A 288,358-nucleotide genomic window follows, 5' to 3' on the forward strand; every position below is an offset into this window, starting at 1 on the left:
GCAGGTACCTCACCCATGAAAGTAAACTTCTGGCAGTCATCACTATGCTGATCTCTCAAATTGACTACGCCAACTCCCTATATTTTGGCCTCCCAGCTTACCTCACTCATCGCCTGCAACTGGTACAGAACCAGGCAGCCAAACTGGTCTTACAGGTAAACAAACGTCAACATATCACTCCCCTCCTGGAAAAACTTCACTGCCTCCCCATATCTCAGGGATGTGCCTTCAAATTGGGCTGCATCATTTTCAAGTCCTTGAACGTCAAAAGCTCGAAATTCATTAATAGCCTGATCAAAAGACACAGCCCAATCCGTAACTTAAGACCTGCTCACCTTCATCTCCTGATGACGCCTCCCTTTAAACAAAAATGATTTGGAGGATCGAGATTCGCGACATTGGCCGCAAAATACTGGAACTCCATGCTGCTAGAGATTAGGTCTTGTACTGACCTCATGACATTCCGTAGACTTCAAAAGACATGGCTCTTCCCACAGGCTTATGAGTAACTTCAACTAAAGCATATCACGGTCACTCTTTCCCAGTAGCGCCAAGAAACCAACCCGGTGCACGAGCGCTTTACAAATCAATTATAACATAACATGACATCAATTTTTTCCCCTTCATCTCCAGACACCATTGGATCTGCCCTACTTTGGCCAGGCCACTCTGACAACTCGTCTAGCTCTTCCACGTCCCATTCCGCTCATTCTACCCATTCCGGTCTCTCAGAGCATTCCGCCACTTCCCCCATTCTTATCACTGACGGTGAAGATTCATCAGATTCCTCGCAGTCTGTGGCTTCATCCAAAGCGTTTTCCCCACATCTTGTTGCCCTTGATCCCCCCACACCCTCTGCCTCAGACTGCAGTTCTTTCCATCCATATTCTCAAGAACACCAGTCACTCTTTTTAGGGGCAGTACGGAATGAGGATTCACAAGATTCTACATCCCTGTTCACTGTTGTAAGCCCACCCCATTGCCCGAACACAAGATAAGGAAATGACTAATAACTCCTATAACAATATCACTGTATACCTGATCAACAATCACATTGTGGTTCTCTCTGACGGTCACCCGTCTTCTTTCATTCACGTGACACCCCACACTAGCACTGTCCTTCTCACAATATTTCAGGCACTCGGCATTGACTACAGTCATACTAGACAGATCACTCTATCTATCGCACCAGCATTTTCACACCCCCTTGAGTCTAAAAACTAGTACCTTGAAAGACAGTAAGAAATAGCACTTCTGCTACATGTCTGCACCACCTACCCTTCACTACCAGAAAGCCCCATGCAGGCACTTCAGGCAGTGTATGAGAAAAGAATATTTGGCACTTCGGTGCACAAAACACCAGATCGGATCTACATACGGATCTGCCTACTATCCCCAGGCTTACAAATACACACCACATTCACTTCCTCATGTCCACGAAACCCATTATTAAGTTATATTTTGTTTTCCTTGCTCATCTTCATTTCAAATTCCTTGATTCCTCCCCTGAAGGAATATATAGGGGACCTGAGGAATTGGATTTAAGAATAATACTTACCCTCATTATTCTTGATGCCATAAGAGACGAACTTATAAAGGATCTATATCCCAACTTTCTGAGAAATTAGGTGGGGTAAAACATAGACAGGGTGCGCCAACACTTTCTTGCAGTAACACATCCTCACAGGATTACATCGTACTACAATACATACTAGTGTCCCTATGAATAGGATACTGAGTTCTACTGTATATAAAATGCATACTGGCTTTTACATATATTTTATCTTAAAAATTGAAAGTTGGCAAAGACTGATAATTCTATCAAGCTTTTGAACGAAATACCCACTTCAGTCTAAGATTGCCTATGCCTGTTTTGGTGGCCAGCTCCTCTTCCCTGGTTGCACCCCTGCACAGGATCAAGAATTACAGGACGGTATAGACCTCTGTGTCATTGAGGGTATAGGAGAGGAACTTATACCAGATCTCACCTTCAGCCACTAAGAAAGAAGAGCATAGGCAGAGTGTGTTTCACAACTAAGACCCCCATTAAAAAGATCATCTTGCATTTATACATTTAACTGCCTCATTAGGGTCACACAGGGCCAAATGGAACTCAACAGGATTGAATAGTAGGCTTTTCTACCACATTGCCACTAATGCCTGTGTGGCCTCCTTCAGCCCTCTAGCTAAGCATCTTTGGATGAAGTTCTAATTGCTTCTGGTACTTTTAAAGTGTCTCTTTCTCTCTCCTCTGCATTGCCCTTGTTCTAGAACATTGTTGCAATTACATGTGCGTTACTAGCATTACAGTCAAGTGTAGGTTTCATTTTGAAAGTTTTTCCATTTTTTGTTACAATTACATGTGCGTTCCTAGCATTACAGTCAAGTGGAGGTTTCATTTTGAAAGTAGTTTCATTGATTCAAAATAAATTTTGCATTGCATGAGTTTGCATTGCACTCCAGAAAAGTGTCTTTAAATGCCAAGACTTTGCTCTGACACATTATCGAATGTTAAAAAGGGTTCTTCTACCATATATATGAGAAAGGTATTTTTCTCTATCATTTGCACATCTATTTTGTCATAAATTTGCAAAATAACCACCTCAAATTAAGCTGCCTTGGTTCAGTGTCCCAGGACAATGAAATGTCACCCTTTCATTGAATTTAAATGTACTTTGAAGTTGTAAATTCGTGCATGGTTAACATTTTTGCATTTGGGGATTTCTGGCTGATTACTATTGTACTTTAAAAAAGTCATTCTAAACTAATAAGTTGTCATGCTAGCTGCACCTGTCAGTCAGATGACGGCAGTCACCACATTTCCCCAGACTACCCTGAATGCACCCGCAGCCAAAACACAGCCTACGCTGCAACAAATGCAACAGCAGTTCACCATGCAATTCGTCCAGGCCCAATTACAGCCTGACATACAATACGTGCAGGCCCAGCCACAACAAGACGTACAATACATCCAGGCCCTACTACAGCAGCTGTGGAGCACATACAGCCACAGCCCCCAGTACAGTACATACAATCACAACATGCCTACAGTAATGACCAACATTATTATCGCAATAACAGAAAGAACACCAACAGAAAATGGGGTATACAGGGAAGAATGAATGGAATGATACAGCTGAGGTTCCAACCACAGCCAAGACAACGCACTTGTTATTATTGCTACAGAATAGGCCACATGCAAAGAGAGTGCCACACTAGACTTCGAGACCAAGGACAACAACTTATGAGTCCCGCCCAACAAGAACTAAGCCCCTATGATTGCTCAAGTCCAATAATAGTTCCTGTGAATGCACGTTCCCATGCAACAGCAACAACAGACACCTATATACAAAATGATGCCCCAAAAAGAAAAATTACTGCAGCCCCAAGATACTAAGTACAATGTAATTTACTCCTACCTGTATCCGAATTCAGTACCAGCTAAAGAAGGCACAGGCAATGGCCTGAATGCAAAAACAGATCTGCAAGGGTGTCACAACAGAGCACTGACAGTTGATGTTCGCGATTACAAAATGGGGTTTTCTAAATTATGGCTTGTGTTCAAGTTGAATGGTGCCACTGGCCTTAGAGCAACGTAGATGTCGGAGAGGATGGTAAACATTAAAAAAGGAATGGAATTACCAAGATAAGACTCTCCCCCGATTTCTTATGCACAGAAATAGGGAGAGAATAGGGGGATACACTGATGGAATGGAATACACACTAGCATATATAGGCCCTTTGGAGTACAAGACTAGAATGTGTTTGATGTGATATTAAATATTCTGGTCAGCATAGCGTATAATTATACAGCACATCTTTCTAGATGTTACAAGGTAACAAATGAGTTAACAGGCTTTCTCTTTGGAAGTCGCACTCTTGAACCGACCACAGATTCTGGGCGTTGAGCCTGGCAGGAAATGCACTTCCTGTGGTTTGTAACGGGAGTTTGAGGCAGTTAGAACACCGATCACAGGATCACACAAAAGGCCGAAATATATATATATATATATATATATATATATATATATATAGATATATATATATAGATATATATATATATATATATATATATATATATATATATATATATAAATATATATATATATATATATATATATATATATATATATATATATTACCTACTGGCGATAGCCAGTAGGTATATATAGTTAGGATTTTTTTCCTATGGGATTTTTGAAAATTCTATGTCGAATAACTTTGGCGTTTGAGGACAGAATTGGCTGAAATTTTCAGGAAAATGGAACATTTTGTTTCTGAGCAGCCCCCGAAAATTTGGGGGGGTTTCGTCAAGGGGGGGCCGAGAAAAAAGGGGGGTCCCAAAACGTGTTTTTCCCATGCAATTTTCCATAGGGCGGTTGGCCTCACTTTTAGCCTGAACGGCTGAATGGATTTACACCAAACTTGGCAAAATTGTAGGGACTGGTAGCCCGATGTGCCTTTGCTATGTCTCAAGATATAGGCTCCAGTGGTTTTTACAAAAATTAACTTTGAAAAATATATATTGGGCTACATTGGGCTATATATATGTTGGAGCCCAAATGTAGCCCAATGTAGCCCAATGTAGCCCAATGTAGCCCAAAGATGGCCACCAGAGACAAAAAAAACAAATGTAGCCCAAATATCAGCCAGATGTAGCCCAACTATAGCCCAATGACAGAATGTCCCAGAGTGTTCTAAAGAACAACTAGAGTGCTAACAGTCCTACTTATTACAAAGGTATGGCACACCTGAAGCCATCTTGATTGGAATAAAGTGGTAACTCTTAAAACATTTAATTTAAAAAGGAACAAAATGAGGGGGTTCATTTTGCCATAGAAAGTATGATTAGCGAATATATGACGAAATCCCGCATACCATCAGTCCGCAAAAAAAATCCCGCATGTACTATTAGGCCGCAAATTAAAATAACGAAAACTTTTAGAACGAATATGCCTTTAGCATACACTAAACAACTAAACTACCCTAAACCCTAAAACACTACCCCCAGCATGACCCTACACTACACAAACAGTAGAACACTACCCTAAACCCTAAAACACTACCCCCAGCATGACCCTACACTACGCAAACACTACAACACTACCCAAAACCCTAAAACACTACACCCCAGCATGACCCTACACTACGCAAACACTACAACACTACCCTAAACCCTAAAACACTACCCCAGCATGACCCTACACTACGCAAACACTACAACACAACCCTAAACCCTAAAACACTACCCCCAGCATGACCCTACACTACGCAAACACTACAACACAACCCTAAACCCTAAAACACTACCCCCAGCATGACCCTACACTACGCAAACACTACAACACTACCCTAAACCCTAAAACACTACCCCCAGCATGACCCTACACTACGCAAACACTACAACACTACCCAAAACCCTAAAACACTACACCCCAGCATGACCCTACACTACGCAAACACTACAACACTACCCTAAACCCTAAAACACTACCCCCAGCATGACCCTACACTACGCAAACACTACAACACTACCCAAAACCCTAAAACACTACACCCCAGCATGACCCTACACTACGCAAACACTGCAACACTACCCTAAACCCTAAAACACTACCCCCAGCATGACCCTACACTACGCAAACACTACAACACTACCCTAAACACTAAAACACTACCCCCAGCATGACCCTACACTACGCAAACACTACAACACTACCCAAAACCCTAAAACACTACCCCCAGCATGACCCTACACTACGCAAACACTACAACACTACCCAAAACCCTAAAACACTACCCCCCAGCATGACCCTACACTACGCAAACACTACAACACTACCCAAAACCCTAAAACACTACCCCCAGCATGACCCTACACTACGCAAACACTACAACACTACCCAAAACCCTAAAACACTACCTCCAGCATGACCCTTCACTACGCAAACACTACAACACTACCCAAAACCCTAAAACACTACACCCCAGCATGACCCTACACTACGCAAACACTACAACACTACCCAAAACCCTAAAACACTACACCCCAGCATGACCCTACACTACGCAAACACTACAACACTACCCAAAACCCTAAAACACTACCCCCAGCATGACCCTACACTACGCAAACACTACAACACTACCCAAAACCCTAAAACACTACCCCCAGCATGACCCTACACTACGCAAACACTACAACACTACCCTAAACCCTAAAATACTACACCCCAGCATGACCCTACACTTTGCAAACACTACAACACTACCCAAAACCCTAAAACACTATCCCCAGCATGACCCTACACTACGCAAACACTACAACACTACCCTAAACCCTAAAACACTACGCCCAGCATGACCCTACACTACGCAAACACTACAACACTACCCTAAACCCTAAAACACTAGCCCCAGCATGACCCTACACTACGCAAACACTACAACACAACCCTAAACCCTAAAACACTACCCCCAGCATGACCCTACACTAAACAACCACCACAACTCTACACTACACTAACACAACACTACACTACACAACACTACACTACACTACACAATCACTAACCCACGAAAAAATTAACACAAACCCACTTACCTCTCTTGTCATCGTGGTTTTCACAACGCAAATGCATTTACCATACATGCCTTTAAAACGTAATTCTTTGTAAAGGCATGCGCGATAAATGCACATGCGTTTTGAAAAAATGCGGGATAATGGTATGCGAGGTCAATGACCTTGCGGGATAATGGTATGCGGACTGAAAGTCTGCGGGATAAAAAATGCGGGAAAATGGCTGCAAACCATGATTAGCAGCAGACTTCCCTGGTGAGCACTAGCTTTACTACAGTGATCTAATGAGCAACTAGAGTGCTAACATTCAGAATTTATGGCAAATGTGTGAAACATCTGAATGCCTTCTTGATAGAACCAAAGTAAACAAGCATTGAAAATGCAATAGATCTCGCCCTCGTTTAAGTTAAAGCCATTCTGTTTGTAATGAGGTGGCTTTTTAGCTTTGCTTTTATTAGTGTTTTTAAAACTTTCATGTAAATAACATGCATATGTATGCATATATGTATATGTATGCATGCATTTATATTTATATAGATATGCAGATTATATATGTTTATATATGTATATTACCTACTGGCGATAGCCAGTGGGTATATATAGTTAGGATTTTTTCTCTATGGGATTTCTGAAAATTCTATGTCTAATAACTTTGGCGTTTGTGGACGGAATTGGCTGAAATTTTCAGGAAAATGGCACATTTCGTTTCTGAGCAGCCCCTGAAAATTTGGGGGGGTTTCGTCAAGGGGGGGGGCCGAGAAACAAGGGGGGTCCCAAAACACGTTTTTCCCATTCATTTTTCCATAGGGCGGTTGGACTCACTTTTAGCTCGAACGGCTGAATAGATTTACATGAAACTTGGCAAAATTGTAGATATGGTTTGCCCGACGTGCCTTTGCTATGTCTCAATATATGTGCTCCAGTGGATTTTGAGAAATTAATGTTTAAAAAAATATATATATCTGTGACAGCGCTCCGGTTAGCGCCCCGGTTTGCGTACCTGACGCGTAACGGAACTTCGCGAAGCGAAGCTGATTGACTCTCCGGTGTCTGTCAACATTCTAAACAGTCCGGAGCGGCCGCCATCTTGTCTCTCGGTACGATCGAGAGACAAGATGTGGTGAAAAACAAAGGGGGAAATGAAGGAAAGGGGCAAGGTAGACCACTCCTGACCCCCTAGGATTGATGAGGGGGATATTAAAGTGCCCCGCGGGGCAAAAAAAATAATAATAATTTTTTCGCGATTTTACGCCGTAGAGGCGCGTCCCGGTACGCGAACCGGGCAGCTCACCGGGCAGCTAACCGGGCAGCTAACCGGCAGCGTAGCTGTCAACATTGTAAACAGTCCGGAGCGGCCGCCATCTTGTCTCTCGGTAGGTTCGAGAGACAAGATGTGGTGAAAAAAGAAGGGGGAAATGAAGGAAAGGGGGCAAGGTAAACCCCTCCTGACCCCCTAGGATTGATGAGGGGGATATTAAAGTCCCCCGCGATTTTTCGCGGTAGAGGCGCTTCCCGGTACGCCAACCGGGCAGCTAACCGGCAGCGTAACGGGAGTCCGCCATCTTGTGTTTTTGGAGCGTCCGGTTCGCGTACCGGGTAGCGTCCCGGTAAGCGTAACAAGGGGAAAACCAAGAGAAACAGTAAAAAAAAAAATTAAGGGAATAGATTTCCAGCAAACTTGACAAATTTGTAGGGACTGTTTGTTTGATGTGCCTTTGCAAGGCCTCAAGATATGTGCACGTGTGGATTTTGTCTAATTAAGGTTAAAAAAAATATATATATCTGTAAGCGTGCTCCGGCACGCTTACGTTACGGGTTTTGTTTGCGCTGCAGAGCCGATACGTCACGGTTATGCGACGCGTCATGAGGCGTCTCACGTGGCTACGTGATACGTCACGTAATAAAGAATATATTTTACAGCTATAGATATTAGCTTTTAAAAAACCAATGAAATTCACTGAAAAAACCATAGGTTATAGACCATATATAGTTAGGAATTTGCATTTACAAAACCTTGAAAATTCACTGAAAAAACCATAGGTTAGAGACCATATATAGTTAGCTGGACATTTTATTGACATAAAACCAATGAAATTCCATATATAGTTAGTTGCACTAACTATATATCGCGCACCCGCAATCCACTGCTGATGATGTCACATATTACATCATTCATGACATGGTCAGTGACATCACTGATGACATCACTGATGACATCTCAAATGACATCACTGATGACATCACTGATGACATCTCAAATGACATCACTGATGACATCATGACACACCAATACCAGTTACTACATACGCACTCACTGATTCCTACGTCTACACACACATTCACTCATTCACCCATACAATCACTCATACATACAGTCACTCATTATTACAACACTATCATATGCACTCATACACCTATGCAGACACTCACACACTGCCACTCATCCATGGAGTTACTCACACATCTAGTCAGTCCTGTAAAGAATCAATCACACTTCCATTTCCTCATCTATACAGTTAAACACAGAACACCATACTTCAGTGACATCACTGATGACATCACTGATGACATCTCAAATGACATCACTGATGACATCTCAAATGACATCACTGATGACATCATGACACACCAATACAAGTTACTACATACGCACTCACTGATTCCTACGTCTACACACACATTCACTCATTCACCCATACAATCACTCATACATACAGTCACTCATTATTACAAGACTATCATATGCACTCATACACCTAGTCAGTCCTGTGAAGAATCAATCACACTTCGATTTCCTCATCTATACAGTTAAACACAGAACACCATACTTTTCACACATATACTAACACATACTTACTCTCTTATACAATCACTGATACAAGTACACATTGATATGCACAGAGTCACACACCTCCCAGCCAGCCACACACACACTCAGTCTTCCATACATCCACTCATTCTTCAATATGTAAAACATATTTAAACTTTACAAAAACACACAGACACTAGATGATGTCATCAGTGATGTCATTTGAGATGTCATCAGTGATGTCATCAGTGATGTCATTTGAGATGTCATCAGTGATGTCATCAGTGATGTCACTGACCATGTCATGAATGATGTAATATGTGACATCATCAGCAGTGGATTGCGGGTGCGCGATATATAGTTAGTGCAACTAACTATATATGGAATTTCATTGGTTTTATGTCAATAAAATGTCCAGCTAACTATATATGGTCTCTAACCTATGGTTTTTTCAGTGAATTTTCAAGGTTTTGTAAATGCAAATTCCTAACTATATATGGTCTATAACCTATGGTTTTTTCAGTGAATATATATATATATATATATATATATAACCTACGAAGCACAACACGGGTGGTTCGCTAGAGACTGCACAAATTCAATGAGCGGAGCATGGTCTTTTATGCCAAAAATCAAGCCTCAGGCAACATTCCAAATTAGCATTGGCTACATACAAACTGACCAATAGAAACATGACATTTCAAAAGTAGCGTATGACGACAATCCCACTTTCCGTTGTCCAGCCCACCAGAAATGACCAAGCACATTCCGATATCCAGTTCAGTCAGGCCGGACAAACCCATCATAAAACCTCAACCCAATTCAGTGATTATGTCGTAAAGGAAGGAGCAGAAACAGATTGGAAGCAAGATAGAAAGGTGGGTGCAGTGTACTATAAACTCCAGCATGTCCTGCTCTTTGATCTTTGTCTGACCAGCTGCTTAACAAGGAACTGGCTCAGCGAGGTCAGCCTCGGGCAAGGGAGTCAGTTCGGCCAGGTCATTCAGGAGTCAGCTAAGGTGTACGTATCCTAAAGACTCGTTCGGCCGCATTCATTGGCCTATGTGAGGGCAACCACACAAAATGGCTGCCACACACAAAATGGAACCCGAAGGTTCAAACAAAATCCCTAAATACGTAGTGTTCTCATTGATCGATTAATGCGAAAACACTCGTACACACCACACTAGTGATTTGCGGTCCGTAGACACCAAAATCGTCCATTTCCGACGACCTTTATTGAACGGGTTCGGAACCACCGAACCTCACCCACAAACTACGGAACTACAGACCTCCTTTTGCCCTTACATAGGCAATAAACTCAAACCCATGTCAATCTGAATCTGGATCTATATTCATTAGATCATCGATATGTTGCTGAAGCATCATCCTAGTACTTAGTACTTCTCTCTGGACAGGTCTCCTTGCACACGAAGTAGCACAGAGGCCACAAATAGCAGGAGCACACTGTACACAGAGACAGAACAGGAAAAGTATAGCTAAGATCATCCCAATGACAATCAGAATCTTCCAGCCCCAAGTGGATATCAATCCCCAGAACCATCCCATCAACGGCCAATCTCCTTTATCCAAATGAACAGAATCGGAGATCTTATGTAGCTTGGAAATGACCTGGAAGACTGTCGGAGCGTTGTCTGGAATGAAAACACAGCAGCTTGATTGAATCAGTTTACATACTCCACCTCGATCTGCTAGTATGACATCAAGGGCAACCCTATTTTGAAGTGTCATAAGTCTATCCGACTGGAGCTCAGCAGTCAAGTTACTAAGGGCACCGGCAGTTTCGACTATGGTGGACTCAACCACTCTCGTCAACTGGCGAACGTTCCTGCTGTTAGCCATCGGTCCCCAGAACGGCAGAAAACCCTTAAAGAAATCTCCCAACTCTTGCCCTGCAGTGTCTTCCTGACTGAAAACACCTCTGGCAACTCTCATTTTATGGTAATCTGCCGCAGCTGTAAAAGTGGGAGGCAACAGGAAAGAAACAAAACATGTGCCCGAAAAGTCAGGGGGCAACCATGTATATGCTTTGTCATAGCAAACAAAGTAGGTAACCTTAGTGGCTAGAAATGCTGGGGAAGACTGAGACGTAAATACATAGGTGTCAGTACAAACGCTCTTCCCTAGCTGAGCCGTCGGATTCTTGCCATTACCCTGCAGACAATAGCGACCCTGATGGGGCACTATCCAAATCGGTGGAGAACTTTTTGCTCGCTGGTTAACACTCAGACTAACTCCATACCCAGTAACATCCCAACCACTATATGGTTGCTTCTCATCTGTCGGAATAGTTTCAACGGCATTAGTCCCTTTGACCATGTCGACTATGCTTCTAGCTACAGCACTATTCTTTGGATTGTCCTTCGGTGAACGTAGGGGATAGACACTATGGGCATAAATGAACATCGTTCTGTAAGCCCAAATAGAACCATTTAAACTAAAAGGCAAAACCAAGTACGGAATACCTTTATCAGTCGTATGGGGCATTAGACCACAGATCCAACAGTTCGTTGTGTTCATCACTAACTGGTGTTGGTGCAAAAGTTGAATAAAGGAATTATTGGCAAATTCCAGTCGTCTAACTACCTCATGTTCGGGCAAAGGGTGAAAAGAATGAGAAGAAATAGTAGGTGGAGGTGTAGGCTGCACAGTGGGAACAAACGTCACTTTAAAAGAGAATGTCACATAACCAATTAAAAATATCATTAAACTCAATAGCAAAAACAAACACAGTATTAAAAAACTTTTCCTTGATATCAGTTTGTATATCTTATTCTTAAAACTCATTGTCCTTACAGGTCTCTCCAACTCGAAGAAATCCATCCTAACTAAATATGCTGCTCGCGATGGTAGGGTATTCTATGCTAAGGAGTGCCTCTGTCAACCCAGGGCAACTCCCTTAGGCCAACCAGAACCTTCGACCTATTGTCTCAGGCTTGCACTTCAAAGACTTTCGGCAACCGCGACCCTACAGCTGAACCCTGATGGCGGTTCGAAAAAACAAAAATGAGTAGATCGTCGGTCGAGAGTTAACCTGTAAACAGAAAAATCATAAAAAAGCTTTATTTATTTGTTTATTTGTCCCACGACTCTTGGTCGCAAATTATAACGATCCTTTCCAGGCAATGTTTGGTCCTTGAACAAAAGCTCAGGCTCAGTAGTGTTCAATCGATTCAGAGGAGGCACAGCTTCTTGCAAAAAAACGTCACTTTCTTTCTCAGAGTTTGTACCAATCAGACGGGCATCGCTGAATGGCAAAAATCGTGGAACAGTTTCTGTTTCAGAGTCTGAAAGTCCTTCCTGGACCCACTGGTCGTACGGTAAGGGCAATGGTGCCCGCTTGCAATGTACGCCGGGTATCCAGTGTTTTTTGCCTTGCACTCGAACTGCAGAACGTGTAGACAGGAGCACTTGATAGGGTCCTTTCCAGCGGGGCTGATCGTTCTTGCTCCGCTAAAAGTTCTTCACGAAGACCCAGGCTCCAGGTTCAATAGCGTGGCCTGGATCTCCAGAAGCTTGTGGCAGACTGTCATGCACCTGTTGGTGTAAAACACGCAGTTTAGTCGTCAGTTCGTGCAAGTAATCAAGCAACACAGGGTACTCAATTTCGCTGAACTTAGTTGGCCTTGGCACACCCCAAATATTCGCTGGGCGACCAAAGACCACCTCGTATGGACTCAGACCCATTCTCGAATGCACAGTCATTCTTGTGGACAGGAGCGCTAAAGGCAAAGCATCTGGCCACTGTAAACCAGTGCTCGCTTCGATTTTGGCTAACTTTAACTTTAAAGTGCCATTATAGCACTCAACTAAACCAGCGGATTGGGGGTGATTTGCAGCGTGGAATTTCTGCCTTATTCCTATTCCCTCACATACTCTCTTCATGACTTGACCCACAAATTCACTCCCATTGTCACTCCAGATAATTCTCGGCATTACAAATCTAGGGAAAAACTCTTTTATTAGGACTTTCGCTGTGGACAAGGCATTATTGTCCTTAAGGGCATAAGCTTCTACCCATCTAGAAAAAGAGCAAACAACCACTAAAACATATTTCAGATTGTTGCATCTCTCCATGTGGATGAAATCTAGCTGCAAAGCCTCGAACAGATACGAAGGAGGAGCAAAATGGCCAGCTGGTGTTGGAGTTCCCTTACCAGGATTGTACATCAAACCTTAACCAAGTTCTCTGCACATTTTGGAATTCCCGCATTCTGCCAAACCGGAAACAACAACTTGCAAATCCCTTTCACGCTAATATGTGCCATCCCATGAGCCATTGTAACAACTGGAAGCACATACTCGTCAGGCAACAACCATCTCTGATGCTCAGACAAATCAGTCCAACAACCATTCGAGTCCAATCTACCCTTACTTTCTCTCCATTCATTCAACTCTTTCTCTGTAACTTCAGCTTGAATGGATTTCACACTCTCAATCGTATCTTCACACATACTCTTCTCTGGAACCCATCTCACCAGACCTGCAACATACATTCGGCTCGTCACATTTCTCGCAGTTTCTTTCGCAACTTCGTCCACAAACGCATTTCCGCGACCAACATCATCAGTAACTCTCTTATGGGCACTACATTTCACAATCGCTACTTGCAATGGCAAAGTATGAGATTCAAGAAGTTCATTCACCAACTGCCCATGCTGGATCTTCGTTCCGTGCGAAGTCAAGAACCGATGTTCACGCCACAAACGGCCAAAACTATGAGCCACACCAAACGCATATTGGCTGTCAGTATACACATTCACTCGTTTTCCTTTCGCCAACACACATGCTCTCGTTAATGCAATCAACTCCGCTGCTTGTGCTGAATTATGTTGGATACGTGCAGCTTCAACAATCGTATGCAAAGTCGTAACAGCATATGCCGCAGTCGTATTACCATTCGGCAACTTAAAGCATGAACCATCAACCCACAAAGTACCATCACACTCTGGAAGAGGAGTATCCCTAAGGTCTATTCTCCCTTTCGTTTCTTCCTCAGTCCTCAAACAACAATCATGTTGTTCTTCAATATCTGTCTCAACTGCAATTGGCAACAACGTGGCTGGATTCAACGTGTTGCATTGTTTATTGTGCACATGACTTGCTAACAAGGTCAACTCGTAACCCGACAACCGAGCACTAGTTAAATGCTGTGTCTTGGTACGGTTCAACAAGGTATCCACTGCATGTGGAACCATTACCACTAACGTATTGTCCATAACCAAACCAGCAGACTGTCGAATTGAAACAGCCGCTGCTGCTGTAGCTCTCAAGCAACTCGGCAACGTCCTTGCTACCGGATCTAAAGTCGACGAAAAGTAAGCACATGGACGCTGCTTATCACCAAACTGTTGAGTCAACACTGACAATGCACATCCCTCTCTCTCGTGGACATACAATGTGAAAGGCTTACTGTAGTCGGGAGTACCCAACACAGGAGCCGAACACAACGCATAACGTAATTTAGAAAAGCTCTTTTGACATTCGTCAGTCCAAGGAATAGGATTTGGAGTATCATTAACAGTAAGAGCTATCAAAGGCTTCGCTAACAAAGAAAAATTAGGAACCCATTGTCTACAGTACGACGTAATACCCAAAAACGCACGTACTTCTCTCTGTGTCAGAGGCACACTCATTTTCGCAATAGCTTGAATTCTTTCTGGGGTCAGTTTCCTTCCCTCCTTCGATAAGAGGTGAGCTAAATAGGTTACTTCATGTCGACAATATTGCAACTTAGAGAGAGAAACTTTGTGATGAAAATCTGACAAGTGCCGTAACAACGACAAAGTAGCATCTCTACAAATCTCCTCATTATCGGCAGCAACTAGCAAATCATCAACATATTAAATAAGGGCTGCACCATCTGGTAAAACCAACAGATCAAGGTGTGTTTTGAAAGCTTGGCTATAGATCGATGGACTCTCGCAATAGCCTTGAGGAGCGCGCTTAAAGCGGAAACTTCGTCCTCCTAAAGAGAATCCAAAGATGTCCCTACTTTCCATGGCAATCGGGATGCTGAAGAAAGCATTCTTCAAGTCAATCACCGAAAACCATGTGGCAGTAGCCGGAATCAAAGTCAACAAAACTGTGATATCAGGCACAACAGGAAACTGTGGAACGACAATCTTGTTTACCTCGCGAAGATCGATCACAAACCTATATACTGGAGGCTGTGAAAAATCTGTTCTCTTCAGGACAGGCAAAACGGGACTATTGCACACGTTACATCTCGTTTCCTCAATCACACCCTTTTCGATCAGATCATAAATGATAGCTAAAAGTGCACGCTCACCATCACTCGAGATACGGTACTGTGGAATGCGCAGTAACTTAGCATTCGCCTTCAGTGTCACAACATATGGAGTAATTTCCAAAAGACCTACATCGTTCGGACCAGTAGCCCACAATGAATCGGGCAAAGAAGACAATTCAGGTGGAATTCTGTCTTTCGACATGTACATCGGAGAGATCACTCTCTCACCCAAAGTAAGATGTACTCCGGACGGAGAACAATACAGCGACGCATACAATCTCTTCAGTAAATCCAATCCCAACAAGTTCTCATTACAACCTGTAGTCAAAATGAGGGGTCCTTCAAACTTACGAGATCCAACAGAAAGAGACAATGGAGCAGAATTCGGATTGGTAACCGGGGCGCCAGAAAAACCTACAGAAACATTGTCAAAGCCAGACAAAGGTGTGCTAGGGAGTTTAGAGTGTATTATAGAACTCTTTGTAGCACCAGTGTCTAACAGAAAAGGTTCTGACACACCTGATGCAATCACTTCAACATAAGGTCCACTCTGATCTACTGGAACTGAAACAACTCCCTCTCTTTGTCCATGGCTGTCCTAGCAATCATTACCATTCACTTCCTCGCCTTCGGCATAGTAATCATCTGCATAGTACTGTGCTGTCCTACCAGACAAACCTTGCTGCTGATCAAAACTATTCATCGAGTTCTGTGGAGGCAAAGAACGTCCATTCTGTCCTCGACCACTACCTCTAGGCGCTTGTTGAGCACCTCGACCTCGTACACCAGAAGCACCATTCGTGCGCTGTAACAAAACCGGACTACTATTCTTATAATGGCCCTCTTCTTTGCAATACGCACACTGATTACGGAAAACGCTGTTGAGAAAACTCGTTCCTCTGCGAGTTTCTCGAATATTGCTGAGGTTGCTGATAATCGCTCTGATTATTAGTACGGGTGGATAAGCTTGTGGTAGAAGAACTTTAGTCTTCAATTCCCCAGTCTTCTTATCCGCTTTCTCTAACTCGTCTTTGCGCCCATTTTCATAGTACTGAGCCGTAGCTAAAATCTGCGCTGACATAGAAACAGCCCAAGCACTCTCGGAATCCTTCAACTTAGTGCAAAACTCGGGAAGCAAATTATGTACGAATTTGTCAACGAACAATCTCTGGCCATCCTCAGTAGCCATATCCTGACTGCTATGATCTACAAAAGTCTCTTCAAACCCCGTGAAAAAGTCAGACACAGTCTCGTCTTTCTTCTGCTTACAAGCAGACAACTTATCCCAATTAACACGCACCTCAGGCATCAAAGTCTTCATGTAATTGATAATCCTGCCAGGGAGTTGAGTAATAAGATCTTCAGGCTTAGCACCTCCAACTTGTCTATCATTAGCAGCAACAATATTAACCCATGTATCACCCAATTCCTGATCATGATCCGTATGTCGAATCGTACTCCAGATAGGCTGTGGAACAACATTTCCAAACAACATATCTAAGTCTGCTAAATTCATGATACACGAACCCACAGTCTGAGTGAGCTCTTTATAATATCCCGCTGGATTTTTGCGGGGATCAGGTAAAGACTGCTTAAGCGCTAAGACTTCAGCACGCTTCCAAGGAACATGTACCCAGACTCGTTGAAAGTGTGGAAGAATAGGCGGATTGACAGTTGCATCACCAGCTCTCCAAACTGGATGAACCTCACGCATCGGATATTGACGCACTGCTCTCCTAACTGACGAATCAGGCTCAAACAATCACTCAGAAGGAGTGTTATTACGGAATAACAACAACGTCGCAGCTGCTCTCTCAATGTCAAGAAGACTCAAAATGGTCCCTTTCGCAAACTCCTAACATATACGGTACAACTCAGTAGGAGCTTGTCCTACTTCGTCAACCCATTGTTCATGGAGGAACACACACATCATTTCAAAGACGTACCATTGCTTTGGTGCTTTCCATTGACCGAAAACATCCATAATACCCTCAAGATCATACTGGGAAGTATACGTAACCCATCTACGCGCCATGTCATCCAAAACCGTACGCTCATCTGTATCAGGCAACTGACTATGTGACTGTCTACGTTCAGTAACAGGGGATATACCCAATTGTCCCAACAAAGGAGAAAGGAAACAGGAAAAAGCAGCAGTCATTCTCTGTCTAGCAGAAGGAGAAGATGGAAGAATAAGGGAAGACGGAACAATAGTAGGAGAATCCAAAGTCGGAACAGACGGAGTATTATAGATAGGCGTAGGAGTAGCAGACAAAGGGGGAGGCAAAGTTGGTGGCCCCTGAGGAGGCTGCGCCAAAGGAACAGTAGCCAACGGAAGAGGAGCTGGCTGTGGAGGAATTGCAGGTGGCACAACAACCGGAGGTTGCACAGCCACAACTGGTGGCGGTGGTGCCGTAGTATTCTGTGCATAAGGGGGTGGCGAACTCAATAGATGCGACATTGAAGGATCTTTCGCAAGATCTTTCTTTTCTTCCTGCTCTTTAAGCGGCAAAACTGGGTAGCATCTATCTACCACTAACTTCTTAACCCTAAGCATCTGTTCGCTCTCTTGCTCTTCCTCATTATCCCTATAAGCAATAGCAGCTTGCACCATTGACATACCTCGTTCTCGTTTATTCTTCTTCGCTAATTTAATTTCTTTCTGTTTGGCTTCTTTGCGCCATATGCGGAAAGAGTCAAACATTGCCGGCCGGGCTTTCTTCTTGAACAGTTTCACTTCGAGATTGTCTAAAATCTCAGTTTAAAAACTACCGTAATGGGGCCACTGTAGGACACCGTCTTTTCTCGTATATTTTACCCAGATCTCATTATAACTAATAGGGCCCACACCATGCTTCATATATAATTCATATGTAGGAGTTACAATTGGAAGAACCGGACACAAATCCTCTAACCGGGAATCCTTAGAACAACCACAACCAAATATTTTTCCAAGTCTGCTAAGACCAGGCATCTTCGCTCACTAGTCTAGCTTCAAACTACAAGGGAAATCTCAAAGCAATAGTCTCGTGAATACACGAATCCCTTGGCTTTGTGGCCTGCAGGTGCCAAATCAAAGCGATCCACTAAAGGGATACCAAAACAAACTAAGGACTGGGATACGCTCCACTCATACTTAACTGAAATGTCGATGGCGTCACCAGAAGACCCGTCAATCGTCTCGCTCTACAGACGTCTAAGGCTCCAAGACAGGGTGACAGTCAGGGCAGCAGTCCTTCGTAGCCGTCGGAAGGCGGGGAACCTCGCAGCAAAGACTTTCGGACCACGACGACATACAGGGGTCGACGAAGTGGTTGGCCTTCCTCCAGAATTTTTACACGAAGCTCTCCACGATCTTCGGGCTTGGACCGGTACCGCTGAAGTCGCCCTACGTTGGGCGCCAACTGAAGGACCGGGTTTTAGAACCCAGCGGCGTCAGGGAAAACGCCCGATGCCTTCGAGTTCCCCTGCCTTGGCAAACAGAGACACGGGACACTTCTCGATGACGTCAAAGACCAAAATTTATTGGCTGCAACCAGGAACAGAGATCTACGAAGCACAACACGGGTGGTTCGCTAGAGACTGCACAAATTCAATGAGCGGAGCATGGTCTTTTATGCCAAAAATCAAGCCTCAGGCAACATTCCAAATTAGCATTGGCTACATACAAACTGACCAATAGAAACATGACATTTCAAAAGTAGCGTATGACGACAATCCCACTTTCCGTTGTCCAGCCCACCAGAAATGACCAAGCACATTCCGATATCCTGTTCAGTCAGGCCGGACAAACCCATCATAAAACCTCAACCCAAATCAGTGATTATGTCGTAAAGGAAGGAGCAGAAACAGATTGGAAGCAAGATAGAAAGGTGGGTGCAGTGTACTATAAACTCCAGCATGTCCTGCTCTTTGATCTTTATCTGACCAGCTGCTTAACAAGGAACTGGCTCAGCGAGGTCAGCCTCGGGCGAGGGAGTCAGTTCGGCCAGGTCATTCAGGAGTCAGCTAAGGTGTACGTGTCCTAAAGACTCGTTCGGCCGCAGTCATCGGCCTATGTGAGGGCAACCACACAAAATGGCTGCCACACACAAAATGGAACCTGAAGGTTCAAACGAAATCCCTAAATACGTAGTGTTCTCATTGATCGATTAATGCGAAAACACTCGTACACACCACACTAGTGATTTGTGGTCCGTAGACACCAAGATCGTCCATTTCCGACGACCTTTATTGAACGGGTTCGGAACCACCGAACCTCACCCACAAACTACGGAACTACAGAGCTCATCCCTATATCCGGAATGCTCCCCTTCCAAGATATAAAAACATAAAAGAAAATGGGTAACCCAATAAACCCTTGTAGGCTTGGGCAGTAAGCAATATAGTGTAGGGATTGACTACAAGGGATTTTATTTGTCTACTGATTAAGATGATTTGCTAGCGTAAGTCTTCAAGTTTGTTTTCAACAATCTAACTCAAATGTATCCATAGGATAACAGTAAAGTATATTGATATTAATCACAAAGAAAGAGAGAAAAAGCACACAGGAGATCCTATTTATATGAAAATATATTGTATTTTATATATCAGAAATCAATTCAAGGGGATACATCAAATGATGAATTGTAAGCAAAATGTCATGAACAGATAAATAGACAAATCAGCAAAACAGTTCATAACGAGACATCAGCTCCTGCAGATGAAAAAGAGTAACTAAGACAATTAGTGCACAAAAGTCACTCTTAAGAACATTAATTGCTTGGGAGATGATGACGAGGTCGACGTTTTGGTCTTTGTTGCAGTTGTCTATAAGACCATCATCAGGACAATTGTATATTGCAGAGGAAGCCCCTTAAAAAGATATGTTGGAGACGAAATTACTTAGTTCATGTAGCTAATAGGTTGGAATGAATTGCCACAGCGATCTGTAGAGTTTTTTTGAAGTCAGTGTTGATTCATACACATCTGCAATCCAGCATCAATTAGGAAAAGCTTTTCTAAAGGTGAGTTGTCCGGCTCACTTCACTGTTGTGGGAATAGTCATTTTTAGCCACCGCAATCCAACAGTTTCCCTACTGTTGTACTGACTGGAGTTATAATTGTTTTTTTTGTTAATTATATTGTTGTGGTAAATGTAGTGGGCATAGTAAATTGTAGTATTTTGTAATGCTATATTTAATGTAATTTATATTTATTGTAGTTACAATAGTAAATCCTATTTTTGTGTGATGTAAAATATTTTATTTCTGTTGTGTTAGGTGAGAGTAATTATTTTAAAATGTATTAGTATAAACTGTTTTCTTTTTTAATATATTGGGAAATGTATATGTATTTCTTTTAATTTCTAATTATTTATTTTATGTTTTAACTCATATAAATATATGTTTGATTTACTATAATAATCCGTATAATTTACAATATTCTTTGTAACTTATTTTTAATGACTGTAATGTGTGTTGTTGAATTGTTTTTAAAACTAAATTGATTCCCTTTTTTAATATTTTATGTTCTTGGTACATTTAAATATGTTTACATTTATCTTTGATAATTGTATGCTATTTAATTTTATTTTTAATTATATTATTAATTAAGAATGTTAGTTAATTTATATTTTTTATATATGAATAATCATATATATATATATATATATATATATATATATATATATATATATATATATATATATATATATATATATATATTCACTGAAAAAACCATAGGTTAGAGACCATATATAGTTAGCTGGACATTTTATTGACATAAAACCAATGAAATTCCATATATAGTTAGTTGCACTAACTATATATCGCGCACCCGCAATCCACTGCTGATGATGTCACATATTACATCATTCATGACATGGTCAGTGACATCACTGATGACATCACTGATGACATCTCAAATGACATCACTGATGACATCACTGATGACATCTCAAATGACATCACTGATGACATCATCTAGTGTCTGTGTGTTTTTGTAAAGTTTAAATATGTTTTACATATTGAAGAATGAGTGGATGTATGGAAGACTGAGTGTGTGTGTGGCTGGCTAGGAGGTGTGTGACTCTGTGCATATCAATGTGTACTTGTATCAGTGATTGTATAAGAGAGTAAGTATGTGTTAGTATATGTGTAAAAGTATGGTGTTCTGTGTTTAACTGTATAGATGAGAAAATCGAAGTGTGATTGATTCTTCACAGGACTGACTAGGTGTATGAGTGCATATGATAGTGTTGTAATAATGAGTGACTGTATGTATGAGTGATTGTATGGGTGAATGAGTGAATGTGTGTGTAGACGTAGGAATCAGTGAGTGCGTATGTAGTAACTGGTATTGGTGTGTCATGATGTCATCAGTGATGTCATTTGAGATGTCATCAGTGATGTCATTTGAGATGTCATCAGTGATGTCATCAGTGATGTCACTGAAGTATGGTGTTCTGTGTTTAACTGTATAGATGAGGAAATGGAAGTGTGATTGATTCTTTACAGGACTGACTAGGTGTGTGAGTAACTCCATGGATGAGTGGCAGTGTGTGAGTGTCTGCATAGGTGTATGAGTGCATATGATAGTGTTGTAATAATGAGTGACTGTATGTATGAGTGATTGTATGGGTGAATGAGTGAATGTGTGTGTAGACGTAGGAATCAGTGAGTGCGTATGTAGTAACTGGTATTGGTGTGTCATGATGTCATCACTGATGTCATTTGAGATGTCATCAGTGATGTCATCAGTGATGTCATTTGAGATGTCATCAGTGATGTCATCAGTGATGTCACTGACCATGTCATGAATGATGTAATATGTGACATCATCAGCAGTGGATTGCGGGTGCGCGATATATAGTTAGTGCAACTAACTATATATGGAATTTCATTGGTTTTATGTCAATAAAATGTCCAGCTAACTATATATGGTCTCTAACCTATGGTTTTTTCAGTGAATTTTCAAGGTTTTGTAAATGCAAATTCCTAACTATATATGGTCTATAACCTATGGTTTTTTCAGTGAATGTCATTGGTTTTTTAAAAGCTAATATCTATAGCTGTAAAATATATTCTTTATTACGTGACGTATCACGTAGCCACGTGAGACGCCTCATGACGCGTCGCATAACCGTGACGTATCGGTTCTGCAGCGCAAACAAAACCCGTAACGTAAGCGTGCCGGAGCACGCTTACAGATATATATATTTTTTTTAACCTTAATTAGACAAAATCCACACGTGCACATATCTTGAGGCCTTGCAAAGGCACATCAAACAAACAGTCCCTACAATTTTGCCAAGTTTGCTGGAAATCTATTCCCTTAATTTTTTTTTTACTGTTTCTCTTGGTTTTCCCCTTGTTACGCTTACCGGGACGCTACCCGGTACGCGAACCGGACGCTCCAAAAACACAAGATGGCGGACTCCCGTTACGCTGCCGGTTAGCTGCCCGGTTCGCGTACCGGGAAGCGCCTCTACCGCGAAAAATCGTGGGGGACTTTAATATCCCCCTCATCAATCCTAGGGGGTCAGGAGGGGTTTACCTTGCCCCCTTTCCTTCATTTCCCCCTTCTTTTTTCACCACATCTTGTCTCTCGAACCTACCGAGAGACAAGATGGCGGCCGCTCCGGACTGTTTACAATGTTGACAGCTACGCTGCCGGTTAGCTGCCCGGTTAGCTGCCCGGTGAGCTGCCCGGTTCGCGTACCGGGACGCGCCTCTACGGCGTAAAATCGCAAAATTTTTTGCCCCGCGGGGCACTTTAATATCCCCCTCATCAATCCTAGGGGGTCAGGAGTGGTCTACCTTGCCCCCTTTCCTTCATTTCCCCCTTCGTTTTTCACCACATCTTGTCTCTCGATCGTACCGAGAGACAAGATGGCGGCCGCTCCGGTTTGTTTAGAATGTTGACAGACACCGGAGAGCCAATCAGATTCGCTTCGCGAAGTTCCGTTACGCGTCAGGTACGCGAACCGGGGCGCTAACCGGAGCGCTGTCACAGATATATATTTTTTTTAAACGTTAATTTCTCAAAATCCACTGGAGCACATATATTGAGACATAGCAAAGGCACGTCGGGCAAACCATATCTACAATTTTGCCAAGTTTCATGTAAATCTATTCAGCCGTTCGAGCTAAAAGTGAGTCCAACCGCCCTATGGAAAAATGAATGGGAACAACGCGTTTTGGGACCCCCCTTTGTTCTCGGCCCCCCCTTGACGAAACCCCACCAAATTTTAAGGAGCTGCTCAGAAAACAAATGTGCCATTTTCATGAAAATTTCAGCCAATTCCATCCACAAACGCCAAAGTTATTAGACATAGAATTTTCAGAAATCCCATAGAGAAAAAATCCTAACTATATCGCCAGTAGGTAATATACATATATAAACATATGTAATCTGCATATCTATATAAATATAAATGCATGCATACATATACATATATGCATACATATGCATGTTATTTACATGAAAGTTTTAAAAACACTAATAAAAGCAAAGCTAAAAAGCCACCTCATTACAAACAGAATGGCTTTAACTTAAACGAGGGCGAGATCTATTGCATTTTCAATGCTTGTTTACTTTGGTTCTATCAAGAAGGCATTCAGATGTGTCACACATTTGCCATAAATTCTGAATGTTAGCACTCTAGTTGCTCATTAGATCACTGTAGTAAAGCTAGTGCTCACCAGGGAAGTCTGCTGCTAATCATGGTTTGCAGCCATTTTCCCGCATTTTTTATCCCGCAGACTTTCAGTCCGCATACCATTATCCCGCAAGGTCATTGAGCTCGCATACCATTATCCCGCATTTTTTCAAAACGCATGTGCATTTATAGCGCATGCCTTTACAAAGAATTACGTTTTAAAGGCATGTATGGTAAATGCATTTGCGTTGTGAAAACCACGATGACGAGAGAGGTAAGTGAGTTTGTGTTAATTTTTTCGTGGGTTAGTGATTGTGTAGTGTAGTGTAGTGTTGTGTAGTGTAGTGTTGTGTTAGTGTAGTGTAGAGTTGTGGTGGTTGTTTAGTGTAGGGTCATGCTGGGGGTAGTGTTTTAGGGTTTAGGGTTGTGTTGTAGTGTTTGCGTAGTGTAGGGTCATGCTGGGGCTAGTGTTTTAGGGTTCAGGGTAGTGTTGTAGTGTTTGCGTAGTGTAGGGTCATGCTGGGTGTAGTGTTTTAGGGTTTAGGATAGTGTTGTAGTGTTTGCGTAGTGTAGGGTCATGCTGGGGGTAGTGTTTTAGGGTTTTGGGTAGTGTTGTAGTGTTTGCGTAGTGTAGGGTCATGCAGGGTGTAGTATTTTAGGGTTTAGGGTAGTGTTGTAGTGTTTGCGTAGTGTAGGGTCATGCTGGGGTGTAGTGTTTTAGGGTTTTGGGTAGTGTTGTAGTGTTTGCGTAGTGTAGGGTCATGCTGGGGTGTAGTGTTTTAGGGTTTTGGGTAGTGTTGTAGTGTTTGCGTAGTGTAGGGTCATGCTGGGGGTAGTGTTTTAGGGTTTTGGGTAGTGTTGTAGTGTTTGCGTAGTGTAGGGTCATGCTGGGGGTAGTGTTTTAGGGTTTTGGGTAGTGTTGTAGTGTTTGCGTAGTGTAGGGTCATGCTGGGGGTAGTGTTTTAGGGTTTAGGGTAGTGTTGTAGTGTTTGCGTAGTGTAGGGTCATGCTGGGGGTAGTGTTTTAGGGTTTAGGGTAGTGTTGTAGTGTTTGCGTAGTGTAGGGTCATGCTGGGGGTAGTGTTTTAGGGTTTAGGGTAGTGTTGTAGTGTTTGCGTAGTGTAGGGTCATGCTGGGGTGTAGTGTTTTAGGGTTTTGGGTAGTGTTGTAGTGTTTGCGTAGTGTAGGGTCATGCTGGGGGTAGTGTTTTAGGGTTTAGGGTAGTGTTGTAGTGTTTGCGTAGTGTAGGGTCATGCTGGGGTGTAGTGTTTTAGGGTTTTGGGTAGTGTTGTAGTGTTTGCGTAGTGTAGGGTCATGCTGGGGGTAGTGTTTTAGGATTTAGGGTAGTGTTGTAGTGTTTGCGTAGTGTAGGGTCATGCTGGGGGTAGTGTTTTAGGGTTTTGGGTAGTGTTGTAGTGTTTGCGTAGTGTAGGGTGATGCTGGGGGGTAGTGTTTTAGGGTTTTGGGTAGTGTTGTAGTGTTTGCGTAGTGTAGGGTCATGCTGAGGGTAGTGTTTTAGGGTTTAGGGTAGTGTTGTAGTGTTTGCGTAGTGTAGGGTCATGCTGGGGGTCGTGTTTTAGGGTTTAGGGTAGTGTTGTAGTGTTTGCGTAGTGTAGGGTCATGCTGGGGGTAGTGTTTTAGGGTTTAGGGTAGTGTTGTTGTGTTTGCGTAGTGTAGGGTCATGCTGGGGGTAGTGTTTTAGGGTTTAGGGTAGTGTTGTAGTGTTTGCGTAGTGTAGGGTCATGCTGGGGGTAGTGTTTTAGGGTTTAGGGTAGTGTTGTAGTGTTTGCGTAGTGTAGGGTCATGCTGGGGTGTAGTGTTTTAGGGTTTTGGGTAGTGTTGTAGTGTTTGCGTAGTGTAGGGTCATGCTGGGGTGTAGTGTTTTAGGGTTTTGGGTAGTGTTGTAGTGTTTGCGTAGTGTAGGGTCATGCTGGGGGTAGTGTTTAAGGATTTAGGTTAGTGTTGTAGTGTTTGCGTAGTGTAGGGTCATGCTGGGGGTAGTGTTTTAGGGTTTAGGGTTGTGTTGTAGTGTTTGCGTTGTGTAGGGTCATACTGGGGGTAGTGTTTTAGGGTTTAGGGTTGTGTTGTAGTGTTTGTGTAGTGTAGGGTCATGCTGGGGGTAGTGTTTTAGGGTTTAGGGTAGTGTTGTAGTGTTTGCGTAGTGTCGGGTCATGCTGGGGTGTAGTGTTTTAGGGTTTTAGGTAGTGTTGTAGTGTTTGCGTAGTGTTGGGTCATGCTGGGGGTAGTGTTTTAGGGTTTAGGGTAGTGTTGTAGTGTTTGTGTAGTGTAGGGTCATGCTGGGGGTAGTGTTTTAGGGTTTAGGGTAGTGTTGTAGTGTTTGTGTAGTGTAGGGTCATGCTGGGGGTAGTGTTTTAGGGTTTAGGGTAGTGTTGTAGTGTTTGTGTAGTGTAGGGTCATGCTGGGGGTAGTGTTTTAGGGTTTAGGGTAGTGTTGTACTGTTTGTGTAGTGTAGGGTCATGCGGGGGGTAGTGTTTTAGGGTTTAGGGTAGTTTAGTTGTTTAGTGTATGCTAAAGGCATATTCGTTCTAAAAGTTTTCGTTATTTTAATTTGCGGCCTAATAGTACATGCGGGATTTTTTTTGCGGACTGATGGTATGCGGGATTTCGTCATATATTCGCTAATCATACTTTCTATGGCAAAATGAACCCCCTCATTTTGTTCCTTTTTAAATTAAATGTTTTAAGAGTTACCACTTTATTCCAATCAAGATGGCTTCAGGTGTGCCATACCTTTGTAATAAGTAGGACTGTTAGCACTCTAGTTGTTCTTTAGAACACTCTGGGACAATCTGTCATTGGGCTATAGTTGGGCTACATCTGGCTGATATTTGGGCTACATTTGGTTTTTTTTGTCTCTGGCGGCCATTTTTGGGCTGCATTGGGCTACATTGGGCTACATTGGGCTACATTTGGGCTCCAACATATATATAGCCCAATGTAGCCCAATATATATTTTTCAAAGTTAATTTTCGTAAAAACCACTGGAGCCTATATCTTGAGACATAGCAAAGGCACATCGGGCTACCAGTCCCTACAATTTTGCCAAGTTTGGTGTAAATCCATTCAGCCGTTCAGGCTAAAAGTGAGGCCAACCGCCCTATGGAAAATTGCATGGGAAAAACACGTTTTGGGACCCCCCTTTTTTCTCGGCCCCCCCTTGACGAAACCCCACCAAATTTTCAGGGGCTGCTCAGAAACAAAATGTTCCATTTTCCTGAAAATTTCAGCCAATTCTGTCCTCATAAGCCAAAGTTATTCGACATAGAATTTTCAAAAATCCCATAGGAAAAAAATCCTAACTATATATACCTACTGGCTATCGCCAGTAGGTAATATATATATATATATATATATATATATATATATATATATATATATATATATATATATATATATATATATATATATATATATATATATATATATATATCCATAAAAAACGGTGTTCCTCTCGCTCTCTCAGAAAACCTCTGATGCAATCCACACAAGCTGGGTGTAATTAAAGTGGGGGTTTATTATAGTTCATAAACCCGCCGTGACGCGTTTCGCCACCGTCGTGGCTTGTTCACACAGCGTTTCACCCTAACAGTAGCCATTACATACATAGAAATGTAAACATATTAGAAGGACTATCAACTCAAGTGTAATGCTCGTTTTCATAAGCGCCATATTGGCATGCACATTCTACATGGAATTTGACCTCCATAAATTGTGTTTTGGACTGCTGTAAACATATGTAATGTCCTGGAGGCTGTCGACTTTCAATCTTTCATGTTGTGTATCTCAGTGACAATATGTACGTATTTGCAAGTTTTTGCCGCATTCGTGTCTGCTAAGTGTCCTTCATTATATGCTAATGTAACCATTGTCATGTGAATGTCACTCATTTGGAGACTGTTAGATGCTTAGTGCTTTAAGTGCATGGCATCTATCAAACATTATATCTAACTCAGTATCCTCCCCTCCATGATATAGTTCTCCTGTGTTATCTTCTGGATACTGTGCATTCTGGATACAGTGGTTCCCCACTTGCGTGTGTGCGTTTGAGCGCAGTGATTTTGGCATAGTGCCCATTCTACTTCTGTTCATGTGTCGATCTAACTAGTGGGTACCAGTCGATGACAAATCGATTTTAACAAAACATATATATATTTAAACCTCCAGTGGGTGTATTTTACAGCCAACTCATCAGGCCAGAATAGTACGACTCCAAATTGCATCTGAGTACAACATATGTGATGTGTCAATTCTTCCCTGGTTAGTGGGTATATTAGATAGGTTCCATAGCCAACATGAATATATTAGACAGTTCATTCCTCCTCAATGTTCATCTATGACTGTAATTATCTACTGCTAAATGCCCCCTATGCATTGTCTCCTGTGTTTCTAAGACGATCAAAAGTGCAATTTAAAATTTAACGTTCTTATCTGCTTCTTGGACCATGGTTGAATGATGAATTGAAGAAAAGGGTAGGGTACCTGTTGCCACAGGTAAGAGACGTGTCCCCTTCCTTTCCTCCTGTAATAAAGAGATACATAGATGCATAAAATAAATATAATACAGTAATGATGAAACAAATATCAGTGGCATCCAATGTTTTTTTTTTAAAATCATCATCATCAGGGATAGGACATTTAATCAAGTGTGAGCTTAATGCAGAATCATTCCATTTGTAGATGTATAGCCATTTCATCATCAAAGTTGTGCCCTGTTGGAAAGTGTGTACACATCCCTACGATATGTCTTGACTCTTTCTGTCTTAGCCTCAAGACTCTATTGCCTCCTCTGGCCTTGGGCAGGACCTGTTCTATTGCATAGTACATCCCTGATGATGATGATTTAAAAAAAAAACATTGGATGCCACTGATATTTGTTTAATCATTACTGTATTATATTTATTTTATGCATCTATGTATCTCTTTATTACAGGAGGAAAGGAAGGGGACACGTCTCTTACCTGTGAGGTTTAAATATAAATATATGTATTGTTAAAATCGATTTGACATCGACTGGTACCCACTAGTTAAATCGACACATGAACAGAAGTAGAACGGGCACTATGCCAAAATCACTGTGCTCAAACGCACACACGCAAGTGGGGAATCACTGTATCCAAAATGCACAGCATCCAGAAGATAACACATGAGAACTATATCGCGGAGGGTAGGATACCGAGTTAGATATAATGTTTGATAGATGCAATACAATTAAAGCATTAAGCATCTAACAGTCTTCAAATGAGTGACATTCACGTGACAATGGTTACATTAGCATATAATGAAGGACACTTATCAGACACGAATGCGGCAAAAAATTGCAAGTAAGTACATATGATCACTGAGATACACGACATGAAAGGTTGAAAGTTGACAGCCTCCAGGACATTACATATGTTTACAGCAGTCCAAAACACAATTTATGGAGGGCAAATTCCATGTAGAATGTGCATGCCAATATGGCGCTTATGAAAACGAGCATTACACTCGAGTTGGTAGTCCTTCTATTATGTTTACATTTCCATGTATGTAATGGCTACTGTTAGGGTGAAACGCTGTGTGAACAAGCCACTACAGTGGCAAAACGCGTCACGGCGGGTTTATGAACTATAATAAACCCCCACTTTAATTACACCCAGCTTGTGTGGATTGCGTCAGAGTTTTCTGAGAGAGCGAGAGGAACGCCGTTTTTTATAGATATTGTTTACCCGTTTCTCCACCGGACTCGCGCCACCCCGAAGATTGAGAGCACTGTTGAAGAAGATTTGAATTCTCAAGCATCAACTCAAACAAAATTAGGTGAGTTGAATCTATTGCAAAAAGGTGCCGGGGAAAGCCCTTTCAGACCAAAGTCAACCTTTGTACCAATAATGCCACGAGACGCAATCGACGTCTTCCATGACTGTATCGTGGAGGAGATAAAGGATTTGAATTGCTCTATTGATCGGAATAAAAGACACAGATTGAATCAACGAGAAGTTTCTTTGAAAAAGTTAACCGACAAGCTAGCCAAGGATGCCTCTATCATAATTAAAAAATCAGATAAAGGTGGCAATGTGGTCCTGTGGCCTAAAGAGCAATATGATGCAGAGGCAAAAAGACAGTTGAATAATTGTGAGTGTTATGAGCAGATAACATGGAGTATATATAACAAAGCAAAAGAAAACATCAAAAAAGAATTACTAAAATGGAAATCAGAGGGTTTGATATCAAATGAAGAATACAAATTCTTGTACAATACTCACCCCCGATTGCCCTTCCTTTATCTGCTTCCAAAAATCCATAAAAACACCACCCCTATCCCTGGACGCCCTATTATTTCGGCGATAGGGAGCATGACTGAAAATGTGGGCGCCTACATTGATTTCTATCTGCAGGACCTGGTGAAAGCTTTGCCATCTTATCTGAAAGACACTGGGGATTTTTTAAGACACCTCGACAATATTACATGGTCAAAGGATTGGATCTTACTATCTCTGGATATAGAGTCTCTCTATACCAGCATAAGACACGAATGTGGTCTGCGAGGTGTGGAATACTTTTTGAATACACGTCCTGCGGAATATGCCATGCATAACAAAATGTTATTGTCTCTTATTACATGGTGTTTGAATAATAATTACTTTTCTTTTGAAAGGAATTTGTATAGACAAAAACAGGGGGTGGCTATGGGGGCTTGCTTTTCCCCAAGCTACGCGTGTTTGCACGTGGGCTTTTGGGAAAGGCAAGTCCTCATGAACACACACAGGGACATGTTTGAGAACAATGTGATATCATGGCTTCGTTTTATAGACGATGTCTTTGTCATTTGGAAGGGAGGCATGCAAAGCGCATTAGAATTTGTTAACTTGTTAAACATCAATGAGTTTAATCTCCACTTCACCTCCAACATGAGTGACTCCAAATTGGAATTTTTGGATGTCCAGATACAAGTCACTGACGAGACACTTATTACCTCAGCCTATAGAAAACCATCGGCTGGAAATGCAATATTACATGCATCCAGCGCGCATCCACGTCACCTAATAGCCAGCATACCCTACGGGGAATTGCTACGGCTGAAGCGCATTTGCAGCACACAGGAACAATTTGAAGTCTGCAGTCAATCATGCCTAGAGCGCATGCGCAAAAGAGGATATAGCGAGGATATTCTGAAAAAAGCCATGATTAAAACAAGTGAAAGACCCAGAACCACCCTACTACCTAGCACCATTGACAGTAACATGAGCACAGCGGATGAGAGTAATTCACCTAGACTCATTACAACATACTGTAGACAAGAGCGCAAAATACGCAGTATCATAAACAAAAATTGGCCCATCGTTCTAACTGACCCTATTTTGAGAAATACGTTGCCAGAACATCCTAGCGTAACATTTAGGAAATCAAAAAACATGGCCAATCTCCTATCTAGAGAGATTTCAGCCGGGTCCACCAGTATTAAAACTTGGATGCCCACGAGCAATGGCTTTCGCAAGTGTTCCACTTGCAGGGCATGTAACTTTGGAGCCAATACTGCCACATACAAAACCCCGTTCAGAACAAAAGAAATATCTATTAGGGGAAAATATGACTGCCGCACTGAGTACGCCATATACGTTCTCACGTGTACATGCGGCTTACGTTATGTAGGCAGTACTAAAAATCCTGTGTACATGCGCATTCTACAGCACATTCGTGCAATAATAAATTGTGATCCGGCTTACCCAGTAGCCCGTCACTTCAAGGTGAGTCACAATAAGAATGTGAACTGCTTAACATACTTTGTAATTGACCAGGCACCGGCGTTAAAGCGAGGTGGAGATAGGGACAAGGCTCTGAGGCAGTTAGAGACCAGATACATTCTGAATCTTAACAGCAAGCATCCTAACGGCCTCAATGATAGGGAGGACATTCATACCTTCCTTTAATCTATATCAGAACTGTCCTGCCTAACTCTCCAGCCTCACCAACATGAAATCACATAAGATTTATCCATTTTTTTGCTCCATGTAACAGATCCAACCGATAAATGCCCTAGCGATTCTTATATGATTAACCACGAGCCAATTATAAAAGTTTTTCCTGTTACTTATACCTCTCCTTTTAAATCATTACTATTAACCTCACAATTTTGGTTGCACTTATCACACTTAGCACTTTATTATGGGAATTGCTGTTGAAGCGAGACCAAGTTGGTCGACCCTTCGGAATTGCCAGTTGGGCAAGGATAGGCTCCTATCCCTGTTTATAGATTTTGGCACCGGCACTTTAATACAAGCTAACATTGGCACATTGCAACGTGACAATACCATGTAAGAGCTGAGTGAGCTAGCTCCTGATGTGATCTATTAACACTAAGATTATCTTAGCGAATGCTGAACACATTGCTATTTTTTGCACAATGTATATATTGTATAGCATAATATTTATTTATTTATGTATTTAAGTTATTATGGACTATTTTTATACATGTCTTTTAGAATTTTTAACATATTCATATGTTATATAAATTTGAATGCATGGGTGTAAATAATTACTTCGCTGTATAGATATGTGGAAAATATTCCTTTTCGAAATGAAATGGTCACTTTCTCGGAATTATAGCTAGCTCACTGTTAGAACAAAGTGTTTAATACGCATTCATGCGGTTATAAATGTACATTTGTACTCAATTGTCACCTTTAAATATTTATGTGCGGGTGCCTTGTAAAACATTTTATGCCAAAATATAAAATAGCCCAGAACCTGCACCCATATATATGCACATGTCACAACACCTTTGTAGTTTATCTTCTATGTCTATGCATAGATCACGTGGTGTCATTGTGGAAAAAAACGAGTGTGTGCACTATTTAAATGAAACAATACTGCATGTCCGTCATGTGATCAAGGGCAGACTCTGCCCGAAACGCGTCATGCCAAATTTCAGCTGCAAAATGGTTGAATAAACGCCTGCTGTGACACTCTGCAACTCGTGTGGTGGTCCGTATTTTCTGTGGGTTTATCCTGGAAACAGAACTTTATCCATATATATATATATATATATATATATGTGTGTGTGTGTGTTTACATATTTAAAACAAAGTTTATTTGCTGTATTTGTAAAAATATAAATTTTATTATATATTTTTATAAATTAAAGTTAGTATTTAATCTATGTTTATTTTTATATTTTAAATCATATATATTTTAAAATTGATATTTAATAACACTTTATTATTGTATACAGTATTTGTTTTCACTATTTTTGTACTTACCTTTTTAAGTATAGGGAGTCGATATTTTTGTATTCTATATTTTTCCTTCAATATTTTTCTCATCTATATTTTTGTGGTCGATATTCTGTCAGTGAACCCTGACATTGCTTTTACAGTTATTTTCAAACAAATATTTCACCTTGTGCAGTTTCTACATTTTATTACATTGCAATTATCCCAATAATCTGTACTGCATATGTTCATGATTTTTAAGTTTCGGAAAATGAAGCTAATACATCTCTCTGGCCAGCTTTTGGTTTTTGGATTGATGTCCATGTGCGTGTAAGGGTCCATCATCATGAAGGCAACATGCACCAAATTTAAAATTACAATAAAATGATACAGTGTGTTTCTTTAAATTTCTTAAATAACAAGATTACACAAACATATGGATTACACATTGGTATGTTATTGCTTATAAGAGAGATTTCAACATGCACAAGTCTTGATTACATGTATACTGACAAGTCAAAAGGTAACAAGTTATAAGAGAAGCTTACCTTTGATTCCGGCAATGACAGTGTAAATTTGCTTTGTGATCAAGTAGCAGCAGCAAAGGCAGGACTTGTACAATCGGATCCATGACAGTAAAGGGGAGTGTGAAATAGAAAGAAGGTAAGTTTCAGCCTTATATCTGTTCCAATCCGTCAACTCAGGTGTGGAGTGTCCCCCCCCCCCCCCCCCCCCCCCCCCCCCAGTCACATCGGCATGAGGGCACATTGTGACTGGCCCTGCACGAAAATTGGCTGTACTCCCTCTGACAGCCACTTTTGTCTATGAAGCCGTTGACGCTGGTGAACATACCTGGCTGTCAGGGCCACTCCGACGGTCTTTCGTCTATGGTCCCACCAGTATCTAAATAGAGTGGTCGGATCGCTTAGTAGGCGTATGAGAAATCCGAAGGAAAAGCCACAGTGGAACCATTTCCGTCAAGATCTAAATCAGGCCCTTAATCTTTTCAGAACTTTCCATGCATAAACACTTGAATATTTACGCTAATTCAAAGGAAATAGAGACAGTGTGTCATTTCCTTAGGTCCTCAATACGGTTTGACACTGTCAGAGCCCATAGAAATAATCTGACTTGTCTAGTAAGCCCCAATGAGAAGAAAAGTATTGATTTTGAAGATAAGCGGGATAAAATACAAAATAGAACAATGAGAGGGATAGACATCATGAAGGATGCATAGAAGAATGAGAAAGAGAAGTATAAGAAGATGGAAGTTTACACTAAGTTAAACATGGACTGGCAACATCTAGGAAAATGGTGTATATAAAGAAGGGATGACAAGGCTCACAACCAGTGTAAGGGGCTGAGTCAGTGTGAACACAAGTTTTAGATTCTAGATAACACAGACTAAGCGCTTGCAGGAAAGGATCCTGTTATTCTTAGAGTTCATTAAGAGTGTGAACAGCAAGCTTATTTTAAGTTGCCTGCCAATTGGGTGGGACATACTACTTAGTTTTACTTTTCTCTAAAATCTTCATGTTGATTGTTTAGATGCTCAAAGTTGTGTTTTATACTAGGGCCAAATGATTTGATGATAAGAGAGCATCCCCCACTATTGCACGTGCGGCCCCATCTTTAATACAGATAGCACTAGTGTCCATGTAATGCCAGTGATATCGAGAGGCGTTCCCTCATTTGAATTGGTGCGTGGCAAATGTGTAAATCACTTTTTCTCTGCGCCCATGCCGTGTTAACAACATGGGCAAACATACCATCTGGAGGCACAATGAAAGCACACAAAAAAAGATGACACGCTGCCCTCTCAAGGGATGAAAGAGTGTTCCATGGACCCCCACAGACATCCACTTGCATACAGGTGCAGTCATTCACTGTACTTGCCTGCAAAGGGACCTCTAATCCTTCTTAACCCTTTCCTTGCTGCCGTCGGCCATTGGCCGACGGCAGCACTACCTCCCCAGTGCTGCTGTCGGCCAATGGCCGATGCGGCCCCACCCGCGCACGAAAGCACCCGCACCGCGGCGGAATTACCACCGCGGTTAACGGGTTAAAAGCGCTTTTTAAACCTCCGCTCCGTAATTCTCTTGAATGTGCTGCCCTAGGGGCAGTGTGATTTCATTGCTGCCCTGAGAGCAGCTCATTCTTCCTAATAGGGCGCACTTTCCCTGTTTGCACCCAGCGCGCCTGCTTAAACATGGCTGCGGGTCAAACAGGTAAAGTTCATTCTATCTGTAATAGTGTGCACTTTTCATGTTTGCATCACAGCGCATGTTTAAGCAGGTGTGCCTGGTGTAAACAGGGAAAGTGCAACAAATTATGTTGAATGTGCTGCTCTCAGTTCAGTCACGAACTCACGCTGCCACAGGGCAGCGCATTCAAGAGAAATACAGAGCTGCTGTTTAAAAGCTGCTCTGTCTTTCTCTGTGCAGGCAGCAACTTGCCTGCACTTTTTTTAAGAGGGATTAAAGATTTCCGTGCCGGTGAGTTTAGTGAGTGACTCTACCCGCCTGCAGGCAGGGAGCTGGGGGGCAATGGGGCCCTCTTTTATTCCTCCAGAGAGCTACTTTTAGGAGGTGGGCTGAAAGTGCGCCATCTTTTGTGGCGCACTTTCATTGCACCTCCTGAAGGGATGTTGGCTTCTGCGCCTACGGCGGTAATATGGTGCAGGTGCAGAGGCAAACGGATTCCCTCATTTGCATGGGGACACCATCTAATGGTAGCACTGCGCATGTGCAACAGTGCTATATGTATTACAAAAGGTAATGCACAAGCATTTGCGTCCCCTTTTGTACTACCATAGTTTCCCGTGGCATACAATGCAGGTGCACATGTTCATTGCTCCCCTGGGGTACTTCTGTAATATGGCGCCAGGACTTTCCTGGCTGGCCAATCGAATTCAACACGCAACAGCTCCACTGCTGCATTTATTTTGACCCACTACTTTGCAATTTTATGACTCAGCAATTACTATTCATGCCTCCTCCAGAAACAGAATCCTGGAATAAGACCGTTTTTGACAAAAGGATACGTCAGAAATGCATGTTTTAAGAATAATATTTAGGCACAATTTGCAAGTTTAAATGGACTAACGCCTAATAATTAGAGTATTAGCATATTTATTGATTTAAAATTCCAACAGAAAATGTAAAAACAGCACTAGTGGAGATCTGGAACTGAGCTGGTCGGATGGATAGTCTCAGCGGTCTTCACCTTTTGTCAGATCCGGTGCCTTCAGATTTAATAGGTTCAATGACGAAAGGGCGTTCCAGCACCTGGGTGCATCCGCCCTTTATTGGGGTGCAGAGTCTCACATGACTGCAATGGAGAATTCTGAAGCCAAAAAGAAAGAATAATTACATTAACTTGACATTCTCTTCACATTAGTCAATGGAGATTAATACATATCTATGGACAGAAACGAGATACAAACAGATCAATACCCGTCTCCCGCACACACTACGGGCATATTTATGACCCTTTTGGCGCAGGGCAACACAGCATGTCACCTTGCTGAGCTGCCCTGCGTCACAAGGAGAGTTCAGGGATGCACCGTATTTATCCAATACGGTGCATTCCTGACCTTTCCCCTTGCAGTGGCGCCATTTTGGCTGGAGGATGGAGGTATACCTGGTCTGCACCGATACATCTCAGCTGGTAAATACAGCTGGCTCCTCTGAAATAGGTACTGAAAAGAAAAGGTGACCCCAGCACCAAAGCAGTCTGTATAGCATACAGTTAATCATTGGACCATAAAGTTTCAGAATCAATGTAAACATGCTTTGTGCTAAGACCCCCCCAAAAAAGGGAGATAGACAGAAATTTGGGAGAAAAAGAAAGACAAAAGGGAACCAAAGAGAGGGAAAGATGCAGAAAGATAGATTTAAAAATAACATGCTCAATGTGATAGACTGGAAACATAAAGCTTAAACCAATCGTCCCATAGTTCCCAGAATGTTGTTCGCTTGACAAGTTTATTAGCCCGGTCAAGATATGAGATTTTTTGAATAGAGCGAATCCATTCGGTCTCAGTGGGGGGACAAGGGAGGATACACTTAACACACCGTGGATATGTGTGCTGAGAGGGAGCACGAAGGGTGCCTCTGTTGTAGGCAGGATTATTTTTATGCAGGAAGGGTCACCTTCCTGCTCAAAAATAATCTTCAGAGGCGTTTGCCTCTTTCTATGCGTGCTGAAGAATGCAACACACATAGAAAGAGGAAAAAACAAGGAGAAATAAACCTATTTCTCCTTCCTATGCCTCACCTGGGGAGTCGTATCTTTTTGGCACCTTCCCAGGTTTACCAGGTTTAGTAAATCTAGGAATGCATCAAAACCATAGGAGTTGCATGGGAACACCCACACAATGCCCATCGAACGCCTCCCTTGAACAGAGTGATGCAACACAGCGATTTGCACTGTATTGCATTACTCCATATTTTTTAAGCCATTCAAAGCCACGCATGGTGGCGCTGTGTGGCTTCAAACATATGACGTGGTGCATTCTAGTTTTCTCATCACTCATTTCCCCTCAAATATCATCCACCTTTAGAGCAGGTTTTGTGTACAGCTCACAGGTTTAGAATTTTTGGGGTTGACCTGGAGTGGAAGTTGTAACAGGAATGAAGGCGACGGATGTGCTGAAGTCTGAGGTTTTATCACTGAATAAATTACGCTCATGCATACTACAACCTGAGTATCTCTGGCGGTGAGTGCAACATCAGATGATACCTATGGGTTACAGGAGGACATATCCACACAGATACCTGTGCAGGTTGTGAAAAGCCCTGGACATGTTTCTTAATTAGAATTTAGCATGAAATCATCTGTATTCATTTTTACCATGGCCTTTCTGTGCTTGTTTACTTTAATTATCAATCAATGGTCATTATGGCACCTGTCAAACACATTTTAAAGTGTTTTTCTTACATTAAGGGGCGAATTCCGATGTCCGAAATGTAACCGACTGACCTACTGTCGTCTGTTATGGACCTGCAAGTACGATGCACCCAAACCCAGTTCAGTCGCACTTGTATACTTCACAATGGGAGTATGCATTCCGAACAAAATGCATGCTCGTATTGTTAAATGCAGAGGTACAGTTCATCCCTGCACCTGATGGCAGGCACCCCAAGGTGCCTGCCACAGGGTGCAGAGATCAACAGAGGAGCACCATAGGTGCCCCACAGGCCACCATTTGGCAGCCTCGCACTCATTGGGGCCCTACTGGGGGCCCTCAAAGACAGTTTACGACTGCCTTTTCGTGCCAGAAAGACCGGCACGAAAAGGCAGTGGGAAACTGCCATCGTACTGCCTCGTGGGAAAGAGGCGGCCGGGTGAGTACTGAAGGGTTTCCAGATGGCAGACAGGCTCTCCGAGCCCGCCGTAAGCCATCCGGAAATCTGAGTCGAATTACTTTTTGACTGAGCCCATCAGAATTGCTTGGTTGGAAAGGAATCCAACAGTGCAAGTGATGAGAAATACCCTTAGAATGCAAGGTGTAGAAGGTGTGAGACTTGAGCCAACAAGCCTTATCAAGGAGAGATGGAGAATCTTGTTGAGACAGTATGGAAGGGAGTGATAGTGATGGCAAAACACATTTGTGGTTTGAAAATAAAGCAGTAAGGGGAGGATGGAAGTGAAGTAATAAAGGATGTGTGTGATGGAACTGAAAGGTCATCTGAAGTCCTTATGAATGCTCTGAAAGTGGCATCTGGAGCTGAAATTGGAGCAATAGTTGTTGACAGTATCGTTTAGAGAACAACATTTGTCAAACAAACAGACAATGTGTGGTCAATGGTTCTGCCAATACACATTTCCCCATTAAGCAATAGTCCACCTTTTGAGCAGATTATGTGTACAACTCCAAGTTGTAAAATATGTGGGTTGAAATGTTGATGAAAGTTGGGAAAGACCTGGAAGTGACATCGCTGGGGGAATATGCGCTGGAGTCAGAGGTTGTAATAAAGAATAATCTACTTTCATGCATACTACAGAATAAACGTCTTCTGTAGATGGCTGCAATGTGTATGGATATTGCCACAAATTAGCTCAATGCATTTCTTACCAGGGCATTGTAAATTGGGCACTTATATTTTCGTGTAATAGATCCCAGAGCCTTGTTCATTGGACTGCTTCTCAAAGGATTGATCAATGACTGTTTATTAATTTAACTCACTAACAAGCAAGCCAATGTTATAACCAATCACTGTTTAATGTACTTCTGTGTCAGACAGGGTAGATGGCGCGGAACTACTTCATGTGTGGTCGTGAAGCTGTTTTGATGGCAACAGTATTTACACATCGCAAGTCACAAAAACAAACTGAGGGGAAAAATGCACTGTTGCTCCAGACACAGAGATATCATAATGACAGTTTGTTTATACTGTCCAGGTTATGACAGATTAATTCTCACCAAGTTAACATACTGTTGTCCAGGGTACAGGAGACAGCACAGCATGAGCTGTTTCCGCAGTTTTTACGGATCTGTTTATTTGTAGTATATATATATTTAGCATGACGTAGCCTGAGAGCAGTGGCATGCTTTAAATAAAATATAACAATATTTCCATTTATATCTATAAAAATATGAGATAGTGAAACATACATCTGTTGCAGCATCGGGAACCAGGGTCACAGACTGCATCCCCCAGGCTCCCCTTCCATTGCCACGCCCATGCAGCATCACTGACTTGCCCGGAGGCGCATTAAGTTCAACATGAGCCCCCGTTATGCAGGACACACCCAGGCCATGCACGGCTAAGGGCGGGCCCATCCGCGGCCGTCATAGCCTGGAAGAGACTGGGCTGGACCACCCCCATGACATCTCATCTCAGAGGTTCATGTCTCAATATTCATGACATCTACGACAAGGAAAAAGGTTCTGTGCTAAGATAGCGCCACTTTGGATAACTATTAGTCCCCCCTGTGGGTTACTTGTTGGCTGAGTTTCCGCTTTCTTCCTTGCTGTCAACCTGAATTGCAATGGGGAAGCAAAAAGTTTCTGATGGAGGATCGAGGAAAGTTTGTAAAAAGAAGGCGAAGAAGAAAGCCCTGACCCTAAGCATAGGTGCGGGGGAGGGGTATTAGATTCTATAGACAGCTTATTATCGGAATGCGAGGGTCTTCTTGATCCAACCTCCATTAATACTTCATCTAAGTACACCAAGTCACAGATACCTAGAAGCCCTTGGTATACTGGCTGTATACCAGCTATGTTTAAAAGGGCAGTTAGCAGGAATCGGGAACTTGCCGCTCCAAACGTACCACCCAAGAGACCTGTAAGCGGGGACATCGCAGAGCAATAGACCATGGCGAATCTGCCTGTTTTTCCTAGTAGCAATAGCTTTTCGCCTCTGTAAGGGCATGTAGAACCACCAGTTACCCCTACCAGCCCAGGAAGTGAAGTGCAAAACGAGGGTACAGAGGCTAGTATAAGCCACACAAGGGATTTCCAATCTGTAGTACGCCTAGTCTTGCACTCAAATAGTCTAGACACAAATAGCAGAGACAGCCAACCAAACCACACAAATGCCATGTTAATTGAGGCACCCTCTCAAAGATTACTAACCCTGCAAATAATAGATCTAGTGCAGGAAATTAGAGCTTTTAAAGTAACTGTTGGCACCTCTCGGATTCTCTAAGCAAGGTACTTATAGACGTGCAACATGTAAAAAAACAATTAGGATCCATCCAAATTGCATAGCTAACAACCAAGGGGTGAGGGGGGGTGGACCACGTAAGACAGCTATCTGGGGGTACCACAAGACATTGCATGAGCCGAGTAGGTAGAGAAAACGTAACTATGTGTGCTAAAGTTGATCCCCCTGATCCTAGACAATCTAGTGGGGTAGCTCAAAATAGGGTAGGCCTCCAACAATCTGTTAAACCTATTGGGGCCCTTGCCTGCCCATTAGGTCCCGTTTATCATCAGTCAAATACGACTCTAGCTTCGCAAACTGCCGTTCGGACCACAGACATGAGACGAGTAGTACACTTGACAAGTGTACCAAGGCTCCCACCCAGTCTTTCCAAAGAGGATGAAGGATCCCTAATGAATAAGTGCATTCATTGGATCCAGAAGGTGAGAGGGTGCCAGTCTGTAATAAAGGATGACAGTATGGGGGCTAAAAGATTCTCTCATCTGGGTGCCGGCCTTGATGTTATTGCACTCAGTGGCGGCTGGTGACATTTAAAAGTGGTGTGGCGTAAAATGAATTTCATAGTGCACCATAGCGAGAGTTGGGGGGGATTCTCCCAGGCAAAAATTCTGAAAAAAGAGTGTACAAATAGTGCATTTTCAAGCAAATTTGAGAAAGCAGGAAATGTAATAAAGCAATTGTGAAAGTGAAGTTATTACATGAATAAAGAGATGTCATATAACATAGGTAGCTGCTTATTCAGAATACTGACAAAAGCAGTGACTCGCTGACCTATTTACATCATGTGCATTTTGTGATCTGCATCAGGTACATGTTCTTTGCAGCAGGCACATTAACCTTCTGCGCTACCTTTTCATGAGTTAAAACTTCCACTAGACAAAACTCTGATCTCTCTCTCTCTCTAGGAAGAGCATTAATCACCAGCGTTATCATGACATTTTTATTGTTCTGAAAATTGACAGCAACCAGTGGTAACAAGTGCTCTTAGAACCATAATATACTTGCAACTCCATTCAAATTACGCACTAGACATGAAAGAGAGCAATATGCTGCCTAAATAAAAAGTAACAACATCCTGGAAAAAGCAAAGTAAAGCATGTGAAATGTAAGCAGGAAAAACATGGTTACCAATCCACTCATCAATCAGTCATTGCAGTACGTACCCCAGGATTGGTGCACTTCCCACCCCGGAAAACAATGCTGTTCAAAAAAAGACTAGTAAACAAAAGGTTTGCTTCACTGGCAAACTCTGCGAAGCAGCGCTAATATGTTTGGGTGTGAATAATATAAATCTAGCCACTTTCTGAACACTCTGACTTGCTTTAATTTATTTTTCATACTTTTAAACTTTTATTCCCAAATATGATAACTTTTCTTCAGAATTAAAGTGTATTTAATTAACATGTGGAAATGTTCCACCCGGTACAATGAATTATATCACTGCATTTGGGAGTCATTCCTTATGTTTGCATCTAAGGTAAGGATGTACTTTTCGTACAAACGCTCATTAACCAAGTTTTAAGCAGATACCAGGCGTCATTTTTGCAAAAATACTGGTTATACACTGCGGAAGGGCGGGTATGCAATTAAAAAATGTTGCTCACTCTCAATATTAAGAGTCCGTTATATCTCAGATGGCACGAAAGAGGCCTTCCCCAGCTCACACAGAGTACACCACGTTCAGATTGCCACACGTGGTCGCAGGCCTGGGGCTGAGCCTCACACTCTCTCAGGTTTCATTTCCTTTACAGTAAACGCCTGGGTAGGCTTGTTCCAGTCAATAGCTCTTCACTAACCATGAAGCCATGAAGCCAGAAGCAGTTTCTGCAATAACCCGGCTTGATTCAGCTGCGCGTTAAACCAGGATGCAGAGTGAGAGCCGCATGATGAACATGGCGTAAACCATGCTTTACTAAATATTCACTGATTTACATTCGACGGACTCAGTACTGACACCCGCACTTTGGGGCCGATTAGGATCGCGGACGGACTTGCGTCCGTCCGCGATCACTGAGGAGGAGGGGACGTCCGCATGGGCTGCGGAGTCCCCTCCTGTGCGATTAGGATGTGACCGCCACCCTGGCGGTCACATCCTCTATTTTTAACATTGCGGCGGGTGCGGCTTCAAGCTGCACCCGCGGCAATGTTAAAAATGCAGTCATTGCATTTGCATGCAGAAAGAGGCAGGCACCACGCGGTGCCTGCCGCTTTCTGCATACAAATGCAGGGGGGTACCATAGGTACCCCCAATGTGCACCCCCCACCCTCCCCCTTCACCTAGGGGGCCCGCAACGGTCCCCCGCAGTGAAGATCCGTATGCTTTTCCACAGTGGAAAACCCGCCGCGGAAAAGCATATTTGACAGCCCATCCTAATATGGCTGACGGTGTCTGAGAGACACCGTCACCATATTAAAGCTTTTCCGCCGCGGTTGTAAGCCAACTGCGGCGGAAAAGCTGCGGACGGAAACCAGGACCCACCAGCCATCCTAATGTGGCGGTGGGTCTTTGGTCAGTCCGCTGCGGTTTTTCCGCATCCTCTGGGCCGGCGTTGGCTTCCGCCGGCCCCGAGGATGCGGAAAAACCGCAATCCTAATCTGCCCCCTTGTCTCTACTTACGTGTCAGTATTTGTACAGTAGTTGTATTCCACCAGGATGAACATTTAACCAAAAAAATGCGACGAGGGAGACGGATCCGTAACAAAAGAGACGCACGCAAGATTTACACCAGACAGAGTGCAAGCCGAAGCCCTGAACATCCAAACAATATCCTAATAGCTCCTTGCATTTCCCGACACCCAGACTACTCTGCACTTCTCACCCTACCTATCACCTCCCTGTTCCTCAAGTGCCTAGAAATGGTCCCTGGTCTACAACTCTTCCAGCAACATTCCTCAGCAGTGCCTAGCACTGGGCTCACCACTGTTTGCTGCCCTCTTTTACCACCGCGTCCTACTGGAGTTGGCAGTCTCACTGTCCTCCTCTGATCTCCTTCTCCCACCTCACTAACTTCAGGAGTCGACTCAACACATGGCAGTTGGAGTAGTAGCTCCACCTCCTACAAGTGCCTGGATACCGCTCGGTGTGATTAGCGCTCTACCAATCTCAGATTGATTGTTGTTTGTTCACCACATAGTGCTCCACCCCATACCTGGACCACTGGCTTGCCACGAATGGGCCTAGATCTGCTCCCTCCACCTCACCAGAGACAAGCACATTACAGTCTGAGAATTAACTATGCAGGGCTAGGCTAGCGTACTAAAAATGCTACCATACGTCAACCTTAGATTAACAATGAGAGGCGGAGTCAGTCTTGCTCGGATGTCACCCTTTACCTGCACATTGGCGTCTGCAGCCTGTGCATAGACCCCCTCAGCTATCTTACCATCTGCTTTACTTTCATCATGGATACAAGAACTGGTAAATGTAAGGATTTATCTAACACAAGTTTATTGGTGACAATGAGGGAACCCTCAAAACGGTTCCTTACTTCTTTTTAGGCTGCGCCCATCTTTCATGATGATTTAGACTCCCCAGGCCTTCATTTTCTGTCACGGTAAGGCACTATACGGCCCACTGACTGAGTTCAGTGTATTGGCTAGGAACGGGATAGGCCACAGGCTCCTGACGGGAGCCAAACCTATGGCCGCAAGTTAAGCAAGGATCACTGCAGTGGCTGCTTTAACACACAGAGTCATTTTACTGCGTTAAGAAGGTCAGGGTGTCAAGAATCATGTGTACAAATGACAACACAGTTTACAGGTTAACAAAAACGAGACTGACGCTTGCACATTGGCAGGTAGTTAAATTCTCCATAAATGGCTGATGGGCGGGTTATTTACAATGTCTGTTTCAATTAGAATTTGTGACAAATCCCCGAGCTCCAAGAGCAGACGGGCATTTCAGAAGTTCTAATTTTGCAGTCAGACCAACTCCCGGCGCGTCTTCTCTCTCATCTGCCTCTCCGCCACCCTCCCCGTCTCACCCTCATCTCACATGTTCTCTCTCACCATTCTCCTTTCTCCCGCCTAATCCTTTTTTAGGTCTCGTAGAGAGACCTATTACTGTTAAACCAGAAAATTACCTAACCAGGCGGATTTCTAACAGTTCACGTGAATCACGTGACCTAACAAGCACGAGCATTTCCCCACATGAAAGGCATCAGGCTCCCTCCCCTAATTATTCACTTCACTTTTCACGGCCGCAGGCCGTGACTCGCATTTCTAATCCCCCTGCATCAGCCTCCCACAGGCTTCCCTCCCCATGACTTCAAAGGCTCCCCCCAGCGTGCGCTCGGCCGGCCTCACACCCCATCACCATATGCTTGTTCCCTCCCACTCGCTCGCTCCCCCGCCACCCCCACCAGGCTCTTGAAGCGCGGCACTCCGCAGGTCAACCTGTACCATCACTACCAACTCTCCAACATGTAATGTGGTAACTACTCTTTCTCCACGTCAGTAATTCAAAAGAATACCATCGTAGATTGTTTTTCCATACCAATTTCAGTTGAAGCGCATCATGTCGGCTGCCGGGCGCTCCCCCCTCCCCCTTCGCATTAAAGTCTCCTTCACTAAAGGAAGGGGTGCTGTGCGGAACCAGTGAACCAATTCTGCCCCCCTCGTTAGACCCACTAGCTGCACACCTCTCACTTTGCTCTTGGAGATGCCGCCCACTTTTAAATTACTTTAACCAGCTCATCATTCTGAATGTTTCACAGACTTGAAATAACCAATATCTACAAGATGGCTGCCCCCCCACCACCAAAGCGTTTGCCAGATGTGAGCTACTATACCCCCGCCCAAACTCATGCTATACAACACAACACCCTGCCTCGGTCTCGATTTAATTATCCCACTCATCCAGAAGGGACAAAGACGCAGGGCTCACTCAAACCCCACTCCATATGCTGGTTCCCTCCCACTCGCTCGCTCCCCTGCACCCCCGACCCCCACCCGCCTCGCACACCAGCAGAGCTCCCCGCCATCTGCTGCTTTTTTTTATTACACTCTCTTCCTGCAAAACGTTAACTAGACCGTGCAATCGGTCTCTTTTTATGACATTTGCATTCATCCACGTGCTGACATGATTCTGAAATATTCTTGTTCTTAAGAGCTTTATGCTGTGCTATAAAAAACTTCTGAGTTTACAAAAAAGGAGGGTTTTTTTGTCGGGAGGGATGCATTTTATGTCCAAAGCAATTTTAAAGATGAGCCGCTCCCCTTGTCGGCTGCACCTCAGCATTACCAGGTACATAAGCCGCAGTCCCGGCGCCCCCACTGACTCTCTGAATAGCGGCAAATTTCACTGAATTAATTCTGTGTAATGACAAACCGGTGATCTCAGAGGCCACCGGTTTATTTGAGACAATCAAGGACATACTTTGAAATGTGAACACACAAACACGTGTGAAAGCTGAAGCGGACAAAACATGATCTTTTCCTGCTGGATTTTTTTTTGTGTGGCAGATCAAAAGTGCAAACACGCGAAACACAGCCTGGCCAACTGGCAAACAAATGCGCATCGATTTCCGATTAGCAGAACACAGTCACAGTGGATAGAAGCGGATGTGCCTAAAGAGATGTAATGGTCACCCTGGGACTCCATATCGATCCCAGTGGCTTCATTTCCTCTTAGAATTTTGTTTTTCCTTCCGTAGTATGACCACATGCAGGTCTCCCCCCACACACCCTCTCACAGTCACACACCCTCACCCTCACACCCCCACCCCCTCACACCCCCTCACACACCCACACTCCCTCACCCCCTCACACATCCCCTTTCACCCTCACCCTCACACCCCCCTCACCCTCACACCCCCCTCACCCTCACATCCCCTCACCCTCACCCCCCCCGACCATCACACCCCCTCACCCGCACACACCCTCACCCTCACACACCCTCACTTACCCTCACACCCTCACCCTCCCAACCCTCTCACCCTCACACACCATCACACCCTCACCCTCACCCTCACACCCCCTCACACACCCTCACTCACCCTCACTCACCCTCACTCACTCCCCTTCATACACCCTCATCAGCATAGCATAACAAAACATAGCATGGCATAACAAAAAAAGCATAGGATACACAACCTCTCACCCTCACTCTCTCTCTAACACACTCACCCTCACTCACTCACCCTCACTCACCCACCCACCTTCACCCACCCACCCTCACTCACCCACCGTCACTCACCCACCCTCACTCACCCACCCACCCTCACTCACCAACCCACCCTCACTCACCCTCACTCACCCTCACCAGCATAGCATAACAAAACATAGCATAGCATAACAAAAAAAAGCATAGGATAGGAAAACATTACATAGCATAACAAAGCATAGCATAACAAAACACAACAAAACATACCATAACTTAACGAAACATAGCATAACAAAACAAAGCATAGCAAAACAAAACATAGAATAGTATAACAAAGCATAGCATAGCAATACAAAACATAGCAAAACACAACAAAGCATAGAATAACAAAACATAGCATAACAAAACATAGCATAACAAAACATAGCAAAACAAAACATAGCAAAACACAACAAACCATAGCATATATAACAAAACATAGCATAGCATAGCATAGCATAGCATAACAAAACACAACAAAGCATAGCATAGCATAACAAAACTCAACATAGCATAGCATAACAAAACAAAACATAGGATATCAAAACAAAACATAGCATAGCATACAGCATCACTCAGCACCACCACAGCATCACTCAGTGGCACCACAACATCACTGAGTTCCACCACAGCATCAATCTGTGCAACCATTCAACAACAACTGGTTCAAATATGTTATCTCAATGTTTCAAGCTTTATTACAAATGTAACAAAAAGATGTTAATATTAGACATATGTTCTTGGATTTTCGTCCCAATAAAATACACTGAACATAATCTTCACAAATGTTATTTACAAAAGTTTAAGCTATTGCCATTATAAATTACAATAACATTTTTTTAAGTATTAATTATTTAAAAAAATAAAAAACCATTGTTATTTTGTAATATCAATACATGTAAGTCACGTAAATACAACACATATTGCATTACAAATGCTATAGGTGTCACATTTGCGAAAGTTATAACTATTGGCATGGTAAATGACAAAGCTATTAATTTCGCTATTTTCAAAAACAAAACCTAAAAAAAATGTGTAATTTACAAGACCAATAGCTCAAACTTTCCTAATACGAGACCTATTGCATTGCAAATGCTTGTTCTTCCTCCTGCCCTCTGCTTGCACCCCTCCCCCCGCTCCACTCGGAGGCCAGGTGACAGATCTGAGATTCTCATGAAGGCCTTACCCTCTTGCTCTGCTCACTGCTCCTTCCTGAGCTTGCCCCTGCTCGGCTTCTCCCAGTCTCAGTCAGTCTCTTGTGTGGACCAGCACCGATCCCTGGGTTTACTGTGGCATGACTACATGGATGTTTCCTACCCGGAAACAAACAGCTCTCTCTGCTCCTCGCCAGGGCTAGAGTCAAACCCTTCTGCTCATCAATCCCAGTATAGCTCATTACTGCTCGCCAGTCTTTCCCAGAAAAGGTTCTTGTCTATAGCTAGGCCCTGTGACCAGGATGCAGAGTGATAGCCGGCCCTAGGGATAGACCTGCGCACGATGGACATGCCACAGCGTAAACCATGCTATATTATACTAAATATTCACTACCTTCGACGGACTCAGTACTGACCTCATTGTTGGAAACTGCAGTAGTGCAGTCTATGCAGGAAAAAAATCGCAACGTCACAGGAAGGTCGCACTGAGGACACGAGGTGTATTGTGTGTGCGGCACCGCGCGGTCTGCTGCGAGTGTGACAACGTCACAACGAAATGGCCAATCACCTTCTGCATTGCTGCACAGTGATTGGACATACGTTTCCAAGTGCCACCTACGCAAGGCACCCAATGCCGATTATGTCAGCCTCAGTCTGCGCAGTGAACGCTTGCCTCGGCCAATCCAGACACTGCTCCAGCAGTGCCTGGATTTACTTGGGCAGGGATACACCCCTGCCCATTAGGAGAACGGGGGCTGCGGCATGAAGCAACCCTCAGTGTCCTAATGTGCAGGCTAGTGCGCATGTTCGGGCTGGTATACAGTCATAATATCGAGTAAAAAATATAGAATGGGCAAAATATCGAGTAAAAAATATAGAATAGGCAAAATATCGAATGGACAGAATATAGACTACAAAAATATTGAACGGAATAGCAGTAATATCGAATCCAAAATATAGAAAGGACACAATATCGAATGGACAGAATATAGACAACAAAAATATCAAATTTGAGGTAAGTAAGTTAATATCGAATTTTTAATAATATCGAATTTTTTAAAGTGTGTTTTTATGTTAGTATATGTGTGAAAAGTTTATATTAATTGTATAATTTTTTTTAAGTAATTAATTTAATGTTATTTAATTTTTGCATTATATAATTCTGTAGCGGGTTGTGGGTTTATAGGGGAATAGGGTAGGAAGTAATTTAATTGTAATTAACTAAATATTTTAATTTATTTATTGGTATTTATTTTGAAATAAATGTTAATTAATTTTTAATTGGTAATTAATTAAAATATAATTGGTTATTTAATTGTATTAATTAATTAAATGATAATTATGGTAATTTTATTAATTTATTTTCTGTAGCGGGTTGTTAGTTTAGAGGGGAATTGGGTAGGAAGTAATTTAAATGTAATTAATTAAAAAAAACATTTTTTATTGGTATTTTATTTTGAATTAATTGTTAATTATTGTTCTATTGTTAATTAATTAATTGTTAATTAGTAATTAATTTGTATTAATAGGTCATTATTTTTAAGTAATTAAATTTTTATTTTTATTTTTAATTGTTTAATTTTTATATTATATTAAATTGGTAATTACTTTTAATGAATTTGTAATTGGTATTTATATTTAATTGATTTTTATTTATATATGAAGTATTTACTTTCCCTACTGTTGCACTCTTTGAAGTGGGAATAGTAATGTTTACCCTCCCGCTATCCAACGCTTTCCCTATTGTTGCACTCCCTGGAGTGGGAATAGTAATTTTTACCCCTAAGCTATCCAACGCTTTCCCTACTGTTGCACTCCCTGGAGTGGGAATAGTAATTTTAACCTTCCCGCTATCCAATGCTTTACCTACTGTTGCACTCACTGGAGTGGGAACAGTAATTTTTACCCCTACGCTATCCAACGCTTTCCCTACTGTTGCACTTTCTGGAGTGGGAATAGTCATTTTTACCTTCCCGCTATCCAACGCTTTCCCTACTGTTGCACTCACTGGAGTGGGAATAGTATTTTTACCCCTACGCTATCCAACGCTTTCCCTAATGTTGCACTCTCTGGAGTGGGAATAGTCATTTTTACCCTCCCGCTATCCAACGCTTTCCCTGCTGTTGCACTCACTGCAGTGGGAATAGTAATTTTTACCCCTACGCTATCCAACGCTCTCCCTACTGTTGCACTCTCTGAAGTGGGAATAGTAATTTTTACCCTCCCGCTCTCCAACGCTTTCCCTACTGTTGCAATCTCCGGAGTGAGAATAGTAATTTTTACCCCTACGCTATCCAAATTTTTCCCTACTGTTGCACTCTCTGGAGTGGGAATAGTAATTTTTAGCCTCCCGCTATCCAACGCTTTCCCTACTGTTGCACTCTCTGGAGTGGGAATAGTAATTTTAACCCTCCCGCTATCCAACGCTTTCCCTACTGTTGCACTATCTGGAGTGGGAATAGTAGTTTTTACCCCTACGCTATCCAACGCTTTCCCTACTGTTGGACTCCCTGGAGTGGGAATAGTTATTTTAACCCCCCCGCTATCCAACGCTTTCCCTACTTTTGCACTCACTGGAGTGGGAATAGTAATTTTTACCCCTACGCTATCCAACGCTTTCTCTACTGTTGCACTCACTGGAGTGGTAATAGTAAATGTTACCCTCCTGCTATCCTACGGTAAAAATATTGTATATTTTTTAATACTAATATTATGTTTATATATATATATGTATTAAAAAATTAAATTGTAGGTTTATTTATTTTTAACTTACATTGTTTATTTATTAATATATTTTTGTACTTACCTGTTTGGAGAAAGGAAGTCGATATTTTCGTATTCTATATTTTTTACTCGATATTTTGCTACGTCGATATTTATGTCATCGATATTATGACAGTGATCCGTTCGGGCTGGTTGCAAAAAAGGCCAGCACAAACCCAAACATGCGCACTATTGCTGCTGTGCTTCAATGCGTGTCAGTCAAATCCTGATGCTGCCGCAGCCCCACGCCCTTCAATCTCCTGATTGACTTGGGCGTTGCCCGGTGACCTGCCGGTGCCGGCCAGGAAATCGCGAGTTAGAAGTGGATTGATTTCACAGACGATGTTGGGGCCACGTGGTATTAGTGGGGCAACGCCCCAGCGCCCCCAATGGACGCACTGCCACTGATTGCACTTACACTATCACACCAAGACCTTTTTGAGAATCTGGTGGCCTTTGATATCCTTACCCAACACCTCACCAAAACCAATATTCGTCTTAAATATAATCCTCAGGAAACGGTTTTAAAGACAAATCTAGCCCACCCCATAACATCCAATATTGGTGCGTCACCTCTATGAGAGATAGATTGAAGGTCTTTCTCTCCCGCCATTGTTCGTACCCAGGTTACCAAGCCAACAGACATCAGTGAGTTTATTGTCCCCCACCCAGAAGTATAATCTGCCCTGAAGCCGAGATGTCTCACTAGTGCAAAGAGTGAGGTGGGTAGCACACCAGGGATCTTAGATCCTAGGGATAGGATGATATTAGATATACATCCAACATCACGTAGAATAGCGCTTTTATCAGCTGTGGTCTAAGGGTGTTTCCCCTGACTGGAACACCTTCATCAAAAGGTATGACACATGCGTTTTCCAGGAAACTTGGGTCAGTAGAACCACTTCGTCACCCAGGGTATTTAAACTATTATAATCCATCTATTCATGGTGGCCAAAGTCACCCTTCGGGGTGGGTTAAAAATATGGGTCCATCAGGACATAGGCCTTCAGATACAGGTACTCCAGACCGAGAGTAATGACATTCTTGCCATTCGGTTGGAGACTGGCCCCTATGGTAACATCAATATTTACAAAGTATATGCGAAAGGACATAGCGGGGCGGAGGTCTGAAAGTATATTGCCCTTAAGTGAACTCCCAGATAATCTTTCTTGGGCCACCTCTGTTGTTATAGCGTTATGGCGTGGAATTTAATTTGACCTTTGAGGCTTTTGACTGTGAGGAAAATGACCTGGCAATGGAGGAAGATGCGCAATGGTATTCCATGTCGGAAATATCTCCAATTTAAAGATGGACAGAAGTAGCTATTCAACTTAAAGCTATTTGTTTAGAAAAAAGCTTAAGGGCGGCCAATGCAGAACCATAACTGATAGGCAAGGGGCCGACACATTCAACAACGGCCACCAGTCAAGCCGCATTGACTATCTTTTAATTAGTTTAAAACTATGGCATACCCTTGAGGATATGGCAGTGCTGGACCGTGTGGAGAATGATCACAATACACTATGCTCAGCATTTGAATTCAAGGAATTATATGAAACAACACAAACCCATAATCCATTCACCACCAGTGATTTGCAAATCACTAATGATACGCAACAGCTTACATAGCCCATGATTTTAGGAAAACCGGATATATTGTCCACTATTGCCAGTGACGTAGAGAATATCCTAGCAGAGATGGAGGTTTACTTCCTTAATTCTCAGTCTCTTAAAGAAATAATATTGCTCCATTACATACTACTTGCTAAAATGCGTTCACATTTTCAGAGAGCTGCTAGGGCTAAGCAGAAGGGTTCTCAGTCACAGCACCACTGGTTTAATAAAGAGTGCAAGTGAGCTCGTAGATAATTGGGGGAGGCTATTAGATCAGGTGACTTGTCTAGAGTGCAAAACGCCAGGAACTGTTTTAAGAAGGCGATGGTAAATGCTACACAAAACCTGGGATGAGAACAGATGGCAGGATAAAAAATTAGCATGCACCAGGAACAATAGCCAATGCTTTTGAAACCTGGTAAAATGGGGTAGGGGAGTTTCATTGCCCCCTCAAAACCACATAGACCCTGATACCATGGTCAATCATTTTACCATAAAATATGCAAACGATGATGTAGAGGTTTGTGAGCCTTTCTTGACTCACTTTTATTTAATCGATAATGTATTTGACTTGGCAGAAGTAAGTGCTGCCTAAAGTGCCATCACAGGGGGGCAGGGCCAGGCATTGACAATAATCCTGCAGATATTTTTTGCTCGATAAGGCCAAACGGAGCAGGTATATAATGGTACTAGCAAATGCCATTGCCCGTGGCACTCCCATCCCGGATACCAGGCGGGGGCGGAGAACATTTCAGTACACCAAAAAAGGGGACAAGTCTTTGCCAGGAAATTATTGGCCTATAAGCCTTATTGATTGGTTCCCAAAGGTGGTAGCCCGACTTGTCCTGGCAAAAGCTCAAGAGTGGATAGACGACAATGACATCCTAACCCCGCTTTAGGCGGGTTTTCGGGCGCATATCAGTACCATAGACCAGGTCTTTCGATTCATTATAATATATTGGCGGACCCTAGTGCTTGGTAAGGGTAGCATATTTGCTGCTTTTGTCGACCTTAAGTCAGCTTTTGACCTGGCCTCACGTAACAACCTTTGGGTGGTGCTACAGAGGTTAGGGATGCCCACTGATCGGCTTTCCCTTATCGTCTGCCGACATGAGAAAAACTTTGCACAAATACATTGGCCAACACAGGGGAATAAAACAGACCCCTTTCCTGTTGATAAGAGAGTCCGTCAATGATGAGTAATGGCACCCACACTATTTTCTCTTTTTAATAATGGAGTTGCTAAATTTTTAAGTACCATCCCAACTGATGCACCGGTTTTAGCAGGCAAAAAGATTCCAATTGTAATGTTCGCAGATGACATGCTTACTATCTCAAAAACCCCTAGTGGGTTACAGGGTGCGCTGCGACGTTTTGAAGAATTCTTCTCTCTACGAGGCCTAAAAATCAACTCAGCAAAGACTAAGCTTATGACTTTTAACCAGCACACAGATCATTTGAGGGTAGCATTATTCTCAATGGGTTACCCCTTGAGCAGGTAGATGCATTTACCTATTTAGGTATCACCCTGCAGAAGAAAATGAGATGGAGGTGACACATTGGTCCCATGACATTGAAGCATCGTTAATTAGCTGGTGTCTTAAGTAATGAATTAAAAACATTCCTGACCAACCCTGTTAATCTGGTACTGCAGATTTATAACGCTAAGATAGTAGCTTAGTTTTGTACGGGGTAGAATAATGGGGCTTCATGAGAGTTACACAGTTAGCCATATCGGAGAATAGGTTTTTTTTTTAAACGTTTATTTTGAAAAGTTTAGTGCTGTACAACGATACATGGCATAGACCAGGCTGCATGGAAATGGCCGATTCAACTTCCAAATTATTTATTTTTTTGTAAATATCTTTTTATTGCAGCAAAACAGGTGATATAATCAAATCATTTGCAGCATTTCCACTGCTGTCCCTTATGTATATAAACCTCCATCCCATGTGTCACACAGCCATTAAGCTCACAACCCGGGGGTCGAGCGGCGCAGCAGAGGATAGTGTTCTGTGTTGGAGGATGCATCATGGTTCATCGACAACCAGTCAGTCGGGAAATTGCAGTGCCGCTTTTCAGTCCTAACAGACCCCCCCATGCGCAATGTCCAGTAGGATCAGTAGCCCCTCCACCCCTTTTCTGAACGATAACCCCCGTCTCACCCATTCCTCCCAACCCCTCCTGCTCCCCTCCCCTCGCCTAGAGCTACTCCCCCACTCCGAACCCTGTCCCCCACCCCCCAGACGTGCCAGTGTATCACCAGTGCGAGTTCACATGCATTCCGACCAAACCAGACCCGAGACAGACCATCAGGAGCAGTCAAGAAACAACAGACAGTCATCACATAAGAAGTAGGCGAACAAGGGAGGGAGTCTAGTCCACCATCTCTCCAGGTGGATGCGCTGCCGGAGCAGGGCTATGCGCCGGGGTGTCTTCCTCATCCAGGTCCAAAAGTGTGAGGTCTAAGACCAATCTCTCCCATGCCCTGGCCCTCTCCAGAGCCGCGTCATTGCCCACTCTAAGCGCAGCCTGCATACGGAGCTCTCCCTCACACCGGGCCCATTTGAGAAGCTCGGCCTTCCACCTCTCCACCGTGGGGCCCCTGTTTGCCTTCCATTGGGACGTGATGGCCCGCTTCGCTAGAAGTAGGCCTAGGTCCAGAAACTTGTTAGTGATCTTGTTCTTCGATGTGTGTGGGAACCAATGTAGGATGCAGTGTGCCAAGGTGGGTTGCACGTCCCTCTCCGTAACCTCCCTCAGAATATCCACTACCTCCCGCCAAAAGGGACCCAACTCGGGGCAGGACCAGAACATGTGTTGGAAATCAGCCAAGTCCGCCGGGCATCGCGGGCAGGCCGCCGGATGGGCTGGGAAATATTTATGTAATTTGTCCGGGGTCAGGTAGGCCCTATGCAGGACATAAAAGTGCACCAGCTGGAACCTAGCATTACGCGTTCCGTTTCGGGTCCGCTCCACTATGCCAGACCACGCCTCTTCAGGGATCTCTGCCGCCAGGTCAGCCTCCCATTTCTCCTTCAGAGTCAGCAGCGGGGCGACAGTCTTCAAGACCATGCGCCTATATAGGCACGTGACTGCTTTAACCGTCCCTGCCATCATTACCACGTACTGGCAGCCCAGGGACAGTGGTGGTTCCGTCATGCCCGTCCTCCAGTACTTTCGGATCGCCGTCGTTAGCGCCACGTGAAGGAGGAAGTCCCCCCCCGCCAGCTCAAAGCGGTCTCTTAGGTGGTCAAAAGGCAGTAGCACCCCGTTCTCATATAGGTCCCCCATGAACGTCAGCCCCTGCAGCTCCCAGCTTTCCAGACCGTGCCACGAGCCCTCATGTGGTAGTGCCCCGCACAGCTTGAGCGGGATCTCAGGCGCATATGGGATCGCGACCCGGCCCCTCCGGCGATATCTATTCCATCATTTCCGGGCCGTCTCAAATTCCTGAGTGAGGTGGAAATCTCCCACCGGGAGCCCCAGGACAATCCGGGATAACACCTGAACCGGGCCCGCCAGTTCCCCGGATCCGTCCTCTCCTCTCCTGGCTCTCGCGACCCATTGCGTCAGCCATTGGAGCTGCGCCGCCAGGTAGTATAATTCGTAGTCCGGCACTGCAAGCCCTCCATCTGCTCTGGGGCAGAGAAGTGTGGTGTGTGCCACCCTGCGTCTGCCCACCCCCCACAGGAAGCCGATTGCTATCGACCGCAGACGCCGGAAGTAGCTCGCCGGAATCCAGATCGGGAGGGTCCTGAAGAAATAAAGCAGCCGCGGCAGGGTCACCATCTTGAGGAGTGCCACTCTCCCCATTAGCGACAATGGGAGCGTGCTCCAGAAGTCGAAGTTCGCTTTGGTGTGTCTAATTGCCGTCCCAATATTTCCCTCAAGGATATCTACCTTGTCATGGAAGATCGAGGTCCCTAGATAGCGCAGGCTCCTCTCCTCCCACGTCACCCCCTCCGTGGACTGTGGACAAAGCCTCCCCGGGCGGGCCGGGAACAGGTAGGACTTCGTCCAGTTCACCCGGAGGCCCGACACTCTGCTCAGTGATTGTATGAAGGACTTAGCTCCACGCAGGGAGTCAGCCGAGTCCGCCAGGAACATCAGCAGGTCACCCGCATATAATGCGATATGATGCACCTGTCCATGGACATCCAGCCCCCGATACTCCCGACCAAGGCGGGCTCGCGCCGTGAGAGGTTCAACGGCTATGGCGAACAATAAGGGGGAAAGAGGACACCCCTGTCGGGTGCCCCTGCCCACCACACACATCTCAGAGATAACTCTCCCAGTTCGGACCCTCGCCGCCGCATCCCGGTAGAGCAGTGCCGTCCAATCCACAAAGTCCTCGCCCAGGCCCAGCGTGCGCATGACATGGCAGAGATAAGGCCTTTCCAGGCTGTCAAAGGCCTTCTCCATGTCAACTGCAAACACCGCCGCCTCAGCGCCGTCATAGGTGTCAGCCTCCAGTATATGCAGGAGCCGCCGTACGTTAAGTGCCGTGTTGCGGGCCGGGATAAAGCCGGACTGGTCCGCGTGGATCAACATGGGCATATGGGGGAGCAAACGCGTCTCCAGGATTTTACTCAAGATCTTATAGTCCAAGTTGAGCATGGACAGTGGGCGATACGCTGTCCTGTCCCAGGGCTGCTTGCCCGGTTTTAATAGGGGGACGATAAGCGCTTCACCAGTGGTCACCGGTAGGCTGCCCAGTCGCTTCGCCTCGTTGTAGAGCCACGTCAGCCGGGGCGCAAGGAGGTCGACGTAGGTGAGATAAAATTCCGTCGGGAGCCCGTCGGAGCCCGGATTTCTTCCTCGCCATACCCTTGATGGCAACTCTCACCTCTCTCTCCTCAATTTTGCTTCCGAGCAGCTTTGCGTCTTCCTCCCCCAGCTCCGGCAAACCTAGTCCCCCCGTGAAGCCCTGGAATTCTTCCTCTGACGGTAAGACCCTGCTGTGGTAAAGTTCCGTGTAGTAATCATGGAATAACTCATTAATCCCTTGTTGGTCAAACCGCTCCAATCCCGAGTGATCTTTGAGCTCAAGGATAACCGAGCTCCGGCGAGCCGGATTGGCCAGCCAGGCCAAAAGTGCTCCCGACTTATCACGCTCCGAGTGCGCACGTGTGAGGTAGGCCTTGTAGTCGAAGCACCTGAGGCGCTCCACTGTCGCCGCCACTACTTCCCGCGCCTCGAGTAGTGCCTCATGTGTGTCTGGGCGCTCCGGCCTCGCCCTCTCCAGCTCCCGTAGCTTCTCGTCTCCCTTTGTGATGTCCTCTAGCAAGGTCCTCCTAACCCCCGACGCCATCGGAATGCATTGTCCCCGCACAACTGATTTGAAGGCGTCCCACTCAGTCGCGGCTGAACCTGCGGTGCCCGCATTGACCTGAAAATACCCCTCGATTTCCGAGGCTATTGAGGTGCGGAAGAGCTGGTCGTCTAGCGCCTCTGGGCGCAACTTCCAGGCAGGGATTCGAGGGCGGCACTGTGACCAGCGCAGCTGCACAAGTAGCGGGTTATGATCGGAGATCGTGCGCGTGAGATACTCACTGTGGCATACCTCTGCATGCACATCCTGGGAGCACAGGAAGGCATTTATGTGAACGTGTAACTCATGGAGAGCAGAAAAAAACGAATAGTACCTGTCCGATGGATGGTTGGCCCTCCACGAGTCGACCAGACCCCAATGGCGTTGCCAGGTAGAGCGCGCAGGTGCCAGTTTGCCAGCTGGTGCATTAGGTAGGGGGGGGTTGCGATCTGTCCAGGGCAGTGTCAGCCACACTATTGAAGTCCCCGCCAAGGAGCAAGGGCTCCACTAAGAATGGGGCCAGCTTGTTAGACAACAAGGAGAGAAATGCAGGCTGGTCTACGTTCGGGGCGTACAGACAACCCAAGGTAAGGTCCCTCCCATCCAGTTTGCCTCGCACCATGACATACCTCCCCTCTGGATCAACCAACTGTTGTGTGCACTGAAAAGGAACACGCGCCCGTACCCAAATGGCCACCCCCCTAGCATATGTGGAGTAGCCATTGTGGTAGACCTGCCCCCGCCATCGCCGCTGTAGCGCCTTCCCCTCCTTCGCTAGTAGGTGTGTTTCCTGGAGGAAGGCGAAGTGAATGCCCCGTCTGACTAAATAGGAGTAGATCTTGTGGCGTCTGTGCATTGTGTGCATCCCTCTTACGTTCCACGTGAGACATTTGTAGCCTATGTCGGGTCCTATTGCAGAGTCCATCGCGCTTCATCCACACTCTCAGCGACCCCCCTGGCATGCCAGGGTCCCACCCCCATCCCCCCCCAACCTGATCAATTAAACTCCCCCAACTCCCACACCCCAGGACAGACAACCAACTTGGAAACCCCATCCAAACTCAAGTAGTGAAAGTGTATCTCAATGGACTAGGGCTAGGGTGGCCAGGACGCCGACCCAAACAGGTCCGAAGCCCCCCGCCCCCGCCCCTGCCCCTGCCCCCCTCGAACATTCAGGAGAAGCCCCCTCAGCTCGTCACCCCCCCCCCACAGCTCAGTGAGAAGTCCCGGGAGGCACCCACACCTCACCGCACAGCGTCCGAAGGCAGCCTCACCCACAACCCAGTACCTTTTAAATGTGTCCAGTGTCCTGCTGTGCACCTCAGCCAAGGATTCCGTCCGCCGTTTGGGGGGTCACCACCGGCAGGTCCATCTCCGAAAGATCGTGCCCACTACTGGATCCAGGGCTGGGAGCACTGACCTTCGAGTGCTCCGATGCGCTACTGGAGGGACTGGGGTCTCCCTGGCTGATGGCCACCACCGCTAGCACCGCCTTAGCTCGTTCTTGCTGCCATCCCGACGGGGAACCAGACCTCCGCATCGGCGTCGTCTCAGTAGAGCGCCTCCCAGGCGAGGCCTCCGGAGGGGCATCCGCGCCCGACTGCCCCCTGGCGTCTAACCAGCTCCAAGCCTCCTGCGGTGTGAGGAAGAAAAGGGAGTGACCTCCAGCGATGACCCTCAGCCGAGCCGGGTATCAACATTGCGTAGGGCAGCTGCAGCGATCTCAGTTTCCGCTTGACCGCCAGGAAAGAGGCCCTTTGTTTCTGTACGTCTCTGGTGAAGTCCGGGAACACCATGACCTTGCTATTGTCAATTCTCAGGTCCGGTAGGTCCCTGGTCCTCCGGAGGATGTGGTCTCTATCTCGGAAGTGCAGGAGGCGCAGCACTATCGGCCGCGGCGGTCCCCCCGGCTTGGGAGGGCGTGCCGGGACTCTGTGGGCTCGCTCTAGTGCAAAGAACGGGAAAAGTCCTTCTGGAGCCACCTCAGTACGCAGCCACTGCTCCAGGTAGGAGACCGCATCCTGGCCCTCTACTTTCTCTGGGACCCCCACAAGTCGGAGGTTGTTGCGCCTGGCGCGCCCTTCACTGTCCTCGGCCCTGAGCTCCAGCACCCGGACCGTCTGCGCCACCTCCGCCAATGATGCTCTCAGGGTAGCCACTTCCCCCGGTAATTCCTTCAGGGTTACCTCCGAGGTCGCCACTCGCTCCTTCAGCTTCCTGTGGTCGTCCTTCAACAAGGTCAAGTCCGAACCAATGGTGTCTATCCGCTTTTCTAGAGCTTCCCGGGACGCCACTATCGCCTGCATGATGTCTCCCAAGGACGGATCTCGTGAGTGGGTCGAGCTTCCTGCCCCCGACGACGGTGCATCTTCCTCCACGAGATGGCCCGGGTCATCCAACTTCAGTGCGTCGAAGCCCTTCTTTCTGCCTCCTCGCACCATGCTGCCGGGTAGCAGGACGTGTGCGCCCCTGCGGTGGTCACCAGTAGATCAAGGCACTCCCGAACTCCCCTCCGGTCCCACCTCAGCCGTTCAGCACTTCTGCGTCCCCGGGCCCTTGCCAGACGGGCTCCAGACCATCAGCTATCTCAGGGAGCAGGCCCACTCCACCAGGGCGGCGGGGCAACAGGGCCCCCCGCACCAGTCGCCAGCCGAGACCTCCCCCACCGGGTCGGTGTCGCGCCTCTGTGCGCCAGGCCTCTGGTAGCTTCTGGCGCACTGGTACCCTCGTCAGGAAGCAGTCTCTCACCACTGTCAGCCCGAGTGTTTCTCCGGTGGCCACCAGTGGGTCAAGGTCCGCTCGAACTCTTCCCTGGTTCCGCCTCAGTCGCCCGGTCCTTTTCGTCACCGGGCCCCCATCAGACGGGGCGCCAGTCCATTGATCAGCTCAGGGAACAGGGGTCCCCCGCCCCATCGTCTGGCGAGGTCTCTCCCTCCTGGGTGCCACAATATATATTCGTGCCTCCGGGCGCCAGGTCCAATGTAGCTGCTAGTGCACGAGCGCCCCGGCCAGGGAGCGGCCCTCTCCGCTTTCAGTCCGGATGTCTCCCTGGGGTGGGCGGTAGGTCCCTCCGCTTTGGCTCGCCGCGCCGCTTAAGCCCGCTCACCTCTGGTCTGCTGGCGCGCGAGTGCCCCTGAGCCTGGATCAGCCCCTCCCTTCCTTCAGCCCGGGTGTCTTTCTGGGCGAGTGACATGTCCCACCGCAACTGCGGGCTTTCCACTGAGGTCCGTTCGCCGCCAGTCCGCCGGTTATGCAGGCGCCCCGCCTCCCAGGGCGGGGGGGGACACCAGGGCTATCCTCACCGCGGTGGGGCAGGATCGCCACACCACGAGGCCTCCGGTCCCACCCGTGCCGCGGTTTCAGGCGGTGTCACCCACCTCCTTCAGCTCCGAGGGACCTCCGCCGCCGTGTGTGCGATCCCCTCAGCTTCCCTGGGCTCCTCGCCATTGTCAGCTCGTCGGCGCCAGGCAGATTAGGCAGGGACAGCGGCCGCCATTTTGAGCGCCCGTTACTCCGGTCACCTCGCCTCGCGAACAAAGTTCTCCGCAGGCAATTGCCGGGGCTCCCGGTCCTCCAGGGTCACTCCTTGTACTCTCGGGCCCCTCCCATGCGTTTCTAGGGGGTCGGGGTCCGAGCCGGGGTGCAGGATATGCTGTGGTGCGAGGCGGGCGCGGGGGAGCTCCGGAGTCCCGCTTCCACCTACATCGGCGTTCAAGCCACGCCCCCTTCAACTTCCAAATTATGCATGCAGTAGCAACGAGCTAACCCCTCCCTCCCCCGCCCCCTGATACTGCCCTCCCCTCCCCCCAGAGAACAGCTGAGAGTTGTGCCCGACCGGCTAAATTGTCCATAGTTGAGCCAGGCACCAGAGTCCAAAGTTGTGTTCATCGAACTGAGCACCACTGCTGTAGACAGTGTAAGTAGTCCCTCTAAACCATACGCCCTACCCCATCTCCCCCCCACCCGCACATCTCCCAGGCTTCCTCATGAACCGCACAACAGTGTCTCCATCACGGTCACATTCCAGGTTCACACCCCTTCTGCAGCCCCCCTGTCGGTATTCCCATTGCCATCATCAGCTTGCTGTCCCAGTAGGTAGGTCACCAGGGGTCCCCATATGTCCCTGGGACGGGATTTCAGTGGCAGTTGTTCAGCGTACGCTTGGAGATATTCCTGCCAAGTTGACATATCATGTATCCATGCCTTGAATTTGGGTGCCCTTCCCCTCCCCCACCTGCATGCTATCTGTCGCCGGACCAGGAGTATACTTATCACTAAGAATTTGCGGTGCGGTGTGTCTACATCAGTGACCAGTCCCAGCAATGCCCTAACAGGGTTTATTTCAATGGGAACGCTCAGCATTGCTGCTAATCCTTCAAAAACCTCCGCCCAGTATTTGGCCACTTGGGGACACTGCCAAGCCAGATGTAAAAAATCAGCCGGACCCTGGCCACATCAGGCGGAGCCTGTGTAACTTCGCCGGAGTGTGGTACAGTCGATGCAGGAATAGAAAATGAATCAGGCGCAGCCTGCTACTGCCAGAGACCGCTGCGGTCTGGAGGCACGCTAACTCCCACTGTTCATCCGTAAGTGGATCGTCAAGGTCCGTTTCCTATTCCCTCCTAGCCCTCACTAGGGATCGTGGAGGGACCGTTCACACTCGCGCATATAACAGGGATATCACATGTGAGGGTGCTTCTGAGTGCAGCATTAAATGGAGTGACACAAACGTGTCCTTCGGGAAGTCTGGAGTCTTGGCGTGAACACTTTGTCTAAACCAGGTGTACAGGAAGAGATCCATTAATGAGTGCGGATCGTCCCCGAAAAATTGATCTACAGTCCGGAATTCACCCCCTAAATATAAGTCACCCCAAGTAATATATTTTAGTCTCTCTAACAGGTTCCGGCATATCTTCTCACTTGTAACAGGTAACAGAGGATAGTTACACAAGGATATTCTAGGGGAATACATCTGAGTCACCCCTTCGACACGTGCCAGCCAGGTCCATGCCCCAACCGTACAATCAACAGTGGACCGGTACACAATCCTCTCCTTATGCGGCGTAAACACATACCCCGTCGTCGGGATGGGGGCCATATAGCCATCATCCACAGCCAAGTGGGGTATGTATGGTGGAGGAAGGAACCAGTATACCGCAAAGTGCGCCTGCGCACTATAATAGTATTGCTCAAAATCGGGTACATCAAAGACCCCGAATCGGTATGGTAGCATGAGGGTGTCCAGTTTCAGCCGCGCCTGCTTACCTCCCCATATTAGCCGCACCAGCTGTGTCTTCAGTGTTTTAAAGAAGTGGGCGCCCGGATGGGAGGGGATGTTTATGAGCAGATATACAAATTTGGGCAAGATGACCATCTTAATGAGAGATATCCTCCCAGCCATTGAAAGGGGCAGCCAGAGCCAATTAGTAATATTATCCATCACTTTAGTCAGAGCGCGCCCATAGTTCATCCTCATCAGCGCCTCCTTATCTCTGGTCACATAAATGCCCAGGTATTTAAAGTTGTCAGTCTCCCACTGCAGCCGGTAATCAAGGGATGAGAGGGAGTGTGATTGGTAAGGGGAAATATAGCAGACTTACCCCAATTAATTTGCACACCCGCTATGGCCCCAAATTTGGTGATCTCCGCAAGACAGGGTTTAGATTATCCTGTGGTTTATGTATGTACAGTGTGATGTCGTCTGCATAGAGGGACACCAGTACTTGCCTAGAGGGGTAAATGAGGCCTCTGTGGTTATGATGCTGCCTCAGTTTAGCTGCTAGCGGCTCTATTGCAATAGCAAGTAAAACCGGGGATACAGGGCATCCTTGCCTCATCCCCCTGGAAACAGGAAAGGTCTCCGATCTGGCCCCATTCAGCAATACCCTGGCACATGGCACTGTGTACGGCAGTTTGAACCAGCATAAAAAGGCCTCTGGCATCCCCATATATGACAGCATCCCCAACACGTAATCCCACTCAACAGAATCGAACGCTTTAGTGGCATCTAGGAAGAGTGCCACTGCAGCGCTGTTAGGGTCTATGTCCTGTACCACGGCCAGGAGTGTCCGGAGGTTATGAGCTGTGGTTCGATTTGGAACAAACCCTGCCTGGTCAGGCAACACCAGATGTTCCAGAAGGAGATTTAACCTCGTGGCCAGCACTTTGGCCAGTATTTTAGTGTCACTATTGAGCAGTGAGAGGGGCCGGTATGAATCACAAACATCAGGTGGCTTGCCGGGTTTAAGCAGGGACATAATCTGTGCCTCCCACATTGTGGTTGGCAGGCTGCCCTCGTCTAGTGCAAGATAATATACTTCCTTCAGAATGGGCGCCAATGTGGAGACGTAGGTCTTATAAAAGTCAATGGGTATCCCATCTGACCCTGGGGCCTTTCCGGACCGCATGGACATGATTGCGTCCTTGATCTCATCCATCTCTAAGTCCAGCGCCAGGAACTTGCGCTGTGTGCCTCCCAGCCAGGCCAGGGCCACATCTTCGATATAGCCCTCGAGTTGCAATGGGGTCTGTTGCTGCAACGTGTATAGCTTTTTATAATAAGTTGTCATCATAGCCATTTGATCAGGGAGAGTGCCACACTGCGTTCCCTGTTCATCCGGGAGAGTGTAATAATATAATTGTGGAACCTGGGGGGTCGCACTGCGCCTGCCAGTGACTTTCCTGGTCTGTCACCCTCGCCATATTTCCGATCAACCGTATGCTTCCCCCGGCACATGCTCTCTCTCTCCGCCGTAGCCATGTATTCCTCCATTTTGTCTCGCAGCTGAGCCTTAAGTTCTCCCGCCTCGTCTCCACCCAGGATTCCTCGCTCTAGTTCCCCTAATTCGGTCTCGAGTTTGTTTAGGTCACGGCGGAGATCCTTCAATATGCCTCCGCCCTTGGAGATGCACCACCCCACACGGTCACTTTAAGCGCTTCCCACACCGTTGTTAGACTGGCCACTGAGTCCATGTTTCCGGGGAAGAAGTCAGTAATCTCCTGCTCCATCTCTGCCCGAAAAACAGCGTCCTGCAGGTGCAAAGGGTTTAGTCTCCAGCTCAGATAGGGGGAAAGATCTAACGGGGGCTTCATAGCAACTAACACAGGGGAATGGTCAGAGAACATTCTAGCCAGATGTGTTGCCTTGCTAAACCAGTGAGTAGCACACTTCGTTACAAGGATATAATCTAACCTGGCCCAGGTATTGTGACTGCCGAATAATGTGTCCCTTCCCTCTGAGTGGGGTGTAAATGGCGCCATGTGTCCAGCAGGTTATCAGATATTACGATATTGTGTAATGTGCGTTGGGTGATGGTGTCGAGCGCAGTGGTAGCATCAGAGCGGTCCAGTCTGGGTTCTATTACAGTGGTAAAGTTTCCTCCCCAAAAGACGTACCTTTGCCCTAGCGTGTGTAGTTTGCCTCGGAGCATGAGCATATGGTGGGCATCGTCTATGTTAGGCCCATAGTAGTTCTCAAACACTACATTGTGCGAATGCAGCCTGCCCCAAATCATACAGTACCTTCCGTCTGGGTCAGCCTCATTTCACCCTTCAACGAATTCAACTCCACGTTTAATAAATATGGCTACCCCCCTAGCATAGCTTGAGTAGGATGCAAAGCAACTATGAGAGGCCCAACGTGATGCACACCTGGGCATGCTCCCCCGGGAAAGGTGAGTCTCCTGCAACATCACTACCTGTGCATGGTGGTGCTCCAGATAACCTAACACCTGCCTACGTTTCCTTGGGTCGTTCAAACCCCTTACATTCAAGGAGACTATTTGAAGGTCAGCCATGGTCGGCTCAGTCATAGCTATCACTCATGTCGGTCTGTGTATTTTCTCGGTCGCGCACAGTCAGCATCTGAACTCCCAGCATTCTTTCGCCCCTGGAACACCCTTCCCCCAACATCCCCCCCTACACCGGCAACCCCAACTCACCAGGAACAAACATCCCTCCCCTCATACCCACCCTTATCTACAGATATCATCCGTACTCTCAAGTAACCAAAACAGACAAGGAAAGAAAAAAGTCTAGGGGGAATGCCCTCATTTGGGGACCACTACGGGCTACCGTCATGCCTACTCAGACTCCTTTTCTCACCCATCCTCAACCACCTGGGTCCCAGGGGTCAATCTGACGGGACGGAGGTGAGCGTCCGGGCGGCCAGGTATGTGCACTTAGTAGAAACAGTAGTTATGCTGCACCACACAGCATAGAGTTTGTTAAGGACATATCGACTGAGTTACCAAGCAGCGTGTCCCACATAACACTCCCATGACATCCAAACTGTAACAGTGGTGGGTGCGACCTGCAGTATCTTCCATCCGCATCTGCACATGGGGACTGCCATCGATCCCTCCCAGTATTCTCCCACGCAGGTGATGGCGAGCTAAAGAGGTGCAGGATTATGTGACCAGATCAGCATGTGAGGTTGTGTACCGCCGCTCTGCAGAGCCTCCATAAAAAACACCACGGCAGTGTCACAGAAATCAGCTTCTCACGCAGGCCGTAAGTGTCAAGCCGGATCTGATAATGGTGAGAGGGAGCGTGAGCGCCCACGCGCCACCTCCTCCCGGGATGACGATCACCTATCTCACTTTAGGTATTCCTCCGCCTGTTGTGGTGTGTTGAAGATGTGCGGTGTCCCCTGATGTTGAATCCGTAACCTCGCGGGGTAAAGCATAGCGTACTGAATGCCCTGGGATTGTAGTTTTTTCTTCACATTCATGTACTTGCGCCGAGCTTCCTGCACATTCTGGGTGAAGTCGGGATAGAATGACAGGGTGGTGTTTTCATACCTCACTTCACCTTTTTCTCTTGCTAGTCTTAATACTGTATCCCTGTAAATGTAAATGTAAATGTAAATTTATTGCGACTTATATAGCACACGTATCACCCGAAGGCATCAAGGCGCTTGCCTTGGGAACCCGTCCTGGCTTTTTCCCTGTGAGATAACCCCTACTGGGCATCCCCAAGGTGCAAGTCAGGCATCCCGCAGTGGGTGGGCCGCTGTAGTGGAGATTAAGCAAGCTATTGCCCCGAGTTGCAGCGTGGGACCCCATGATTAGAGTAGGCACCGAGGCGAGAATTATCGAGTCCGTGGACATTTTGGGCTCAGGACCCTGCCGCGTCGGGAATTGAACCCTGGTCCCGGGCCAGAACTCTGCATCAGGGTCTGCCGCTCTAATCAGTGAGCCACACTCCTCCACACGGCAGGCAGTCACGGGCAGTTCAGGAATCTCATAATCACCGGACGCAGGGGGAACCCTGGGGGAGGCCGTTTCACCAGTGATCTATGGGCCCGTTCAATGACAATATGAGCAGAAAAGGATTCTTTCCCGAACAGTTCAGTTAGCAGTCATTCCATAAAATCCTCCAGCCTCCCAGTACTGGTGGATTCTGCTAGGCCTAGCATTCGAACGTTATGTCTTCTGGAGCGGCCTTCCAACTCCTCGTTCTTCTCTGCAATGATCTTTAGAAGTTTGTCCATTTGTAGCATTTGTTGCCAGCTGATTCCCGCTCTGTCTTCCAAGTCAGACACCCTGTGCTCTGTCTCTTTTATTAGCTCTTCATGTTTATCTAACTTCGCCACTAACGCCTCCAGTCTATTGCTCATGGCATCCATCTTAGCATCAATGGATGCGAGGCTCTGCTGCATACCCACTAGGAGAGATTTCCATCCTTCATCCCTGGTCTCCGGTGGGTCATCACCTCCTTGCTCCCTGGAAGAGGTGTTGGGCATTTTTACTTGTATCAAACGTGAGCTTTGCTTGCCTGGGTTCCGTCCTACCCATGACGGTCTAATGTCAGTTGCCTGCGTCCGGCCGGTGTCTGCCGCAAAGGGAATCAGTCAGGGCGCTCACTATTATGGACTCCACGGGCACCCCACACTAGTGTGGTCCCTCAGGCCGTCCCACACAACCCCCGACAGGCAGGATCCGGCCCTGGGCGACAGCTTTAATCAGCCAGGCAGATCAATAATCAATGGGCGCTGCAAGCGGTGTCTGTAACCAGTCTGTTGGGCTCTGGCCGTTCCGAGGTTATTCCGAGTTGGCGCCCTTTTCCGCTGCCAATGGCACGCGTTTTTGACTCTCAGGAGATGGCGGCGGTTGGCCCACCCCGCCTTAAAGTACGCTGTCCTCAGCACGTTGTCTCTGGGCCCTCTGATGTGCATGGGGGCAGCAGGCCACAGCGAGTAGAAACACAATAAAGGAGTGTCACCTGGGCAGTTTATTCTTGAGGCAGCCCCGTGGGGAGGGTTTGCAACCGCGCCGTTCAATGGGGCCTAGTAACTGTCCCCTATTCAAAATGTCTGCGCCTGCTTTGTATTCCCCATCAGCGTATTGGCGGCATTCAGTATGCCCCCCACAGTGTCCTTCTCGTCCCACAGCTTTTACTCCCGGGGCCTCACCGCAATGTTGGATCTCTCGGTTCCTTCCGCCAGCAGACGCTTCTCCCCGTCTCCCCTGCCGGGTCCCAAACTTCTTCTCTGGCCTCCGGCCTCCGTTCGGGCACTCTAGGGAAAGTGCAGTTCAAGCACAGCAAGGATCATTCTCCGCGGTCCGCTTCATACTCCTTGGGTCCGCCCCCCAAGTGAGATGGTTCCGGTGGGCAGCTACTTCGTCTCGGGTCCCCTGTGCATCACCGTCAGTAGCTCCGTGGGCAGGCCCGTGCAGCAGCGGTCTCGCGCAGCTCTTTCCGCCGGCGCAGACTTCCAGGATACTCAGCCCACGTCAGCGCCCGAGGACTTCAGCAGATATCTTCGACTCGGGACACGCTGCCAGCTTCAAATCAGCAGCGCAGCATCAGTACCCTTTCCGCTGCTGAGTGGTATCAGTTAAAGGGCGCTATGTAGTGCCAGAATGAGAATTATGATTATGAATCCGCCCGGTTCGGCGGGTGCCTTACAAAGGCGCGGCCATCACAGTCCGGCGCCACCTAGCGCCCCCGGAGAATAGATTCTTTGTAGTGATCACAAGCCTACCACAAAGTACTCCTATGCTACCCTTGCTCAATGATCTAGACAAGAAAGCACTGGCAGACTTAGCTAGGTAACCCCCTATCTTATACTGGCGTAGAATTAGGTGTATGCCAGAACTGGCTACTTTTGCAGAAGGTCTTAGAGATATCATCGAGGTTGATAATTTCCACAAAATCACCTGGCTATGTGATATTGGATGTGCCTGGACCAGTATGGGTCTGTCGCACCTGTGGGAAACCTCAATTAGCACCCAGTTCCCATCAAGAGACATAATTAAGGGAAGATATTGGGATTTGATTGAACAAAATGTAGACAGGAAAAGTGACTGTACAACATTGACGCTGATCCTTTTATCAATCAAACCCTGGCTAAGCCTCGAGCATTACTCGAATGCCATTTTAAAGGCCGCAAACTGTGTTTTCAAGTTAGAGTGGGCAGCCTACCACTAAAGTCTTTTACAATCAAATGGACCACATTAGGCGACAACAAACGCCCTATATGTATTGATTATGAAGAAACTTACTCACATGTATTGTTTGTCTGCCCTGCCTATGCTGGCCCCCGCAAAGTATGACTGGTGCAGGTTTGCAGGAACATGGGTATCAGTTCAAGTAACGTCACCCTGAGAATTTTGCGTTCTGATTCATCACCCCGCTATGCAATCCCGATAGCAAAATTCCTGAGATGGTGTGGACCATAAGGTCTCAATCACTGACTGCAACTAATTGAACCTGGAACCACGCCACTGGTTGATGTGAAATCAGGACTCTACAACCGAGCTGTGGTGCTTTTGAAAGATCTTAATGCCTTAGGTACCATTTGATAATACCCATATTGCTGCTCTACATCATAGGAATTTGTTTTATCATAATGTAATAGGAATAATTGGTCTTTTAATTATGACTATTTGTCCACATTTCTATAATATCTTCACTCCTTGTTTTATTCTTTTAATCAGTACTTCATGCTCAATGCTTTTATGACATGTATTGTCGAATAAAGCTATTTTGATTAATACACGGGCCATCCATTAGCATTTAGAATCAAATGTAATTCCTAAGTATAGAAATGTATTAGCCTTCATAACACGCCTTCCCTTGATACAGAAGGGGCCCACTTTAACTACTGGGGAACCACATATCACATATTTCGTTTTAGAAATTTTAGTTTCCAAATCTATGTTGTCTAAAAGGCAACAAAACTATCGATTAGGGTCCTCAAACCATTGAGGGTGAGAGACATCAAGACAACATCGTCTGCAGAAGGCAGGACTGGTACTGAGATGGGCTTAATTTTGGGCAAATCCTTCCTTGAAGATTGCAGGTGGTTGTTTAAACCATTTATATAAAGAAGAAATAAGAAGGGTGCTAGGACACAGCCATGGAGTACACTTTGCTGCGAATCAAAGTGCTTGGTGCATTCACCTCCTGGTCCATACCTTACTGTGGCACTTACCCCCACAGTTTAAAGCCCTTAAGAAAACGATCATGTCATAATCAAGCTCCAGGTCTAACAGGATTTTCAATAATTCACTATGATTAATTCTGTCAATGACACTGCTTCAATCCATAAAAGAAAGAAACAGAGCGCCCCCACTTTTGACTGTTGTATATTTGTTAATAATTAAGTAGAGGTTAAGGCATTCCTCTAGGATAGCGAGTCCCTCCCTCCGCCCATATTGCCCAGGAGAAATCACTTAGTTAAAGCCAGCCCAGCACTCAATCTCTCAAGATGATATGCCCAATTATTCTGACCATAGAATGTAACAGAGAGATTGGCCTATAACAACAGGGATCCTGTATATAGCCTTTCTTATATAGAGGAACGATAACAGCTGTATGCCAAGGACTCGGGTGGCCGCTGATGATGGCACTCTTAACCACATTGGTGATAACAGGTGCCTAAAACTCGATGTGCTCCTTATAGAAATCCATTAGAACCCCTATCAGGCCTGGCGGTCTTCCTTGATGGACTGAAACATCGCCTCAAACACCTCAGATAAGTCAAGTCTAATATTCAGTGGGAAAGATGGTGGTAATTCTATATGGCTGCAATCTGTAAAGTCTGACTAAGAATAAATGGCTTTAAAATGTTTAATCCACAACTCTGCACTGATTTGTCCTTAATCCATTATTGTGAGCTTCAGTAATATTAGGTTGATTGATGGTTTTACGGAAACCGCAAGTGCCCTTTACTGCGGTTGCCACCGGATCCTTAGCCCATGATTATGTGAGGTGATACCCAGAAGGGTGAGTAATCACTGGTAAATTGATAGAAAGCTTACTAGAGTCACCAAAAGCACTTAATGAACTAACTACTGAACAAGCCGACATGCTCATAGGGGAAGATCCAAAGATATTGGCTATGATTGTACCCGACCCCTCACAGTAACAGTGGGTGTATCAGAGTCAATGTCTCTCTGCAATTCTATTGCGTTATACAAACCAAATTCAAGTAAGTACTTATATAGCTTTTCACCCCTTTGATCAGAAGAGAAAGAAATATAGGTACATATTAGCAAAAACCCTGCGTAAAATTACCCCAAAATGAAATTTGTTAGAATGCATAACCCATAGCATTTGTAAGCCCACATGTCTTATATCTACAGGAATATTAGAAAGTCATATGAACGAAAATCATTCAACCTCCACTTGCTCTTCCCCTGTGGGATCTACGGCCTGAACACAAAAACTGATAACTGTCCCAGGTGAGAAATGCCAAACACCAGGGGGCATATTAGCAAGCATAAGCGCTAATTATCGCTATGCTTGGTTAGCGGCAATAATTTTATCGCCGTGCTTCGCCGATTTTTATCGCTTAGGAGCCTTGCTATTATCAAGGTTTATCTCCTAAGCGATAAAAATCGGCCGAAATGCATGAATATCGCTGAAAAGTCAGCGATATTCATGCATTACCGAGCTAATGCTCTTAGCCATGTTATCCACCTACCCTTGGATAACATGGCTAAGAACAGCTCAGGGCAGGCGTTAGCTTTTGGAGATATTCGCACGTAGCGCAAATATTTCCAAAAGTTGGTAATAGGGGATAGCGATGTTAGCGACTGTTTTCAGTCGCTAACATCTTGGCACGCCCACTTTGCATGTCATTAGGGATAATTATCGCTGACATGCAAAGTGGGCCCCTAAATGCCCGCTATCACCTACAAGCTGTCGCTAACTGGTGTTAGCGACAGCTTGGTAATAGGACGATGAAATTTTCGCCGCATTCGCAGGGAAAAAGTCCCGCTAATGCGGTGATAATGGCCCTTGGTAATATGCCCCCTGGTTTCTTGACCATGATAAAGTCAAAACTTTTGATGTAAGTGAGTCAATCCTCATTGTCCAACTTGATCATCAGATCTGACATGTTCCAACAAATCAATTTCAGGAGGGGACCTGAGCTACTGTCAATCATTGGGCTGAGGAAGGTAGTGATGGTGGCTGGATTAACGGACTGTGTAATCTCAAGTACTTGGCTACAAGGAGAGTATAAGACAGCAGTGGTATCATTTGACTGAGAGTCTAATGTAGGCCTTTCTCGAAGGGATCTAGGCCATCTATGAGCACATTTCAGATCACCAAAATGCTGATAGCGTCAGTCCATACCATTGAGATCCGTCAGAAGTACGAAACGATTGTTACATGGAATGTTTGGATCTTCTGCCTAAGTAAGAACTTGTGCCCCCGATAAAGGGGTCAGAGCCTGGCCCTTTTGTAAATGTCTATAGAAAAAGCCCAACACCAAGATGCTTATGTTTCCCTCCATATCCAAAGCCTGTTAATCTTGGAAAAGAACACACCTTGCAAAGATCAGATGGCTAAAGTTTATGATTACACACCTGCTCAAAATAACTTTAATGTAGGCCCAATCCAATCCACTTGTCGAACCATCAAAATATTGTTCAATCAATCAATCAATCAGTGACACTTATAAAGCGCGCTACATACCCGTGGGGTCTCAAGGCGCTGGGGGGGGGGGGAGCCGCTACTGCTCGAACAGCCAGGTCTTCAGCTTCTTCCTGAAGGAGAGGTGGTCTTGGGTCAGGCGCAGGTCGGTCGGGAGGGAGTTCCAGGTCTTGGCGGCCAGGTGGGAGAAGGACCTTCCTCCTGTAGTCGCTCTTCGGATGCGGGGGACGGCGGCGAGGGCGTGGTTGGCTGATCGGAGGTGGCGTTTGGGAGCGTAGAAGTTGACTCGGCTGTTGAGGTAGCTCGGGCCTTGGTCGTGTAGGGCTTTGTGTGCGTGGGTGAGGAGGCGGAAGGTGATTCTTTTGTTGACGGGGAGCCAGTGAAGGTCTCGCAGATGTCCGGAGATGTGGCTGGTTCGTGGGATGTCGAGGATGAGTCTGGCTGAGGCGTTCTGGATCCGCTGGAGTCTCTTCTGGAGCTTGGCGGTGGTCCCGGCGTAGAGGGCGTTGCCGTAGTCCAGTCGGCTGGTGACGAGGGCCTGGGTGACGGTCTTCCTGGTCTCGGTGGGGATCCACCAGAAGATCTTCCGTAGCATGCGTAGGATGTTGAAGCATGCCGAGGAGACGTTGTTGACTTGCCTGGTCATGGAGAGGGAGGAGTCCAGGATGAAGCCCAGGTTGCGTGCATGGTCTGTCGGTTTGGGTGCGGTGCCCAGGGCGGGAGGCCACCAGGAGTCGTCCCAGGCGGAGGGAGAGGAGCCCAGGATGAGGACCTCCGTCTTGTCTGAGTTCAGTTTCAGGCGGCTGGTCGTCATCCACTCGGCTACCTCTTTCATCCCTTCGTGCAGGTTGGCTCTGGCGGCGGCGGGGTCGTTGGTCAGGGAGAGGATCAGCTGGGTGTCGTCGGCGTAGGAGATTATGCTGAGGTTGTGTTTGCGTACGATGGCCGCGAGGGGGCTCATGTAGACGTTGAAGAGGGTGGGGCTCAGAGATGATCCTTGGGGGACGCCGCAGATGACTTCGGTGGCCTCTGACTTGTACGGTGGTAGGCGGACTCTCTGTGTTCTCCCGTCGAGGAAGGAGGTGATCCACTCCAGCGCCTTGTCCTGGATTCCGACGTTGCTGAGGCGCCGTACTAGGGTGCGGTGGCAGACCGTGTCGAATGCCGCGGAGAGGTCTAGGAGGATGAGGGCCGCTGTTTCTCCATTGTCCATCAGGGCTCGGATGTCGTCGGTGGCGGCGATGAGGGCGGTCTCGGTGCTGTGGTTGGCTCGGAAGCCGGACTGTGAGGGGTCGAGGGATCCGTTCGTCTCGAGGAAAGCGGCCATCTGCTTGTTGACGGTCTTCTCGATGACTTTGGCTGGAAACGGGAGGAGCGAGATGGGGCGGTAATTCTTGAGGTCGGTGGGGTCCGCTGTTGGTTTCTTGAGTAGGGCGCTGAGTTCGGCGTGTTTCCAGCTCTCGGGGAAGATGGTGGTGTCGAGGGATGTGTTGATGATGTCTCGCAGGTGGGGTGCGATGACAGCGTCGGCTTTGTTGAAGACGTGGTGAGGGCAGGGGTCGGTCGGTGATCCGGAGTGGATGGAGTTCATCGTGCGGATGGTGTCTTCGGTGCTGATCGGGGTCCAGGCGTGGAGGGTGGTGGTGGGGGGTGGTTGTTCGGTCATGGTGTGCGTTGGTTGGTTGTTGAAGCTGTTGTGTATGTCCGTGATCTTGTTGTGGAAGTATGAAGCCAGGGAGTTGCAGAGGTCTTGCGATGGGGTGATGTCGTTGTTTCCTGCGCTGGGGTTGGAAAGCTCTTTGACGATGTTGAAGAGTTCCTTGCAGTTGTGTGCGTTGTTGTCCAACCGGTCCTTGAATGCTGTTTTCTTGGCGGCGCGGATCAGCTGGTGGTGTTTCCGGGTGGCAAGTTTGAAGGAGGTCCTGTTGTCCGGTGTCGGTTCCCTTCTCCAGACTTTCTCGAGGGCTCGGCAGTTCTTCTTGGAGCTCTTGAGTTCGTCGGTGAACCATGGGGCTTTCTTGCTGCCGGGTCTGCTGGGCGGGGTCCTCAGTGGGGCGAGTTCGTCCGCGCAGTTGCTGATCCACTTCGTGAGGTTGTCGGCGGCCTGGCTGGGGTTCGCTGAGCTGGCAGGAGGGTGCTGGCTCAGGGAGGTGGCGAGCTGGTCTGCTGTGATCTTGTTCCAGCTTCTGCGGGCGGTCTGTTGCTGGTGGTGGTGGGTCGTTGTTTTCTTGAAGGTGAAGTGGACGCAGCTGTGGTCCGTCCATTGAAGCTCTGTGGTGTGGCTGAAGTTGATGTCCTTGCTGGATGAGAAGACAGCGTCGAGTGTGTGTCCGGCGAGGTGGGTGGGGGTGGACACCAGTTGCTTGAGTCCCAGGTTGGTGAGGTTGTCGAGCAGGGTGCTGGTGTTGCGGTCGTTGTTGTTCTCCAGATGGAAGTTGAGGTCTCCCAGGAGGATGTAGTCAGCGGAGGGGAGGGCATGTGGGCTGACGAAGTCGGCGATGTCCTCGCTGAATTGTGTGCGTGGTCCAGGGGGTCGGTAGATCAGGGTGCCTCTGAGGGTGGTGTTCGGGTTGGTGTGGATCTGGAAATGCAGGTGTTCGGCGGTGGTCAGGGAGTTGTCGGTGCTGGTCGTGAGACGGATGGTGCTCCTGTGGATGATGGCGATGCCTCCTCCCATCTGGTTGGCGTTTCGGTCCCTCCGGACGATCTTGTAGCCCTCTGGGATGGCGATGGCGATGTCGGGAGCTGAAGAGGCGTTCATCCAGGTCTCCGTGAGGAAGGCCACGTCTGGAGCTGTGGTGTCGAGGAGGTTCCAGAGTTCGATGGCATGTCTGTGGATGGAGCGGGTGTTGAGCAGGATGCACTTGAGGTGGGTACTGCTGGTGTTCGGCTTGGTGGGTGCTGGTGCGAGGCAGGTCCGGATGCAGGTGAACTTGCAGGCGTGGCAGCTGAAGGGTCCGTGGGTACGTCGTGGAGAGGCTTGATGGCATCCTGGGAGTCGGCCGGTGTTGAGAGCGGTGAGGGTGGCGGCGGAGTACGTCAGGCGGGTCGGTCGGGGTCTTCGTGGGCCAGGGGTCCTGGCGCTGGTCGCGATCCGGTCGCGGACGGGCGTAGACGGGCTTGTTGAAGTTGTTGAAGTTCCAAACATTGAAATTCGAATGACCTATGGGGGATACATTCTTGTTGCATTTACTTAGAGTGCTGCACAGTGGGGGACTTCAGTCTCCAGGTTTTCCTGCGCCTGGAGTTGCCGACACCTGCTTCCTCCCATACACCAAAAGAACATGTATGAAGCCCAACCCTTTAACGTAAAATAGGGTTAACTTGATCAAGCTTGACATTATGGCAGAAGTATATCATGTATGTAAGTATATAAGTATATCATGTATGTATATATATAAGTATATCATGTATGTACATGCATTGGTGCATGGCAGACCATTGTGCACCAATGCAGGTTAAAAGGACAGGAATGTGCAGTATTGCATAGATGTGGCACATTTCTGCCCTTTTCTTTTGCTATAGGGCAAAGCTGCAGGGAGGCGTGCAGCGCCCCCCTACGGCACAATCTTTTGAAAAAGGCCCTTTGTGTTTTTAGCTGAACAGTGGACTCTGATTTAGTTTCCTCTAACTTCGGGACATTGGCAATGACGACAACAAAAGGAAAGCTTTCAGGAGGGAGATTTAGGCATATCAAAGAATATTTAGACCAAAGCTCAGGGTTAGAAGGTGTTTAGTTACAATAGGGTACATTGACCACTCTATCAGAGGTTGCTCGGGGGGATATGCCTCGTAGCTAGAGCTTGTGGCGCCAGGGGCTATCCCTCAGATTGCCGCCCCTGGGGCGGGGGCTGGGAAAAAGGACGGCGAGCACTTGAAATAGGTCCAAGAGACACGTAGTATCTCTGCTAATAGTTACCTCGATCATGCAAGTTACATGCACATACATGACACGGTCCAAGGCTACACAGTTGAATACACTGGTGATCGGCAGTACAAAGGAGAAAATTCAGACTGCATGGTCTATCTGGGCACTCAAAAGAACTCATGTGACATCCATCAGAGAGCTGCATGAACGAATACCTGGTAATCCCCTCAGCACAATACAAACATGCACATACATGACACTGTTTGGGGATCCATCATCTACAGCTGACATCAAATGACCAAATATCATGGTCCCCCTAATTAACTGGCTTCATTTTAGCTTCTGTATCTATTAGTTAATAGAAAGCTTTTCAATTGCATGAATGAAAACAATGAGAAACGCAATATATCTATCTAACTATCGATCTATCTATGGGCAAAGTGTAAACTATTATTTCTCAGCAATGTTTGGATGGGAGGGGTAGTGATTTACAAGAAGCAAAGCCTCAAGTTTGTCATGAGGACTATTCCCTAACTCAAAATTGGTAGTACATAACACGTTACCCTTTGCATACTTTATGGATGACTTGTTTAGTAGTTATATAGAAATACATTTATAAATAATAAAGATTTAAGAGGAGATAGAGGATTAAATCCGTACAGTGAGATGCAGACACACTGAATAGGCCTTGTGAGCATCAGCAGAGATAGTATACTCTAAAGACAGAGCAGCAAATAATCTGTGAGGAAGAAGGGTGTTTTTTCCACATTAGATGGGTTGCTCTAAAGCAATAACATAAAATCTGACATTCGTTCTGTGGTATAAAATGGGAGTGGGGAGAGGGCATACATGTATTAGTATACATTCTCTCCATTAGCATATTCAATTTAGCCACATTCATTTTCACTGTCATAGCATAGATCTATATATTGTTTCACTAACATAGATGCCCATAGATATATACTTAAATACCCTTTCTCTTTTCTTATACACACATATGTACACATCACAAGCGCAAATGCACATTATTATACTGCTATTGATTAGTATTTATATGAAATCTGTTGCCTATTGTGAATACCCACTTAGGCAACCGTTCCTCGAAACCGTGTAACTCTTTGGTCCACCCCAATCAGGCAACCATGGACCATCTCAAATTCAGGAGATAGAATAAAACCTGGTGTCAAGAGGCCAATATCTGGAAGGCAAACCCTATATAACCATGATTAGATATCTGTTGTATATAATAATACAACTCAGTATATAACATAACGTTTATCTGAACAGGACCAGCACTTTTCAGCAAACCCACCTTAGCTCAAGACAGGTAGTGACAGTGCTGCTCAGAAGAGAAGTTCTTAGGGTGCAGTGCCAGTCGCTTCATAAAACATAGCATGTTTATTTGTAAAGCAGACATTCACCCACACAGGTATGTTGGCACTGAATAACAGATGTTTGTTGTTACCCAACTCAATAATACTCATTTTATCAACCTCAGAAGGATGAAAGGCTGACTGCACCCGCCAGGATTTGAACCTGTGACTAGGAGGTCAAACACAGGCCCCTAGAGTGGATGCATTAGTCCACTAAGCCACCAGACCCGGTTTATAAGCCTATGTCCTGTGCAGGGCTGTGTGGTTGAAATTAAATGGGGGTCTATGTAGAGGTAAGGAAAGTTTGCTTTATACTGGTAAACTTTATCAAAGTTGTTGCTTTGTGAAATTTCCCTATTCGCTTTTGCCCGTGCAAAGTTATTTGTAAATTCCAAAATAATTTTAAACGCAATTTGTGTGATAACTGCCTAACTGCCTGCCAAGCTAGGAAAAGCACACGGCATTCTTCTCTGCAAGTTCACCCGTTGCTGAGGATTTCTTTCTCATTGCCGAATGACCTTAGATCGGCTCCTCCATTACATAACATGAGATGCTACTACCTCAACACAAGGTCCCTAATAAAGAACCAGGTCAACATCTTCCTTTTCCTGACGGAAGAAAAACCAGATCTTCTGTTGTTGACCGAAACGTGGACCAACCCTCATTCCTTGCCGGACATTCTGGCTTCACTTCCCTCAGACTACTACATCCTGACTGCCAACCGTGCACAAGGGAAGGCTGGAGGTGGGGTAGCAGCAATCATTTCAAAATCCTTTCATTTCCGGGAATTACCTTCTCTCACTCTCCCCAACACAGAGAATTTGGTAATCACACTAGACTCAGAGAGTGGGGCTCTTACTGTAATTCTGTTATACCGCCCTCCCCAATACATGGCCAATTATCCAGTACTTTTGGCAGAACAACTGGCCTCCCATGTAATAAAGCACTCCAAAACTGTCCTAGTGGGGGACTTAAATTATTGGTTCGATAGAACAGACACTGACACCCAAGCTGGAGAACTGAGGGATCTGCTTACAGATCTAAACCTGGTCCAACACATTCACTCTCCCACTCACCAGAAGGGTCACAGCTTGGACCAAATCTGGACATACAACGTACCACCATTCTCTCCTATTATAAGCCCTTGCATTTGGTCAGATCACTATCTTATCCAGTTCCCGCTAGGAATTCAAGGGCAGTACAAGGCCAAACCTCCCATGGGTAAAGAGTTCCGCAAATGGAAATCCATGGACCGCTCTGGGTTCATGGACACGTTGAACAACACCCTTCCCCCATTAGACGAAGATTTGGAGGTTGACGAGAGGGCACTGTCCTCCTGGCTTCTCCACGCAGCAGATCTGTTCGCCCCCTCTGTATACTTACCTAACATTAGAGGCAATGATGCCCACAAATGGTTCACTCAAGAACTTAGAGCACTTAAATTAGGGGTACGACAGAAAGAAAGACAGTGGAGAGCTACCTACTCTTCACAGGATAGGGAAACCTTCTGCGTCACTAGGAAAAATTATCAAAATTTTTTAAATCAACACAAACTTAATTACTTCTCCACAAAAATTTTATCGTCATCCAACAAGTCCAAAGATATTTTTAATATAGTTAATGAACTCTGCGACAACGACAGGACAGCCCCTTCAATAGCTCCTACGCAGAAGCTATGTGATTCCCTGAATAATTTTTTCAGAGAAAAAATTGTCACTATCCAATCGAGCATTGCTAGTTCCTCAACGTCACTTCCTCTGGATGACGTCTTTTACAATCCCTCTGTATTAGATACCTTCCCGGCCATTGATGGTAAAACTTTTTCTTCACTTTTGACGAGGGTAAAGTCCGGATCCCCTAACGACATCTGCCCCCCCCACATCTTTTCGGAAATCGGTCAGACTATCCCTCAGGGTATTCTACCCTTACTAAATAAATCACTGACCCAGGGCAGGGTACCTATTGGCTTTAAACACGCTCTGTTAATCCCTCTAATTAAAAAACCAGGTCTGGACCCTCAGGACTCATCAAATTATCGTCCTATATCCCTGTTGCCGTTCCTATCTAAGATATTGGAGGCTCACGTCTCCAATTGCCTTTCCAACTTTGTGGAAACCACTGGATTTCTGGAGCCAAATCAAGCTGGGTTCCGTCCAGGCCATTCGACCGAGACGGTAACCCTGGCAGTCCAGAATACACTTCGGTGTAACGCAGACAGGGATGTCCACCAGGCACTGGTGCTTCTTGACCTGTCTGCTGCATTCGACACGGTCGACCACACTATTTTGGTCGGCCGTGTCGAGCAGGCAGGCCTCAGAGGTACTGCCCTGAGCTGGGTGGAATCTTTCTTGTCCGACCGGACTCAAGCAGTGAGACTGGGCACCTTCACAGCCCCTAGAATTAAGAACGATTGCGGTGTCCCTCAAGGCTCATCCCTGTCTCCCCTTTTATTTAATTTATACCTGCGTCCCCTTTTGTACTCCTTGAGGAAATTCAAAGTGTGGATCTTTAATTACGCAGATGATCTGCAATTGGTTTTCCCCCTGGGGTCGCCGGATGCTGTCACTGAGTTTAGGGAGGTCATGGCTCATATCCAGAGATGGATGGGCCTTAACCACCTAAAACTTAACCCAGGCAAGACTGAACTGATCTTGCCTGGGAAGAGCGAACTCAGCTGGGGACCTCAATTTTGGCCTCCGGAGATGGGAAACCCCCCCTCCAAATCCCGCACGGTTAAGAGCCTTGGAGTCACCTTTAGTGAAGACCTCTCCCTGAAAAGTCAGGTAGGGTCAGTTGTTTCCGCTTGCTTTTTTCAGCTGCGCAAGATTAGAAAGATTGCCCATTTCCTAACCCATTCGGCCCTGATACAGGTGACCATCGCCCTTGTGCTGTCTAGGCTGGACTACTCAAATAGTTTATATTTGGGCCTTCCAGCCGGGCAGCTCAAGAGGCTGCAGCTGGTTCAAAATCAGGCGGCCAGGCTGATCTGTGGGCTTCCTAAATGGCAGTCCATCAGGCCAGGCCTGGCAGACCTGCATTGGCTGCCGGTAGCCCAGAGGGCGGCTTTTAAAACCGGCTGCATTATCTTTAGGGCATTACAAAGCAAAGGCCCCAAATTTATCATCAACCTGCTTGCCAGATACACCCCCTCCCGCAGCCTCCGTTCTGGTCACAAAAACTTGCTCACGGTGCCGGTTGTTAGGAAGCAACGTCAGGGCGGCAGCTCCTTTCATTTTCTTGCTGCCTCCCTCTGGAACTCCTTGCCAGCTTCTTTAAGGTCACACGAGGATATTCTAGCCTTTAGACTAGCCTTTAAGACCTGGCTTTTTAGAGAAGCCTATCCTTAGACGCTCTAAGTTGTCCTCCTGTTGTTGTGTTATGCTCTGAAAACTTCCTACAGCGCCATGAAGCCTACGGGCGTACGTGCGCTTTATAAGCTAAATTTAACATAACATAACATAACATATGCAAAATAACGTATTTATCCGGGAAAGAACACGACTTTGTAAAGAGTGCGTCCTGAAAAAGGTTTAAATCTTGGCAGAAAGTTGCTGAGTTTTCAATACGCCTTTGCGAAAGTTAAAACAAAAAGCAAGCTTGGTTAACTTCTAGTTCAAAGATTTTATTAAATTTTAAATGATATATAAATAGTTAACTTCATAAAAAGTGATACAATTGATGTAAAAAACCAAGAAGAGACAATATATTATGTAGTCCAATGACGAATAAAGTTCTCAAATAAGACATAAGTATAAGATTGCTTAAACTTGGTCATATAAGCAAACCAGCAGGTGACTCTCCGTGGTGTGACTCCTGCCGGATCAGTGCCGTGAAACCTCTGGGTGATCGTATGCTTATACAAGTTTGATTGAGATAAAATATTATAAGATAATATAAAAGACAAAAGGAGTTATGCCAGTGAACTAAAGTAACCATCAAAAGTATCACCATGATAAAAGAAAAGAAATATGTAGAGCAAGAAAGGAAACAAAGAAAGAAGAAAGAATACGAAGACCAGGACAGTAAGAGAGAGAAAAAGAGAAGATTGGAAAGAGGAGAGGGGGGGGAAGAAGAAAAGATGGAAGGGGAGGAAGGATCTACTGCGGCGCTACATCTAAACAACCAATACAATAATCAACTAGACAATACAAAGGGATATTGATCAACCAACCCCTTCAAGGCCAAATCTATATATGTATCTAATGCTTTCCAAACATTACTAGAGATACTAGGGGTAAGATGAGCCTCATCCACCGAAGTGTGTGCACTTCTTAAAAAAGAGACCCATGCCCACTAAGTATGGTATGATATGGAAGAAAAAGACTTCCATTCAATAAGAATCACCTTAACAGCTACTGTCAGTAACAGATCTAATGATTGTAACTCAAAGGTATCCAACGACAAAGGCACTCGGGAAGCCAAAGGGCCCAACAAAATCATGGGAAAGGAAAGCTGGAATTGAGATTGAAAAATTAACATAAGATGTTTATGAATTAAATCCCAAAAGGGTTGTAAGAGTGAGCATTCGAAGAACATATGTGGATAATCACCAGCAGCCAGCCCGCAACTCCAACAAAGATCATCATCTTTCAGATTTAGAGAGTGTAGACGCACAGGAGTCCAATGAAGAAGATTGATAGAGAAAAATTTGGATTGAATTAAAGAAGGGGCAATTTTATTCCGAAGAGAAATCTTCCCAATCAACTGCCAAGTTTCTGGAGAAATATGATCAGTGAGTACTGTATCAAAATGATGTAACCACTTTTGTTGGGTAATAGTAAGCAAGGCAGAAGAAGTGGAAGACAAAAATGTATAAATTCTGGAAGCAACTTGCCCAGATCTAAGCCACATGTGAAACAGCACAATAGTAGGAAAGTTGGGCTCCAGACGCAATTTAGCAAGAGCAACTTTAATTTTTAGAAAGGTAGAAAAGTCTAAATTAGTGAGAGAAAATTGTTGAGCTAAGGAGGAAAAGGGTAACGGATCATTGTTGGAATCATAAAGATGGCGAACCAACGTAATCCCTTTAGAAGCCCAATAAGTTATCAATGTGGGATCAATCACAATCTTAATTCTAGGATTAAGCCACAATGAAGACCATCTCAATTTATGAATCGGGGTAGCCACTTTCTTATCAATAAACCTAACTGCTGCAATGGTGTCTAAAATGATCGTACGGGAAAACAGGACAGATAAAGTAGACGTAGTTAAAAAGGATGAGGTTAGCAAGCTCTGGTTAACTTAAGGCTGGTCAACACATAGGCACAAAGAGCTGAAATCACCGAGCCTGCTCCATGTTCGAGTCTTGCAAAGAAGAAAGCCCCTTCCTGTCCACGGGTAGGTCACCTGAATGAGTAAGTCCCTTCTCCTATCCTGGCGAGGTTGCAATTTAAACAGTAAAAAGTTTTGAGTATTTTGGTATTTTTTTGCAGGGTTTTAAATAACGCAAATGTGACCGAACCGAATCAGGTATCAGAGCACTTTACATAGCACCAGTTACGTTACATGAGGACACATATTCATTTTTGTTAGGCACAGGGAGATTCAGTGATTTTCCCAGTGTCACAGGATGTTTGGCGTCATTACCGACACTCAAACCCAGATCCCCACGTCCGAGGTCAAGCGCCCTAGTCGTTAGGCCAACTCCACGTACTCTAGTGCTCCATCCTTCCTTTTAATCTGTTCACTCAATGCTGGGAAGACTATATGGATATTTAATTGCTATCTTTTGTGAAGTAAGCAGTACACTCTTAGTTTATAGTACATTCATTGAGTTGCTCATTCAGAAAGGTGTTTAAGCATTACTAATTTTTAAAATGCTGTTTTTCTCTCAATTGTTTCTTCGATTCCTTTCCATATTTCATTCATGTGTACATTCTGTTACAAGTTCAGTAGTCGTTCAATGCCATACAGCACCCCATCGTTGACGATACCTTCCTTGGCTGAGACTTCGGACATCACCTGCTTGGAGTTTTTCCCGACATCAAGGGTCTCGATCTGCCTGCCAGAGCAAAGGCTCCTACCAAGATCCTGCACTTCAACCACCCACCATTGACAAATTTCTCTTCGGAACTAGCTGGCACCCCAATATCAAAAAACCTTGTTGACGATGACCTTCCTCCAGAAAAATTACTACATCAGAAGCTAAACTTTCAATTAGAATGGACCTGGTCCCTGTATCCAACATACAATCCATCGCGATCAGTTGTAACCTTTGCCTTTTACCCAGTCTAGCACTACCAGATACCTGCTTTGTGCACTTTGACACTGGAAACATCTAATACTTTAAAAAATGATATCTCTGGTTCCTGATAAATGCATTATACACTTTCCCTATTTTAAGCAAGCCTGCACTGGGCTAAAGGTACCTAAGGTTGAGCTCAAATTTAAATTATTGATACCTAACTGGAACTGGTAAGGAATAGTGTAATTATTACTTAAAGAGGCTACCATCCACTTTAACTAATAATTCACTTTCTCGCAAATCGCAATAACCAAACTCCAACGCTTTCACTGGTTCCACTTCTGCAAGCGAATTTGACTTTCAAGAAGTGTTTGGTAAAACTTAGTTTTCAAATGAAAGGGAGACATGCAGTGTTTCTATTTCACTTAACAATGGTGAAGAAACTATTCTTAATAACGCTATGCTTTCTGGGAGAAAAAATTGTCCTCCCAAGAAAATGTATGATTTCATTTTGAAATAATTGTTTCTTTTTATTGAACACGTATATATATTGCTGCATTCTGCTTAAGTTCCCAAGACACAATTGTATTATTATTTGAAGCAGGAAGATGGGTTTTGATGTTAGCATTACACCCGTTTAGTTACTCATTCGGTAAGGTGTTTAAGCGTTGCTTACTTTCAAAATGCCGTTTTTCAGTCAGTAGTTTCTGTGAGCGCTTTGAGAGAGCGCAAAACTGTGTTAGAAATTGTAGGGGTGCATCATATTCACTAGTAATCCGCACCCGCATATATAGAGGCTCATAATCACGATTGAGAAAGACACGGAGCTGTGAAACCATGTATCAGAATTATACACAGCTGTAACGTGAAGTGTTTTGAAATACTAATGCCATGTTAACCTAGAAATGTATTTGTGAAGTAATGCTAATTCAGTTAAGGGATACTTAGATAGGCATTGATGTATTCTAATGCGTGTCTAGTAATTCATTATTATATTCATGTAACGACATATAAATGTTTAGAGGGAAAATGTATTCTTTCTTTTTCTATAATGATGTAGGCCTAACGAGTAGAATTGTTTGCCAATGTTAGGGGGTGACATCTCGAAATGTGCAGAGGCCCAGGTGGGATAGCAGACTGTGTGGGCCGAGCTAGGAATGTGTCTGCTAGCGTTAAATCATGGAATTGCCTTTTTCCTAGAAGGTTGCCTTAAAGAATTAATTGCAAGTAGCACGTTGTTGTGAATCGATTTATGTGCGTTCCTTTGCAGGTGCAAGGTTAGCCAAAGATAGTAAAGAAGGGCCCATTGTGTATGAGAGTTAGGATGGTAGTTACAGACCCGGAGGAGTGGCTGTGGAATTTTAGGGAAGCAACTTCAAGAGGAGACGATTGTGGGACCCAAGGCCGTTTTTCAACGAACAAGGATGAAGACATCAAGATGAAGACCCTTTGAAAACTAACACTCTGAGAGGGGCGTCCCTTGGGGCGTGTCAACCGAATAGTGGGTTTCGTATTAGGGACAGCACCCCGGGAGGAGAGCAGAGTAGAAGCGCACGAGGGCGAAGAAAGATGCTGGGTAGGCAGAGAGCTGCTGCGCGAGATGAACTCAAGAGGCTAAGTTCGAACTAAGTGAGTGTACTTCTTTGGAAGTCACCCCGGCTGACACCTTTTATTAGATGAGAACCTGGTTGTAGGGATGACACTTAGTATAGTGTACGGATAGACTTATCCTGATGTATTTCTTCTTTTCTTCCATGCCTGCCAAGACCCAAATTATAGCAATTCTTGCAAGTCTGGTGGTCTTGGAAATTATATTAGTGCTGTTTCTCAGTCGTTTGAGACTTTTCCGTAGGATTATGTTTGTATTAGTACCTGTGTAGTTGCTGAACCTTTTACTGAGGTGTTTATATACACACTTGCTTTTGGCTTTATAATAAATTTTCAAACTTGACATTTTGTCAGTGGTTCTTTGGGGAAGGAAATGGAAGTGTTTCGAATTGATTTGTTGAGAAAGATTACCTTCTACACTATATGACAGGTAAAAAGGTCTAATCGACCTGTGACGAGATTCTAAAGTTCTAATTCTAGATTAAATTTCCCGCCTTTCCAGTTTCCCACTTTCTATTTTTGTATACATGCTTATATTTCCCCTTATATGTGATTCTGGGCACTGAATGGGAGATTCATTGCCCTCTAATCAGCCTGCTTGACCCATGTTTTAACGTATCATGCAAAGTCTATAATAGATTATAAATTATTGCATTACACCACTTATTCAATTTGTAAAAACTAGGAAATAATTTCAATCGCAGAAAGCGACAATGATCCACAAATAATTACGCTATAGTTCATTTATAAAACTTAGGTCCTGGACAAATCACATTAAAAAAACTCCCGGGTATCCATCAATCAACGCAAAATTCGACGGAGTACTACGCTATACATTAAAATAAAAACACTTGGGAGTACAGGATTTTGTGGGTAAGGTATTGCAGCAAATACACACTGAAACTCACCTTAGAGGGCCCGTCAACGCATGTGGATCCCTGAACAGCGCATAGCCAAATAACACAATCCTGACAGGAATAAACAGGTGATGAAAAAGAACAGACTCACCTGAGGCCCAGGCGGCCTGCAGCTTCAGAGGCAGGCACAATCGGGCAGCCGTAGACAGGGCAAGATTGGCTAGCCAGGCAGCAGGGGCTATGAATGATTATGGCCGGGCCGGGGGCGCCGCACGGTGACGGTCTCTTTCTAAGGTAGTACTCACTCTTGGTGGGATGCTTGCCTCGCTTAGCCTCACGTGGCAGGCTCACCAGCACTTTTAATTGCGCTAAGCCTTCTGCGCGTGACAATGTGGTATGGTCCCACCCCACCCCCACACGCACTCGCGGAGACATCTGCGTGCCATATTTAATAAAGAGCCTGGCTCAGAGAGGCCTGCCGTGGGTCCAGCCGGCATGGTCACCGTCCATTTAATTCATTAAAATGCCAGGCTTGCAGTGCGCGCTATTTATTTCATTAGAGGCTTGCTTGCTCGGCCTTTAAAATTTATTTGGGGACACTGACTGACAGTAGTGTCAGTCAGTGTCCCCAAATAAATTATAAAGGCCGAGCAATGGGCCACCGGTGCCGCACGGCCGCCGCCTCCTAAATGATTCTGCCTGGGGCGGTCTGCCCCCGCCCCCCTAGCTATGCCGCGGGGTCCTACTCCAAGATCTCTGAATGGTGTTTTTAACTGGAGAAGATATACCCTGAGGCATATTATACTTGAGCTCAATTATATAATTAGTATTGTGATTATTTAACCTCAATACTAGGCAATGGTATTTACATTTATTAATTGTTTTACATTTTAATCATAGCATTATTTTGATTAATTATGTAAATTATTTTATTGATTACTTTTATTAATGTGCTATGTTTTTGTTTGTTTCATTATATATTGTATTTAGTTGTAAACATGTTTAAATGGGTATATATTTCATAAGTAATTTTAGATTTTTAAGTTATTTAGTACAGGTTGTTTATAGAAATGTTTTTTTTGTAGAAGATATATTTATTTGTATTAATTGCTGTAGTTTTCTTAATAAACGTTTTGAGTTTCACTTATGTTTTATTTTAATTGTTACTTTGGTATATTTGGTTTATTTTCATATATTTTGGGGGATTTTATTTTACAGTACATTTTATTGCAATTTAATATTTGCATTTGATGGATTGTGTTATTGGGCTAATAATAATTTTAGTAATTTGTTAAATGTCATCAAACAATTGAGAAATTTTGAGATAACCTCTATGAGTGGTGAGAACACGTGTTAACTGAATATGAAGAATATTAATACTTAAATATTTAAAATGCAATTTTCCTCAGACCCCTGTTCTCTATCTGCTTCCCAAAGTACAAAAGGACCCTACCAGCCTCCCTGGTAGATCGATAGCCTCTTCTATAGGGTGCTTACTAGAAAACAGTTCCAAACATGTTCACCACTTCATCAGGTCTGGCTGTCTTCCTTCTTTTCCCAGTCCATTTGACAAATTAGGGAAAGGTGTGGTCATAAAGCAGGAGCCTAAAAGCTGGAGCCGGCAGCAGCATGGACCCTGACTTCGGCTCCACTCTGATGCATGGTGCAGGTTCCAGCTTTCTGTTTCCTTCTTCAGTGCTTTAGGCAGGAACTCTGACCTGGGGGGAGTTGTGTGCCTGCCAAGAGGGTCCTTGGAGCACTGGCTTCTGAGGAGCTGAGGGGTTAGCAAAATATGCTCTCAGATGTTGCATGTGCAAGTGGGGGTGAGAAGCTGTGTGTGAGTGAACACGTGAGTGTATGCATGAAGGAGTGACTGTCAGAGTTAGTGAGTGAGCATGTGAGACAGATTGTCTGAGCCTATGAGTGAAACAGTGAGTGACAGCACTTGAGTATTCGAGTATGAGAGTGAGGCAGTGAGTATGAGATTGAGACTGTGAGAGTGAGACATTAAAAGGCAGATTTACAAGCCCCTTGCGCCTCATTTATGCCGCTGTTGCGTCACTTTTGTGACGCAGAGGCAGCGCAAATCCTGCTCCATGGTGCGGGGGTACTTACAACGTGACGCATCTGGGAGATGCGTCACGTTGTAATGCCCTGCTCCACATATAGGCGTTCCTGTGCAGTGGGGGTGGGGGGGGGCGTTCTGGCGCAGGAACGCCTCCTAAAAGTGACTGAGTGAAATCTATAAGATTTTACTCAGTCACTTTTAGGCCCATGCTGCGTCAAAACCCTGCGCCTGCATGAAGCAGGCGTAAGGATTGATGCAGCATTAACTAGATATGGCCCCAGAGCATTGCTGGAGCTGCGTCGTGCTTGCGACGCAAGGCCAGCAATGCGTCACTTTTACAGCACAGATGCGTCACGCATCTGTGCCGTTTTTGCACCATGGTGCGCCGCATTGTAAATGCGGCGCATCCATGATGGCGGAGCTGTGGCGCACAATAACGCGTATCCCTGCTGATTTGCAGGGATGCACCAGTTATTGTAAATATGCTGATGGAGGGTCCCGTTCTACCATCTAAAATCACCAGAAAGGAGAGTTCTAACGGCCTTGGTAAGATGAAGGTCTGATGTAGGCCCTGCGTGATTGAAATCTGAAAATATGCTAAAATGACTAACTTTCACCATTAGTAAATAAAGGCCCAAGGGCCCACCATGCTTAGGCCTAAAAATACACGTTTCTGTGCATTGAAATAAACACGGTGAAATTAGACCTTCAGAGATTAGTTCGTTTCACTGCCAGCTTCAAGCCTAACACCCACACATACACAGACTGGTGCACACTGATACAGCTTCCTGAAAACATTGTAAAGTAATATTTTGAAACATAGCTTGCACAAGTATAAACAGCAACCTCTGGCGATAATCAGCTCCTATCATAAGGTTTCGCACTTGCAGATATGTAGAAATGTACGTGACAAACTGTCCCCTTGTAGAAATGTACAAAAAGTTCCCTTTTAGAAATGTACGTGACAAACTGTCCCCTTGTAGAAATGTACAAACTGTTCTCTCTTTTAGAAATGTACAAACTGTTCTGTTTTAGAAATGTATGTAACAAAATGTTCCTTAAAGATGTCTTTCCAGTGTCCTAGAACACATGTGGTTAGACCGCCTGCACTGAATGGGCGTAGGCCAGTGTCACCATAGAACCTTAGTTCCTCAATTTCAGGTATATCAGACCCAACCGTCAAATCTGAAGTCAGAACTTTCCTGCGGATGCCTGGCATGAGCGTGGTTTGTTCTCCGGCTAGCCGAATATCTGACTTGGGATACCGACACCTCTCTCAGGTTGTGGATCTCCCAGGGCAGATAGCCTTTCTCTCTCTCTCTAGATCTCTGATCCTTTAATTATCTATCTTTATAGCTAGTTCCCTGTATGGTAGACCGTTCAGACATTAGGTGACTGGTCTCAATTCCTAGAAACTACATGACACTGAATTTAATAGCAAAAATGGTCTATTTGTAAGCTAATTCTATGTGTGCCTTCCTTGCCTAGGCCTCATAATTCAGGGTCCTGATAGAAATGTACAATATGTGAGAATAGGCCTGTTCTAGATATTTTGCCCTTAGGCACTTGAGTTCCATACCCATGTACTCAGTAGCGTAGGATCTTTAATCATCTGTGATAGTGTTCTTTTAATACATTTTATTCCTGTTTTGCCTTGAGATATTTTGAGCATTTGTCATCTATCAGTTACTCCAGACAGGGCGAAGTCTGGACCTTATCTAGGAAATTGCATTGTAGCCTGAACTGATATGCATTTATTTTTCTGCCTGTTAACTGAAAATAAAGTACCACTCCAACTTCAAAGTCTGGTATCTTACGTCTGTATTCCTTCTCTCTCTCAGTGAAATGCTGTGTTGGTGATTTGTGATTTGTGACCACAACCAAGGTGATGACCACTGACCGAAAGGGTCAAGATTTTCCCTTTCTCAGCTGGCGCCCAACGTCATCGTACCTGCTCCATTCTGCGGTGGAATTCAGTGGACTTCCACGAGCCGCCTTGGGGGGTCCCGCCACAGCCTCTTGCATACCATTGGTGAGTCAAGGAACATTTTATTTTTTCCCTTGAGCTTCCGGTGTTAGCTACTTGGCTGTGTGCGGTCCCCGTGTGGCTGGCTCTGGGTAGGACTCCTGATCCCTCCCCCGCAGCATTGTCTATGGTCACGATTCAAGAACCCTCTGTGTCTCTCAGTGGTCACATTTTCCAACTTTCGTGTCAAATGCTCTACCTCTTATTTTTTCATACATATCAGTTCTTAACAGTTGCAGTTGTGGCTTGTGGTATGTCGGTTTAAGGCCCTTCTCCCTGCCGGTTCAAGTCCGGAGGGAATGGTTTGTGGTGTGGGTTTTTTGCTGTCAACTACCCCCAGGTTCATGATCCCTCCCGACAGTTCAAGTCTGTGAGCTGGGTGTGGTCCAGACCTTGCGGGTCCTGAATCGGGTTCAAGTCCCACCCTACCCCTTTTTGTGGGTAGGTTTGCGATCCCTCTCCCAGTTTGAGTCTGGGGAGCTGGGTGTTCCCTGGGTTTATCCAAGATCGGAGGTTCTCCACTAGGGGTCTTGTTGACACAGGCTTATTACCCTCTCTGCTCCTTGCCAGCAAACTTTGAATACTGCATTGTACTTGCCAGCGCATGTCAATTTTCTACTTCTCTTCTTTCCTTTGCAAAGCATCCTACACTGTTGTCTTTCTTTTTTCTTCTTCATGCAGTAATTAGTTGTCTCTCTTTTTTCCTCTTCATACAGTAAATATTGTGCCCCTTCGCACTTCCTCCCCTGTTCTTTTTCTTCATCTGATTCAGCATCCCCACCCCCCCTCCTGACCGCCCTTCACTTCTCAGCTGTTCTCTGTCATTGCACTTCTCTTCAATAAGGGCTCCTCCTTCACTTTACTTTCCTCACGACCTCTTTCTCTATGGTCTGGCTGTATTACTGTACATCTCCGTTCCGCTTCTACATCCCTCCTGCCGACTGCCTCTGACATCCTGCCCTTCGCGCACGCACAAACAGGAAATACTTTGTGCTATCTGTGGCTCGTACACTCCATCACCAGCCCACTTCCTCCCCTGGCGCCGCAGCGCTGCCTTCGCTGCACAGCTCCCCCGAGCCCCCGCCATTCCGTGAACTCTCACTCTGCACACTTTCTCAGACTTTCCGTCTTTCTCCTCTTCCTTGTTCTACCTTCCTCCTTTCTTTTGCTTCCACTTCACGCCTCTTCCCTCTCTCTATCCATTGCCACTTCCTTCCTCTGCCCCCCCTGTTCTTTCCCTACCTCCTCGTACTATTATTACTCCACTGCCCCAGCCCCTGCCTATGATTACATTACTGCTGACATTACTTTACACTTGCTCTCCTGACATTTCATCTCTAGGTTGGTGACGTTCCATTTCTGGGTCTATATTGTTTACCAACTTCTTGCTTCTGCCGTTTCCTTTCTACATCAGACATTATTTTGCTCACAAACTCTGGCGTTCTTTCCAGTCCTTCTTTGTCAGCTCTGGCAGTAGTGCATCTCTATTCTTGAATTAGTGAGATTTCATATCTAGATCGTTGATTTTTCATTAAGGATGCATTATGTCTTTGTTCATTATTTAATGTGGTGACTATTACGTCTTTGTTCATTATTTAATGTGTTGATTATTGATCCTCTCCACTTCATGTTTTGTTCATTTGCCCTGCTCTATGTCAAATGTGCTTGTGGATCCATGTGCTTTGTGTAAGTAGCAGCTGTGCTTTGTGATTCCGCCAGGACGTTACAATTCCCTCCCCTGGGACCCACTGTTCCCACAGTTCTCTGACTTACCTGCTCCCTGCCTTGTCCTTCACTTAGGTGTATAACACGCCTCATATGTAGCCATTTGCTCGTCCCCCGCCCCTGCATTGCCTTTCCTTTCTCACGACAGTACCCTAATTTTTGCCAATCATTTGCTTCAGCAATTGATTGCCAAAAGGGGGGGAACGTTTATTCCTCCTCCCCTGCCTCCCTATATCCCTCGCCTACACGTGGTATGCCTTACACCTCCTTATTTCCCTAATGTCCAACAGCCCCCAACTGTTGGACAGGCCTCGTGAAAGGCTCGCTCCCTCCCCGCATGACAGGGCCCGGACACCGGCTCTCCCGGTGTCACCAGAAGAACTACCCCGGCAACCCGCAGAAGCAACCCGCAACCCGTCCCCCACGGGACGCCTGCTCCTGAACATCCCAGCATCGGCTGACCCGGGCCACCGTCAGCACCATTGCCTGGGCCCAGCCGCCATCTTGGACACTGCACCACGAGGCCGCGTGGCCTCAGCTCGACCCCAACCCTGGGCCTGGCCAGGCCCCGACATCGAGGCACCACCATCCACCCAGGAGGTGAAGAGACCACTTGGCAGGTCAACGGGAGAGAGGAGTGTCAATGGCTCTCCCCCGCCAGGTGCCGATCGCCCCCGGCCTCCCCGGGCGCTGGCTCCACCCCCCTGCTGGGTGTCTGGGCTCCCTCATCCCGGACCTCCCGACCTCCAAGAGCGAGGGTCCGGACATCAAAGGAGGCCAGACCTATAACTGGGGCAGCTCCAGAGCAGGAAGGCAGTTGTATCCTGGAGTCGAGAGACACCTAGAAGAACTCATCCTTGACGGACTGTTGGCGCTGCCGCAGCCCTGCCTTGTGAATCATCGTCCTGCCTGCTGGCGCTGCCGCGGCCTTCTGCAACCTACATCCTCGTCGGGACCTGCTGGCGCTGCCGCGGCCCTCTGCAACCTACATCCTTGTCGGGACCTGCTGGCGCTGCCGCGGCCCTCTGCAACCTACATCCTCGTCGGGACCTGCTGGCACTGCCGCGGCCCATCCTTGTGTGAATCATCGCCCTTGCCGGCTGGCGCTGCCGCGGCCCTTCTCAAGTGAGACTTATCATCCGAGCCTGCTGGCGCTGCCGCGGCCCGACCTTCCAGAACTCTGAGCTCGAGGATTGTGAGCTATCCATCTTACCACCTCAGTACCAGACCAGTACCAAGACTGTCCCGCTACCCTTTCCCTTCCAGAGACTAGAATTGAGAGGACCCTCGTGTCCCGATCTCACTGTATCGTTGATATCCTTGCTTCAAGAATCGTATATAAAGAGTGTTGACCTTATCCTTGTGTGGTGTCCATCTGTGGGGGGGGAAGTTACTTGTCTGTACGATCGCTGGAGACGGCCCTCACCGGAGGCCTCTCCTCTTGTCCTCGGCCGACCCTCCAGGTCCCTGTCTAACATTGGTGGCCAGCGGCGCGATCCGAACCAACGCATAATCGTACAGAGAGTAACTCACCCCACGACCCAACCACAATGACAACAAAAGAGAGCGGATCCACAGAGAAATTCCAGATGGAAAAACTAGAAGAGTACAACCATCGAGAGCTAAAGCAATTTTGCATAGAACTAGGCATTGCTACCACCGGGCTGAGCACGAAAGAGGACTTCAAACACGCCCTAGAATCTTGGGCAGAAACGGGTACGGCCGTACCCCAGAACCAAAACCTCGAGGCACCAGAAACAAACACCACTCCGACGGAAGGAAGAAGAGCGGGTCTCTCCCTGGAGGAGATCCAAGAACGAGAGAAAAGCAGACTCCATGAATTAGAGTTGGCACGGCTCCGGTTGGACGGAGAGCTGAAATTGACGGAACAAAAGATAACATTAGAACACTTGCGGCTCCGGGAGGAGCGGGAAGAGAAACAAAGGCAGAGAGAACTCGAAGAGAAAAAACTGGCATACGAACATGAGCGCAAGCTAGCAGAGATAGAGATGCGGAAACAGAATAAAGATCTCGGGGTGCCCGAGCGCCTGCACACCCCGGGCACTGCCGAACCAAAAGTCCACATCCCCAAGGATGTCGTCAGAGAATATTATCGAAATGACGATATCCAGCAGTGGTTCAAGGCCTACGAGATCGCCATGACCTCCCACCGGATTGATCGAAATGACTGGGGAGCCGGGCTATGGGGGAGGTTCGTCAATGAAGGGCGCAACGCCCTGCTGCAGCTCCCGGACCATCAGATGACATCCTATGACCACATGAAGGCCGCCCTCCTCACTCGATACGGACTCACGCCCGAGATGTACCGCCAGAGGTTCCGCGACTGCAAGCGGATCCCGGGTACAACTTGGGTGGAGTATGTGAACTATTTCAGCCGAGCCTTTGAGGGGTGGATCAAGGGCAGCCACGTAACCACCTACGAGCAACTCTTTAACCTCATTGTGTGGGAGCACCTCTCCAACAATTGCTTTGTCGAGCTCAGGCAGCACCTCCTCGACAGTAAACTGACTGATCCTCGGCAGCTCGCCGCCGAAGCTGACCGATGGGAAAGCACTCGAGTTGCCCGAAGTGGGCCAAGTGAACCAAACAGAACCAACCAAGGTCCCCATCGCCCCCGAGGAGGAGGAGGCCAGGGCCGGGGCAGAGACGCCGTCCCGGTAGCTCCCGCCAGCAACACCCGCCCCCGGCCGGTAGGGGAAACCCCCCGATGCGTCCAGGGTTCCGAGCCAACGTTACTTGCCACCGGTGCCAGCGGACCGGCCACTATGCCAACGACCCTAACTGCCCGAAGAACCAGAGTCCCATACCCCGCCAGGTCGCTGCCGCCGCCCTGGGAGAGGAGCAAGCTCCCGAAGATTATGAAGAGTACGAACAGGAACAGCCCGAGTGGGAACCCGCCGCCATGATCCTGGCTTGCCTAGGGGAAAGAGACATGATTCCGCGGGCTCCCCTACCCGCCAACACAAGGAAATACAGCCAGTGGGTGAACATTAATGGGCGCAAGGCCGAAGCCCTGCGTGACACCGGGGCCAGTGTGACGGCAGTCCGCTGTCATCTGGTAACCCCGGAACAAATCTTGCCAAACGTTCTTTGCCCCGTCCGATCAGCGGACAATTCGGAGAGCCTGTGTCGGATGGCCTACGTCCCCTTCGAATGGGGAGGAGTGTCCGGTATGCTAAAGGTGACTGTCCGCGATGATGCCCCGGTGGACTGCCTCCTGGGAAACGACCTCGAAAGTTCCCCCTGGGCAGCCGTTGAGAGAAGAGAGCACCTGGGGATGTTGGGCCTCCCGGACTGGGCCTGCGTAACGACCCGGTCCATGGCCGCCCGCACCATCCCCAGTCCCGAAGAACCCGAATGGCCAGCACCTCCTCCCCCGATCATCCCAGAGGGAGACGCCCTCAGTACTGATCCCCCAAAACCAAGAAGGGCCCACTCAGCTCCAGGATCTTCCAGAACTGGCCCAGTGGCGTCAAGAGGGTGGACCCACCAAGGAACAATTCCGGCAAGAACAGAAGACCTGTCCCTCCCTCGAGGGACTCCGACAGCAAGCCCTCGCCCAGAGCGCAGGAGACACCGCAGGGGCACACTGGATCTATTGGGACAATGACCTACTGTACAGCGAACAAAGAATTGCTGAATTGGGGGCCAGCCGGGTGCTGGTGGTGCCCCTCTGCTCCAGAGACTTCCTTTTGAACTTAGCACACGATGTCCCCCTTGCCGGGCACTTGGGACAAGACAAAACTTACAACCGCCTGGTAACACACTTTTACTGGCCCAAAATGCGGAATGATGTCTCCAACCACTGCCGGGCCTGCCCCACCTGCCAGGCCAGCAGGAAGAGCGGCCGAAAAATCAAAGCACCCTTGCAACCATTCCCCGTCGTCACCACCCCGTTCGAACGGGTGGGAATAGACATTGTGGAGCCCCTGGACCCCCGAACAGCACAGGGGCACCAGTTCATCCTGGTCCTGGTGGACCACGCCACCCGCTATCTCGAGGCCATTCCTCTTCGGACCGTAACAGCACCAGTGGTAGGCCGAGCCTTAATGGGGATCTTCTCTCGAGTGGGCTTCCCCCGGGAAGTCGTCAGCGACAGGGGCACGAACTTTATCTCCAAATACATGAAATCTCTCTGGCAGCAGTGCGGGGTTACCTACCGGTTCACGACCCCCTATCACCCGCAAGGAAACGGACTGGTCGAACGGTTTAACCGCACTCTCAAGGGGATGATCATGGGCCTGGAGGAACCCTTACGTCGCCAATGGGACATGCTGCTCCCGTGCCTCCTCTTCGCCTACCGAGAGGTTCCCCAGAAATCCCTCGGTTTTAGCCCCTTCGAGCTCCTGTACGGACACCTTGTCCGGGGGCCCCTCAGCCTGGTTAAAGAAGAATGGGAGATGACCCCCAGAAGACCCCCCTGGACGTGTATAAGTACCTCCTGACCCTCCGCAACCAGACCCGGCGATTCAGGGAACTCGCCAAAGCCAATCTTGAGGCCAGTCAGGAGGCCATGAAGAAATGGTACGATCAACATCCCTCCTCCATTGAGTTCGAGCCCGGTCAGCAAGTATGGGTGATGTCCCCAGTCGAACCTTGTGCCTTGCAGGACAAATGGACGGGGCCCTTCAAGGTGATTGAGCGCAAGGGCCCTGTCACCTACCTAATAAACATGGAGTCCCCCCGGAACCCCCTCCGGGTCCTCCACGCCAACAGACTCAAACCACACTTCGTACGCTCGGAACTCAGCCTACTGATGGCAACAGATAGTGGGGCGGAAGAAGACTCCGAGACCCTCCCTGACCTACTGAGGACCCGGGAGAAAGATGGCTCGGTGGACGGGGTCCGACTCTCCGATGCCTTGACCCCGGAACAACGCCAAGACTGTCGGGGTCTCCTACTGCAATTTGCGAATCTGTTCTCACTCACCCCGGGGGTCACCCCCTGGTGCCTCCACGACGTGGACACTGGGGATAGTCCCCCTATTCGACACAGGGCGTACCGAGTGCCGGATCGGGTGCGCGCCTGCATCCAGGACGAAGTCTCTAAAATGCTCGCACTCGGAGTCATCGAGCCATCCGACAGCCCCTGGGCCAGCCCAGTCGTACTGGTCCCCAAAGCTGCCGCCCCGGGCACCACCCCCGAGCTCCGATTCTGTGTAGACTATCGGGGCCTGAACGCTGTCACCCAAACCGACGCTCACCCCATTCCCCGGGCAGATGAACTGGTTGACCGTATGGGGGCTGCCCGCTACCTGAGCATCTTCGATCTGACAGCGGGCTACTGGCAGATCGGCCTCACCCCCAGAGCCCAAGAACGATCCGCCTTCTCTACCCCGGATGGCCTCTACCATTTCAAAGTGATGCCATTCGGCATGAAAAACGCTCCAGCCACTTTCCAACGACTCGTGAACCAGGTATTGGCGGGCCTCGAAGAGTTCAGCGCCGCCTACCAGGACGATATCGCTGTATACAGCCGTCACTGGGCAGACCACCTTCACCACCTCCGAGAAGTCCTGCACGCCCTCCAACAGGCCGGCCTTACCATCAAGGCCAGCAAATGCCAGATTGGCCAGGGGTCCGTGACCTACCTCGGACACCAAGTGGGGAGCGGTCTGGTGGCCCCCCTCCAGCTCAAGATCGCTGCCATCCAGTCCTGGCAGCCACCCGATCCCCAAACCGAGGTCCGAGCCTTCTTGGGGCTCACCGGATACTACCGGCGGTTTGTGAAAGACTATGGCAGCATTGTGGGGCCCCTCACAGAACTCACATCCAAGAAAAACCCCAAAACAGTCAACTGGACCCTGGACTGTCAAGCGGCCTTCGAGAAGCTGAAGGCCGCCATGTGCACCGCCCCTGTGCTCCAGGCCCCCGACTACTGCCGGGAATTCATCGTCCAGACGGACGCCTCAGATCATGGCATTGGGGCAGTCCTCTCCCAACTCAACGCCGAGGGAGTCGACCAGCCAGTGGCCTTCATCAGCCGACGCCTGCTAGCTCGAGAACAGCGCTGGAGCACCATCGAGCGGGAGGCCTTCGCCGTAGTGTGGGCCCTCAAGAAGCTCCGGCCCTACCTCTTCGGTACCCATTTCCGGGTACAAACAGATCATAGACCCCTGCAATGGTTGATGCAGATGCGGGGGAGAATCCAAAACTGTTGCGATGGTCCATCTCCCTGCAGGGGATGGACTTCACTGTGGAGCATCGTCCAGGCCAGGACCACGCCAACGCGGACGGCCTGTCACGCTTTTTCCGCCTCGACGAGGAGAGTACCCAAGAGGATGGGTGACTCTCCCCGCCTTCAGCTGGGGGGGACGCATGTTGGACAGGCCTCGTGAAAGGCTCGCTCCCTCCCCGCATGACAGGGCCCGGACACTGGCTCTCCCGGTGTCACCAGAAGAACTACCCCGGCAACCCGCAGAAGCAACCCGCAACCCGTCCCCCACGGGACGCCTGCTCCCGAACATCCCAGCATCGGCTGACCCGGGCCACCGTCAGCACCATTGCCCGGGCCCAGCCGCCATCTTGGACACTGCACCTCGAGGCCGCGTGGCCTCAGCTCGACCCCAACCCTGGGCCTGGCCAGGCCCCGACATCGAGGCACCACCATCCACCCAGGAGGTGAAGAGACCACTTGGCAGGTCAACGGAAGAGAGGAGTGTCAATGGCTCTCCCCCGCCAGGTGCCGATCGCCCCCGGCCTCCCCGGGCGCTGGCTCCACCCCCCTGCTGGGTGTCTGGGCTCCCTCATCCCGGACCTCCCGACCTCCAAGAGCGAGGGTCCGGACATCAAAGGAGGCCAGACCTATAACTGGGGCAGCTCCAGAGCAGGAAGGCAGTTGTATCCTGGAGTCGAGAGACACCTAGAAGAACTCATCCTTGACGGACTGTTGGCGCTGCCACAGCCCTGCCTTGTGAATCATCGTCCTGCCTGCTGGCGCTGCCGCGGCCTTCTGCAACCTACATCCTCGTCGGGACCTGCTGGCGCTGCCGCGGCCCTCTGCAACCTACATCCTTGTTGGGACCTGCTGGCGCTGCCGCGGCCCTCTGCAACCTACATCCTCGTCGGGACCTGCTGGCGCTGCCGCGGCCCATTCTTGTGTGAACCATCGCCCTTGCCGGCTGGCGCTGCCGTGTCCCTTCTCAAGTGAGACTTATCATCCGAGCCTGCTGGCGCTGCTGCGGCCCGACCTTCCAGAACTCCGAGCTCGAGGATTGTGAGCTATCCATCTTACCACCTCAGTACCAGACCGGAACCAAGACTGTCCCGCTACCCTTTCCCTTCCAGAGACTAGAATTGAGAGGACCCTCGTGTCCCGATCTCACTGTATCGTTGATATCCTTGCTTCAAGAATCGTATATAAAGAGTGTTGACCTTATCCTTGTGTGGTGTCCATCTGTGGGGTGGAAGTTACTTGTCTGTACGATCGCTGGAGACGGCCCTCACCGGAGGCCTCTCCTCTTGTCCTCGGCCGACCCTCCAGTAAGCATGGGCGAATTTTGCGAATCTCGCGTTCGCGAATTTTGCGGATTTGCGAACTCGCAATCCGCAAAATCCGCGAATTCTCGCGAATTTGCGGATGTTTTTTTTTTGTGTTTGCCACTCTCTGTCACCACTGCCACTCTCTGACTACTCATGCCAACCTCTGGCCCACCCATGCCACCCTCTGTTTCATCACAGCACCCTCTGGTTGTCCAGTCAGTGTACATTATTGTGGCAAAGCAAAGCACACCTTCCCTGCCTCAAGTGACCTGAATTAATTTGGGGCTGATTAATGTGTCACAGAATATTTTTTTAGCTGGCACCTGCTTCCTTAGTGCTTCCTGATGAGTGATCTTTTGCACTTGCTAAGTGCTTTCATTGTTGCAAAATTAGTTACAACACCTGCCCTGCCCCAACTGACAATAATGAATTAGGGGCTGATTAATGGATTTGAACTTCCAGCCTGGCTCCTGCTTGTCTCCCTTAGCTGTAATTCAGGACCTTTGTGGCATATGTGTAACTATTCTGAGGTTCAGAGCAGGGTCACATAATAGTTGCAACTGGCAACTGAACTCTGGAGGGGCCCCTCAGGAAGCACTACAGGAAATGGCTACTAATGATGAGCCTGAACTTTTGAACCTGGTAAGTAGTTTCAGTTTTGCTAAGATCGTATTTCTGCAATTTAGCGCTTATTCGCGGGGCGCGAAGTTGTACTGGGAAGCCGCGAACTCACGCGAACAGTGCGAGCAAGCCATAAAATCCGCTGCTCGCGGATTTGCGGATTTTGCGGGAGATTCGCGAATCTCGCGGATTGCGAATTTACCGAAAATCCGCAAAATCCGCGAGCGAAACGGATTTTCCGCCCATGCTTACCCTCCAGGTCCCTGTCTAACACCAACATATTCAACATTGTACTATTCAGTTCCTTCACGGCAGACCTGAAATAATTCACAATTCCGATACCAACCTATTCACTTCCCTTAACGACGACTTCCGCACTATACTAACAGGCGCCTGGAAAATTTTAGGAGTTAACCCTACGCCAGGCACCCAGCTTAACATCTCTACCCAATCTCTTGATAGCCTCCCAGACATATCTCTTATCCCACCATCTCCAGACACTACGGCCCCTCAGCTGCTGTATACAGAAGAGGCCTCTGACTCTTCCACCCTGTCTGTCCCCCACTCTCTTCCCCTTGGATACCCAGGGTACCCAAATCACCCTGCTACCTCACCCATTCTCATCACTGACGACGAGTCTTCAGTAGATTCCATACAGTCAGGTGCTACATCTGAAGCTGTGTACATCCCACCGCCAGAAGAGAAAGGCCCAGACTCACCCCCACCATCCGTCTCCAACTCCTACTCCTATCACCCACAGTTTCAACAAGATACATCACCCCTTTTAAGAGCACTACTGTCCGATTACTCATAAAATCCTGTGGGCCCTGCGTTCTGCCAAACCTGCCGAGCACATCTCACGGCTCCAACTTCATGTAAGGGAATGAGTGATCATACCACTGATAATATCAGAATATTCCTGATCAACAATAACGTTGTAGGCATTTCTGACGGCCACCCCTCTTGCTTCATCCACGTTACACCCCTCAGTAGCACTGTCCTACTCTCAATATTTCAGGCACTCAATATTGACTACGCCTACCCTCGCCAAGTCACCCTATCTCTCGCACCAGCATTTTCATGCCCCGCCGAGCCTACAGTAAAGGCTCTCTCGCACAAACCTTTTCATGCCCCACCGACCCCATAGTAAAGGCCCATAGCTGTTCTCACTACACCCCTGCACCACCTGCTTGTCGCTCACAGGAAACAAGCCCCATGCAGGCTCTTCAGGCAGTATACGATAAATGAATATTCGGCACTTCAGTGCATAAAACACCAGAGTGGATCTACATACGGATCCGCCTACTATCCCCAGGCCTAGAACTACCCACCGTATTCACGTCCTCCTGGCCACGGAACCCACTGCAAAGCAAAATTCGCAACTCCTTTGCCCGTCACAATCTTGAATTCCCTGACTTCTCCCCAGAAGGAAAATACAGGGGACCTGACAAACTAGATTTAAGATTCATACTCTACCATATTTTCTGTAATGAAGTAGGAGAGGAACTTTTCAGAGATCTGCATCCTCACGACTATAGCTCTGTAGAAACTTCACACTCCACAGACCCCAACCCTCACAACAACTAGGTGAAAAACACCCAGGCAGGGTTTGTTTGTCCCTCCATGCAAACATCAGACCTTACCCCACACAGTTTTGCCCAGCTACCGCATACGCATTAAGTAACCGTATGAATAGGATACTGAATTCCACGGTGTATAAGACACCTGCTGGCTATCATATATATTTTATTTTGCGCCTTGCAAGTTGGGAAGGGCCAACAATTCTGTCAAGCTTCTTACCCAGACACCCACTCCAATCCCAAATAGCAAGCGCCTGCTTTGACGGCCCACTCCAGTTCGCTGGCTGCACCCCCACACAAAATAGTGAGTTGCAAAAGGGTGTTTACTACCGGGTCCTAGCGGGTGTAGCAGAGGAACTGGTGCCTGATCTTTAGAGAAGCATAGCCAACACCCTGCATTAAAGGCTCTGCCTTGTGGGCACACAAATATCTCATCATGGCCACACCACTTCAACATGTCCTGAAAATGTTTAGTGGACAGGAACAACGAATACTCAAACACTGTAGGGAGCTTCACAAATTAACAAGGAATTTGGATTATCCTTGGCCCTCCGAAGGAAGTTTTGACGTAAATATTCTCGAACACGCCACCACGTTCCTAAACACCAAATATTCCGGCACCAAATTACAGAAAAGGAAAGACTCCTTAGCTCTCTGGCGTATCTTTAAAGAGAACCCGCGAGAGCACCCTGCCACCCTGCCCACTGCCCTTTCGGCGCCCCCACCATACCATGACTCTGGCATGTACCTCGCAATAGCATCCGCTGAAAATAAAGAACTAGACCTAAAGAGTACAACCAATAACTTACCAACTGTCGGGTACAGTCAACTCCCTAGTGACCTATTTTCCACACCCGAACACCCGCAACCTGTGGGTGAAAGTAGTACCGCCCCATCGCCGCCACCCGGCACCAGCAGTGGCCCACTGCCACCCGTCACAGTGCCAACCACCACGCCCGTCACAGTGCCAACCACCACGCCCGTCACAGTGCCAGCCACCATACCCGTCACAATGCAAGCCCCAGTGAGTCCCCTACATGTAACTCCTGTCACCGGTGGCAGCCCAACACTGCAGGCCACGGTGCCAGGAGTGCCAGGACAAATAAATGCCCAGTTTTCGCTACAACTGAACCCCACTTCCATTGCAGCTCTAACTGTTGAGGAGGACGAGGAAAATGCAGACAACGTGTCCCTAGCACCATCAAATATTTCACACACGTCATCTCACCACTCCTTTCGCCATGCACTCCCGCACTACCCTGATTTCAACAGCCTCCGTGATGCCAATGCTCCACAACTCCAGGAGCAGGCGGCCGCCCCCCGAGACCGCATGCCATTTTGCAACTCAAGCACAGGCGAACCACTAATCAGATTCTCCTCTGTTCACCAACAGAGTAAGGAAGGGGAGCTACAGGGCCTGCCGGCACCATATTTGGTCCATTATGACGAATGGAGACCGGCCACAGAACTCAATAAAAGCTTAGAGTGCAGTCCCAATGGGGGTGCCCGAACAGACATGGTCAGCAGTGAAATACCACGCGACTACGAGGACGACCACATATCTCAGGTAATCCGACGTGCTTCATTAACGTTAGAACAAATCACAGACAGATTATCTGAGACCCTCAGGATTACCCACCCTAGCACACCCAATACTCAACAAACAAAGAACCCGTCACGGAGACTCACTGTACAGGCTGACCCCTGTGAAAATACTGGAGGGACTGGGGACCTAGGCTGGAGTCAACAGCAGACAACCCACTTCCCATCCACACCTGTGCAAAGAGCGGGTCCCTCTCGGGACATAGGAGACTATGAAGGACTAACGGAAGTACAGTACCATGGGTCCCCCTTCCAGAGCCACCTGACAACTGCGCCAGACCACACACATACGACTGTTGGGCCATCACAGGTCCACCCCACACCCCCTGACATACCACCATGGCATCCTGCGCCCGTACCAGATCCATTCGCCCCACCATCCGCCACAGACATGGTACATTCCTCCAGCCAGCCACACGCCACTAATTTGACAAAATCTACAAACCCCTTTTACGATAATCAGGAATTCCCAAACTCAGGGGACACAGGGAGGAAAAAGAAGAAAAGAACAACAGAGGTAGAAAGACTCGCAGTATTAGGAACGCACGGACGACCAGAGGACATCGTATACGATGCCCCAGGCACTGACGCTCACATCAATTACAAGGTCACTGGCACCGCCTCCATGCGAAACACTCGAGCTAGAACAGGCAATGGCATGTTCTTCGGCAGGCCATGTGCCCTGCAAGACAACGACCTAACTCCCAATGAAATAGTGAGGATAGGCGAGAATTCAGATTATGCTGTCATCCCCTTCACAGACGATCTGACTGGATGGACAGAATCCCTGGCACCGCAGATGATCCCCTGACCAAGGGAAGGGTCGTTCGAACCACAGCATATGGCCACAGCAGTAGAATGCATCCTGGAGGGTGTAGGGGATGAAGACTGGGATTATGAGTACATGCGAGCCAGTCTCAAAATTTGGCAGAAATATGCTATACGATATGACACCACAAGACCAAAGCATCAAAGTGTAGGAATTACCCGCCAGATGCCGCTATTATACAAAACAGCAAAGGACCCCCTATATATAACTGCTGGTCTTATGCAGAGAAGGAAGCCATTAAAAAGAACCTTCCGCCCCTCACGGAGGGTGCCAGCAAATGGATAGTGGCCTTAGAGAAAAATACCACAGGCACCAAACCAGGGGTTGGGGACATGAAAAGTTTGCTTATCTCCCTCATGGGAGGGGAAGCAGAAGAAATGTTCACAAGTATCAGTAGAGGGTTAATAACAATGAACAACACCACATACGATGGAGAACCATTTGCCAGGCCAGGCGGCAGTCTGTACTAAATTGCGATTAAAATACCCTGATGTTCCAGACATTGGGTCTCTCATGTCTCTGACCATGCAAACAAATGAGGACCCTATTAACTTCATTTCTAGAATGAAAGAAAATGGCATCAGGAGTTAGGTGACTCCTGGAATACAACTGGAGGGAACAGCAGGCTCTTTTACCACATGGTGAAGAGAGGACTGCCAGAAGACGTGCAGAGAAAATGAGATGGGGTAGTAGCCATGGAAGCAAAACCATGGCCTGAAATACAGGACCACATCATACATTTCTGCAAAAAGAAAATAGAACAGGAAAAAAGTAGGCAGCTAGCTATTGAAAATGCAGCTGCAAAACTAGTACAGCAGAAGCTTAATAAGAAAAAGGATACAGTGGACAATCTCATGGTAGCTGCACCTGTCAGCCAAATGACGGCAGTCACCACCTTCCCACAGGCCGCCCAAAACACACTTGCCACCAATACCCAGTCTGCCCCACAAATGCAGCAGCCTGCCATACAAAATACGCAGGCACAGATGCCACAAACACAGCCTGCCATACAGACTCCACCACACCAGGCAGTACAGTATGTGCAGACCCCACCACAACAGACAGTACAGTATGTGCAAGCCCAACAGCAGCCCACAGTGCAGTACATCCAACAGCAGCCCCCGGTGCAATACTTATCACCACAACCTGCCTACAGTAATGACAACACCAGTATTACAACAATAATAGAAACACCGGGATGCAGGGAAGGGGCATGGGACAGCCAAGAGCCCAGCAACAGCCAGGCCAGCGTACTTGCTTCTATTGTCACAAGGTGGGCCACATGGAAAGAGATTGTCGTTCTAGACTTCGGGACCAAGGCCAACAAGTTATGGGTCCCGACCAGCAAGCACCCCCGCAGTTCCAACCGCAACAACAAATGTATGCACAGGCACCCCAGATGTTGTATGCTTATGCCCAACAAGCACCACACCAGAACATGCAACAAGCACAGCTCCAGACACCCGTGATGGCCCAAGCTCAACAACCGTCCACACTGATGCAACTTCCCTTGCAACAGCAGCCACAGATGTCCTCATACCAAGTGATGCCCCAAGCCCAAACTGCCCCACACCAAGGTGGTGTGGTAGTCACCTCCAATAATCCATTTGCACAAGGCACCATCCAGCAATACCAGGCTGGAGAATACTCGTGCTAGGACAGCCCACAGACAACTCTTGTGTGCCCAGTTTTATCATGCATCATGAGCGGTGAAGATGACCCCACCGTCCTGGTCACGATAAATAACAAAACATATAGCTTCCTCATTGACACAGGTGCCACGTACTCCTGCATCACAGGCGCAAATCTGCCTATTTCTGATCAAGTAGAGGACACACAGGGATTCTCTGGGGCAATAGCAAGGGTCCCATTTACCAAGCCAGTACCCCTGCAAATAAGAGACCGGGTGCTGGAGCAACCACTGCTTTATTCACCACATTCTCCAGTCAACCTTTTAGGGAGAGACCTCATGGCAAAACTGAACATGACAATTCACTTCCATGAGAACGGAACAATGGTTTGTTCTATACCAGGCAAACCACTAGCAAGGATGATGGCACTAACGGTTGACTCTTCCTTGAAGGATCAAGTAAGAGCCTGCCCTGTAGGTGAGCTAGCATTCTGCGCTGCGGTACACATCATTGTAGCTAACACACCAGAACTGCACAACCGCACTGTCCAACTCCCAAAAGAGTTCCTCTTCCGCCCACAGTCCCAGCTCTACCAAGTATCGGACAAGACAATGATCCTAGGCATTCACGCTCTGCACATTACACCTACTTACGGGGCATTCATAGCAGGAGACGACAATATGCGCTCCTGGGCCTGTGTAATTTTCATCGAGCCCGGACACCAAGTGAGAAACATTTCAGACGAACAGCTCTTTGGGGATCCTGATGAATATCCCATAACAGAGATTGTCTATCAGAATGAGGTACCCCTCTCGGTGACAGTGGAAAAGAGAACACCCACTGCCCCACAAACATATGACTCAGTGCGTGAAGCAGACTTGGCTCAAGTCCCGCCACACCTGTGGACCACCGGTCCCAATGACGTAGGCCTCATTCGCTCTGCCACCCCATTTAAAATAACACTGAAACAAGGCGCAATTCTACCCAGAATTAAACAGTACCCGTTATCTAAGGAAGCAGAGGAAGGCATTGCCCCTACCATACAAGCCCTGCTGGATCAGGGGGTCATATACCCATGCGTATCTCCCTGTAACACATGCCTGTTTCCTATTCGTAAGGGCAAGACCAACCAATGGCGTTTGATTCATGACCTTCGTCCCATTAATAACATAGTGGTACCAGAGATTCCCATCGTCCCAGACCCCTCTGTCATCCTCACCAATGTTCCCCCGAATGCACAATACTTTTACGTGATCGACCTGAAAAATGCGTTTTTTAGCGTCCCCCTTCACCCAGACAGCCAGTACCTATTGGCGTTCTCGGTCAACGGGGTACAAATGTGCTATACATGATTAGCTCAAGGGTACTGTGAGTCCCCTAGCGTCTTCAACAGAATGGTCAAAGAAGACTTATCAAATTTTCAATGTGACAGCACTTTGCTGCAATATGTTGACGACATGTTGCTCTGCAGCACCACCGAACAAAAATGTAGAAAGTACACCATTTCCCTGCTTACTAAGTTAGCTCACAAAGGTTACAAAGTGGATAAAAAAAAACTTCAGTACTGTCAGACAGAGGTACAATACCTAGGCCAGTTAATATCAGCATCAGGGAGACGGGTCACGCCAGACAGATTTGAAGCCATCAAAGGGACACCAGAGCCCCAAACTGTCAAAGACATGCAAAAGTTCCTAGGATTAGTGAACTATGTCCGCCAGTGGGTCTTTGACTTTTCCACAATAACTGCCCCTCTGCTGAAAGCAGTGAAAGCAGCCAAAGACAGACGCAACAGAATAGACTGGACACCCGAAATGACTGACTCCTTCCAGCAGTTAAAAGATGAAATAACAAACGCACCAGTGTTAGGCACGCCTGACTACACCAAGGAATTTTTCCTATTCACTCACTGCAATGGTCAAGTCATGACTGCTGTACTTACTCAGAAATACCCCATGGGTCACAAACCAATCGCGTATTTTAGCGGCATGCTGGACTCTGTCATGAGGGGTCATTACCCCTGTGAACAGGCTCTTGCCGCCGCTGCCTTCGCGGTAGAAAAAAGCACTCCCATTGTCATGGGATCCCCTCTGACTCTGTACACTGAGCACGCTGTCTTTGCCATAATTCAGAAAGCTAAGACAACATTGACAACACAAAGAGTGTCAGGTTATGAAGTCATACTGTCATTACCCTCCCTGAAGATTGTCAAATGTCACACAGTCAACCCAGCCACATTTTTTGCCCATTCTATTGCAGCCTCAGACGACGACACCCATGACTGTGCCACATACTCCCCAGACGAGTCAGGAGCAGCAAAAGAGGACCCCCTGCCAGACAGCACTGTATACTTTGTTGATGGGTCCTCCACAATAGACCAAGAGACAGGGATCAGATACACAGGAGCCGCAGTGGTTAGGGCTCAGCAGCATGAGTCCTCTGACTCCCTAGACATTGTACAACAAATTACATTGCCCTCACACTACTCAGCCCAAGCCGCCGAACTAGTGGCACTAATTGCCGCTTTAAACAACGGGGCTGGTGACCGCATCACAGTATACTCAGACTCTGCATATGTCACAACAACAACACACTTGAGCATCTTGCACTGGAAATGGCGCGGATTTCTCAAATCAGATGGCACACCAGTATGTCACAAACAGTTGTTGGAAGACTTAATAGAAGCCCTGACAATTCCAACAGAAGTAGCCGTTGTCAAATGTGTGGCTCACACAAATGGACAAGACTTCATGTCCAGAGGTAATGCTCTGGCAGATTGGGCAGCAAAAGCTGCAGCCAGGAACTCCCCACCCAGGCCTGCCACAGATACTCATCAAATTCCCATTCCTGCCACAGATCCTCACCATACACCTATCCTACTTGCCCAAGCAGCAGCTCCAGCACAGCAGACAGACACGCATGAACATAGTGTAACTCCAATGTCAAGTCAAGTCAAGTCATAAAATTTATATAGCGCACTACATACCCAGAGGGTTTCAAGGCGCTTAGGAAGGGGAGGGGGACTATTTGTCAAATATCCACGTTTTAAGCTGCTTTCTGAACGCTAGGTGATTCTGGGTGAGGCGAAGGTAAGCGGGGAGTGAGTTCCATGTTTTGGCAGCCAGGTATGAGAAGGATCTGCCTCCCATGGTGATCTTGTTGATGCGAGGTACAGTGGCGAAGGCTTGGCTGGAAGAGCGAAGTTGGCGGGAGGGGGTGTAGAAGGACAGTCGAGAGTTGAGGCAATCTGGTCCGATGTCGTAGAGTGATTTGTGTGCGTGGGTAAGCAGTCGGAAAGTAATCCTCTTATTGACGGGTAGCCAGTGGAGGTCTTTAAGGTGACCAGAGATGTGTTTGTTGCGTGGGATGTCTAATATGAGCCTGGCTGAGGCGTTTTGGATTCGTTGTAGTTTCTTCTGGAGTTTAGCGGTGGTACCTGCGTAGAGGGTGTTTCCGTAGTCCAGTCGGCTCGTGACTAGAGCGTGGGTGACTGTTTTCCTTGTTTCGGTGGGGATCCAGCGAAATGTTTTTCTGAGCATGCGAAGAATGTTAAAGCAGGAAGAGGATACGGCGCTGACTTGTCTGTTCATTGAGAGTGAAGAATCCAGGATGACGCCAAGGTTCCGTGCGTGGTCTGTCGGGATGGGTGCATTTCCGAGGGCTTCCGGCCACCAGGAGTCGTCCCATGCAGAGGGGGAATTACCTAAGATGAGGACTTCTGTTTTGTCTGAGTTCAGTTTCAGACGGCTTTGTTTCATCCATTCGGCGACTTCTTTCATTCCTTCGTGTAGGTTAGTTTTGGCGGTGCTGGGGTCCTTGGTGAGAGATAGGATCAGTTGAGTGTCATCCGCGTAAGAGATGATGTTGAGGTTGTGTTGGCGGGCGATGGCCGCGAGGGGGCTCATGTATACGTTGAAGAGGGTGGGACTGAGTGAGGATCCTTGTGGTACGCCGCAGATGATTTCAGAGGCCTCGGACTTGAATGGTGGGAGGCGGACTCTCTGGGTTCTTCCCGTGAGGAACGAGGTGATCCATTCCAGTGCCTTTCCTTGGATTCCGATGTTTCTGAGGCGTTGTAAAAGGGTGCTGTGGCAGACTGTGTCGAAGGCTGCAGAGAGGTCGAGGAGGATGAGGGCGACTGTGTCTCCATTGTCCAGTAGAGTTCGAATGTCGTCTGTCGCTGCGATGAGGGCGGTCTCAGTGCTGTGTTTGGCTCGGAATCCAGATTGTGAGGGGTCGAGAGATTTGTTGGCTTCGAGGAAGGCGGCGAGCTGGTTGTTGACAGCTTTCTCGATGACTTTGGCCGGGAATGGAAGAAGCGAGATGGGGCGGTAGTTTTTGAGTTCGGTGGGGTCTGCTGTTGGTTTTTTCAGAAGGGCTGTGAGTTCAGCGTGTTTCCAGTCTTCTGGGAAGGTAGCGGAGTTGAAGGAGCAGTTGATGACGTCTCGGAGGTGCGGGGCTATGACGGAGTCTGCTTTGTTGAAGATGTGGTGAGGGCATGGGTCTGTGGGGGATCCAGAGTGGATGGAATTCATCAGGCGGATGGTGTCCTCAGTGGAGATTGGGTTCCAGGCGTTAAGGGTGTTAACGGGGGGAAGATGGTCAGCTGGTGGTAAGGTGGGTTGGCTTCCGGGTTGGTTGTCAAAGCTGTTGTGGATGTCAGCAATCTTGTTGTGGAAAAAAGAGGCTAGGGAATCGCAGAGGGTTTGAGAGGGGGTGATGTCGTTGGAGTTGGCCGAGGGGTTGGAAAATTCCTTGACGATGTTGAAAAGTTCCTTGCTGTTGTGGGCGTTGTTGTCAAGTCGATCCTTGAATGCTGTTTTCTTGGCTTTTCGGATCAGTTGGTGGTGAGTGCGGGTGGCGCTTTTGAAGGCGTCCTTGGTGCTGGTGGTTGGGTCTTTTTTCCAGGCCTTTTCAAGGGAGCGGCACAGTTTCTTGGACTTCTTGAGGTCATCGTTGAACCATGAGGCCTTCTTGATGCCAAGTTTGTGTTGACGTTTTTTCAGTGGTGCTAAGGTGTCGGCGGTGTTGGATAGCCAAAGGGTGAGGTTGGAGGCGGCTTCGTTGGCGTTAGAAGAGAGGGCTGGGGAGGTTTGAAGGAGCGATGTGGAGATCTGCTCCGTGGTGATTTTGTTCCAGTTTCTTTGTAGAGTTGGTTGGAGGTGGATGATGGGTTTCGGCTTGTTGTAGGTGAAGTGAACGCAGCTGTGGCCAGTCCAGAGGAGGTCTGTAGTGTGGCTGAAGGAGACATGGTTGCTGGAGGTGAAGATGGGGTCGAGTGTGTGACCTGCGATGTGGGTGGGGGAAGTGACTAGTTGTTTAAGTCCGAGGTTGGCTAGGTTGTCCAGGAGGGTGGCGGTGTTGCGGTCGTTGATTAACAATGCAACACACAGACATTACTCCAGAAAAAGTTGATGACAATACTCCCAGGCCTATTGACAACACGCTACAATATGATCTCATGGCCCAACTTCACCTCAGAGAAATACAAGAAAGTGCACCACAACAAGAGAAAGAGCTATGGAAGAAGAGGGGAGTACAGCAGGACACTGCTGATTTCATTTACAGACAGACCATGACTGGAAAACCTGTCATGCCGCAGGCCTTACTGCAGGTGGCACTGGATCAACTTCACCTTCCCGCACATGTCTCCCGAGATAACATGTCCACCACATTACAAGCAGACTGGTTCATTCCCAATGCTTATGAAATAATACAGCTCTTTGTTAATAAATGCCTCATCTGCCAACAGTATTCCCCAAACCCAACTCTCAAAACAGTTGCCTCCACTATTCCTAAACCTTCTGGCCCATTCAAAGAACTCCACCTTGACTATGTCGACATGGTTGATCGGTGCCAAAATTACCGATATCTCATTGTGGTAGTATGCCCCTTCTCACGTTGGATCGAAGCTGGACCATGCGTCCACTGCGATGCCAAAGCAGCAGACACATTCCTGCTCTGTGACGTCATCTCCCGCTTTGGAATTCCTTCCGTCATTAGAACAGACAACGGAAGTCATTTTTCAGACGCCATCTTCTCCTCTCTCACCACATTGCTAGGCATCAGACTCAAGCTGACATCCGCTTACCACCCCCAAAGCAATGGCATTTGTGAGCGCCTCAACGGCCTGCTCAAAAACAAAATAAGCAAAATTTGCGCCACCATTGGCAAAAAGTGGCTCTACTGTCTCCCACTGGCCTTCTTCTCATTAAGAAATTCCCCGAGTTCGGATCACCACCTCACGCCCCACCAGCTTGTCACAGGACGATCCATAAATGTAGCGGTCCCTCCCAGCAGGCCCCAAACTGATAGTGAGTCATCCTCTGAGATTGTTAAGGCTGAGCTTTGTGACTTCTTGTGCACACTAACCCCCGCTGCGCAGTTCCTTTCTGTCCAGGTATCCAAGAGGAAGGAGAAGGGCCCCACTGATTCGGAACTACCACCTATCCGTCTTGGAACGCTGATCTTCATCCGGAGGCACGTCAGGCGCTGGAAAGATCCTATTTTTGACGGACCTTTTGAGGTGACTGACTCTTCTCCAACTGCCATCCGGATAGCCGAAAGGAAAGCATGGATCCATCGGAGAGACGTCCGCTTCGATCCTGCACCTCCGCAGCAACAGGCAATGGACTAAAAGAGGGAAGCGATATGTCCATCGTCCCCCTGAATGAGGACTACGACTTCCCATCCACCGTTCCATCCATTATTGAAGAAGAAGAAGAAGAAAACGTCCACGTGCCGCTCCACGAATATAGCGGCGGTGAAGCAAAGTTATGTATACTCACTGTTCTTATGTTTTGTATTATTGTTGGAGTGGCACTAGCAACATTCAACTGGTATATCTTTTTTCTTGCTGTGAAAAGTTATAGTGATAGAAGCAGCCAAGATGCCTCACTGTCCACTGTTCCATCCACTGTACCAGCGGTCACACTCAAACAGCAGAAAGCACCACACAGCACACTAGGTCCTGAACTCCCAGAAAATAGCACTGCTAGCAACACGTCCATTAGTGTGCACCTTGAACTCTCACCCATTACCCCAGAGGAAAGGACTAGTCCCTGGAATATAGCTACCAACGCCACAGAACGAGCGTCCCGTAAACGCCCTCCCCGCCACCATAGACCACGTAGATTCGCCTTCGCCATCCCCCCCTACTTAACAAAGACAAAATTCCGTATCCCTTCCCCATTCGTCCCTGGGACCCATAGAGAGAATCGTCACAAGTCCAAAGGATGCTCATTCAAAACATTCCAACATCTTGTAGAGATACAAGAAGGCCTAGGCCCCATGCTGGACCTACAACAATCAATAAGAGATCACTCAGTCCACTCCTCCCTAGAAGAAAACTCATGGTACAGGGACATGACAGCAGTAGGGAAGACAAGTATGAATAGGTCCTGCTATGTCTGTTCCTACATCCCTCATGCAGTGGGAGCAGACATACTAACATTTCCCAAAGAAGTCCCTTACCATATTGCCATGTGCCTATTACACCTGTATCTTTGCCGAATGGAGGGACAGGTCCAAGTGAGTGGGGTTGGAATATGGATTGGATTTGTAAATATAACGGAATGGGATTACAACAACGTCATATACAGGGTTACGTCCGACAGGTCAGAAATAGAAGAGATGATACAGGGGTTGTATAAGAGGGGTGCATCTAATATGGACCACCTGGCACCAAGAATAAGGGACATGGGATATGTCATGCTATCCACACCCCTTGCAGCATGCGACCTTAGCTAAACCCATGGCTATCATCCCCCCAGTAAGTGCGCATGCCAAAATAGAACACTCCTGCAGCTGAAGGCACAAGTGTATTACAACAATAAGTGGCATGAGCCAAGCAACGTCTACTGCAAGGCAGCATCTCTAGGCCCCCCGTGGGTAGAGGAAACAGAATGGGAAGGGGACATTGACTGGGATGTTGAGGATAACTGTGAACAAATTTGGAATGAAGCAGGAAGCAGATACAGCTGGGGTGGGGAAAGAATGTACAAACATAAAAAAGCATTTAAACAAAAAAACCCTTTTCTTTGTTTCATAGGTAATGGCTCTGTCCCTGTTGGGCGTAACACAGACTGTAATTCCACGGTTTTTAACTTCGATATGCAGTACGGCACCTCCACTCTGATGGACTACTACTGGGCTTGCGGAGAACACCTCTATCTCCAACTACCTCCTAAGTGGCTCGGACTGTGTTCTTTTGTGACTCTGCATGAAGTACATCTGGTTGTGCCGGCATCAAATGCTTCTCACATACTGTCACATCCAATGACAGGTGACGTGACATTCCTCCAGCGACACCGGCGAACAGCAGAGTATTTCGCAGGAGAAGCCCATGGTAAGGTCCCAGAAGAATTCCGCCTCTTTAACGAGGCCCAGCTTTTCTTCGGAGGGGTATTCCCAATGTTTCAAACTCAGGCTACTGCCCGTTGGCTGGAAGTAACACGCTATGAGGTCATGAAAGCCATCAACAGCACCAGAGACGGCCTAAATGCAATAAGGGAAGAACTGCGCCCATTAAGACTAATGGTTCTGGAACATCGCTACTTCCTCGACATGCTGACGGCCAAAGATGGTGGTCTGTGTCATCAAATAGGAAAATCCTGCTGCACTTTCATACCAGGAAATGACGAGGACAACGGGTCCATATCAAGGGCCATTAAGGAGTTGACTAACTTGGGAAAAGAAATGACTGAGGAAGGAGGTGCCCCTGCGGACATTATTCCAACAGACTGGTTCAATCTTGACTAGATGCCTTCATGGCTCACAGCAATATTGAAATTATTGATACCCATTGTTGGCATTCTTATAATTCTGTGTTGCGCCTTTCACTTTTGTGACGCAGCAGCAGCGCAAATCCTGCTCCATGGTGCGGGGGTACTTACAACGTGACGCATCTGGGAGATGCGTCACGTTGTAATGCCCTGCTCCACATATAGGCATTCCTGTGCAGTGGGGGGGGGGGGCGTTCCGGCGCAGGAACACCTCCTAAAAGTGGCTGAGTGAATTCTATAAGATTTCACTCAGTCACTTTTAGGCCCATGCTGCGTCAAAACCCTGCGCCTGCATGAAGCAGGCGTAAGGATTGATGCAGCATTAACTAGATATGGCCCCCAGAGCATTGCTGGAGCTGCGTCGCGCTTGCGACGCAAGGCCAGCAATGCGTCACTTTTACAGCACAGATGCGTCACGCATCTGTGCCGTTTTTGCTACATGGTGCGCCGCATTGTAAATGTGGCGCATCCATGATGGCGGAGCTGTGGCGCACAATAACTGGTGTATCCCTGCTGATTTGCAGGGATGCACCAGTTATTGTAAATATGCCCTTAAGTGTGCAAGTGAGCACAAGCGAAACAGTGAGTGAGCATGTGAATGAGACTATGCGAGCATGTGAGTGAGATAGTGTGGGAGCCATTGAGTATATGATTGATTGGATGTAAGTAAGACAGTGGGTGAGAATGTGCGTGAGGCCATGTGAGCATTTGAATGTGACAATGTATGAGACAGTGTGTTGTCATATGAGTGAGTGTGTGTTATCCTGTGGGTCTGACACTGGTCATGGCTTACCAAAGGAAATCCTTGGCTTATGGAGGTACCCTGGTAACATGCTAGTGCTTGCTTATTGGTGGTAATTCTGGGCAAAAGAGACAGCACTAGTAGCAAAATGCAGACCCTGGCTTAGTAGCATAATTTAATTCATGGTATATGGGGCATCCATGGCAACAATACTTTCACTGGCAAATTGAAGGTAAACCTTTGTGTAAGGGAGGAGACAACCATGTCAAATGGGTGCGTGCGACCGTGAACATCTGCTATCCCTGACATACTGGAGGTAAATTTTGACATAAAGGTCACATCTTTATAAATAGAGAGCATCAGTGGCAGACATCTTGAATTGGCATGTTGTAGATAATGTTGTAGATAATTCTTGACGTGAGGTGGGCACCCTTGACAAAATGTTGGGCCTGGCACTTCGGACGTAATTATTGACATATGGGGGTGTCATAATTTGCTAAATATAGAATGTGGGGCATGGGCTATGTGGAGCATATTGGCTCTATAGAGAATGGTTTGGATTTGACTGGGGGACAGTTGAAGACAGGAAGATAAACAATGTAGATGAATGGCTGCTAAGAATAAATCTACCGGTAACTAGTTGTATGGAGTCTCTGATGTTCTTATTGGCGAGAGCATGTCCTGACAGATTGGCAATAAGCAGCACAAACGGGGTACCCTAGATCTGCTGATCGAGCTGACATTGATGATCATCTGTAATAAACAAGAGTAGGGGTGGACGAAGAATTCCGCTCCACTGGCAGAGTCCGCAGAGTTTTGCCCACTCCGTGCAGAGAGCAGAGTTCTGAAAAATTCAGAGAAGTGACTCGAAGCAGATTTTATTCTATCGAGCAACTTGCCAATGTTATGTTGGTGAGTGCTCGCGAAATAAATTGCGCTCTAGACCTCTTCCTGGTGAGATTACTCAATGCGGGCAGTCACGGCAGGTCGCAACTGCTAGCACTGAGAAATCTCCCGCTCGCGTTGAGGAATGTCTACTTGAGCGGCAGAAAGCACCATTGCCCTCTGGCACGATGTGTAGTGTCGCTCACGCTGATTTTACATTGTAGGCCATATTTCCGGAGCTAAAAATCTGTGCAAGCAGCACAACTTAACAGACTTTGCCACTGGCAGAAGTCCGCAGAGCACGCCAAAGGTTTTATGGCATTTCATGGAGTTCCGAAGAGAAAAACTCTGCAAACTCCACTCAGACCTACATAAGATCTTCAAACGTCCTAATATCACTGGATTTAAGATGAGCAGCATTTATGTTGGGACGCTAAAGCCAGTTAATTAAGATCATAATTGTTAAGGGAAAGAATCCTATTGAGATCGTGCTGAAATAATGTGAGATTAGTCACATCGGCAGCCCTTTTGAGGTCAGGTGCTGCTCATTCAAATGAATGGAAGGTGCCATTGTTAAGTTGGCTGCTGTAGATCTTTTAGAACCTAACCACCTAGATAAAGAGGAGAGAAATCCGACCTTTAAAGCACAGGGAAGAGATACTACTATGGATTGTATCTTTATCTCCTCTATTATTTCATCCCAAGTAAACTCCTATAATGCTAAGTGGTCTCATTTTAGTGACCACAATCCGGTAATCTTGTCTAGGACAGAGGTTGCGGTCTAAAGGGGAAATTGGAAAAACTAGGGGGTGAAATGTGTCTTAAAATATCTGATCAAGGATGGAGGCTAAAATGTGCCAAGGAACTCCCGGACTTATTTTTCCAAGACCTTTGTGAGAAGGCTGGGGATACGATAGCAATCTGTCTCGACAACTCCAAACAGGGACCGGGTGTTGTTTTAGCTTGTGTAGGTATCTGTTTGCAGGTAGCGTCAGACTTAACCCTTCCATCAACATCTAGGCGTACTATAGGAGAGAAAGGGTTTGATAGTAAATGCTTGGAAGCGCATCGTACATTTATAGGTGAATTGAAAAGGGTCCCATGAGATCATGACCAAATAGTTAGGCTACAAAAGGAGTACAAGTTTGCCCTCTTTCTTAGAAAAAAGGAAATAAAAAAAGAGGCATGGAGTAACCTTCTATTAGTAGAGGTTATAAAAGACAGCTCTAGATAGATTCTGGGCTATTGTAAATAAACCCTTCTTCACTAGGCGAGGATATGCCCCCATTGAGTGTAATATCACAGAAGACCAATGGCTCCCACATTTTGAAGCCATATATGAGGCCACTGATAGCTCAAAAGCAACCACCTGCTGCAAATCTATGATGGCCTCACCCCCAAAATAGACTTTAACGAATGTGAAATAGAATTGGCAATTATACACAGATGACCAGCAATAAGGCTCCCGGCCCAGACTGTGTCCCGGTTGATTTATATAAGCAGAATCCCTCTTTCTGGGCTAAAATCCTGATTAACGTCTTTAATGTTTAGAGCTGTCAGGGTTCCCCGTCATTGTGGGCATCTTCTATTATCATACCAGTCTTTAAAAAAGACCAGAGAGGAAATCCACGTTGCTATAGGCCAATTTCACTAATAGATTCTGCAGTAAAAGTCTTAGGGAAAGTAATTCTAAATAAGCTAACGAATTGGCTGAAAGAAAATGAGGTTTTAACAGATTTTCAAAATGGTTTTAGAAGTGGTAGGAAACCTTGGATCAGTGCCTCAATTTATATTTACAAGCAGGTAAAAATATTGTAGCTAAAGAGGGTACGCTTCAGCTGGCATTCATGCTCTTTCGTCGGCATTTGACCTGGTAAATAGATCCAAGCTTTGGCATATCCTGACATCGACATCGACTCAGATGTAATTTACTTCTTGGCTGACCTACACAGGCTCTCACTGCAAGGGTGAGGGTCAACCAAGACGGTAAATACACCAGGCACTTTACATCTGGCAGAGGCGTTTGCCAAGGATGCATCCTAGCACCACAACTTTTTACCCTTTATATTAATAAATTAGACAAGTTTTTTAGATTTGGCTTGAGGTACTGCGGGTGGGGAACAGGTCTATTCATGTGCTCCTATACTTGGACGATGCCGTTTTATTAGCTCGCACAGGTGTAGGGCTCCAGAGGCTTTTAGATTCCTTTGGGGCCTTTAAGAAATCTCTGGACTTAGTGGTTAACATAGCCAAATCATACATAATGACCCTGGGCCGGAAACATAAAAAACCTAAAATATTCATTTGTGAAGGGACTGAACTGACTAGGGTGACCTCCTGTACCTACTTAGGTGTACTTTTTAATGAAAGAGGCTCCTCAGTTCCTCAACAGAAAGTAAAAATAAATGCGATGGCTAGGTTGACGGACGCCGTGATTGGATTTGCACAGCGACTTGGGGCGACACCAATAAAGGCCATGCTTAATATATTAAAGTCCAAAAGTTTAGCCATTGCATTATATGGCTCAGCTATTTGGTGTTATAAGCCCATGGAGGGAATTCAGATAGTCGAAAATAAATTTCTTCGTACCCTCTTGTCTGTCCCTCAATTGATTCCTACCTATGCAATCCATCAAGAATTAGGTGTTGGTTTTGTGGCGGACAGGCTGAGGCTGGCCCTAATGCTCTGTTGGCACAATCTGCATCTAACACTGAACCATAGGATTATTAGAGAATGTGTCACCCTGGACCGAGCTAATTGCATACCATGGCTCAATTACGTTTAAGAACATTTTAACTCAGCTTGGTCGATCAGATCTATTTGTTTCCCTGATAAAATAAGAAAAGTGGATTTGGCGTGGATAAAATTACACTTTTCAAATCTGAAATTGGCAGAGCTGGAGGAGACTGAGTTAATGAACCGGCAGTTAAAGACCATTTTTGTTAAAAACGACCCCTAGATTGAACCTTACCTGACGGTTGTTACGAAGCCACTTCACCGCCTGCTCCTAACCAGATTTGGTTTTAACTTGATTCACTTTTTTTCTGAGTAAATTGCAAGTTTGGAGAAGAACGTGTGATCTAGGTCCTTAAATTATAGAGCACAAATAAGCACACCCTTTAGTATTAACAGTCCAATAGGGTACTGGATAACTAAAGTAAGTCTTCTATGTACAATGTTATATATACAATTCTTTAGCAATTAATATCCATCGAAGCCATCAGACAGCATACAGAGTCCACAAGAATCAAAGTTTTCTCAATTTGGCGATATTTTATTCTTATATTCCAAACATCCAGCATGAAGTCTGCCAATATGATCTAGGTCCTTGTCCCCGTGACAATTTCTCGACCCAGGACACAATGCACTTTACTATGTTCTGTGACCACTATCATGATATCGTAGGAGGTTCCTCGTTCTGATTCTTAAGGGGAAAGGCTTTACTCAGGTCAAACCTGCTTTACTGGAAAGGGGCGACCGAATCGGTCCCCCCGAACGTATGGCCGAGTGCCTCGATCCCCCCGGGAAGCCATTTTGGGCGGGAGGCGCGTCTCAGCTGGTATGCCCGAAGCGGCGTAGCCGGGGCGCGCTCGTTCCCGCCCTAGAGTGGGCTGGCCTAGACACCGACGCAGCCAGCCACGCCCTCAGGGGCAGGCAGGGGCGGGTATACGCCCGCCCTGAAGACGGATAAAAAGGGACGCAAGACCAGAAGACATCCTCTTGTTCTTGTGCTCTGAAGCTGCACCTCCTCGCTGCACGTGAGCTCGGGACAGAACGAAGAGCCAATTTTGAGCGTTTTAATCTCTCTCTTTGTCTTTTAGATACTTCATCTGAAAAGATGCCCAAGAAAGGAGCGAAGACAATGTCGACTGACCAGTTGGTTCGGGCCCTCATGAAGGACATGTCCGAAATTAAGAAGCGGTTGGCGGAGCGAGACGGCGAGGAGGGATCGGGGCGTCCACCGGCCGGTGGGAAGCCAAAGAGGCCGAGAAGGGGGCCGGTCGGGGGAGACGTCCCGGTTCCCTGTTCCCCGCTCGAGGCGCCAGCCCCGGTACCGGCCCCGGTACCGGATGAGGGGAATCCGATTCCCGTGGTAGTCACCCCGACGTCTGCCGAAGATATGCCTCCCGAGTTGGCGGCACAGTTAGCAGCATGGTTGGGGGACGGTAATGGGGGCGCCATGGCTACCGAGGCGCAAGCACTCATAAAGCAGTTGCGCGAGAAACGTGATACAGCCAAGGTGCCCGCGCCGGATGCGGCGTTAGACAAGCCACGAGGGACGGAAGCAGCGTCCGGTGCAGGTAAGCGGCCATTGCCGATTGCAAGGGATGAGTCAACACCCTCTCGTAGAGAAAAATTGGGGCAACATGTTCCTTTGCCAATAAAGGAAAAGATTTGGGCGGGGGAATACGTTAACATTTTCTCCCTGCTCGTTGATCACTATGAGGTCGAAACTGTTAAGGGTCAAAAGGATCTGATGCATCCGAGTGTTTGGCGCGCAAAAATGGCCGCCTTTAAAGTGAATGAAAATATTGGTAACTGGGGTAATGCTTGGGGAATTTTTACGGCAATTTTGGGGGAACGTAGGCCTGATTTGCTCCCTGAATTTCCAGTATATCAGTCACGAATTATGGGGTACTCGACATCACACCAAGGTAACCAATGGTTCTGTTATGACAACCTTTTCAGGAAAGCGATGGAGCATAACAAAAGTTTAACCTGGGACTGTTACGATTCTTTAACATGGAATAAGATGAAAGAGTCGGGGATGTTGAAAGTGCCGTTGGTGGGGAGTGCTGTTAGTGAGTCCTCCCGCCAAAATGGGGGGACACCCTTTCGGTCGGGTACGGGTACAGACGATTACCCGAGACCCGCCGGCAATACAGGGAAGAGGGGTTTCTGTTTCAATTTCAACAGAAGCAAATGTACTAGGCCCCCGGGATCTTGTAAGTTCAAACACGAATGTAGTGGTTGTGGGGCACCCCATCCTGAGTCCTCGTGCAGAGCCAAATCGGGTGAAAATGGGGGTAGAGGAGGCGCTAAACAGGTCTAATATAGTCCGAGGGGCGCCTTTACCAACCCCGATTGATACCCTGGCGATGATTCCCTGGCTCAGCGAATACCCAGATCGTACTTCTGCTGGGGTGCTACGAAACGGTTTTTCATATGGTTTCCGCATCCCGGTGGGTAACTTTCAGGGTGTCGGGACGTGCAAAAATCAACTTTCCGTCTTGCAGCATACTACTGTAGTACAGGATAAGATCCGGAAAGAGGTTACCCGAGGTCGGGTTGCCGGCCCGTTTCCTGTCCCCCCGGTGCCGAACTGTTTGTTCTCCTTTAGGGGTGGTCCCCAAGAAGGACCCGGGTGAGTTTCGATTGATTCACAATTTATCAGCCCCTCATGGCCTTTCTGTAAACGATGCAATTAATCCAGAAATGTGTTCGGTGCGGTACGCATCATTCGATGAGGCCGTAGCCATTTTGAATCGCCTGGGGCCCGGGACGCTGATGGCGAAATCAGATATCGAGTCAGCGTTCCGTTTGCTCCCGGTATACCCGGAAGACCAACGTTTGTTGGGATTCATGTTTCAAGGTTTGTATTACATGGACAGGTGTATGCCGATGGGGTGCTCGATATCTTGTGCTTATTTCGAGAAATTCAGTAGTTTTCTACAATGGGTTTACACGAAGAAAACAGGTTTTCGGAATGTGATGCATTACCTCGATGACTTTCTGTTCCTTGGGGCCGCTGGGGATGATGAATGTGCCCGGGCCTTGACTGAATTTTGTGTTTTAATGAATCAATTTGGCGTGCCGTTGGCACCAGGTAAAACTGTGGGTCCCACGACTTGCCTCGAGTTCCTCGGGATCGAGTTGGACTCTAGTGAGGGTTGTTTTCGTTTACCGGCTTCCAAAGTATCGAAATTCAAGACAGCCCTGCAAATGTGTATCACTGCATCTAAAGTTACGCTGCATCAATTGCAGCAATTGGTGGGGAAGTTGAATTTTGCCTTAAGGGTGATCCCGATGGCCCGCCCCTTCTCCCGTTCGATTGCACAGGCGATGGTCGGCCTAAAGGAGGGTCACCATCGCACGAGGTTATCGGCCGAGGTCCGCCAAGACATGCGTATTTGGTTAGCATTTTTGGCGGATTTCAATGGTCGAGTCGTCTGGAACAAACCGGCCTTGTCCTCTGAAGAGCTTGGTCTATGGACGGATTCAGCGGGAAGCATGGGTTTCGGCGCCATCTTCGGCACAAAATGGTCGGCACAAAAGTGGCCAACATGGTGGCACGAAGAGGGGCTGACGAGTAATATTGCTTTCCTTGAGCTGTTTCCCATTTTGGTGGCCCTCAGATCCTGGCCCGATGGATTCAAAAATCACTCTGTCATATTTTGGTCTGACAATATGACCGTTGTAGAATGCATCAATAGTCAGGCAGCACGTTGTAAAATGATTTTGAGGCTGCTTAAAGAAATTGTCTTACTGTGTATGCAACTGAACGTGGTATTCAGAGCAAAACATGTCCCGGGGGTGATGAATCAGGCTGCTGATGCACTGTCTCGTTTTCAAATGCAGGCTTTCTCGGGTTTCCTTCCCTCAGCGGACCCCGAGCCAGCACCCTTTCCCGAAGCTCTCTGGTCTCTCGGTGCCCCGAACTTCGTTACCTCGTGGGAGAGAGTCTAGCACCAAGGACGAGGAAGGCATACGAAGGGGCGTTTCGGGCTTATTTGGCCTTTTTGGGGACTGAGAGAGGGGGACTTTGGGGGCATGAGGATTGGGTAGTACATTTTCTGATGTCCTTGCGTAAGGCTGGGAAGTCGGTGGCTACAGCCCAGAGGCATCGTGCTGCCATCTCCTTTGTTGCCAGGGCTCATAATATCCAGGACCCGACAGCGTCTTTTGCTGTACAGAAAGCGCTGCGTGGGTGGCAACGCCTTGAGGGTCGCAGAGTAGATGAGAGGCGCCCGATAGGTCTGGATAGGTTGTCCCAGTTGCTGGCCACACTCCCCGACATATGCTCGTCTCAGTTCGAGGCCTGTTTGTTCCGAGCCGCTTTTACGCTTGCATTTCACGGGGCTATGAGGATAAGTGAGCTGGTGGCAAGGAGCAAGCGGGATGTGGCGGGGGGTTTGTGCCGGGAACACGTTCAGATCAGGGGTGAGACTATGACGGTATCCTTTGTCAAGTCAAAAACCGATCAAAGTGGGGTGGGAGACTGCATAGTCATTCGCAGGATTCCAGGGTCTTCCATGTGTCCGGTGAAGTGTTTAGAGGATTACCTAGCACGAAGGGTGGCATCATGGGGGGGGACAATGTTGAGACACGCGGACGCCACCCCACTGACGAAGTTTCAGTTTCAGCGGGTGCTCGCGATGTCAATTACCGCAGCGGGCTTGGACCCGGGTGAGTTTGGGACCCATTCCTTTCGGATAGGGGCTGCCACTGAAGCTGCAGCCAGGGGTCTTAATGTGGAACAAGTAAAACGAGTGGGGCGTTGGTCCTCCAATTGTTATAAGAGGTATGTGCGGTTGCACATGTTGTGAAGCTGTAATAATGTACTCACGCTTCTTGTCTTTTGTTTGGTTTTCAGTTACGCAAGCCTTCGAGGCGGGGAGGACTATGCAGTCGACCCAACACCGGGCCAGCGGTCAGACATCACCGGCTGTGAGAAAGGAGGTGTGGGTCGTGGGCCACTCATACGTGAGGCGTGCCGCAGACTTATTCGAAGCAGGTGACATGATTCACGTAGCTGGGGAATACGGGTACAGGATGTCCTTCTACGGAAGGGGCGGTCTCTGTATTGACCAGTTTCAGGCTTACTTTGAGGGTTTGTTAGGGCGGATGAGGTCACCGCCGTCTATAGTCATAGTACATTTAGGGGGCAATGATTTGGTCACCACCGGTAGACGACTTCTCCTGGAGGCAATGCTTTCCACTGTAAGTTGGTTGGCGAGGAAAGTTCCGGGGTGCATAATTGCGTGGTCTCATATGATCCCACGAAAAGTGTGGCGGGGGGCTATTTCGATCCCTGCTTTGAACCATTCTGTTAGGAAACTTAATAACAAAATGAGTAGGTTGTTCCGTTCCAGGACATTGCATTCTATCTCGCACGGTTGTATTAATGATGACAGTATGTATCTGGGGGATGGTGTGCATTTGTCTCGGGTGGGAAATGAGTTACTCATAGGAGACTTCTTAGCATGGTTAAAAACGTTGGAACATGACCTTTAGCTAGGAGTTTTGTGGGGGGCCCGGATAGCCGGTCAACTATCCGGGCCTGTGGCGGTGAGGTCATGATCGGTGAGCACTAATTAGTAGATCCCTATGAGTGGGCGTCACCCAACACGGATGGGAGCGCTCGGGAGAGGTGGCCATTGGCCCCTCAATGGGGAGGCGGTCCCTTCTAAGGATGGGTCGCCGGAAGTAAAGGAAAGGCGGTCAAGGCCCCTTCCTTTGTAGGAGGGGTTACAGCCCCCTCCTGGGGAATTTCCCGGGGCCAGTGACATCTACGACGGCAGATGCGGTAAGTTGTGTGGGGTTGGGATAAGGGCCACGATACCTTCTAGATACCTCACACGAGTATTCGAACGACCTTTAACTGGCGTCGAGTTTTAGGTGCCCCCGTCAAGTCAAGGGAAATTGGTAGTAGTTGCACTTGAGGTACGCCTCCGTGCTGTCGCCCATCCCAAGTGGGAGGGGTAAGTCTGGTTAGGGATCTTGACACCGGTTATGACCTTGCCGTTGGCCCTTAAACGTTAGGTTGTACAATTTCAATATGTCAAGAAATGTTTTGTAGGTTGCTAGTTCGGCTAGGAGAACCTCTGTATTAGAGAATCTGTTAAGGTTAGCCAAACATCGCAATATGGTAATGAAATTGTACATAACATGAAACGTTTAATGTTTTAATTTTGTTTTAATAAATACGGCCGGGATGGTCACTCCATCCCACTTCCAAAAACTTCAAGAACTGTTTCCGGTTTCACTCCTTTTGGGGATTGTGTTGAGAGGGGGTGGCGGGTATCTCGGCCATATGTACTTGCAACTGCTTAATGACCCATGGGAGATTTTTAACATTGCTAGCTTCTTCGTCGTAACTGTCAGACTAAGGAAAAATCGGTATCCAAAAGTATCCTAAGTCTACTGTATTATTAACTTTTAAATTCTTGCCTTTTTACATTGAATTATTTATAGTATGACACCCTGTTTTAACTGTTTTATTTACAGTCAAGATTTTTAACCTCATGAATTCTGATTTATAGCCTCCAGTACTGTTCTTTGTCGCCCTCACCCTTGATGATTTGGATATGATATTTTATTGTGTGTTATGTGTGACTTATGTATCGCTTTTATCGTATTATTATGGTTTTTTACAAGCGAATAAAGGGGTTTGATGATGATGATGGAGTCAGGGACACAGGAGAACACATGGGATTACCTAAAATCTCAGTGGCCTTTTTGAAGTCAGGCAGAATTTCATTGAATGACTAGAGAGTTCCATAATTAAGTCAAGCACATAAAGTAAATACAAGATATATTTAAAGTGAAAATAGACAATATTAACAACAATTAAATAGTAAATACACGTAATGGAAGAGGAAGAGGAAATTGAAACTGAACGTGTATCATTAAAAAACAGTGAGCAAGTTCAAGAGGAAGAAGAAAACATTTCAAGCACAATTTTCAGGAGCCCATTACCAAGTGTAGGGGAGTCACCCAGCCACTATTTGGCCTCAGGTATAACCTGGATGTAACGCATGGCACCCTCTGGTCGCGCATGACCAAAGTAGATAAATAAAGGGGCTGCCCATAGCACTAAGAATGAGTCTGTGTGAGTTATTGGCAGGTACCGGGCCTTGAACTTAGCAGCGTGGCTGGTGATAGAAGCCCTGGTACACCATTTGATTTCTCTGACCAACAAACGGGTGCTCAGTGATGGGGAAATGGAGACGAAGATTTGAAGATTTTCTTAAAGCAAATTGTAAAAAATTTGCTCTTACTCATGCCAGATATTTGTTACTTAACTTGGTTGGCGATGATGTAGCTGATTTGATTGTGACATATCCAGGAAAAAGACACAAGAACATATAAAAATAAATCAAATGTTTAAATGAAAGATTTGAACCACAATGAAATATAGAATTTGAGAGGCACATGTTCAACATTGTATGTCAACATGAAGACGAGTCTATGGATGACTTTGCAACAAGACTAAGCAAGTTGGTTACCTTTTGTGAGTTTGAGATATGTAATAATGAAGAAGCAATATGTCTCAGGATTATTGAACACTGTAATTCAATACAATTTTGAAAAAACTTTGGAAAAGGAAGGCCCAAAGTAATAGAACGAATTTGTCATATGACAAGGAACAATCTACAAAAGGAAAAATAATTAAGCAATCCAAAACAGGAAAAGAAAACATTCTGTATGTGTGGTTTGCAATTTCCTCATTTAGGAATGTGTCCTGCTATGGGACAAAGATGTTGTAAGTGTGGAAAATTGAATCATTTCAGTAATGTATATAGAGCTACGTGAGATCTAATTTGAAAAGAAAGAGAAAATAGTCAAAAATAGAAAGGAATAGGGAATACAAAATATATAAGATGGGTGGAAGATCATAACTCTGATCAGGAGGATGACAAAGAAGGAGAAATAAATGAAAAATTGTGTATGATGCAAGAATTAAAGAATAAAGCAAACACAGGAAATGAACAGATGTGTCTCATACAGAGAGATAGTATTAAGAAAAGAGTAACCATAGACATTACTGTAGAAAATAAAGTAGTGCCCTTTTTCCTAACAAGTGGTGCATCTGGTATGTCACTAAGTATGAGAAATTACAAAATAAGCCAAGGCTTAATGTGTCAAATGTGAGTGCTTTTCAGTGGAGAGCCAGAAAACCTGTGATGTGTGCTGCGTTCATAGAAACCTTGGAATATGGAAATGTATCTAGTGAAGAAGAAATTCATGTATTAAAAGAAGAAATTCCCATACCTGCTCAGATAATGGGTCTATTTGTGTTAATATTCAACGTAACAATGCAGCATCCTGTGTTAAAGATTACTCAAGTTTATTTAAAGGATTGGGAATATATAAAAATTAGAAGATGACATTACATATCAATGAAGCTGTTTCTCAAACGCAAAGACATATTTCTAAACACTTACAAAAAGAAGTGGTGGATGAAATTAACTCTCTTTTACAACAAAACATAATTGAGCCTATAAGTGGCCCACCTCCTTGGGTTTCACCAATTGTGATAATACCAAAAAAGAATACTGATAGCATCAGAATATGTGTGGATATGAGAATACTACATTTAGCAATTGGAAGAAAAAGACACCCAGGTCCATATTTAGATGATATGATCAGCAATTGAAAAGGGACAGTGGTGTTTTCGAAATTAGATTCCTACAAATTATATCATCAATTGTAATTAGATGAGCTGTCAAGATATATAACAAATTTGTTTAGGTATAAAAGTTTACATTTTGGAATATGCTCTGGCGCAGAAAGCTTTCAAGAGACTATGAAAAAGATCATCAGACCTATAAAAAAACTGAATGAATTACAGTGATGATATTTCAGGTTTTGGAAAGCCACAAGAAGAACAATATTTTGCTTCAAAGGAAGTGTTTAAGAGTTTAGTGTAAGCTGCTTTAACCATAAATGTTGAGAAATGTGAAACAAAAATATCAAATGTATTTTTTGTGGGCATATTTTTCAAAGTTAGAAATGTGACCAGATCTGGCAAAAGGGTCTTTTAAATTTGACTACAACTCCAAAATATATATCTAGGAACTTCATTTCTAGGAATGACTAGATATTGTGTCAGCTATATAAAAGATTATGCTACAATAAGCAGTCCACTTTGTGAGTTAAGAAAAAAAAGAAAGCAATTTCAATGGAAGGAGGACTGTAACACTGGATTTGAAAAGACCAAATATCATGGTCTACTGATTTAGCATATTTTAATCCAATGCTTTGTAGAGAACTCGTGTAGATGCAAGTCCTGTGGGGCTTGGAGCGATTGTAATTCAACATAAGCCTGGAAGAGAGGTAGTACGTTACATGGTTTAACTGAAACATAAACATAAATATTCTCAACCAGAAAAGAAAAGTATAGTATTGTCCACTATTTAGGAGCAGATATGTGCTAACATGCTTATGATAGAATTTCCAAATTTACAGCGATTAGTTGTACAAGATCAATCAGTCAAAATCTGAAGCTCTATTATTCAACTGTACTTCAGATATTCTTTCTGCTACCATGCACGTGGAGCACCAGACAGAGCACCCGATTCGGTATTTAGATGTTAGGATACGCAAAAATGTGATGATTTATTCTCTCTTAATTATGTCTCCAATGTCCACCCTCATCAAAGCACATGGCTTACTTAAGAAATGGAATAATCTCCCCCTCACGATCATAGGGCGGGTTTTGTGATCAATATAAACATGTTACCACTGCTTTTATTTATTTTTACTAACGTAATGATTACAATTCCACAATCCTTCTTTGAAGCAATTGATAAAGAAATATGTGGCTTCATTTGGCAAAGGAAGGAGCCACAGATAAAACTGTGGGCCATCCAATTAATACTAGAAGATGGCAGTTTGACACTTCCATGATTTAAAACTTACTGTCAAGCAGCCCTTTTAGATTGGTTGTCGTGTGCATTCAAAAGGATGACTAGTGATGATAATTTCTATTTGAACATCATGATGAATGCTGTTAACATTGATCTCTTTTCCTTCTTACAGATCCCCAGATTACCAAAGAAAACGATGTGTAAGACCCCTCGAATTTTCCTAGATCCGTTCAATCTGATCTTGTAAGAATATATATTTCCTCATCTACACCCTAAATAAAACTTGTTTCTTGTTCTGATTTGGGTTTACAACTCGGTCAGTCTATACCTAACTGCTGGGCCACCCTTGGTTTTTTGAAGATTAATAATTTTCTCTATAACAATTAAATCATTTCATGGCCGACATTACGCGAAATACCCTCTTGCTTAGCCCTACACCTTTCTTTAGCTATACCTAAGTCAAGCATTTCTGCTCAGGCTATACCTTCAACACAAATACATTATCTGAAAAAATCTGGCGGGCATTTTTTATCATTTGATTTGTATGAGTTGGAAATTGGTATAGAAGTTTACTCCAGAACTTGGGTCTGAATTTATTACCTGACCACATGAGCAAGATCACCTCCACTATAGGTTGCAAAATAACTCTCACTCAATTGTGTTACCATACTCAGGTTAGTATTAAAACCCTTGGTGTGGCTAATTTTAAAATAATGGCTTTTAACTGTAAATGGATGTTATACTATTTGCCAGATAAGATCAAAACGATCTACGGCGGAGTTTCAGATATGGCATGTTTCTGATATGGATCTGAAATTGGTGACTGGCTCCACATAATGTTTAATTGTCCCAGGTTGTTTTCCTACTGGACTGAAATTTACTTTGTAACCAGGACTCCGATTGGGCAAATAAATCACTACTGATGCTCTAGGAGCCCTATTGGCATTCTGACAGGCTCTAATAATTTCTCAATTTCTCCATTGGGCTGACACAGTTTTTTTTATTGCTACTTTTGTGAAAAGTCACTGATTCTTGCAAATTGGAAATCCAACTGTCACCCAGTGGTATGCCAAAATGTGAAACGTCACATGTTATGAGCATTTGCTAGCAAAGAGAGTGGGCTCAAATGAAAAGTTTACGAAAAATTGGCAGAACTGAGAGGAAGGGGAAGACTGAAGATAGCATGTGGTTTTAGATAGATGGCAGTTTTTTAGGAACCTTTAATTCTATACTGTAATTTTAATAACTGAATGAATGCCGGCTCTCATTGTGTTTTTCAAAATGTGCACCTTTGTGAATAAATATTTATTGATTAAAGAACTTTGATCTTGATCTCTGCTGAAATGTCACTGCTGCATTATAATAAATAAAAGTAAAAAAAATAAAGAAAATTCTTATATGGGAAAATGTTTGTGATAATAACTGATCAATCAGCATTAACAATGATTTTTGGAAATCCAAGGGCACGTATACCACCTCGGACAGAAAGATGAGACATAAGATTGATGGGCTATAATTTCAACATAGTGCATCACCCTTGGAAAGAACACAACCCAGCAGACTATCTGTCATGATTCAGTTACAGAGGAATAGTTATTTTTTTGTAAAAAATGCAATTCAAGAAAGAATTTCAGAAAATTAATTAATGCTCTATTACGTAGAGGTAACCTTCGTTACCCCAGGTCCCGTTGTCCTCGTCAGAAAAAAATAGCAGAAGCATGCTGGGAACCTAATACTGCCCCTCCCACCGGGAGTACATAAGCTGTACTTACCCAGCATCCTATCCGTACAACCAAGCCCAGACAGGAAGGCCGGCCGACCGGGAGGGAGGGAGGAGAGCATGAATGGGACGGGGACAACGGGACCTGGAGTAATGAAGATTACCGGTAAGTAATAGAGCATTACCCCCAGGTCCCTTATGTTCTCGTCCCATTCATTAGCTAATTGGAGAATACCAAAGCAGAAAACCGGCCTTCCGCAACCACAAGAACACCCAGGAAACCACAACAAAAGCAGCAACCCAAGGGAGCACCGAGAAGGAGGAAAGGAAACCGCAGGGAACAACCGAGCCGCAGCCCAGGACAGCAGGGCCAAAACAAGGACTGGAGACAACCCAAAAAACAGAAGGCCAGGACCCCAACAAGGAGGCCGCCAACCAGAGAATCCCGGGACAGAGCAAGCGGAACCAAGACCCAAAGGACACGGCCAAGTAACCCACCAGACAAGGCCGCCCAGTCCAGAACGGGAGGCCCACAGGACACGCCAACCTCAAAGTCACCGAGCAAACTGCGACCGCCCCGAAGAAGGCAAAAGAAAGAAGCCAAGACCGGCCAACAGAGCGCAGGCACAAGCACACAGACAAACAAGGAAGGAGGAGATCACAGGCCAGAAACCGGTCCACCCCACCAAACCTAGAGACACGCCCCCAGAGAGTCCAGAGCAGGGGCCGAAGAGGAGCGAAACCCCAACCAAACAGAAATATAGGTAAGGGGAAAGACACCAGAAAAACCCAGGAGGCCAAAAGAACCCACAGCGAAGGAGGCCACCAACCAAACCAGGAAGGCCAACAAACTCAGAACAGCAGGGGCAGAGGGGGCCAACAGAAAGACCACAGGCCAGATATGCCCTCAGAAGCACCAGCCGAAAGCCGTCCAACAAAGGAGAGGCCAACAAGACTGGAAATTCACAAGAACAAGCCCAACAAGGGGGGGACAGAGCCACAGGCAACAACCCTCAGAAAACCTCCAACCCCAAAAGGGAGGGAAAACAAAGCAGGACCGGAGGCCAGAGCAACCGGGAATACCCAGCAGCCCCCACACCAGGCACAGAGGGCAGAAAAAAACAGGTGCCAACACAGCAGAGGCCTGTACAGGAGCCCCACACCCAGGCCAAGCAAGCAGCAAGGGCAGGAGCAGCTGAAAAAAGAAACAGCCCCAGGGCGCACAGCACCCAGACCAAAAGCCCACAAGGCCTGCCTCCAGCAAACCTGGAGAAGAGACCAGAAAACAGTCCAAACCAGGGCAACAAATGTCAAAGGAACCAGGAAACCAGGACCAGAGCCAGGCAACCCGACCATGCAGGAGGACCCGCAGGCCCAACCAAATCCCAGAAGGAGCCCACGCAGCACCCAGCCAGAGCAAGCGGCAGGGAGGAACAGGGAACCCCCAGCACACCACCGCCAGACCACACAGAAGGCCGGAAGGAAACAGAGGAAACCGCCCAAGCGGAATCCGAAGGAAGAAGAGAAGGCATAGGGCCAGGCAGCAAGAAACCCCAGACAACCCCCAGCCTGGAGGGTGGACCCCACCCAGGCAAGAGCACCACCGAACCGCACCCCAACCAGAGAGGGGGGGCACCCAAACAGACCTACACCGGGAACAAAGCCCGGAGAAGCAAGGGAGGCAGAAGCGAACCAGGACACCACAACCTGGAAACGCCCAGCAAAACACCCCAAAGAGCAGGCCAAAACAGCCAGGAGGCCCAGGAGACAGGGCTTGAGGACAACCAGAACCAGCAGGAAGCTGGCCGACCCGGAGCCACAGGATCCCACACAGGCCCAACACTGGCGAAGCAACCCCGACAAGCGAACAACCATCAGGAGAAGGCCCCGAAGGACCCACCAGGGCGCAGCCACAAGCGCAGAGCACCCCGCCAGGACACAAAACAGAGCCCAGGCAAGGACGTAGAGCCCAAAAGAAGACCAGTACTTAGGAGCGGAAAGCCCCAGCAGACAACCAGCCAGGCACCCAGCACGGGAACCATACGAGACCAGAACCCCCTATGGAACAAACACACCAGGGTGCAGACGAGGCCCACAGCACCTGGCAAAACCACAGAAGAGGGGAAACAGGCGCCTCGCCAAGGACACTGCAGCAGCTTAAGACAGCCAGGCCCAATCAGAAGTGGCACGAACTCCAGGGGAAACAAAACCCGGGGGGAGGGGCACGGAAAAGAAAATCAGGCACCCAACAACCCCTGCTAGAGAAGCCGCATCAGGCCCCCACAGGAGGCCCCATCCGAGAACAAACCAGGCAGGAACACCGGTAGAACCAGGAGGTGCAGGCAGGAAACCCCCTAAGCAAACCAAAGGCAAGCACAGGAAAAGCCAGGGCAGGATCAAACAAGAACAGAAGCAGCCAGAGCCCAGAAGCAACGAAGCAGACAGAAGGCCCCGGGACAACACCCGAAGCCCCAAGAGAACAGAACAGGCTCACCCAAGGCAGCACGAACCACCCAGGTGCAGGCAGAGCGCCCCAGAGAGCACCAGGCACAACACCAGGAAGCCGCAAGAGGGACTAAGCACTGCCGAAGGGACAGGAGGAACAAAGCCAGGAACCAGGAGCCCCCGCATACCAAACCCCGACCAACCAAGCCGAAGCCAGGAAGCGGAGGCGCACAACCAGAAACGCAAGCGGAGCAAAGGCCACAACACAACAGCCAGCCCGCAGCGGAGGCAAGGCCACCCAAAAAACAAGCATTTGCAATGCAATAGGCCTTGCATTAGGAAAGTTTGAGCTATTGGTCATGTAAATGACATTTTTTTTATTTATGTGTTGGTTTTGAAAATAGCTAAATTAATAGCTTTGTCATTTACAATGCCAATATTTATAACTTTCGCAAATGTGCCACCTATAACCTGGGGCTGCGCTGAGTGATGCTGTGGTGGTGCTGAGTGGTGCTGTGGTGCTGCTGCGTGATGCTGTGGTGGTGCTGAGTGGTGCTGCGGTGGTGCTGAGTGGTGTTGTGGTGGTGCTGATTGATAATGTGGTGGTGCTAAGTGATAATGTGGTGGTGCTGAGTGGTGCTGTGGTGGTGCTGAGTGGTGCTGTGGTGGTGCTGAGTGGTGCTGAGTGATAATGTGGTGGTGCTAAGTGATAATGTGTGATGCTGAGTGATGCCGGGGTAGGGCTGAGTGGTGCTGTGGTAGTGCCGAGTGATGCTGTGGTGGTGCTGAGTGGTGCTGTGGTGGTGCTGAGTGATGCTGTGGTGGTGCTGAGTGGTGCTGTGGTGGTGCTGAGTGGTGCTGAGTGGTGTTGTGGTGGTGCTGATTGATAATGTGGTGGTGCTAAGTGATAATGTGGTGGTGCTGAGTGGTGCTGTGGTGGTGCTGAGTGGTGCTGTGGTGGTGCTGAGTGGTGCTGAGTGATAATGTGGTGGTGCTAAGTGATAATGTGTGGTGCTGAGTGATGCCGGGGTAGGGCTGAGTGGTGCTGTGGTAGTGCCGAGTGATGCTGGGGTGGTGCTGAGTGATGCTGTGGTGATGCTGAGTGGTGCTGCGGTGGTGCTGAGTGGTGCTGTGGTGGTGCTGAGTGATAATGCGGTGGTGCTGAGTGCTGCTGTGGTGGTGCTGAGTGATGCTGAGTGAGGAGTGAGAACCCCACTAGAAAATCCAAATGTTGCCAAGACAAGAAAGGAGCCGGTGGCGGGACCCGAACCCATGGAGCACAGGGGCCCGCCATCCCAAAGCCTCAGGACACTGCTACAACGGGAGCTGCAAACAAAACGTAGCAGGCACCAACAGCAAAAACGACAACCACACACAAGGCCGCCGTACTCATCATGACTTTAACTTAGTGCAGAAGCAAATAAAAACCGCTACGCGGGACTTACCCAGGAGTGAGGCCGGTGCAACACACTCCATAATGCCAACAAGGGCCCCCTTCGCACCAGCCGAAGTCGCACCACAGGAATCACGCCAGGGCCGGGCAGATAGGCAGGAGCAAACACAGTGCAAGTTCCACATATCCAGGCTTCAGGAAGACGCACCGTGACCTGGAAGAGACCTGGAGGCCGGGGCACCAGCTGCAAAGGGCCGGAGCACCCAATATCCAATCCAGGGAGTAACCAGCCTCCCAGCAGGCCAGAAGGCAGGACAGCCAACACCCCAACAGAACAGCCGGACAGCCGGATGGGGAGCACCAGAGAGAGAAGCCACTCAAACCCAGCAGGAGCAGCACCAGCAACCACAGCAAACTTCTGTCGATAGACAGAAAAAAAGAACAGACGGGATGCTGGGAAAGTACTGCTTATATACTCCCGGTGGGAGAGGCAGTATTAGGGTCCCAGCATGCCTCTGCTCTTTTTTTGCTGTCGGAAGATGGTTATCACCAATTAGTTAATGAATGGGACGAGGACATAAGGGACCTGGGGGTAATGGAAAGCTCTCTACTGGATAAAATATTGTAATGTTTTTTTTAGAGATAAGTAGATGAAGATTGATAATTGTGGCATCTAGTTTTCCCAATTCAGTGTGTCAGAAAGATATTCTTGCTTTAAAAAATATTCATGATCGGTTATCTGTAGTTTCATCTGGGATTCTCTTAAGAGGGACAAGATTAGTGATTACTCATTCATTACAACAATAAATTATTGAGATTGCTGATGACAGTCAAAGAGGACCAACGGCAACATAGAGATTTTTAAGAGATGAAGTTTAGTGTCCAAAGTTAAATGATATAGTTGATAAAGTTGTTCAATCCTGCTATCTATGTCCATGTACAATGAAAAGATCACTTCCAGAAAAGATAAAAAAGGTTAAAGTTACCTGATGCACTGCATACTTTTATGACACTTTAGATTCTGGACAATATTTATTGGTAATTATTGATGAGTATGCAGATATTATCAACATCAGCATCAGCTATGTTACCAGTGTTGGATGATATTTTTCAACATGGATGATATCAGATATATAAAAAACAGATACTTTTCCACCTTTCAATAGACACAAATTCTAATGATTTATGATTTACATAAGCGTAAATCATAGAAAGATTACTCCTATGTGCCCTCAAGCAAATGGAACAGCTGAAAGGTTCATGGCCACCCTTATAATCACTGTTTTGAGAGCCAAGTTACCTCAAATGACACCAGTCACTTGGAGTGGAGAAGAGCACAAGGAGTAAGATATTATTATGTCTAGAACCAGATGCCGAGCCAGGGGAAATGCTAATGGCCTTTTGGGGCATTTTAGAGAATGTAAAAATGGCACTTACTTGCTCGAAAGGGTCAAAGCCAGAAGTTGGCAAATGTTGGTTTAATTCTCCCTGTACTAAGACAAGGAAGTCACTGATGTACGCCCTAAAACCTTTCCCCAGAAACCAAGATATAATAAAAGTACTAAGGGCTGTGTATAAGCTAGCCCACAGGAATAGAGAAACGGATAGGAAGGAGGAAATTTGGGCAGATCTCGAGTCTTGACCAGGCAGCCAGAACAGGTAACAGTACTGAGTTCTGGAGGCTAGTGAATGCTCCACATCTTAAAAATACCAAGGACCCCTCACTAGACAGTAACGTAGGTGAGGAACCCTGGGTAACCCATTTTGAAAATATTTTTGACTCTCCACTCTTCCACGAACACCACCATTGACCACAGAAGAGAGTACCTTTGGTCCTTTTTCCTTCACACTCACTGAAGTGAAGGAAGGTTTGAGCTCATGCATTCCAGGCAAAGCTCCAGGACCAGATGAAGCCCCAATTGACTTCTTCCAAGAAATACCGGACTTATGGGCCCCTTTACTAATGAACGTTTTAAATACTATAGCTAGGGAAGGCCCCCCTCCTTCATGGTCCACAGGTGTCATTGTCACAATATACAAAAAAGGGGACAGGGCAATTCCAAAAAACTACAGAGCCATCTCCATGCTAGACACTACATCGAAACTCATGGGCCGGCTTCTCCTATTTAAACTAGAGGGTTGGGCCAAGGAGAATAATATAATAATCTAGGCTGAGTATGGGTTCCAGCAGCGAAGGGGCACCGTGCACCAGTGTTTGAATCTAGCAATGATCACAGGAAAATATGTTAGAATAAAGGGATGTAAGATCTACATGGCTTTCATGGACTTGTCGGCAGCGATTGACTGCGTCGTCCATTGAAAGCAATGGAAGATAATTGAGGAGATAGGTGTTGACCATGCCATAATAAACTTTATAAGACAGTCGTATGTAAATGCTACGGCAATGGTCCGATATGCGAAAAATGGTGACTGCACACGCTCCGTTCAAATTGCTAGAGTAGTAAGGCAAGTCTGTGTCCTTGCCCTATTTCATTTCTCTGTTTACACAAATGGCGTTGAAAACGCACTTATTAAGGCCACTTGTGACATTCCTATATTTGGGTCCCAGCCTCTACCTATCCTGGCATATGCGGATGATGTATTGATTGCTAGGACAGGGTGTGGACTCCAAAGTTTGATAAATACTTACGTATCTTCTATGGACTCCCTATATCTAAAGGTAAATCAATCATAGCTGGGGCAGGAAAAGAGATAAAATCCCCTACCTACATGTAGATAGAAATAGAATGGAGGTGGTGTACACTTTCCCCTATTTGGGGGTTCTTTTTGACAAAGAGTCATCTTGGTCAAAACTGGTGGAAGGTAGGATGATGGGAATGGAGTGAAGCCTCTCAGTTATTAAAACTTTCACCCAAAAATTGGGTGTAAGACCTTTGATACCGCTAAAAAATGTATATCAGGCCAAGGTTAAGGCAGCTGTAACTTATGGGGCGGGAGTAACACACTCCAATCCATCGAAAACAACTTCTTTAAGTCCTTGGTTGGCCTCCCCCCTCCTCATCAAATTATACATTACATCTGGAATTGGGCCTCACGCACATCCAAGACACAATTACACTGGCTCCAATCTTACTGTAGCACTCGGTTTGGTGGCGGGATACAGTGCCACTCACACAACTGATACTAAGGGACTGTTTGAGCATTGAAAACAGTAGAATGTCGTTGTGACTTGGTTATGTGGAAACAGTTCTGAAGGAAACTGGCCTTCACGATCTATTCAAGGAACCCTCGACTTGTAGAAGGATCTCAAAGAATAAGGTTTCTAGTATGTTCATCTCAATGGCGGATTATAAGCGAAGGAACTTTTATTTAACAACTGTAACCATCCCACAGCACAAATTTATACTGTTGAGGTTCCGCATGAATATGATCCCTCTAATGTTAGGGTATCCAGAGAAAACATATAATCATGCGGAGTTAAGTCTATGTCCATGTGATAGCCTCAAAACAAACTGAATTGTACTTGGTATTATTTTGTAAGCTCTACGAGAAAGAGAGGAATTGCTATTTTTGTTTTTAAACCTTTATTGATAAACATGAAGATACAATAGCAATCATACCGCCACATCGGGTCGGCTGGCAACCTTTCCAATAATCATATCAGGATGAATGAATACACAGCCCTTCAGCCGACAACCATAGGGCCCGGCTGCAATTAAACAATCATGTCATGTCATACATTATATCACAGGAGGAATAAGAGTAAAGAAAATAACTGCTGAGGCTAAACGCAAGGCAGATACACAAGTGATCCTTCTGGGGAGGGAGTATCACAGCCACAACTGTCACATAGTCTATAAGAAGAACAGCCGGGAGAGGAAGAAGGAGAAAGAGAGCTGGCCAGCAATACATGGACACAAATCCAGAGAAGAAGGAACATCACGCTAAGGGGAGTGTAACACCTCCGGTGAAGGCTCAAAAGGGGGAGTACAAATTTCACCATGATACTGGTTCTACTGATTCCACACCCTCCCCCATTTCTTGGGCCTGCCCCGAGCAAAGTAGACTGTTTTTTCACGAAACATGCACCAGTCCATGTTTCTAGACCAGGCCGACAAACTGGGTGCCCATGACGATCCCCACAATTGCGCAATGTCTTGCTTAGCGATCATATTACCCCAGGTGGCCCACTGCGTCTGTGCCACATTATAATCATTGGGCTCCCACACATTCAATAGACACCTTCGGGCCTCAGGCAAAAGCGAAACACCCGTCACATCAGTCAAAACACCATGCACACGATTCCAAAAAGAAACTACCGCCGGACATTCCCACAAAAGATGAAGGAATGTACCCACCATTCCACACCCGCGCTTTCACAAATCATCCGAGACATGCCCCATACGTAACAATCGAGGACCCGTCATGTACACTCGGTATAGGATTTTTAACTGCATCAATCTCAGACGGGCCGAGATTGCTACCTCCTTCGGGGAGGATATCGCCACCTGCCAGTCCTCATCATCAAGTTCCAGTCCATCGCCGGTCCAGGCCGTACGGAGCTGTAAAAGAAGGTCCGCTCGGTCGTTTATCAGCTTTTTGCATATAAGAGAGATCGTACTGTCCGGGACATGGCCGTCGAGTACTCTGTCCTCCAGGGGCGACGAAGGCGCGCCGAAGTGTCGCCAAAGTCGAGCCCGTCTGCGCCCGTCCGCGGCCGATCGCGGGCTAGGGCTAGACCCCCTGGTCCGGTTGGTAACATCTGCTGGGACAGGGAGCAGCTCCTCAGCCTACGGCCGGTGACTACTTGCTCCTGCTTGCATGGCATGTCAAGTGAGGATAAGGAGTGTGGCCAATGCCGGTATCGTTTCACCACCATGCCGGATACCATCGAGGAGCGTGCCGCGCTATTATGCGGACTTCTCAATGTGAGGTCATTGCGTAAGCACAGACTCGATATCCTCCAGCTGCTCACGGAGAGAATGTTTGATCTTCTGTTCCTCACGGAAACGTGGTTAGACCAGTTTTCCGACTCTGATATCATCTAGGCCATGCCTGAGAATTACTCCATGGTCAGGCAGGATAGGCCTGTGGGGAAGGGAGGAGGAATAGCGATCCTTTTTAAGAAAAATCTTGATTGTGCACTGGAGTCCACCCCGGTTGCGGAGAGTGAAGCAGGTACTTTTACCATACAAATACATGGGGGGACGGTGATTAAAGGCTTTCTTGTCTACCGACCTCCTGGGCCTTGCACCAAGTTTAGAGAGAGCCTGGTAGATAGTCTTACAGAGGCAGCGTTACGTAGGGACAAATTTCTTTTACTGGGAGATCTGAATTTACACCTTAATGGCCCAGAGGACAAAGGAGCGGAGGAGTTCTGTAGGGACATCCAAGCACTTCAGCTTGAACTCAAGCTCTCTGGTCCCACGCATCGTCAAGGCCATCTGCTGGATCCGGTGTTTGCTAACTGGGGAGGGGTTCAAGTCTCTACAATTGAGCCGATTCCCTGGACAGACCACTCTCTGGTGGCATTCTCTATAAATAACATAAAACCTATAAAGTGTAGTCAGGCACCCCTGAACTATTCTCGGAGGAAGTGGGCAAAATTCTCTTTGGAGGATTTTAATCTAGCACTGACAAGGGAAGGCCAGCCTGGAGGTGCGGACATTGAATCTGCTGTTTTCAACCTGAATAGGCGCATCACTGAGGCGTTAGATCAGACAGCGCCACTCTGCCGTACATCTGAGGGCGGCCGCAAGGAAAGATCTGCTCCTTGGTTTAATGAAGAGCTGCGGCGGACAAAGGCCGAGTGTAAGCGTGCTGAACGAGCCTGGAGGGTATCTTATGATACTCAAGCCAGGGAATTGTTCTTAGCGAAGAGGCGGCTGCATCACAGACTGATCAAAAAGTCGAAGGCTGCCTTTTACGCAGGGAAGATTCTAGGGGCAAAAAACTCTGCTAAGGAGCTCTTCCGTATCTACAAGTCACTGACCACAATCGATTCATCCGTTGACCCGAAGAGCTGTTCGATTGAAACATGTGACCGCATCGCCAACTATTTCTCCACCAAAGTCGAGAAAATCTACTCGACCTTCCCCAACCCTCCTCCCATGGGGGCTGAGTTTGAAGATACGGCAGTGGGTATGGAGATCCTGGGATCCCTCACAAATTTCATCACGCCACCTCCTGAGGAGCTGGTCAGGACGTGCCTCTCGGTAAAATCTGGCTCCCCTATGGACCCGGTGTCTCCTAAGCGGTTGGGGGACAGTCTGAGTGTCCTGGAGCCTTACATAAGGCAGGTCTTGGATATTTCCTTCAAATCTGGCACGCTTCCTGAGGGGTGGAAACAGGCGGTGGTACTCCCCCTCCGAAAGAAGTCTCACATTGGTTTTGAGGTGTTGGAAAATCTGAGGCCCATCTCACTCCTACCTTTTCTGTCCAAAGTGGCTGAGAAGGTAGTGAACACCCAAATCATGAAGCATGTAGAGGAGGTGGGTTTGCTCCACGATACGCAGTTTGGTTTCAGACCGCGTCATTCCACAGAGTCCGCCCTTCTCATGGCAACCGAACATCTGAGACAGGGCGTAGACGAGGGGCAAACCATGGCCTTGATCCTGCTTGACCTCAGCGCGGCGTTCGACACTGTAGCACATTCCACCTTGCTGCAGTGTCTGAGCAAAGGTGGCATCGCCGGCACCGCGCTGAGGTGGATCCAGGCCTTCCTTACAGGAAGGAGCTTTCAAGTGAGGCAGGGCGACTACTACTCCAAAGGGGTACCTTTGGGCCAGGGCGTGCCTCAGGGCTCGTCCCTTAGCCCGACCCTTTTTAACTTGTATGTGGCACCTGTTGCATTGATTGTGGAGAGCTATGGCCTCCAATTGGTTACTTACGCTGACGACACGCAGCTGGTCATCTCCCTGTCGCACGCGCCCTGTCTTGCTGCAGATGGCTTCCAATCGTGCATGAAAGATCTGGCCGATTGGATGGCCATGAACTGTTTGAAGCTAAACGGCAGCAAGACAGAGGTGCTGGTGGTAGGGAGAGCCCAGTCAGCCTGGTCGTCAGCCTGGTGGCCATCCTGTCTTGGACCAACTCCTGCCCCTTGTCAGGAGGCCAAAAACCTGGGTGTTTGGTTCGATGCGGCTTTGACCTTTGGGCCTCAGATCAATCGGGTGGCAGGAGTATGCTTTGGGGTCCTGAAGAGACTAAGGAAAGTTCTAGACCTTCTGCCATTGGAAGCCCGCCAAACCTTGGTGCATGCCCTGGTGACCACAAGGCTTGACTATGCGAACCTGCTGTACCTTGGGGCACCGAGTAAAAGCGTGGCACGTCTTCAGGTGCTGCAGAATGCGGCGGCACGCCTGATTCTTAGGCTGCCCAAAAGGGCGCCCTCGAAGCTGGCACTTCAAAAGTTACACTGGCTACCATTAAAGAGCAGAGTTGAGTACAAGGCCCTCTGCACATGTCACCGGATTCTCTATGGTAGGGCGCCCCGACCTTTGCAGAAACTGATCGAAGCCTATGAACCTCCTAGAGCACTCAGATCTGCGGGTGGAGGACTGCTGAGGACTCCCAGGATAAAGAAAGCTCGTATGGGAGGTAGGTCCTTCAGGCACCTGGCCCCCAACTACTGGAATAAACCTTTTATGATTTTAACAAAAATCGAATAAAGTGTATTTTGACTGACTGACTGACTACTGGAATAAACTCCCAGTGGACCTTCGCCGGGAACCAGCAGAAATGAAGTTTCGAGCTAAGTTAAAAACTTACCTCTTTACTAGATAATTTTGACCTGCCAGCACTGTTTTCCCTGTCTTATGTTTTTTCTCACTGTCAGCGCGGGGACACGCTGGTGCGCGTAACTCAGCGCTCTATAAATGCCCCTATTATTATTATTATTATTATTCTGGAACAAGCGTGCCAGCCGGAACAACAGAGGAAAGGGCGTGTCGGACCTGTAGGTATCGAAAGTATTCTCGATTACTGAGTTTGAATTCAAGTTGCAGCTCTTCAAAAGACTTTATCTTGTCTTTCCGCCAAAGGTCCCTCACCTTACTAATTCCAATGAGGCCCCATTTTTCGAAACCCTTGGTAGTCCACAAACTGCCCAACCTCTCGGCTGCGTAGAGTGGAGTCGCTCGAGTGAGAGTGTCCGACCAGCCCACAGCAGCATTAGCGTTGTACCAGACCCGCACCACAACTCTGGTAGGCCCAGTTAACGCTACATCAGACCGTTTGGAATAAAGCGCCCTGTTATAGTCTCCGCCCGGCAGCAACCATTTATCCATAGCAAAAGCCGGGTTAGAAGCTGGACCGTTCATTGCATGATTAACCGAGCTCAGTAGTGAGGCCCAGTAATATCGTCGTATATCCGGTAACGCTATACCGCCATCATACCAAGGCAGTGTAAGCTTAGCCAAGGCAATCCGGGGACGACCGGCCCACAGCAGTTTCCTTTGTAGGCACTCGATCTCGTGGAAGTAGCTGGAAGGCACTAGATCCAGTGTATTCTGAAGCGCATACAAAAATCTGGGAAGGGACATCATTTTGAATAAGGCTGCTCTGCCCACCAGGGACAGCGGCAGTCTGCTCCAGGCTTTCACGTCTGCTTTTAAGCGAATAAGCGGGGGGAGTAAGTTGCGCTGATACCTGCCAGCCGAATCACGCGAAACATGGATACCTAAATATTTGAATCCGGTGGATGAAATTTGTATTGGACAATTGCGCGGTACGAGTGGAGCATCGTCTGTGAGCGAATAAACACAAGACTTACCCCAATTGATGACCAGTCCGGAGTTCCTCCCAAAGGAATTAAGGATGTCGAACAATACCTCCAGAGATTTCCGAGGGGAGGTGAGGTAAAGGAGAATGTCGTCCGCATAAAGTGAGATGCGATCTTCAAAACCGGGAGTCCACCTGATACCCCTGAGGGACGGTTCCCATCGCAACCAAGCGGCCAAGGGCTCTAGAGCCAAGGCAAAAAGCAGCGGAGACAGTGGGCATCCCTGCCGCATACCCCTCCCTAGAACAAAGGGAGCCGACACTCGACCGTTGACGACTACCTGGGCCAGGGGCTCCTCATAGAGAATCGATGAACACCGGTCCGAAGCCAAACTTCGCCAGAGTCGCCCATAGATATGGCCATTCCACTGTGTCAAATGCCATAGTGGCATCCAAAGAAACCAAAATGTCCGGCTCACGTAGCGTCTCCACCCTCGCCAGCACGCCATGAAGACGGCGTAAATTCAACGCGGTATTACGGGCCGGAATAAAGCCAGACTGGTCTGGGTGCACCAAATCCCCAATCACTTTAATCAGACGGTTAGCTAACATTTACGCCAAAACTTTAGGCTCCCCATTCAAAAGTGAGATAGGTCTATAGGAGGTACAGAATTCACGGGGTTTACCCTCCTTAGGGATCACCACGATAGATGCTAAACGCTGGTCACGGGGAAGCGAACCCCTCTCCCTGGACTCCAAGAACATCGAGCGAAGATACAACGCCATTTTGTCCAGGCACAACTTGTACAGCTCGATGGGTATGCCGTTTGGCTTTTCCAGAGCGGATGGAGCGAATAGCGAGCGCTACCTCATCAGTGGTGAAATCCGCCTCCATTAGCTCTCTATCAGATTCGGACAGGCAAGGCAAAGCGATATCTCTAAGCAAAAGATGGGAGTCTTCCTCCGGCCGGTCCGAAACCGGCGCATACACCGTTCGGAAGTGGCAAGCGAACTCCTCCACAATCTCCAACAGATCCGTCACACGTACACCATCCAATCGCTCAACCACCGGTACCACACGATTCAATCTCTCCCTCTTGTCCAACCAAGCTATCAACTTCCCCGCCTTGTCGCCCACATCATAAAAACGGCCCTGTGGTTCTCGACTCATAGCTTTCGCGGCATTCGTGACCAAGGCTTTATAATCAGCCTGCTTCAGTTGCAAAACATGCACTTTTTCACGCGTGACCCCACACTCAAGATCTGTAGCGATCGCCAATGCCGGCGGAGCAGGGAGAAAAAGACTCCGTGTTGAGCGTCCTTTAAGGAAATACTACATGTCCCAGAAGGCCATGCGGCGCTGGAGATCGGGAAAATGGGAGGACACTATTTAAGCTCCTCCCAGAGAACGGTACGGTGCTTGTCAATTCGTTTCTGGGTACTCCATCGAGTCGGATGGTGTGTCCCCACCGGAAATTGTTGCATCTGTGCTCATCGCCGACGAAGAGCCTGCGAGGTCAGAGTTCCAGTGTTCCAGCTTCGCCGACGAAGAGCCCGCATTGTCAGAGTTCCTGTGTCCTAGCTTCGCCGACGAAGAGCCCGCATGGTCAGAGTTCCTGTGGGTCCGTTCATACAAGCCGTATCCTGCATATGTCCAGTTGTCTGACTATCGCAAGTATACCTGTGGAGTGCGGGCCCGCCTCCTACGTTTTCTTTTGTTTCTCTGGTAACCTTTTGTCTTATATGTGCAGACTGCGCATCCTTTTGGTTTTCATTTACTCTGGGGTTAAGTGGTCTAACTATCGGCAGTTCTACTTGGATTAGAACTTCTCAGTTGCTTGTAACTTTTCTTTTCCACAAGAAGCATTGTGGTCACTATGAGACGTGTATATATAACGCCTCGTACGAGAAGCCCAACAGAACCAACTATTGGCAAACTGAGGTGTGCGGTAAAAGAGAAGTGGAGATAACTTCTCAGCACTTTTGGCAAAGACCCCCACAACCTAACGTACATTATCTTGATTCATTCACGGCACCAGGTGTGGGGAAGTCGGTGAGTCTAGTGGCAGAGGGAAAGGGAATTGAGGCAATAGCAGCTTGTGGTACTTATCTTCTGCTCTCTGTCTTCTCCTCCCCTTGCAGGATATCAATACCGGTGACTTCGTGGGTAAACCTCAACCGGAGACTAAAGGGAGCATCAGACACCCCATTGCCATTCCACCTCACGGCGCCCTTCGGTACCTGCTCTGATAGTGGTGATAGTTCCATTGTTGGGTATTGTGCTGAGGGGAGTTGGGAGGACTATCGTCTTATCGTTTCTGCTGGCCATCGGAATCAGGTTAGTGGCGCGTGCGTGTTCTTGCGCTGCTTCCAATCCCGACAAGATCCCTCTCCAGAGCCACTATATCAGACTCCAGCTGCTCAACCTCTCCATTGTGGCGCTTCTTAGAGCTGGCGACTAACGACAGTATCTTACCCCGTATCACAGTTTTAAAGGCCTCCCATAAGGACACAGACGAAGACACCGATCCCACATTGTCAAGTAGTGATCTATATCTTTAATCACCCCAGCCCTGGTCTCTGGAACACGGAGATGCCAGGGATTAATTGGGGCGACCCGGCCCCCTGCGTCTAAATGGAGATCTATATGGATCCATAGCGGGGAGTGATCCAAAATGCCTCTAGGCAAATATCGGGCCTCTCGCACCGTTGTGGCCTGGGCTGCGGGCACAAGAATATAGTCAAGTCTGGCTAAGCTCCCATGGGCCCCGGAGTGGAAAGTATATTGAGCCTGCCCTGGGTGGAGCATCCGCCAACAATCCACAATACCAAACGTTTCCAAGAAACCACTCAGGCAGGACTGCAATGGTGTAAGAGCCCTGGGAGGATGTCGATCCTCCAGGCCATCAACCACCGAGTTGAAATCCCCTCCAACCTCCAGAATCCCCTCAGGAAGCCTCAATACCAATTTCTCCAGGTCGACAAATGTGGTGGCCTGTAAACCCGGGGGAACATATATCGAGAGGATGGCAACCGTTCTCCCCTCCCACCTACCAACAATCGCCGCTTATCTTCCCCTGTCATCCAATATCGTTTCATTAATCACCAAGGGAAGGAAACTGCGGATCATAACACCAGCCCCTCTAGAGCCCGAAGTGAATCCCGAGTGTGCCACCAACCGGTAGCCCCTCCAGTTCATGGCATGGAACGTGTTCCCCACCAAGTGCGTTTCTTGCAGTAATACAATGTCGGGGGAATGGCGCTTCACATATTGGAGTACAATTCCCCGTTTTATTTTGTCCCCCAAGCCGTTGACATTCCAACTCAAGACTCTCAACCCCCTACCCCCATCCCGAAAATTAGTAGTCGGGTCCCCCAAACCCCACGAAGGTAACACAGAGAAAGCCATACAACAATACGTAGCCTCAAGAACAATGCTAACAGTAAAAAGAACCCCCCCTCCCCCAAGATACCAGAACAACAACCCCCCACCCTGCACCCCTGCGATAAAACCAGAAAACCAACCCATTCTGCAGTGTGCCTGTCACCCTACCCCAGAAAACTAAACTACAAGTAGAAAAGGAAACACCCCCGGAGGAGGAAAACTCCCCGCCGCCCCAGGGCTTGTCTTTAAGAATGTTATTGACCCAAAAAAAGGATAACAATCCACCATAGCACGATACGATGGTAGCACACGCCGGTGCCCCTACTCCTCCTGGTCCCGTTGGCTGCCTTCAGCACCTCTGGATTGTTCCGCATTGTCCCGTGGCATAGATAGTGTGTCCAAACAGTCACTGACCACCTCTGGCATATCAAAGAAGAGCACCCGCTCATTATGTTCGATGCGCAATCGGGCGGGGAAAAGCATGGCATACTTCATGCCCAGGTCTCTTAGTCTCCGCTTCACCCCAGAAAATCACAGTCTCTGCTTCTACACCGAAGGGGTAAAATCAGGGTAAAAGTTGATGGACGCATTCTCGAACTTGGTGGGGCCGCTAGCCCTCGAAGCCTGCAAAATGGCGTCTCTGTCCCTGTAGTTAAAGATCCGCGCAATGATGGGTCGCGGGGCAGCCCCCTGCTTGCGTCTGCCGCCCGGGACTCTGTGGGCACACTCCACCGCAAAAAAGTTACTCAGGCCCTTCGGGGCGAGGTGGTTGAGGATCAGATCTTCAACGAGTAAGTCCGTCGATTGATCGGCTGAGGACTCCGGAACTCCGACTATGCGGACATTATTGCGCCTAGCGCGACATTCGAAATCCTCAAGCCGGCTGGCAAACTGGTCACTCGAGGTCCGAAGAGTCCGGATCTCAGTCTGGATATCGGAGACATCAGTGGTGAGACTGGCTGTTTTGACATTCAATGACTTGACTCTCTCGTTAGTCTTGGCCAAGTCCGCCCTAATCAGACCTACATCCACCGCCAACGTGTCGATCTTGGCTGCCAGGGTTTCGTATTGTTGGCCCATCAATGATTGTATACTGGCAATGGCGCCCATCACGTCTCGAAGAGTTGGCTCCTCCGTCTCAGGGGGGCCACCACCAAGGTCCTCTGGGGTTTTGCCAGTCCCGCTAGGCAAACCCTTATTGCGTGCAAATCTGTCCATAATGGTGGTCTGAGTTACGCCACCGCGAGTCACGTTCTTGAGGGACCGCTTGTCACTATCAGACTTGCCCGCCATGGTGGGTTGCGCGCCCCTCAGGGGCTTTTGGGATCTGGTGTAAATGGCTCCCCACAAGGAAAAACCACAAGAGACTGTAATGCAGGGCGTCGGTGAGGATCAGTCTAGCGAGTGCGCTCACAGGCCAGCTTGATCACTAGGCAGCCACCTCCAACCTTCTTAGCCAGAGAAAACGAAACCGAAAGTAGACCCCGGGTAGCCGTCCCCTTCCACAAGCTGTTGTTGTTCAACTACTTTGGGGGTGCTCCGGATGCCCAAGTCCCGGGATGAGCCACGGTGTAGGCCTCCAGGCTTCAGGAAGGAGTAATTCAGGTGTCTGGCATCCGATTCAAAGTCTGAAAAAGGCCTTTTAGATCCGGAGAGTCGTGGCTACTCGAACCCGTCGTCAGAAACAGGATTTTTGCCAGGATAGACGGTGGAGGCGGCGAGGGTTTCGGGAGCTCACTGCTCACGCGACCATCTTGGATGCGCGCTAAGCTCCTCCCCCCCAGGAATTGCTATCTTAAGCCTATTTTAAGGCAGAAGAATATTAGGCACTGCTGAGTTGCACTTTTCTTTTTAAAATTGCTATCCGACCTCTTAATATGTTTATCATTAGCCTCGTTTCTCTGGGCCTGCATGAGAAAAAGGAAGAGGGAGGGTTGTCAGTATTCATGGGCGGACGGCGAGTTGACCTGTCCTGTATACCATAGTGTTTTTTTTACAAGTTTGTGGCTAAATGGGTTTTTATTCTTTTTGTTATCTATATTTAGATCAAAATCAAAATATTTTACGACCATGTTGTATGTATTTATTCTGTGCTTTTATGATCTTTTTATAATTGATCGAATAAAGAAGAGACTCACTGACTGACTGTGAATCAAGCTTTATGTCAAGTTTGGGAGATTATAGAAACACATCTATCAACTCAGCAGGAAAATATATGTCAGAACTAATGTTCGGGCAGGTTTGAAAAACATAGAGGCCTATTAGGATGGTGGACGGACCTGCGTCCGTCCGCCACCCCCGAGGTGGAGGGACCGCCTAAACGGGCAGCGGCGTTCCCTCCATTGGAATTAGGATGTGACCGCCACCCTGACGGTCACATCCCGTATATCTAACATTGCGGCGGGTGCTGCTTTAAGCAGCACCCTCCGCAAAGTCAAATATGCATGCTGTGCATTTGCATGCACGAAGCGGCAGGCACCGCGCGGTGCCTGCCGCATTGTGCATGCAAATGCAGTTGGGAACCATAGGTACCCCCCATGTGTGCCCCACAACACCCTGAGGGCTCGCAAACGGGCCCCCAAAAACAAAAGACCACATGCTTTTCCACGGCAGAAAAGCCGCCGTGGAAAAGCATGTTTCCGCCTACATCGTAATATGGCTGGCGGTGCCTTGTAGACACCGCCACTATATATGCGTACACCCACCGTGGATCAGCGGCGGACGGACTTGCCGTCCGCCGCTGATCCCAACGCCATCGTAATGTGACGGTTGGTGTTTTCCCTCACCAAGGCGGTGAATCCGCATCCTCCAGCTAGGCTTCCGCCGGCCCGGAGGATGCGGATTCACAGCAATCCTAATCGGCCACTTAGTTCTAATAGCTGCAAATGCTTCTAAAGATTAGGAAAAGAATTCAAACTGAGATTATATGAATAAAAATAAGATGAAATAATAAGCAGACGAGCAAGAACTCAGGAATGTCAAGTTGAACGTTTGGTCCTTGTCAAACAACGTCAAGTAAAAAAATCTTAAAGTTTGTTTCATCCAGAATATTAAAAAATATAAAATATTCATGGTACAAAGGTATTTGCAGAAAATGAAGACAAATGAATGACAAGAAACATCACACATTTTTAGTAACTTAGGATCTCGTGGGTGATAGTAATGAAAAAAGGTTTAATTTGCTTGAAAATGAGCATAATAATATAAGTGTTAGGGATCATTCTAGCAATGTTTGCCTAGATGCATCAAACTGAATTGCATTCGCAAACGGTGTAATCGCATTTTTCGGCCGTTTGCGAATGCAATTCACTAATTTGGAATGCATCATGCATTTCACAATTTTAGGAATCACAACCATGTTGCGATTTCTAAAATTGCGATTGCATTTAAGAAATCGCAATTTGAGATTTCTCAAATGCTATGCATGATTATTTTAAAATTGCGAATTCGCAATTTGCAATGGGTAAAATAGCATAAAGTTTAACTTCATGCTAAATTACTGAAAACTTTCAAATATGCATAAATTGCATTTTTGAAAGTTTAAATTTACACACACACATGCCCCAAGGGCATGTGTGTGTGTAAATGAATCTTAAAGTTACGTTTCAGGGGTGCAGGGAGTGGTTCTTTGGACCCCCCCTGCACCCTTGAAATTGCATTCACATTTTGCGATTCGCAAAATGGAATTCGCAAAATGTGATTGCCTTCCCATTCATTCCTATGGGCCTTTTGGCCCATAGGAATCAATGGGAAGGGTTTCCTTAATTGTGATTCGCAAATTGTGAATCGCAATTAAGGAAAAATACCGAATCGCAAAATAAAATGCGAAATTTTCATGCATTGCCATTTGCGATTTCTAAATTGCGATTTCTTAATTTTCGCAATGTAGAAATCACAAATGGAAACAATGATGCATCTACCCAGTTGTACTTAGAAGATCTGTGAGATGCCCAAAGACAACTTGCAGCTTAATTGAGCATTGTTAGCAAATGTAAACTTTGCCGATTAATTGAGCATTGTTAGCAAATGTAAACCTTGCCGATTAATTGAGCATTGTTAGAAAAATGTATACATTTAAGTTCGTTTTATTTGTTTATTTTAAAAAAGGAAGGAATGTTGATATTTGTAATTGTGTTTATATTGTTATTGGCATCTAGTCTGTAGTATATGCAGTTACGTTATTGCAGGAATGTAATTTGTCTTGGTGTTCACAGTTATGTTTGTATTCGTTTTCTGTTAATTGTGATCGCTGTTATTGATTCCTGTTCTTGTTGTTGTTCTAGATGAGAAAGAGGGGGCAGATGTCATACTTTACAGAAAATAGAATATGGAGCATACGCTAGAATATGGAATGCGGAGCATAATGGTTCTAGGTAGAATGGTTTGGATTTGACTGGGGTACAGTTGCAGACAGTAATATGAAGAATGCAGATGTTACCTTCGGATGCTAAGACTAAATATCCTTGTAGCCGGTTGTATGGGGCCTCTAATGTTCTTACCGGAAAGAGCATGTCCTGACAGGGGTTACCCATAGAACATTTTTTAAAAATGGGGTGAAATCCATTGAGGCACCAACTTTCATTGGCAGAACATAAAAGTACCTGAATAATTAATGTGCATCTTTTCAGAGCCTGCGACTTTTTAGCAACTTTATGTGAAAAGTCTGATTTAAAATGCATCACTTGACCCTGCTGTTTCAAACTTTTCTTGGGGAAGAGAGATTCCCCACGTCAACATCTTAGAAGAATTACAGCTTGACCAATCCAATCACTGGAAATAGGGTCAACTATTACGCCCTACCATTTTCAAAGATCACTACTGTTTTACTATATATGTGCATTGATAAATAAGCACTGGCAAAGCCAACAGGTCTTGCTATTTTTAAGGAAGTCGTGGTATTCACATTTTCATACCCATCAAAAGCTGACATGAACACTTTACCAATACAGGCTGCAGTACATTAGGCTGTCGACTATTGGTTATACACATATGCTTTCTATAGCAGGCTGGAGTACTTTAAACCGGTACTAGAGGTTCCAAAGGTGTAACTTGCTCTTTTCACTAAAGTGTGTCATTCTTTTCCATAATATCCGCTTTCTCCTAGGACATTTTTTCCTCAAAATAGCTGCATCAGCGACACATTGGACTGTATTCCTGATAGGGAGCACTGACATTGTCTGCGCTTCAGTGCAGCTTTAGCTGGATGTGCCAGGTACAGGATGGAATCAGTGTACACTATTACAATGAATGCACTGCCTCAAACCTGTGCTTGACCTGCTGATAGGGCATTAAAGAAAAGTGGACTAGCTGTTTGAGGCAGCTGTTCTGTCTTTCACTGTGCAGTTGGTTGCCGGTCTGCACTCTGAGATGGGACACTGCAAACAAGTCCAGTGAGCGATTGCACCCACCTAGGATCTGTCCCCTTTCCCCACTTCTGAGGGTCACCCTCTTGGGGGCACCTCAATGTGTGTCATCTCTTTGTGGTGCCCAGTAGGTGCACCCCTGGCAGCATCTTTACCTGTTTTCCAGTGTTGATGATATGGCTCGGGCACAGATACAAAGTGTTTTCTCATTTTGATGGGGCCACCAGCCAAGCAAATGAAAGAACACCCCCATGACACCCTTATTACAGATGGGCTGAGCAACTATCTGTGGCCACTTCTGTAAGGTCAAAGTGCCCCAGGGGTGCAAAAATGCAGGCGCAAACATCCTTAGTCTCTCCAGGGTACTTTTGATAATGCAGCCCCTGAGCCTGACTTTTTGGAAACAGAAGTCCATGGGTTGAAAAAGCCATATAGACATCAACTGTGCTTATTGGTTGGCTCAGGTGTCCTACATGAACTCTGCGTTTACTATGAATTCATTTGTAGTGGGTAACATTGTTTAATTGTGGATGTATGTACTTTGTTTCAACAAGTGCATGGGTGGTAATCAAAGAGTGGAGAAATTGCTACAAAGAACAGTTAGCAGGTTGGAATGAGTTTATTGTGTTTGTTGTCAGTGTGTGCTCTTCAATTGTTTCATTTTCCCATTTTGACTCAAAGTAATTGTGTTCATTCATGAATGTGTGTGAGTGTGTGTGGGGTGTGTGTGTGTGTGCGTGTGTGTATGTGTGTCTGCGTGTGTGGTTGTGTGTGTGTGTGTGTGTGCGTGCATGCATGTGTGGTACTTGCTGTGAGCAGGTAAGTTAGACTATATTTGATTAATACGTGGGTGTATTTTTTTAGTAAGCACTCTTTCTGAATCACTAACTCATATGTTTTATAACTTATTTGGCTACCTAGAGACACACCTTTATAGCCCTTAGCCAATCCCATTTTTGAACCGTGATTCTTTTCCCATTTTTGGTAGGACCCACATGGGAACCACTAAATTTTCTACTCCAAGTATAGATTGACAGTGGAAAATCTACAGAGCTGGCAGATTGTCCCCAGTCAGATATCACAAATATCACATCTCAAAAGCAAACTGTACAAAAAAGTCAAGGTGATACTATTAGCAAAATCATCTCACTTACCCGCTTTTTGTTTGGTGTGCAGTTTGTGTCTCCATGCATGAGGATATCTTCCTGATTCGTAGCACTGAAACATACTCGGCAGCGCATCATTCTCTGAGATTGGGAGGAAGGTAAGAGGTGAATATTACCACATGATGCAATAAACTAAGGCGGTTCATCACCTTCATACCGCAACTTTCATTCCGCATACCTTCAGTCCGCATACCATTATAACGAAAGTACCATCAGTCCGCAAAATTTTAAAACGCATGCCATTATATCTTATATGCTTTTACCACTCATGCTTTTACAACGAAATTCGTTGTAAAAGCTTAAGTGTAAGGTAAGTATATGGTTTTAGTTTGGGGGTGTTGGGGTATATGTTTTAGGGGTTCAAGAGTATTTTAAGGGTGTGTTTGGGGGTGTTGGGGTATATGATTTTTGGGTACAGGGGTATTTTAAGGGGGTGTTTGGGGGTGTTGGGGTATATGTTTTAGGGGTACAGGGGTATTTTTAGGGTTAAGTGATAGGTTTTGGTTTTGGGGTACAGGGGTATTTTTAGGGTTTAGGGAAAGGTTTGGGTTTTGGGGTACAGGGGTACAGGGGTATTTTTAGGGTTCTGGTCTAGGTTTGGGTTTTGGGGTACAGGGATATTTTTAGGGTTCAGGGATAGGTTTGGGTTTTGGGGTACAGGTGTATTTTTAGGGTTCAGGGATCGGTTTGTGTTTTGGGGTACAGGGGTATTTTTAGGGTTCAGGGCTAGGTTTCTGGTTTAGGGTACTGTGGTATTTTTAGGGTTCAGGGATAGGTTTGGGTTTTGGGGTACAGGGGTATTTTTAGGGTTCAGGGAAAGTTTGGGGTTTTGGGGTACAGGGGTATTTTTAGGGTTCAGGGATAGGTTTGGGTTTTGGGGTACATGGGGTATTTTTAGGGTTCAGGGCTAGGTTTGGGTTTTGGGGTACAGGGGTATTTTAGGTTTCAGGGGTAGGTTTGGGTTTTGGGGTACAGGGGTATTTTTAGGGTTCAGGGATAGGTTTGGGTTTTGGGGTACAGGGGTATTTTTAGGGTTCAGGGCTAGGTTTGGGTTTTGGGGTACAGGGGTATTTTAGGTTTCATGGGTAGGTTTGGGTTTTGGGGTACAGGGGTATTTTGGGGGTTCAGGGATAGATTTGGGTTTTGGGGTACAGGGGTATTTTTAGGGTTCAGGGAAAGTTTTGGGTTTTGGGGTACAGGGGTATTTTTAGGGTTCAGGGATAGGTTTGGGTGTTGGGGTACAGGGGTATTTTTAGGGTTCAGGTATAGGTTTGGGGTACAAGGTTATTTAGGGTTCAGGGATAGGTTTGGGTTTTGGAGTACAGGGGCACTTTTAGGGTTCAGGGAAAGTTTTGGGTTTTGGGGTACAGGGGTATTTTTAGGGTTCAGGGATAGGTTTGGGTTTTGGGGTACAGGGGTATTTTTAGGGTTCAGGGCTAGGTTTGGGTTTTGGGGTACAGGGATATTTTAGGGTTCAGGGCTAGGTTTCGGGTTTAGGGTACTGTGGTATTTTTAGGGTTCAGGTATAGGTTTGGGTTTTGGGGTACAGCAGTATTTTTAGGGTTCAGGGAAAGTTTTGAATTTTGGGGTACAAGGGTATTTTTAGGGTTCAGGGATAGGTTTGGGTTTTGGGGTAGAGGGGTATTTTGATGGGTTCAGGGCTAGGTTTGGGATTTGGGGTACAGGGGTATTTTAGGTTTCAGGGGTAGGTTTGGGTTTTGGGGTACAGGGGTATTTTTAGGGTTCAGGGATAGATTTGGGTTTTGGGGTACAGGGGTATTTTTAGGGTTCAGGGAAAGTTTTGGGTTTTGGGGTACAGGGGTATTTTTAGGGTTCAGGGATAGGTTTGGGTTTTGGTGTACAGGGGTATTTTAGGTTTCAGGGGTAGGTTTGGGTTTTGGGGTACAGGGGTATTTTTAGGGTTCAGGGATAGGTTTGGGTTTTGGGGTACAGGGGTATTTTTAGGGTTCAGGGCTAGGTTTGGGGTTTGGGGTTCAAAGTTTTTTTAGGGTTCAGGGATAGGTTTGGGTTTTAGAGTACAGGGGTATTTTTAGGGTTCAGGGAAAGTTTTGGGGTACAGGGGTACAGGGGTATTTTTAGGGTTCAGGGATAGGTTTGGGTTTTGGGGTACAGGGGTATTTTTAGGGTTCAGGGCTAGGTTTGGGTTTTGGGCTACAGGGATATTTTGAGGTTCAGGGGTAGGTTTGGTTTTTGGGGTACAGGGGTATTTTTAGGGTTCAGGGGTAGGTTTGGGTTTTGGGGTACAGGGGTATTTTTAGGGTCAGGATGGGTTATTGTTTAAGGGTGCTGGGGTATTTATAAGGAGTAAGGGTGGGTTATGATTTTGGGGTGCAGGGGTATTTTAAGGGACCAGGGTTGGTTATTTTTTAGGGTTTATAGGGTAATTTAAAAAAATAATATATACATATATATATATATATATATATATATATATATATATATATAAATATATATGTATTAAATATATATTTATAAAAAATTATAATTATAAATAATTCAATTTAAATGAAAAAAAAAGCTTATTTTTAAATTTTGTAAAATATATTTGTATGTATATATATATATAAATATATATATATATATATATATATATATATATATATATATATATATATATATATATATATATATATATATATATATATATATATATATATTACCTACTGGCGGTCGCCAGTAGGTATATATAGTTAGGATTTTTTCTCTATGGAACTTTTGAAAATTCTATGTCTAATAACTTTGGCGTTTGTGGAAGGAATCGGCTGAAATTTTCAGGAAAATGGCACATTTTGTTTCTGAGCAGCCCCTGAAAATTTGGGGGGGTTCCGTCAAGGGGGGGCTGAGAAAAAAGGGGGGTCCCAAAACGCGTTTTTCACATTCATTTTTATATAGGGCCTTTGGCCTCACTTTTAGCTCGAACGGCTGAATGGATTTACAAGAAACTTGGCAAAATTATAGGGACTGTTAGCCCGATGTGCCTTTGCTGGGTCTCAATATATGTGCTCCAGTGGATTTTGAGAAATTAACGTTTTAAAAAACAGATATATCTGTGACAGCGTCCAAGATAGCGCACCAGATCGCGTACTTTTCGCGTAACGGAGCTTTGCGTAGCGAAGCTGATTGGCTCTCCGGTGTCTGTCAACATTCTAAACAGTCCAGTGCGGCCGCCATCTTGTCTCTCGGTAGGATCGAGAGACAAGAGGAGGAAAAAAACGAAGGGGGAATTTAATGAAAGGGGGCAAAGTAGACTCCTCTTGACCCCCTAGGAATGATGTTGGGGTTATTAAAAGGTCCCGTGGGGCAAATAATTAAAATTTGATTTTTCACGGTAGAAGCGCTTCTCGGTTCGCGAACCGGGCCGCAAACTGGTAGCGAAACGGGAATTCGCCATTTTGTGTTTCGATTTAATTAAATTACGAGGTATAAGGGGGTACGGGAGACGTATCCTGACCCCTTATGTTTTCTGAGGGTGGCTGAGGAGGCTCATATATGTGGATACATGTCTTCCAGCGGCTGTGCGTGAGCGTTTTTTTTTTTTGCTGCGTGACGTCTGTTAACGTTCGATTCGATGGAAATCAGGAACTGTTGACCGCCATTTTGTCACTGCGAGTAAATATTTTGTTAAAAATAATTGTTATAAATTAATCCTTATTGATAAACATTGTCTGCGCCATCTTGCCTTTTTTGCAATGCCACACTTTTGTTGAGCACTGCAGCCATTTTAGATGCCTTGACCAGACCCACTCTCTGCACGCCGCCGATCCTCAGCATGGCTCCCCACCCTCGCAAGCATTTCCCCCACGCACTGGTCACCCCCGCTCTCTCTCTCATGCATGGGCCATAAACCTCCCCCCATCTGCGCTCAGGCTATCACTTAGCCCTGCAGATGTAGTTTATGGCTCCAGCTGTAGAGAATCACCCCTGTTCAAAGGAGTTACAGTAGATCAAGGCCCCAACCCGATGAGATCCGTCACACCACACGCGTTCCTACTATCTGATAACCATCCTGTATTGTGCTTGGGGAGGGGATTCACACTGTGAGGGTGTGTGGGTCCGAGCCTGAAGCGGAAGATTCCAGGGATGCCTTTTTGTACATCAAAGTCTTCACAATTATGTGTCACATTAAAAATATATAGCACTCCAACAAAGTTGTAGGATTATAACACTTTAATAACTTATAAATATATACAACGCTCCAACAAAGTAAACAAGTTAAAAAAAACTTTTTAAACAACTATTTACATGACATTGCTTTAAGCAGGATAGACAAAGAAATGACACAGTGATGTAAAAGTTTCTGAAAGAAATGCCAAGAACGTCCCATGTGAAAGTGAATTTTATCTGGCAATTTTTTTCTTTTCCTTCTCATGAAAAGAAAGTTAATGCCAGGTTCGTTACCTGCCTCATCTGCCAAAAAAAAACTCTCGAGAGGGACCGAAAAAAAATATAGCTATGGTAATCATATCATGCATTGGCAAATGGAGAGGTGGCACCCTTTTAATTATTCTAAAGCACAACTTCAAGATTTGGTGGATAATCCCCGACCGGCAAAAACATCCACCAATGACTTAGCAATAAGTGAGTCAGAGGCAAGGGAAACGGTCCCAAATCTGTAAAAGAACTTTAGGCAGATGAGATTGACTTGTGTAGCATGTGGAAAATTAATTTCATGCGGAGAGATGAGTATTACTTTAATAAATAGATCATATGAAAATCATCAATGTCCAAAACGTTCTAGAAAGTAATTTTTGTCATTTTTGAGGAAGAGAGATAACCTACAGTGGTACGGGGTCGTTTTCGTTCGTACTAGGGGGGCCAGGTTACATTCGTTCGGGGTGGCTTAGGGGCATTTAAAACAACTTCCCTGATACAGGTAGCATATAAAGTAGAGGCTAAATACCAGGATCTTTATCGATTGCTTTATGCTGTAGAAAAATGAAAAACACACAACAAACCTGGACCATTCATATTTTCAATGTTTCTGCGTACTATACTTTTTAACCCTTAACTAATTGAGCTGCTTCATTTCACCTGCTTTTTTTTTAACAAAAAAAAAAATCGGAAACAGTGGCCATTTCTTCGAAACTTACCAATCTACGCGTTACAACTACTTTTGCTTTTTCAAAAACCTTTAATAAAAATGTTGGTGCCCAAATACGGGCTTACAACCCCGTGGGCCGGCCACGGAGCAGGCTGGAACTGTAAATGGGGGGGGGGTATTTATATGTGGAAAACATAACAGAGAGTCAGTGGTCGTTGATTTCATAGTAAAAAGTGCGACAAGTGCAACAAAATCATATCGATAATTCATTGTGAGCAAGTACCAAAAGTGTCGACAATTCGAACCTTTAATAATAAATACAGTAATCAATGATGCATTTGAACTTAATATCAATTCATTGTTCGAACGTGTAATCAGTCTTATCCCATATCAATTCATGTGCTAAAAACTGCATACATATCTCATGATATCAAGGCTGAGCAATCGGGGCACAACAAGGAGTTGAGAGTTTCATTTGTACCGGCGCCATTTTGGGTGAGGTCAGGAAGGTCCAGGTATAGTCAAAATGTCTCCACCAACTCGTGGTTGGACCGGGACCTCTTTCGGCAGTCCAAAAGTTTTCATTGAAGGGTAGCAGAGGGGACTGCCGACATGAACCATCAGTCAAAGTGGGGTGGGAGGCAACAATCTCTCCTACCGGGTCATACTGGTGTCCCACCGGAACTGATCAAGTTGGTAGTCTTGCAGGATTTTGGTGATTTCAAGACTGAGGCCGGCGCCGGCATGAGCGCGCCGACGTCCCGCGACTACGTCGTGGTCGTTCCGTGGGTGATCATGGCAGTCATTCCCCATCGGGGGTTGGGGGCCCCCGTGGCTCTTATAGAATCTTCAAAGTTGAGGAGAAGGTTTCTGGACGCAGGAAACTAGAAGCGTAGTTGCACCGCAACAGTGAACGAGACCCCCGCTGGGTGAGCGGAGCATCATTGCCTCGCAATAGTGGACGAGACCTTTTGTCGGGTGAGTGCAGCGCCGCTGCATCGCAAGAGTGGAGGAACCCTTGTCGGGTGAGTGGAGCGTTGGGGGTGCAGCTGAGGGGCCCCCACCTGGGGGGGTGGGAGAGGCTCGTTCGCGCCGCCTCTCCCTCCCAGCGCACCCCACGCCGACACCTGGCGTTGATATCCGTGATGTCCGGACCAGGCGATAAGAGGGGGGGGGTCGGAGGCAGAGGCAAGACACCCCCCGTGGCCTGCAAGGTGGCAGAAGAAGGGAATCGGGAGACCAGTACATTTTGGGCCTTCCACCCCACGGCTGATGGCGATTAGCCGGGCCCCGCCCTGCACGTGTCGAGGCCTCATCTTCCAGATGGGCGTAACCGTGGTCCTGTTGCACTTCGGGAGTTTCCGGAATGGGGGTAGGTATCTGCTGATTTGTATCTATTTCATGTTACGGTTAATGGGCGTGGCGGGCGGTGGGACAGACATGCTTGGAGCAGTGAGGGGGTGGCGGAGCCTAGCTACCTCGTGGCTGCCGTAACGTCAAGCTTGGCTTTTTTCACCACTTCCATGTTTCTTAAGGTATTGGTGAAATTGTTTTTGATGGTAAAATGATGTGACTCCTTGGAGTTCTGGACTTTTTGGTTCCGTCCAGAGGTGTCAGGGAACAACACCCAAAGACCCCGGAGTTCCACCTGCCTTGGTGCGCAAATGAACAGAAACACGGGCTTCTCGAAGGTGGCGTCAAAGACCAAAGGTTTATTACTGCAGGGACACAGAAGTCACAGAGTCTACACACGGGCAGAATCTAGGAGCCTGTTCGATTTGTACATTGAGGGTTGCTCCTTATATACTAAAAATTGTGCTTCAGGCAAATATTTCACATGTTAGTACATTCCTAAACCTTTGTGTCTTAAACAATAAATATTTGGCGTTACACAGGAACTGTCGATAATATCTGATGCCAAACATCACGAAGAGGGGTTCCCACTAGTTCATCACAATCCCTTGTCAATATTGCATTCAAGAGCCGGACCGCCTCATCGTAAAGTTCGTTACCTCCCCCTAATAAAGATTCAGAAAGAAAGGAACGGAGCCAGGTGTGGAAGATGGCAAAGTGGGATAGGAGATGTTTGTGGGTCGTAAATGGGCAAGGCTACCGGCTTCGGCCGCCTAATCATGATCAGGACAATGGACACGAGAACCAGTTCAGGTGGACTGGCCTCGGGCAGAGGAGGCAGCCTTTGTTGAGTCATGCGGCTACAGCGTGATCTGGTTTAAGGTGCACGTGTCACTAAGAGGTGAATCTCCGGCTAAGGTTACGTGTCCTTAATCGAAATGAAGTGATCAGAGGTATTGCATATGTGAGGGCAAGAAACACAAAATGGCTGCCATGATCTTAAGATGGATGCCATGGGTAGATCGGAAATGTGTCCATAACAGGAGTACTCTTGCTCGTAGCATAGCGAAAACACTAGGACATACTAAATGGATCATTTGCAGTTCGTTGATACTAATATTATGTATTTCCGACAATATTGAAAACACGGGTTCAAATCGTCACGGAACCTCAGACCCTCCTTTTGCCCTTACATAGGCAATTAATCAGTCTATATCAGAGTCTAATTCTATGCTCATTAGGTCAGTGACATGCTGTTGTATCATCATCCTTTCTCGTACCTTTTCTCCAAACGCAGGTGGTTTCCTAAAACAGGTTGCAGCACAAAGACTACACAGAGCTGGACCACACTAGATAATCAGGCAACATGAGAATAGGAATACTAGGATGACACCAATGACCATAAGAACCTTCCATCCCCACGCTGAGATCAGAGTCCAAAACCACTCCATAAAGGACCAGTTTCCCTCATCTACATGTATGGAATCGGAGATCTTATGTAGCTTTGAGATCGCCTCATAGACTGTTGGAGCATTATTAGGAATAAAGACACAGCAGCTCGATTGGATCATTCTGCATACCCCACCTCGGTCTGCAAGTATAACGTCTAGAACCATACGGTTCTGCAACGTCATGAGTCTATCCGCCTGAAGCTCAGCTGTCAAATTGCTAAGGGCACCAGCAGTTTCGGTAATAGTAGATTCAACTACCCGTGTTAGCTGACGTATGTTTCTACTATTGGCCATAGGCCCCCAGAACGGAAGGAAGCCTTTGAAGAAGTCTCCAGCTTCCTGACCAGCAGTATCTTCTTTGCTGAAGACACCTCTCGCTACTCTGGTTCTGTGGTAATCAGATGAAGCAGTGTATGTTGGAGGCAACAGTCGAGCAATGTAACATGAACCTTTAAAGTCGGCAGGCAACCATGTATATGCTCTGTCTCGACAGATGAAGTAGGTACCCCTAGCAGTGAGAAAAGCAGGGGAAGAGTTAGACGGAAATACATAAGTCTCTACGCACTCACTCCTCCCTAGCTGAGCTCTCGGATTTCTCCCATTACCTTGCAAGCAGACCTGACCTCGGTGAGGTACGACCCAGATTGGAGTTGAGCTTTTACGCTTGCTTTCTCCTAAACTAAGGCGATACTCTGAAGTATTCCAACTTAAATACACTCACAATTCGTCTCTCGGGTATGATGGAGTATTATTGACATCCTTGATCATGTCAATAATTCCCTGGACTAAAGCTTTGTTGGCAGAGTTATATTTAGTGGAACGTGGTGGACGCGGAGGATAGGTCTCAAGGGCATAAGCAAAGATGGTTTGAAGGGCCTGAAATGATCCATTGTAGCTGAAAGGTAAAACCAGATAGGGAATACCTTTATCCATAGTGTGGGGTATCAAGCCACACACCCAGCAGTCTGTAGTGTTAACTACCAGTTGGTGTTGGTGCAAGAGCTGTACAAAAGTGTTGTTAATGAATTCTGAACGTCGGGCTTGCTCATGTTCAGGAAACGAGTGAAAAGAGTGTATAGAAGAAACAGTAGAAGTAGCAGGATCAAGGGGAGGTACTGTAGTAACTGGCACAAAAATCATATTTATACTAAAGACGGTTCCACCCACCAATGTTGCTAAGATAATCAAAAATGTAACGGTACATTGCATCAAAAAGCATTTGCTACGAAGAATTCTGTACAGTCTGTTTCTGCGAACATAAATCACATTTTCTCGTTGCAGCGCAGGAAGCTCCATCTTCTACAATCCGCTCGCGACCACTGATGATGTGTACGTAGATGAAAATGCCTCTGTCAGCCCTGGGAGTTCCCAGAACCAACAGAAAGATCGACCTTGTGTCAGACCCCTGCAGATTCAAACTAGGCACACAGCCACGACCCTACGGCTACCCAGACGGCAAGGCAATTTAAAAACAATAAACAATAGCAAACTTCCTGGCTGAAGGCAAAAGTTCAATATATCAAAATCACAATATGCAGTTGCCTGCTTTATTTGTCCATTTTACGTTTTCTCAGATTGTATCGCTGCTTCGCAGGTACTGTCTGGTCGGAAAATAGTGTATCACTAGCAGCTGTTGCAGTGTTTAAGTTCGCAGATAGCACAGTTTCTTCTGATGCTGGAGACAAATGTTCAGTGTTCAAAAGAGTTTTTTCAGGAGGAGAGTCAGATTTCGGAGTGTCAGTAATCAATTCGGCATCGCTGAAAGGGATGAACTCCGGTGTGCTGTCAGTTTCGGAGGCACCAATTCCCTTTTTCACCCAATTGTCGTAAGGTAGCGGCAAGGGTACACGCTTAACGTGAGACGCGTGCACCCAATGTTTGCGGCCAGCTACACGAACGGCTGTCCTCGTTGTCAGCAGGACCTGGAAGGGGCCGACAAATCTGGGCTGAAGGTTTTTCGTCCTCGCGAAATTCTTGATTACAACCAGGTCCCCTGGTTTCAGCTGATGCCCTGGACTCTCCGGAGGTTTTGGCAGTGCATCGAAAACCTGTTGATGAATAAGACTCAATTTAGCAGTCAAGTCGTAAAGGTAGTCTATCAACATAGGATATTCCAGCTGTCTGAACTCCCTTGGCCTTGGCACCCCCCAAATATTGGCAGGACGACCAAATACAATCTCGTAAGGGCTAAGCCCCACTCGAGAATGTACAGTCGCTCTCGTGGATAACAGAGCCAAAGGAAGTGCGTCTGGCCAAGCCAAACCTGTGGATGCCTGTATTTTAGCTATCTTCAGCTTGAGGGTGCCATTATAACCCTCCACTAAACCAGCAGACTGGGGATGGTTCGCACTGTGAAATTTTTGTTTCAGCCCTAGGCCTGCACACACACTCTGCATAACTTTCCCTATAAACTCACTTCCGTTATCTGACCATACAATCCGTGGCATGCCATACCTAGGGAAATATTCTTTGAGAAGGATTTTGGCAGTTGATAGGGCAGTATTGTCCTTCAGTGGGTATGCTTCTATCCACCTGGAAAAAGCACAGACCACCACCAAGACGTATTTTAAATTATTACAGTGTTCCATGTGAATGAAGTCTAACTGAATCACTTCAAAGGGGCAGGAAGGAGGAGCGAAATGACCAGCTGGAGTTGGAGTTCCCTTGCCAGGATTATGCATCAGGCATACCATACAATTTTTCACCACTCTTTCTGCACATTTACTTATTCCATCATTCTTCCAGACCGGAGCCAACGTCTTACAGATCCCTTTAGAACTTATATGCGCTACTCCGTGCGCCATTGTCACCACTGCAAGCACATACGCATCCGGCAACATCCAACGCTGCTGTTCTGTCAAATCAATCCAACATCCATTTGAATCCAACTTGCCCGTACTCTCTCTCCATACACGTTTCTCTTCCTCAGTTGCTTCTTTCTGAATCTCTCTCACACTTTCCATTGTATCTTCACACATTCCAGACTCAGCAATCCATCTTGCAGACGTAGCAACATACATTCTACTCATCATGTCTCTAGCTGTTTGTTTAGCAATTTCATCAGAAAAAGCATTCCCACGACCAACATCATCCGTGATTGCTTTATGAGCACTGCATTTTACAATCGCAACTTCAGTCGGCAAGGTTAGTGATTCCAACAAGTCGTTAACTAGCTGACCATGTTGAATCTTAGTCCCATGGGACGTAATGAAACCTCTTTCTCTCCACAACCGGCCAAAACTATGGGCCACGCCAAATGCGTACTGACTATCTGTGAAAACATTCACTCTCTTTCCCTCAGCTAAAACACATGCTCTCGTTAGGGCTATTAATTCTGCAGCTTGGGCAGAATTCTGACTCACTCTTGCAGTCTCCACAATCGTCTTCAAAGTCGTTACTGCATAGGCAGCAGTCACATCACCATTCTCCAATTTAAAACATGACCCGTCCACATACAGCGTACCATCCGGATCTGATAATGGAGTATCCCTCAAATCAATGCGTCCTTTTGTCTCTTCCTCCGTTTTGAAACAGCAATCATGTGGCTCGGAATCACTCGACTCTTGATTAGCCGGCAACAGCGTTGCTGGATTCAATATGTTACATCTTTTGATCTGAATATGACTCGCTAGTAATGTCAACTCGTAACCAGATAATCTCGCACTAGTAAGGTGTTGTGTCTTCGTTCGATTCATGAGTGTGTCCACTGCATGAGGAACCATGACCACTAGCATGTTGTTCATCACCAAACCAGCAGATTGTCGAATGGAAGCCGCAGCTGCCGCTGTAGCTCTCAAACAACTAGGCAACGCTCTAGCTACCGGATCCAATGTTGATGAAAAATACGCACAAGGGCGTTGTTTATCACCAAACTTCTGTGTCAGAACACTCAACGCGCAACCTTCTCTCTCGTGAACGTAGAGCGTGAATGGCTTACTGTAATCGGGTGTACCCAATACAGGAGCTGAACATAAGGCTTTCCGTAATTCAGTAAAACTCTCTTGGCATTCATCAGACCAAGGCACCGGACTCGGAACGTTTTTCCCAGTCAAAGCTACCAACGGTTTCGCTAAAAGAGAAAAATTTGGGATCCACTGCCTACAGTAAGAGGTAATACCTAGAAAGGCACGTACTTCCCTCTGTGTGCGTGGAACACTCATTTGCGTAATTGCTTTTATTCTTTCTGGGGTCAACTTCCTTCCCTCCTTTGACAAGAGATGACCTAGGTAGGTCACTTCTTGGCAGCAGTATTGCATTTTGGAAGGTGACACCTTGTGATTCAAATCAGACAAATGATGCAATAACAATACCGTAGCTGCTTTGCAAGTTTCCTTGTTATCGGCAGCCACTAGAAGATCGTCTACGTACTGTACTAAGGCAGAGCCTGGAGGAAGGACAAAAGAATCTAACTGGCTTTTTAATGCTTGGCTATAAATAGATGGACTTTCACAGTAGCCTTGTGGAGCGCGCTTAAATCTAAAACTGCGACCTCCTAGACAGAAGCCAAAAATGTCTCTGCTTTCTTCAGCTATCGGAATGCTGAAAAAGGCATTCTTCAAGTCGATGACTGAAAACCAAGTGGCTGTAGCAGGAATTAACGTTAACAAGGCAGTAATGTCTGGAACCACAGGAAACTGTGGAACCACAATCTTATTAACTTCTCTAAGGTCAATGACAAACCTATACACTGGAGGCTTTGTAGGGTCAGTTCGTTTCAGAATCGGCAATACAGGACTATTACAAACATTTCCTCGAGTTTCTTCAACCACACCTTTCTTAATTAAGTCTTGTACAATCAATAACAGTGCACGTTCTCCTTCACTAGATATTTTATATTGAGGAATTCTTGGAAATTTTACATTGGCTTTCAAAGTAACTTCATAGGGTGGTATTTCTAAAAGGCCTACATCATTAGGACCAGTCGCCCAAAGAGAATCAGGGAGTGAACGTAGCTCTGGTGGGAGTGCATCCATTGACAAGTACATCGGAGAAGTGATTCTTTTACCCAATGTAAGCTGTACCCCTTCCGGAGAACAGTACAATGTCGCATATAGTCGTTTTAACAAATCTAAACCAAGCAGATTTTCATTACAACCTGTCGTCAAAATCAAGGGTGCTTTCAATTGACACGGTCCAACAGTAATAGACAAAGGACCAGATATCGGATTGTAAACAGGGGCGCCTGAAAAACCTACGGAAACATTTGTTGAGCCAGACAAAGGTGCGCCAGGGAGTTTCGCATGAATGATAGAACTTTTTGCGGCACCAGTATCCAACAGAAACGGTTCGACTACACCTGATGTTGCTACTGCGACATAAGGCCCACTCTGATCCACTGGAACTGATACTACTCCCTCTCTCTGTCTATGGCTGTCCTAGTACCCATTTTGTTGAAATCCCTCATCCGCTTCACAATAGTCTTCAACTAGATATTGCTGAGATCTATTCTGTTGAGTTGACTGTCCATTCCGCTGATCAAAGTGATTGGATGGACGATCATTCGTTTGTGGAGGCATAGCACCTCGCCCTCGACCTCTAGAATTCTGCACAAAACCACCACGACCTCTCTGAGCTGCTGCTGCATTATTTTGCGCTAAAATCGGACACTCATTCTTGTAGTGACCCTCTTTCTTACAGTACGCACACTGATTCCACTGGTATTGAGGCCTGGTTGAACTATAATCTGTCTTTTGATACGAGTTCTGTTGCATATTAGTCTGATTCGTGCGAGGCGGATACGCCTGCTGTAAAAGAACTTTAGTTTTTAAATCTTTCGTTTTCTTTTCTGATTTCTCTTTTTCCTCTTTATCCCTGTTTTCGTAGTACTGTGCAGTCGCAAGTATTTGCGCAGTCGTAGAAACAGCCCACGCACTCTCTGAATCTTTTAATTTATTGCATAACTCAGGTAACAGATTATGCACAAATTTATCGACAAACAATCTCTGTCCTCCTTCTGTGCTCATATCCTGACCACTATGATCTACAAAAGTCTCTTCGAACCTCGTGAAGAAATCGGAGACACTTTCGTCTTTCTTCTGCTTGCATGCGGATAATTTATCCCAATTAACACGCAATGCAGGCATCAGAGTTTTCATTAAGTCAATTATTCTACCTGGAAGATTAGCAATTAGGGGTTCGGGTTTTGCACCACCCGTTTGCTGACCATCCGCTGCAGTGATAGCTGCCCAATCACCACCTAAGGCTACTTGATGATCCTCCCTACGAATTTTAGCCCAAACTGGTTGTGGAACTACATTACCAAATAACATGTCGATGTCTGCTAAGTTCATTATACAAGCCTCAACTGTCTGTGTCAATTCCTTGTAATATCCAGCTGGATTCTTACGCGGATCTGGCAAGGCCTGTTTTACCGCTAGCACTTCAGCTCGCTTCCATGGAATGTGTATCCACACTCGTTGGAACTGTGCTGGAGCAGCTGCAATACCCGCAACCGCATCAGCTTGCACAGCTTCGCGCCAAATTGGAGGAACTTCCCTCATAGGATATTGGCGACTTAGCTTCATTTTGCCTTTTTCTAAATCTCTTGGCGAGCGAAGAGATGGATCATTCCTGAAACTTAAAATAAGTTCCATCGCTTCTTCGATATTGTCACCCACTATCATACCAGCAGCAAACTCTTTTTGCACCTTAATTAAATCTTCCAAGTCTGATTCAACATCATCTTCCATTATTTCCTCACGTAACAACGAGCACATCTCATCAAAGACGTACCGTTGCGTTGGTTCCTTCCACTGCATAAACGTATCTAGTACATCTCTCGTACTATATCTCCTAACTTTCGTAATCCATCTGAGAGCCGTGGAATCTAAAATTCCCCGTTCTTCAGTACTTGGTAGCTGACTACGTCTCTGAACTGAATCGGGAGTAGGAGTCTTAATTAAAGATTTATATAAAGGAGACAGTATACTAGCAACAGAATCAGTGATTTTTCGACGAACAGAAAGTGGAGTTAACACACTCGCAGATGTATTGAACGCAGTAGAGGTAGGGACAGATAGCGGAGCAGTAGGAGTATCGAGGAAAATAGTTTGCGGAACATTAGGTGTAAGCGAAATAGATACAGGTATAGAAGTCGGCAATCCAGGAAGAGGAGGAGCCGTAGGAACATTCACATTAATCACAGGAGGTACAGGAGCTTGATTCTGAGGGACAGGAGCAGGAATACCAGGTTGTCCAGCAACCGGCAATTGAACATTTGGTACAGGCGGAGCCGTAGCACCTTGTGCATACGGTGGAGGTGACCGTAACAAATAAGACAACAGAGGATCGTTTTCAGAATCCTCTAGTATCTTAGCTGTTTTCGATGGCAAAGCAGGATAGCATTTGTCAATCGCTAAATTACGCTCTCTAATGGCCATCTCAATAGCCTTCTCGCACTCATTATCTTGCAGCTGTTTAGTCGCTTGCTCTAGAGTTAACTCTTCTTGCTCTTTTTGTTCTTTCTTCAACCTCTTCATTTCTCTCTGTTTAGATTCTTTTCGCCAGTAACGGAAAGAATCAAACATTGCCGGCCGGGCTTTCTTCTTAAACAGTTTCGCTTCTAAATTGTCAAGAATCTCGGGTTCAAAACTACCATGTAGTGGCCAACTAAGGACACCATCCTTCGCAGTGTAGCGGACCCATACCTCGTTATAAGATATAGGACCCACACCAAATTTACAATATAGGTCATATAGGGGAGTCCCGATCGGAGGAACCAGACAGGAATCCTCCAATCGTGAGTCACGGTTGCAACTAAAACAAGACAACATTTTCCGACTTACCATTTTCAGTCCGGAACACAAGACAAACAAAACACGGAACAAATATGTGCACTCGAACCAAGAACTTAGGCCTACCAAACCAAACTAATGTATCGATACCCAAACTGAACCAAATAGATTATCGTAACCAGAACAACTAGTGATAATCTTACGAAACCAAACCAAACTAAGAACCGATCAAGGATTTTTAACAATCCTCACAAAGTAACCAGCTAGCTATCACTAAATACTTAACTGAGGCACTGAAGACGTCACCAAGGAGAAACCCGTCGCGTTTCGCTGTACTAAGGCTGCACCTCGGGTCCAAGACAGGGCGACGGTCAAGGCAACGGCCCACTGCAGCCGTCCTGAACGGGAACCCTCGTGGAAGAGAACGTCAGGGCCACTTTTGCGACATGCCGGGATCGATGAAGTGGGGCGCCTCCCTCAGGAATCTTCACACGAAGCTTCTCGAACTCTTCAGGCTTTTGGACCGGTACCGAATGACGTCGCCCCACGTTGGGCGCCAATTGGAGTTCTGGACTTTTTGGTTCTGTCCAGAGGTGTCAGGGAACAACACCCAAAGACCCCGGAGTTCCACCTGCCTTGGTGCGCAAATGAACAGAAACACGGGCTTCTCGAAGGTGGCGTCAAAGACCAAAGGTTTATTACTGCAGGGACACAGAAGTCACAGAGTCTACACACGGGCAGAATCTAGGAGCCTGTTCAATTTGTACATTGAGGGTTGCTCCTTATATACTAAAAATTGTGCTTCAGGCAAATATTTCACATGTTAGTACATTCCTAAACCTTTGTGTCTTAAACAATAAATATTTGGCGTTACACAGGAACTGTCGATAATATCTGATGCCAAACATCACGAAGAGGGGTTCCCACTAGTTCATCACAATCCCTTGTCAATATTGCATTCAAGAGCCGGACCGCCTCATCGTAAAGTTCGTTACCTCCCCCTAATAAAGATTCAGAAAGAAAGGAACGGAGCCAGGTGTGGAAGATGGCAAAGTGGGATAGGAGATGTTTGTGGGTCGTAAATGGGCAAGGCTACCGGCTTCGGCCGCCTAATCATGATCAGGACAATGGACATGAGAACCAGTTCAGGTGGACTGGCCTCGGGCAGAGGAGGCAGCCTTTGTTGAGTCATGCGGCTACAGCGTGATCTGGTTTAAGGTGCACGTGTCACTAAGAGGTGAATCTCCGGCTAAGGTTACGTGTCCTTAATCGAAATGAAGTGATCAGAGGTATTGCATATGTGAGGGCAAGAAACACAAAATGGCTGCCATGATCTTAAGATGGATGCCATGGGTAGATCGGAAATGTGTTCATAACAGGAGTACTCTTGCTCGTAGCATAGCGAAAACACTAGGACATACTAAATGGATCATTTGCGGTTCGTTGATACTAATATTATGTATTTCCGACAATATTGAAAACACGGGTTCAAATCGTCACGGAACCTCATCCTGCAATGTGTCGCTTTTGCGGAACAGATATATGATGTAATTGTGTTGTTAATGTTACGGTGTACATGTAAAAAATGATGCATAAGTGTTGCACAGGCATTGTAGATACTCTCCTATGTGTGCTTAGCAATTTCAAGTCACTTCCTCCGGGTTCATGTGCCTTGTAAATACGTCCCCATGTGTGTCTGGTCATTTGAAGTCATTTTCCTTGTAGTGTAAGGCCCTTGTAAATACGCCCCCATGTGTAAAATTAATTACTTTGCCCTTAAATGTTGCGTTTTCGGTAATTTTACCGAATCGGTAATTTTACCGAAAATGCAAGATTGAAATGTGGGTAGCCAATTTTCCATTGGCACATGGCTTTCAGAATTGGTATTTTACCATGGAATACAAATCCATGGTAAAATACCGATTCCTGTGTACATGCACATCTGTGCATGTACACATATGCCATGTGACAGATAGACGTGTCCTTAGGGCATGTCTGTGTGCCACATTGCACACATGCCCGTTTTGGGGGTGCTAGATGGTGTCAAAGTGATACCCCCTGCACCCTTGACAATTTCGGTATTTACCGATTCGGTAAATACTGAATCGGTATTTGAATTGAATCCTATGGGCTTCAAGGCCCATAGGATTCAATAGGAAATATCGATTCAGTATTTACCGAATCGGTAAATACCGAATTTTTAAGGAATCGGTAATAAATCAGATGTTGGTACTTACATCCCATTTACCGATTTTGAAATACCGAATCGGTAAAATTCGGTAATATTCGGTATTTCAAAATCGGTAAATGTGATTTACCTACATCTGGTCCTAGGTGTATTATTGTTTTACATAAAATGTTTTAAAACTTTGTTTGAAATCAAATGCATGCACACTTAGGGCCCGATGTAGGTGGTCGTTTAGGCCATTTACCGACCGGTTACGGCCGATTTCGGTCGTTTCCGACCTGTAAATGGCGAAAAGGTATGTAGGCGCCTAAATCCAGGGCCACATGTAAGTAAATCTACATTTACAGAATCGGTGAAATTGTTTTTGATGGTAAAATGATGTGACTCCTGCAATGCGTCGCTTTTGCGGAACAGATATATGATGCAATTGTGTTGTTAACGTTACGGTGTACATGTAAAAAATGATGCATAAGTGTTGCACGGGCATTGTAGATACTCTCCTATGTGTGCTTAGCAATTTCAAGTCACTTCCCCCGGGTTCAAGGGCCTTGTAAATACGTCCCCATGTGTGTCTGGTCATTTGAAGTCACTTTCCTCGTAGTGCAAGGCCCTTGTAAATACGCCCCCATGTGTGCCTGGCAAATTTTCATTTTGATTGTTTGAGTTACATAGCCATGTTAAAAGTTATTGAAAAAAAGGTGCAAGTTCCTTAAAAAAACGTTTTCATGTGTATTAGGGCATTTTAAGTCTGTTCCCCATGAATGTAGGTGTATCACTGTTCCCAATAAGCCGCGCGGCTGAGCGCCCGCGCACTACTGTATCACTGAGCGCGCAGTGCAATGTGTGGAGCGCGCACACACAGCACATCCCACGAGAGTATTCGCGCCGCCGCTTTTAAAAAGTGAGCGGCGCGAAATACGGGCATTTCCTGATTGCGCAGTACGACGAAAGTGACCACCTTGAAGTGAACACTCGGGAGCGGCAGGTAAGTTTTACAATGAGGGCACTTGCTGTCTTTTGTTTCTTTCCCCAGTAGCGAGAGCTGCCGTGTGTTCTTTTCGATGGACGTGAATCGCATGCATTGTTTGCATACTTAATGCATTGTTTATTAGTAAAGCAAGGCTGCGGGGGAGATGGCCTGCTTTTATTTAAGAATTTATGTTAATTGTATCCCCTTTACAAACTGGGATTAACATGAATACTCTAAACAAAAGCGCACCAACTCCCCCGCAGCCTCGCTTTACTAACACAACAATACAGCAAGTCTGCGGCGGCTGGTGAATGTACTAAGTACTAGTGGGGTGAAAACATGCATAATAAATTGCTCTGAGTGAGCAATCGACTTGAACCAGTATTTCTCTCCCATTTGGGATTAGCGAGGCGTCTGGCATTCACCTGCACAGTAGCGCCAGTGGCAAAATGCATTACACGCCTGGCTTTAAAAGGGCCTCAACTGCTCCGAATTTTTGTCTCTCGCTGATGCTTATCTTTTGCAGCGAGAAGTCAGTACTGGTTTCTGTGGCAGGGTGAGACCCCGCGATGCCAGACTCTGGATTCCAGGTATAGAAGCGACGAGAAAACACTACTCAGCGAGGTATGCTAAGGGCCATGCCACGAGTCAGTGTGTACAGAGGCATTAAGGGGACCAATTACAGCGGCGAGAGAGTGCAGCGTCTGACCCGTCACTGGAAGGGGAATATGGTAAGTTATCAGCATGAAAGTAAAGGCAAAATTGTCATAGTAAAGCGGCCAGTATTACAGAGCACCACACAGAGAGGGAGTTAAATCACAAATACAACATGTGACACCAGGGTCCGATTAACAGACAATTTACAGAAGCTTCACCTGGAGGTAACAGCACTTCTTTACAGCGTAAAGGTGACCCGAACATATTGAAGCGCTTTACATGGGCACAAGTTAAATTACACAGAGTTTCAGACACTGGTGGATTGAGTGATTTGCCCAGAATTTTAGGCTCTTGAGGCCCCGGAAGTGTCTGTGTATGGTATGGATAAACAGCAGACTGCACACCGGTCCATGCTGAGTCTGGGAACTGAGCCCACACAGCGATTTGCACCTCAGCACAAGTCCCTCCCGCCTCAACTGGCTTCTAATCTGTCTGCTGTCTTTGAATAGTGTGTTCTGTGCGACGCACCTAACTTCCCCCTACAAATAGAATGTTTACATGAGACTGAACGCCGAGACTGCCTTAGTTAGCCGATTGCTTTTTGTTTTATTTACTGATGAAGTGATGATACCCGTTCGTGTTTTCATGTGTCACTAGGATGGGTGTGAAATTGAAAACCAGCACCGCCTTGCAAGTGAAAGGCTTTAAGGCCATACAGATTCCACTTGGTATGTGCAGAGTCCTCAAATAATTGGCACCATCCAGACCGCTAAATGTCCTGATTTACGAGGAGCATGTACACACAGGGACGAGTAAAGACTCGCGCCAATGGTGCCTGTTTGACTTTGTGCTTCCTTCTGTGTATTGGGTGGCTCGCAATACTCGCAGGGAGTGGGGGGTGGTGGGGGTGGTGGTGGTGTTTAGAATAAAAGAAAAAGAAAATGTACCTGTCCGTGCCGCCTCAGCTCCTTGGCAGGGGTCCAGGTCTTTTCTTATTGCAACTCTTTTTCTTATAACACAGTCATTTTCATTGGCTGGATCATTTGCAGTCCTGGTTTGTGGAAATGTTCTATGTGGCCCATTTACTGGTCTGGCCAGTTCTGTCGTTCTTGCTTTCATTCCACCATGGGAAAGACATGGTACTTCCAGCAACACAGCTTTACGATGGGCTCTGGGAATTTCTTTCCCTTGACAATTTACCTTCCAGGCCTGCATAGCATTTAAACCACAATACTATAAGTCTTAATCAACAACTGCATTAATAATAAACAGTGTCAAAAATACAGAGTCGTCTGCTGTATACCGAGGAAGTGAAAGAACAATTCCTCACAAGAGCACCAAGGCTAGACAAGCGGGTCAGCAATGCACCAAAACTCTCTGTATCATTAGAGTCTCTCTCAGCTACGGTGTGCTAAAGGCACTGGTTCTTGGTGTTTTGAAGGGGGGGGGAGCATTTGTTTTATTTAATTTTTTTCCCCAAACAGTTTTCTCCTGTGCAGTTAATACCCAAGTTCTGTAATTGGCTGCAGCAGTGCCATTGAGGTGACTTTCAAGCTTGTCCCTTACAAATATGCTCTTTACTCACCCACTCTGATGGTAGTCTGTTTTGCATAAAAGGATTGCATCTTCTGAAGATGCTTTAATTCATTAACTAAACCCTGAGGTGTAACATGATTTGCTTTAAGGTAGCCTAACTGAGTGTTCAGTGCTAATCATGCACCCTTCCCAGCCACTTTCACTGCTGTTGGTATTCGCTACCCCAGCAAGTTTTTTTCTTCCCCGCCCCCTTGCACCAAGGTTTTTTCATTTCTGCCACCTCCTGATCTGTGACTGCACTACTCCCCTACCCACTTGTAGCAATGTTGCCTGTTCTGTCACTGAATTTCGTCCCTGCCTACCTGCAGCAATGTGTCGTTTTCCTGCCTGCTTTCATTTTTTAGCTGAAAGTCTTGCTCGGTCTGGTTTGCTAAAGACATTTTGGAGACATTCAGAAAGCTGATCTAGGAATGCATTCTGCCCTTTGCTTACCATTGGCTTAGGGGTTTGTAACTCACATTTTCATGCTTTTTATTAGCTGACTTTATTTGCTTTCGGCTGTTCAGCTTGAGTTTGTCCCTCCTGTTGCCCAAACTTTGATTACTGAATTATTCCGCAAACTCACTTTCTATAAACAGGCCTTTACATCTTGGTCTTATCTTGTCACATTTGCTGTGCATTCAAAGACAGAGGTCGAAAGTCAAGCTCTCTCTTCAGAGGGGACTTGGTTTTTACTTTTTTTTCTCTAACTTTAAAGTGAGTGAATGTATGCGACAATCCTGCTGAATGAAGCAATTTCTTTTGTTATTCTAAAGTGTGCTGGAAACAAATATTTGATTATCATAAAATCACATCAATACACTAGGTGATGACTTATGCACACATTATTGTTTGAGTTTTACCCTATTTTGATATACATGTAATGCTCATTTAAATTAAAAATGTGTTGTCTGTAATGGTAGTTCGCTACCACACCATGCATACTCCACTTTATACCACTCCTCTTCGCTCTGTGCCCTTCCACTCTGACACACCACTCCATCTAACGCCACTCCACTGTCAACATGCTACTACACTCCAAGGCACTCCACAACATGCCATGACACTCCACTCCCCTCCACACCACTTACCCCACACTACTCTACCCCACCCCACCCCAATCTATTACACTCAAATTCACCCAATCTACCCCGCTCCTCCCTAATCTACCAGTTGGATTCTTGTGCTTTTCTAAACCTGAAATGTACTTGCCTGTATAACCAATTCATGTAATGGTGTGTTTATCCAATTTGCAAACTGGCCTTAAGACCCTTAACGTGGAGCTCTATGTGAAAATGTACCATCTTTTCACTTTTTTAAGTAAACGTTTGGAGTGACATTTGTTGCTGCACACGCGCGCGGTCTGGTTCCTGGCACACATAGCCATGGTTGTAGCGCACAGAGACCCTCCAATGTTGCACACAGAGAAAAAAAATTAGAGGGAACATTGAGGTGTATTATTGTTTTACACAAAAAGTTTTAAAACTTTTTTTGAAATCAAATGCATGCACACTTAGGGCCCGATGTAGGTGGTCGTTCCATGTCATTTACCGACCGGTTACGGCCGATTCTGTAAATTCCATATGTAGTTGGGACTCTTCTGAGTCCCAAAGGCCTTAACGAATCGGTATTTTAGCATGAAATCCAACTTCATGGTAAAATACCGATTCCGGTGTGCATGCACATGTGTGCATGCACACCTATGTCATGTGACAGGGAGACCTGCCCTGAGGGCAGGTATGCCTGCCACATGGCACCTGTGCCTGTTTTGGGGGTGCCAGAGGGTGTCAAAGTGACACCCCTTGCACCCTTGTGAATTCTTTAATTACCGATTCGGTAAATACCGAATCGGTAATGCCTAATCATTCCTATGGGCTTCAAAGTCCATAGGAATGATTGATTGTTTGAGTTACATAGCCATGTTAAAAGTTATTGAAAAAAAGGTGCAAGTACCTTAAAAAACGTTTTCATGTGTATTAGGGCATTTTAAGTCAGTTTCCCATGAATGTAGGTGTATAATTGTTTTACATAAAAGGTTTAAAAACTTTTTTTGAAATCAAATGCATGCACACTTAGGGCCCGATGTAGGTGGTTGTTTCAGGCCATTTACCGACCGGTTACGGCCAATTTCGGCCGTTTCCGACCGGTAAATGGCCAATCGGTATGTAGGGGCTTAAATCCAAGGCCACATGTAGGTAAATCTACATTTACAGAATCGGAAAAATTATTTGTTCGGTAAAATACCGAATCGGTAATTTTACCGATTCTGTTAATTTGTTATGTAGGGGGGAGTCTTCTGAGTCCCAAAGGCCTTAACGAATCGGTATTTTAGCATGAAATCAAACTTCATGGTAAAATACCGATTCCTGTGTGCATGCACATGTGTGCTCGCACATCTATGTCATGTGAAAGGCAGACCTGCCCTTAGGGCTGGTTTGCTTGCTACATGGCACTTGTGCCTGTTTTGAGGGTGTCAGAGGGTGTCAAAGTGATACCCCCTGCATCCTTGTGCATACTTTTTTTTTTTTATAGCATTGTCGAATCTAGTTCTTACTGTTATTGATTTACTGTTTGGTAATAGTGGTTAATAACATTTTTTATTATATTTCACCACAGATTCAACTGCAGATTATTTGGAAATTAGACAATGCCATCTAAGGATAGAATTCGAAAGGCTACAAAACGTCAAAGACAGCTTGACCCCGGGAGCCGGCCGCTTATGTCGGGTGCGATCTCAGGCTACACCAGTGCTATAAGACTTGGGGAAGGGGTCGGAGCCAAGCGTCTTCTCCGAGTCCGTGCCATCACACCGCCCCTCGGGGGCCTCCGTCAAGCGGTTTAGGCAGGTACCCTATCACATTGTTTTCAAATGCACTCAGGTCCACAAACGGCCCCCACTTACTTTGAGAATAGTGAAGCTGCAGCAGGTGCAAATAAGGTTTAGACAGTGTTACAAGCGCTGCCCAGAACTCTGAAGTATGGCACCCAACATCCAGGACTTATGCCATTTGTGCAAGGCAGTGACATCGAAGCAACTCAGGGACCAAAGCCATGAACGAACACTCGTGTATTAAAATTTTAGTATTGATGCTTGACTGAGGCCAAGGAGATTAGAGTGCATGAGTCTCATGCTCGATCGATTGAGCTAGCCGGATCGGGCAACAAAAAGTATAAAATAGTTATGTAAATAGTTATTTAATAAAATGTTTTACCCTGTTACTTTGCTGGTGTGTTGTATTTATTTATAATATTTGCATAGGGTTTGTCGTTGTTTTGGGTGGGGTGGGTGGCGGAGCCGAGCTGTCTTGCAGCCATCATCGTGTGGAGCTCAGTTCATCTCACTAGTTTCGTATTTCTCATGAAGGGTTGTTCTTAATGTTTCTATTTTAGCTAGGTCAAAAAGAGATCCCATTAGTGGCCTACTGATTTTGCTCGATTCCTTTTGTTTTTTTACATGATTTTTCACTATCTGCAAAGACTAAACAGAGTATTGCGACTCTCTGCTTGTTTGTAAATAGAGAATGAACCAAAGAGAACTAATTCTCAAACAGTAAATGCTTGGATAACAATCAATCAAATGGAGAGAGAAGCAGACACAATGGATTAGAACGGGGGCAAAGGCCTGCGTTAACTACCCTTCACTATCTGCAAAGAGAGAGTACTACTAAGAGAAAAGAGGGGGGGGCAGCGTTCAAAGCACATCAGCGTGCATAAACACGAAAAAGTTTTGACCTATCACGTACTTGACATTTGACAGTTTTTGATATTTGCTATTAAAAAACCATTGAAATTCACAAAAAAAACCATAGGTTTTAGGCCATATATAGTTAGGGATTAGCATTTACAAAACCTTAATATACTCGCACAAAACCAAAGAAATTCGCATATATAGTTAGATGCAATAACTATATATCGCGCACCCGCAACCCACTGCTGATGATGTCACATATTACATCATTCATCTCCAAAATCTAACACCTGCCCTGAGCAGTTCTTAGCCATGTTATCCAATGGGAGGTGGATAACATGGCTAAGAGCATTTGCTCGATAATACATGAATATCGCTGACTTTTCTGCGATAATAGCAAGGTTTATCTGCGATAAAAATCGCCGATGTGCGGCGATAATTTTTGTCTCTAAACAAGTTAGAGACAAAAATTATCGCTAGTTGTTCGTAATATGCCCCCGGGTTTTTGCTTGCAGAAATCGGGAGGCGGGAGACTAGCACTGAAATCAGTAGTCACACGCCTGAATCGGGAGGGTTGGCATGTCTGAATTCTCTACAGCTGGGGCCATAAACTACATCCGCAGGGGTAGGTGATAGCCTGGGACCAGCCTGGCATCTAAAATGGCTGCCGTGCACGACAAAATTGTGGCATTGGAAAAAAGGCAAGATGGCGCAGCCGCTGGAAGAGATGTATCAACATATATCAGCCTCCTCAGCCACCCTCAGGAAACATAGGGGATTAGGATACGTCTCCCGCACCCCCTTATACCTAGTAATTTAATTAACGAAGCACAAAATGGCGAATTCCCGTTTCGCTACCAGTTTGCGGCCCAGTTCGCGGCCCGTGAAGCGCTTCTATCGTGAAAAATCATTTTTTTTTTCTTTTCCCCACGGGACCCTTTAATAACCCCAACAACATTCCTAGGGGGTCAAGAGGGGGATACCTTGCCCCCTTTCATTAAATTTCCCCTTCGTTTTTCACCTCTTCTTCTCTCTCGATCCTACCGAGAGACAAGATGGCGGCCGCTCCGGACTGTTTAGAATGTTGACAGACACCGGAGAGCCAATCAGCTTTCTGCGCGCAAAGTTCCGAAACGCGAAAAGTAAGCGGACCGGATCGCTGCCTGGAGCGCTGTTACAGATATATATCTTGATTTAAACGTTAATTTCTCAAAATCCACTGAAGCACATATATTGAGACATAGCAAAGGCACATCGGGCTAACAGTCCCTACAATTTTGCCAAGTTTCGTGCAAATCCATTCAGCCGTTCGAGCTAAAAGTGAGTCCAACCGCCCTATGGAAAAATGAATGGGAAAAACGCGTTTTGGGACCCCCCTTTTTTCTCTGCCCCCCCTTGACGAAACCCCACCAAATTTTCAGGGGCTGCTCAGAAACAAAATGTGCCATTTTCCTGAAAATTTCAGCCGATTCCGTCCACAAACGCCAAAGTTATTAGACATAGAATTTTCAAAAATCCCATAGGGAAAAAATCCTAACTATATATACCTACTGGCGAGACGCCAGTAGGTAATATATATATATATGTATATATATATATATATATATATATATATATATATATATATATATATATATATATATATATATATATATATATATATATATATATATATATTACCTACTGGCGGTCGCCAGTAGGTAGTTATAGTTAGGATTTTTTTCAATGTTAAATCTGAAAATTCTATTTGGAATAACTTTGGCGCCGGTTGACGAATCTGCCTGAAAATTTCCTGAAAATGGCCTCGCGGGGTTCCGGTCCTTCCCTGAAAGTTTGGGGGGGATACGTTAAGCGGGGGCCTAGATAAAAGGGGGGTCCCAAAACGCGTTTTCCCCATGTTAATTTCCATAGGGCGGTCGATTTCACTTTTAGCCCGAACGGCTGAATGGATTTCCACCAAACTTGGCAAAATTGTAGGGACTGGTAGCCCGATGTGCCTTTGCTATGTCTCAAGATATGTGCTTCAGTGGATTTTGAGAAATTAACGTCCAAAAAAATATATATATCTGTAGCCGCGCTCCGGTACGCGCACCAGTGAGCGCTCCAGGCGCGACACGCGACTTGCGCGCAGAAAGCTGATTGGCTCTCAGTTGTCTGTAAACATTCTAAACAGTCCGGAGCGGCCGCCATCTTGTCTATCGGTAAAATCTAGTCATAAGAGGTGGCAAAAACAAAGGGTGGAATTGACCATAAGGGGGCAGGGTAGACCCCCCCTGACCCCCTAGGTTTGATATGGGGGCCATTAAAGGGCCCCGCGGGGCCTCAAAAAAAATTTTTTTTTTGCGTTTTTCGCGGGGGAAGCGCCCGGTGCGCGCACCGGGAAGCGCTCCGAGGAGGGTACTATGGAAAAATAATCACTTTAAAAAATTGTATGTTTATTAATTGTTTTTTTTATTTTATGTAAGTACCTACATGTAGGTACCAATGCAGAGACTTTCATTTAATGTACACCATCTCCTCTGTAGATATCTTGCATGTTGTTATTGTATGTTTTTGTGGTATATGGAATTCATAACATAGTCTGTCTGGAAAGGAGAAACAGATCTTTTAAGCACTCCCTGAGAATTTCTAGGGGATCATGAGTAGTCTATCCTGCTCACTTATGAAAATGAGGTGTAAAATATTCATATGAGATAATATAGTGGGAGAAAGGTAGTAACTATGAGTAAACTTACTATGTAACAGAAAAATAGTTGAACAGTATACTATAAGTCTCACTTTATATTTTAAACATTTTTGGTAATACTTTATGAATTACATATAAAAAAGAATATTGTCTGAAACAATTTGAAATTATTAAAGATAAATTTATTCCTCTGATTCTTTTTCATAATTTAATAAAATTTCTAACATAATATTGTCCGGAATTTCCTCATAATTATATGTACATGATTCCATTTCTTCCAAACATTCTATAAACTGTTCATCCAAAGAGTCATCCATGAAATCAACTCCTTTTTTTTGATCTTCTGGTTTTTCCACCTTTACTTTGATAGAAGTATCATTTGCCTGATTTTCTCCTTCCATTTTCTTTCTGAAAATTGCATACAAATTAACTATATTAGTAGAGTTAGGGTACTGTATACCAGAGAAGCCTAACTCAATCCATAACTATTACAGAGAAGTCTATCTCTATCTCTAACTATTAAAGAGGGATAGCATATCACTAACAGAATATTTTTTCAGAAATTAACTTAAAGTGTACTATATACTTCCATAATTAGAACTTACCTTAGAGAAATCAGTTGAAGTTGTCAGTGAAATTTGTTTTCAAATGTACTTCTGGAAGCAGTAGTCAAAATGGCTGTGTTTCCCTCTCTTCTTTTATATATATTCTTGTACTTAACCAATCAAACGTCAGGAAATAATCGTAGAAAATGAAAGATACTTTTTAATTGGTTGTAAATTCTAACATTACAAGTGTGTTTTTGTCATGTAATTTACCTCAGGATATTTAGAGAGGCCTGTAGCCTAAATGTCTCAATGGAATTTCACCAAATTTGGGTAAATTGGAGGGACTGCTATGTAGTAGGGCCTATTCTATATTTGATGAAAGTGTCTCCAGTGGTTTTTTTGTAAATTGCTTTCCCACCTTTTTTTATCGAGCGCTTACCGGTGCGCGCTCCTTTACGCGCACCGGCAGCGTTACGGGAGTCCTCCATTTTGTGTTTCGGTACAATCGAGACACAAGATGGAGGGTAAACAATGTTCGGTATGGGTAGAAGGGGGCACTGTAGAGACTTCTTGACCCTCTAGGTTTTCTGAGGGGGGCTTAGGAGGCTCATAAACGTTAAAAAAAAAAAAATAATTTAATTTTTCACGGGGGGGCGCCTGGTGCGCGCACCGTTAAGCGTTCCCGAAAGCGTACTTTGGTGAAAAATAGTGAAAAAAGTTAGAAAAAAATAAACGCTTTGAATGATCAGAGGTAGGGTAGCTCTGAGAAGAGCTTTTGGGTTCTGTGGTTGATTTAGGTACCTACAAGTAGGTTCCAATACACATTCTTAAATTCAGGAGGAATATTCTATTCCCCTCATCTGAGAAGTGCACTCCATCTCCTCTGTAGATGTCTTGCATGTTGTAACGCAAGTTATTATTGTATATTGAACCCATTCCATAGTCTCTCATGTAAGCAGAAACAGATTTATTTACATGTTTCCGTGCTTTCTCAAATTGTGGACCAAATTGGTTGGACCAGTTCCATTTCTGTCTTTGGCATATATTGGAATATACCAAGGCAGTGTGGGGAAAAAGTATCATCAATTGATGAAAGGTGTCCTTTAATAGCATTTCCAGACCTACCCCAGTTAATGTGCCTAGATCGTTTCCACCACAGTGCACAATTATAAGGTCAGGTTCTGGCAGATGCAAAAAGGTTTTCACCAATGGTATCAATTGGTGACATTTTAATCCTCTGTGGCCAATCCACTTGATTTCCACATTTGATAAATCAAGGTTATGAAAATTTCTGCTAGCTGCATACCTTTGAGCCCAGTGGATGTAGCTATGTCCAATAATCCAAACAGAGTACATGATGTGAGAAGGTTCTGGTCCAGTCAGATGAAGTGTGGGAATGAAATGGCAGTTGGAACAGTAGGAGTTCACAAAAAAATAATTGTGGAGTTTCTCTGCTCTTGAATCACAAGCAATGATTGGTGGATTCAGATAGTTGAAAACTGAAAGTTAGGGTGCATGGTTATGTTGTGTGAAAGAAGCAATTTGAATGGTTTAAAAAAAGTCACCAAAAGCAAAAATACCCTGTATAGGCTGCTGTATTGAGAGGTCAAACATCCTTGCTGAGTTAATTTGCAACATTGTAAGATAAACTTTTGAACCTTACAGTTCAGTTAGGAGGGAGTTGCTATGGTAACAGATAGAAAGGTTTGAGAGGGGGATGGGTGTTGGTTTGAAAATAGTGAGGGAAGAGTTTTCATTGGTTGAATTAAGGCATATGTGTACAAAGATAGAGATTTTCTATGCCAGTCTTGGTTTCAGTGTATTGAGAGCACACCTTTTCCTCTGCTAAAGAAAAATTGGTGTGTGTGTCTGACACTGTTTTCAATCTCCAAAAGCATTTGTAAAGGTAAGTAATGATTCATTTAATTTAGTTAGAGATTTATTTGCTCTATGGAGAATATTTGGAAGCAGATAGTTATGTTTTAGAAGTGAAATTGTATGTTAGTATATAAGTCCTGCGCAGTGTTTCTTACATGTTATTTAAAAATCGATTTTGGGTGCAAATGAATGGTATTTTTATTTGGCCTTTTTTTATGATTGCCATGTGCAGTTGATGCATCACTTTAAACATGGGTAATAAGTGATGAACTGGTGGCGCAAGGCCTTTATAAATGAGACCCTGACTTTGTTTGATGATATTGAGTGGTTGTACATAGGTTCTGCGCAGTGTTTCTTACATGTTATTGAAAAATCGATTTTTGGGTGCAATTGATTGGTATATGTATTTGGCCCTTATTTATGATTGCCATGTGCAGCGGATGCATGACTTTAAACATGGGTAATAAGTGACGCACTGGTGGCGCAAGGCTTTCATAAATAAGGCCCTGACTTTGTTTGATGATATTGAGTGGTTGTACTTAGGTTCTGCGCAGTGTTTCTTACATGTTATTCAAAAATCGATTTTTGGGTGCAATTGATTGGTATATGTATTTGGCCCTTATTTATGATTGCCATGTGCAGCTGATGCATGACTTTAAACATGGGTAATAAGTGATGCACTGGTGGCGCAAGGCCTTTATAAATCAGACCCTGACTTTGTTTGATGATATTGAGTGGTTGTACTTAGGTTCTGCGCAGTGTTTCTTACATGTTATTCAAAAATCGATTTTTGGATGCAATTGATTGGTATATGTATTTGGCCCTTATTTATGATTGCCATGTGTAGCTGATGCATGACTTTAAACATGGGTAATAAGTGACGCACTGGTGGCGCAAGGCTTTCATAAATAAGGCCCTGACTTTGTTTGATGATATTGATTGGTTGTACATAGGTTCTGCGCAGTGTTTCTTACATGTTATTGAAAAATCGATTTTTGGGTGCAATTGATTGGTATATGTATTTGGCCCTTATTTATGATTGCCATGTGCAGCTGATGCATGACTTTAAACATGGGTAATAAGTGACGCACTGGTGGCGCAAGGCTTTCATAAATAAGGCCCTGACTTTGTTTGATGATATTGATTGGTTGTACATAGGTTCTGCGCAGTGTTTCTTACATGTTATTGAAAAATCGATTTTTGGGTGCAATTGATTGGTATATGTATTTGGCCCTTATTTATGATTGCCATGTGCAGCTGATGCATGACTTTAAACATGGGTAATAAGTGACGCACTGGTGGCGCAAGGCTTTCATAAATAAGGCCCTGACTTTGTTTGATGATATTGAGTGGTTGTACTTAGGTTCTGCGCAGTGTTTCTTACATGTTATTTAAAAATCGATTTTGGGTGCAAATGAATGGTATTTTTATTTGGCCTTTTTTTATGATTGCCATGTGTAGCTGATGCATGACTTTAAACATGGGTAATAAGTGACGCACTGGTGGCGCAAGGCTTTCATAAATAAGGCCCTGACTTTGTTTGATGATATTGATTGGTTGTACATAGGTTCTGCGCAGTGTTTCTTACATGTTATTGAAAAATCGATTTTTGGGTGCAATTGATTGGTATATGTATTTGGCCCTTATTTATGATTGCCATGTGCAGCTGATGCATGACTTTAAACATGGGTAATAAGTGACGCACTGGTGGCGCAAGGCTTTCATAAATAAGGCCCTGACTTTGTTTGATGATATTGAGTGGTTGTACTTAGGTTCTGCGCAGTGTTTCTTACATGTTATTCAAAAATCGATTTTTGGGTGCAATTGATTGGTATATGTATTTGGCCCTTATTTATGATTGCCATGTGCAGCTGATGCATGACTTTAAACATGGGTAATAAGTGATGCACTGGTGGCGCAAGGCCTTTATAAATCAGACCCTGACTTTGTTTGATGATATTGAGTGGTTGTACTTAGGTTCTGCGCAGTGTTTCTTACATGTTATTCAAAAATCGATTTTTGGATGCAATTGATTGGTATATGTATTTGGCCCTTATTTATGATTGCCATGTGTAGCTGATGCATGACTTTAAACATGGGTAATAAGTGACGCACTGGTGGCGCAAGGCTTTCATAAATAAGGCCCTGACTTTGTTTGATGATATTGAGTGGTTGTACTTAGGTTCTGCGCAGTGTTTCTTACATGTTATTTAAAAAACGATTTTGGGTGCAAATGAATGGTATTTTTATTTGGCCCTTATTTATGATTGCCATGTGTAGCTGATGCATGACTTTAAACATGGGTAATAAGTGACGCACTGGTGGCGCAAGGCTTTCATAAATAAGGCCCTGACTTTGTTTGATGATATTGATTGGTTGTACATAGGTTCTGCGCAGTGTTTCTTACATGTTATTGAAAAATCGATTTTTGGGTGCAATTGATTGGTATATGTATTTGGCCCTTATTTATGATTGCCATGTGCAGCTGATGCATGACTTTAAACATGGGTAATAAGTGACGCACTGGTGGCGCAAGGCTTTCATAAATAAGGCCCTGACTTTGTTTGATGATATTGAGTGGTTGTACTTAGGTTCTGCGCAGTGTTTCTTACATGTTATTTAAAAATCGATTTTGGGTGCAAATGAATGGTATTTTTATTTGGCCTTTTTTTATGATTGCCATGTGCAGCTGATGCATCACTTTAAACATGGGTAATAAGTGATGCACTGGTGGCGCAAGGCCTTTATAAATCAGACCCTGACTTTGTTTGATGATATTGAGTGGTTGTACTTAGGTTCTGCGCAGTGTTTCTTACATGTTATTGAAAAATCGATTTTTGGGTGCAATTGATTGGTATATGTATTTGGCCCTTATTTATGATTGCCATGTGCAGCTGATGCATGACTTTAAACATGGGTAATAAGTGACGCACTGGTGGCGCAAGGCTTTCATAAATAAGGCCCTGACTTTGTTTGATGATATTGAGTGGTTGTACTTAGGTTCTGCGCAGTGTTTCTTACATGTTATTGAAAAATCGATTTTTGGGTGCAATTGATTGGTATATGTATTTGGCCCTTATTTATGATTGCCATGTGCAGCTGATGCATGACTTTAAACATGGGTAATAAGTGATGCACTGGTGGCGCAAGGCCTTTATAAATCAGACCCTGACTTTGTTTGATGATATTGAGTGGTTGTACTTAGGTTCTGCGCAGTGTTTCTTACATGTTATTCAAAAATAGATTTTTGGGTGCAATTGATTGGTATATGTATTTGGCCCTTATTTATGAATGCCATGTGCAGCTGATGCATCACTTTAAACATGGGTAATAAGTGACGCACTGGTGGCGCAAGGCCTTTAAAAATAAAGCCATGAGTTGCTATTGTATAAACTTAAATATGTTGCAATTTATTGTTTATATTGTTTGCTTTTTAACATTACTTTGTTGTTTGCTAATAGTGGTCTTTCATGTGTTTTTTTAACAGAACAACAGATTCAAATCAACTTCTGAAAAGGAAGCAAAAATGCCTTCAAGGCAAAGAAATATCAAAAATACCATACGGAAAAGGAGAACATCAACAACAGACTTTATGGAATCCTCTTCAACAAGTACTTCAAAAAACACCAGAAAAGCTTCTGGTAAGCCAATTAAGTCTTTTCTTCGCAACATATGTCGTAGGAAAAAAAATGAAATTGCTAATGTGAATATACAGAAAAAGTCAACAAATCTAAAAAGGAAAGAGAAGCCCACAAAAAATGTTTCCATTGGACCAGGGGAGAAGAGAATGGTTAGCAATAGAAGGGTAAATGTTTTTAGGGACATTCGTAGGCGAATGTTTCGCAATAGGGTAGTTTTAAATTTGCTAAAAAATGATAAGAAAAGTAAACTAAAAGCTGCTTTTTACAAGAAAAAGAAAAGTGTAGAAAAGATTGTTGATCAGGCTTTTGAAGTTAAGAAAAAATTATTTATTTTAATAATCAATAGAATTAGGATACTTAATAAGGCAATGGATGTTTTCAAATCGAACAGTAGATGGAAAAGAATTATTAATCGGAGTAATTTTTGTGAAGTATTTTCTGGTGAATGGATGCATAGTTCAAGTTCTGAGCCTTTTTTTAATGAGGAGAGTTACTTTCAGGAAAATGATTTGGTGCATGCAGTTGACACCAGTGGTCGTGCATATGAGGTGAAAGATAGTTGTGTGATGGAAAAAGAGAAACTTGTATCTAGAGATGCAGAAGAGGTGTTAGCTGATGAAGTTTTAGGGAGACGTACTAAGGGTCCAGTGTACACATGGAAATGCAGTAGTATTTGTAGTGTGCGACAGGAATCAATTGATTTGCTTCGAAATTTCTTACGTACATATAGTAAAAAAAGTCTCAAACAAAAAATGAAGATCCTGCAAGAGTTAGATCCTTGCAGAGTGAGAGAAAGCACAGGTTTGCAAGGGCATTCACTAGCATGTCTTTCTAGAAAAGTTTGTCGGAGTGTTTTTCATCATTTTAGGATGTTAGCAGTGCATCATAATAACGTAAGGAAATTAGTGAGGAAGTTGTATTATGCAAAAAGTCCTGCACTTAAGCTTAAACAGTTAAATAGTGCTCTTTTGCATGGATCTGAAGTGGATGTGAAGACTATTTGTGAAGAAATTGAGTTTTGTTATTTTGGGAACAAAGAGGACAGTGTAGAAATAGATATAGTAATGGATGGTAATGCAGAAGATAATGGACAAATTTCAAGTATTGAAAAGTTTGATGAGGAAATTATCAAGTTTAAGGTGAAATCAAGTGAGAGGCCTAATTTAACTTGTGTGTGTTGTCGACGGACTCATTATAAAATTCAGACTAGGTTAGTTGATTTATATGCAAAAAGTGAATTGGAAAATAATAGTGAATGGGAGGATTTTGTAAGTTATTTGTTGGTGGAGAATTCTTTTGATTTGAGTTTGGATCAGCGTATTTGCAATTATTGTTTGAAAAAATAAAATGAAAATAGAATGCCTGCAAGAGCAGTTTATAATAATCTTCAGTTGATAGATATTCCTTCTGAATTGATGGATCTAAATACTTATGAATCTATTTTGTTTCAATGTGTCCATCCTTTTCAGGCTATTGTACGCATGGAGCCTAAGACAGGGAAATTGCCTCCATCAGATTTACTGAGAGGATTAAAGGGAAGAGTTGTTTATTTGCCTCTAGATGTAAAGAAAAATATTAATACAATTGGTGTAGAAAGAGTAGAAGAAGATCCTTTAGTTATTCTAGTTAATGGGGTTCCAACAAAGAGTAAGAAAATTTGGCAAGATTTAGTGGATGTTAAAAAAGTCAAGAAGGCAACGTTGTATTTAGTCAAAAACAATGAGTACTACAAAAATGTAAGTGTTGGAGTAGAGGAACAGCTACAGAAGAAGATAGTGATTCTTCAGTTGGTCAAATTGAAAAAGTTGATGTGTCTAGAACTGAAGAAATATATGAACATTAAACTGTTCATCCTTTGCATTCCAAAGAAGTAATGGGAAATGCAATTGACTTGTTTCAAATGAAAGCAGCAAAAGGAAGTCCCATTAGTGTATGGGAAGAAAGTTTGGAAGCTCGTTGTTTTCCACAATTATTTCCAACAGGTTGTGGTGGACGATATGATGATCGACCAGTTCAAATTCCTGCAGCTGAATACCGGACTCTAAGATTATATGCAGAAGATCCAAGGTTTCGTCAATGCATTCCATATTTATTTCATCTACTGTTTGAAAGTGATTTGTCTGGGCTTTCTTATGCAGTTAATCATATATTAAAAAGTGGACCTCATTTGCAGAATGTTTGTGCAAGGGACTTTATGGAGAAAGTTAATCTGCAAGACAGTATTTTGGAATCTCAGCTAATCAATCTCATGGCATGTCAACGTGGAACCAACGAGTATTGGTTTCGTCGTCATGGAGAATTGAAATGTATGCTAAGAAACTTAGGAACTCCTACATGGTTCCTCACTCTTAGCTGTGCTGAGTATGCATGGGACGATTTACTTCAATTTCTACGAGAGGCAAATGAAAACATACCAAATATAGAATTGAAAACACCAGGAGAACTGTGTTCTTTAGATCCAGTGAATGTTTGCAGATATTTTAATCATAGATTTGAAGCTATGATGTCTTTTATTACCAACAAAAAAAATCCTCCCCTTGGAGAGGTTTTGGATTTCTTTTGGAGGAAGGAATATCAAGCGAGAGGTGCTCCTCATATACATATGTTGTTGTGGATTAAAGATGCACCCAAATTTGGATCAGATTCAGATGAAACAGTGATGAGTTTCATTGAAGAGTATTCAACATGTGCTGTTCCAAAATCTACTGAAGAAAACAATTTAAGGCAACAAGTTTTACGTTTTCAATCTCATCGTTGTGGAAAGTACTGTCGTCGAAAATTTAAAAACAAGGAAAAGTACTACACGAAATGTCGTTTTGCATTTCCTCGACCAGTGATTTCTAAGGGAAGAGTAAATAATTTGATGTCATCTCTACGACATACTGTGACGAGAAAATCTCCCAAAAACACATATAATTTGAAAAGAAATGAAGAATCTAAGTACATCAACGATTACAACCCAGTGATTTTGTCCATGTGGAATGCTAACATGGATATTCAGTTCGTTGCTGACAACTCTATTGCTGTGGCTCGATATGTGACATCTTACATCACCAAAAAAGAAAAGACAGAACTGAAGGAAATGTGGGAGGACATTTCACATGAAAAGAGTCTAAGCAAGAAATTATACAGTTTCAGTCTGAAGATGTTGTCGCATCGAGAAATTGGAGCATATGAATGTTCTGATCGGTTATCATCAGCAAGTCTCTATGCCAAATCAAGAACAATCATTTGGGTGAGTCTTGGTCTTGCTGCAACACGAAACCGAGTTTTGAAATCTGTACAAGAAATTGAATATTTGGCGGAAAAAGAACCAAACAGTACAGATATTTTGAAGACAAATATGTTGGATACATACTATCCAAATAGAAGTACTCACCTTGAGAACACATGTTTGTATGAAGTTCTTCAAAACTACAGTTATAAGAGGAACATCACAGAAGATATCAATAATGGAAAATATGCACTCATTGGCTATGAAGGATGTCTAGTGAAGCAGAAAAAAGGCCATTTGATTAATCATCGAAAATTGAGTTGTGAAGTTCTAGACAAAAGAGAATTTTACTATTTAGCTCTTTTGCAACTCTTTAAGCCATGGCGTACAGAAGAGGAACTACTTGGAGATTTTCTCTGTTATGAAGACTCTTTTAATGCAACTAAGGATACCATAGAATGTCCTATTTTTCTAAATTATCTGCAAATGTTGAATGAAGAAATGGAGCAAGAAACCACAATTGCTGAAGAGATAGCTAGAAACAGTTCTCAAGATAGTCAGAGTTCTACTTCATTGAGCCAGGATCCACTAGGAGGACCAATTATCCAAAATGAAGCTGCCACTGCCATGGATGAGGTGGAAAGAGCTATGGAACAAGCTCAAGAGGATGGAGTTAACTTAGAAGATTTGGTAAAGCAACTAAACATTGAGCAGAAAAAGATATATGATGAAGTCACAGAGCAGATTGAACATGGATTCAGACATGAGAAAAAAGAGTGCTCATGTATATTATTTGACCCTGTCCGACTGTATGTAAGTGGAGAAGCGGGGACAGGAAAAAGTTTTCTAATTAAAGCCGTTGCAAGTTATCTGCAGAAAAGGACTGATTCACCACTGTCTTGTGTTGTAACTGCTCCAACTGGTCTGGCAGCACATAACATTAAAGGGATTACTCTACATCGTTTATTGATGCTGCCAGTTGAACATGATAATAAATTGCATTACAACAAGCTATCTGGAGATGCGTGTTCTGAAGTTTCAAGAGTCTTGAAGAAAATGAAACTTCTTATCATAGATGAAGTAAGCATGGTCTCAAATCTAATGCTTGCTTTTGTGCATTTGAGAATGCAAGAAATTCTTAAAACAGACTATGATGTGTTATTTGGAGGAAAACACATTATTGTTTTTGGAGATCTATTGCAGTTGACTCCAGTAAAAGGACAACCAGTGTTTAAAATGCTCACGCATGAAGATACCAGGAAGTCCCTTGGAAGCATTGGAAATGTTAATATATGGCTAAATTTTAAATATGCTGAACTGCTTCAAAATATGCGACAGGCCAAGGATGAAGATTATAAAAATATTCTACAAGATGTAAGAATTGGAAAAATGACTGAGAAAGGGAAAAAAGCTTTGCATAGTCGATTAATTTCAAATTTGTATCCAAATGAAAACATTCTTCCAGAGAATATTTTTAAAAAAATGACTGAGAAGAAATCTGGGATATGTTTGATGCCAACTCTGCAAGAATGTTCCATCTTCAACCAAAAAATGTTAGACTTAGAAAATGAAGAGATTGTGAAACTGGAAGCAATAGATAAAATAGAGCATATGGGTGCAACAATTGTTTTGTCAGAAAATTTGAAAACTAAATTGCATTCATTGGAGAAAAGTATTTCAAAAACAGCTGGTTTTGAAAAGACTCTGAATGTGTGTTTAAATTGTCGTATCATTTTGAGAAGGAATTTAAATGTTGAAAGCGGTCTGGTAAATGGAGCAATGGGTTATGTTGTTGATTTTGTGAATTACAGAAATAGAGATGGAATTGAATTTTTAAAAATAAAATTTGATGGCATTGAACAAGTACAACAAATAAGTCGTTGTTCTGCTAGATTTTTACTTGTAAAAGACTTATATGTTCGCCGAAAACAGTTTCCTGTTTGTTTGGCGTATGCGGTGACAATTCATAAATCTCAAGGTTTAAGTGTAGATAGTGCATTGGTGAACATTGGAAGATCTGTGTTTAAAGAGGGTATGGCATATGTGGCATTATCTCGAGTCAGAACTTTATCAGGATTGTACTTGATTGCGTGTGATGAGACAAAGATTTCTGCCGATCTAGATTGTGTTAAAGAATACAATAGGTTAAGAAGAGAGTATGCTCCACATTTGCCTCAATATCCTCTGTTTGAAAAACGTGTGGTAGGCCGAAAAAGAAGAAATGAGGATAATTGTAGTGAGGTAGTTGCAAAAAGACTAAAAGTAGAGAAAACTGTAATTGAAAACAGGAAGAAAAAGAATTGTGGAGAAAATGTTGTTGGATTTCAGTTTGAAAATAGTTCTGGTGTCAACTGCTATGCTAATGTAGTGGTTAATGTTGTTTTTTTTCTTAAAAGTTTACAAGAACAGATTGTTGAAAATCGGGATCAAAGATTGTGTGGTTTATTGAATTCTGTGTTTCAGAAATGTAGCAGTGTTACAGCACAAATAGAAAGTGTAACAGAAATTCGAAATATTTTAGATTTGTGTTCTGGTCAAGATAAATTTTCACAGAACATTCAGCAGGATTGTCAGGAATTTTTAATGTATATGTTTGGTGTTTTGGAAGATGAAGGTGTAGATGTAGATAATCTTTTCAGTCTTTCTTATCAATGGCAGCATGACTGCCACAATTGTAGTTTATCAAGTACTACTAGAATAGACACTGAAAGATTTATATATTTGACTTTACCAGACTGTAAATCAGTGTCTTTTAAAAATCTAGTTAAAGCAGCAGATCATAATATGGTGTGTACCCAATGTAACTGTACAATGCTGTCCACATTATTTATACAAAGTTATGGGCAGTATATTATTTTAGTTTTCCAACGATGTAGACCTGATGGAACTAAATTGACAACTTCTATCAAAAATTTTGTGGCTTCTCAGTTATCAATTTCTGGAAGGACCTTTACAACTGAAGCTATTATTTATCATGATGGATCTTCGACCACCTCAGGACATTATACATGCTACTTAAAATCTGAAAATGGATGGAGTTACTGCAATGATTCTCATTTAACTTATAAACAACGTTTGCCTTATGACTCTACAAATTCTTATCTAGTGTTTTTAAAACCAAAGTTTTAGTAAAGGGAATTGGCCTTTGAAGACGGGAATAGTTAATAAAAGTTAGTTAGTTAGTTAGTTAATCTAATATTTTAAATTATTTATCTCATGTAGATACTTTAAGTGGATCTCAAAGTAAAAAATACTGATATATCAGACACAAATTGGCCGTGAGGATTGTGTAAGGTATGATGTTTTTAGATCTTTTTTCATAGGAAGTCGATGAAATGGAACTTATAAGGAACAGCAGACTTTTTTTCCACCAAAAGGACCTTCACTATCTTCTATTTGGCCTCATGGAAAAGTAAGTGAATCAAAGATTAGTGTACATATATGAGATGTATGTTTGAATGTTTTTTTTTAAACACAATCTTTTAGATTGTGTTTTTTTTTTCCCGCTGTTATATGATGAAGACTTTGAACTCACTAATTTAAGTGGAATTCAATATATTCTGAGAACAGCAAAAATAAATAATGTAACATATTGTAGAAGTTATTGTGTAGTTTGCATTGTGTAATTTATATTGTGTTCACATTGTTATACACTCATTTTCTTTTTCACCCTTATTGACCTCTCTTTACTAATTTACACTCTTTTTTCATCGCTGTTTCTTTACTGCACTTCATTCACAACTTCTTAATCTGATAGGAACTATCTGCATTTCCTCTGTTCCTTCCACCACTTTTTATCTTTTTCATATTCTCTTAGTACCTCTGCTTTAGTTTCCTAACACTCTTTCTCTTTCTCCATTTTTTTTTCTTTCACACTCATTGTACTGTAGTTCAGTTAGTTCTTCCTTTTGTCTTTCTGTGTACTTACTCTCTCACTCCTGTTTTATCCATCGTTCTATAATAACTTCATTTCTTTCATCCCTTCACTCTGTGACTTCACTTCACTCACTCTCAATCATCTTCTATTCCTCTATTTTATTTATAGTTTATCAATCTGACTTCTCTCCTTTTCAATCATTTTTCTTTTAGTTTCTTATCTTTACTCATTTTGTTTTGATATTTTACATTCTTTTAGTATCTTTTTTACCTTTAGGAATTTGTTCTCCAACTATTTCTTTTTCCTTTTTTTTTTCTTTCTACATTTTGATATCCACATAGACGACAATGAGAGTCAATGTAACAATTTTGCCAGGATGGTAACAAGTCCTTTGAAAACTGTAGGCCTAATCGATGGTTTATATATCTTTGTTTTAGAAACCTATTGAAGTGACTTTCCAGATATGTCTGCGGCTTTATCCCGGAGTATGAATTTATCACGGTCCACCCGTGTCGTCGTTTTGCTGTACTTGTTTTATCTTCCAGATAGGATTCCCATTTGACAGCATTGTTTGTGATTTTGTCAAAGGTATTTCTATCGGTCATTGAGGCCCAGGTTTCTTCGATTCCTATACTGATCAAGGATTGAGACAAAAAATCTCCCCAACTGTTTGGCACGTGTTGTTTCTGTTGAGTGGCAATTTCTTCCCAACACAGGTTATCCAGTGAATCTTTTTCTTTTTTTTTTAGTTTTATTGTTTTATTGCAAGGAAATACAGCAGTACATAACTAATAAAATAAGACAAATTCTTCATAAAGTACATAACATATTGAAACATAAATATAAATATAAATCAAGCAGCATAATAACTTAAATCCATTCGGCAATTGGTGCCCAAATTTTCTCCCCCACAGCTCTTTTTTTAACCCCCTTTAACTTGTACATAGCGGATTAAATATTATACATAAACAATAGTTTTTCACGCCACATAAAGAATGACGGCAGGTCCGAACTGATCCATTCCTTAGTAATACAAGATCTAGCTGCAGCCATGCAAAGAAATAAAAAATAAGAAATTGATCTTGGCCTGGTAACAGTATGATCAATGCCTAGCAACAGCAATTCTGCCGTTATCTTAATCTCACATTTGAGAATAATAGATAAAAAAAATTCCATATGTTGAAACAGCGTAGAGAGTTTAGGACAAAAAAAAAACCATATGAAGTTCATCAGCTGCGAATAACCCACAACGACTGCAGTTCGTACCTGTCGTCGTACTCCACTTAACAACTTTAATAGGGGTATAATACAGATTATGAATACACATAAAATGTTGAGATTTCATCATCCCTGTTATTAAACAATCTGAAGCCATTTTAATCGATTGTAGAATATCAACATCAGGTATACCTAGGTTATTAGCCCATTTCAGCTGACATTGTCCTAAATCATCCCCATATTCCTGAATTAAACTTGAATAAATAGCTCCTATACGGGTTTTTTTGTTGCAAAAGTTCTAACAATGGGGCTTTAGCTGGGGGAATTAAAGGATGGTTCTGTAGGAAACTTCGTAGTTGGAGAAATTTAAAGAAATCATTTCTTCCCACAGCAAATATGTTAATTAAATCCTGAAATGTAAACATTTGGTCATTACTAAACAAATCTCCCAGGTAGCATATTCCTTTCTTTTGCCATCTATACATAGTTATATCACAAAAAATTTCTGGTAAAAGGCCCTTTGATGTAAGGGGAGTATAAAAGTTTAGTTTGCATAGTTTCAAATGTTTTCGAACTTTTTGCCAGACTCCAAAAGCTGCCTTCAGTATCTTATATTTTGCTTTTTTATGGTAACTGGGCTCTACAATCCTCAGAAAGCTGCCCTTAACTTTCTCACCCATAATCATTTCGTAGATTGACGGAGTCTGATAATTCAGCACTTCTACTCTATCTTCCAAAATTAAAGGGCTTATATATTGCAATACGGCAGAAAAATAATCTTTTTCTGCCGTTCGTAATTTGTGGCAGAGTTTCACAAAGGTTCCCATACTGCAAACTTCTGGTTCAAAAGGCCAAATTCTAGACGAATCTGCGCTGGCGCTGCCGATTTTGGGAGATTAAGTGCTGCTTTATAGATTTTTGTTTGTAAACTGTTTAACAGTCCTGCTTCCTTACCACACCAGGTGACCAATGCATATGACAAGGTGGGTAAGGATTGTGTTTTTATCACTTCCAGCAGATGTCTGTAGTTTGGGCAGCTTAGTATTTTTTGCAAATGTCGGTATGCGTAGATCAAGGACTGTGTTTTTGCTTTTAGATCTGTTTTGTGTTCTTTGTTCGTTTGGCCTCTCCCCAGTTTCAGACCTAGGTACTTATATGATGTTTCCTCCTTTATTGGGGTACTATTTGCGTACCATTTGAATGTTGTCTGGTTTGGACCCACGATGCGGACCACTTTGGTTTTGTCTTTATTTAGTTCCAGGCATTCGTGTTCCAAATAAGTTACCAAGTTGTTAATCAACCTTTGCAGGCCTATTGGCGTTTGACTCAGAACGACAATGTCATCAGCATACTGCAGGAAGGGGATTGGGATTTTTGACAGATAGGGAGGATAACCTTTCCCGACCTCCATGTGACTGACGATGTCTGCCATATATAGGTTGAATAAACTTGGTGCCAGTACACAGCCCTGTTTCAGGCCCTGTTGTGTTGTAATTTCGTCCGTGGCGCTGCAACCGTCTCACAATTTAACTCGGGCCCAGGTGTTACTATACAAGCTTATAATTGCATCCAGTCATTTCTTCGGCAGACCCCAGGATCTCAGTTTTTCCCACAGTCGTGTTCTGTTCACCCTGTCAAAGACTGCTCGCAGGTCTATAAAACAAACGTACAGTCTTGTCTTCCTTTTTTCTGCTTTTTCTTTCAACAGAGACAGGGTTGTCAGGTTTGTTAGTGTACCGGTTCTTGGACGGAAACCCGTTTGGAACATTGGTGTTATATTCGTGGTTTCCATCCAATCTTGAAGTTGAGATAGTAAGCATGACCCATATAGTTTTGCCTCCACATCCGTCAGTGAAATCAGCCTATAATTCCCAGGCTCATTGTGATCACCTTGTTTGAAAATGGGGTGAATTATGCTCCCGTTCCAGGATCTGGGCAGTTTTTGCTGGTTGTAAATTGCGTTAAAAAGTGGTGTTAAATATTCTGCCCAGAATTCAGGTGAGTGTTTAAAGATGGAGTTTGGAAGCCCCTTGGGACCCGCTGCCCCCTCTTTTTTCAGGCGATTTATAATTGTTTTTAGCTGGACTGTTGTTACTAGGGTATCGGGCACTATATCTACTAATTTTTCTGATTTACTTGAGAGAGTGTTTTCAGTTTTCCTTATGTTCCCATTGTCACAACCCGCAGGTATCTCTGAAGTTTCATCTGGTAAACTGGTTCTTGTTCTTAGGATAATACCCGCATGTTCAGAGTTTCTGGTGCAATTTTTACAATCTAATATACAATGCCTGCTTAGACCTTCTGCCCTATCGATGAACATGTTTTTGAGATGTTGGATCCACTTACATTCTCCAATGCCTGCCTCTTGTCTTAGGGATACATATATATATATATATATATATATATATATATATATATATATATATATATATATATATATATATATATATATATATATATATATATATATATATTTTCACTGAAAAAACCATAGGTTTCACACCGGTTATAGTTAGGAATTAGCATTTAAAAAACCTATTAAATTCACTGAAAAAACCATAGGTTTCACACCAGTTATAGTTAGCTGGAAATTTTACTGACATAAAACCATTGAAATTCCCACGTTATAGTTAGTCGGACTCACTATAACTTGCGCGTGCAATGCACTGCTGATGACATCACATATTACATCACTCATGACATGGTGAGTGACATCACTCATGACATCACTGATGACACCATCCAGTGAATATGTGTCTTTCTGAAAAATAAATATTAGTGAGTTATGTTTAAATATTTAAATACATATATTAGTGTTTCACTTTGTGTATAAGTGGCTACATGTGTTGATAAGTAGCTACATGCGTATGTATATGGGTTATTTGATATTTTTATTAGTATCAGTTTGAGTGTCTATATGGTTTGGTGGGGGTATTACTTAGCACATAGATGCATGAGTGACTGACTCTTTGTTTGTATGTGTTTTGAAGACAGCATATGTACAGGACTGTATGGGTGGATGAGTGTCTATATGTGTTTGTTAGTGAGTGAATGACTGTCTCACTAGTGTCTTTATCAGTAACTACATATGTTTTAATCTAGTATATATGAATATTGATGTATATGAGTATATGTGAGAGTAAGAGATTGTAAGAGTTCCTGTTTAAATAAGTATGTGTTTCTATAAGTGATTGTTTAAGAGAATAAATATGTGTAATTTTCAATAGAAGTAAGGTGGAAGTGTGTGTATAACTCTATGTTCAAATAAATTGTTGTTCAATAGTTTATTTGCACGTGTGAATATGTGTGTGAGTAACTTTTGGATGAATGTCGGTGTGTAACAGGATGTATAGGTGTATCTCTTCATATGATGAGTGAGTATATGTATGAGTGACTATATAAAACTGTTGGTGAATGAGTGGATGTGTATATAGATAGTGGAAGTACAGAATTGCTTGTTGTAACTGATATAGGTATGTCCATTTTTAAAAAATTTCAGTTTCTATTTTTGAATATGTGTCTCAAGGGTTACTTTACACTGAGAGGAGGTCTGTCACTGTGTCACAAGGATGGTGTCATCAGTGATGTCATGAGTGATGTCACTCACTATGTCATGAGTGATGTAATATGTGATGTCATCAGCAGTGCATTGCACGCGCAAGTTATAGTGAGTCCGACTAACTATAACGTGGGAATTTCAATGGTTTTATGTCAGTAAAATTTCCAGCTAACTATAACTGGTGTGAAACCTATGGTTTTTTCAGTGAATTTAATAGGTTTTTTAAATGCTAATTCCTAACTATAACCGGTGTGAAACCTATGGTTTTTTCAGTGAATTTCATAGGTTTTTTAAATGCTAATTCCTAACTATAACTGGTGTGAAACCTATGTTTTTTTCAGTGAATTTCATAGGTTTTGTTAATGCTAATTCCTAACTATAAGTTTCACTTTATAAATAAGACTGTTAGCACTCTAGTTGTTCTTTTTAACACTCTGGTACATTCTGTCATTGGGCTACAGTTGGGCTACATCTAGTTGAAATTTGGGCTACATTTACAATTTTTGGTCTCTGGTGGCCATCTTTGGGCTACATTGGGCTACTTTGGGCTACATTTGGGCTAAATTTTGGCTCTAACATATATTAAGCCCAATGTAGCACAATACATATTTTTATAAAGTTAATTTTTTTACAAACCACTTCAGAATAGGGCTACCTGTCCCTACAATTATCCCATTTTTTTTTTTTAATTTTTGGGGGGAGCGCTCCCAGAGCGCGCCCCGGAGTGCGCCCCGAAAAGCGTATTTCTGAAAAGCGCCCCCTGGCGCGCTCCGGGGAGCGTCCCGTGAGCGCCAATATCGCAAACGAAAACATGATCGTGACGTATCGCGTAGCCGCGACCGCGTGATACGCACGGCGTAAGCGCACCCGGAAGTACTCGAGCGAATACGATCGTGCAACGTAGGCGTCTGACACGCTTACGCGGCGCGCCTCTGGCCGCGCCCCGCGGCGCGTCGCGTAAGCGCGTCGGGTCATGTGACCAGAAAATAACACTTTTCATTGGTTCATAACAGTTTTGGTTTCATAATGATGAAGCCCATGGTCATGTGACCTGTAAATAACACTTTTCATTGGTTCAATATTTATTTTTTTCTAAATTTAGAGAAACCCACCCATTTCTCTCACTATTGATTTGCACTTGGAGAAAGCAAGAGGTGTTTTGTGAATTTTGAACTCATACTTTCCTGATCTACAACAATGACTGCAAGGGAGTCCTCCAGCAGTGATTCAGATGGATTTGTGCAAGAGGACCCTCCTCACCCTCCTCACCAGAAAACAAAGAACCACTTCATCTGGAAATTTTATGACATCCCTGAAGGACAAAAAAAAGTTAATGCAAGTAAAGTAACTTGCAAAATATGTGGAAGTATTTTATCCAGAGGCAATCCTCTAAAAAAATACAGCTTTGGAAATGCCAATTTAATTAGGCATGTCAAAAGAAGACACCCCAACAATTACTCCAGGGAGAGTGTCAGGGAGCTGGCAGAGAAGGCACGAAGAGATGGCAGCAGCACCTCCACTGGTGGAGCAACACCTTCAGGTTCAACACGTGCAAGAATGGTCCCTAACTTCCAGCCGGTATTTGCAGGAATAAAATTTTTATGCAAGGACTGTGACGAACTACTCTGTTACGGGGAGCAGAGCGTTGAACTCATTGCAATAAAGAAACATCATGGATCATTGTGAACATGTATCAGGGATTGTATAAGAGAGTAAAGTAAATATGTGTTAGTATATGTTTGAATAAGTAAGGTGTGTATAACTGTATAGTTGAGAAAATGGAGGTGTGATTGATTTTTGGCATAACTGACTAGGTGTGTGAGTAACTCCATGGATGAGTGACAGTCTGTGACTGTCTGTTTACACTGATTGTATCTAAGGTTATATTAGAGTCTGAAGAGGTTCATGGTATTATCACATGAATGATATCATCAGTGATGTGATCAGTCATGTCAAATGAGATGTTATCAGTGATTTTATCAGTGATGTCATTTGAGATGTCATCAGTGATGTCATCAGTGATGTCACTAACCATGTCATGAATGATGTAATATGTGACATCATCAGCAGTGGATTGCGGGTGCGCGATATATAGTTAGCGCATCTAACTATATATGGAATTTCAATGGTTTTATGCGAGTAAAATAAGGTTTTGTAAATGCAAATCCCTAACTATATATGGCCTAAAACCAATGGTTTTTTCATTGAATTTTCAAGGTTTTGTAAATGCAAATTCCTAACTATATATCGACTATAACCTATGGTTTTTTCAGTGAATTTCAATGGTTTTTTAATAGCATATATGAAAAGCTTTAAAATGTCAAGTACGTGATAGATAAAAACATTTTCGTATTTATGCACGCTGATGTGCTTTGAACGCTGCACCCCCCCTCCCCTCTTTTCTCTTAGTAGTACTCTCTCTTTGCAGATAGTGAACGGTAGTTAACGCAGACCTTTACCCCCGTTGTAATCCGTCGTGCCTGCTTGTCTCTCCATTTGATTGATTGTTATCCAAGCATTTACTGTTTTAGAATTGGCTCTCTTTGGATCATTCTCTATTTACAAACAAGCACAAAGTCGCAATACTCTGTTTAGTCTTTGCAGATAGTGAAAAATCGTGTAAAAAAATAAAAGTAATCGAGCAAAATCAGTAGGCCACTAATTGGATCTCTTTTTGACCTCGCTAAAATAGAAATATTAGGAACAACCCTTCATGAGAAATATGAAAATAGTGAGATTAACTGAGCTCCACACCATGAGGGCTGCAAGACAGCTCGACTCCGTCACCCACCCCGCCCAAAATAACGACAAACCCTATGCAAATATTAAAAATATAGACAACACACCAGCAAAGAAACAGGGTAAAACATTTTATTAAATAACTATTTACATAACTATTTTATACTTTTTATTGCCCGATCCGGCTAGCTCAATCGATCGAGCATGAAACTCATGCACTCTGATAGCAAGCGTTGCTACTGATGCTATGCAGACCAAAACTGGTTTTCAGTTTGTACATTTTTCTAGATTTTTCCATCCAAGGTTGGTTGACTTTGTAGAACGATGGCTTCAGATTTTCAACATACGGTGTGGTGGCGCGGACTGGGAGGGGGCGCTTCGCTCCTGCCCCCTCCCCAAGTAAGATTTTCATACGTGAAAGTACGTTAATGGTTTTGGTCCCTGAGTTGCTTCAATGTCACTGCCATTCTCAAATGGCATAAGTTCTGGATGTTGGGTGCCATAGTTCAGAGTTCTGAGCAGCGCTTGTAACACTGTCTGAAGCTTATTTCCACCTACTGCAGCTTCACTATTCTCAAAGTAAGTGAGTGTCGTTTGTGGACCTGACTGCATTTGAAAACAATGTGATATGGTACCTCCCTAAACCGCTTGACGGAGGCCCCCGAGGGGCGGTGTGATGGCACGGACTCGGAGAAGACGCTTGGCTCCGACCCCCTCCCCAAGTCTTATAGCACTGGTGTAGCCTGAGATCGCCCCCGACATAGGCGGCCGGCTCCCGGGGTCCGGCGGAACTTTTTGCCTTTTGATGACTCTTCTATTCTGGACCTTGTCCCACAATCCGTTTGACCTGAAGACACGCTGTAGTGGGGCGCCCCTTTACCGTTTTAGTTGCCATTCCGCTCGCTTTTGCTACACTGTGCCTCTTCCGCCATTCAGCTGTTTACCGCCCGCTCTTGCGACTACAGCGTCTCGCTCACCATGTAGTTGAGTTGCTCCCGCTCTTGCGATGCAACGATAAGCGACTGCCACAGGACTCTCAAAATGGCGGCCGGCTCTTCAGATTTGGGCGTGGTCCACTAAAATGGCCCTGGGACACCTTGGAACTCGGACGCTTCCCTGATAGGGCTTGGGTCCCATTCTCGAAAGCGTCCCCTCAGCCGTGAAGATTCTACAAAAGTCTTGGGGGCCCCCGACTCCCGCAGGCTTCTGGTGGGGAGCGGCTGCCATGTTTGCTCGTGGAATGGCCACGACGGACCTACGAGATGGTAGTGCTCTCATGCTGACGCCAGCTTTAGTCTGAAACATCCAGAAACACTGTAGACTACCAATTCGATCAGTTCCGGTAGCGCCCCAACATGACCCGGTAGAGAAGAACTTGCCCTCCCCTCTTTGACTGATGGTTCTTGTTGCCTGTCCCCTCTGTTGTCATTTTACAGAACTTTTTGGACTGCTGAAAGGGGTTGTGTTCCGAACGCTGGTTGGTGGAGACATTTTGACTATATTCTTGACCTACGTTGTCGCGTAATGCGTTATATGACACGCCGCGTTAGCGCACCCGGAAGTAATCCGGGGCGCGGCGCGCAGCGCGCAACGTAAGCATAACAGGTCATGTGACTTGTTAATAAAAAATTTTATTGGTTCATTTTACTTTTGTTATTTTAATAATGAAAACCTTGGTCATATGACCTAAAAAATACGCTTTTTATTGATTTCGAACTTTTTTTTAAAAACATATATGTTATAATATTCCAGGCTAATGTACTTTCCCGGAAAATTTACAACTGTCCTGCAAGTAAAATATATTCCTTTTTCGAGAAAAAGGGCGTTTCTTCGTTCCATGACGGAGCCGTTGAGTAAAAGAGACTCGGCCTGCTGTCTTAGTCGCCGATACGCCTGATTATCAGATTCTTATCGATCACTTTATGTTGCAGAAGTGGAAAACACAACTGCCCTTGACCATTTATCTTTACTGCGTTCCTACATATTATACCTTTTATCCGTCATGTAATTGGACTACTTTATTTCACTTGCCTTTTACTGATTCGAAAACAGTGACTAAAAGTAAAAACTTTACCAATGTAAATACTACTACCATGTTTTGTTTTAAAAACCTTTATTGTGAAAATGTCAGTATACAAATACGGGCCTATAACCACGTGGGCCGGCCACGGAGCAAACTGGAATCGTATATGATGAGGAGACATTTACATTATAGAGGAACGTAACGAACGAGCCATTAGGTTGCAAGAACTAAGGTGTCTAACAGTTGCGGAATCGGTGGACGTACATTTTGTAATTAAAATACGACAGGGCCACTTACAAAAAAGTTATCTAGATATACATTTGCGTGCAAGTACCATGGGTGACGTTATTTCGAACTTTCAATAGTACAGTAATCAATAACACATCAGAACTTAATATCAATAGGGATGTCAAAATATTCAATCAATTCTCGTCCCCGCCCGCCATGAGCATCAAAACTGCATTCATATCTCGTGATATCAAGGTTGTTCAACTAGTACACAACAATGAGTTACGAGTCCCATTTATACCGGCGCCATTTTGGGCGAGGCCGGGCAGGTCCAAGATATAGTCAAAATGTCTCCACCAACCATCGGCCAGACCAGAACCCCTTTCGGCCCTTTATGCTACAAGATGGTGTCTTCCATTCTGAAAATATTGTTGGCAGCATTTTGAAAGGAAACATAAACAGCCGTTCTCCTAGTGAGTCTCACATTGTTACATTTAGGAAGAATGTTGAAGAGTAGTATGTGGAAAATCTGAAGCCATTTTTCTACAAACTCTCAATCAGCCTTGGATGGAAAAAAAAACCCTGAAGAATGTACAAACTGAAAACCAATTTTTGTCTGCATAGCATCAACAGCAACGCTTGAGTCAGCTTTGTGTCAAGCCGCCATTTTCATTCAATCAATAGTGTCCCCCTGCACACATTCAGGGACCTGGTCGTGTCTTCAGATGAAACGGATTGTAGGACAAGAAGCAGAAAGGAAAAGGAAAAAAGTTCCGCCGGACCTCGGGAGCCGGCCGCCTATGTCATGTGCGACCTTTGGCCACACCAGGGCAATAGTGAAGCTGCAGCAGGTGCAAATAAGCTTCAGACAGTCTTACAAGCACTGCTCAGAACTCTCAACTATGGCACTCAACATCCAGGACTTGCCATTCGGATCTTGGCGCCTTGTGCTGGTTCCGACCTATTCACACATCGGTCCACTACTGACATCACCTCATAAGCCAACGGGGCACCCCACGCCGACTTTCGGCGCAGCATTGTAGGATGGCCACACCAACTTGCTGGACACCACCTCGGTGCCATCCGGATCTTGGCGCGTTCGAGTCACTGTGCCGGAAGAGTGACCGGAACTCAGCTGGACATGCCGTCTTTCGGCGCAGCATTGTAGGATGGCCACACCAGTGCGGCAACTTGCTGGACACCACCTCGGTGCCATCCGGATCTCGGCGCGTTCGAGTCACTGTACCGCAAGAGTGACCGCAACTCAGCTGGACACGCCGTCTTTCGGCGCAGCATTGTAGGATGGCCACACCAGTGCGGCAATTTGCTGGACACCACCTCGGTGCCATCCGGATCTCGGCGCGTTGTGCTGCCTTCGGCCTACTGTAGCCGCAAGTGCGGACGCAACTCAGTTGGACGGCGAGTGAAACGCTAAGGGGCGCCGCACTGCAGCCGAGGAGCCTCCATCTTGGGGGAGACGCACAGCCCCCACTGACTGACGTGACCTCACAGGCCAACGGGTGCCCCACGCCGACTTTCGACGCAGCATTGTAGGATAGCCACACCAGTGCAGCAACTTGCTGGACACTAACTCGGTGCCATCCGGATCTCGGCGCGTTGTGCTGCCTTCGGCCTATTCGCACATCGGTCCGCTACTGACGCCGCCTCACGTGCCAACGGATTTTCTACGCTTTTTGTAGCCCTATGCCGCATAACAGGTCATGTGACTTGTTTATAAAACTTTTCATTGGTTCATTTTACTTTTGGTTTCCTAAAGATAGAAGGCTTGATCATATGACCTAAAAATAACACTTTTCATTGGTTTAGAACATTTTTTTTTCCCAAACGATGAAAGCCCCACCTTGTTTCTGGATGATTCAGACTGAAGCTGGCGTCAGCATGAGAGCACCACCATCTCGTGGCTCCGTCGTGGTCATTCCGCGAGCAATCATGGCAGCCGCTCCCCACCGGAAGCCTGCAGGAGTCGAGGGCCCCCAAGACTTTTGTAGAATCTTCACGGCTGAGGGGACGCTTTTCGAGAATGGAGCCCAAGTCCTAGCAGGCAAGCGTCCGAGTTCCAAGGTGTCCCAGGGCCATTTTAGTGGACCAGGCCCAAAAACGAAGAGCCGGCCGCCATTTTAAGAGTCATGTGGCAGCCGCCTATCGCTGCACTGCAAGAGTGGGAGCAACTCAACAACATGGTGAGCGAGACGCTGTAGCCGCAAGAGCGGGCGCAACTCAGCTGGATGGCCGCCACCTGGGGAGGCCCGTTCACGCCGCCTCCCCCACGCCCCCCCCCCCCCCCCCGGGCCGCCCCACGCCAATTTTCGGAGCAGCATTGTAGGATACCAAAACCAGTGCGGCAGTTTACTGGACATCACCTGGGTGCCATCAACATCTCAGCGCGTTCTGCTGCCTTGGGACTATTCGCACAACAGACCGCTACTGACGAGGCCTCCCTCCGCACCACCCTGGACGCCCCACGCTGTTTTTCTTTGCTGCATTGTAGGATCCCAAAAACCAGTGCGGCACCCAGGTGACATCACCTGGGTGCCGTCCAGAACTCAGCACATTGTGCTGCCTTGGGACTATTCGCACAAAAGACAGCTTCTGACCATTGTTGCTTTTATTTGTGAAAAATGTTTAAATGTTTTCACAGTTTTTGTTCCGTTCGTTATATTTAAAAGTTAATAAAGTTTTATAATCTTACTTTGTTGGAGTGTTTTTTTTTTTTTTAAAAACGGGTGAATGGGGCCTTGAATCGGGTTATTATCATGTGTGGGCTTTGCAAGTGTACTGCTACAGGATCGGACATTTCAAACTCAAATGCACGTTCTTTTTCTTACCTTTCCGAAGCATGGAGCGCAATAGCAGGCAGAGAAAGGGAGATGCAAGTGTTGAACACTGCCTGGCCTGGAAGTTGCTGGCAGTGCCCCCCCCCCGCCCGCTCCTGAAAGAGGACACACACACACCGCCGCCCCGAGTACTTCACAGATCTTTAAAAGACCATGCGCTTGTTCATGAGGCTTAAATGGTTTATCACCCCTTCTAGAACCCCTGCATCGACCCTATGACGTTTCCTGGAAGAATTACCACGTAACACAATGCCAAGCCCTGTCAGCTGAAACCCCCGAGGAATCATGGGGCATATTATCAAGGGGGTTTATCGCCGCTTTTTTGGCATTAAAAGCCAAGAAAGTGGAGATAAAATTATCTCCCTATTACCAAGCTGTCGCTAACACCAGTTAGTGACAGCTAAAAGGAGATAGCGACCATCTTGGGCCCCGCTTTGCATGTCAGTGATACTTATCACTAATGACATGCAAAGTGGGCGTGCCAAGATGTTAGCGACTGGAAACAGTCCCTAACATCGCTATCTCCTATTACCAACTTTTGGAGATATTCGCGCTAAGCGCGAATATCTACAAAAGCTAACACCTGACCTGAGCAGTTCTTAGCCATGTTATCCAATGGGAGGTGGATAACATGGCTAAGAGCATTTGCTCGATAATACATGAATATCGCTGACTTTTCTGCGATATTCATGGAAAGGGGCGACCGAATCGGTCCCCCCGAACTTATGGCCGAGTGCCTCGATCCCCCCGGGAAGCCATTTTGGGCGGGAGGCGCGTCTCAGCTGGTATGCCCGAAGCGGCGTAGCTGGGGCGCGCTCGTTCCCGCCCTAGAGTGGGCTGGCCTAGACACCGACGCAGCCAGCCACGCCCTCAGGGGCAGGCAGGGGCGGGTATACGCCCGCCCTGAAGACGGATAAAAAGGGACGCAAGACCAGAAGACATCCTCTTGTTCTTGTGCTCTGAAGCTGCACCTCCTCGCTGCACGTGAGCTCGGGACAGAACGAAGAGCCAATTTTGAGCGTTTTAATCTCTCTCTTTGTCTTTTAGATACTTCGTCGAAAGGATGCCCAAGAAAGGAGCAAAAGGAATGTCGACTGACCAGTTGGTTCGGGCACTCATGAAGGACATGTCCGAAATTAAGAAGCGGTTGGCGGAGCGAGACGGCGAGGAGGGATCGGGGCGTCCACCGGCCGGAGGGAAGCCAAAGAGGCCGAGAAGGGGGCCGGTCGGGGGAGACGTCCCGGTTCCCTGTTCTCCGCTCGAGGCGCCAGCCCCGGTACCGGCCCCGGTACCGGTTGAGGGGAATCCGATTCCCGTGATAGTCACCCCGACGTCTGCCGAAGATATGCCTCCCGAATTGGCGGCACAGTTAGCAGCATGGTTGGGGGACAGTAATGGGGGCGCCATGGCTACCGAAGCGCAAGCACTCATAAAGCAGTTGCGCGAGAAACGTGATGCAGCCAAGGTGCCCGCGCCGGATGCGGCGATAGACAAGCCACGAGGGACGGAAGCAGCGTCCGGTGCAGGTAAGCGGCCATTGCCGATTGCAAGGGATGAGTCAACACCCTCTCGTAGAGAAAGATTGGGGCAACATGTTCCTTTGCCAATAAAGGAAAAGATTTGGGCGGGGGAATACGTTAACATTTTCTCCCTGCTCGTTGATCACTATGAGGTCGAAACTGTTAAGGGTCAAAAGGATCTGATGCATCCGAGTGTTTGGCGCGCAAAAATGGCCGCCTTTAAAGTGAATGAAAATATTGGTAACTGGGGGAATGCTTGGGGAATTTTCACGGCAATTTTGGGGGAACGTAGGCCTGATTTGCTCCCTGAATTTCCAGTATATCAGTCACGAATTATGGGGTACTCGACATCACACCAAGGTAACCAATGGTTCTGTTATGATAACCTTTTCAGGAAAGCGATGGAGCATAACAAAAGTTTAACCTGGGACTGTTACGATTCTTTAACATGGAATAAGATGAAAGAGTCGGGAATGTTGAAAGTGCCATTGGTGGGGAGTGCTGTTAGTGAGTCCTCCCGCCAAAATGGGGGGACACCCTTTCGGTCGGGTACGGGTACAGACGATTACCCGAGACCCGCCGGCAATACAGGGAAGAGGGGGTTCTGTTTCAATTTCAACAGAAGCAAATGTACTAGGCCCCCGGGATCTTGTAAGTTCAAACACGAATGTAGTGGTTGTGGGGCACCCCATCCTGAGTCCTCGTGCAGAGCCAAATCGGGTGAAAATGGGGGTAGAGGAGGCGCTAAACAGGTCTAATATAGTCCGAGGGGCGCCTTTACCAACCCCGATTGATACCCTGGCGATGATTCCCTGGCTCAGCGAATACCCAGATCGTGCTTCTGCTGGGGTGCTACGAAACGGTTTTTCATATGGTTTCCGCATCCCGGTGGGTAACTTTCAGGGTGTCGGGACGTGCAAAAATCAACTTTCCGTCTTGCAGCATACTACTGTAGTACAGGATAAGATCCGGAAAGAGGTTACCCGAGGTCGGGTTGCCGGCCCGTTTCCTGTCCCCCCGGTACCGAACTTTGTTTGTTCCCCTTTAGGGGTGGTCCCCAAGAAGGACCCGGGTGAGTTTCGATTGATTCACAATTTATCAGCCCCTCATGGCCTTTCTGTAAACGATGCAATTAATCCAGAAATGTGTTCGGTGCGGTACGCATCATTCGATGAGGCCGTAGCCATTTTGAATCGCCTGGGGCCCGGGACGCTGATGGCGAAATCAGATATCGAGTCAGCGTTCCGTTTGCTCCCGGTATACCCGGATGACCAACGTTTGTTGGGATTCATGTTTCAAGGCTTGTATTACATGGACAGGTGTATGCCAATGGGGTGCTCGATATCTTGTGCTTATTTCGAGAAATTCAGTAGTTTTCTGTAATGGGTTTACACGAAGAAAACAGGTTTTCGGAATGTGATGCATTACCTCGACGACTTTCTGTTCCTTGGGGCCGCTGGGGATGATGAATGTGCCCGGGCCTTGACTGAATTTTGTGTTTTAATGAATCAATTTGGCGTGCCGTTGGCACCAGGTAAAACTGTGGGTCCCACGACTTGCCTCGAGTTCCTCGGGATCGAGTTGGACTCTAGGGAGGGTTGTTTTCGTTTACCAGCTTCCAAAGTATCGAAATTCAAGACAGCCCTGCAAATGTGTATCACTGCATCTAAAGTTACGCTGCATCAATTGCAGCAATTGGTGGGGAGGTTGAATTTTGCCTTAAGGGTGATCCCGATGGCCCGCCCCTTCTCCCGTTCGATTGCACAGGCGATGGTCGGCCTAAAGGAGGGTCACCATCGCACGAGGTTATCGGCCGAGGTCCGCCAAGACATGCGTATTTGGTTAGCATTTTTGGCGGATTTCAATGGTCGAGTCGTCTGGAACAAACCGGCCTTGTCCTCTGAAGAGCTTGGTCTATGGACGGATTCAGCGGGAAGCATGGGTTTCGGCGCCATCTTCGGCACAAAATGGTCGGCACAAAAGTGGCCAACATGGTGGCACGATGAGGGGCTGACGAGTAATATTGCTTTCCTTGAGCTGTTTCCTATTTTGGTGGCCCTCAGATCCTGGCCCGATGGATTCGAAAATCATTCTGTCATATTTTGGTCTGACAATATGACCGTTGTAGAATGCATTAATAGTCAGGCAGCACGTTGTAAAATGATTTTGAGGCTGCTTAAAGAAATTGTCTTACTGTGTATGCAACTGAACGTGGTATTCAGAGCAAAACATGTCCCGGGGGTGATGAATCAGGCTGCTGATGCACTGTCTCGTTTTCAAATGCAGGCTTTCTCGGGTTTCCTTCCCTCAGCGGACCCCGAGCCAGCACCCTTTCCCGAAGCTCTCTGGTCTCTCGGTGCCCCGAACTTCGTTACCTCGTGGGAGAGAGTCTAGCACCAAGGACGAGGAAGGCATACGAAGGGGCGTTTCGGGCTTATTTGGCCTTTTTGGGGACTGAGAGAGGGGGACTTTGGGGGCATGAGGATTGGGTAGTACATTTTCTGATGTCCTTGCGTAAGGCTGGGAAGTCGGTGGCTACAGCCCAGAGGCATCGTGCTGCCATCTCCTTTGTTGCCAGGGCTCATAATATCCAGGACCCGACAGCGTCTTTTGCTGTACAGAAAGCGCTGCGTGGGTGGCAACGCCTTGAGGGTCGCAGAGTAGACGAGAGGCGCCCGATAGGTCTGGATAGGTTGTCCCAGTTGCTGGCCACACTCCCCGACATATGCTCGTCTCAGTTCGAGGCCTGTTTGTTCCGAGCCACTTTTACGCTTGCATTTCACGGGGCTATGAGGATAAGTGAGCTGGTGGCAAGGAGCAAGCGGGATGTGGCGGGGGGTTTGTGCCGGGAACACGTTCAGATCAGGGGTGAGACTATGACGGTATCCTTTGTCAAGTCCAAAACCGATCAAAGTGGGGTGGGCGACAGCATAGTCATTCGCAGGATTCCAGGGTCCTCCATGTGTCCGGTGAGGTGTTTAGAGGATTACCTAGCACAAAGGGTGGCATCATGGGGGGGGACAATGCTGAGACACGCGGACGCCACCCCACTGACAAAGTTTCAGTTTCAGCGGGTGCTCGCGATGTCAATTACCGCAGCAGGCTTGGAGCCGGGTGAGTTTGGGACCCATTCCTTTCGGATAGGGGCTGCCACTGAAGCTGCAGCCAGGGGTCTTAATGTGGAACAAGTAAAACGAGTGGGGCGTTGGTCCTCCAATTGTTATAAGAGGTATGTGCGGTTGCACATGTTGTGAAGCTGTAACAATGTACTCACGCTTCTTGTCTTTTGTTTGGTTTTCAGTTACGCAAGCCTTCGAGGCGGGGCGGACTATGCAGTCGACCCAACACCGGGCCAGCGGTCAGACATCACCGGCTGTGAGAAAGGAGGTGTGGGTCGTGGGCCACTCATACGTGAGGCGTGCCGCAGACGTATTCAAAGCAGGTGGCATGATTCACGTAGCTGGGGAATACGGGTACAGGATGTCCTTCTACGGAAGGGGCGGTCTCTGTATTGACCAGTTTCAAGCTTACTTTGAGGGTTTGTTAGGGCGGATGAGGTCACCGCCGTCTATAGTCATAGTACATTTAGGGGGCAATGATTTGGTCACCACCGGTAGACGACTTCTCCTGGAGGCAATGCTTTCCACCGTAAGTTGGTTGGCGAGGAAAGTTCCGGGGTGCATAATTGCGTGGTCTCATATGATCCCACGAAAAGTGTGGCGGGGGGCTATTTCGATCCCTGCTTTGAACCATTCTGTTAGGAAACTTAATAACAAAATGAGTAGGTTGTTCCGTTCCAGGACATTGCATTCTATCTCGCACGGTTGTATTAATGATGACAGTATGTATATGGGGGATGGTGTGCATTTGTCTCGGGTGGGAAATGAGTTACTCATAGGAGACTTCTTAGCATGGTTAAAAACGTTGGAACATGACCTGTAGCTAGGAGTTTTGGTGGGGGGCCCGGATAGCCGGTCAACTATCCGGGCCTGTGGCGGTAAGGTCATGATCGGTGAGCACTAATTAGTAGATCCCTATGAGTGGGCGTCACCCAACACGGATGGGAGCGCTCGGGAGAGGTGGCCATTGGCCCCTCAATGGGGAGGCGGTCCCTTCTAAGGATAGGTCGCCGGAAGTAAAGGAAAGGCGGTCAAGGCCCCTTCCTTTGTAGGAGGGGTTACAATGATAATACATGAATATCGCTGACTTTTCTGCGATATTCATGCATTGCGGCCGTTTTTTATCGCATTTGCGATAAACCTTGCTAATAGCAAGATTTATCTGCGATAAAAATCGCCGATGTGCGGCGATAATTTTTGTCTCTAAACAAGTTAGAGACAAAAATTAACGCTAGTTGTTGGTAATATGCCCCCGGGTTTTTGCTTGCAGAAATCGGGAGGCGGGAGACTAGCACTGAAATCAGTAGTCTCACGCCTGAATCGGGAGGGTTGGCATGTCTGGATTCTCTACAGCTGGGGCCATAAACTACATCCGGAGGGGTAGGTGATAGCCTGGGACCAGCCTGGCATCTAAAATGGCTGCCGTGCACGACAAAATTGTGGCATTGGAAAAAAGGCAAGATGGCGCAGACAATGTTTATCAATAAGGATTCATTTATAACAAAATATTTTATCGCAGTGACAAATTGGCGGTCAACACTTCCTGATTTCCATCGAATCGAACGTTAACAGACGTCACGCAGCAAAAAAAAATAAAAGCTCACGCACAGCCGCTGGAAGAGATGTATCAACATATATGAGCCTCCTCAGCCACCCTCAGGAAACATAGGGGATTAGGATACGTCTCCCGCACCCCCTTATACCTAGTAATTTAATTAAAACGAAGCACAGAATGGCGAATTCCCGTTTCGCTACCAGTTTGCGGCCCAGTTCGCGGCCCGTGAAGCGCTTCTACCGTGAAAAATCATTTTTTTTTTATTTTCCCCACGGGACCCTTTAATAACCCCAACAACATTCCTAGGGGGTCAAGAGGAGTATACCTTGCCCACTTTCATTAAATTCCCCCTTCGTTTTTCACCTCTTCTTCTCTCTCGATCCTACCGAGAGATAAGATGGCGGCCGCTCCGGACTGTTTAAAATGTTGACAGACACCGGAGAGCCAATCAGCTTTCTGCGCGCAAAGTTCCGTTTCGCGAAAAGTAAGCGAACCGGACCGCAGCCCGGAGCGCTGTTACAGATATATATCTTGTTTTGAACGTTAATTTCTCAAAAACTACTGGAGCACATATATTGAGACCTAGCAAAGGCACATCGGGCTAACAGTCCCTACAATTTTGCCAAGTTTCGTGCAAATCCATTCAGCCGTTCGAGCTAAAAGTGAGTCCAACCGCCCTATGGAAATTAACATGGGAAAAACGCGTTTTGGGACCCCCCTTTTTTCTCGGCCCCCCCTCGACAAAACCCCCCCAAATTTTCAAGGGCTGCTCAGAAACAAAATGTGCCATTTTCCTGAAAATTTCAGCCGATTCCGTCCACAAACGCCAAAGTTATTAGACATAGAATTTTCAAAAATCCCATAGGGAATAAATCCTAACTATATATACCTACTGGCGATAGCCAGTAGGTAATATATATATATATATATATATATTCACTGAAAAAACCATAGGTTATAGTCGATATATAGTTAGGAATTTGCATTTACAAAACCTTGAAAACTCAATGAAAAAACCATTGGTTTTAGGCCATATATAGTTAGGGATTTGCATTTACAAAACCTTATTTTACTCGCATAAAACCATTGAAATTCCATATATAGTTAGATGCGCTAACTATATATCGCGCACCCGCAATCCACTGCTGATGATGTCACATATTACATCATTCATGACATGTTAGTGACATCACTGATGACATCACTGATGACATCTCAAATGACATCACTGATGACATCACTGATGACAACATCCAGTGACTGTATGTTTCTGTAAAGTTAAAATATGTCTTACATATTGAAGAATGAGTGGATGTATAAGTGTCTGGATGAAGGATTTAGTAGGTGCATGACTGACTGTATGAGTGAGTGATTAAATGTGTCTCACTGAGTGCATGGGTTAGTGACTAAACTGTTTTAATTTGTGCATCATTATATCTGTTGTTCTACAAACTGCTGCATATGTTGATCAGTAGCTATATGAGTAACTGTATGGGTTATTCATTGGTTGTCCAAGTATTTGTATGGGAAACTGAGTGTGTGTGTATGGGTGGCTGGGAGGTGTGTGACTCTGTACATAGATGTGTGAGTAGTTGATTCACTATATGTATGGATTCAAAAGTGTATGTGGAAACAGCTGTATGGGCGGTTGACTGTGCATGAGTGTATTAGTGAGTGAATGGATATCTCAGTGCTACATGTCAAAGTAAGTACATATGTAAAACACAGTACATGTGAGAGTTGACATCTATAAATAACTGTGCATAAGAGCCAGTGAATGTGTGAGTGGCTTTATGGATCATTGTGAACATGTATCAGGGATTGTATAAGAGAGTAAAGTAAATATGTGTTAGTATATGTTTGAATAAGTAAGGTGTGTATAACTGTATAGTTGAGAAAATGGAGGTGTGATTGATTTTTGGCATAACTGACTAGGTGTGTGAGTAACTCCATGGATGAGTGACAGTCTGTGACTGTCTGTTTACACTGATTGTATCTAAGGTTATATTAGAGTCTGAAGAGGTTCATGGTATTATCACATGAATGATATCATCAGTGATGTGATCAGTCATGTCAAATGAGATGTTATCAGTGATTTTATCAGTGATGTCATTTGAGATGTCATCAGTGATGTCATCAGTGATGTCACTAACCATGTCATGAATGATGTAATATGGAATTTCAATGGTTTTATGCGAGTAAAATAAGGTTTTGTAAATGCAAATCCCTAACTATATATGGCCTAAAACCAATGGTTTTTTCATTGAATTTTCAAGGTTTTGTAAATGCAAATTCCTAACTATATATCGACTATAACCTATGGTTTTTTCAGTGAATTTCAATGGTTTTTTAATAGCAAATATGAAAAGCTTTAAAATGTCAAGTACGTGATAGATAAAAACATTTTCGTATTTATGCACGCTGATGTGCTTTGAACGCTGCACCCCCCCTCCCCTCTTTTCTCTTAGTAGTACTCTCTCTTTGCAGATAGTGAACGGTAGTTAACGCAGACCTTTACCCCCGTTGTAATCCGTCGTGCCTGCTTGTCTCTCCATTTGATTGATTGTTATCCAAGCATTTACTGTTTTAGAATTGCTTCTCTTTGGATCATTCTCTATTTACCAACAAGCACAAAGTCGCAATACTCTGTTTAGTCTTTGCAGATAGTGAAAAATCGTGTAAAAAAATAAAAGTAATCGAGCAAAATCAGTAGGCCACTAATTGGATCTCTTTTTGACCTCGCTAAAATAGAAATATTAGGAACAACCCTTCATGAGAAATATGAAAATAGTGAGATTAACTGAGCTCCACACCATGAGGGCTGCAAGACAGCTCAACTTCGTCAACCACCCCGCCCAAAATAACAACAAACCCTATGCAAATATTAAAAATATAGACAACACACCAGCAAAGAAACAGGGTAAAACATTTTATTAAATAACTATTTACATAACTATTTTATACTTTTTATTGCCCGATCCGGCTAGCTCAATCGATCGAGCATGAAACTCATGCACTCTGATAGCAAGCGTTGCTACTGATGCTATGCAGACCAAAACTGGTTTTCAGTTTGTACATTTTTCTAGATTTTTCCATCCAAGGTTGGTTGACTTTGCAGAACGATGGCTTCAGATTTTCAACATACGGTGTGGTGGAGCGGACTGGGAGGGGGCGCTTCGCTCCTGGGAGGGGGCGCTTCGCTCCTGCCCCCTCCCCAAGTAAGATTTTCATACGTGAAAGTACGTTAATGGTTTTGGTCCCTGAGTTGCTTCAATGTCACTGCCATTCTCAAATGGCATAAGTTCTGGATGTTGGGTGCCATAGTTCAGAGTTCTGAGCAGCGCTTGTAACACTGTCTGAAGCTTATTTCCACCTACTGCAGCTTCACTATTCTCAAAGTAAGTGAGTGTCGTTTGTGGACCTGACTGCATTTGAAAACAATGTGATATGGTACCTCCCTAAACCGCTTGACGGAGGCCCCCGAGGGGCGGTGTGATGGCAGGGACTCGGAGAAGACGCTTGGCTCCGACCCCCTCCCCAAGTCTTATAGCACTGGTGTAGCCTGAGATCGCCCCCGACATAGGCGGCCGGCTCCCGGGGTCCGGCGGAACTTTTTGCCTTTTGATGACTCTTCTATTCTGGACCTTGTCCCACAATCCGTTTGACCTGAAGACACGCTGTAGTGGGGCGCCCCTTTACCGTTTTAGTTGCCATTCCGCTCGCTTTTGCTACACTGTGCCTCTTCCGCCATTCAGCTGTTTACCGCCCGCTCTTGCGACTACAGCGTCTCGCTCACCATGTAGTTGAGTTGCTCCCGCTCTTGCGATGCAACGATAAGCGACTGCCACAGGACTCTCAAAATGGCGGCAGGCTCTTCAGATTTGGGCGTGGTCCACTAAAATGGCCCTGGGACACCTTGGAACTCGGACGCTTCCCTGATAGGGCTTGGGTCCCATTCTCGAAAGCGTCCCCTCAGCCGTGAAGATTCTACAAAAGTCTTGGGGGCCCCCGACTCCCGCAGGCTTCTGGTGGGGAGCGGCTGCCATGTTTGCTCGTGGAATGGCCACGACGGACCTACGAGATGGTAGTGCTCTCATGCTGACGCCAGCTTTAGTCTGAAACATCCAGAAACACTGTAGACTACCAATTCGATCAGTTCCGGTAGCGCCCCAACATGACCCGGTAGAGAGGAACTTGCCCTCCCCTTTTTGACTGATGGTTCTTGTTGCCTGTCCCCTCTGTTGTCATTTTACAGAACTTTTTGGACTGCTGAAAGGGGTTGTGTTCCGAACGCTGGTTGGTGGAGACATTTTGACTATATTCTTGACCTACGTTGTCGCGTAATGCGTTATATGACACGCCGCGTTAGCGCACCCGGAAGTAATCCGGGGCGCGGCGCGCAGCGCGCAACGTAAGCATAACAGGTCATGTGACTTGTTAATAAAAAATTTTATTGGTTCATTTTACTTTTGTTATTTTAATAATGAAAACCTTGGTCATATGACCTAAAAAATACGCTTTTTATTGATTTCGAACTTTTTTTTAAAAACATATATGTTATAATATTCCAGGCTAATGTACTTTCCCGGAAAATTTACAACTGTCCTGCAAGTAAAATATATTCCTTTTTCGAGAAAAAGGGCGTTTCTTCGTTCCATGACGGAGCCGTTGAGTAAAAGAGACTCGGCCTGCTGTCTTAGTCGCCGATACGCCTGATTATCAGATTCTTATCGATCACTTTATGTTGCAGAAGTGGAAAACACAACTGCCCTTGACCATTTATCTTTACTGCGTTCCTACATATTATACCTTTTATCCGTCATGTAATTGGACTACTTTATTTCACTTGCCTTTTACTGATTCGAAAACAGTGACTAAAAGTAAAAACTTTACCAATGTAAATACTACTACCATGTTTTGTTTTAAAAACCTTTATTGTGAAAATGTCAGTATACAAATACGGGCCTATAACCACGTGGGCCGGCCACGGAGCAAACTGGAATCGTATATGATGAGGAGACATTTACATTATAGAGGAACGTAACGAACGAGCCATTAGGTTGCAAGAACTAAGGTGTCTAACAGTTGCGGAATCGGTGGACGTACATTTTGTAATTAAAATACGACAGGGCCACTTACAAAAAAGTTATCTAGATATACATTTGCGTGCAAGTACCATGGGTGACGTTAATTCGAACTTTCAATAGTACAGTAATCAATAACACATCAGAACTTAATATCAATAGGGATGTCGAAATATTCAATCAATTCTCGTCCCCGCCCGCCATGAGCATCAAAACTTCATTCATATCTCGTGATATCAAGGTTGTTCAACTAGTACACAACAATGAGTTACGAGTCCCATTTATACCGGCGCCATTTTGGGCGAGGCCGGGCAAGTCCAAGATATAGTCAAAATGTCTCCACCAACCATCGGCCAGACCAGAACCCCTTTCGGCCCTTTATGCTACAAGATGGTGTCTTCCATTCTGAAAATATTGTTGGCAGCATTTTGAAAGGAAACATAAACAGCCGTTCTCCTAGTGAGTCTCACATTGTTACATTTAGGAAGAATGTTGAAGAGTAGTATGTGGAAAATCTGAAGCCATTTTTCTACAAACTCTCAATCAGCCTTGGATGGAAAAAAAAATCCTGAAGAATGTACAAACTGAAAACCAATTTTTGTCTGCATAGCATCAACAGCAACGCTTGAGTCAGCTTTGTGTCAAGCCGCCATTTTCATTCAATCAATAGCGTCCCCCTGCACACATTCAGGGACCTGGTCGTGTCTTCAGATGAAACGGATTGTAGGACAAGAAGCAGAAAGGAAAAGGAAAAAAGTTCCGCCGGACCTCGGGAGCCGGCCGCCTATGTCATGTGCGACCTTTGGCCACACCAGGGCAATAGTGAAGCTGCAGCAAGTGCAAATAAGCTTCAGACAGTCTTACAAGCACTGCTCAGAACTCTCAACTATGGCACTCAACATCCAGGACTTGCCATTCGGATCTTGGCGCCTTGTGCTGGTTCCGACCTATTCACACATCGGTCCACTACTGACATCACCTCATAAGTCAACGGGGCACCCCACGCCGACTTTCGGCGCAGCATTGTAGGATGGCCACACCAGTGCGGCAACTTGCTGGACACCACCTCGGTGCCATCCGGATCTCGGCGCGTTTGAGTCACTGTGCCGGAAGAGTGACCGGAACTCAGCTGGACCGCCGTCGTTCGGCGCAGCATTGTAGGATGGCCACACCAGTGCGGCAACTTGCTGGACACCACCTCGGTGCCATCCGGATCTCGGCGCGTTCGAGTCACTGTACCGCAAGAGTGACCGCAACTCAGCTGGACACGCCGTCTTTCGGCGCAGCATTGTAGGATGGCCACACCAGTGCGGCAATTTGCTGGACACCACCTCGGTGCCATCCGGATCTCGGCGCGTTGTGCTGCCTTCGGCCTACTGTAGCCGCAAGTGCGGACGCAACTCAGTTGGACGGCAAGTGAAACGCTAAGGGGCGCCGCACTGCAGCCGAGGAGCCTCCATCTTGGGGGAGACGCACAGCCCCCACTGACTGACGCGACCTCACAGGCCAACGGGGCGCCCCACGCCGACTTTCGACGCAGCATTGTAGGATAGCCACACCAGTGCAGCAACTTGCTGGACACTAACTCGGTGCCATCCGGATCTCGGCGCGTTGTGCTGCCTTCGGCCTATTCGCACATCGGTCCGCTACTGACGCCGCCTCACGTGCCAACGGATTTTCTACGCTTTTTGTAGCCCTATGCCGCATAACAGGTCATGTGACTTGTTTATAAAACTTTTCATTGGTTCATTTTACTTTTGGTTTCCTAAAGATAGAAGGCTTGATCATATGACCTAAAAATAACACTTTTCATTGGTTTAGAACATTTTTTTTTCCCAAACGATGAAAGCCCCACCTTGTTTCTGGATGATTCAGACTGAAGCTGGCGTCAGCATGAGAGCACCACCATCTCGTGGCTCCGTCGTGGTCATTCCGCGAGCAATCATGGCAGCCGCTCCCCACCGGAAGCCTGCAGGAGTCGAGGGCCCCCAAGACTTTTGTAGAATCTTCACGGCTGAGGGGACGCTTTTCGAGAATGGAGCCCAAGTCCTAGCAGGCAAGCGTCCGAGTTCCAAGGTGTCCCAGGGCCATTTTAGTGGACCAGGCCCAAAACCGAAGAGCCGGCCGCCATTTTAAGAGTCATGTGGCAGCCGCCTATCGCTGCATTGCAAGAGTGGGAGCAACTCAACAACATGGTGAGCGAGACCCTGTAGCCGCAAGAGCGGGCGCAACTCAGCTGGATGGCCGCCACCTGGGGAGGCTCGTTCACGCCGCCTCCCCCACGCCCCCCCCCCCCCGGGCCGCCCCACGCCAATTTTCGGAGCAGCATTGTAGGATACCAAAACCAGTGCGGCAGTTTACTGGACTACACCTGGGTGCCATCAACATCTCAGCGCGTTCTGCTGCCTTGGGACTATTCGCACAACAGACCGCTACTGACGAGGCCTCCCTCCGCACCACCCTGGATGCCCCACGCTGTTTTTCTTTGCTGCATTGTAGGATCCCAAAAACCAGTGCGGCACCCAGGTGACATCACCTGGGTGCCGTCCAGAACTCAGCACGTTGTGCTGCCTTGGGACTATTCGCACAAAAGACAGCTTCTGACCATTGTTGCTTTTTTTTGTGAAAAATGTTTAAATGTTTTTACAGTTTTTGTTCCGTTCGTTATATTTAAAAGTTAATAAAGTTTTATAATCCTACTTTGTTGGAGTGTTTTTAAAAAAAAAAAAACGGGTGAATGGGGCCTTGAATCGGGTTATTATCATGTGTGGGCTTTGCAAGTGTACTGCTACAGGATCGGACATTTCAAACTCAAATGCATGTTCTTTTTCTTACCTTTCCGAAGCATGGAGCGCAATAGCAGGCAGAGAAAGGGTGATGCAAGTGTTGAACACTGCCTGGCCTGGAAGTTGCTGGCAGTGCCCCCCCCCCCCGCCCGCTCCTGAAAGAGGACACACACACACCGCCGCCCCGAGTACTTCACAGATCTTTAAAAGACCATGCGCTTGTTCATGAGGCTTAAATGGTTTATCACCCCTTCTAGAACCCCTGCATCGACCCTATGACGTTTCCTGGAAGAATTACCACGTAACACAATACCAAGCCCTGTCAGATGAAACCCCCGAGGAATCATGGGGCATATTATCAAGGGGGTTTATCGACGCTTTTTTGGCTTTAAAAGCCAAGAAAGCGGAGATAAAATTATCTCCCTATTACCAAGCTGTCGCTAACACCAGTTAGTGACAGCTAAAAGGAGATAGCGACCATCTTGGGCCCCGCTTTGCATGTCAGTGTTACTTATCACTAATGACATGCAAAGTGGGCGTGCCAAGATGTTAGCGACTGGAAACAGTCCCTAACATCGCTATCTCCTATTACCAACTTTTGGAGATATTCGCGCTAAGCGCGAATATCTCCAAAAGCTAACACCTGACCTGAGCAGTTCTTAGCCATGTTATCCAATGGGAGGTGGATAACATGGCTAAGAGCATTTGCTCGATAATACATGAATATCGCTGACTTTTCTGCGATATTCATGCATTGCGGCCGTTTCTTATCGCATTTGCGATAAACCTTGCTAATAGCAAGATTTATCACTAGCACTGAAATCAGTAGTCTCACGCCTGAATCGGGAGGGTTGGCATGTCTGGACTCTCTACAGCTGGGGCCATAAACTACATCCGCAGGGGTAGGTGATAGCCTGGGACCAGCCTGCCATCTAAAATGGCTGCTGTGCACGACAAAATTATGGCATTGGAAAAAAGGCAAGATGGCGCAGACAATGTTTATCAATAAGGATTCATTTATAACAAAATATTTTATCGCAGTGACAAATTGGCGGTCAACACTTCCTGATTTCCATCGAATCGAACGTTAACAGACGTCACGCAGCAAAAAAAAAAAAAAGCTCACGCACAGCCGCTGGAAGAGATGTATCAACATATATGAGCCTCCTCAGCCACCCTCAGGAAACATAGGGGATTAGGATAAGTCTCCCGCACCCCCTTATACCTAGTAATTTAATTAAAACGAAGCACAAAATGGCGAATTCCCGTTTCGCTTCCAGTTTGCGGCCCAGTTCGCGGCCCGTGAAGCGCTTCTACCGTGAAAAATCATTTTTTTTTTATTTTCCCCACGGGACCCTTTAATAACCCCAACAACATTCCTAGGGGGTCAAGAGGAGTATACCTTGCCCCCTTTCATTAAATTCCCCCTTCGTTTTTCACCTCTTCTTCTCTCTCGATCCTACCGAGAGATAAGATGGCGGCCGCTCCGGACTGTTTAGAATGTTGCAGACACCGGAGAGCCAATCAGCTTTCTGCGCGCAAAGTTCTGTTTCGCGAAAAGTAAGCGAACCGGACCGCAGCCCGGAGCGCTGTTACAGATATATATCTTGTTTTGAACGTTAATTTCTCAAAAACTACTGGAGCACATATATTGAGACCTAGCAAAGGCACATCGGGCTAACAGTCCCTACAATTTTGCCAAGTTTCGTGCAAATCCATTCAGCCGTTCGAGCTAAAAGTGAGTCCAACCGCCCTATGGAAATTAACATGGGAAAAACGTGTTTTGGGACCCCCCTTTTTTCTCGGCCCCCCCTCGACAAAACCCCCCCAAATTTTCAAGGGCTGCTCAGAAACAAAATGTGCCATTTTCCTGAAAATTTCAGCCGATTCCGTCCACAAACGCCAAAGTTATTAGACATAGAATTTTCAAAAATCCCATAGGGAATAAATCCTAACTATATATACCTACTGGCGATAGCCAGTAGGTAATATACATATATATATATATATATATATCAGCTCCACTCGCACCAGCCTGTCGCACTCACAGGCGGGTGCCTGCCAGTCGGGGGTGCACCCGACTCGAATATCTGCTCCAACAGTCCCTCCCCAAATCCTTGGGAATCAGGAGGCAGCACTCCAAAGGCAGGTACACAAATTAAGTTTATTCTCTCACAAAGCGCTTTCGGCACTCGGCCTTCGTCAGTGATGACCTCATCACTGACGAAGGCCGAGTGCCGAAAGCGCTTTGTGAGAGAATAAACTTAATTTGTGTACCTGCCTTTGGAGTGCTGCCTCCTGATTCCCAAGGATTTGGGGAGGGACTGTTGGAGCAGATATATATATATATATATATATATATATATATATATATATATATATATATATATATATATATATATATATATATATATATATATATATATATATATATATATATATATATATATATATATATATATATATATATATATATATATATATTATAAACTGGAAAGTATCTGCAGCCACCCCCAGGTGATTCTTCAGGAGATATTTGATCTCATATAGAGTATTTACTGTTGTCTACTTATGATTTTTCGGTCGAGTCTAGGCAGCGCACTGCTGCTCTGGGAGGCATGCTGTATTGAGGTATGGCATTGAAGCTCCGCCCATTTCCTGCCCATCTTTACAATTGGCTCCTGTTACTGTCCTTGTGAAATCTTTGCTTTACTTTTTTTTCCCTATTGCCTATTTTAGCTGTTTGAGCTACTCTACGACAACTAGCTTTATTTTCCCCACTTGCTAATCTAGGAACTAAATTGCATCTTGGGTAGTTACTTTGTTATCGGTAGGTGCAGGCCTTTCAGAGATCTTCTATACAATGCCTTTGCAAGTCTACTTACCTGTACCTGCCTGTCTAAGCCTATGACCTGGATTACAGCATTCTATCTGCACACCTGTCCATGGCTTGTTCGCACTACTGATGGTGAGTGCAGAGATGTCCCTTTATTTTCCACACTTGGTTGCCTGAGAAACTGTATCGTACTAAAACATTGCTGGTACTTCTCCCCTTTACCTTACAGAGCAGGTGCAAACAGTTGCAGATCTTTTCCTGCTCCCATTTCTCCTGGGTTGTTCATGTCTGTTTCTGTAATTGGTTATGTTTTTCACCACTGCCTGGCTGAGCTGATGGTTGCGATTTTTTTATTTTTTATTTTTTATCTGACTGTACTTTCCTCGTTTGCCTTTCTATATCGGGGCAGGTGATTGTAGCTATCCGCCTGTGCTATCATACTTTGCTTGCCAAGATCTTTGCTGCCAGGACTGGTCTGTAATTTCCACCTTGTTTACCTGTCTGTTACTACAGTGAGTTACTGCCTGCACTCTTATGTGTATAAGTTAGGCGCTTGGTTGGCAGAAAGTCCCACATTGCCTGTCCAAACATGCATGACTGGATTCCACAGCAGACTGCGTGGGCTTTTCTCTCAGTTCACTCTTTTCGTCCACAGTCTCAAAAGTAATTGCAGCTGGCTAAGTGTTCTTGCAACATTTCTGATCCAATTGTGAAATGGGATTCTGTAGGTTTTTGGCTGAAAGGGGCTCAGCTCAGCAAGGGTTGCTCAGTTAGAGCCAAGATCACTGCCTGCAGTTCAGATTTAATGAACATATCAAAGTTTCTGCATCACTAATATGTCAAGCCGCACTGTTTGGCAGTAGGATGTGCTACCATAGCCGTCAAATGACTAGTGCTTGCGGCGTTATGAAATGGTGTGCTCTAGTAGCACATGTGCAATAATGTAAGTCTGCAGAACATATTCATCTGGAATATTCAGACTTGTATTGCTTGTTAAGCCATAACATGAAAAGCTGTAAGATTGTAACTCTAGTGTTGCCTACCTTGTAACCTGGCAAACTGTCTTCTTCTGATGTATCCTCATCAACTGTAGGGTTTGTGCTCTTTATAGTATGTAGTGTTTGTTCAGCTATAAGGGCATAAGATGTGAATGCGTGTGTGGCTACATCTTATAGGGCTTAACATGATGCTGTTGTATTGCTTTGCTTGACTGTGGCACAAAGCTCGCTTTTCGGCTGTAGGTTGATTGACTGAAGTACTTCTTTGTAATGCAGAGGGTTGTGGTGCTTACTCTGCTGTAATATCAGTTTAGGTGTAACTGTGAGCACTATTGGATGAAAGGCTGTAGTGTTGCTGTGCCTGTAGCTTAACTGACTGTAGTAATTCTTGTTGACCCTGATGGGCTATTACGCTTTTGTGGATCTCATAGCTGCAGTTAATATAAGGTATTTTGTGAGCACTTGTAAAGCAGTTATTATGTCATGTTGTAGGGCTATGAGGTTTGTGGACTTTGGTGATATGGTACTTGCCGTATGGTAATGTATTAATGGTACTGAATGTTGAAAGTAAAGTGCGGGTGCCGCGATTATAGCAAAAGTAAAGAAATAGAAGTTTTTTTCTATTTCTTTACTTTTGCTATATTCACGGCACCCACGCTTTACTTTTACCGTTAAAAGTAAAGCGTTGCATGTGATGCATGTGCCCACTTTCTGCATAGTACTTATGGAGAGGTATTTGATTTGATTGGGGGTTTTATATAGCGCTCTATCGCTCCGAGGAGCATCTTGGCGCTGGATGTGATTTGTGTGGATCAAAGGAGGGGAAAAAAGGTATAGTAACCCCAAGAGAGGTTTCAGAATTAGACCAGGGCTTTGCAAATCGTGGCTGTTTGATTATAGATCCAGGTTTTGATGGCTTTCCTGAATTTGCTTTCGCATGAGATTTCCCGGATTTGAGGAGGGAGTGTGTTCCATGCTCTTGATCCATTGACCGTCAGAGACTTTCCCCCTCTAGTGGACAGTCGACATTTTGGGATAATCATTAGATTGGCCGTGGCAGATCTTAGGTGACGTCCGGGGTGGTAGCGGTTGAATTTGTTGTAAAGGTAAGTTGGACCTGTTTTGTGGAATGCCCTGAAGGAAATTATCAGTAGTTTGAATAATATTCTCTTTTGAATGGGAAGCCAGTGGAGAGTATCTAATGCTGCCGATGCTGAGGACTTTCTCGATGTTTTTAGCACTAATCTAGCTGCAGCGTTTTGTACCATTTGCAGCTTGTGTAGTAGGGCTTTGTTGGCTCCTACGTATAGACTATTACAATAGTCTAATCTGGATGTGATTAATGCCACCACTACTGTTTTCTTGGCTGATAAGGGAAGGAAATCAAATAATTTCCGAAGGCTCTTGATGACATTAAAACATGAGCCAGCCACTTCGATGGTCTGCTGTTTAAATGATAATGCCTCATCAAATTTGATGCCTAGATTGCGGGCACTTTTTATAGTGCTTGGTGGGGCTTCGGCATTGGGTGGCCAGCAAGTTTGGGGGGAGAACAAGTTATTTTTCCCGAAGGGTAGAATTTCGGTCTTTGCGGTGTTACATCTCAGGTGGTTTGGGTTCATCCACTTAAAGGTGGCTTCCAGACAATCCTTAAGGGAGCGTTCGGCGATTGCCGCGTCCTCATCTAGAATTAACACTAGTTGAGTGTCATCGGCGTATGCTATCGAACTGATAGCAAAGGAGGAAATGATTTTCATTAGTGGGACCATATACAGGTTGAACAATATAGGGCTTAAGCTAGAGCCCTGAGGTACCCCAGATTTAACTTCCCTGGCCTCAGAGTGATATGGCCCTAAGATGATGGTTTGTTTTCTTTGTCTAAGAAAGTTGGTGAACCATTTCAACACGGTGCCCCCTATGCCTGCGCTACTCAGGCGATGAAGTAGAATATCGTGGGACACCGTGTCGAATGCCGCGGACAGATCAAGTAGGATCAGGACAGCTCTTTTGCCCTGATCCAATGCGGTCCTAATTGTTTCCGTTGAGAAGATGAGGGCAGATTCAGTAGAATGGTGAGAACGGAAACCCGCTTGGTTGGGGTGAAGAAGGTTATTGTTTTCCAGATATGCGGTGAGCTGTTTGTTTACACATGTCTCTGTGAGTTTACATAGTGCTGGGAGGAGTGATATGGGACGAAGATTTGACAGTGTCGTGGGGTCTTGGATAGATTTTTTTTGAAGAGGCTTAACTACTGCGACTTTCCAACAGGTGGGGATGTCTCCTGTTCGCAGGGAAGAGTTCAGGATAGAGTTAATCATCGGATTAACCTCATCTTTTATGATCTTGAGTAGTAGAGGTGGACAGGGATCAAGAGGGGAGCCTGAGTTCAGTTTTGAAATGGCTTGAGATGACTCGGTTAAATCAATCATGGTAAAACTGTCCCATGTTGTAATACCAGGTGTATCTTTTAGGAGGATAGGGTCCATTGTGTTTGATGCTAGCTGGCTAATCTGTGGAAATTCTTTGGTGAAGTTAGTAATTTTCTGTTCGAAATATTCCGCGATTTTATCGCAGAGAGCTTGAGACGGTGGAATTTCTTGTGATAATATTTTGGGTTTTCTAAAGCTGTTGACTATTTGGAATATTTCTTTTTGGTTGTTGTTGGACGATTCTATCAGGTTGGTATAGTAGTTTGTTTTCGCTAGCTTGATAGAGGTGTGGTAATTCCTCCTGGCGTTCTTATAGATTTCCCTATCTTCCTTCCTGTAATGACGTCGCCATTGTCTTTCTAGAAGTTTAACTTCTCTCAGCGAGACTTTTAAGGATTTGGTATACCAAGGGGCAGATTTTTTCCTTTGTGTCTTATTAGATTTGGTTCCTCCTGTAGTCAATCTATCTCCAATGGATTTCATCCAGCTCTTATAGTGTTCATAGTCAGTACTCACATTGCCTACTGGTAATAGTTTTTCTGTCTGTACCCAGTTCATTAGATCAGGGTGCTCAATGATTTTTTTCCAGCAGGGGGTTGAACTTTTATTGCAGGGGATAGGATTAATGTTTTTAATGTCTTTATTATTGTCTGTTTTTATATTAAAACTGATGAATTTATGGTCTGACCAAGTTTGGGTCAGTGGCGGTTCTACTGTTATTGTATTGGCATTAGAGCAAATGCAATCTAATATATGCCCAGCATTATGAGTTGGTTTCTCCGTTAGAATAGTCAGATCCAGTATATTTAAAATATCTTTGAGGCATACGGTGTTAGGGTCATTGGAGTTGTCGAGGTGTATATTGATATCTCCTAGTAGGGTGAAATTAGCAGATCGTAAAATTAGATTGGCAAGTGCTTCTCCAAGGCTTTCTAAGAAGAGAGTTGCTTGTCCAGGGGGCCGGTATACTAATAAACCGGAAACAGTAAAAGAGTCGTGGGCTTGCAGACTGAAACTAAGGCATTCTGCTTCTTTTATTTTTGGTATTACCGCGGTGGAACATTTAAGGGAGTCTCGGTGAATTATTGCCAGTCCTCCTCCTCGTTGAAGAGGTCGGTCCAGTCTTTGAATTAGAAAGCCCGGGGGTAGGGCTTTTACTATATCGGGATTGGACCAGTCTTTGAGCCACGTCTCAGTAATCATTAGGCAGTCAAGGTCATTCTCAGAAATAAGGTCGTATACGTGTTGGGCATTTTTGCACATGGAACGTGCATTGATAAGGCCTCCTTTGAGTGACCTGTCAATATTTTTGGGGCTTTTAGTTGTAAAGGGTACAATTGTTTGGTTACATTGTGGGCAGGTGAAATGTTCAGTCCACTTATCTACCGTAATGGTTTGGGGGCAGTGTGAGGTATGGGTATTCAGCGATAAGAGTTGTTGTTTACTGAATGACATGTGGGGGGTGATTAGGGCAGAATTTCTGGCCCTAGGCCCGGACTCAGCGCAGACGGGCGCAGACGGGCAGGACTTAGGCTTGACTTCGGCGCCACTGCGGCGCCGCTGTCCGCGTCCGCTGCGCGGAGTAGTGCCCATCTCCTTTTGTAGTGTGGCGCTAGAGCACGCTGACTACCTACTTCCCGCAATATGGCCGCCACAGAACCGATAGTGAGTCAGGGTCTGTGAGCGATGATGTCCGAGGGTGGGGGAATGCAGGGCTTGCAGTTGTTGCCTATTAAAAACGGCGCAAATCAAAAATGTAACGAGGGTTTTTCAATTTTAAAAATAGGGAGTGCTGCAGTGGCCTAACACCCGGCTTCCGCCTCAGGTGCACACAAAATACACAAGTCTCGCGGGGACTCGCGAGAGCTCCTTTTGTAGTGTGGCGCTAGAGCGCGCTGACTACCTACTTCCCGCAATATGGCCGCCACAGAACCGATAGTGAGTCAGGGTCTGTGAGCGATGATGTCCGAGGGTGGGGGAATGCAGGGTTTGCAGTTGTTGCCTTTTAAAAACGGCGCAAATCAAAAATGTAACAAGGGTTTTTCAATTTTAAAAATAGGGAGTGCTGCAGTGGCCTAACACCCGGCTTCCGCCTCAGGTGCACACATAATACACAAGTCTCGCGGGGACTCGCGAGAGCTCCTTTTGTAGTGTGGCGCTAGAGCGCGCTGACTACCTACTTCCCGCAATATGGCCGCCACAGAACCGATAGTGAGTCAGGGTCTGTGAGCGATGATGTACGAGGGTGGGGGAATGCAGGGTTTGCAGTTGTTGCCTTTTAAAAACGGCGCAAATCAAAAATGTAACGAGGGTTTTTCAATTTTAAAAATAGGGAGTGCTGCAGTGGCCTAACACCCGGCTTCCGCCTCAGGTGCACACAAAATACACAAGTCTCGTGGGGACTCACGAGAGCTCCTTTTGTAGTGTGGCGCTAGAGCGCGCTGACTACCTACTTCCCGCAATATGGCCGCCACAGAACCGATAGTGAGTCAGGGTCTGTGAGCGATGATGTCCGAGGGTGGGGGAATGCAGGGTTTGCAGTTGTTGCCTATTAAAAACGGCGCAAATCAAAAATGTAACGAGGGTTTTTCAATTTTAAAAATAGGGAGTGCTGCAGTGGCCTAACACCCGGCTTCCGCCTCAGGTGCACACAAAATACACAAGTCTCGCGGGGACTCGCGAGAGCTCCTTTTGTAGTGTGGCGCTAGAGCGCGCTGACTACCTACTTCCCGCAATATGGCCGCCACAGAACAGATAGTGAGTCAGGGTCTGTGAGCGATGATGTCCGAGGGTGGGGGAATGCAGGGTTTGCAGTTGTTGCCTTTTAAAAACGGCGCAAATCAAAAATGTAACGAGGGTTTTTCAATTTTAAAAATAGGGAGTGCTGCAGTGGCCTAACACCCGGCTTCCGCCTCAGGTGCACACAAAATTTTGTGTATTGAACTCTATCATGGTTAAATTTGATATGGAGGTGTTGCAGGGTGCCAAAGATGGGAACGGTAATATGGTACCGACATTTACTGGTAGGAATGCCTGTACCATCATTGATCACTTGTTGACCTCTGTAAATGTAAGCGCTAGCTGTACCACACCGAAGATATTAGAACTATCCACTAGTGACCACAATGGCATTGCTCTAAAACTTCACATTTAGGGTTCTAGAAATCAGACTACCCAAACCATCGTAGATGATATTGCCCCATGTAGAACCAACGGCCCCAGGATTAAGTGGAAGGGGGAAAATTCTGTTAGACTCCTAAGAAGTATTGTTGCAGCATGCCAAGCCGAGCTTCATGAGTGTCTGGATGACGATGTTGACCCCATGCATACCCTTATGTGCTTTAACACGATTAATGCCAAAATGAATAACATCTTGACCGCCAATAAGGCAAATAGGTTAGCACAGAATAAAGGGTGGTTTGACCACGCTTGCACACAATCCCTGCAGCAATTAAAGCTAGCTTTATCAGAAAGACCCAGGGATAGGACAACCGTTATTAACCTGAGAATAGCATATAAAGAACAGGTAAAACGAAGGAAGAAGGAGCTACAGGAAGAAGCCTGGGACAAATTGACTATGGCAGTAGAGTTATCTAACAGTAAGATGTTCTGGGACACAATTAATTCCCCTTTTTTTAAGAAATGAGGATGCCCCTGACTTAACATCTCACATCAGTGAGAAAACATGGGTAGCACACTTTTCCGGTATTTTTAACCCCGGTAAATCAGCCGGGATGTAGATGTCTGGCCAAATATCCCTCTTAATATTACACACTTAGAGGTAGAATATGGTATTAGCAACAGCAAGGAGGGGAAAGCACCGGGCCGGACGGTATGCCAGTTTACTTGTACAAAGCCAATCCAGCACTTTGGGCCCCTGTGCTGACCAGGATTTTTAATGCGGCTGCTTTGGTAGGTACACTGTCAACCTGGGGTGAGTCCACAATTATTCCTATATTTAAAAAAGGAAATAGATCCGAGGCCAAAAACTACCGGCCAATCTCCCTCCTTGATACGTCAGTCAAGATCATGATTCGGGTCTTGTTAGTTAGGTTGGAGGAGTGGGCTAAGGACAATAGTATTTTGGCTCAGTCACAATATGGGTTTAGGAGGGGGAGAGGAACTCTGGATCAATGCATTAACTTAGATCATTTATTAGGGAAATACACGCGTGCAAAGCAAGGATCACTTTACCTTTACTTTGCAGATCTAAGTAGTGCATTTGATCTAGTAGATCATGCTCTTGTGGCCAGTTTTATTGGGCCTTGGTGCCCCAGAGCCAATCATATTATTTTTCGCTAGACTCTATACCAAATAATCTTCTTGTGTAATCTACGGACAAGCCGTAGAATGAACCACTAAATTTAAGGTAAAATTAGGCATTAGGCAAGGCTGTGTGCTAGCGCCTCTCATTTTTACTCTTTTTATCAATGCTATGGACTCTGAACTTAAAATGGTTAAATGTGACGCACCGCAGGCTGAGGGTCTTGAGGTACCAGTGCTGTTATACGCAGATGATGCAGGACTTCTCTCAAGGACACCTCTAGGACTTCAGAGACTAATGGATAAATTTGCAGATTTTATCAAAGGCAGGAAACTGCAGATCAACCAAACTAAAACATATGCCTTGATCTGCGGTCATAGTGTAGGAAATAAGAAATCGTTTTACTTAGACCACCAAAAAATCTCGCAAGTCGAGAAATGTTGTTATCTAGGTGTAATTTTTATCAGCAATGGAATGTGGTCGCAGGAGGTAATGAACGTTAGGACCAAATTGGCCAGAAGTGCATACAGTGTTTTTTAATTTGCTGCCACACTTGGGGATGGTCGTATTCACGACATGCTACATATCTATCAAACAAGATGTGTCTCAATAGCACTCTATGGAGCCGGGGTTTGGGGACATTGCCGCCATGCAGAACTTCAAACAGAGGAAAATAGTTTTTTTTAAAACTACTCTGTTTACCGATGTCAGCTTCCTCTGAGCTCATACATAATGAAGTTGGGATAGAATATTTGATAGATCTAATTGGGTTAAGACTGTTGATGGTCTGGAGATCTATATGGGCTAAGGAGGAGACCACTTTTAACAGGAGCATAATTAACGATTGTCTCCACCTGGACAAATGCCTTCAGATCCCATGGCTCAAATATGTAGTAACAACATTTAAGGACATTTTTAACATTAACATCATGGAAAATCCTAGTAGTGTAATTGAAATCACCAAGAGAGAAATTAAACATATTTATTTGAGGAAGAAAGCCTCTGATCGCAAATGTATTAGTGGGCAGTTGTCAATGTTTAAACTTTATACTCTCCACGTGGATACTGTTGGTTTTCAACAATACTTAACAACGGTCACTAGAACATCACATCGGTTCGTACTCACTAGAATGAGACTGAGTATTGTCCATCATTTGGTGGCCTTTCCATGTGTCAGAAAATATCCAACTGCACCATGTCCATGTGATGGAGTCACAAAACAGAGCACAATGCACTTTCTCCTCATTTGTGATTTATATTTGTACCTTCGTATTGCCTCCCTTTAACCTCTTTTAAAAAAATATGGCATTTTAACTGTAAATACTGCCATGAACTTGCTGTTTTCACTACAAGAGTCGGATATCTGTTTTCTCACTGCAACTTATATCCTTAAATCCATTGCTGCTAGAAAGAGTATGACATTTTAATTTTTGTTATCCTGACTGTTTTTACATAGCCCGATATACAGCAAATTGCATCCCAAAATGTATTGTTGTTAGGAAGAATATGATTGCTGCTATATGTATAAAATGTATTGCTGTTATAAAAAATAGGACATTTTAACACTGTTACCTTGATTACTGCTATATGTATAATGTTTTGTCTGTGTTTTTAATGCCTGTGCTTTTATGATTGTTTTTAATAATCGAATAAAGCTTACTGAACTGAACTGAACTGATTCATGTGATTTTTCTTGAGCTTTGCATACATTTAAATACTGTGATTCAGCATCAAGATGAGTCTGTAGGATAAGCAGAGAAGAGCCTTCTTCTATGGCCACTCCCAGTAGTTCGTATTTGGGCATTTAAAAAATGTAAAGTCAGCAGAACAGAATTTGCCACCAGGAATGCACCATTTCAATTTTGAGGGAATGAGGTCTGGTGACTTCTGATAGACAGCTTCACGCAGTGCAGTCAAGGCTTTGAAATAGATATGCTTCCTGATCTGTATCTAGTACAGAGCCCCACACAGCATGGCAAAGATGTGTTCATGGCTTAATAATGCAAGCATCGGGTAGGCTAAAGTATTTTATAAAGACATTCAATATGAAACTACCTCTGATGTTGTCTCTGGGCTCCTTCACTTTCACCACTCCAATTTATCAGAATACTCTAAAGAACAACACAAAGTATGAAAAGGAGGCATCCCCAACAACCTTTTCTATGTTCCATCTCCACTTTTGAAAACCTGTCTTACTTGTTAACAAGATCCGGAAGACTGCTACAAAAAAGAGCATAGCAAAATGGGAGAACTGTTAAATTGTTCAATAATGACTTCAGCCTATTAAATTACTGACTGCTTAGAACAGAAGTGAATTTGTATATCAAGTCCTGCACCAGCTGCAAGAGCACCTTTCAAAGAGTCAATGAGGTGTCATATTTGCCAAGAACTGCACTTAAGAAGACATGACCCACCTACTCTATTGGATGCATGAGGCAAGCATTAACATGGAGTGCTCGATGCCGCCAAAGGTTATGCACATAGATTGAAAGGGGACTTGGTTTTGTTCTGTTGTTTCCTCTCTTGAATAAAGCCCTATTGAGTCTAAGATTTAAAAGGCCATTAGAAAAGTTAACAATGAAGATCTTAGGATCAATCCATCAACTCCCTATTATAAAATGAATAACCCGCACATTGTTGTGATGCTGCCAGTTTTTTAGTTCAGTCAACTTTAAGTCAACATCTGTAAACTGGGAAGAGAGTCCTTTCCTAATTCACAAAAGTGTCTTCTGTAGAAGTGGCACACACATCCATTGCATCCAACCATATTATCATCTGGTTAACTTTCTGGCTGAACTTACTTACGTCACTTCATAGTTACTGGTTAGCAGCACCTTCAGCCTCAACTTGGGCAAGAGTCTCTTAAAGGTGAACCCGTTTGGATCATATATTGATTTGAGTAACCCCTGCAAGTTGTCCCCCCTTGATTCAGAATGTTGTACTAGGCTGCAGAAATTCTACAGCAATGTTGTTCAGAGGGGAAATTCCTCTGCGGAATGGCCCCAAGTTAGACGTATTTTAATATGTTATTTTTCTTTATGTTTTCTTTTTCATATAGAAAACAAAAGTTATTTGTAAGAGAACAAGTGATTAGAATTCTTGATGGGTTGTATGTCAGAATATCAACCACAAATAATATTGTTCTGCAAAAATACTGTAGATAGAATATCGCAAAGTTAAGTGTACATACGGATTTTCTATTCTTCAATCCACATCTACTTACCTCAAAGACATATGTATCCTCAAGGTGCATATGCGAAGTTAGGCATGGTAAATCCACAATTACCTCTACTTACCTACCTTCGCAAAGTTTTTCTAGTTGATAGTCTAATTTTCTTTTGTAGCTTTGCAATATTTTACATTGCATATTCTGATACAATAAATCTCATTAACAACATTTGAATTGCTAAAACTACATCTCTCAGGACAAGACAGTTTAGATGTTGAGCACTTTTTCTTCCACCTAGACAACTTTCAACTCCTGTTCTGTTAGCACCCGGATCACACAGAGCAGAATCTTTCTTTTCATTTGTGCCTATTTCCTCTGGCTATGTTATATTAACTCACTGAACCCGCATTCTATATTTCGAACAGGGACCCCATATTTTTCATGGTTCCTAGGGCAGCCTTTCCTACTGTAGATATATTTTAAGCTAACATACAGCAGCCTGTGTCTGACAAAGGCCCTAAAGCAATGTTCAGAGTAGAGATGCTGCCATCAATGCTACATCACTGAAGTTATGGACATAGTGGAAAATCCAAGCGTAACACAAAAACAAAGTACAATAAATGAGTGACACCCATTCAGCATGAGTTGTATAGCTAACTCTATAAGAAGCATAAGTGATAACATGGAAATAAGGTTTCAGTACATGTTTAACGTTTGCACATCACACAAGTACAATGTCTTGTTTTGTTTTGATTCTATTAAAATCTTTGTTTCCATCACACTTCAGAATTACAAAAAAAACAATATGACTCACTTGTACTTTTCTTGTTTCTGAAATATTTTGAAATATAATTATTGTTCTTCTCCAACTATTTAAGCTACGTTGTGTGTAAGAAAAATGTCAGGAAATAGCCTATAAATCTTGCTGAATGGTCGACGGCGTTTCAACCTGTAAGTCAGGTCATCATCAGTACCGGGTTACAGTCCACAAGAGGTAGAGAATAACTCCTATGGCCAGGGTAAATCTGTCAAAGTTTCAAAGGATTGCCACCACTTGATGCCATCAACCATTCACGGCATCTTTGGGCGTCTTCATGGTTCCTCAAATCAATAGATTATGTTTTGTACTACTAATATACTGTTTTGTAACCATTCTTTCAAATCATATTTTTTGCGCTGGTCACAGTTCCTCACATTATTTCATGTGTCACTTGCGCCGCTCACTTATTGTACGAACACATTAGTGCACATGAATGTTTTGGTTACACCCAGATACTATGTAAATAGTGCCTATATAACTATTGCTGTCTATATATGTTTCTAAATATAGACTGCTCTATGAGTTTCATACAAATCTTTGTTGTCTCCCCTTCTCCCCTTCTCCCCGTGCAACTGTAATTCAGGTTTTTACTTTGTGAAACTGCCTACTAAAGTATTACATGTTGAGACATTGTTGATTGCTGCACGTGTGTTGGAAAACAGGCATTCCCTGTACCCCAGCAAGATTGTACCTTGGTTCACATAATAAATTTCCCTCAAGGCGGTTAGAGAATAGAAAAGTATATCCCAACCTCCTTGTTAAAAGAATATACAACGATTTGTCAGAAGGGTATGTCTGACACTGGATCACATGCACAGCAAATGTTACAAAATCAACAGAAAATGTAAAGACCTTCTTACTGCATAGTCCCCTCCTGATTTGCAAGGATGTTTTAAGGGTGATGATGCTCCTCCCATACTCGTATTTCCATTGACTTTGATGTTGGAGCACCATTTTATAAAAGTCCAAATTGTCTGGTGACATCTAAACAGTCTTCGATTCCAGGACAGACCTGGGGCTGTATTACAGATGGTGCCCCCGGGGGTGAAACAGGCATTTACGAGTCCCCTTGGACACTTTGGTATTTTAGAAGGGGACGCAGACGGGTGTGCGTCCCCTTCTATAATACCGATAGCGCTGACACACTTAAAGCACCAGCGCTATCAACAACGGGTGTTCCCTCATTTGCATAGGGGCGGGCCCTATGCAAAAGAGGGAATTCCTTTGACTATGTGCCTTGCCCATACTACAAACATACGGTACAAAAGGGGGTGGTGATGGACGGAGCATCTGAATCAATCAAACACTCACACCCAGTCAATGGATCTGGGTTTTATCCATCACCGTATTTTAGCCCACTCTGCCACCCCAGTTCAGACATGGCTATATGCAAATCAGTCTGACCCTGTGCCTCATGTGAACAGTCTAGCCCAAACTGCGAAGCCATGTCTATCCTGGACCAGAAACAAGCTTCCGAGGACCGGTTTCTGGCATTCCAGCCGTCTTCAGCCCGGCTTGCTTGAATCCAGTGGCAAAGTGAGCAAGGGACTCACGTCTGGGCATACCCTGCCACACTTATGGCGGCCAAAAGCGGTCCACTCTTGGGAAGTCGGTATTGCTGACGGCTTTCTGGAGGTGGTAAATTCTTTCAAGATTTGGTAAAGTTCTTCTGAGGAGTTTTCAGCTTTATTTATCCGCTCCGTAAGGAATGCTCTCTTTGTCGCCTTTATGTCACTCATATAGCTGGAGTGCAATATTTTGTATGCTTTTCGGTCGGCCTGATCTTTGCTTTTCCGCCATTTTTTCTCAGCAGTTCTGCATAGGTATTTAGTGATTTGTAACTGCTCTGTAAACCAAGGGGCAGTTCTAATCTTACACTTGACTTTACTCAGTGGAGCAATTTTGTCCAGTGCTGTCTCTATGGCATTTTCAAAATGTTGTGCTGCTATTCTTGCACTCATGGTAGGAGTTACCAAATCAGGGTGAAAGTGTTTTGAAAACATGGGTAATGTGATTTTTTTCAGGGGCCTGCGTAATGTAAGTTTGCTTTCGAGTGCCACTTTAGTTATGGTGATGGAAAAGGAAAATTTCAATAAGTAATGATCTGTCCAAAGAAATACAATGGGAGAGTCTACCATGATATCAGGGGAGTTTGAAAAGACGATGTCCAACGTGTGACCAGCCCGTTGTGTGGTGCCTATGACCTTCTGAACAAGACTCAGAGTGTTCATGTTGGAGATTAACTTTTCGGTATCCAGGTTCGCTTGTATTTCCGCGTGGTAAATAAAATCACCTATCACGAGGAATTTATCAGAGGCTAGGACATGTGGTGCAATGATCTCAAGTAGCTTGTTTCAGGTTCGAAGCAGTTTCACTCCTTGGGTGTCCTCATTTGTGTTCCTTTATAAGAGCACATTTGTCAAGTTATGTACGCAGAGTCAATCTCAACCATTTTTTGTGCCCATTTTTATGCTGTGTTATTCTCAGTGCTGATATTCCTGGTACAGCAGGGCGCTGGGAACTCCTTCACCCCTTTTGTGGACAGACTCTGCACTCCTGGCTGTCCACGGTTTGTATTGTCTGTGTGTGCAGTGCTTTGCAACCATTGGGCAATGGGATCTTCTATGGCGCCACGTTACTCTACTGCCAATTTAGCTAGAGGCAGCACAGACAAGCATACTCATGTCTGATAGCCACATGTACAGATCCACTGCAGAGCAAACAACAACACATTGCAACACAACAGCCCTTACTAATAAGTAAATTAACTTCACTCTTCTCACTAGGAACCAACGGTGGGCATAGCTAACAGAGTCACTTACCCCATTTTCCTTGTGTTCACATTTATTGAGATCGAAGCCATCTTTCCTGTCTTCGGACTTGCAGCTTGTCTCTTTCACGGCAAACTGAATGTCAACATACTCCTTTACTGAATCCATCTATAGAGAATTGCACACCGTCAATTACATAAACTAACATGAGCATTCAAAAAGAACACTGTCACTCAGAAGAGTATCCGTGGGAGCAGGTGACGTCAGCAAAGTTGGGAAGTGGATGAAGAGAAGGAAATTACAAAGCTCCAATGCTGCAGCTTAGTTCTGCATGAGGTTGGAGGATCGTGTGTTGTGTACATGTCTGAGTGTCTATGTATGCATATGTCAACCTTATTCTCTATGTATCCACGATTGCTGTATCTGTGCATGTGCATGTCTGCTCCCCCTTCAGTCAGATGGTCACCAGACCTGTACCTGATATCTGCTGGCTGCCAACCCCTGGCATCTACTGCCTGCCAACCCCTGGCATCCACTGGCTGTCAAACCCTGGCGTCCACTGGCTGCCAACCCCTGGCATCTACTGGCTGCCAACCCCTGACATCTACTGGCTGTCAACCCCTGGCATCTGCTGGCTGCCAACCCCTGGCATCTGCTGGCTGCCATCCCATGAGACATGCCTATTCGAAAAATTAAGGCTGCATAGCTACTGTCAATGGTGAATGTTGTGTGTATTTGTGCACTGGAACATAGTCTTAATTTGACCAGCTAAAAAACGTAAATGACTATGAAATGAAATAGCATAAAAAAGGGATAGAAGAGTACAAGAGGTGAGAAAAGGGCATACATTACAATACATGGTGCAGATAAATGCAGTACAAGAGGGATATATACTCCATCAGGGATGCAATTTTTGAACACAGGTATTCAAAACAAAAAAAGATGCTGGTAATGGCTCAAGGTGGTAAATTCATGGGATTAGCTTCCTGCAGGGCTAGTGGAGGCAATAACATAGCAGAATTCAAAAGGTGTGGGGTTAGAAACACGGGGATTAAAACAGTGTGAGAAGAAGTATAGCACAAGGGTAAACATAAATCAACATTATACTGTGTAATCTCGGCCTTTTGGTGCTTAACATGTGTTGTTGTGGGTGTATACATCTGTATGTTTGCAACTCCACTTTTCTGTCTATGTGCCTATGTACTGATGGCGTTTTGCCATAATATTGTAACAAAAATATCGTCTGACAGTCTGCCAGAAATATTTTGTGTTCAGTATCATTTACACAAATATTACCTGATTGGAGTAACAGAAATTTGGCATCCAATTGGAATAATACATTTATAAACAATATTTAGGACATAGTTCTTTCAAGATAATATTTTTTTCTAAATAAAGTCTGACATACAAACAACATGATATATCTATGTACTTATGCAAATAGGCCACGATTTCAAAACGTTCTGAGCACCTACGCTGTATTTAGATTTGAGATGTTATGCAATCTACGATTTAGTTTAGATTAAATGTATATGCATTCTAAGGCCCCTATTCAAAGAATAGGCTCTGTGGGACAGGTTCCGAGACTGAACTCAGAATGGCAGAAAGCCTGTTAGTACAACCTCCCTACTGCAATGCTAAGCTTAGGGTTAAAGGGGGAAAACAAGGCATTACTGGAGGGCAGGAAGAATGCAAAAAAAGCATAACACATCAAACATGTAGGATCGTGTGAATTTACAATCACTTTGCATGGTCTTTCCCAACGTGGAAACACAAGCAAAGCAAGGTCTGAATAAAAAGAATAATGCACATGTGTTTGGTGGGTTGGGGATTGTAAGATCTGTTTTTCATGGTGTTAATAGAAGGGCTTTTTTTCCATATAGAAAATAATTTATCCTATGAAGAAAATAAATGTGAGAATGCACATTTATGCCAAATGTAGACATGTGTATTATTCGTCACACAACAATCTTCTGGTGCAGGAGTCTCCAACCTTTTCTGTAATAAGAGCTACTTATGTTCAATGGGTCTAATCAAATATTATTAGTGTTGTAACAGTGACTATATCAGACAAGGTTACATTAGTAGCCACCATATGCAAGATTACTTTCAGTGATCGCCTCAGTGCCTCTGGCACGGTTGCAAACAGTAATGTATAAAAAACAGGAAACAACCTTTACAACGCAGTCATTACATCGCACTACCTTTATAAAGCAGTCATTACATCGCAACATCCTTTACATAGCATGTCATTACAACGCAGCCATTTCATTGCTTGTCACTACAACGCATGTCATTACAACACATGTCATTACAACGCAGGCATTACATCGCAAGTCATTACAATGCATACCATTACAACGCATAGTACCCTTACCCTATCCAACACTTACCCCACTGTTGCAGTCACTGGAGTTAGAATAGTAATTATTACCCTATACTATCCAACATTACCTTAAATGTGATGTAATGGTATGCATTGTAATGGTATGCATTGTAAAGTTATAATGCGAAGTAATGGAATACGTTGTAAAGGTAGTTTCCAAAAATGCGATGTAATGGAATGCAATGTAAAAGAATGCGTTGTAAAGGATGTTGCGATGTAAAAACTGCGTTGTAAAAGCATGCATCGTAAATGTATGCATTGTAATGTCTTTCATTTAATTTGGCAATATGGAATGCCTTCACATGGGTAATACATAAAAACTGTCACTGCAGTACCTCTGTCACCAAGGTAATACCATTTATAAAAATTTATTTTCAAAGCCACATTATATGTCACTCAAATATCAGCATTAAATATATTTTGGAAATTCAGCCATGTTTCTCCAAATATGAGCCTATGAATTGTGAAAAGAAAAATTTTGACTCAAATATACAGTTTAACTTTTGGTATGCATATATTAATTCAAACAAGTAAAAGCTTCTAATTTATTAGTCTGGGTTGCAAAAAGGAGAGCTACTTACAGGTACCTGGAGAGCTACTAGTAGCTCACAAGATACTGATTTGAGCAGCCTGCTCTGGAGAATGCTAGGACTTAAGGATTATGACTGGAAATGAGTGACTTGTGTAGCCATCATGCCAAATCTAAACGACTTTCTGTTAATCTCTGAAAATTCTGAAATATATACAATATGTATAGTAATGCAACAATGCATAATGTTATGCCTTTATCCAAGTTTCATTCTATCTTTGTCATTATTCTTCTCTGCATTGGTCTGTTTTCTTAAGATATGGACAAAGCCCAGGAGTTGGGCTCATAGATGCTAGTCTGTGCTCTTTGCCATACCTACCATTACTTTAATATCGATGACCGATGAGGGCTTGTAGACATGGCGAGCTCTGTCGTTGAGATTCTGCACTGCAAGACTCAAGTAGGTTTCAGCCAAGGGGGTCGTCGTTATCAGGTCCACCCCCGCCTCTATGGTGGGGATCAAGCTCCCCAAGGAGCTAAGCAAGAGGATGATAAACCAGGTATTCATCCTCATCAGCCTACCCTCCAATGCCCAAGTCTGATCAGATCAGCTTCGTTTTCCAGTTTCTGTTTATTTTAGTGGAAGATTAACTTCCCAACCTCAAACCTGACCAGTTCATGGAGGATTTTCATTCTCTTCATTAGCAAAGGAATGTGGTCTACGTTGGGCAAACACTCACTGCTGTGCTTTGCAGGGGTGAAAGTACAGTTAGTTTACTGAACAGTGTGTGATGCTTTGAGTTCATGGGCAATAGGTTTGCCCTTCAGATGCCCCCCATTTCTTTTATTATTTTTCCTATTCGTTGAGGGTCTACATAGCAGATTCAGGCATCGTATGAAAACTGAATACAGTTATTAAATACTATGGGCCAGATGTAGGTAATTCCGATTGACCTACTCTTAAATACCGAACCATACCGATTCGGTATTTAAGAGTAGGTAAATTGGAAGTAGGCAGATGTAGGTAATTTTTTTTTTCAATTGCCGATTCTGTAAGATTCGGTATTTACCGAATCTGTAAATAAAGAATCGGTATTTCCCATTGATTCCTATGGGCCTTGAAGCCCATAGGAATCAATGGGAAATACCGAATCGGTATTTGCCGATTCTGTAAATACCGAATCCTGGCAGGGGGAACGGGGTGTCACTTTGACACCCTGTAGCACCCCACTTGCAGGCTTGTGTGCCATGTGGCACACATACATGCCCTAAGGGCATGTCTGTGTGTCACATGGCATATGTGTACATGCACCGATGTGCATGTACCCTGGAATTCGGTAATTTACCACCCAATAGGATTGGGTGGTAAATTAAGAATTCCTAAGGGCCTGTGGCACTGCAAACTGTGCCACCTACATTTGGATTTGCAGAATCGGTATATTTACCGATTCGGAAAAATACCAAAGCAGTGAATTTACTGAATCGGTAAATATACAGATTCTGTAAATTTAGAGCCACCTACATGTCAAAAGCCAAATACCGGTCGGTAACGGCCGAATTCGGCCGTTACCGACCGTTATTGGGCGGCCTACATCGGACCCTTAGTAAGATAATAAACAGTCTAATGGATGTAGGCCACCGTGAAACTGGCGCGGCACAACATCCTTCAATGTGGAAGATGACTAAGAAAGGTTAGTGGATGTAAAAGATCTATCGGACTCAGTTAAATACCATGTGATTTTACATATTTTCAGTACTTTGTGTATTATCATCAGATGAGAAGAAAAGGGGTCGATTAAGCACTATCCTACAAATTGTGTCAAAAAGTGACCTATTAATTTCATGTCCAAAGTAATCATAACATTGCACATTTCATCAACAATGTTCTCCTTGAGACAGGATAATCAAGCCAAAGTCCTTTTGTATATGTTATTCCATTTATTCATAAACATCAGAAGAAACAGCCAACAAGTGTTTCGTCTGTACACAGTCCGTACCAAGACTTTCTCAAGGCTGTGAACATAAAAAATAGTACATAAATATACAAATATGAATAACCCGAAAGGACATTAGATCATGTCAAGAAAACAGCTTTACTATAAAAACTCATAGTAGAGATAAGATTGGACGTGACCAGAAAATGTGAAAGGAGCCAGATACATGTGATGAAGAAGAAGAGGCGAACCCAGATGAAAGTTACAGAATATCAGTACCTTGGTGGAAGAAATGTGGAAATACAGAGTGAGCCAAGAGGGGAGCAGCGGGCAATTAAATATTATAGTTAACCAAAATAGAACAAAGGAAAAAGGAGATTGGAAATGTCAGCAATAGTGGATTGTGGTAGTGAGACCTAACTGTATAATAAGTTAGTGAGCATAATATAGGACCCAATAGCCTAGGTGGTTATTACACATATGACATGAACATATAATAATCTAACCTCGATGGATGAATGGAACACTGTAAATAGTAGATTGATGGTAGGCACAAAAAATAAATCGTCCCAGACCTAGAAGTTGAGAATAATAATAGAATTAAATAGCAATAGTGTATCCTGTTATTGTGATAATCGAGCAGCCAAGTTATCTCAACGAAAACCAAGGTGGACATAAGCAAGTCGCACATTGGAGGGAATACATAGAGCAATGATAACGGATAATATGGTAGAAGCAAAGTCAATATCATACAATAGAAAACATACATAGCCAACGAAAATGCATAAAGTTAGAAACAAGGAAGATTGTAAAGTCAAATAATGTCAATAGGCTTGAAGTCGGCATAAGAGAGTATCTGGACAGGTAGTATGCTCACCCGAACAATACTGATGTCCGGGAGCACAGATCACAATAGCCGTTATCATCAGATGTATTCTGCTTAATGTGCCCTGGCTTGAATCATATGTTATGACTTCACAGATCCGGAATCTTTCAACCTGAAGCAACAAAGCTGGTAGGATATGGGGTTAGTTTAAGCCCTGTAATGGATTCAATGTACACTACTCTGACTCCCCCAAAAATATAGGATCTGGGCCCAGTATGTGGGAGCATTAGGTGAATTACAAGAATGAGAAATGTTTACAGATAACACTGTGTTCCCATTACAACAGGTAATATGAGAAAATTAGAAATTATTGTGGCAGCACAGGATTTCCCCAAAAGTGAAAGAATATTAGAAATATATGTTGCATTACAGAAAACCTACAAATATACAAGCATCCACCTGCACAAAAGGCATGACAGTCATAACATTTAATATGGTATGATACAGGTCTGAGCCCCATTGGAGAGGTCTGAGCTAGCCCTCAATACATGTAGTTTGGACCATCCAAGGTTCAACACAATATTTTAGAGCATAGTGCCCAAACATTAGACCTTAATTTAATCTGTTGCGTCATTTAAATATCACACAGTGTCTTACATTGTTTTGCATAATCATTACATAACTCAATCTGCATATTTCTTCGGGGAATATGCCGAGGATACAGAAGCTTGTGTATGTATATACAATAGTTTATAAAATGTCCAGACCTCCTCGACTTTCATCTTGGTGGATAGTGATTTCTCCCTGCTCACTTTGTCCCATTAGTGTTTTACTGACAGGGTATTTTGTGGTACATCCACCGAGAATGCTGGTTATAGTGCTGTAACTGGCCCCATGGGTGATCGCAGGTTTAACATGGGAAGCAGCCTTCACAATGTGGCTGGGACCACGCATACCTTTACCATGCAGGTTTCAAAATGCATGCGTCTATCATGCATCCCTTTACCAGGCAGACTTTTACAACAGCTATGACTTTTCCCCGGATACATTTACAATGAAAGTGTAAGTAATGCACAGGTAAGTGAATATATGTATATATATATATATATATATATATATATATATATATATATATATATATATATATATATATATTCAATGAAAAAACCATTGGTTTTAGGCCATATATAGTTAGGGATTTGCATTTACAAAACCTTATTTTACTCGCATAAAACCATTGAAATTCCATATATAGTTAGATGCGCTAACTATATATCGCGCACCCGCAATCCACTGCTGATGATGTCACATATTACATGGTTAGTGACATCACTGATGACATCTCAAATGACATCACTGATGACATCACTGATTACAACATCCAGTGACTGTATGTTTCTGTAAAGTTAAAATATGTTTTACATATTGAAGAATGAGTGGATATATAAGTGTCGGGATGAAGGATTTACTAGGTGCATGACTGACTGATTGAGTGAGTGATTAAATGTGTCTCCCTGAGTGCATGGGTTAGTGACTAAACTGTTTTAATTTGTGCATCATTATATCTGTTGTTCTACAAACTGCTGCATATGTTGATCAGTAGCTATATGAGTAACTGTATGGGTTATTGATTGGTTGTCCAAGTATTTGTATGGGAAACTGAGTGTGTGTGTATGGGTGGCTGGGAGGTGTGTGACTCTGTACATAGATGTGTGAGTAGTTGATTCACTATATGTATGGATTCAAAAGTGCATGTGGAAACAGCTGTATGGGCGGTTGACTGTGCATGAGTGTATTAGTGAGTGAATGGATATCTCAGTGCTACATGTCAAAGTAAGTACATATGTAAAACACAGTACATGTGAGAGTTGACATCTATAAATAACTGTGCATAAGAGCCAGTGAATGTGTGAGTGGCTGTATGGATCATTGTGAACATGTATCAGAGATTGTATAAGAGAGTAAAGTAAATATGTGTTAGTATATGTTTGAATAAGTAAGGTGTGTATAACTGTATAGTTGAGAAAATGGAGGTGTGATTGATTTTTGGCATAACTGATTAGGTGTGTGAGTAACTCCATGGATGAGTGACAGTCTGTGACTGTCTGTTTACACTGATTGTATCTAAGGTTATATTAGAGTCTGAAGAGGTTCATGGTATTATCACATGAATGATATCATCAGTGATGTGATCAGTCATGTCAAATGAGATGTTATCAGTGATGTCATCAGTGATGTAATTTGAGATGTCATCAGTGATGTCATCAGTGATGTCACTAACCATGTCATGAATGATGTAATATGTGACATCATCAGCAGTGGATTGCGGGTGCGCGATATATAGTTAGCGCATCTAACTATATATGGAATTTCAATGGTTTTATGCGAGTAAAATAAGGTTTTGTAAATGCAAATCCCTAACTATATATGGCCTAAAACCAATGGTTTTTTCATTGAATTTTCAAGGTTTTGTAAATGCAAATTCCTAACTTTATATCGACTATAACCTATGGTTTTTTCTGTGAATTTCAATGGTTTTTTAATAGCAAATATCAAAAGCTGTCAAATGTCAAGTACGTGATAGGTAAACACGTTTTCGTGTTTATGCACGCTGATGTGCTTTGAACACTGCCCCCCCCCCACTCCCCTCTTTTCTCTTAGTAGTACTCTCTCTTTGCAGATAGTGAACGGTAGTTAACGCAGGCCTTTACCCCTGTTGTAATCCGTCGTACCTGCTTGTCTTTCCATTTGATTGATTATTATCCAAGCATTTACTGTTTTAGAATTGGTTCTCTTTGGATCATTCTCTATTTACAAACAAGCACAAAGTCGCAATACTCTGTTTAGTCTTTGCAGATAGTGAAAAATTGTGTAAAAAATAAAAGTAATCGAGCAAAATCAGTAGACCACTAATTCGATCTCTTTTTGACCTCGGTAAAATACAAACATTAGGAACAACCCTTCATGAGAAATACAAAAATAGTGAAATGAACTGAGCTCTACACCATGAGGGCTGCAAGACAGCTCGACTCCGCCACCCACCCCGCCCAAAATAACGACAAACCCTATGCAAATATTATAAATATACACAACACACCAGCAAAGAAACAGGGTAAAACATTTTATTAAATAACAATTTACATAACTATTTTATACTTTTTATTGCCCGATCCGGCTAGCTCAATCGATCGAGCATGAAACTCATGCACTGATAGCAAGCGTTGAGAGTTTGTAGAACGATGGCTTCAGATTTTCCACATACGGTGTAGTGGCGCGAACTGGCAGGGGGCGTTTGGATTCTACCCCTTCCCCAAATAAGATTTTCATACGTGAATGTTCGTTCATGCTTTTTGTCCCTGAGTTGCTTCCATGTCACTGCCTTACACAAATGGCATAAGTCCTGGTTGTTGAGTGCCATACTTCAGAGTTCTAAGCAGCTCTTGTAACACTGTTTAAACCTTATTTGCACCTGCTGCAGCTTCACTATTCAAAGTAAATGGGGTCCATTTGTGGACCTGACTGCATTGGAAAACAATGTGATATGGTGCCTCCCTAAACCGCTTGACGGAGGCCCCCGAGGGGCGGTGAGATGGCGCGGACTGAGAGGGGGCGCTTGGCTCCTGCCCCCTCCCCAAGTCGTGTTGCTCTGGTGTGGCCTGAGATCGCCCCCGGCATAGGCGGCCGGCTCCCGGGGTCCAGCGGAATTTTTTCCCTTTTGATGACTCTTCCCTTCTGGACCTTGTCCCACAATCCGTTTGACCTGAAGACACGTTGTCGTGGGGCGCCCCTTTACCGTTTTAGTTGCCATTCCGCCCGCTTTTGGTACTCTGTGCCTCTTCCGCCATTCAGCTGTTTACCGCCCGCTCTTGCAACTACAACGTCTCGCTCACCATGTAGTTGAGTTGCTCCCGCTCTTAAGATTTAACCGAACTTTTTGGACTGCTGAAAGCGGTTGTATTCCGACCGCTGGTTGGTGGAGACATTTTGACTATATTCTGGACCTGCATTGTCGCGTAATGCGTCATATGACGCGACGCGTTAGCGCACCCGGAAGTGCTCCGGTGCGCAAGGCGCAGCTTCCCGGAAACGATCAAGAGCGCGCCGCGCAGCGCGTAACGTAAGCATAACAGGTCATGTGACTTGTTAATAAAAATTTTCATTGGTTCATTTTACTTTTGTTTTCCTAATGATGTAAGACTAGGTCATGTGACCTAAAAATAACACTTTTCATTGGATTAAAACATTTTTTTTCCCAAACGATGAAAGCCCCACCTTGTTTCTGGATGTTTCAGACTGAAGCTGGCGTCACCATGAGAGCACCACCATCTCGTAGCTCCGTCGTGGCCATTCCGCAAGCAATCATGGCAGCCGCTCCCCACCGGAAGCCTGCGGGAGTCGACGGCCCCCAAGACTTTTGTACAATCTTCAAGGCTGAGGGGACGCTTTCGAGAATGGAACCCAAGCCCTGGCAGACAAGCGTCCGAGTTCCAAGGTGTCCCAGAGTCATCTTACTGGACCAGGCCCAAATCCGAAGAGCCGGCCGCCATTTTAAGAGTCCTGTGGAAGCCGCCTATCGCTGCACCGCAAGAGTGGGAGCAACTCAACTACATGGTGAGCGAGACGCTGTAGCCGTAAGAGCGGGCGCTAAACAGCTGAATGGCGGAAAAGGCACAGTGTAGCAAAAGCGGGCGGAATGGCGACTGAAACGATAAAGGGGCGCCCCACTACAGCAGACAAGCCTCCGCCATGTGCTTCAAAACTGCATATGTATCTCGTGATATCAAGGTTCGGCAACCAGTACACAACAAGCAGTTACGAGTCCCATTTACACCGGCACCATTTTGGGCGCGGCCGGGCAGGTCCAGGATCTAGTCAAACATAACATATGAGGCTGACGTCTCTGAAGCAGTTGACGAACAGCAGGACATAGCAAATAAACATGAAGTCTCTAAAGCTGTTAACTCACTGCAGGACAAAACAAGTAAACCTGAAACCTCTGGAATAATTGTCGCTCAAAAGAACAACACACAAAACTCTGTAGAGCCTGAAGAAAAAAAAACAGAAGGGCACTGTAGTTTCAGACACACTTAACACTAATGACTAAACAAAGATATCGTCTGTTTATGAAGCAGTTATCATCTTCACAGAATTGACAAAGAAGTGTGCAGACACCAATGCTATTAAGAAACACAAGGAAATCCTAACGCATCAGCATTCTCGGAAGAGGTTGACACAGATAACATCTTAAGGAACAAAGAAAGACCTGTTCACTCTTGACACCCCAGGTGCTGTGTATGTTGCACTATAGTGCTGCATCGAGAAAACGGACAACCCTATTGATGTGGATTTTTCATTATTGATTATTGTAAAGAAATGGCGACTCCCCCCTTTAGCAGATTAGCTAAATGTTTGCGTAATTTAGGCATAAAAGTTATATTATTGTTGTTGTTGTTGTTATCGTTATAGTTCTGGTTAATTTAAAAAAATAGTTAAATATATTTACAGTGCAGACACCAATGCTATTAAGAAACACAAGGAAATCCTAACGCATCAGCATTCTCGGAAGAGGTTGACACAGATAACATCTTAAGGAACAAAGAAAGACCTGTTCACTCTTGACACCCCAGGTGCTGTGTATGTTGCACTATAGTGCTGCATCGAGAAAACGGACAACTCTATTGATGTGGATTTTTCATTATTGATTATTGTAAAGAAATGGCGACTCCCCCCTTTAGCAGATTAGCTAAATGTTTGCGTAATTTAGGCATAAAAGTTATATTATTGTTGTTGTTGTTGTTATCGTTATAGTTCTGGTTAATTTCAAAAATAGTTAAATATATTTACAGTTTTTGTTGCGTTCGTTATATTTAAAAGTTAATAAAGTTTTAAAATCTAACTTTGTTGGAGTGCTATATATGTTTAAAAAATCGGGTGAATGGGGCCTTGAATCGGGTTATTGTCATGTGTGGGCTTTGCAAGTGTACTGCTACAAGATCGGACATTTCAAACTCAAATGCACGTTCTTTTTCTTACCTTTCCGAAGCATGGAGCGCAATAGCAGGCAGAGAAAGGGTGATGCACGTGTTGAACGCTGCCTGGCCTGGCAAGTTGCTGGCAGTGCCCCCCCGCCCGCTCCTGAAAGAGGGCACACACACACCGCCGCCCCGAGTACTTCACAAATCTTTAAAAGACCATGCGCTTGTTCATGAGGCTTAAATGGTTTATCACCCCTTCTAGAACCCCTGCATCGACCCTCTGACGTTTCCTGGAAGAATTAGCACGTAACACAATACCAAGCCCTGTCAGCTGAAACCCCCGAGAAATCATGGGGCATATTATCAAGGGGGTTTATTTCCGCTTTTTTGGCTTTAAAAGCCAAAAAAAGAGATAAAATTATCTCCCTATTACCAAGCTGTCGCTAACACCAGTTAGTGACAGCTAAAAGGAGATAGCGACCATCTTGGGCCCTGCTTTGCATATCAGTGATATTTATCACTAATGACATGCAAAGTGGGCGTGCCAAGATTTTAGCGACTGGAAACAGTCCCTAACCATCGCTATCTCCTATTACCAACTTTTGGAGATATTCGCGCTAAGCGCGAATATCTCCAAAACCTAACACCTGCCCTGAGCAGTTTTTAGCCATGTTATCCAATGGGAAGTGGATAACATGGCTAAGAGCATTTGCTGGATAATGCATGAATATCGCTGACTTTTCAACGATATTCATGCATTGCGGCCGTTTTTTATCGCATTTGCGATAAACCTTGCTAATAGCAAGGTTTATGTGCGATAAAATTCGCCGATGTGCGGCGATAATTTTTGTCTCTAAACAAGTTAGAGACAAAAATTATCGCTAGTTGTTGGTAATATGCCCCCGGATTTTTCCTTGCAGGAATCGGGAGGCGAAAGACTAGCACTGAAATCAGTAGTCTCACGCCTGAATCGGGAGGGTTGGCATGTCTGGATACTCTACAGCTGGGGCCATAAACTACATCCGCAGGGCTAGGTGATAGCCTAGGTCCGGCCTGGACAATCGGACACAGAGGAAGAGGAGTGTCAGAGGGTGCGTTAGTGAATAGGGTGAAAGGGAGGTGTCGGGCGGGCACAGGGTGTGATTCTCAGAGAAGAGCAGCGCAGATGGGGGGAAGTATATGGCCCATGCATGAGAGAGAGAGCGGGGGTGACCAGTGCGTGGGGGAGATGCTTGCGAGGGTGGGGAGCCATGCTGAGGATCGGCGGCGTGCAGAGAGTGGGCCTGGTCAAGGCATCTAAAATGGCTGCCGTGCACGACAAAATTGTGGCATTGGACAAAAACGCAAGATGGCGCAGACAATGTTTATCAATAAGGATTCATTTATAACAAAATATTCACTCGCAGTGACAAAATGGTGGTCAACACTTCCTGATTTCCATCGAATCGAACGTTAACAGACGTCACGCAGCAAAAAAAAAAAAAAAGCTCACGCACAGAGCAGTTTTTAGCCATGTTATCCAATGGAAGGTGGATAACATGGCTAAGAGCATTTGCTGGATAATGCATGAATATCGCTGACTTTTCAGCGATATTCATGCATTGTGGCCGATGTGCGGCGATAATTTTTGTCTCTAAACAATTAAAACGAAGCACAAAATGGCGAATTCCCGTTTCGCTACCAGTTTGCGGCCCAGTTCGCGGCCCGTGAAGCGCTTCTACCGTGAAAAATCATTTTTTTTTTATTTTCCCCACGGGACCCTTTAATAACCCCAACAACATTCCTAGGGGGTCAAGAGGGGTATACCTTGCCCCCTTTCAATAAATTCCCCCTTCGTTTTTCACCTCTTCTTCTCTCTCGATCCTACCGAGAGATAAGATGGCGGCCGCTCCGGACTGTTTAGAATGTTGACAGACACCGGAGAGCCAATCAGCTTTCTGCGCGCAAAGTTCCGTTTCGCGAAAAGTAAGCGAACCGGACCGCAGCCCGGAGCGCTGTTACAGATATATATCTTGTTTTGAACGTTAATTTCTCAAAAACTACTGGAGCACATATCTTGAGACCTAGCAAAGGCACATCGGGCTAACAGTCCCTACAATTTTGCCAAGTTTCGTGCAAATCCATTCAGCCGTTCGAGCTAAAAGTGAGTCCAACCGCCCTATGGAAATTAACATGGGAAAAACGCGTTTTGGGACCCCCCTTTTTTCTCGGCCCCCCTCGACAAAACCCCCCCAAATTTTCAAGGGCTGCTCAGAAACAAAATGTGCCATTTTCCTGAAAATTTCAGCCGATTCCGTCCACAAACGCCAAAGTTATTAGACATAGAATTTTCAAAAATCCCATAGGGAATAAATCCTAACTATATATACCTACTGGCGAGACGCCAGTAGGTAATATATATATATATATATATATATATATATATATATATATATATATATATATATATATATATATATATATATATCTCACTGGAAAATCCATAGGTTTCACAAACGTTATAGTTAGGAATTCGCTTTTAAAAAGCCTTTGAAATTCACTGAAAGAACCATAGGTTTCACACTCCTTATAGCTAGGAATTAGCATTTAAAAAACCTTTGGAATTCACTGAAAAAACCATAGGTTTCACACCAGTTACAGTTAGCTGAACAGTTTACTCATACAAAACCATTGACATTCCCACGTTATAGTTAGTTGGACTCACTATAATTCGCGCGCCCGCAATCCACTGCTGATGATGTCACATATTACATCATTCATGACATGGTCAGTGACATCACTGATGACATCACTGATGACATCTCAAATGACATCACTGATGACATCATCCAGTGTCTGTGTGTTTCTGTAAAGTTCTATACATCAATTGTGTGTTACTGTAAAGTTTAAATATGTTTTACATATTCAAGAATGAGTGGGTGTATAAGTGTCTGGATGAAGGTTTTAGTTGGTGCGTGACTGACTGTATGAGTGAGTGATTAAATGTGTCTTACTGAATGCATGGGTTAGTGACTAAACTGTCTGTATGTGTGTATCATTATGTCTGTTGTTGTGTAAGGTGCTGCATGTGTTGATTAGTAGCTATATCAGTGGGTATATGGGTTATTGATTGGTTGCCCAAGTATTTGTATGTGAGGGTGAGTGTGTGTGGGAGTGGCTGGGAGGTGTGTGACTCTGTGCATAGATGTGTGAGCAGTTGATTCACTTGGTGTATGGGTTCAAGAGTTCATGTGGAAACAGCTGTATGGGCGGTTGACTCTGTGCATGGATGTGTTGGTGAGTGAATGGATATCTCAGTGCTACATGTCAAAGTAAGTACATATGTAAAACACAGTGCATGTGACAGTTGGCATATATCACTGACTATACATGAGAGTCTGTGATTGTGTAAGTGACTGTATGGATCAATGTGTACTTGTATCAGTAATTGTAAAAGAGTGTAAGTATGTGTTAGTATATGTTTGAATAAGTAAGGTTATGTGTGTATAACTGTATAGATGAGGAAATGGGAGTGTGATTGATTCTTTGCATGACTGACTAGGTTTGTGAGTAACTCCATGGATGAGTGGTGGTGTGTCAGTGTCTGTATATGTGTATGAGTGCATATGATAGTGTTGTATTGATGAGTGACTGTATGTATGAGTGATTGTATGGGTGAATGAGTGGATGTGTGTGTAGACTTAGGAATCAGTGAGTGAGTGTGTATGTAGTAACTAGTATTGGTGTGTCAATGGTTTCAGGAATGGTAGTCTGTATTCAACACTGGATGTATCAAAGGTTAGATTAGAGTGTGAGGAGGTGCATTATATTATCACATAGATGATGTCATCAGTGATGTCATTTGAGATGTCATCAGTGATGTCATCAGTGATGTCACTGACGATGTCATGAATGATGTAATATGTGACATCATCAGCAGTGGATTACGGGCGCGTGAGTTATAGTGAGTCCCACTAACTATAATGTGGAAATTTCAATGGTTTTGTATGAGTAAACTGTTCAGCTAACTATAACTGGTGTGAAACCTATGGTTTTTTCAGTGAATTTCAAAGGTTTTTTAAATGCTAATTCCTAGCTATAACAAGTGTGAAACCTATGGTTTTTTCAGTGAATTTCAAAGGTCTTTTAAAAGCTAATTCCTAACTATAACGTTTGTGAAACCTATGGTTTTTTCAGTGAATTTCATAGTTTTTTTAAAAGCGAATTCATTTGTCTATCGACTTTGTAACCTATGATTATTTTTTTTTGTTAGCTGTTTTTTACAACAATTAATTATATATATATTTTTTTTAAAAACATTTGTTAAATGTATATATATTTTTTTAACATTTTTTCCCGGTGCGCTCTGGGTGCGCGCACCGGTAAGCTCTCCCGAGAGCGCACCAACAGCGCTATTTTTGCGTTCGTAAAAAAAAATATGTATGAAAAGTAAATAATATTGGAAGACATTTAATACCATACTTATAAAAGCAGCATTTTTGATTTACGAAATGAAAATGATTTTGCATTTCCGTAAAGCTATCAAAACGTCACTTAAGCGCGCCGCATAAGCGCCCCCGGAAGCGCCTACGTATGCGCCCCTGGAAGCGCCTACGTTTGCGCCGCGTAAGCGCCCCCGGAAGCGCTTCGGTGCGCGCAGCGTAAGCGCGTCAAGTCATGTGACCTTAAAATAACTCTTTTCATTGGTTGATAACAGTTTTTTTTACAAAGAATGAAATCCCCACCCATTTCCTTCACTTCTTCTTTCACTTTTGTGACTGCAAGACCTTTCATTTTGCTGTCGGATCTTTGTGGGATTAATATCTTGGATTACCATGGCTGCCAGACCATACAGCAGTGAAGATTAGTCAAATGAATTTCTTGATGAAGAGGTTCCTCAGCCCAAAATAAAAGAACACTTCATATGGAAGTTTTTTTCCATTCCTAATGACCAGAAAAAAGTAAATGCTCCAAAGGTGGAGTGCAGGATTTGTCACACTGTCCTGTCACGGGGTGACCCCACCAAGAAATATTCTTTTGGAAACTCCACAATGATTCGCCATGTCGAGAGGAGGTACCCCCAGAACTTTGCCCGGGAGAGTGTCAGGGCTCTGGCACGAGAGGTTCCCAGTGATAGGGCCTCTACTTCAACCGGAGGAGCAACTACTTCAGTGAGGGGGCGATCGCAAGAGCTGATTCCAAACATTCAGCCTGCTTTTAATAAAGGCGTTATTAAATGCAGAGACTGTGATCAGCTACTTTGCTATGGGGAACAAAGTGTTCTGCTCATGGTTCGAGCATTGGAGAACCATCGCTGCCGTTCCCAGCCCTACATTTTTTTTTTGCTCCTGTTGAGCAGTTTCCCATTCCCTATATTTGTTTTTGTTCTAAAAAAGGAAAAAAGAAGAAAAAAAAATTCTTTTCAGAACTACCTCCAATTCTCATCAAAGAGCTGTGTTCTTAAAAAAATGAAAAAGAGTAAGTGAAGTGGAGTGCATTGATAAAGGAAAGGAAAATGAGTAAGAAAGCACAAAAAGAGACGAGAGGAGAAGGGAAGTGAAGTGGGTGAGTGTGGGGAAGGAGAGTGAGGAGAAGGAGAGTGAATATGGGGAATGTGGATATGCGAAGAAAATGTAGTAAAGGAACGGGGGTGTGGAAGGGTAAGAAAAGAGCAGTGATGTTTTGGAAAGAGTGGAGATACAGACTGGATAAAGACAAGTAAGTGTGAGACCAGGTAAGTAAGGCAGTGAAGAAACAGAGAAAGTGAAAGAAAAAATAAGAGTAGAAGACTGAAGGCCTCATTTTTGCACCTGCCTCACAGCAGGCGTAACACTGACGCAGGTCCTTTAACATGGGTCTGGCCCCATGTGAAAGGATGCATTGCTGGAGTTGTGTCACTTTTGTGACACACTCCAGCAAAGCATCACTTTTGCGCTTACAGATACGTCAAAAATACTGACGTATCTGTAAGTATTTGCGACATAATGCGTCATAAATTAAATATGACGCATGAGTAGAAGACTGAAGGCCTCATTTATGAGGCTATGTGTCACTTTTACGCCACCGGTGCGATACTTTTTCTGACGCACCAGTGCAGTAAACAATGCACCTTGTTGAGTCATATTTACAAAGTGACGCTTCTAGGTAGATTTGTCACTTTGTAAACCCCTGCGCCACATTATACCTACATCAGGTGTAATGTATGCTAAAGTGGTGTATTGATGCAAGAAAGGGTTGTAGAGGTGACGCAGTGAAATCTATGAGATTTCACTGCGTCACTTTTAGGACGCCGTTGTGTCAAAATCTTGCGCATGACTCACAGCAGGCGCAAGACTGATGCAGGCCCTTTCACATGGGACTTGCCCCATGTGAAAGGATGCATTGCTGGAGTTGTGTCATTTTTGTGACACACTCCAGCAATGCATCACTTTTGCGCTTACAGATACGTCTGAAATACTGACGTATCTGTAAGTACTTGTGACATAATGCGTCATAAATTAAATATGACGCATGAGTAGAAGACTGAAGGCCTCATTTATGAGGCCATGCGTCACTTTTACGCCACCGGTGCGTCACTTTTTGTGACGCACCAGTGCTGTAAAAAATGCACCTTATTGAGTCATATTTACAAAGTGACGCATCTAGGTAGATGCGTCACTTTGTAAACCCCTGCGCCACAATATACCTACGTCAGGTGTAATGTATGCAAAAGGGGTGTATTGATGCAAGAAAGGGTCGTAGAGGTGACGCAGTGAAATCTAGATTTCACTGCGTCACCTTTAGGACGCCGTTGCGTCAAAATCTTGCGCCTGCTTAACAGCAACCGTAAGACTGACTCAGGCCCTTTCACATGGGACTGGCCCCATGTGAAAGGATGCATTGCTGGAGTTGCATCATTTTTGTGACACACTCCAGCAATGCATTACTTTCCTCTAAACACTCAACATTATTTATTTACTCTATTTTTTTACACTGTTTTTTCCTGTGGTGCACTCAGGGTGTGCGTACCGGAGAGCGTACCGGTTAGCGCCGCCAGCGCTTACCCCGCAAATCTTTTTTTTTAAATAAACAAGTTTTTTAGCCCTTCAAGGTCCTTCTAGGCCCCCCTCAGAAAACCTAGGGGGTCAGGGGGTGTCTACTCTGCCCCCTTTTAATTATTTCCCCCTTTCTTTTTCACCTCTTGTGTCTCGATTCTACCGAGACACAAGATGGCGGACTCTCCGGACTGTTTAGAATGTTGACAGACACCCGACAGCCAATCAGCTTCCCGCTCGCGCACTTCCGTAGCGCGCCGGGTGCGGTCTCCGGTACGCGCACCTGTGAACGCTCGGAGAGCGCCTATAGATATATATGTGTTTTTGAAGTTAATTTTCGTAAAAACCACTGGAATAATTTTCACCAAATATAGCAAAGGCACATCTGCGTACCAGTCCCTACAATTTTGCCAAGTTTGGTGTAATTCCGTTCAGCGGTTCGGGCTGTAGACTTGTCAGACCGTCCTAGGGAAATTCTCATGGGGAAAACACGTTTTGGGACCCCCCTTTTTTCTCAGCCCCCACTTCACGAATCCCCCCGAAACTTTCAGGGAAGGAGCGCAGCAGAGCTGGCCAAAATTTTGGAAAATGACACGCAAATTCCTCAAACAGCTCCAAAGTTATTTCCAATAGAATGTTGCGGATTTCCTATGATAGCCAATCCTAACTATAACTACCTACTGGCGACCGCCAGTAGGTAATATATATATAGATGAACAAAACTCCAAACACCACCTCCGATCCCAAACTCGGAACGGCCAAGCAAACAGGAGACGGACCTCCAGGATAAATTACAGGTTTTTTTTATTGCATTTTCAGCTGGGTTGAAGGGCAAGCCGCATTTCGGGCTGGAACAGCCCTTGTTCACATGCAATAGACCCGATGTAACTTTTTACTTTTTATAATGCCAGTGATCCTCCTGTAACCCGCCTTTAAACTGGTCATGTGACCCTAAAGATAGAAAACATACTGCCTGATGTGCAAAATATGCCGATGGAAACACTGCATGAAAACATCACAAGTGTTGCCATTATAATAAAAAACATAATTGGTTAAATCATGACAATTGAAAATAACAGGATAAATCCTTACTTTTCTAGTATAAGTAACCAGGCGTTGTATTATTGTATAATACACAAAAGATATTCCTAATTTATATCCACGGTGCAATATGATATTCGGGCAGGACAGGGGAACTTATAGTGCTACTAATAGTGACACCTATTCAATGCCTAAAGTGCAGAAGCTATATTACATGTGCAAACTAAGCGGGATAAAGTGCTGTAGTACATGATAAAATCAACCTGTAATTGCAATGCATAAATGCCATCTTAAAAAAAGGGATCAAGCAGAACCTCATTTTGTTAGATAAAATTAGATTTAAAACATTACAAAAACGGTTAAATAATTTATCATGATGAAAGTGAATAAAACACCTGGTGTATAAAACAGCTGTAGAAAAAATCTAATAAAAAAAAAGAATAATGAATATATATATACACACAACTTATATACACTGGAGGAAAGCTGTAGCGTTGTTGGAAACGTTTTAATGACTAACAGGGAACCTGACTAGCCAAAGAAATACAAGGATGTCAGCAATAAAGATCATGAGATCAGTCTCAGACAAAAATCCCCGCAGGCAACAGGGAACCTGACTACCTGGGGGGTATGGACACATGCTAGAAAAATGAGACAATGATAAGTTGATGAATGGAGTCTAAACAATATGGATCATAGGAAATTATGAAGGTCCTCAGTATTATTGAGACCATTCGGCCACTTGCTGTCATATTCGAGGATCATGCTGGACTCCAATTGTCTCAATTTCAACTCTCTGTTACCTCCCCGTAGAGATTTCGGCACCGCAGCCACTACATAATGGGTAAGACAGTTTACATCCTTATTATGTTTACTTTGGAAGTGGCGGGCCACAGGATAGGCAGGATCACTGTGTAGGATGGCTCGCAGATGCTGTAAAATCCTGACGTGCACCTGTTGTTTGGTACTGCCTATATAGTTTAGGCCACAGGTGCACGTCAGGACATAAACAGCAAACTCAGTTTTACAGGTATGATTGCCTATGATGGGAATTTCAGTACTGTTAAAAGGGGTGCGGTAATGAGTTTTATTTACGCCAAACTTGCAGGCCCGACAGCTGGAGCATTTGCGAAACCCGGCTGCAGATTGCAGCCAGTTCGCCTTCTGTTTTAGTTCCGGACTACTAGGATTCAAAATCGCTCCCATGCTACGTGCTCTGCGAAAAGTTACTACTGGTTTGTTAGGAAGCATGTCCCTAATATGTTGTCTGTTAGAATAATGGACCAGTTCTTATTAATGATCTGTCTGATCTTGGATTCTTGATTACTGGAGGCCGTTATGAATCTAGGACAGTCATTCTGTGAGTCAACAGTAACAGGGGTGGATGTAATCACCTCACTGCTATATATAAGTATTTGTTAGCAACCTCCTGAGGCAGAAGCCGGGAGTATTGACAGCTTGTAACTCTTTAAGAAACGTGTAGAAAATTGTGTGATTTTAAACATGCGATCCCCTCCCTGGGCACTTATCATTTTCTTTTCTCACCTGGCATCCCCCGCACAGCGGATTTATCGCTGCCGCGGGTCTGAAACTCCGTCCTGCTGCCATTTCCTGGAACTCCCCAGGACACGCCCACTATCGCTGGCCACGCCCCCTCACCAGGGTACTTAAACGCGCGCTGACTTCAAGCGCCCGACATTTGTTAGCAACCTCCTGAGGCGGAAGCCGGGAGTATCGACAGCTTGTAACTTTTTAAGAAACGTGTAGAAAATTGTGTGATTTTAAACTTGCGATCCCCTCCCTGGGCACCTATCATTTTCTTTTCTCACCTGGCATCCCCTGCACAGCGGATTTATCGCTGCCGCGGGTCTGAAACTCCGTCCTGCCGCCATTTCCTGGAACTCCCCAGGACACGCCCACTATCGCTGGCCACGCCTCCTCACCTGGCTACTTAAACGTGCGCTGACTACAAGCGCCCGACATTTGTTAGCAACCTCCTGAGGCGGAAGCCGGGAGTATCGACAGCTTGTAACTTTTTAAGAAACGTGTAGAGAATTGTGTGATTTTAAACTTGCGATACCCTCCCTGGGCACCTATCATTTTCTTTTCTCACCTGGCATCCCCGCACAGCGGATTTATCGCTGCCGCGGGTCTGAAACTCCGTCCTGCCACCATTTCCTGGAACTCCTGAGGTCACGCCCACTATCGCTGGTCACGCCCCCTCACCAGGCTACTTAAACGCGCGCTGACTACAAGCGCCCGACATTTGTTAGCAACCTTCTGAGGCGGCAGCCAGGAGTATTGACAGCTTGTAACTTTTTAAGAAACGTGTAGAAAATTGTGTGATTTGAAACTTGCGATCCCCTCCCTGGGCACTTATCATTTTCTTTTCTCACCTGGCATCCCCTGCACAGCGGATTTATCGCTGCCACGAGTCTGAAACTCCGTCCTGCTGCCATTTCCTGGAACTCCCCAGGACACGCCCACTATCGCTGGCCACGCTCCCCCCCAACACCCCCACTCGCCCATAAATCATGTGCACCCACCGGACGCGCAGCAGCTTAACCATCTGGGCCTAGGTCACACCCGTAACATCTTTCCTGAGCTTGACGCCTGCATAGACTCTACCCCTCCTCAACTCATCTCTCACCCCCCCCGGACCTCACCCCCCCAGCCTCGAGCTCAAAGTGTGCTACCTTAACACCCGTTCACTCACAAAACATCAAACGGAAATCTTTCACCTCCTAGACACTGATAATCCCGACATACTGTTTTTAACTGAAACCTGGCTGCACAACGGTTCCTCCCCCGACATCTTGGCTGCCATTCCACCTGGCTACTACATCCTTCAAGCAAATAGGACTCCCGGTAAACCCGGAGGGGGTGTGGCAGCCATCATCAAGCTCTCTATTAGATTTTCCACCCTCACCGTACCGTGCATTCCTCAGGTCGACTGCCTTGCACTCAGACTGGAATCCCCAGCATCACCCCTTATCTGTGTCTTAGTTTACAGCCCCCCTCAGTCCATGCCTGACTTTCCGTCTATGTTCGGAAATCTTCTATCCCAGGTCGTCATCAACAACTCTAAAATCCTAGTCCTCGGAGACTTTAACTACTGGCCCCAGGATGAGAAGGAAAGCGCCAGCTCGGCGGCCTTCTCTGACCTGCTGCGCAGCCTGAATTGCTGCCAACATATTAACACCGCCATGCATACCAAAGGCCATCCACTGGATCAGGTCTGGACCTCCAATTTAATGATCTCAGCCCCCCTCATACTGCCGTGTGCTTGGTCCGACCATTTCCTTATCTCCTTCTCCCTCAAAACTCTTACCTGTCCCAGCAGGCCCCTCGAAACTAACTTCTTCGCCCGTAACTGGAATAAAGCCGACATCAGTCAATTCATCGACCTACTTAGTACCTCCCTCCCCCCGGAATCCGACTCATTAGACATACATGCCTCAAATCTAAGCCACTGGCTTGAGTCCGCCAGTGACGCGGTCGCCCCCCTCAAACGGATCAAAATCAGACGCCCTCATGACGCTCAGAAATGGTTCTCTGAGGACCTTAAAGTTTTAAAACTCGGTCTTAGACAAGCCAAGCGCCGGTGGCGCAAAAACTACGCCCCCGAAGCTAAGGTAGAGTTCCTATCCCGACTCAAAGGGTATAAATCCTCCATTGCGCTAGCCAAAACCACGTACTTCTCCAATAAAATTGTGGAGTCAGCTAACAAAACCAAAAGCATCTTCTTGATCGTGGAGGAGTTATCCCACCCCGATAGGCTCTCCAACAAACCCCTCCCTTCCCAGAAGCTCTGCGACTCCCTCAACCACTTCTTCATTGAGAAGATCGCAAAAATTAAAAACAGTATCTCGGTGCCACCCCTACCGGACACCTCAGTGCCCCCTGCCAACCCCCGCGCTGACCCATTTAACCCCCAGCTTCTCACTCAGATTCCCCCCATCACGGAGGCGGACTTCCCCGCCCTCCTCAACAAAGTGACCTCAGGATCTCCCACTGATTGCTGCCCCACCATGATTTTAAGCAAGGCCTTCACTGCTTGCCCCGCTCCCCCCTTGGCACTGCTGAACAACTCTATCACCTCTGGCCTAGATCCTAGTATCTTCAAGACAGCCGAGGTAGTACCCATCCTAAAGAAAACAACAGCTGATAGCAGGATCAAGAGCAACTTCCGCCCCATCTCCCTCCTCCCTTACCTTGGTAAGGTGCTTGAGACCCATGTTACCAACATCCTGAGCTCGTTTGTCGAGCAGTCCCTTTTTCTTGACTCTCAACAGGCCGGCTTTAGACCCGCCCACTCTACAGAGATGGTCATACTTTCTGTCATGGAAGAACTGCGCAGGGGAGATGATTCCAACACCAGCCAGGCCCTGGTACTTCTGGATCTGTCGGCCGCCTTTGACACGGTCGACCACGCAATCTTGGTCGACTGTGTCAGGCAGGCAGGGATAGATGGTACCGCCCTTGATTGGGTCCGCTCGTTCCTCACCAGCCGCCAACAAGCCGTCCGGCTATTCCAGTTCTCTGCGGACAGGGTTGGGCTGACTTGCGGCGTGCCTCAGGGATCCTCTCTGTCCCCACTTCTTTTCAACCTATATCTCACCCCTCTGATCAGCTCTCTCCGAGATAAAAATGTCTCCACATTTAATTACGCGGATGACATCCAGTTAGTCTTTAACATCGACTCCTCGGACCAGTCAGTCTCTGACTTTGAAGCCACCCTCTGCCACATCAGCAATTGGATGGGGGCAAACCACCTGAAACTCAATCCCGACAAGACCGAATTGGTTCTTGTCGGAGGCCCTTCCAACCCCTGGAACTCCAACTTCTGGCCCACCAGCTTGGGCCTTCGTCCCCGCCCTACGGATTCGGCAAAAAGTCTGGGGGTTATCATCAGCAAAGACCTTTCGATGAAACCCCAGATAAATGCCACTGTCTCCTCGTGCTTCTACCAACTCCGCAAAATCCGGAAAATCGCGCGTTTCCTCACCACCGATGCCCTTACCTTGGCTCTTCTGGCGTTAGTCATCTCCAGAATTGACTACGCCAACTCCTTGTACGTAGGCATCCCTGACTATCAGCTTAAACGCTTGCAGCTTGTCCAGAACCAGGCGGCTCGCCTCATCTTCCATCAACCGAGCCACCACCACACCCGCCCTCTGTTAAAATCCCTGCATTGGCTCCCCGTTTCTGAACGCTGCAAATTCAAGTTAGGCTGCCTCGTCTTTAAATCTCTTGCCGGTCTTGGCCCCACGTTCATCTCTTCTCTCATTCACTCATATGTCCCCTCCCGCAACTTGCGCTCGGCTCAATTGGCTCTTCTCAAAGTCCCCAAAGAAGCGCAAAAAATGGGGCGGCCTAAGATTCTCGTTCCTGGCTCCATCTCTCTGAAACACCCTCCCCCTGGAAATAAGATCGGCCTCGCCTTACTCCCACTTCAGATCCCTCCTCAAGACTCATCTATTCCGCTCGGCATACTACTAAATCAAATTTCCTTCTCTTCCTAGTTCCCCCTGTCCCTCTTCGCCCTCACTCTTGCCTCTACCCTTGCACCCCTGTTACCCCTCAGGCTGTTGCTTTCTGTCACCTACCTCAGTGCCAAGAAACTGTATAGTGTACGCTGCGCTTTACAAATGCCTTTCACATCATATATATATATATATATATATTTAGAAATTTAAAAATAACAACAATATATAAAAAGCTAAATAATTTGCATTTTTATAATTAGTATCATGTTGCACGTAAAAGACTTTTATGCGTATTTTACGTATATTCAGTACAGCAACTGACAGCCTTAACCGATGTTATAAATCAATGTATTATACGATGATTGTAGTATGTTTTCCATGTCCATAGCAAAGTGTCATCACGTGATTCACATTTTTTTGAAAGCACTGTCACTTTAAATAGCCTTCATGACTAAATGAATTTGTCGAGTGAACAAGCGGTGTTCGCGCCGCGAAACGAGTCTCTAACATCTGGCTAAAATAAAGAAATAAGCATCAAGATAATCCTGGGTCCGTGTCCCGTTTGGCTCCTGCGCGTGATTTAAGACGTGGTATCTAATTCAGGATTTGTGATATATTAACTGGTTGTTCCGAAGCACCAGTTCAACACAGGACCCCTCTTCCGAAGTTGGGCCAGCGGTGAAGAAACGGAACTGTCTTCCGGATTACCCCCCGGGGGACGATTGAGATCCTGGAAAGGAATTACCGCGGCCCCCCCAGCATCGATAACGACGATTGTGTACCAGCATCGGAATCGACACGAGGACACCGGCCGGCTGCGAGGGTTTACGCACTCGCAAAAAGCAAGGAGTTCGGAGGTCAGGACCGAAGAAGGTACTGTTTAAAGTGGCACTGCGGGGTGGAAGAGTATGCATGACTATTGAACAAGCGCGTAAAAAAGAGTTGAACGAAGACCCGTGCTTGGGTACAAACGAGTCAAACAAGTTAAATTGGAATAAGCCAAGATGTCGAGCGACATTGTAAAAGAAAGGGAGGCGGCTGCCACAGGGATGTTTAAAGACGTCCCCACAGCGAGCAGCGGTACAAAACCAAATGACAAAATTACAGCACATCCACCTGACTCTGTGGCATATAAAATGAAAGTGTTAGAAAAGAAAATGAGACTGGAAATGTCGAAACGGTGGGAGTCAAGGTCCCTTCAGAGCTATATTGAGGTGGGTAGAATCCCCCTAGGGCACCTTGTCTATATACATTACCAAAAGTTCATAAAAACAGAGACAACCCACCGGGGAGACCAATAATCTCTGGTATTGGTGGCCCCACTGAGAGGATTTCCCAGTATATTGATATATTCTTGAGACCATATGTACAGTCATTGCCCTCGTATATCCAGGACACGAAACACGTGCTGAATATTATGTCTGATGTTGCATGGGAGGAAGGGATGTACTTAGTGACACTGGACGTTGTTTCGCTTTATTCTAATATCGAACACTCCCTTGGTATTTCATCAGTGGAGACCTTCCTTAACAAGAGGTCAGTTGAGTTTTTTGAACACACTAAAATGTTACTAGATATGACCGACTTAGTATTGAAGAATAATGTGTTCCTTTTTGATCAGAAATGGTACAAACAACGCCTTGGTACCGCGATGGGATCCAGATTCGCTCCGTCTTTTGCGAACCTCTTCATGGGGTGGTTTGAGGCGGTTTGGATCTGGGGCCATCGTGGACGGAGGTGGATTGACAATATCCAATACTGGGGCAGATTTATTGACGACTGTCTCATGATTTGGACTGGTTCACTTGTTGATCTCCTTGGCTTCTTTGACCACCTTAATAACAATGATGTCAACTTACGATTTACCACTAAATATGATACAAAGAAGATTGAATTTTTAGATATTGAACTCTTTGTGAAGGATATGAAACTCTGCTCTAGGATGTTTAGAAAAGACACTAGCTGCAATGCAGTATTATATGCAACAAGTTGCCATCCTAATTGCCAGAAGAGATCCATTCCCTATTCTGAGATGGTCAGGGCAAGGAGAAATTGCTCTGAGGATGAGGATTTTGAGCTTAACTTAATGGACATGTCAAACAGGTTTCTAGCCAGAGGCTATGATACCAGAGTGATTGTGAAGGCTAGGAGGCGAGCGTAGAACCTACGAAGGCAGCAAACCTTAACATGTAAAGAGCAAGTAGATGAAAGAATTGTGAAAGTACGGTTGATTACACAATATAACATTGAGTCTAGGGTATTATACTCAATTGTGAATAAGCATTGGCATCTATTGCGAGCTGATCTTGACCTATTACCCGTTATAACTGAGAGACCATCTATTACGTATAGAAAAGGCAGGACATTGGCCAATGATTTGAGCCCGAGTTATCCGAATAAATCTAAGAAGGGTATTTGGCTTAATGATGCAAGGAAGGGCTTTCACAAATGTGGCCGTTGTAACTCATGCAGATGGGCTAAGAAGAAGGTACTTCAATTTAGTTACAATGGCTCAGATGTATATGATATTGATGTATTTATCAACTGTGATACAACTTATGTTATATACGTTATATCCTGCACTTGTGGCCAAATATATGTTGGCAGCACCATTAGAAGATTAAGAGATAGAATGGTGGAACACTTCTGAGCCTGGAAGAATGGTGATACAAGATACCCCATTGCTGCCCACAGTGTACAAAACTGCGATAAACAGGATCAACACCAATTCAGCTACCATGCTATTGATCACGTTGCCCCAGACCCAAGGGGGGGGCAACAGGCAGCTTAGGTTGAGAAGAAAAGAAGTGATCTGGATTATGAAGTTGTGGGCGGTAGATAGGGGTTTGAACATTGATAACGAATATCAGTACTATCTTGGGCAGGATTAATGTGGACCGTACTAAACACTGAACAGGATGATTTATAATGATGCTAATGTTTTTATGCATATAACTTGTTCTTTTGTATATGTAGTAATGCAGTCCCAGTGCTATATTGTTGTTGCCAATAATTCTAGGAATATAGAGATTGGATATTGTTGTAGCTAATAACTGTAGAAATGTAGACATTGGAGCTGTCTTAAGGGGTGGCCTTTAATGGGTTCTGATGCTATCCTCCACCTAAAGCCTATAGTGATTATTGGGTGCTGATATGTGCCAGATTGTCTATAATTATCATTTGTATTATATGTTCTGGATACCTGCTTTGGTCTGCGATCTACTAATACACCTCTATTTCCCACATATACTTTACCTTACTAATAATGCCCTATTACACTGGGTGACGCAATTGAGACAACTTTGTCTCTTACTGTTGGCTGGATCATGGGATTACGTGTGCGCATCTCAGGAAAATACATGTGCGTTTATTTTTTCAGTCTATATGCCTATTTGCTAGGGTATTGGAGTATTGGTATCGACAGTGACTAGCGCCTGTCCTCGCGACTTCACACTTTGTGGACGATAGCCGTATGTCAGATACGATCCTAAGTGTATGATTTTGTCCTATAAGTGACAACGATTTGTCGGTGCGGATGCTTTAATGAAGCAACTCCGAGAAGTTGATGTACTTTATAACGGTAATACGTGTTATAATTTACTAAATCCAACCAGTATTACACGATGAAGCGTATGTATGAATAACACGGTCCATATATAATTATAGACGCAGTTATAGCTTATACTTTAAGATTGAGATCGGTGAGATTGACCATTGTAATATGGCGCCCACTATTTTCCGTATAAAAAGACACTTTAAGATGGCGACCGTGTAGAACGCCGACATACAGCGAGGACACTTGCCGCTGTAACACTGGTAAGCGACATCGCAGTTAGAATACTAGTACGACTTAAATTAAGCTTATAGATCTTCTGTTGTGTTGCTGACGACACGTTTCTTCGTGTTGTAGGTATAGAAATGAGAGCTTGGATACATCCATAAAAGAATACAGAACGGTAAGGTTGGAACATTGAGCATGGTGGTTAGCTAAATAACGCTTCAGAATTGAGACTGACTATCGCTCACTTTGGTTGTATATGTTTTATTTGGATATACAGGTCCTATGACTATATTGGAAATACGTTTTAAAGATTGATGCAGTACAGGTGTGGGGATTTGGATATGCCATTATAATACGTGGGTAAGATAAGTAAGAGTTATTACTTGATTCTAGATATCTGTTATTGAACAGGAGAGTGAATGTTACTCTTTTTTTGTTTCAGTATCCCCAGACAAAGATAAATAGTTTTGGATTTGGTGAGTGGAGGCGTTTATTATTGCTGATATCCTGTATATATTACGCTTATGGTGTAGATTTAAACGAGGTTATTTCTATTCCAGGATGTTCATTTTTGATTTCGAGAACAGTGCAATTGTACGTAAGGAAATAACTCAGGATATGAAATGGTGAGTGTATATTAATTACCCAAGATAGGGTAATGAAATTTGCACGCGTATAATAATGGTTGAGCCACGTTTTGGTTTTATAAGTTATGGTGAATATGTGATTCATTAGTGGAGTTATATATACATGCTCTCTTAACACGTACTATAACTCTGACTTCTTATATGAACAAAGGGTTTTTGCTGATCACAGTTTTTAGAGTTATTAATCTTATGTCTGGCTTTTATTATACAGACAATTGCTATACTTACACTGGAGAAGAGGTTACTTATAATTGGAGAGGATTGAATATTTCTTCAGGTGAAATTTTGATACTTCTGTTCAGTGTTCTTGGGTTATAAGGTAATCACGGATTTTTAGAATTGGTTTATCACCTTTGGTTCTTTGGGTGAGATATATCCACACTTATGTTTCTCTGGTACTATGCCTACATTTATGCTGCACATAAGGATATTTTTCTATGGTGGTTGGGACTATATCTATCTCTCCAGACAAGGTTATGATTTGAAAGATTGTAATGGAGGGCGTTGTATTTTCTTATTACAGCCCTGAGGAAGTCAATGTGTGAAATTAACACACGACGAAACACGTGTTGGCAACAGTATTGACCTCACTGTTATGATGTATTGAAGAAGTTTTGGAACTTTGGAAATCACTTGGAACTTTGAAATAAACCCTGAGGACAACTAAGAGACACTAAATTCTTGAACTCTTTTTTGGAACTGTCGTATGTTGTGGTCTGCTGAGTTACTTGAAGACATATGCATTGTATTGGTTACACAACTTTGTAATTGTAATTGAGTGCTCAGAGGTATATTGGACTGTTCATTTCTGTGTTTAACAGAAAATCGGGGGCGTGGGATACTTGCTCCTCCTCTAGATGCACCACAATCAGTAATAGTTCAGAATTTACTTATCCCTGATATTAATTGTAGAGCGCCCTGAGTTTGTTAGTATCCCAGCTCAATTAACTTTTTCCAAAACAGGTGCTGCCCTCTTGGGATTTACCAATATGAATAGGGATCAGGAAGCACAGGATCTTTTTAGTAATTTCCAGACAGGTAGAAGCAGTAAGCCCACAAATGTGCAACAACCGACTAAGAATGTAGGACTTAAGGAGAAATTTAAGAAACTAGAATATTTGAAGAAGCAGGAATTGAATAAATGGTGGGACGCAGCCACCCTGAAACAATATCTGACCCTCAATAGAATACCTAGAGGTCTCAGATCTCAAATAATGCCTACCTACGAAGACTTAGAATCTGATTTATTAGATAGGTGGGAGAAGGAATTAACATCTTCCTCCAGAAATCTAATGAATATACTTATTGAGAATGCGGAACGCAGGATCAAGAAATTACTGGAGGAAATACAGAAAATTGAGGATGAGATAAAAGAATTAAATATGCCTGAGGCTACTATCAAAAATTACACGATTCTTGATAACTACTTGAATGACCTTCAGGCATCCATTAAGCGTAGAAAGGCAAGAAAATTACAACGAGATGAAAGGGATTATAAATCAGGCCGCGTCTTCACATTTGCCAAACAGTTTGATTATTTAATTCAGCAATCCCGAGGTTCTAAACAGAAGTCTACTCCTACACCTAATATGAGTGCGAGTGAAACAGAAGCGTCATCGCTAGCTAGTAGTGAGAATGAGGAGGTGGATGGTTCATTGCAAGCTGAGGCAAATGCAGAGGATAACAGTAATTTTTTAGAAGAAGTCAAACGAGTCAGAATAGGAAATCGGGACAGCACCTTCAGTGGCAGAGGTGGGGGTCTGTCAAGACAAGGAGAGGATCTAGGGGAAAGGGGTCAACAGGCACCAAGAAGAGGAATGAGACTCAGATCGTGGAAAGAGTAACTGACAGTCTTAATGTAACTGACTGTGAACTGGAGATTGTTAACCTATCACAATTGACTCTTACAGATGATATGATCTCTTTGTTAAAGAAGGGTCTTGGTTTTTGCCCAAATGTACTACCTGATTGGTATCAAACTAAGATTGATATATACAGATTTGTAAGATTGTTAAAAATCAAGAAACATTTTGTGCATGTACCAATTAAAGATAAAAGTCATGAACATTTGCAGACTATTAGTGACCTGAGTATAGAGGGGGCGAATGCAACGAAGCTACTGCTATCGCTCACGGAGAATGAACATGACCCTATTACAATGGCTAAACTACTTGATGACCTTGAAGTTAACAGATTTGTGAGTGTTAGCAGTGGCCTCAAATTGAAATCTAAGTGGACACCGCAACTTGGAACAGGTAACACCATAGACACTTTTCACAAAATGGTTGAATTGGATATAGACAAGATAATAGACAAGGGCTCTAGACATGGGCTACATAGAAAGCCAGATAATTTGACTATTGCGGAAAGAACAGCGCTTAGGACCTTAAAAGACAATGACAATATTACCATCCGTATGGCGGATAAGGGGGGTAATATTGTCGTTATGGACACAGCAAAATATAATGCGGAAATATACTCTCAATTAGACGACTCCAGGTACTATGAAGTACTCAGTAGTAACCCTCTTGATACACTAAAGACTAATATCAACAAGAAACTTAGAGAGTGGTATGACCTGACATTATTAGACATTGATGAATATAATTATCTTACCATTACAACACCTAGGGCACCTTGTCTATATACATTACCAAAAGTTCATAAAAACAGAGACAACCCACCGGGGAGACCAATAATCTCTGGTATTGGTGGCCCCACTGAGAGGATTTCCCAGTATATTGATATATTCTTGAGACCATATGTACAGTCATTGCCCTCGTATATCCAGGACACGAAACACGTGCTGAATATTATGTCTGATGTTGCATGGGAGGAAGGGATGTACTTAGTGACACTGGACGTTGTTTCGCTTTATTCTAATATCGAACACTCCCTTGGTATTTCATCAGTGGAGACCTTCCTTAACAAGAGGTCAGTTGAGTTTTTTGAACACACTAAAATGTTACTAGATATGACCGACTTAGTATTGAAGAATAATGTGTTCCTTTTTGATCTGAAATGGTACAGACAACGCCTTGGTACCGCGATGGGATCCAGATTCGCTCCGTCTTTTGCTAACCTCTTCATGGGGTGGTTTGAGGCGGAGTGGATCTGGGGCCATCGTGGACGGAGGTGGATTGACAATATCCAATACTGGGGCAGATTTATTGACGACTGTCTCATGATTTGGACTGGTTCACTTGTTGATCTCCTTGGCTTCTTTGACCACCTTAATAACAATGATGTCAACTTACGATTTACCACTAAATATGATACAAAGAAGATTGAATTTTTAGATATTGAACTCTTTGTGAAGGATATGAAACTCTGCTCTAGGATTTTTAGAAAAGACACTAGCTGCAATGCAGTATTATATGCAACAAGTTGCCATCCTAATTGCCAGAAGAGATCCATTCCCTATTCTGAGATGGTCAGGGCAAGGAGAAATTGCTCTGAGGATGAGGATTTTGAGCTTAACTTAATGGACATGTCAAACAGGTTTCTAGCCAGAGGCTATGATACCAGAGTGATTGTGAAGGCTAGGAGGCGAGCGAAGAACCTACGAAGGCAGCAAACCTTAACATGTAAAGAGCAAGTAGATGAAAGAATTGAGAAAGTACGGTTGATTACACAATATAACACTGAGTCTAGGGTATTATACTCAATTGTGAATAAGCATTGGCATCTATTGCGAGCTGATCTTGACCTATTACCCGTTATAACTGAGAGACCATCTATTACGTATAGAAAAGGCAGGACATTGGCCAATGATTTGAGCCCGAGTTATCCGAATAAATCTAAGAAGGGTATTTGGCTTAATGATGCAAGGAAGGGCTTTCACAAATGTGGCCGTTGTAACTCATGCAGATGGGCTAAGAAGAAGGTACTTCAATTTAGTTACAATGGCTCAGATGTATATGATATTGATGTATTTATCAACTGTGATACAACTTATGTTATATACGTTATATCCTGCACTTGTGGCCAAATATATGTTGGCAGCACCATTAGAAGATTAAGAGATAGAATGGCGGAACACTTCCGAGCCTGGAAGAATGGTGATACAAGATACCCCATTGCTGCCCACAGTGTACAAAACTGCGATAAACAGGATCAACACCGGTGGCCAAGCAGCATGGCCGACAGGACGTGAGCTCCTCCAGCTCCGTCCCGAAGACCGACTGAATCCTGCTGAAAATCCTGCCCAGGCTCTCCTGACTGCTGCACAGCGTGTGGGAGGGGTAGCGGTCACCCCGCCGGGACTCCGGTGACCCGAGGAACTGACCCGCGCCCGGCATTCTGCTGCGAGGATCTGGCCTGCCTGCTGCGGGGAGCGGAGCCGGCGCCTTCCCTCGCGCAACGCTGCGGCTTGGGCCGGCGCTCTTGGGCCGAGTGGCGGCTGTGGCGTGAGGTGACCCCCGGACGGAGCACATCCTCTTCCGACCCCCTGCGACCTGGCAGGTGCTCCCGGTTTGCGAGCGGGGGTCGGGCATCGGCTGCACAGCGGTATCCCTACAGTGAGGTGAGGAGGGGGTCGAGGAGGTGGAGGCGCCCTCCATTTTGAACTGCCATATCGCCCTGGAGAACGGAGGGCTTCCCCTGCAATAGCTGGGGATTGAGCGTCCAGTCATCGGGGCACCTTCGCCCGGAGGTGGAACCTGTGCACGCGGCTTGTCCCGGATCCCGTGTGAGGCGTGGGGGTACACACAGGAGGCTCCCGGATACTGGTGGGCCGGTCTGGGTCCGGCCCCGGTAGCAGTGCCCACGGTGTTTTGCAGAGCCGGTTCCTCCTCCCGCTGGCCCTTATCCTGCACTCGGGGGGGACTGTTGGACTCTCCCTGCTCCTAAACTCTGGTGGCCATCTCGGAGCAGACTTCTTGGGCCCGTGGACGACCTGCGCCCCTCCCCCACACGCCCGCCATCTTGAGACCGAGGCCGGGCAGCCCCTAGGAAATCGGTGGCGGCTGGGAACCGGGTGCCTCTGTGCGCCGCTCTGCCTGGTGCTGCCGGGGCCCTGGGGAGGTGCACGACAGGAGAGGGTGGTCGGACCCGTGCTTTATCCTGTGCTGTTCACTGTTGGCTGGTCGGGGCCCTGACTCCCAGTCCCCCAGAGGGGTTGGAAGAACGCGAGCGGCTCCTACGCCATCTTGCCTCCTGGATTGTTTGACCTGCCTGGAAGCCGATTCCTCCCTATCCCTCGAACGCTGTGGTGTGCGCCTGCCCTATTTTGGACTGTGTTGCTCCTGAGAGGCCCTCCCTGGCGGGGCGGGGGGTCCCCTGACAGTGGACATGGCGGGCCGTTCTGGACGTGGCCATAAGGCCACCCAACCTAATACAATTGTGCAATACACTACCCCTCGCCTACAGCCTACAGCCACAGAGGATCACGCGCCAGACGGGCGCCAACGCTGGGGCCGGGGACCCGCTGGAGCTGTCCAGGGCGGAACTTCTCAAGGCTATACAGGGCTCGCACACTGCCCTGGAGCGCCAGATACAGACGGTGTCCATTGATGTGAATCTCTTGCGGATGGACCTTCGCAAGGTGGCGGATAAAGTTTCGGATGCAGAGGGCAATATCACACAGCTGCAGGGGGAGGTCGCTGCCCTGCAGAAGTCATTCTCCCAACTTACCTCTACTACCCGTGCTCTGGAGAGGCGCGCCGAGGACGCGGAAGGGAGGGCGCGTCGTAGCAACATACGGGTCCTGGGAGTACCGGAGCGCCTGGAGGCGGGGAATCCTGAGCACTTCCTAGAGACTTGGATCCGTGAGCACCTGTGTCCGAGTGGCCTGTCCAGCGTCTTCATTGTGGAGCGGGCGCACAGAGCTCTGGTGCCTCCTCTGCGACCGGGAGAGGCCCCTCATTGCGAAAATCCTGAACTATAAGGACCGCGACTACATCCTTAAGGCGGCGAGGGAGTCAGGGCCACACACGATTGAGAATAGCCAAATCTCCATTTATCCCGACTACACCCAGCAGGTACAAGAACAGAGGAAATCCTACCTGGGAGTCAAGCAAAAGCTACGCGACATGCAGCTTCAGTATATGCTTCTATACCCCGCCAAGCTCAAGGTGCTCTCCCAGGGCCGGGCACACTTCTTTGAGACACCGGCGGAGGTGTGGGAATGGCTTGAGATCAGAGGAGATGATCTCCCCCCGGGTGAGAGAGGAGGTTCGAGAGACACTTGGGGGACTCGGCCGCAGCGGAGGCGACGTGGCAGGAGAAATCGCCGTTCTGGATCTCGTGGACCTCCTGAGACTCGACCCACGGTGGGACCGGACGGGGCCATCCTAATGGACGATTCACCTGAGAGGACTGGCTCGAGCTCAACTGGGGAGGCCGCCCCTAATGACATTCTTGTACCAGATACTTTACAGGAGACGCCACTGGGCGCGGACTCTACGGCTCCGGTGGTTCCGGAGACTGCTTTACCGGCGCCGGAGCTGGAATGATTCTTGCCCTGCCTGCATTGCCTCCGCTGTGTGCCTGCCTTTGTTGTGTGGTTCCTGAAGGCCCTGCAACTCTTTCCGTTGTGACTTTTCTGTCTTGATGCTGGGGACATCTGGATACTGGTTGGTACCTTGCACTGGGCATTTGGGTTGTCTGGGCTCCGGGTGCTGGGAGGTGTGGGTGGCGGTTATCTTCCCACATTGCTAACTCGGCGGAGGAGATATGACCGGGTTCGTGTTATAGTTTTGTTGGGTCTTTCGGGGAGCTGGGAGGGTGGGTGTGGGGGGTTGCTTTGCTGTGTTTGAGTGTGGGTGAAGTGTGTGGTATGGGGTGGCTGTGCACGTCCTGGCACTGGCATGGGGAGGGCGGGTGGCGGTTTTGGTTGTTGCTATCCTATTGCTCGCGGGTGGGGGGGTTGAGGGGCTTAATGCAGAAGTTTTGAATGTTGGGATTGTTGGGGGGTGGGAAAGGGGATGTGACAACGATGACTTTGGCATACTGCGCATGTTGATTCCGATTGATGGGGTGCTGGTACTACGTGAAGCATCCCCAGAATTCTGTGTTGCGAGGGCCTACTGGAGTCGGCCGGGGTTGTGCTTGCGATGTGACCCGATTGGGCGTGATTGTTGGTCATGGGATTTAAATTCTTAACGTGGAATGTGCGTGGCTTGGGTACGTGCACTAAGAGACACAGGGTCCTTACCTTTCTCAAACGCCATGGGATTTCAGTTGCTTGTTTGCAGGAGACCCACCTAGATGAGGACGGTGCGCAGAGGCTGGCCAGGAAGTGGCGAGGCCAGATCTTCCACTCCTCCTATTCTACATATGCTAGGGGGGTATTAATTTGGGTGGCCCCTGGGGTTCCCTGTGAGGTTCAATATATAGATGCGGATGTGGAAGGCAGGTACATATTGGCGAAACTCAGGCTGGACGATAAAGTCCTCCTGATCCTTAATACATACGCACCGAATGTCGATGACCCGGCCTTCTTCTCCCGGATGCAGGATCTGGTGGCCCCGAGCCTAGACGCACCCCTCCTTTGGTTCGGAGATTTCAACTGCGTGCTACATCATGAGCTAGACCGTCATCCGCCTAGGGTGGGCACTAAGCCCCGCATGGCGGCGCGGCTGCGGGAAGTGATGCATAATATAGGGGCAGTGGATGTGTGGCGTGCCTGCCACCCGACACAGAAGCTTTATACATGTTACACCCCGACTCATAATACACATAGCAGGCTGGACCGAGTGCTGGCGGCCAACCTCCCTTCCTATCTTACATTAACGGTTACGCACCAGGCCAGATACCTATCAGATCATGCTCCTGTCACGTGCATGGCACAGTGGCCTGATCGCACGGAGCGTCCGCGAACCTGGAGGCTGCCGTCTGACCTGCTTCAGGATCCAGTGGCCCGGGACCATGTGGCGTCGTCGCTCTCCGACTACCTTGAACTCAACTGGGCGGAAAGGGACTTGTCTTTTTCCACCAAATGGGAAGCACTGAAAGCAGTCGTGCGTGGGGCGTGCATGGGTCTGTCGTATGGGGTCAGGAAACAACTGCTTGCTGACTTGCAGGCTGCGGAAGCTGAGCTTCTGCACACTCAAACCCGGTCTGATCCAGACGTGTCGGACCTGTGGGCGGAGGGACTTGCCTTGGCGTCGATTCACGACATACTCACGCGGCTCGATAAATTCACACTGGGCCAATATAGGCAGAGACTGCACCACGAGGGGGATAAGTCTGGATGCTTATTGGCCTGGATACTTCGCCGTGAGTTCGCGGCCGAACGTATAGTGGCCCTGCGGACACCCAGTGGAGGAATGGCACACTCGGAGGCGGGTGTACTCGTGGTTTTGCGGGACCATTTGCGCTCGGTGTACAAGGTTGACCCATCCATTACTGAGGATGGCTATCACTTATACCTTGAGGACCTCGGTCTGCAGACCTTGCCGGAGGCAGCAGCGAAGGATCTGGATGCCAAGATATCGTTGAGTGAGGTCGCCGCGGCAATAGCTGCCCTTCCCCGGGCCAAGACCCCTGGCGGGGATGGGTTCCCTGCGGAGTTTTATCAGGAGTTCGGGCATACCCTAGCCCCCCTCCTCCTACAGGTCTATAATGAGGCCTTGCGTGTGGGCGCCCTCCCACCTACCTTGCACCAGGGTGAGGTATGCATGATTTTGAAGCCGGGCGGTGATAAAACAGACCCCACGGCCTACCGCCCTATCACCCTGATAAATTCAGACGCTAAAATCCTCACCAAGCTACTGGCCAATCGCCTTGCCCCGCACGTCGCCCAACTCGTCCACCAGGACCAGTGTGGTTTTGTCCCGGGGCGTAATACGGCAATGAATTTGCGTCGCCTAACTCACATTTTACATGAGGTCCGGGGGCGGGAGGTCCCCCATGTCTTGGTCTCCGTTGACCTGGCTAAGGCCTTCGATACAGTGCATTGGGGTTATCTGATGCATGTCCTATTGAAGATGGGATTTGGTCCGAGTTTTCGCGACTGGATCCGGGTGCTCTACGGAGCGCCCCGGGCCAGGGTGCGCCTGGGGTCGGCCCGCTCTGAGGAGTGGCCACTGGGGAGGGGTACTCGGCAGGGTTGCCCCCTGTCCCCCCTCCTATTCGCTCTCGCAATCGAGCCCCTGGCCGTATCTGCCCGCAGGGAACTGCATGACTGGGGTATTATAGTGGGGGACACTACTAATGTCATCTCCCTCTACGCCGATGATGCACTATTCTACCTGACCTCCCCGCTGGAGGCTCTCCCCGCTTTACTGCGGCTTTTGGACCGCTTTGGCGCGGCCTCTGGGCTCCGCATGAATGTCAATAAGTCCCTGGTGTTCCCACTGACTCCTACTGTTCCCGATTTAGACGCGGATTCTCGCTACCTGGGCCTCCGGTGTGAACGCATGGCGTTCCGGTACCTGGGTATTCAGGTGGCCGCCTCCGATGACGCTCTCTTGACTCATAATATAGACAAAATACTCGCTGGCCTCCGGAAGTCCATTGATTTTTGGAATACACTCCCGCTCTCCCTCATGGGGCGTCTGGCGGTTGCCAAGATGGTGATGCTCCCCAGGGTACTCTATGTGCTACAAAATACCCTATGCCCGTTGCCTCCCCGAATCTTTCGCACGCTGAACTCACTGCTCACCTCCCTCCTGTGGGCGGGTGGTCGTAGTAGGGTGGAGCTGCGCACGGTGACACAGTGCTGGGAGGAGGGCGGCCTAGAGGCCCCGAGGTTCGACTTGTACTACTATGCGGCGCAGCTTCTCCCGGCGGCCAGGTGGTTTGCTGACAACGAGAATTGGGAGTTGGCATTGTTGGCGGGAGTGGCCTCGGACAGAGACTTGCAGGAGGCTTTCATGCAAGGCCGGGGCGCCCCTGGTGCTCTGCCCTATGTCGTAAGGCACACGGCAAATATATGGCAGCGCTTCGTTGAAAGGGTTCTGCGGCGCGCCGTTCCATAGGGAGCTATCCATTTGGATCCAGGCCCCGATTCTCAAGATGGAGGCGAATATGTCCTTCCGGGAGTGGCGGCTGGGCGGTTGCGACACCCTCGCAGATCTTTATCCGGACGACTCCTTTGTGTCCTTTGAGAGAGCAGTGGACTCCTTTGGACTCGGGGAGGGCCAGTACTTGCATTACGGATGCCTTAGAGATGTGGCCAGAATGACGTGGCCTCAGTTCCCGGAGGCGCCCCAGCTCACTAGTACCCTGGACGTTATATTATCCTGTGGTAGGGGTAGACGTTTAGTCTCCCTGCTATACTCTGCTATGCGCAGGGACTCAACTCCCCCAGTGGCGCCAGCTTGGGGGGCTTGGGAGGCGGACCTGGGGGTCGAATTGGATCCGGCCCAGAGGAAGCGAATTGGATTATTGACTCGTAAGGTTTCCTGCAATGCGCGCTTCAAGCTAATTCATTTTAACTTTGTGCATCGCACTTATATGACACCTGTCTCCCTCCACCGCATTTCCTCAGATAGAAGCCATAATTGCCCTAGGTGTGGTGCAGCAAGAGCGGGATTCCTTCATCTGGCCTGGGAATGCCCCTTGGTTCATGATTTCTGGCACGAGGTGGTGGGTCGCATTAACTGGATTACACATATTCGGTTGCAACTTGACCCGCTTCATTGTTTACTGGCGTTAGTTCCCAAACCCAGGAGGAAGGGACTGTCTTACAAATTGCTTCAACTGCTTTTGGTTCTAGCGAGGAGACGGGTGGCCATTACCTGGATGGGCCAGAGGGCCCCTGAAATACCTCTATGGTTGCGAGATGCCAGGGAATGGGCCTTGGCGGAGGAGACTCATATGCAGCGCACTCGCAGAGACGTGAAGCTCCAAGAAGACCTGCTCGCCTGGAGAGTCATGTGTATCGAGGGGATGGGGGAGGACGATTCGGACGCCACCAGCGCTGAGTTGTTTTTCTCCGCTTCCTCGGAGTCTGATGAGGGGGTGGGGTTGGGTGAGGGAGATCGGGAAGCGATGTAACAGTCTCCTGGGCCATGCTTCCATTCCATTCCATGCTGGATATGTTTGACTGTAGCCGTAATTCCTAACTGACCGCAGTGTACTGTTATAACCACGGCCTCCTTGGCCCTTGCATTTATCTCCTTCTGTGTTCGGATCAGCGCTAGTCTTGCCACTCATGGGGGGGGGGGGGGGTTTGTTAGTGTTTATAGTTATATAGTTTGGTATTGTGACATCAAAAAATGGCGTAGTCATTGATACTGTCTAACTGATATTTGATGCATAAGTGCACGTCCTCCTGCTTGATTATGGGTTCAACTTGTCGCCGCCCTGCCTCCGGGATGTGGGCTGTACGTGGCTGTGTACTCATCGTGGACCTGGCCTACCTGTCCATATCCTGTCAACTGATTTGATGACTGTATGCTATGTGCCTTATTTGATACTTTCGCCGCCAAAAATAAAATTAAAAAAAAAAAAAAAAACAGGATCAACACCAATTCAGCTACCATGCTATTGATCACGTTGCCCCAGACCCAAGGGGGGGCAACAGGCAGCTTAGGTTGAGAAGAAAAGAAGTGATCTGGATTATGAAGTTGAGGGCGGTAGATAGGGGTTTGAACATTGATAACGAATATCAGTACTATCTTGGGCAGGATTAATGTGGACCGTACTAAACACTGAACAGGATGATTTATAATGATGCTAATGTTTTTATGCATATAACTTGTTCTTTTGTATATGTAGTAATGCAGTCCCAGTGCTATATTGTTGTTGCCAATAATTCTAGGAATATAGAGATTGGATATTGTTGTAGCTAATAACTGTAGAAATGTAGACATTGGAGCTGTCTTAAGGGGTGGCCTTTAATGGGTTCTGATGCTATCCTCCACCTAAAGCCTATAGTGATTATTGGGTGCTGATATGTGCCAGATTGTCTATAATTATCATTTGTATTATATGTTCTGGATACCTGCTTTGGTCTGCGATCTACTAATACACCTCTATTTCCCACATATACTTTACCTTACTAATAATGCCCTATTACACTGGGTGACGCAATTGAGACAACTTTGTCTCTTACTGTTGGCTGGATCATGGGATTACGTGTGCGCATCTCAGGAAAATACATGTGCGTTTATTTTTTCAGTCTATATGCCTATTTGCTAGGGTATTGGAGTATTGGTATCGACAGTGACTAGCGCCTGTCCTCGCGACTTCACACTTTGTGGACGATAGCCGTATGTCAGATACGATCCTAAGTGTATGATTTTGTCCTATAAGTGACAACGATTTGTCGGTGCGGATGCTTTAATGAAGCAACTCCGAGAAGTTGATGTACTTTATAACGGTAATACGTGTTATAATTTACTAAATCCAACCAGTATTACACGATGAAGCGTATGTATGAATAACACGGTCCATATATAATTATAGACGCAGTTATAGCTTATACTTTAAGATTGAGATCGGTGAGATTGACCATTGTAATATGGCACCCACTATTTTCCGTATAAAAAGACACTTTAAGATGGCGACCGTGTAGAACGCCGACATACAGTGAGGACACTTGCCGCTGTAACACTGGTAAGCGACATCGCAGTTAGAATACTAGTACGACTTAAATTAAGCTTATAGATCTTCTGTTGTGTTGCTGACGACACGTTTCTTCGTGTTGTAGGTATAGAAATGAGAGCTTGGATACATCCATAAAAGGATACCGAACGGTAAGGTTGGAACATTGAGCATGGTGGTTAGCTAAATAACGCTTCAGAATTGAGACTGACTATCGCTCACTTTGATTGTATATGTTTTATTTGGATATACAGGTCCTATGACTATATTGGAAATACGTTTTAAAGATTGATGCAGTACAGGTGTGGGGATTTGGATATGCCATTATAATACGTGGGTAAGATAAGTAAGAGTTATTACTTGATTCTAGATATCTGTTATTGAACAGGAGAGTGAATGTTACTCTTTTTTTGTTTCAGTATCCCCAGACAAAGATAAATAGTTTTGGATTTGGTGAGTGGAGGCGTTTATTATTGCTGATATCCTGTATATATTACGCTTATGGTGTAGATTTAAACGAGGTTATTTCTATACCAGGATGTTCATTTTTGATTTCGAGAACAGTGCAATTGTACGTAAGGAAATAACTCAGGATATGAAATGGTGAGTGTATATTAATTTCCCAAGATAGGGTAATGAAATTTGCACGCGTATAATAATGGTTGAGCCACGTTTTGGTTTTATAAGTTATGGTGAATATGTGATTCATTAGTGGAGTTATATATACATGCTCTCTTAACACGTACTATAACTCTGACTTCTTATATGAACAAAGGGTTTTTGCTGATCACAGTTTTTAGAGTTATTAATCTTATGTCTGGCTTTTATTATACAGACAATTGCTATACTTACACTGGAGAAGAGGTTACTTATAATTGGAGAGGATTGAATATTTCTTCAGGTGAAATTTTGATACTTCTGTTCAGTGTTCTTGGGTTATAAGGTAATCACGGATTTTTAGAATTGGTTTATCACCTTTGGTTCTTTGGGTGAGATATATCCACACTTATGTTTCTCTTGTACTATGCCTACATTTATGCTGCACATAGGGATATTTTTCTATGGTGGTTGGGACTATATCTATCTCTCCAGACAAGGTTATGATTTGAAAGATTGTAATGGAGGGCGTTGTATTTTCTTATTACAGCCCTGAGGAAGTCAATGTGTGAAATTAACACACGACAAAACACGTGTTGGCAACAGTATTGACCTCACTGTTATGATGTATTGAAGAAGTTTTGGAACTTTGGAAATCACTTGGAACTTTGAAATAAACCCTGAGGACAACTAAGAGACACTAAATTCTTGAACTCTTTTTTGGAACTGTCGTATGTTGTGGTCTGCTGAGTTACTTGAAGACATATGCATTGTATTGGTTACACAACTTTGTAATTGTAATTGAGTGCTCAGAGGTATATCGTTTGTCGAGCAGTCCCTTTTTCTTGACTCTCAACAGGCCGGCTTTAGACCCGCCCACTCTACAGAGATGGTCATACTTTCTGTCATGGAAGAACTGCGCAGGGGAGATGATTCCAACACCAGCCAGGCCCTGGTACTTCTGGATCTGTCGGCCGCCTTTGACACGGTCGACCACGCAATCTTGGTCGACTGTGTCAGGCAGGCAGGGATAGATGGTACCGCCCTTGATTGGGTCCGCTCGTTCCTCACCAGCCGCCAACAAGCCGTCCGGCTATCCCAGTTCTCTGCGGACAGGGTTGGGCTGACTTGAGGCGTGCCTCAGGGATCCTCTCTGTCCCCACTTCTTTTCAACCTATATCTCACCCCTCTGATCAGCTCTCTCCGAGATAAAAATGTCTCCACATTTAATTACGCGGATGACATCCAGTTAGTCTTTAACATCGACTCCTCGGACCAGTCAGTCTCTGACTTTGAAGCCACCCTCTGCCACATCAGCAATTGGATGGGGGCAAACCACCTGAAACTCAATCCTGACAAGACCGAATTGGTTCTTGTCGGAGGCCCTTCCAACCCCTGGAACTCCAACTTCTGGCCCACCAGCTTGGGCCTTCGTCCCCGCCCTACGGATTCGGCAAAAAGTCTGGGGGTTATCATCAGCAAAGACCTTTCGATGAAACCCCAGATAAATGCCACTGTCTCCTCGTGCTTCTACCAACTCCGCAAAATCCGGAAAATCGCGCGTTTCCTCACCACCGATGCCCTTACCTTGGCTCTTCTGGCGTTAGTCATCGCCAGAATTGACTACGCCAACTCCTTGTACGTAGGCATCCCTGACTATCAGCTTAAACGCTTGCAGCTTGTTCAGAACCAGGCGGCTCGCCTCATCTTCCATCAACCGAGGCACCACCACACCCGCCCTCTATTAAAATCCCTGCATTGGCTCCCCGTTTCTGAACGCTGCAAATTCAAGTTAGGCTGCCTCGTCTTTAAATCTCTTGCCGGTCTTGGCCCCACGTTCATCTCTTCTCTCATTCACTCATATGTCCCCACCCGCAACTTGCGCTCGGCTCAATTGGCTCTTCTCAAAGTCCCCAAAGAAGCGCAAGAAATGGGGCGGCCTAAGATTCTCGTTCTTGGCTCCATCTCTTTGAAACACCCTCCCCCTGGAAATAAGATCGGCCTCGCCTTACTCCCACTTCAGATCCCTCCTCAAGACTCATCTATTCCGCTCGGCATACTACTAAATCAAATTTCCTTCTCTTCCTAGTTCCCCCTGTCCCTCTTCGCCCTCACTCTTGCCTCTACCCTTGCACCCCTGTTACCCCTCAGGCTGTTGCTTTCTGTCACCTACCTCAGTGCCAAGAAACTGTATAGTGTACGCTGCGCTTTACAAATGCCTTTCACATCATATATATATATATATATATATTTAGAAATTTAAAAATAACAACAATATATAAAAAGCTAAATAATTTGCATTTTTATAATTAGTATCATGTTGCACGTAAAAGACTTTTATGCGTATTTTACGTATATTCAGTACAGCAACTGACAGCCTTAACCGATGTTATAAATCAATGTATTATACGATGATTGTAGTATGTTTTCCATGTCCATAGCAAAGTGTCATCACACGATTCACATTTTTTTGAAAGCACTGTCACTTTAAATAGCCTTCATGACTAAATGAATTTGTCGAGTGAACAAGCGGTGTTCGCGCCGCGAAACGAGTCTCTAACATCTGGCTAAAATAAAGAAATAAGCATCAAGATAATCCTGGGTCCGTGTCCCGTTTGGCTCCTGCGCGTGATTTAAGACGTGGTATCTAATTCAGGATTTGTGATATATTAACTGGTTGTTCCGAAGCACCAGTTCAACACAGGACCCCTCTTCCGAAGTTGGGCCAGCGGTGAAGAAACGGAACTGTCTTCCGGAATACCCCCCGGGGGACGATTGAGATCCTGGAAAGGAATTACCGCGGCCCCCCCAGCACCGATAACGACGATTGTGTACCAGCATCGGAATCGACACGAGGACACCGGCCGGCTGCGAGGGTTTACGCACTCGCAAAAAGCAAGGAGTTCGGAGGTCAGGACCGAAGAAGGTACTGTTTAAAGCGGCACTGCGGGGTGGAAGAGTATGTATGACTATTGAACAAGCGCGTAAAAAAGAGTTGAACGAAGACCCGCGCTTGGGTACAAACGAGTCAAACAAGTTAAATTGGAATAAGCCAAGATGTCGAGCGACATTGTAAAAGAAAGGGAGGCGGCTGCCACAGGGATGTTTAAAGACGTCCCCAAAGCGAGCAGCGGTACAAAACCAAATGACAAAATTACAGCACATCCACCTGACTCTGTGGCATATAAAATGAAAGTGTTAGAAAAGAAAATGAGACTGGAAATGTCGAAACGGTGGGAGTCAAGGTCCCTTCAGAGCTATATTGAGGTGGGTAGAATCCCACGGGGGCTCCGCATCTTAACTGCACCGACATATGAAGAACCTAATCCGGAACTGATGCGTGAATGGGCAGAAGTAAACCTTGACTCATCCCGCAGACTCACTTTACTATTGATTAAATATGCGGACATAGATAGGGCACGTCTGCTAACAGAAATAGATGCTCTCAATGAGGAACTAGCGAGTATGGGCCAAGAAGAAGAAATTGCCCGTCTCAGGAAAGAGATTACAAACCGACTAAAGAAGGAGGAAGAAAAAATAAAGGATTGAAAAACTCACAAATTCCAACGAGACAAAGTTGATTATGAGATTGGACAGATCTTTACCTTTGCCCGAAAATTTGACAATGTACGTAAAAATCAACAAAAACAAGGGCGAGGTAAACCAAATGTATCCAGTAACCGTCAGAGGCGAGTTGAGGATGATGCTGCGACTACATCGAGTGAACAATATACCTCCAATAGTGAGGATGACTCCGAATTGAGAAATGCCCCTACAACTTCATCAGGGGCAAGGCCATCGCCGGGGGAAGAGATGGAGATTTTAGCCGCCCAAAGAATGGCAACTTTGAGGCCAATGACCCGCTCACAAACACACGGAAGCGGGCAAACATCAAGCGGAAGCAGAGGCGCAATGCAGCAAAACACAGGCACAAATCCAAACCAGCCCCGAAGGAAACGAAATTACTGGAAAAAGAAGCAAAATGAACAATAATTAATTTATCCAACTTAAAATTAACCCAAAAGGAAGAGAACACCTTAAGTTTGGGATTATCTTACTGTCCACCAAACAACTTTGACTACCCAAATACCCGGATGGATGTATATAAAGGTGTGAGAAAGTTGAAACTCAAGAAATTATATGCCATGAAAAAAACACCACAAGAAAATCCTGAAACTCCTCAAATGATGATACCACCTCCAGATATAGACATGGAACGGGAACTAGAAGAACTGTGGAATCAAGATAATGATCAAGTCGGAACACCTAATGAGCGAGCTACAAATATATCAAACAAAGGAGCAGGTTTAACAAATTTCAAACCAAAATCAAAATATTGCCCTATCATGTTGCATGATGCCATAGATACGTTCCATGAAGTCATCACTCAGAAAATAAAAAATTTAAATAAAAAAATCGGAACTAGCGCAAGCATTCAAAAACATCGCAATCAAGACCATATGTATTTCCAGCTAATGAAAAAACTCTCCAACAACAAGGAAGTCATAATCCGTAACAGTGACAAAGGAGGAAATATAGTACTGTGGCCTCACGATTAATACATGAAAGAGGCCATGAGTCAGTTAAATGATAGACAATGCTATTCTCGAACAGACATTGGCAAACTGAAAGAAATGTATCAAGCCGACTATAAAAAATTATCAGGTTGGCGAAATAAAAAACTCCTTAGTGAGAATGAGTATAAGTATTTAAAAAATGGAAATCCCACTGTACCAACAATATACTTTATACCCAAAATACATAAGGACTGCAAGAAACCACCGGGGCGTCCTATTATCAGTGCCAGGAATAGCCTTTTGGAGAAAACATCAGTCTATGTAGACTTTTTCCTTCAAGAATATGTCAAATCATTAGCATCCTATATTAGGGATACAAGTGACTTTTTAAACAAATTAATTAACTTTCAATGGAACAGCGAATACATCATGATGGCAATAGATGTATCATCATTATACACCAGCATAAAACATGAAGACGGCATCGAGGCGGTGGAATATTTCTTGAGAGACAGAGACCCTATTTTCCACCAACATAGTGAGATGCTGGTGGCGATGATCAAATTCTGCCTACATAATAATGTATTCATGTTTAATCATCTATTGTATTGCCAAACACAAGGAGTAGCCATGGGGGCTAGCTTCTCTCCGAGTTATTCCTGCCTACATATGGGCAAATGGGAGAAGCTAGTCCTCGGTGGAACACATGGTGACACTGTGAGAGCGAAAGTTAAAGTGTGGCTAAGATTTATAGACAATTTATTCGTAATCTGGCATGGAACAAGGGGGGAGGCTGAACATTTCTTGGGGGAATTGAACAATAATTAATTGAATTTAAGATTCACTGCAGAAATAAGCGAATCAAGGGTGAGTTTTTTGGATACAGAAGTGTTAGTAGATAACAATACTTTACAAACGACACTACACCGGAAAAAAACGGCAGGAAACTCCCTATTGCACGCTTCAAGTTCACACCCACATCACCTAGTGAACAGCATTCCCTATGGGGAAATGCTTAGAATAAAGAGGATATGCAGCACACAAGAGGAATTACAGCTAGCCCAGAAACAGAGCAAAGAAAGATTCCTAGCCAGGGGTTATACTAAACAAACTACAGATAAATCCATAGCAAAAACAATGTTAGTTGAGAGGGAAACTTTACTGGTCAGTAAAACTGACAAGCGCGACAAACAAAACAAAGAACATCAGGCAAGCCAATTAAATTTGGATGAAAAGAATTTTCGCTTGAACCTAGGATACAGCAAACAACACAAGACGATACAGAAAATCATCCAAGATGAATGGCCTACAGTATTGAGTGACCCATTATTAGGACCCCTGCTCCCGCAGAGGGTGTCCATTACTTATAGTAGGTGTCCTTCAATGAGATGTTATCTAGTTGTATCAGATCCAGAAATTATTGGCAAACCTACTTGGTATCAAAACCTAAAAGGTTTTAAAAGATGTCCCATATGCAAAGCCTGCACACACGGCATAAACACAAAAACATACCTCAGCCCCTTTAAGGCTAAACCTTACATGATCAACAAGATGCTGAATTGTAAAACAGAATATTCTGTATACGTGTTAACATGCCCATGAGGGTTAAACTATGTGGGATCAAGTAAATTACAAGCACACGTTTGAATACTTCAGCATCTCCGAGCCATCACGAATATGGATAACACCTACCCGGTGGCTCGTCATTTTAGAACTTTCCACGGGTCGAATAACAAAGGGTTAACATATTACCTTATTGATGCAATTCCCCCAAATAGAAGGGGAGGGGACCGTGAGAACAAACTAAGGAGGTTAGAGACGAGGTATATTCTTCTGTTGGACTCAAAACATCCGAATGGATTGAATCTTACAGAAGATTTGTACACTTGTCTATCCTAGTTAAACATGAGGTGAAATAGCTTTAAATATGGATTAGACAACCAGTCACCTGTTCGATCAAAATATGCGATTTGTATGATATCCCTTAAAAAACACACTAAAATTAAATCACCAGGTGTACATGAACAACAACACGGTGTTTTAAGTTGTAAATAATGTATATATGCATTTTTATGACCGAAAGAGGTACAAATGGTTTTAAAAACTGTAAATATTTTATAAATGTGTTTTAAACAAAGTTTATAAATGTTTATAAAGGTGATCAAATACAAGTATTTGATGCTGAAAGGGATACCAAGAGATGTTAATACAGGTGTCTGAAATACACAAAGGGGACAAATAAGATAGATATATAATGATCTAAGCCAAGGAGTAATGTTCAAAAGTTAAAAGCAAGGGCAATGAAGTTCCAATAATGATATATGTAAATAATGAAATTACTTATGTGTAAATGATTTAAGGAACGTTCAGTATGAAGTTAAAATAACTAGTGATAATTTGGTTTGTAGAAAAGGAGAACAGTAAATGAAATGGATTTCTTTTAATAGCACTATCCCTTACGAGCAGTTTATTGTTGAACGTTGTCATGGTAATTGGAGAGATATATAAAAAAATATAACCAATGTAACAGGTTAAAGGACTAATGTATTTTACAGAAATTTAAAAATAACAACAATATATAAAAAGCTAAATAATTTGCATTTTTATAATTAGTATCATGTTGCACGTAAAAGACTTTTATGCGTATTTTACGTATATTCAGTACAGCAACTGACAGCCTTAACCGATGTTATAAATCAATGTATTATACGATGATTGTAATATGTTTTCCATGCCCATGGCAAAGTGTCATCACGTGATTCACATTTTTTTTAAAGCACTGTCACTTTAAATAGCCTTCATGACTAAATGAATTTGTCGAGTGAACAAGCGGCGTTCGCGCCGCGAAACGCGTCTCTGACATCTGGCTAAAATAAAGAAATAAGCATCAAGATAATCCTGGGTCCGTGTCCTGTTTGGCTCCTGCGCGTGATTTAAGACGTGGT

The 288,358-nt window shown here is 45.2% G+C and overlaps 1 protein-coding gene across 1 annotated transcript; it reads right to left on the bottom strand.

Moving 5' to 3' along the window:
• Positions 1 to 36,626: 36,626 nt before the first annotated feature.
• On the bottom strand, positions 36,627 to 241,702 carry LOC147685088 (uncharacterized). The gene is made up of 4 exons (XM_086940963.1): positions 241,478 to 241,702; positions 238,235 to 238,351; positions 153,678 to 153,770; positions 36,627 to 36,857 (listed from the first exon to the last, which is right to left on the bottom strand). The coding sequence occupies exons 1-4, from the start codon at positions 241,670 to 241,672 to the stop codon at positions 36,774 to 36,776; spliced, it is 489 nt and encodes a 162-aa protein (XP_086797089.1). The 5' UTR covers positions 241,673 to 241,702; the 3' UTR covers positions 36,627 to 36,773.
• Positions 241,703 to 288,358: the final 46,656 nt, after the last annotated feature.

The sequence above is a fragment of the Lissotriton vulgaris genome, chromosome 10 (genome assembly GCF_964263255.1).
Source record: "Lissotriton vulgaris chromosome 10, aLisVul1.2, whole genome shotgun sequence".
In the NCBI taxonomy this organism is placed as follows: domain Eukaryota; kingdom Metazoa; phylum Chordata; class Amphibia; order Caudata; family Salamandridae; genus Lissotriton; species Lissotriton vulgaris.

Excerpts from the sequence above, each read along its gene's own strand:
- LOC147685088 (XM_086940963.1), bottom strand. The coding sequence starts at position 241,672 with ATGAGGATGAATACCTGGTTTATCATCCTCTTGCTTAGCTCCTTGGGG. Across the intron at positions 153,771-238,234 it reads GTGAACACAAGGAAAATGGG|AGAATGATGCGCTGCCGAGT; the intron begins GTAAGTGACTCT and ends TCCCAATCTCAG. Across the intron at positions 36,858-153,677 it reads GCACACCAAACAAAAAGCGG|AATTCTCCATTGCAGTCATG; the intron begins GTAAGTGAGATG and ends TTTTGGCTTCAG.